The sequence below is a fragment of the Myotis myotis genome, unplaced genomic scaffold, assembly GCF_014108235.1.
Source record: "Myotis myotis isolate mMyoMyo1 unplaced genomic scaffold, mMyoMyo1.p scaffold_m19_p_7, whole genome shotgun sequence".
Lineage (NCBI taxonomy): Eukaryota > Metazoa > Chordata > Mammalia > Chiroptera > Vespertilionidae > Myotis > Myotis myotis.
The window spans coordinates 74,731,529-75,019,886 of record NW_023416379.1 but is presented as its reverse complement, the minus strand read 5'-3'; the positions used below and the strand labels follow the sequence as shown (position 1 = coordinate 75,019,886).

The 288,358-nt window shown below is 37.1% G+C and overlaps 1 protein-coding gene and 1 pseudogene across 1 annotated transcript; one reads left to right on the top strand and one right to left on the bottom strand.

Moving 5' to 3' along the window:
* Window positions 1–63,339: 63,339 nt before the first annotated feature.
* BMP5 (bone morphogenetic protein 5) lies at window positions 63,340–183,832 on the bottom strand. The gene is made up of 7 exons (XM_036318353.1): window positions 182,648–183,832; window positions 120,533–120,725; window positions 105,396–105,544; window positions 80,817–81,011; window positions 69,979–70,055; window positions 68,589–68,699; window positions 63,340–65,061 (listed from the first exon to the last, which is right to left on the bottom strand). The coding sequence occupies exons 1-7, from the start codon at window positions 183,135–183,137 to the stop codon at window positions 64,912–64,914; spliced, it is 1,365 nt and encodes a 454-aa protein (XP_036174246.1). The 5' UTR covers window positions 183,138–183,832; the 3' UTR covers window positions 63,340–64,911.
* A 23,681-nt stretch (window positions 183,833–207,513) lies between these two features.
* On the top strand, window positions 207,514–208,507 carry LOC118660748 (annotated as a pseudogene).
* Window positions 208,508–288,358: the final 79,851 nt, after the last annotated feature.

The window sequence follows — 288,358 nt, the reverse complement described above, 5'->3', positions numbered from 1 at the left end:
GTTGATATGGTTAGATTTGAGTCTATCATCTAGCTATTTGTTTTCTTTTTGTTCTGTTTTTTGTTTTCTTTGTCTTCTTTTTTCTGCCTTCTTTTTGGATTAGTTGAACAGTTTTTATAATTCCAATGTATCTCCTTTATTGATATTTAGTCAGTATTCTATTATTCTATTATTTCAGTGGTTGCTTTAAGATTGTTGTACTTATAAATTTACATTTAAGTGATATTATACTCTACATACAGTATAAACACCTTAAAATGGTATATTTTCATTTTCTTCCTCCAAGATTATTTTATTTCATACATCTTACTTATTCATATGTTATAACTCTTTTATATTGCTATTACTTTTGTTTAGACAGTCAATTCTCTTTAAAGAAATTCAATTTTTATTTAATCTTGTATATTTACCCATGTAGTTACCATATCTGGTTATTTTCATTCCATTGGATGCATATGTATTTTCACCTGCAGTCATTTTTATTCTGTCTGGAGAATGTCCTTTAACATTTCTTGTAATATGAATCTGCTCATGATGAATTCTTTCTGATTTTGGATTCCAAAAAAGTCTTCATTTCACATCTGTGTTTGAGAGATATTTTAGCTGGATATAAATGTCTAGGTTCCTACTCACTGCATTGTGATTTGGAATAACTCTCAGGGCAGTATACTGGGGCAATCATAGGATTTACCTCATTTGTATCATATATCTCAGGGATTACTCAGCTTCTCTGATGTCCACTGTTTTGAAAAATGTTGTCTAATTGGTTTTGTCACTTTTAGGTTGGCGAATAAATCTGATCTGTTATTCCATCTTGGCTAAAAGTGATTTCAGCTATGGACATATATATGCTGCAGGTATTTTATTAATCAATCATATTTTATCACATTAAGTACAGAATTAAATATAAATTATCCATTTTAACATGAAGCCTTAACTATTTCAGAAAAACAACAAAGATGCAGTTTATGCATAATGTCAATATCTCTGATAGTGCTAGGTATAAGCTGTTTTTCAATTTCTAATGGGTAATGTACCAAATCTACCTACATACATTCCTATTATTGTTACTGTTCTTTAAATAATTTAAAATCAACTCTTCGGCAAGTTCCTTTGATAATATTTTTCTCTTTGTTTTCTTAATTTATTCTTGATTTCAGTGTTATGAATCATTCCCTTCACTTCTGTTGCCATCTATGATTTCTCCCCTGTGAAACAAGAAATTTCTTTGGTTTATAGACTTCTACCATCATAGCCTTTGCAGTCTGATTTCAACACACTCAAGTTGACTTACTCTATTGACAAAAAATAAATAAAGAAACGGAATAGAAACATTCTGTGGATATTAATAATGTCGAAATATATATTTTCAGTCTAACACTATTTTCCAATTAAAATGCAGAATATGATCTTCATGAAAGAACAAACAATCTGGCAAAGATTTTAGGGAAGAAGAAATTTATTTAATTTTAATCCATCCTGTAGGAAGGCATTTCCATTTCTTTTATGTGGCCTACATTAAGTAAAAACATCATCTTCTAAATAGAGAAATCATGGAACAAGCCTCTTGCTATTGTGTGCTGGTGTTAATGCAGAAGGGAGACTGCATGACTGGAAGGCATCCATGATATTAAACAGGCCATTGGGCTGTGAAGTGCTGAGAGTGGTCATGCCGAGCAACAGGCCACAGGAATGCAAATCATCCACGAAGCCAAGAGTGGAGCTAGCAGGTGGCCTTGCCCATTCATCTAATGTCAACACACTGTTCAGTCCAGGCCCCTTGAACATCTTGGAAGGCCCTCTATTGCTTTTAATTAAGTAGAATATAGGTCACCTAGTGTTCCTTCAGACAAAAAAACAAAACAAAAAACCACAGTCCAAAAAAGAGGAATCTTCTATGCACTGAGGGTCACTTGCATTATATAAATAAATATGGGCATTTGACTTAGATTGTGTGGTGGTTTTAGTTTCACAGCTTTTCCATAGATTACTTCGGCGTTTTATGGAATCTATTTCTTTGGCCTCTTCATGACTGACCAAAATTTTCATGAGGAAAGAAATGTGTTCTTTCAGGTCTCTTATGATTAACATGTTATACTTTTGAAATATTTCTACTTTAAGGAGTTTTAGAATAACCATAACACATCTCTTCAAAATGAGTTTATAGAAGATTAACCTATAACAGTGGAAAGTGTCAGAGTATGGAATTAAGTCATTTTCTGAGGTCTGACTCTGAAGCCAAAACCATTTGTAACTGTAATTCTGCCTGAAAGTGTATATACGCACTACACACACATCACCCACACACATATTGAATATATCAGCGTATGTAGAGCAAGTCACTGTCAAAAACTGCTTCCACCACCACTCTTTAAGAGCCCATTAACAGTGATATTTCTTAAAGCTACTCCTCATGTATAGTAAATATCTAAATTACAAAGGCCCACCTGGATAGTAAGGGTTTCAGAAGGTTCCTTTTAAACTTCACTACAATGATCTTATTATTTAACTGGGTTAGTATTTTCTTCCTTTAGACATTTTTGATAAGTAGCATTTTGCTTTCAGAGGTGAAAATCCTCAATGACTTTGTGGGAAAACATGTGGTTTTTTGTTGTTGTTGTTGTTGGAAATAGGTTAAGCGTCTCCATACAAGTAACTGGTTAATATAAATTCTAAATTGTTAACCAATGGTAAAATTTTTACTAAGAGTTTGGTAAAGTATTAGGAGAACCATTACTAAGAACTTGAAATCAGGTTATATTTTCTATATCCATATCCATATCCATATCCATATCCATATCCATATCCATATCCATATCTATATCCATATCTATATCCATATATCTGCATCTCAAACATAATAGGTGCTCAGTATGTGCTTGTTAAGTAAATGAAGAAAAAAGGGGATGAGGGTATGGAAATACTTTTGATAAATGATAAGCCTGAATCATTATATAATACAAATATGGCACATACATATAATAAAATGTGAAGCAATACACAAAGAAAGATGGAATTCCTTCCATTCAAAGTTCAAACTTTTGAGCAAGTTGTTCAACATGCTTAAAAATCAAGTTCTATCTAGATTTTTACTAAAATCTCATTGCTCTTTCTGGTTAATTTACCCCTCTATCCCTATTTTTTTATTTCAAGTGCATTAGACAAACCTGGAGAACTTCAAAATCCTCACAAAAAAGCCCCATTTCACACCTACTGGTTCAGATTATCCCAGTTAGGGCCCTGGCATATACACTGTACATATATGAAAATATTACAGTATCTTCTCATGCACAGCAAATACTGATAAGCATTGCTTTAGTCATATCAAACTAAATGTTTTTCTTCCAACGTACATTTTCTTAACTCCACACACTTGCTTATGCTCTTTCATTTTCCCTCAATTACTCTTTTCCCCTTTATCTCGAATCAAAGCTTGATGATTCCTTAGAAGTTTTATCTCTCTCTCTCTCTCCAACATTAAAGTCCTGGAAAAAAATTAATTGTTCTCTGCCCTCTGCCAAATCACTTCATTTCTACTTAATGAGGTTATGTTGCTCCAGAACACTTTGCTGCACATTAAATTTGGTCCCAAGACCTCAATTGCCAGGAGAACCCAATATAAACCATTACTAGAGAACTGCTGCGGTTATAAAGGATTTGTAGGGATTTAGACTGGGCAGAAAGGGGCCATGTTGTCTTCACTGAGACCATCCTGTCCTTTAGGACCATTCTTCCACACTAAGATGAAGTCTTGAACTCTCTAACTATCGCTGACTATCCAGTCCTTAGCCACAGTGCACAGCTCTCCCCGCAAAACCCAGAGAGGGAGGAACCCAGGTCTTGCCCTCCTCGATTAAGCACCTTCCATCTAATCAATTCCTAGAATGAGTTTTTCAATGGGCTTCAAACTACAAGATACAACCTGATTAGAAATTATTATTAAGAAGTTTTAAGAAACACAAAGTTTTTTCTCCCTATTCCACTACTAAGGAGCCTTGAATATACACTTTTGCTATTTCCAGGAGACAAATGTATCTCTCAAGCTTTTCTGTTTCCATAGCAACAAAAACAAACTACAAAATAATCTCGCAATATATTATCCCACCACAGAATTTTTAACCAGTTACAGAGTTTTTCTCTCTAAACAAGCATGTCAAACTCAAAGGCTAACACGGGCCCAAAATAAACAAGATTTAGGTTTATGTGGGCTGCAAAAAAAAAAAAAAAGCTTCTATTTTCACAGAAATGTAGGTTCATATCAATAGAGCCATGCTGAATACAAAGGGCTGAAATAAATGAGTCATCGTTAACATAAACGAATAGAACATTTTAATAAAAATTAATATTTTTTCTTGAACATTAACTTACCAGACACTGAATAATTGCACACATTAATAAGCGTAATGCAAATAAACCTATTTTTCTTGTTCTCCGAAGGCAAAATATTTCCTGTTGCGCACACCAGACAAGTCAGTCCAAGACTAATGATGTGGCAATCGGCTGCTAAAATATTTGCTTCTAGTAATAGTGGAGAGAAATGAATGCAACATGATTATAGTAATCAGTCAATAGCGAACGCTGTAGTTTGTTATTAATAATTATGTATAACAGGATATTGTAAAAATCAACTTATGAAATTTTTATTCAAACTTTCTTACATACTGTTATACTGGCAGGGCCACAAAAGTATTTGTTGTGGGCCGCATGCAGCCTCTGGGCCGCGAGTTTGACATGCTTGCTCTAGAATGTCAGTGATCTCGTTATGAGATAGATTATGGATTTAGAAATACATATTAAGTGACTGCATAAGTGCGCTAACACTGTACACTGTGCCAAATGCTGGTGATAAGAGAGAAAAAGCAACCTGTCAATCCTGACCCTCATGCAACAGGTATTCTGAGTAAGATTCACGCAAGTAAACTGGCAATTACAATGTGGCATTCTAAGTGCTGTACGGGGAAGTACAAGAGGCTATGGGGATACAAGAAAATAGCATCTAATCAAGAAGTTTTCACCTTTCAAACACAGTGCCTGTAGGTAATTAGTGCTTAATAAATACTTCTTTAATAAAATAAATAACTCTTCAAATGTTTAAATTAAAAATGTATGTCTTCACCATCACCTACTCCTCAGGTGCATAAACTACTGTGAGGGAGGTACTTTAAAAATCAGGAAGCAGCTAAAAAGATCCCTTTCCCCCACTCCACTATGGAATTAAACTGTGCTTTGAAAATTAACACTTGTCTTTAAAAGAAGCAAGTGCCTACAATTATTTTCTCGCCTATGGGGAGAATAAATAGTATCTAAAAATCCCACTGGTGGTGAGAATGGCAGAGACATCAGAACTATGCCCAGGTCTCCTGGGGAGATGCAGAGGGACAAAGGACTGCATGCCCAGCACCATTCTGGAGGGCTTGGGATTTGATTGACCAAGCACATGGACCTGGGGAATCATTAACCTCTAGCTTGATTGTTTGGTGGTGGGATGATGACAAATCCTGGGGTAAACAGATCCTGTGGATAGAAAGTGGGATGTTCTGAAAAGTAGTAGATATTATCAGGAGAGAGGTTAGAGGAAAAGCAACATTGGGTGGGGTTGGGCAGGGGGTTGGCAGTGAAGAAAGCTGACTTTAACAACTGGGTGCCAGTGCCCCCCAAAGTAGACTCATTGGTGTGTGGGGAAGTGTAACTTAACAATGAAGTGAAATTCTCCTATATTTTATTCTCCTCCCATGTTTTGAGTCTCTGTAATTACTACCAAATTTTGATAAAAGTCTGATAAAATTGCAAGCTGAGTAGTAGTGATGTGAAGGGATACGATAGCAAGCTGAAGGCACTATTCCCCACAACAAATTCCCTGCTGGGTTTCCTGGGGTAGTATATTTTTAGGGAATTGGGTCCGAAAACTCCAGGCAGTCCAGTAATAAAGTGCAGTTTTTTCATGATACAATTGAAAGCCTCATGGATGGGCCTATGAGACTAAGTAGTGATGTCACTCTACACAACTCAGGAGTGAGATGAGTGAGCCCTCTCTCTCAGCCCCCATCCCTCCCAAATACTCCTTAGAAGGAAGAGAGAGTGGCACCTGATTGATTACTCTAATTTACCTTAAGCAAAATTTCCTTTTCTATCTGTTTCCTAATTAGAAACATAATAATACCTTGCCAGTAGATCGATGTGGGGAGGAAATAAATCAGAACAGGGTGTATAAACGATCGATTAAAGTAAAACACAGGCACTGTACACAGGCTAGATCCGTGGTAGGCAAATGGCGGCTCGCGAGCCACATGCAGCTTTTTGGCCCCTTGAGTGTGGCTCTTCCTAAGCCCTAGGAGTACCCTAATTAAGTTAATAACAATGTACCTACCTATATAGTTTAAGTTTAAAAAATTTGGCTCTCAAAAGAAATTTCAATCGTTGTACTGTTGATATTTGGCTCTGTTGACTAATGAGTTTGCCGCCCACTGGGCTAGATTATTCTTGTGATATCTAGCAATGATTAGGATCACGTTTAACATTTTAAATTCAAGTGGCTAAAGTCAAATGGGCTTAATTAGAACATGTTGGTCTGTTAAGAATCTGAAGAATTTCATACATGTTGATGTGATTACTAATAAATAACAAAGGAAAACTTTTGAAAGTTAGTAAAAAAATGCTATAGAATGAATGGGCATTTATGAATTTATAGTTTCATGAAAAGTGTGTTCCAATGCTCAAATGTGTATGCTTTAAAAAATTTATATTCAATAATATTATATGCTAGACAACCATTTTTGATGTAACTCTGCTAGTCTTTCATATTTACTGGTACAAATGATTCTGTTTAACTTCTACATTAGCCATGATTGGTAGGTCGAGTACTTCTGAAAAAAGATATTCATTAAGGGTATTAAAGAATATGTATAACAGATTCTGTTTTAAGTGTGGCAATAAATATCCACAAATTTATATTATAGAATAAAGTTTCTATTTTGGAATCCAATATTTCCTCTTTGGAATCAAATATTTTCTAGCTAATTAATTGAAAGTACTGGTGGGATTTCTTTACTTCCATTCACTGAAAGTTGGAATCTACATAATTTTATTTACCAGTTCATATTAATACTGCTCAGACAGAATAAGGTTAGCACTCAACTACATTTTTAACTTCATATTTTATTTTGTGTACTGAAAATTTAATATATTGGAGGAAAGGAGACTTACTAGGGTTGGAGTATTAGTATTCTAGAGTGGGCTAGAAAACTGAAAAGGGGATCATGTCTAGAATTAGAGTTATGCAGATACAATAATGATGCCTACATGTAACAGTGGGTGTTGGTGACTGTGGTCACTGGAGAGGGAAAAAAAAAGGCAATCTGACTACATGTGAATCTAAAATTATAGATCAAAAACACCACAAAATTAAAATGCAAAAGACACTAAAATGTCTGCACCATATATGATAAAAGGTTAATACATTTTAAAATGAATATTTACTTTAAGTAAATAAGGAAAAGAGAAATATTCCAATATAAAATTAGCAAACACAGTTTTAGTCAATTCTCAAAATAAAATGTGCAAATTAACAATAAATGCATAAAGAGCTAGTCAAACAAATGAAAGGATCTGTCAAATTGGCAAAAATATTTGTAAATTATAGCACCCAATGTTAGCAGATTTATAGTAATAAAATCATTCTCATAGAATGCTGGTGAAAATTTAAATCAGAGCAACTTTCTCAAATTCATGTTGGCAATTATTTTTAAGATCCTCAAAATGTGCATATCCTTTGACTCACTAATTCTGTAACTAGGAATTTGTAGTAGGACACAATCAGAAATGTGCATTTCTGATCAATTCTATTTTGGCATTTATTTAGCAAAAAACTGAAATCATCTTAAATGTTAGAAACACATGACAAGAAATAGTTATATAACGATAGAATAAAACACTGGGCAACATTTGAACATCATTCAAATGAAATATATAACAAGGAAACTTTCCTTTAAAAAGTGCTAAATAACAAAAATGTATGTACAAAACTATACATGCACAGTTTTCTCTCCCAATAGTTATGTGCGCTTGTTGAGAGTCACAGAGGAAGAGGAGCAAGAGCAAAGCGAGAGCAAGAGCACTCTTTCTCTGGGGACTATAGTCAGGAGCTGAACCAACTAACCCTCAAGATCTGATGTAATTGCAGTGGCTCCACCCTCCCAGCCAACTGATGGTTCCCCAGGCCACATGGCAGGCAAGCACCTTCCCTACAGGCACCCTGGCTTCATAGCGCATGTGTCCACCTTGGCCGTCATTTGATCGCTTTCCCCAGTGATCTTCAGGAAATAGACTGGTGGTTCCCTGGGGAGCGTGAAGCTTGCAGCTTCCTGGTGAAGCTTCCCAGATGACCATGCTTATAATGTCTGGCCTTCTCTTCATTCTCTTCCTATTATGAATGTTAGTAATTAGCTAATTATGATAACACTAATATTCAATAGCTTCATAGAAGCAGAGATCATCACTGTGTCTTATGTTTGAATGTCTTTTTCACTTTGAATAAAGTTCAAATTATAGTATTATTTCTAGTTATATATGTGTATATGTATATATATATATATATATATATATATATATATATATATATATTTCAAGGTACCTTAATCTGTCACTTTACTGTTTAATCTCCTTCAAAATACAGATTTTCTATAAATTCATCAATTCTTACTTATATTTATGTCATTTAAAGTGCTCATAAACATTTCACTAATGATTTATAAGTAGACCATGATGTAATTTGCTAATATTCACCTTACAATGAGAAAAATACAATTGAGATTTATTTTACAGAGCTGAATGGCATCTATTTCATTTGCTTATTCAACAAGTATTTATTGCATTCCCACTGGGTAGCAAGAGGCATTCTAAGTGGAGAGAATACAGTAGAATACAAAATAAATTTAATTCCTGCCCTTATGGAGCTAACATTGTAGAGGGACAAATATGTAAATATGCTAGTTGGGGTCAGTGCCTAAGACAAAATTTAAGTCCAAAAAGTGAGTATCTGTGGGAGGTGAGGGATGGAAGTATGATTTTTTATAAAATAGTAAAAAAGAAAAAGTCTTACTGAAATTAACACCATTGTAATTAACTAGTTAGTAATAACAGGAAAGAAGCAAAGAGCAAAGGGAAGGCCAGACATAGGCATGTTCCCTGCAAAACATTGGGGGAAGGAGACGGGACAAAGGGAAGATAGACGCAGGCCCAGTAAAGTTGGGGTGACATAGGGTAGGTACTTGCTGTCAATCACACCTGGGAACAGAGGTCATTGGCTAGAATGGGCATGGCCACTGCAAGCCCTCGAAGATATGGGGTACTTGACTCCCTAAACAAAGGCATTAGCTCTCTTGTGCTCTTGGCTCTCTTGGGACTCCTGTAACTCTGGGCTTGAGGAGATCTTTTGCTCTTGCTTCCCTACATTCGCTCACAAGACCCATAGCCATGTGGACCCCACACACAATGGACTGATGGACTATAACTAGTCTGGTGCTGAACTAGACCTGGCTACAACATGGAAAGGAAACTCTGGACGCTGGCTTTGCTTCTAGCTCTACTGAAACCCCAGCTATACTTCTTCTATGACTGGACTAAGGGAAATGGGACTTTGGAAACCCAGGGATGTAATTCCACAGAAATAAAGCTTTCTAGCATATCCCATCTTCCTGTGGGGGCCTTTGGAAATGTTTATTCCAATGGTACCCCAAGAACCCCGCTTCCGTTGGTAACAAAATAACTCTCAGAGATTGAAGGAGGACATTTAAATGAAGAGGCAGAACAAGAACAAAGCTGCTGAACCATGAGGCTCTACCCATGAGGTTTGGATGGCTGGACAGAAAGGATCTAGTGAGAGAGGAGTAGGAGATAAGGTGAGAAGGATAATGGAGGAGCCAGCTTTGGAATTGTGCCTTTACTCTCAGTAAGATGGGAAGTTTCTAGTAGAGTGACTACATCTGACTTCGGTTTCACAGGGATCATTCTGATACCATTGTAATGAACTGGTTATAAATAACAGGAAAGGGGCAAGAGGAAGGCCAAATATTATGGTCATTCATTTGTGCAGCTTTGGCAGGAAGCTGCAAAGCCACTGGTCTGTTCTCCACAGATCTTGGGGTAAGAGGACTAGACAAAGGAAGAATAGATGCATACCCAGGAAGGTCTGGGTGGCAAAGGGAAGGTAGTTGCTTGTCAGTCACATCTGGGAACAGGTCATCAGCCAGAGTAGGTATGGCCACTGCAAGTACAGAAGGATTTGAGATGCAACAGACTGATTAATCTCGGTGTGTGTGTGGGGGGGGGGGGGGGAACGGGAATAGAAAGAGATTAACCAAAGAACTTACATGTATGTATACATATGCATAACCCATGGACACAGACAATAGTGTGGTGAAGGTCTGAGGATGGGGCAGGAGCAGGATAGAGGGAGTCAATGGGGGCAGGGGGGAATGAGGATGTCTGTAATACTTTCAACAATAAAGATTTTTTAAAAATTTGAGATAAACTCCTAAACAAAGAAGTTCACTCTCTTGTTCGCTTGCATTCTTGGGACCCTTGTTGCAGGGGGTGCTCTCTCCTGGCTCCCCTGCATTCATGGCTGTGGGCCATATGGACCCCACACACAATGGACTAATGGGCTGCAACTAGCCTAATGCTAAACCATGGAACTCGGGACACTGGCTTTGCTTCTAGCTCTGCTGAATCCCCAGCTGCATCTCTGCCAGGACTAGATTAAGGTGAATGGGACTTTTGCAACCCAGGGATGTGATTCTACACAAATAAAAGTCACTCATCCTCCCATGTGAGTCTCAGAAAATCATAAGGATTGGACACCCAGCACTCGGTAGGGAAAGGGATCTCCCACTCCCACCAGTGGATACTCCACTTCCACTGATAAATACTCTAGAGCTTCTACTTTGAGAAAAGTCTGCCAGGAGACACTGGCATTAACAAGATCAGTTAAAAGATGGACTTGTCTACATTTGTCTTTCCTCCCATTACTTTCTAAACCCAGTCCAGTCAAGTATTTGCCCTCACCCTTTTTCTCCTATTAACAGTAATAATGACCTCCACACAGATAAACCCAGTAATTGATTCTAGGTCCTCATCTTAACTGACCTCTCAGGACCATTGATTGATCCTTTTTCATGTGGCTTTCAAGATATCACAGTCTCTCTGTTTACCTCCTAACTTACTGGCTGTTCCTTCTCAGCTTTCTTTGCTGCTTTCACTTGCACCTCCAGGCATGTAATGTACGGAATCCCAGGGCTCATTCCTCCTTTTTGCTTCTCCAACCTCATGGACAGCCTTGATGATCTCACCCAGTCCCCCGGCTATAACATACCATGCAAATGCTGACAGTTCCCAGACGTTGCTATTGAAGTCAAACCTCATATATCTAATTATCTGTGACGTTCATCCTCAGACCTGCTCTATCTGCAGCCTTCTTCATGTCAGTCAGTTCTTCAATTCCATTCTTCCAGTTGCTTAGGATAAAAGCTTTGGAATCTAAAATTGGGACTGGAAAGCTAGGCTAGTGATATAAATTTTAGGGTTATCAGTACATAAATGATTTTCAGGGAATTTCCCTAAAAACTATGTTTTGGTTTATCTTAACAAGATACAAATGATCCCTTTTGCTTGTTACAAGTCACACTTCCATAGGAATTAAATTGAATAATACTGAAATGAATTTGTAAATAGACACAAAACTGAATTCTTCCATAGTAGAGTCAGGAAGTCACTTGAACCTCTAACAGACAGTTTATTTGCATGTCTAAAGACTAGAATTATTTTGCATCACTGCTAGTTACAATGTATAGAAGTGTGAAATACTCAAATTCAGGTAAAGGCACAAAGCACTCACAGATTTAGAATCAGATTACCCAGAGGTACTGTGAATAACAGTTTTTCACTGAAAATAGTAAAAAAAAAAAAAAAAAAAAAAAAAAAATTGGATTATTTCAAATTTCCTTACTGAGGTATTTATATTTACTATCTGCCACATAAGAGAAAAATAATTGAAAAACTGAAGAGTAATAACATAGAAAAGGAAAACTATTTTTTCAGTAACTCATTTACATTTTTAAAAGACAAGAGATGTTAAATACACTAAACATATTCTAGCAACAGCCATTTTTCAATTATACTATATGACATAAAATGTTACTCCTCAAGGTCATATTATTTTCTATTTTATTATCATAACAATTCAATCAGTTATAATAATTCTAGAAGACCTATTAGGAAACTATTTTTCTCTTGGTAATAAATTACCACTTGAAAAATAATCGTCTTGAAAAGCACAAGGTAAATGTTAGGATTGATCAAACAATTGAATTGATACCCTTTCCCCAGGAACTGTATTTTCAGGCTATTTCTCTAAGAACATTCCCTTTTCTGAGACCACATTTCACTTGTGGTGACCACATCCCATTATCTCCCCTCCCGGTATGCACAAAGAAGTCTCCACCCAGAAAAAAGCCCACCAAAAGTCCTTTAAAAGCCGCTGAATCCCCGTCACTGGGTGCTGGAGCCATCCAGGCTCAGCCACCTGGTGTGTGGATGATCTAATAAACTTGTAATCCCTCACCACTCTGGCCTCATGTGTTTCTCCCTCAGTGACTTAACAGTAAATAACATTCAGTTAAACTTATGTATGTGTGGTATAGTAAAGAATTTCTAGTTTTGTCCCTGATTCCTGGCTTAGAGTTTCAAAGAAACTTGCATTTTCCTGAGTGGAAATTTTCTAAGTAGGAGTGTCTTTGTTATGCTAATTAGATGACTCATGGTGGGCCCTTAGATAGCATCAGGGCCTGAGACTGAAGACAAATTCTAAATGGGAACTTTGGGCTACCCCAAACTCTTGCAAGAAAAAGGGAGCTGGAGTTTGAGCTCATCGAGCAGTTAATGATTTAATCAACCATGCCCACATAATGGAATCTCAATAAAAATCTGACAACAAACTCAGTGGTGCTTATGGGTTGTTGAATACATTCATGTGCAGGTAGGGTGACATGCCTAGATTCCAGAGAGAACATGGAAGCTTTGGACCCCTTAACCTCACCCAGATATTACCTATGTGTCCCTGAGCTATACCTTTATCATAAAATTGTAATAATAAATATAGTGCTTTGGGTGAGTTCTGTTAGTCATTCTAGCCAATTATCAAGCCTCAGTGGGAGTTGTGGGAACCTCTGACTTAGCAGGTTGATAACAAATGCAGGTGGCTCTAAGACTTGCAGATAGCATCTGAAGTGGAGGCTGAGGGCAGTTTCGTGAAGAACTTTGCCTTTAACCTGTGGGGTTGGCACTAACTCAGGGTCCGAATTAAATTGAATTAAAGGACTCCTAGTTGATGTCACAGTAGAACAGGAAAATAATGATCAGTATAGAATAATATATGTCAGCAATAATGGGGAAATAGTATACTTAAATGAAACACCTAAGGGGTGACCAAATTTGTTATTGAGTCTGTCCATTTGATATTCAATTATCAGCTCAATTCAATGAAAATAAATCAATTTATAAAATAAATTAATTTTTTCTGAATATTGAGCTCTAGTTGCACAAAAATTACAATAACTTTTACCAAAGTAACTTTTCCAGAGGATTTCCTTTCCCACCCACATAAATATACAAAGAGGAAGCTTCTGAGCCAGTTCTTCCTACTGCAAAGTAGAAATGTGGCAGGTATCCAATGTATGTGAATAGTGTAAGTGGTAAGCCTGGATGATGTAGGAACAAAACCCACTTTTTAGTCATCATATTTCATTGCTTACACATCTTTCTGGCATCAGCACATCTTGATTTCATTTAACCAATTTTTTTCAGCCATCTACAAAATAAAAATGCAAGGCTCTTACAAAGAAATATTGGGAAAAATAAATCCAGATATAAACAGTACGTCTACAGGATTGTTATAGCAGCTCCAATTATAATGAAAGCAATGTTTTAAGCTTTCTTGCATTGTGAACATAATGCTCCCAGTATTTCAGAAGCAAGGGGTCTATTTATAATGGTCTTGGCCTCATGATGCCAAACCCTTAGCATGTGAACAGAAGCCAGAAAAATCAAAGATCCAAATTAAACCATGGAGAATGCCAACACTAGTTTCTTTTCCATTTCCTTAAGCATAAGACTAAGGATGGAGAAAGTCCAGTTAAAAATATGCTTACAGCTGAATCTTAACAAGCATTTGATCTCTATTTCTTGATTCAAAATCTACATAAAGCAGCACCAAAATTATTTGAAACTGATTTTATGGCAAAGAGGAAGCACTGCAAAAAATGAAACTACACAAAGGAATTAAATCAACATTAGACTTCACCTCTTTCTTGGAGGACACAACAGAGACAGCTCACTGGTTTTAAAAGGAAAAAACAAACAAACTGCTATAATGTTAGAAGATCTAAGGACAATGAACCTTCCAGAAAACAAAGTAGTGCGATTATATCTGCTATCTGTACATCTCAGGTGGTGAAGGAAACAAAATGGATGATCAGTTGATAATAATTACTGGAAAATTGTGCTCTCTTACAAAGTAAAATTAGCCCACTATGAACCTTCATTTCCAGGTAAGTCATAATGAGATACTGGTTTTCATACCTACATGGTTTTAGGACATTTACAGACTGAAACACCCAAACTCTGGAATGTGAGCTATTTTTTTCTGTTTTTCATTTCAACTATTGAACAAGTACCAAACCATCACAACTGTGTGTTTATTACTACACAGGTTAAAAGCTATGAAGCTTTGAACATTTCCATCATAAAACTAAGTTTCTTCCTAATAGTACTAAAAGTTTCCTTAGCTTAGAGATTTACAAAATACTGTCTAATCCATAAATGAATTCTCAACTCTCTAATTACATATTTTCAATTTGGAAACAATAAATTAATAAGCATTCTGTTTAGCCGACATTGGCTTTATTGTTATAATTCAAGGGATACATAAATGTACCATTTTCTCCTACTCAGTGGTCATAGACATTATAAAATGTAACACCTAGTCAGCCTCGTGACTTCCTGATTATCCACATCTACCAGCAGAGGGGCTTCTAGGTGCAAATGAACTGCCTCCTTGGAACCTGGTCAGTCTCCTTCAGGGCACTTAACCACTTCAGAATCCCGTGTGTTGCACCAGGATGCTCTCCTTACCAGAACTTCTCAGGATCATTTATGACTTTTAGGACAGTTTCCAAAGAGGGCAATGCTTAATAAAAGGATATACATTATATTAGTGGTATTTCAAGTATTCCACATTGCTTGTTCAGCTTCCATATTAAGCTGTTCCTGTCTCTATGCAATGATGAAGATTATAAATTGTTATCTCCTCCACAACCATGAAACTAATTTGATTTAAAAATACTGATCATTTTAACCCCAAAATATTTATATAACATAGAAATGCTATCTTTTGGTGGATGGCATTCATTCTTAATGGAAGCCTTCTTTCTAAAGCTAGAACATACCAATGATTTCTTCAACTAGTCTATTATCTGTCTCCCTTGCCCTTGATATATTCCTTTCTATAATCCCATTCTGGTACTAACACTTAACCAAATCTATACTTTTCTAAGTTATTTTTGTAGTTTTCATAAATATAAAAAATCTTATGAACTTATGTTATAAGAAAATAGTCCTCATTTATAAAATGAGAATAGCAAAGGTTACTGAAAGATCAGACAGAGGCTGAAAACCAGGACTACAGGCTTTATTAGAGAAGGACCTGCCAGGCTGTCTCACAAGGGGAGGACAGCAGCATGTGCAGGGGTGGGCACGCCTTTTGAGGGGCAGAATGGGAAGAGGTGGGGGGTTAGTGTACTCGGCACACACTGATTGGTGGCTTACTGCATTGTCCATATAGGACAAGGGCTTGGGGTATTTGGCAGGTGTGGATTGGTGGTCCAATGTATAGTCTATATAAGGTACATGGTTAGTCACTCAGGTATTTCCGGGCTGCAGGTTACATCATACTCCACCCACCAGTTGGGGAAGGGAGGATCTATCAGTTACTTATTTTTAGAAGCTACCATAAACAACGCATCCACAGTTCTCAGGCTATTTTTTATTATAGCCTTGAATTGGTTTAAAAATAAATTAGAAGTCTCTCTCATAATGACCTAACATTTTCTATCAATTTAAACAGAATTTTATTTCTGTTTACTAAGGTTCTTGATCTATTAAAGAGATAATCAGTTATCTTTTTAAACTTAACATTTTTTACATATTTTTGTAATACACTCCCACATAATTCATTTATTTCCACATAAGCAAATAAAATTCAATTTAACACAGTATTATTTTGTTTGTTATTATTTTAAATATCTTCAATATGCTTGAAAACAGGGATGCAGTCTAGATTTTTAAAATAAAGAAAAGGAAAGACAAGAAAAAGAAGTGCTAGTATAGGCTTAGAGTCTAAGCCTTAGACCTTTGAAATATTTACCTGAGCAAGATGGTACTAAAAAGCTCATGGAAAAGGAGACAAGCCTTTTTAGGTTATAAAAGTGGTTATGGAACGGAACTTTCTTCACACTTTTTCCCAAATTTTAAAGGTCTATTTACTGTGTTTGATGTAGAAGTTATGTACTCCCACCACAAAATCAATAGCATTAGAAAAGCTATTCACTAGCGTGTTCAAAAGAGTTGGAAAACATAACATGTGTGGATTACCCATCTTCTTTTTAAAGAGACGAAACATACATTGATTCTTTTGAAAAGTGCCATGATTAAAGGGCTTGCGGTAAGGCCTTTCTGACATTTAGATATAGGTTCACATTCATAACTCGTTCCACTGGACCATTCCATATTCCCACAGTGTTGCCTTAATGTCGAACCTCATACACTACTGTTCTGTTCAACAGCAACGACAGGGCCAAATTCATGCTTCTTATTTTGAAAGTTCTGTGTTTTTAAAGAGTTTGATCAATGCCTTCTACCCATTAAGTCAGCAAGAGGTATTTTAGTAAGACCAATCAAAGGAATGAGGTAAAGGCAAGCAAGGAAGGGGAGTAGGAGTGGGGGGAGGGAGGTTGGGGAACGTGATGGAAATGGGAGAAAAGAGAAATAAGATTTATGGCTTATTACAGTGTAAGTAACACAGAGAAGCATATTACATGCTGATTAGTAAGTCTTCTTAAAGATGGTTTTACTCTCTTTTGACATAGCTTAAATTATGGAAGCTTTCTTTTCTTCTTTTTATGGCCGATTCTTAGGATGCTCTGCTTGTTTGAACTTTGCCTTGATGCTTTATCTCAAGTATAAATGTATTTCTCTAACAAGTATTCCACTTAAACTCATGAGTGCACATAAGCCTCAGGATACATTTTAGCAGGTAGATTGGTTTGTGAATAGATTTTTTCTTTTAAATTAAAAATTGAGACAGTATCTTTCATATTTTCTGATGCTTAATTAGAGAACTATGCTTATATTTCAGAAATGTAGATAAACATGGGTCAGGGGAAAGTTTGAATAAGTTGTGTAGTATAAAGTTTGGGGATAACAATGAACTATCCATTTGCAAAGTATTTGCATTTCTGGAAGGAAATGCTGACAATTATTTGAGAGCATTTTCTAAATTTGCCTGGAACCATTGCCAATCTTTGATGATTCTTTTGGATTCAGAAGACTATGGTATTAAAAAATCTTTCATTTTACCTACCTTTAAATTATACATGTGATTTTAAAAATAAAATAGTGAAAATATGTTAAGTATTTTTTGTCTAATGCCTGGGAATCCATTTGTTTTGAAAAGATACACTAGAGGTCCAGTGCACAAAATTCGTGCATGAGAGGGGAGTCCCCTAAGCCCGGCCTGCACCCCCTCCAATCTGAGACCCCTTGGGGGATTTCCAACTGCCTTGGGATTGGGCCTAAACTGGCAGTTGGACATCCCTCTCACAATCCTGGACCATTGGCTCCTAATTGCTCACCTGCCTGCCTGCCTGGTTGCCCCTAACTGACCCCCCTGCCAGCCTGATTGCCCCTCACAGCCTCTGCATGCTGGCCTGATCACCCCTTACTGCCCCCTCTTCCGGCCTGGTTGCCCCCACCTGTCCCCCTGCTGGCCTAGTCACCCATCACTACCCACCCCCCACCAGCCTAATCATGAACAACTGCCCCCCCCTGCCGGCCTGGTCATCCCCAACTGCAACCCCCGCTGGCCTGGTCACCCCTAACTGGCCCCACCCCTGCTGGCCTAGTTGCTTATTACTGCCCCCTGCTGGCCTGGTTGCCCCCAACTACCCCCCTCTGCCGGCCTGGTCACCCCTAACTGGCCCCCCTGCTGGCCTGGTTGCCCCCAACTGCCGCCCCTCCCCCGCCAGCCTGGTCACCCTTCATAGCCCCCCCTGCTGGCCTGGTCACCCCACGCAGCCTACTTGTTCAGTTGTTTGGTCACCCCTCACTAACCCTGCTGCCAGCCTGGTCACAGGCAGCCATCTTGTGAGGGCGTGAAGGTTAATTTGCATATTACCTCTTTATTATTATAAAAGATACATAATATGTATAGAATATGCAAAATGTCTAATATAGTTCCCTGTATATCACAGGCTCTCAATAAATTAAAATAATTTAAAACAGTTTCTATTATGTGCCTCTCTACATATTTACATGTATAATCTCTACACTAAGAGGTAAATGGGGATAGCATTATCCCCATATTACAGTTGGAAAACTGAAGCACAGAGAAGTTAGGCAACTTGCCAGAGGACAAACAGCTGGTAGGGGGCAGAGGATGCAATCTGCTGAGATGATAAATCCAATGGATTGAAAGGGCAAGTATGACAACTGCAGTAAGTGACTGGAGCATGGTACCAGATGAGTCTGGAAGGTGGGAAGGGAGCACGTCACAGGGGCTCATTAATCATTTGCAGTTTTCTTTTTACCCTAAGGACTCTGGGAAGTCACTGAGAGTTTTTTGTTTATGTTTTTTTGTTGTTTGTTTTTAACAGGAAAGTACATGAACAGATATGCCTGATTATTACTTGACTCAAGTGAGGAAAATATATCAAGAGGTAAAGTGGGTATCAAACAACCAGTGAGGAGGTGTTTACAGTGCCTAGGCAGGAGATGTCATCTGAGTCTAGGAAGGTTGTTTGGAAGATAAAGAGATGCTTCAGGGAGGTATTTCATATGCTTTCTTCCAACCAACATTGCCATTATCTGCTGAGGCCACTTAAAGCAACTGAACACTAAGTTCAGCATAAGAGCTGCTTTCTCCAAGAAGTTTTCCTTGAGCAATGATTCTAGGTTAGATGCCTCTGCTAAATGCTCCAATTATCATCCTATCTAGTAAGGAGGGAATATGCTAATTGCCTGCCCCACCCTCAAAGATGGCGGTGCCCACAGCCAATAAGGAGGGAATATGCTGAGGCACAGGCAAGCCTCGGATGGTGGCTGCCCAGCTGCCCAGGGCCAGCCCAAGGTGTAGGCAAGCCTCGGATGGCGGCTGCCCAGCTGCCCAGGGCCAGCCCAAGGTGTAGGCAAGCCTCGGATGGCGGCTGCCCAGCTGCCCAGGGCCAGCCCAAGGTGTAGGCAAGCCTCGGGTGGCGGCTGCCCAGCTGCCCAGGGCCAGCCCAAGGTGTAGGCAAGCCTCGGATGGTGGCTGCCCAGCTGCCCAGGGCCAGCCCAAGGTGTAGGCAAGCCTCGGATGGCGGCTGCCCCGCCGCCCAAGGCTGCCCGAGGCTCGGGTAACTAGGGCCAGCCAAGGCTGGCACTATCGGCAGTGGCAGCAGTAGAGGTGTGATGGGGGTGTTGCCTTCCCCTGATCACCAAGTCACCTCCTGCCCCTGAGGGCTCCTGGACCGTAAGAGGGGGCAGGATGGGCTGAGGGACACCCTGCTCCAATGCATGAATTTTCATGCACCAGGCCTCAGTCTCTTATAACATCATAAAAATAGTATCTTGTAATAGTATTTTTCTGTTCTGTCCCCTCTGTGGAACCATAAGCTCTTTGAGAGCTCTGTGCCATGGGTGGTGGAATCCCCAGGATTTGATGCAGTGCCCAACTGTATAGTGGATTTTGAATGGAAAAGGAGAGTGTAGCTGCATTCCACAAGAGTAGCTCATCAGTTCAAGTAAATGTGTACCTGGGAAAATCTGCGGCATATATGCGTTTGGGTAAGGAGATTTGTGGTGTGTGGGTGTGCATGCTTGTGGCAGGAGGATGGGAGATGAGACATCCTTAATTCTTCAGGAAGTCACCTCACACTACTTAAATATAATAAATCCTACAGCTCCATGGCAAGCACTGTTTTTGTCTCACACAGTCTCCCTTCTATCTAAATCAATCATCCCCTGTTCTCATCACACCCACAGACCCTTTCCTCAAGCAAAATATTTCCACACTTTCACAAAAGATTCTACATTTCATTGGACTTCATAACATTAAAAAAAAATTAGTGGAGAAAAGTCCTTGGAAGAGTGATTTAAAATTATGAGTTATAGAATGAACAATAGAAAGAAACCTGTGCCATTATATACTCATTCTATATAAATGACCAGAAATATTACATTAAAAAAGTCATATAGTTTTCTTACTACTTGACTTGTTTCCAAAGTCAACTGGAATTGTAATTTGTAGTATCAACATTTGTTGAATTTATTGAGTGCCTTTTCCATGCAAATTTTTATGAGTGACACCATGAGGACTATAAAAATAAAAATGTTATTTAAAATAAAATGATGTCCCTTCTAAGTAGATGAAATTCACGTGTAAGCCTGTATAAATAAATCCCATATTCTAATGACTTGAGAAAAAATACAGCCACCCATCGAAGTCACATCCTTCATGGAATGTTCCCAGTCACAAAGCATTAATTACATCCAAACAAATAAACAAAAAAGAAACTAAAATTCCCTGAAGGGCAGACCACATTTTCTGATCCAATATAACAGTAGAATTAAGTACAAATGTACATTCTAACCTCATCCTTTAATTATCATTGAGGGATCTCAATTTACTTACCTATAATTGAGAACAATAATGCCCACCTTGAGTAGTAAGAATCAAAGGAAATGATGTATATTAAATGTCCAGCATAGTACCTAACATACAATAGCAGCTGGCCATAACTAACAGGTTGACAGGCAGATCCCAAACTAAAGCTGTCTTTGAGAGTTTAGCTTTGGAGCCTTCAGAGTAAGAAATGTTGAATTTCAGGAAAATATGCCAGAAATAATACAGAAACAGGAGTTGGGAGGGTGGGGATGAAAGTGAGGTGCATTTTTATATGTGGCTCCTCACCTGAGACTTCTTTCATGGGTTGGAGCGGGCATGAGGAAAGAGATAGTATTCTCAATGAAGCAAAAAATATTGAGTGTAGTACCTATTAGACCAGCCATATTCAACTGGTGTGCTGCAAGAAATTTTAAAACACACAGTACCTAACTATTTAATCAGGGGCACTGACCTCTTTTCCTTTATATTGTCAAAAAAAATGACAACAGCCAACACAATAGCCATATGGCAATAATGCCCTATCTTGAACCTTAAATATATAGATCATATAATAGAGTTGAATCTTATTGGCCACATTGCACAATAAGGTTGCATCTGATTGGTTAATAATTGATACCAGAAATCCATAGATGCAAGTATAAACACCTGATTTTTTTTAAAGCCACTTTGAAGCAAAAAGGGTAGGTAATTACTATACCATCATTATTGTTATTTTTTTAAAATCAATCAAAATTATACTTTTTTTGTCAGATTGGCCAAAAATATATTTTCTGGTGTGCAGCCCAATTTAGGTAATTAGTTGATGTTGCCATGAGATAAAAATGGTTGAAAATTGCTGTATTAGAGTATATCAAAACATATCAAGACTAAATATTGATAGACTGATTACTGCATAAGCCGACTAATATGGATTTGCTCTGTGAGACTTGAAATAAATTATAGGTGTTTCGGAAAAAGTTTGGACCACTGCACCCATAATCAGTGTCTGATTTCATTGGGTATGTGGTGATCAATATAACACTCAGGAAAGTATAGCTGAGCCCTGTGAGCTCCATCACATCTCTGTCTCCTTAACACCTTTTACCTGAAAAATTAAAGAGACAAATGTAAAAGAGAATAGTCCTCTGTTTACTGTCATAGAGTACTACTCGATAACACTTATGATAATATGTCTGAGAACATGGAGCAAGAACTCCAAAAATTGAAGAGCAGCTGGAGTCAAGACATCGTCACCCTTATATGTAATCAACAGAAATGTTAAAATCAAAGTGAAATATTTGTTTGAGGCTAACATGTTTACTTAGGATTTCAAATGCAGGTTTAATAACTAAATTCTGCATTGCCAAATATATGTTATATTTAGTTAAAAACTGCTACTAAGCCTCTCTGTCTGGAAAAGGACCAGTATATTTCAGATCACCTATAATAAGTCACACCAAGAGAAATAGTGAAGGGTTAATGGCCACCCAGATATATTTGAAATTGTCCATTCAAAGGAGGTGTTTCCATGACTGCATGCTAATCCTATATAATAAAGAGGTTATATGCAAATTGACCATCACTCCAACACACAAGATGGCCACCCCCATGTGGACACAAGATGGCTGGCAGGGGAGGGCAGTTGGTGGTGACCAGGTTGGAAGGGGAGGGCAGTTGGGGGTGACCAGGCTGGCAGGGGAGGGCAGTTGGAGGTGACCAGGCCGGCAGGGGAGGGCAGTTAGGGGCATTGGGCTGGCAGGGGAGGGCAGTTAGGGGTGACAAGGCCAGCAGGGGAGAGCAGTTGGGGGCAATTGGGCTGGCAGGGTAGCAGTTAGGTGTTGATCAGGCTGGCAGGGGAGTGGTTAGGGGGTGATCAGGCTGGCAGGCAGAATCGGCTAGGGGCAATCAGGCAGGCAGGCAAGTGAGCAGTTGGGAGCCAGCAGTCCTGGATTGTGAGAAGGATGTCTGGGATCAGGCCTAAAGGGGCAGTCAGACATCCCTTGAGGGGTCCCAGAGTGGAGAGGATGCAGGCTGGGCTGAGGGACACACACCCCTGTGCATGAATTTTGTGCACCGGGCCTCTAGTATTTAAGTAAATGCTATCCACTGACATTTAAACCACAGGTTTTAAATCTGCCCTTTCAATAACTCTGCCGCCAATAGGCAAAATGAGAAAGTACTCCCAGGACCATACAAGCTTTTACAATGACTGAAGGCTCATAATGTTAGCAAGTGCATTTAAATATTTTTTCAACATTTACTGCTTAAAATGAAAACTCAGTAAATATCAAATATATCTAAATGTTGTTAATGCTTAAAAAATAATATTTAACTGCCCATTTACGTGGTAGCACTTTGTAAAACAAGAGCCAAAAATGCCTGAAAGTAGCTAGAAATCCTTTTGACACTAAATGTCAGCCCTTCTTGGAGAAGAAATGGTTGAAATGGCGAGCCTAGATAGAGAATTAACTGTGTGGCCATCTTTCTTTGCTCTCTACCTATTCATCACCAAATGACATTTTAGTTTAAATAATAAATCTAGCAATATTGAAAAACTAGTAAGAAAGGAGAGGACGTTAAATTAGCTGTGCAATTCTAATAATAGTAAGTAAAAATCTAGACAGTAATAATTCTGAGAAATACCCACTCTATATATTGCTGCTTTGAACATATTAGATACACCAAGATTAATGCTGATAGTGGGAATATTTTATTTCAAGAGAATCTACAATAAGAGATATAACTTTTATGAGAAATAAAATACTATGGGAATTATTTCGAGGATGGTTAAGTATATATATATATATATATATATATATATATATATATATATATTAAATACACACTTAAGAGTATATTCACTACTTTGTAAAAGAAATGTGTGAATAATACAGAATAAAACTTTTGGAAAAACAAATCATCTGTTTTCTCAGGCATGACAAAAATATGAATGCATTAATACAATTTATTAAAGTGAAAAAATCCCTATTAAGTATGGTATGTACCCAAATCCTCAAGTCTTTTTCAATGTTTACATAGGCTCCAAAATTCCCATCAAATTTGACAGGAATTTGATATACACACATAAAGTATGCACTCTTAAATTTAATTATTTCTCATTTAATCATTCCCCTTCATGATGGTCTGGCTTGATATCAGAGAACAATGAAAATGTAGAGTACATGTCACAAACAGACTGCAAAGAATAATATGCTCTCTGATGAAAAAATAATATTGAACACTTACATTTTTAAGACTCCTCATGAATATACAAGTAGAATTAGACTGTCCTCACCTTAGGAAGTCTTTTAAAGTAAATGGTTTCAATATGAATTTTTTTTAACGAAGAGAGGGTCAAAAAAAGTTTTGAATGATAGCTAGGATTTATAGTTACATGCTTTGTTTTAAAAGTGTGACATAGTAGCTGTAGATTTTCCCAACATTCGGGGTCAGAATGTGAGGCCAGGCAAAAGGGCAAGGATGATTCAAAACCAGTAAATTAATTTACTTTTAGCCAATTATAATTAATATCACATCAACACTGTTTACGTTTCTGCTGTCACCCATATGCATTAGCACCAGGTTAATGTTCAAGCCATGAACCAAATGATTGCTTGCATAAATCCCCACTGTTGTTAGATAGCAAAGTCCATTGCCCTAGCCTTACTTCCTGAGAATAACCTTTGATCTTCAGATCAACAGTAAAATAATTACTGACTTTGGCCAAACCAGAATTAGTCATTTTGGTTCTGAGTAGCTGCACAGCTGGAAACAGATGTGCAGGTCTCCTGCACCGATCCTAAAGGATCTTCCCCAAGAGTTTATATCATGCTTGTCATTCGTTTATCAGAGGCCAAAATGTTTCTCTTTTGTAAACGTGTGTAAAACATTCTCAGAATTTCAAACAATAACAAATCAGGGCTGAATGTGGCCAAAATGCAAAAAGGAAATCTCCCATCTGTCCAAATCAAATAGTTGTGTTATTAGAAAATTAAGGCTAAAAACAATGCACATACACATACACAATTATTTTAATATAGACTTTCAATAGTTTTTCCAAGGAGAGATACTATACGGGGCAATGCCAAAAGTTTAAGCAAGAAGGAAATTGCAATGGAAAAAAATTTAATTGTGAAAATATCTCTTAAAATGTGTTAACAGCCTTGGCCAGTGCTGCTCAGTTGGTTGGACTGTCATCCTGTACACCAGAAGGTGGAGGGTTCCATTCTCAGTCAGGGCATAATACCCAGATTGCAGGTTTGATCCCCTGTCAGGGCATGTGCAAAAGGCCATGGATCAATGTTTCTCTCTCACATTGATTGATATCTTTCTCTCTCTGGGGGTCTCTCTCTCTCTCTCTCTCTCTCTCTCTCTCTATCTCTCTCTCTCTCTCTCCCCCCCCTTCCCTTTCTCTAAATTCAATTTTTTTTAAATGTGTTAACATATGAAGTTAATTTTTACTGTTAAATTTGTTTTTCTTCTTTCCCTTTTATGCATCAATATTATTAATATTATTTTTTAGGGAAAACTACCTATATAAATACAATATCCTATGAAAAATTTATACTTAGTTCTGGCCCAGTTGCTCAGTTGGTTGGAGCATCGCCCCATGCACCAAAAGGTTGCAGGCTCAATCTTTAGTCGGGGCACATCCAAGAGGCAATTGATTGATGTTTCTCTCGAGCTCTCCCTTTCTCTCTCTCTAAAAATCAATAAAAACAAATCCTTAGGTGAGGATTAAAAAAAATTATACTTTATATTGATATCTTTAAATGTCATTTGCTCAGAGATGAGTACTGTAATCATTCATTTATTCAACAAATATTATTTAGTCTATTAAATGCTAGGCAATGATCCTAGGCATTGGGAATACAAATGTGAACAAGACAGAATGTAACTCTCCAGCTTCATGTGGAATTATAAATTCTACTGGAAAGAGACAGGCAATAAACAAGTAAATAAGGTTAATTTCAAGTAGCGACTGATGCTAGGATAACAACAAAACCGAGTGATATGACAACTGAGAGTGACTGGGTGTGTGGGCCGCAGCCTGCTTTAGATGAGCTACCTAGACAAGGAAGACCTCCCTGAAATTGATGTCCCCCGATGTAAGAATTAAGGATGAGAAAGAATCAATGATGGGGAAACCCGGGACTAAGAGCTGTCTAGGTAGAATGAGCAGCAAGTGCAAGGGTCCTAAGTAGGAAGGAGCTTCATGTACGTAGGGGCACAGAGAAAGCCAGCATAACTGAAGCATAGGAGCTCAGGGCACTTGGCAGACACCCATTTCCACTGGGCCGTGGAAGCTTTGATAAGGAGAACTGATTTTATCTTATATATATTTTGAGTTTTTCCTAAGCATATTTGAATCTTTTCCCCAAAGGAGCACTGGTAGCATGGAAAAGCTAGAACTTTGTCTTTTTCAAAAATTAATGAGTAAGAAATAAAAATAGTATAGAGAACTATACTAACATTTAAAAATGAATTTAGCAGACTCTTCTTGTTTTGAAAAAGAAATATGTCATCCAGCCAATGTATGTTCCCTATCTCCGTAGGCTATTGTCAAACACAGGGCAATTGGGAAATTTCAGGTTGGATTTCACAACTGTCAAAAACCTCTTGGGGCTGATTTTTACATTTTATTGAGTTTGGCTCCTGGATGATCTGATTTGACAGAACTGACATTACTCGGGTATCACACAGACACAGACTAAATAAATTTGCAGTATTTCAGGAACTCTATTGTTTTTATTCCAGTTGTCACTGGAGCTTAGCTCCCTTCTTGCTCACTTGAGAAATGAACATTCAGAGGTCACACCTCACATGAAGCTAGCTCATGATTGACATATCTTTTGAACCTAAGCAATATATTTCTGAAGAAATTAATAACATTTTACTAAAGAATTAATTAAATGAATATTATTTCAATTTAGCTTCCCAAAGCTAATAAATTTATACTGGTTAAAATCCAATTCATATCTTGTAAAAACAACTAGAAAAATACAAAATAAACCTCATGTGCAATTCCACTATCCAGAGTTAGCCACAGTTAATATTTCAGGGTTCACCTTCCAAATATTAAGCCTTTTTAAGTCCCCCTATTCTTTTAGTACCTATTTTTCATATTTAATTTCGGGGTTTCATATTCTTCTAAAGCACGTAATTATTAATGATAATTGATGAAACACAAATACATAACCAATATCATACTGCCAGACCTTTAAATGGTTCTAAATATTTCCTTTTATTTAAAAAAAAAAAAGTATTCTGAAGCCATAAAACTTCTAGAGGAAAACATAGGCAGTAAGTTTCTTAACATTGATCTTGGCAATGATTGTTTTGGATTTGACAAAGAGCAAAGGCAGCAAAAGCAAAATAAGTAAGTAGGAAATCAAACTAAAAAGCTTCTGCACAGCAAAGGAAACCATCAACAAAATGAAAAGGCAACCTATGGAATGGGCTGAAACGTTATGCATGACAAAAGGTTAATATAAAAAAAAGCTCATACAACTCAGTAGCAAAACAAACAAACAAACAAACAAACAAAAAACAAAACACAAAACCCACCAATCTGATTAAAAATGGGAAAAGGAACTGAATAAGCATTTTTCCAAAGAGGACATACAGATGGCCAACAGGTACATAAATATGTGTTCAACGTCACTAATCATCAGGGAGATGCAAAGCAAAAGCACTTTATTGCAGCATTCTTTAGAACATCTAAGATACAGAAGCAAGCTAAGTGTCCATCGATAGACAAATGGATCAAGAAGATGTGATAAAATACATGAACACAAGAAACAAATAAACACAAAGAACAGATTGATGCTGGCCAGATGGAAGGGGGGTTGGGTAGAAGGTGGAAAACGTGAAAGGGATTATAAAATACAAATTGCTAGTTATAAACATAGTCATGGGGATATAGAGCAAAGCATAGAGAATACAGTCAATAGTATTGTAATAACTACGTATGGTGTCAGATGTGTGCTAGACTTACTGCAGTAATCACTTCGTAAGGTATAAGAATGTCAGATCATTATGTAGTACACCTGAAACTAATATAATATTGTATGTCAAGTGTAATTGGAAAAGAAATTAATTTAAAGAACATGAGATATCACCTCCCACTTGCTGAAATGGCTATTATCTAAAAGACAAGCAATAACAAGTACTGGCCAGGGATGTGGAACAAAGGGGACCTTTGTGCACTGTTGGTGAAAATGAAAATTGGTACAGCCACTATGGAAAAAAAAATATGAAGTTTACTCAAAAAATTAAAAATAGAACTACCATATGATCCAGCAATCCATTTTGAATAGTTATCCAAAGGGAATGAAAACACTGACTCAAGAAGGTATCTGCACAATCAGCAGTCTATTGTAGCGCTATTTACAATATAGCCAAGATATGGAAACAACCTAGGTGGACACTGATGGATGAATGGATTAAAGAAAATGTGATGTAGAGATAATGAAATATTATTCAGCCATTAAAAAAGGACATCTTGAGTTTTCAACAACATGGAGGGACTATGAGGGATTTTGCTTAGTGATATAAGTCAGAGAAGGGCAAACACCATATGATTTCACTGATACACAGAATGTGTGAACAAAATAAAACAACTCATAGATATAGAGAACTGGTGGTTCCCAGAGGCAAGGAGTGATGGTGAAGGGTGGAAAAAAATGGGTAAGGGAGTCAAAAACTAAAATCTACTAATTATAAAATAAGTCCTGGAAGTGTAATGTGCAGCCTGGTAACTGTAGTTAATAATACTGAACTGTATATTTGAATGTTGCTAAGAGAATAAATTTTCAAAGTTCTCAGCACAAGACAAAAAAGTAACTACATGTGGTGATGGATGTTAACTACACATATTGTAGTGATCATTTTGCTACGTATACAAATATCCAATCATTATGCTGTACACCTGAAACTAATATACTGTTATAAGTCAACTATATCTCAAAAAATAAGAAATAAAAAGATTATCTGGTCAAAAATGTTGATAGCACCAAGACTCAGAACATAGCTTAAGAAATGTATAATATTTGGAATCAGAATGAGATCTGTTCTCTGTGGTCTGCAGGTTAGGAGTTGTTGGTCTACAGAGAAAAAGAAGAAAGAAGAAGTTTCTCAAAAGAAGTACACACAGAAAAGCTAATGGCTTCCTAGTCCTTGGTCTTTGTACCTTGAATGAATGGCTACATTTCTCCCATCTCTGGCTATATGAGGTATTGCATAGTATCCTTAGAGTAATTCCTACTTAAAGTAGCTACAGTCAGTATCTGCTATTCAATCTTCCTATGGGCTTTAAGAAGTTGTTTTTCACACAAGTAGGAAAAAATTCAAGAAAGAAAACCCTAAGAATAAAACAATCTACATTGGGAAGTGGGAAGAAAAATTATCAGTGAATAATAAATGTGAAGAAAATGTCTTCACGATAAGCTTATATTTTTAAAGAGAACAAGATAAGTAAATTTAAATAAGGATTTGGAGTAAAGTATGTTCCCTTTTATTTTACATAAATTGTCTAAGCCCAATTTTCTCATATGCAAAAAAAGTAATAAAACAATATGAGTGAGAACCTTTTACTTGAAATTAAAGACAGTTCTATTTTATAAACAATTTGTGGTATAAATTGTTTATAAAAAAAGTCCTTAAATCTTAAATACATCTAAAACCTCCCACTTGTTTGCTATGAGACAGCCTGTTTTTATCCTTCTCCAAAATCTTTGCTTCATTCATTTTTAAATAAGTTTTCTTGACATATAATTTCTATACCATTAAATTCAATATTTTAGAGTGTATAATTCATAAGGTTGTTTAACCATCTCCACTATCTAATTCCCAGAACATTTTTAATACCCCAAAATGAACCTCGTATCTATTAGATGTAATTTCCCATTCTCCCTTCCTCCAGCCCTAATCACTCAATAATGGATTTTCTGTCTTTATGGCTTTGCCTATTCTGGATATAAATGGAATCATATACTATATTGCTTTTTGTATCTGGCTTCCAGGTTCATCCATGTTGGAGCATGTATCATAACTTTGTTCCTTTTATCTTTATTGCTTCAGTGCTTCATTTTTCTAATTCTCTCTGGAAACCAAAGGCTTCATCTGCTCTGATCCATCTGGAGGGAACGATGGTTGCCAATAGGTCTGGAGCTTAACTGCTTACAGATTCACTCACTGAAGAATGGCTTGACTCTCTGGGACCCAAATGCTGAGACAAAGAGCTCTGATTAGTTACACTTTGGCAAGGCTCATCTTTAAAACAGTCAATTGAGGTTAATATCTGAGTAGCTTATCTTGGGTTCCTCCTTGGTACTAATAGTAGTCAGGGAAACAACACAGGTTATAAAAATGTCTGATTTGAGGAAGTCATATATAATAAAGATGAAATCAGGTTTGGGAGTTACATTTCCCAGGATATTTGGGGATGGATGAGTGAAGAGATGAAATAATGTGTTCAGTATAATTCATAACTGTCAGACTAGTGAGCAATAAGAAAATAGATACAAAAATAATTTAAATATATGCCAATACAAAACTTTATTTGTCAGTTTATCCAAGAAAAGCTTAGACATTCTAGAGAAATTATGAAAGTACTAGAGGCCGGATGCACAGGATTCGTGCACTGCTGGGAGGTGTGGCCTGCGGGGATCACCCACTGTGGGAGCTCCACTCATTCCAGTTAGCTGAACAGTGCTCCCACTGTGGGAGTGCACTGACCACTAGGGGGCAGCTCCTACATTGAGCGTCTGCTCCCTGGTGGTCAGTGCATGTCATAGCGACTGGTCGACCAGTCCTTCTGGTCACTGGGCTTTTATTATATAAGATAGTGAAAAACAATTGTTGCAAAGGTTTTGATTAATGGAGACCTTATCAGCATTTTCCCCTAAAAAACACTGGGGAAAACTCTTAGTTACTTTTTTCCTAGGGAAGTGTAGGGTTGTGTGGGATGGAATAGAAATGAAGGCAAGATAAATTGATTAATGAAATGGATAAATAAGTGGTAGTGTATTTATGCAATGGAATACTCTATAGTAGTTATAGCAGTTAAATATATTAATTACAATCACAAGCAGCAATAGATTAGACTCTCAAAAATATACTGTTGAACAAAAGAAGTCACAAATGAAATATATAATATTCTATTTATACAAAATTTAAAGAGGCAAAAACCAAACACTATAATTTATTAAGATACATACATACACACACATACACACACACAAGATGGGAGAAAGCAAGTGAATTTAGCATAATGGTTATTAACAGGTCAAGATGAGGAATGATTTTGAAAGAGGGTTAATAATATAGTAAGTATATAAGGAACTGCTAGAGGATGAAGTTCTACTCTTTCACTTTTGTTGTGGCTATATGAATATATACTTTTTGTTTTTAAATTATATGTACATTTTCATTCACTATATATATATTAAAAAATATTACTTCCCAAACAAATGAAAGGAGAGAGGGAGAGAGAGAATATGAGAATGAATTCTATTTTTTTCTTTTTTATTTAAAAAAAAAAAAAAAAAAAGACAAGTGTTTCAAATTTGCTATACCTTTTCTGTACTGATAACTGGCCAACATTTATACATTGCCAAAGACATGTGTGGAGTGGGTGGTGGGGAACACATTTTATGGGACTCTCAAGATAAAAATGTTTTGAAAAAGAACATGAGAGAATTTTGAAAATGTATTTTAGAAAATATTCATTTTGTTGCATGATTTTGTAGTAAAAAATAATTTGCATTACCTATAAAAATTATATATGTAAAGATTTTTTTAAAAAAACTTGCGAAAAAATTTAAGTACTTTGAAAAACATCCCAAATGAAAAATTTGGGTGACTACTTAAACCAATTTGCTAAAATTGTTAAAATGATAAAACTTCAAAATAGTTTACAAGAAAAGTGATTGACATCATAAAAATGAAAATTTTGGATCTATGTATCATTTTGAGTTATCTTTTCTACCTGACAACTTCAAAACCAAGCTTGAAAAAAAAATCTTGAAATCAGAACAGATTTTTCAAATTGTTGGGTCACACACATTATTAAACAAAAATTTAAAAACTTAAAAATTAAATGACATTGCACTCACTGCAATATTAAAATTCATACATCAGTTTCTACCACTAATAAAGATAAATTAAAATTCATTAAAATATTTACTTAAAATATATTAATTTATTTCAAATTTATCAACTTATTCAAAAACTTATTTATTTTGAACTTATCAGTTTGTCACATTAGAAATGTATATTGTGTGCACTGTGTAAGGTTTATTTTCTCCAATTCCAGTGGATTAAAGATGTCATTTTTATGTAAATAAATATAAAATATATTGTGTTCATGCTACAGAATTATAATGATAAGTGCATAATTTTTAAAAGTTTTGAGACTGATGGTCTAAAATTCTTTCTAATATCACATGAAATATTAACTTTTGGTTTCTTGCGCTTGACCAGAAACATGTGACAAGAGGGCCAATATTAGTCATCAGGTTAATTATATAAGTACTAGAGGGCTAGTGCACAAATTCATGCACAGGTGGGGTCCCTCAGCCTGGCTGTCGATCGGGGCCAATCAGGGCAGTCTCGTCCAGTCTGGGGGGAGGCACTGTGGGAGGTTGGCCAGCCGGGGGGGAGGGACCACGGGAGGTTGGCTGTGGAAGTGCATTGACCGCCCGGGAGACAGCTCCTGCATTGAGCGTCTGTCCCCTGGTGGACGATGTACATCATAGTGACCAGTCGACTGGTCGTTCGGTCGACCAGTCGTAACACTCACTTAACCTTTTATATATATATAAAGTTCCATATGCTTTGTCATACAAATCAGTGTTCTTATATCATCTTTTTGAGGTAATTGTTTTGAAGGTTCATATAATTTGATTCTTTCTTTAACCTGAGTTTCTAATCATTTGCATAGAATGTCCAAATGCTTTCTGATTTTTCAATATTCAACTTATCAATCATTAAATAGTATATTATACAGACTGTATAAGTGATTCAATTTCTAAGCAGAAAGGAAATGAATTTAGAAGAATGACGACTTTCTAATATATGAACTGTACAACTATGGTTTTAGGCCCTTTGTAGTTTCAAACCTTGCAAAAATACTTTATATCTGTGTACATGAAACAGCTTTCATTTTCTCTGGCAAATGCTTTGAGAGTCAGCAGACAACTGTTGTATGAAATATCCCTCATCTTCCTCAGACTTAGGCTATCTTTCTTCTGGTCTTTCTCTCCTTATAGTGTAAGTTTCATTATATTTTAAAATATTATTTTTATTACAATATTTTTAAGGGTTTATGTGTTTGTTTCAATCAGTAAATTCTAAGTCCTTGAGGACAGACATTGTGTCTTATTATCTAAACTTGGAAGAGATAATCCAAGAATTATTTTTGAATGAATAAATTAGTCATATACTCATTATTCCTTACATCAGTGTTTCACAAAAAGTGTTCAAAAGAATAGTACTTCCATAAAAGTGTCTCTAATAAAAAAAGAGTTCCATTGCCAAATGTTCTTGTGTGATGTATATTACTATATTTCCTTACTAGAATTTCAAAATGCACATCAGTCTGTTAAAAGGCTCTGATAATTTTTACAGTAAATAAACCTATTTAAAATTTTTTAACACAGTCTTTTCCCAATATATAAGTTGAATAAGTTTAATTCAACCCTTCCTTTTTTCCTTGGAACACTTATTAATGTCCTGTGGAAGTGGTTTTGTATGCAATAATACTTTAAGAAATGCTATGTTATAACATTTCTGTTGTTAAATGTGCATGCAGAGAAAGCAATCAAGGGGAAGAGCTGTAATTATTCTTAAGTAATTTAGTGGGCTGTCTGCAGCTAACGTGAAGGAAATGAATTCTAAATAGTTAAATTATTTACCCATGTAGAACTATGTCATATGTTTATATTAAAAACATATGTTCTAAATTGAGAGGTAAATTTTATTTCATGTACATTTGTAGAGGGGGGAAATTTTGTAGTTTCACTTGTCTGAAAATGACCATAATATAAAAACTAAAATATGCTGTTTTTAAATTAATTAAATCAACAGAACTTATAAACTAAGCACAATAATTGTATGTGTTAGCCATGTCAGCTTTGAGAATCTTCATATTTAAAAGTATGTTGTTAAATATCTCTAGGGATAATACACCAATCACAAAAGAAGCTCATTCTCATCTTTTTATTTTTGACTTCAAAAAGCATTACAAACTTGACCACCAATTTCATTCTTCAAATTTCAATTTCAATTCTCTTATTGCATTTTTCTGAAGACAATCTGCTCTTAAAGGGTATAAAATTATACTGCCAAAGTTACTGAAAAGGACTTCTTAGGTAAATGAAAATAGTTTTTAATTGTTAATATTCATCTTGAGGACTGACAAAGGGGAGGGGGGAGGAGAGAAGGGGGGAAAAATATTCATCTTGAAATATAATTTATAATTTAAAAATCAGTATCATTCCTTCATATAATATACATAGTAGGATTCAAATGAATTTATTAATAAATATGTTAATTATTTGTATTACTCCAAAAATTACATATTTTTTTAACTCAAAGAAATTATTTTAAAAAATTCATTTTAAAAGAATAAAATACTGAAATCAATTACAAGTAAAGGGTTACCTTTACTTATTCCTTCAAAAAGTATTAGTTATGTATATAACTAAGTAAAATGAATATCAAGTGATATTAATTCTTACAATATATTTGTGGATAGTGAACCAATTTAAAGAATGACTTCTTTTAGTACAAAAAATATTATTTGATGGATTTTTTTTACACAGAAAAACAATGTTATTTCATCCAATCTCAAGCATGTGATTTACAGGGAGTGGACTGAGGGAGGCAGAAATAAACACAAAAACTTAAGAATCTGACCCATAATGCTTTGGAACTCTTTATGCTACAGATTGGGACTCATTCCAAATATGTTAAAATAGATTCTGCAGACTCTTAACTCTCTACTCCCATAGAAACCTTCAACACTACAAAGAGAGAAAGTAATTTTTAATTTTCTGTATATCTTACTCTGTTCCTTAGGAGAAGAGGTCAAAGGGAAGAAATCTACTTACAGTCAAAGAGGCATCAGAACCAGGGAGGGCATTTCTAAGAATGAGGAAAGAATTCTGCCCTTCTTAATGATTAAATTACCTGATATCAATACAGGGGTCACATAAGACTGATTATGAAATCATTAAGAGTTAGGAGGAAGTACCAGGCACTCTTTTTTTTTTAATATATTTTTTATTGATTAAGATATTACATATGTGTCCTTGTCCCCACGTTACCCTCTACCCCCCACCCCCCCACCCCCGCTCATGCCCTCACCCCCCCCGTTGTCCATGTCCATTGATTAGGCCTATATGCTTGCATATAAGTCCTTTGGTTGATCTTTCCCCCTTACCCCCACCCTCACCTACCTTCCCTCCAAGTCCCGACCGTCCAATCAATGCCTCTCCGTCTCTGGATCAGTCCTTGTTCATCAGCTTATGTTGTTCATTATATTCCACAAATGAGTGAGATCATGTGGTATTTATCCGCTCTCCAGTTCCATCCATGCTGTGGCAAATGGTAAGAGTTCCTTTTTCTTCTTCCTCTTCTTAAAGAATACCTTTCAGCATTTCATATAATGCTGGTTTGGTGGTGATGAACTCCTTTAGCTTTTTCTTATCCGTGAAGCTCTTTCTCTGACCTTCTATTCTGAATGATAGCTTTGCTGGATAAAGTAATCTTGGTTGCAGGTTCTTGCTATTCATCACTTTGAATATTTCTTGCCACTCTCTTCTGGCCTGCATGGTTTCTGTTGAGAAATCAGCTGACAGTCGTATGGGTACTCCCTTGTAGGTAACTGACTGTCTTTCTCTTGCTGCTTTTAAGATTCTCTCTTTATCTTTTGCTCTTGGCATTTTAATTATGATGTGTCTTGGTGTGGTCCTCTTTGGATTCCTTTTGTTTGGGGTTCTCTGCGCTTCCTGGACTTGTAAGTCCATTTCTTTCACCAGGTAGGGGAAGTTTTCTGTCATTATTTCTTCAAAAAGGTTTTCAATATCTTGCCCTCTCTCTCCTTCTGGTACCCCTATAATTCTGATGTTGGTACGCCTGAAGTTGTCCCAGAGGTTCCTTACACTATCTTCATATTTTTGGAATCTCTTTTCTTTTTTCTTTTTCGGTTGGGTATTTTTTGTTTCTTTGTATTTCAAATCTTTGACTTGATTCTTGGGATCCTCTTGTCTGCTACTGGATCTCTGTAAATTATTCTTTATTTCAGTCAGTGTATGCTTAATTTCTAGTTGGTCCTTTTTCATGTCCTCCATGGTCTCACTATACTTATTGAGGGATTCATTAAATTTATCGGCGGTTTCCATAAAATTCTTGAAAAACCTTATAAACGTAGCCTTGAACTCTATATCCAATCGTTTGCTTTCCTCCATTTCTGCCATTTGTGACCTGTTTCTTTGCCTCCGCATTTTGGCAGCTTCCCTGTGTTGATAGAGTTGCCCTGCGCGCCAGGTGTCCTGTAGGGCCCAGTAGCTCAGACTCCCCAGTTACCTGGGGTGGACACTCTTGGTGCACTCTTGGTGCCTTGGTTGTTGTAGAATCACTGGGAGGAATTGACCTCCAGGCCAATTGGCTGTGAGAATCAGCTGTGTCTAAAGTGGGAGAACTTCTGTGCTGAAGACACTCTTCTGGGGCAAGACTTGCTTCAGTGGGGCTTTGGTGCTCACTGAGTCTGCTCCCTGAGTGTGTCCCTTATGGATCTGAGGAGTTGCAGTCTGGATGGTCCCCCTCTGACCACTGGGTACAGTGGCTCCTGGATCTAAGGAGGTGCTAATTCAGCCTCTGCCTGAGGCCACACAGCAGGAGCCACAAAGAGGCTCAGCTGTGAAGCAATGCAAGCCGCTGCGGGGCCTTGGGCCTTCTCTTGGAAGTTCTGGGTCTGCCTGGCTCGGCTGCAGTTAGGTACATTCACATGCAAAAGCCTCTGCCGCAGCCTGGGTGGGGCGGGGTCTCAGGGAATCCAAGGGCGGATCAAGGAGCTATGGCTGATTCTCCGCCCGGAGTTGCGGGTCTCAGTGACCCACTAATTGCTGCAAGCACCTCTGAGGGAAAGCCGCCTTCAAGTTCGCCGGCTGCCGGACAGACCAGCTTCTCCCCGTATGAGTCCTGGGTCCCCAGAGACTTCCCAGAACCGGAGTTCAGAGCAGTCGGGAGCTTGTGATTCAAAAAGACAGCCGCGTCCTCAGGTGCCACCCCCTTTCCTCGCGCGCGCGAGCCGCCGTACCTCTGCACTTCACCTCCGCAGCGCCTCTGGCTCTCAGCGTGCTTTTCTTTCCTTCTAGTTGTAGAATTTACACTCAGCCAGCCTTTCTGTTGTTCTGGATGATGTTTGCTCAGTCCTTTGCGGTAATTTTCAATTGTTGTGTGAGGCGACAATTTCCCGGTGTTTACCTATGCCGCCATCTTAGTTTCTCCACCAGGCACTCTTTTATCTTTGAACTATCCCTAAGGAAATCTGTAACAGAAGGAGAAAGTGTGTGTGTGTGTGTGTGTGTGTGTGTGTGTGTGTGTGTGCCGGCGGGGGGGGGGGGGGGCGGCGAAGAGGAAGGGTGAAGCCATAGGACAAGAAAGAGAAAAATAACTCTAATTTTGTACAGACTTTTGGACCACACACTTTAGCTTTTTGAAAACTACTTTCCACATAGCTTTCTTCCCTTGTGCAAATGTCATTAATAATACATTTATATTATTAATACGAATATAGATTGGGACTACAGTAGGGTATTTAACAAAGTGAAGCTGATGAGTGAAGAGAAGGAGGATGAAGTTATTTATAAATGCTGGGAAATGCAAAGTTCTTTTCAAGCATAGTGGAGCCCCATACATTTATTTTAATCCTTAGATTGTTAGCTTTTTTTGAATTATTTATAAATGGTGTTTACTCATTTTTTAAATAAAATCCATGGCTACTTCCTATTTCTATATACACAATATTTATTATCATGGTGAAAATTTCAACAATTTAGAGAGTTTGACTTAAGTCAAACAAATTAGTTTCACATTTTTAAATTTAAAAGACTGATGAGCTCAATCATACTATATATTCATTTATACACATTTACACACAGTTACACTAGTAAAATGTACAGATGACTATATAAATCATGCCAAAATAGAATGCCCTATGGCATATATTGCATTGCCTATGATCTATGTAGCATGACCCTGTTTAAAAAACGCTAGTTGCACAAAGGAAAAATGTTAACCGATCTGAGAAATATTCTGTTGACTTAAAATCTCATTCTATTATTTAGCCTTTTCTGTTTTTAAGAGTCTCAGGCATAATTGCAAAAGTGAAGCTTAAATCAAACTTGGTAAATGGACCAAATATTCACACCTGGGAAGGGAATGAGTAGTGCATTGGATCCCAAAGGAGGACCAGAGAGAGCAAGTGTTTACCAGAAGCTGTGGGGTACTGAAATCAGAGAAGTTTAAGGAGTCAATAACTGAGCTGGAAACAGAGTTTAGTAAGTTCCAGAAGTGAGTCAAAGTCAGGTAACTAGAAGACGTATTAGAATGGAGAAGCATAGAAACCTGAGTTGGAAAAGTATATAGAAACAAAGTAGAAAGGGGCTGGGTATTGCCCAGGGCTGGCTTTAAAGAGCTTATTCAGGGGTGACCTATGCATAGTCTGGCATATAAATGACTGTCAGTTCTGACTACCTCATTTGCCATTTTCTTTTCAGATTTACATGTGTGTGTTTTTCCAGCAAACTAAATTTAAACAATTGGAGTAATGAGATTGTCTCTTCTAGTTCTTATCCATTTAAAGAATAAAGCAAGGTATCAGAAGAACTTGGCTCCAGACTTAGTGTTTGTATTCATTTTCCATGGTTGCCATAACAAATTTCACAGCTTACCACAACACAAATTTGTTATCTCCCAGTTCTGTAAGTCAGTCTCCATATTCCATGTGTTTCATGCTATCATCAAAGTGTCAGCATGACCAACTCTTAACAAGAAGCTCTAGGGAAGAGTGTGCTAGGGTCATTCAGGCTGTTGGCAGGTTATTCAGGGTGTTCCTTGCTGTTGTAGGACTGAGTTTCCCATTTCCTTGCTGGTTGTCTACTGGTGATTGTTCTCAGCTTCCAGAGGCCATCCCTATTCTCTGGCTGGAGTTCAGGTGATTGCACTGGGCCCACCCAGGTAGTCCAAACTATCCTCCCTATTTTAAAGTCACCTTACTAGCAATCTTAATTTCTTTTTTTAAAAAAATATATTTAATTGATTTTTTACAGAGAGGAAGGGAGAGGGATAGAGAGTTAGAAACATTGATGAGAAACATCGATCAGCTGCCTCCTGCACACCCCCCACTGGGGATGTGCCCGCAACCAAGGTATATGCTCTTGACCGGAATCAAACCTAGGACCCTTGCGTCCGCAGGCCGATGCTCTATCCACTGAGCCAAACTGGCCAGGGCAGCAATCTTAATTTCATCTGCAAATTCCCTAAATAGTGCCTCGATTAGTGTTTGATTAAATAACCAGGGAAGGGAAGCTTAGTTCGGGGTGGGGGTACCTTTATAATTCCGCCTATAAGTTTTACTACCAAAAAATTGTGTGATCCCAGACAGAGAAGGCATCTCCCCTAAGATACAGTTTCCCACTGAGCTATTAAACAATTGGGCCAACTAAATTTTAACGTTCTTTCCAGCTCTGTGTTTATATCTAAAATCTCCTGACCTTAGCACAGTGACAAGCATTCAGTTAGTGTCAAATTAATATTTGAGATTAAATAAATGGCTCTCCTTGTTGAATACTGACCTTGTCTCATTTTTTGTTTGTTTTTAAAAACTATATTATAATAAGAGTGTATATAACTTCTTATATTTTATTATATGTAAATAAAAACTTATATAACATTTTAACAGGCCTAGAAATAAAGAAAAACTCCAGTGACACATTCTCTACCCTGGGACTATCTTACAGAATTGGCAAATCCTGCTGTTTACATTGTCCAATGCTGCAGCTCTGACTTTAAATAATATACTTATACTCCTCTATTTTGATGTAGAACATACCTATTGCTTAGTCACAATAAAAGATGAGGAATATACCAAAATTACACTCCATTACCCTTCTTCACTTACATCCCAAGTGCATTGGTGACTGTGGCAAATTATAATTTCTAAGATAAGATCTCCCATTCCTCATCTTACAATGTGATGTTGATCTCTCCTCTCATCAAGATGTGGAATGCTTGTTCCCCCTGCTTGAATCTCATACTCTTGTAAAACAGCAGAAGTGAAGTTATTTGACTTTCAAGGGTAAGTCATAAAAAACCAATATAGCTTTCTCATCGTTCTCTTGGGATGTTCATTCTTGGAACCCAGCCACTGTGCTCTAAAGAAACCCAGATCACAAGGAGAGGCCATGTGTAGGTGTTTCCAGCCAATAGGCCCCACTGAGGACCTAGCTGACAGCCAGGATCAACCACCAGATATGTGAGGAAGCCTTAAAGAAGACTCTAGACCCAGCCACCATCTGACTGTAGCCACATGAGACACCAGAGAGGAGTTGAGCCAGATCATTCCTCAGAACCATGAGGGATAATAATAGCATGATTACTGTTGTTTTAAGCTACTAGATTTGGGGCTGGCAATAGATAACTGAAACAGTTCTATACATATTATATATTAAATTTTATTGTCTTGGCATTTTGGTCAGAAATTCAATTATAGTTTGATTTGATTTGATGAATGGTTTGCTTTACTATATAAAAATTTTAAAAATAGTGACACTTCTGGTTAAGATGGCAGAGTAGGTAAATGCTGTACTTATCTCATCCCACAACCACATCAAACTTACAAATGAATCATAAAACAACCACCCTTGAGAACCACCTAAAGATTAGCTGAACAGAACTCTTATAACTAAGAATATAAAGAAGCCATGTTGAGATGGGTAGGAAGGGCGGAGACTCAAAATAAACTGGTGCAACACCCACGTGTAGAAGATAAGAACTGGGAGGAATATCTGGTTCCCCCTGAGGAGCAAAAGATCCCATTCCCACGCTGAGCTCCTGATCCCACAGCACCAGTGTTGGGAAGAGAAGCCCTCACAACATCTGACTGTGAAAAGCAGTGGGGATTCCATCCTGGTAAGACAGAGGGCTCCTGAAGACTGAGGCGTCCTCTTCAGGGGCCTAGCCAAAAACTCATTGGACCACAAATACTTGCCCTGAGCACCAGCAAAGGAATAGCAGCTTTAAAAGCACTGGGATCATACAGGGAGGAACTGAATTATCTGGTTTCAAGGTGAGAGCTGGAGGGGAGCTGTATCTGGGACAGAAATGCTAGCAGGCACCTTTTTCCTTTGTTGAGCCCCTCCCACACAGCTGGCAGGTGTGCATCATACCCACTGACTTAGCTAACACCACTCACCTCACCCTGAGATGATTCTCTGAGACCCCACTTCATCCAACCCTCACACCAGCCCAAAACTCATTCAATAGATATTCCTCATAAGCTGACAGCTTTAACCCATGCTGTGGACTTTCCCCAAATCTCTCAAAGGTACACTAACCCAAAACCAGCAACTCAGCATACCCTATACTTCTTGATAAATGGCCCTGGCACTAGTGACAGCTGGCGTCCATTCACAGCATAGCCTCTCCCAGGGGCCTCCAAGTCCAGCGTAGATATCTACCAACTGCAGGTCACTTTGTAGCTCTTATCAGGTGTCCACAGGTTAGGCACAGTCAGTGGCTGATCTTGGCCTGCACTAAAGCCCCTCCCAAGAGGGTCCAGAACCAACACACCTGGTGAACAGCTTCAGAATACATACTGCAGAGAACCATTTAATTAGCCCTAAAAATGACACACCCAAAAGGTGGACTCACCAGGTACCTGAGCCTTGCTACAACAAATCCCACTCTGGGGACAGACTCGACATAAAATTTCATCTGCTTTAGTCATGACCAGTCCTCATCACCAGTCAGCTTGAGGGTCAATCCCACTCATTGGCATGCCAACAGAAATAAACACTCAATTATAAGAAGAGGACACACACACAAGGGACACCTCTGGAGCACCTGGCTCACATGACCAGGGAGACTGTGCCGCTGGGCTACATAGGACAAGTACTACATAAGGCCACTCTACCAAGAACAGGAGACATAGCAGATCTACCTCGTACATAGAAAAAAACACAGGAAGGCAGCCAAAATGAGAAAACAAAGAAATGTCCCAAATCAAAGAACAAGACAAAACTCCAGAAAAGCAAATAAATAAAATGGAGGCAAAAAATCTACCAGATAACAAAATTCAAAACTCTGTTTATAAAAATGCTCAATGAACTTAGGGGAAGAATAGATGAACTTACACAGAGATGAAAACCATTAAAAAAATAACCAGTCAGTAGTGAAAATATAATAACTAAAGTGAAGAATATACAAGAAGGAATCAATAGCAAATTAGATAAATCAGAGAACCCAATCAGAAATTTGGGAGAAAGGTAGCAAAAAACACCCAATCAGCAAAAAGAAAACAAATAAAAAAAATGTATGAGGCCCTAGACAGTTTTGCTCAGTGGATAGAGCATTGGCCTGTGGACTGAAGGGTCCTGGAATCGATTTCAGTCAAGAGCACATGTCCAGGTTGTGGCCTCAACCCCCAGTAGGGGAAGAGCAGGAGGCAGCTGATCAATGATTCTCTCTCATCATTGATGTTTCTTTCTCTCTCTCCCTCTCCCTTCCTCTCTGAAATCAATAAAAATATTTTTTAAAAATTAGGACAATTCAGGTGACCTGCAGAACAACATCAAATATAACATTTGCATAACAGGGGTACTGGAAGGAGATAAGAGAAAGCAAAAGATTGAAAATCTATTGGAAGAAATAATGACACCCGTATTTTTTCTCATGTGGTTTTCATATTTGTCTTTAGCACCGCATTATGGGAAAGGTCCTTGTTTTTATGTTACAGACCACCAGTTTGGTTTTTTAACCTAACCCATTTTATTTTTGGTCTTTCATTAGATTTATTTCAATTAAAAAATATTTATTTCTTATAATTTATGTCTTAATTTATAACTGTTCTTCTTTAGTAACAATCTATTCTCTATAGAATACTCTCTCAAATCTCTCTGAATATTCCCATAGTTTCTCAAGTGAATTATTCCCCCAGAGAACATATAACAGCACGAGAGGCCTGGTGCACAAATTCGTGCATGGGTGTGGTCCAGCCCTACCTAAAGGGGGCTAATTGGCCCATGCCAGCTGGGGGAGAAGCCATGGGAGGTTGGTGGGCTGGCCCCGCCCACTATTGGTGTGCGGGGGGTGAAGGGGCTGATCAGGTGCAGGGCTGGCCGGGGGAAGGGGTCGCAGGTGGTGGTGGTCCGGCCCCAAACTCCTGGTCGAATCCTGGTCGAACTCCCAGTTGAGGGGACAATTTGCATATTAGCCTTTTATTATATAGGATGTGGAGATACTTTTCCTTGTTACAGTATAGAAGGTTGCTACTGACAGTAAGTATAGGTCAGGAATATTGCTAAATATCCTACAATTCACAGGAAATCTCTCTAAAGGAAAAAATAATCTGTCACAAAAGGTCAACAATGCCAAAACTGGAAAACTTTGGAATATACCTGTTAGAAATTTAAAATTTTACTTGTTCCATATATCACTTTTGATTCCTCTGGAGTTAGTAGATATATTTTCTTCTTTCTGGTTTGTGTGTGTTCTCTAAATACATGTTGATCTTAGTTCATATTTACACCAAAAAAAATTAAAAAAAACAAAGTTGATTCATGGATTTTTCTCTCTGGTTGTGTTTGTCTTTTTTTTTCCCCACAGAGTTTCTTCCTTAAATGAGAAAGTCAACTATTGGTTTCTGTTAGACAGGGGTAATGTCAACTGGTCAATACCACTGTGGTGTGCTTGGGTATGGAGCAGGCAGGCTAGGGATCCCTTCAATTATCAAATGAAAAAGACTTACTCTTAGGATAAAGTAATTTACTGTATTTTACTACCAGTTGGAACTTATTTTTCTTCTCTTTCTTTTAAAACATTTTCCCAGTGTCTGATTTAAAGGTATGGAGTCACTCTAAATCCTTCTCTGCTTCTCTTTGAGACCCAAACTCATTCTAGAATACCTTCCCAGACAGGTTTTAGGTTCTAGCTTGGAGGCAAATACTACTGCGGTCAATCACATTATCTGCATCCATGGCAGAGGAGGAAAGGGGACCAGGTCTTTCAGGCCAGCTAGTACCAAAGCAGTGATTTAATTAATTAATTTCCCTGATGATTCCCAGGTCCCTCTCTTACTCTTTGTATTGTCACTGAACTTACAGTTTCTCATGGGCTCCATTAGGATTGATTGCTCTCACTCCTGGACTCTTGGCGTGGATTCTTCAGCTCTGTTTTCTCCATTAATTCCACCCACCTGTGTTTTAGCTCCAGGGTTTGTTTAAACTTGCAGGTCTACTGGTAGCTCTATTTCCTGTTTTCCAACACTGTTGTGTTTTGATAATTTTAAATGTCTGTCCTAAACATTTCTGGAATCCATGGGTAGGGGGAGAGGTAAACATGTAAACCAGAAGCTCCCTGAATCAATGATAGGCCTTAGCGTTACTAGATATTTGTCATGTTTTTTGTCAAACATCATGTATTTGGTCATGTTCCCCAGAAACATATCCTTAGACAATGATTCCTGTGCAAATGATTTATTGAGGAAATTCTGCTAGGGGACACTAGCATGAGTGTAGGGAGGCAGGGAAGGAAGATACCAAGTGTGATAGGAAGAATAGCACCCTCCCTCCAGAAAAATGTCACATTCTAATCGTGGCAGAAAGAGTCCTACCATGGTGATTAAGTTAAGGATCTTGAGATAGATTATACTGGATTATCCAAGTGGGCCAAATATATTCACAAGAACCCTTAAAGTGAAAGAGGGAGGCAGGAGTGTCAAGGAGTAAGATTTGAAAATACTGCCTTGCTAGCTTTGAAGATAAAGGAAAGGCCCACAAGCCAAGAAATAAAGCTTCTAGAACGTAGAAAAGAGAAGGAAATCATTCTCTCTTAGAACCTCCAGAAAAACCACAGCACTACCAACATTTTATTAGCTCAAAGTGATCAATTCTGGACATCTGGTTTTCAGTTTGTATAGTTTTAAGCCACTGAGTTTGTGGTAATTTGCTATAATTGCAATAGGAAATGAATACATCAAGCAAGGGCAAAATCTCAGGCAAAATCCATCAGAAAGCATCTTGGCCTGACCCCATAGGAGCACTCTGGGGTGCCAGGACTGCCCCAGGTGGGGACACCTGAGGCAAGGGGCCCATCACCTGGATACTGCATACCTGCCCTGTTGATTGTTATTGATAGTTAAATACCCAGGATTTTTTGGCCTTCAGTCTGAGTTGAGAAAACCCCAAAGTGTACACAGGGTTCCTGGATAAGCACTGACATCATTCACTATACCCCTCTTCACCTGATCTTCTTCTGCCATTATGTGATCCAGATTTTACAGAGGTAAATACATTCTAATCTCCACTTGCCAAGTCAATATTTTCAGCACAGTTGATTCTCTACGAGTCTAATTTATAGTTTTTATCTAGAAAAGTCCTTTTTTGACTAAGACATAGTCATTTTCTATTTATTATAACATAAGTTTAGAGCAAGATAGCAAAGGAATTACAGGAAATAAAAAAAACCTCCAGAAAAATGTAAGGAATTTGGTATTGGTCATCTGACTGAACTACATTAGAAAGCAGCAAAATTCTCATTAATATTCCAAAATGGACATCAAATAGCTCTTAACATAAAATGAAGGCACTGGATTAAAAGTATTATCTAAGGTCACCAGTAATCAAAGGCCAATTGGAAGCAAAGATCTGGGATACTGTGAGTCTCATGGTCAGGAACAGTATTAATGTATAAAGAGATCAAAGGCTGTGAGGTTAGTAATTAATTCTGAATTTGGAATCCTATATTATAAAAGGGTAATATGCAAATCCATTGAATGGTGGACCGACTGGTCACTCTGACACACACTGAGTTGGTAGGCAGGTAGAGTGGTTGGGGTAATCAGGCAGGCAGGCAGGCAGAGCAGTTAGGGGCGATCAGGCAGGCAGGCAGTCAGGCAGGCGAGTGGTTAGGAGCCAGCAGTCCCAGATTGGGAGAGGGATGTCTGACTGCCGGTTTAGGCCTAAACCGGCAGTCAGACATCCCCCGAGGGGTCCGGGATTGTGAGAGTGCGCAGGTTGAGCTGAGGGACCCCCCAATACACACACGAATGTTGTGCACTGGGCCTCTAGTGTTTACAGAATCACCACCATCACCTTGCTCAACAAATGTAAACACTGAATAATAAGCTCAAGGAATTAATCCAATAACACACATCCTGAAGTCTAAATCTCTGCCCTTAACCTAATAAATGAAAAAAAAAAGAGAGAGAGAATTGTTTCATTTATCTTTTCTTTCCTCTACTCATTTGAGTGATGTCTAAATACATACACTGGCACCTGGGTAGTTATGTGAAATAACAGGTATAATACTATACATATATACAATCTTAGGTTTCAGAAAACTTTCAGTCTCACACTGTAAAACAGATATAGAATATCCTAAATATAAGATACACATATATTTCATAAATATAAAAAATATATTTAATACATTAAATATATCAAATACATTGACTCTCATTAGGCTAAAGCTGATAAAAACACAATTCTGTAGTTAGATCATTAAAGATAAACTGGCTTAAGAGATACCATGTTTGGTTAAATAATTACCTTGAAAATATGGGATAGTGAAATATCTAATCTAGGTAACATATTCCTTCCCACCAACACACTCTTCCTGATACTAAAAAGAAGTTTCCATCAGCCTTTATAGAAAAAGTATATTATGTATCATCTTCACCATATGAAAAAGCAATTGTCTACATCATCAAATCAACTTGGTACTTAAAATGTGTAAAGATTTAACCAGCTGCTAAACCTTAAAAGTTACATTTATTTGATTTATAAGGATTTTCTTTTCAAATATTCAAAATTTAACCTTAAATCCAAAGAATTTATACTTGATTTTCCTGAAGTTAGAATCATATCCAAAGATTTCAGAGTACAATTAAGGTTTTAGTGTCCTAACAAATGTATACAAATCAGGTCTAGAGCTCTGGTTTGTCAATTCAATCAGATATGCTGAAATCCAGGTGAGGAAAATTATATTTAAGTTAAATGGTTCAGTTTTTGTTGAGCCAGAACTACTCCAGTCCAAATTGTAAAACTTTAATCATATGGCCCAATTATCAATATCTTATTGCTCTTCTTCTGTTACTTGTTATACTCTTCAACTTATGCAGTTTTGTGTTTTTTTTTTCCGGCTAATATAAAGACTGCTAAGGCATTTGCTTTTATTGTACCCCCTTGTCATTGGTTTTATACAGGGTACAACATTTTTAACCAAGTCTCAATTGTTTATCATCACTGTTGGCTGTTTTAGAGATTTATTGTTATTGTTCCTGATGTTGTTTTTGTTATAGACAATATCAGATGAAATGTAATTTCTTAGGTCTCTGTAAGAAAGCATTCAGTCAGGTGTCCAAGGCCAGTGTTACAGAGAATAAGTCCTTCACAGTTGATCCCTGGACAAGGGAAGTAGCTCCATATAATACCAATACAAAAGTATCTTCTTCACTGAATAGTTTCTGTAATTCCTGCTGTCAAATTAATCTCTTTCAAATTGTAGTTACAGTTTATATCTACAAATTGAATTTTTAACCTGTCAAAACTTAAATATATTTCTTGCACTCAGATGAGACACTAAACTACTGACATCACCCTTATGACTTCCTGGACATAAATTTAATAAGAGCAGAACAAAACAAAAATGGTATTGGGTTGCTTAAGTAGAGCAGAAAAGAAATAAAAGGAGTTTTCATATCAGGAACCCATGCAGGCATGTCTAAATTGGACTTTCGAGGTAGATGAATCTTCCAGATACCTGGGAGAGAAGTGATTGGATTGGTATGATATCCTAAGAAAAAAATATTCTAAAAGAGGGATGGGTACAGATGAAAAGCAATGTAGTCTTTCTATTCCCCCATATTTCTCAAGATCAGCCCTTGAAGGATAAAATACACAAATATTTTTCTAATATATTTTATTCATCATAATATACTCCTTTGGAAACGTGTCCAGTTATAAGAATTTGTTAAATATTGATTAATCAGATATCTCCCACCAGAGAAGAATTAACCAGTTTTATAAAAAAAAAATAACCTTATGTTAATTAGAATGTATAAGAAACAATGGCTAACAGCTTCACAGATACTCAGAAAACAAAATATATCAGTGGTAGGAGACAATATCTAAGTGTCAAAACCTTCTACTACGTAATTAAACTAGAAACTACTCTTTTTCTTTGTCACTAAGCAATTTTTCCCTTGACACAAAATAAGTGGATTTTTTCTTTTATTATTCTTAGGAAAAACATTGTTCCAGATTGACAATGTGGGAGGGAGCTTGCAACAGAAATGGACCAGTTGTTCTTAAATGCCATGAGGACTAAGGGGAAAGAAAGTACCTGATACAGTACAATGTATTTACTGTCTGAAAAATTAAAGAAAAACACATTGTGAAAATAATTCCAATGGTAAGTCAATGCTACTTGTTTGAAGAACATAATAATTACCTTTGTGATTTAATAACCCCATTAATATTATTTGATATGTACAGCAAAAAATAAATTTGGCTTTTTTTCATTTCCATCATAATTTAATGCAGGACATGATCTTAAAAGTAGATCCTGAGTTTAATTCTCATGGGAAAATAAGCATATGAGAGATTCTGTGTATCTATCTACCAGTACAGTCATTCTAGAAATAAGCTGTAGAATACAGATCTTTACAGATGCCCCAAACTAACATTTCTGAGAAACCAGAGCATGATGATATCCACACTCAGGGTTTTGTGAGTGTTTTCCACCACTGAAAAGGAAAAAAAAAAAAAAGAGTCCTTGGAACAAAAATTGCACCTTATGGTTATAGCTCTGTATAAGTAAGTTAAATCCACAATGATGTTGTATAACAACAAACCACAGAAATCGCAACAGCATATAGAAATAAGCATTTATTTACTCACAAGTCTTTAGCTCGTCTAAGTTGGCCAAGACTTGGCAGCTCTGTTGATTTGACTAAGCTCTTTCATATGTCTGTGGGTCCTTAGCTCCAAGAGTGTCCCATTCTTCTCCTGGAACAGCATGCTAACCTAAAGATAATGCTATGGTACTGGCGGAGGTGCAACAGAGAGAGCTCAGTCATACGAATTCTTTTCAATGCTTTCTTCATATCACACCCACAAAATTTTCATTAGACCAAGCAAATTATGTGGTCAAATTCAAAGGTAAGGAGAAATATATTCCAGCTTTTTACTGAGAGAAAACTTCAAAGATCAATGACAAAGGGTGTAGATACAAGAAAGGGTGACTGACTATTAATACAGTCTACCGTAACCCCTACTGCATAGCTACAGAGGAGTTGGCCCCAACTTCTATGGTTTTCATCTCTATTTTATGGGCCCCAAGAGCCATCCCATTTTTTATTGGTGATTTTCATTTGCTTTTAAACACGTATTTATCACTTAATCATCTTACACAAACCATTCACAATTAATTTAAATATACTCAAACTTTTCTTTATCCATAAAGACATAACTTAGATAATGTTAGGTCGTCAAAGGAGAAATGCAGGAGGCAGGAATGGTGAGGGATTACGAATTTATTTGATCATCCGCACACCAGGTGGCTGAGCCTGGATGGCTCCAGCGCCCAGTGACAGGAGTCAGTGGCTTTTAAAGGACTTTGGGGGGGGGGGGGAGGTGCTTTTTCTGGGCGGAGACTGCTTTGTGCATACCCGGAAGGGAGATAATGGGATGTGGTCACCACAAGTGAAATGTGGTCTCAGCAAAGGGAATGTCCACAGTGACATGGCCTGAAAGGCCAGTTCCTGGGGGAGGGGTATTGATTCAATTGCTTCGTCAAACCCAACAGATGACACCTCTTCCAAACTGCCTATTTGGGGAAGTGATGTAGAGGATTATATTATTTGAGGTTTATTCTTTGGGGAAAGGCTGACACCACAGGCCAACACTTGATCATCTTTTATTAATGAGGAGCCCTCTTAGACAGTGATGCACACATGTGCGGTAATGAGGTGGCAAAGGAGAACAAGGAATGGGGGGATGTACGCTCCTCCATCTGTGCTTCATGCTTCCACTCCATTCTTTAAATTGCAACTAGGCTAATCTTTTCTTAATATTTTCTTTCTAAATTGTTCTCCTTATTGCATTACCCCCATTTGTTTTAAATTCTTTGCTATGAGCCATATACAGCTATTATGATAAGGTAAACAATGAAGCTAAACAAATCTCAATAGTTTCAGGAATTACTTTTGGCTTGAACAAATTTAGGTACTTACCCACAATTACCTAAATAATAAACTCTTCTCCCTGAAACATTTTAGATTCCAATTTCAGAGTTTCTGTAATCAACTAATAACTTTCACAAGATCCTTAGAATAATAATAAACATGAATAAAATTACAGTAGATTTTTCTGACTTCCTACATTTTCCTGCTCATGTGTGCAATGCTTGACAAAGCACAAGTCCTGTCTCTTTAAATAATCTTTACTTCTTAAGAATCAGGTAGGTTCATTTGAAGAAAATAAAGGATCATCTTCACATTCTTTTCACTGGCCTGTTGAACATAAACTTAGGTTCATAGGGATGCAGGAGGAGAGTTCTAAAAACATGTTCAAAATACAGTAGAAAGACTTATCTTAAGAATACCATATATCCTGATACATGCTGAAACTCTGTAAACTTATTGAGATTCTGGATTCAAAAATAGTGTTTTTTAAATAGCTTTTATTTTATTGTCCATGATTAAAATTGCTTTCTATAAGGCCAGTTTATATGCAAGTTTATATACTGTTAGCTAATCTGTTTGCCTTTATAACTTCTTGCTTCCTACAGTCATACCCCATATTAATTTTGGTGTAGTTTTCTTAGCATTCTTTTGCCACAAGAAATAAAACTACCACTTACTAATTTCTTTCTTTGCACCAAGCACTATACTATATTATTTTAAAATACTATTACCAAGAAAACAGAAACACTAACCAGAAAGGATATATGCACCCTTATGTTCATAGTAGCACAATTTACTAGTACAATAGCTAAGATTTGGAAGCAGCCTAAGTGCCCATCAGCAGATAAGCGGATTAGAAAACTGTGGTACATCTACACAATGGAATACCACACTGCGGTAAAAAAAAAAAAAAAAAAAAAAAAAGAAGGAATTCTTCCCATTTGCAACAGCATGGATGGAGTTGGAGAGCATTATGCTAAGCGAAATAAGCCAGTCAGAGAAAGGTAAGTATCACATGATCTCACTCATTTGTAGAATATAATGAACAACACATATTGATGAACAAAAATAGAACCAGAGCCATAGAAGCATCAAATAGACTGCCCAACCTTTGAGGGAAGGTGGGGGGTGAGGGAGTAAGAGATCAACCAAAGGTCTTATATGCATGCATGTGAGCATAACCAATGGACACAGATGGCGGGGGAGGTGAGGGCATGTGCTGGGGGTTGGGGATGGCCAGGGAGAGGTCAATGGGGAAAAAGGAGACTTATGTAATACATTAAACAATAAAGAATTTAAATTAAAAATAATAAAACACTATTACCAATAGTCACAATAATAATTAAATAATAATAATTATTCCCAAATAAAAATGAGGAAACAGACTCTAGGACATTAAGAATCTCATATGCATGTTAAGGACTTAGGATATTATTCTCTGGGACACAGAGAGTAATTGAAAGTTTTAAGCAAGGTAACAAAGTGATCAGAATTACATTTTCGATAAATTATTCTGATGTCAGAATTTCCCTAACCTTTTGCTGATTTGACACAGATAAGAACAGAGGTAGAGACTTGTTAAAAGGTAATCATAGTAGGAGTGGAGAGTAATAATACTAAGGCAGTAGTGTTGTTAATGAATTTTAGCCTGACCTTACTTTTTTTAACCACATGTAAACTCACCATAAGATTTTCTCAACAAATAAGCTTGCAGGCAGCCCTCACTAACATATGAGAATTAACAGGCATATAAATACTTTTTGCTGTCCTTTCTTTCCATGATTTTGTATTAGCCTTCTAGATGGGTTTGCTACCATACTTACTTTCACCCTATTGCCAGATAGCTTATATTATTACACTAGAGGCTTGGTGCATGAATTTGTGCATGAGTGGGGTCCGGCCAACCTGCCCCGATGAGGGCCCATCAGGCAGGGCTGGCTGGAGGGTCTAATGCTGGAAGCTATAGCTTTCCCCGAGCTGGATCTAATTATACTTTAAGGATGGCCAAAAGAAAACCCACAACAGAACTGAACTGTTTTGCATTTCACATGCCATGAGATGAAGTTGTTTATGTGTTGTTTGCAAACAAATATCAAGATGGATGATGGCCCCTTAATGAGTTTTGCATTCTTCGCAGGACTCTGCCCTCAGTTTCCCAATATGATTTTCACGTCTGTTTAAAAGTTTTTCTGTATTTGAATGTGCCTACCTTTCGCTGTTGCTCTGGCAGCCTTTGGGTCTTCTTTGCTGCCCCTTTTAAAGAGAGATTGAAAGCTCACCTAATCTGCAAAGCATCGCAATTTCACAAAATCCCCACCCAGTCTCTCTACATTCCTCAGCAAAGGGCTGCTATCCTGTTAATGCATAGGTTGCCTTTTTGGTTAACTTGGAAGGTCTACTGGGGCTATAGGTCATGGAGGGAGAATTCCACACCTTGGCTGCAGTATTAGCAGAGCCCTCTGGAGACTCTGGTCGGGGACAGAAGGGACTGATAATTATTTTCTTGTGCTTTCACTAAATGTACATGCACCAGGGAACCAGGCAGTGATTTAGGGGTGTTGGGGGCTGATCAGGGGCCAGGCCAGCCGGGGAGTTGAGAGGGCTGATTGGAGCCCAGATCAGGCTGGTTGGCTGCTGTAGTGTGTGTCATAGCCACCAGTCATTCTAGTCATCTGGTTGCTCTGCCATAATAGTCGCTGGACTTTTATATAGATAGATAGATAGATATCACAATATAGTTACAAGAATGGCTAATGCTATAATGAAGAGAAGCCAAAATGAAAATAAAGGAAGTCTTTCCTCCCTCCCTTTCTCTCTCTGCCTCCCTCCCATCTGACTGAAAAACCTCACAATCCAACATTCCACTTGAAGGATAGGGAAAGAGAAGGAGTCCAGAGCAGTGAACTTCCTTGATTCAAATTAGAAACATGTTTCACACATCACTTCACTCACATTCGTTGGTGAGAACTAAGTTATGGGGTCAGAACTAGCTGCAAGGTGGGCTTGGAATTATGGTTTCAAGCTGGGTAGCTACATGTCCAAGATGAAGAAAAGGGATTTGGGGGAGACACAAAATTCTTCCTTAAGTTTTTTATTATATAATTACCTTAAATATTTTTTTCAATTATTTTAATTAATCCCAAAATAAGTTGCATGCACTTTCTGCTCTCATTCAAGTCTCTGTGCTATCTGACACCTGCCTACATAAAGGGCACTATTTCCAAATGTTGTTATTTAAGCTTATTGTCGCAATGAAAGTAAACAATAAAAATTCCTCTTCAGCCTTTCCCTTTCTTGCTTCAAGCTCATTTATTCTGCTAAACTGTAATGCATTCTCACCTCCCAATGCTCTAAGTCTGTATAGCATCAAATTCAATATCAAATGCTTCCTCTTCTATAGAGCCAGATTTGATCACTTTAAACAAAATAACCATTCCTATATTATCATCCTGATAATCTTTACCTAGAGTTAGGGCTAGGGTGAGGTGCTAATTATTTTTATTTTCTTTAAAGACTATTATTCTGGAGCATTTTATAAATGCAAAGTAATCCTATATAATAAAACCATAATATGCAAATTGATCGAATGGCAGAATGACTGGCAGAGCAACCAGTTGCTATGATGCGCACTGACCACCATGGGGCAGACGCTCAATGCAGGAGCTATCCCCTGGTGGTCTGTGTGCTCCCACAGGGGGAGCACTGCTCAGGCAGGAGGCACGCAGCAGCGCTAAGGAGCAGCAAGCAGGCAGGCAGTAAGAAGCGAAGAGTCTCAGAATGCGAGAGATCCCGAACTGCAGAAGGATGTCTGCCTACTGGGATCGGGCCTAAGCCAGCAGGTGGACATCCCCCAAGGGGTTCTGGACTGCGAGAGGGCACAGGCTGGGCTGAAGAACTCCCCCGCCCATGCACAATTTTGTGCACCGGGCCTCTAGTACATATATAAAAACTAGCGGCTCAGTGCATGAATTCATGCACCAGTGGGGTCCTTTGGCCTGGCCTGTGGGATCGGGCTGAAACCGGCTCTCTGACATCCCCCGAAGGGTCCCAGATTGTAAGAGGGTGCAGGCCAGACCGAGGGACCCCACTGGTGCATGATCAGGGCCAAGGAGGGACGTGGGAAGTTGGCCAGCCAGGGAGGGACCTCAGGAGGGCTCCAGGGTGTGTCCAGCCTGTCTTGCTCAGTCCCGATTGGCCAGACCCCAGCAGCAAGCTAACCTACCAATTGGAGCATCTGCCCCTTAGTGGTCAGTGCACATCACAGCAAGTGGTTGAGCAGCCTTAGCATATCATTAGCATATTACACTTTGATTGGTTGAATGGCCGACCAGATACTTAGTATATTAGGCTCTTATTACATAAAATGAATGGGATAGATTGTTGCAGTAATAACCCCCAATTTATTCATGCCTATTTGTATTTATTTTCCTTATGGATTTCCCTTTCACATCATCTCTGGGCTTGTGGAACAATAGCAAACGTGATACAATATCCTAAAAAAAAGTTGCACATAAAGCTGTGCTTTCTAACTTCTCTAGGAATCCTGTGACCACTAGCATATAAATAAGCCTGAGTGAGCCTACTTGAAGACATATGGTCTAAACACCACTTTCCCTCCTGACTGTTGGCACAAGCCATATATACCCTGCACCAACTACCAGAGATGTGAATGAGGCGATCTTCGACCATCCCAGCCCATCACAGGCAGAAACCAACTGCAGCTGCAGGAGTGAGTCCAGATAAGATCTCTAGAATAATCGTAGCTGAGCCAAGTCCAAATTACTAATCCACAGGATTGTGAGCTAATAAATCCTTGAGACCCACTAAGCCATAAAGGTATTCTTTTCTATAGCAAAGCTGAGACAATTTGTATAGGTAGATTTTTAAAAATATTAATAAACCACTTTTATTACCAGTCATACTAAATAATAGCATTGTAAATAGTCCCCTTCTCAATTAAAATTACGTTCCCATTCCTTTGGGATAGCCAATATCTTGAATTATACATTTTTAAAATCATTATCTTGCTGTTGTTTAATGTATATATAAGGATATATCATTTAGTATTGCTTTATTTTGCAATTTATAAAAAAATTACATCATGCCATATGTAATCTTCTATGATGTACTTTATTTTTTCAACATTACGTTGTGATATTTAACCATAGAGTTATGACTTATATGTTTTCACTGCTATATAATGTATCTCTGTCCATTTTCCATTGATCCACATCAGTGACATGCCTGGGTTTTTCGTTGTAACATACATATATTGGTTTGTTTGTTATTGGTTGCTAAAATGAACACTTTTGTCATAAACCTTCTTGTATAATTTCCTTGTTCAGATCGCCACAAATGTCCCCATGGGGCATGTTTAGAAGAGGAATCACTGGGCGGCAGAGGAATCACTGGGTGGCAGAGGAATCACTGGGCGGCAGAGGAATCACTGGGCGGCAGAGGAATCACTGGGCGGCAGAGGAATCACTGGGCGGCAGAGGAATCACTGGGCGGCAGAGGAATCACTGGGTGGCAGAGGAATCACTGGGCGGCAGAGGAATCACTGGGTGGCAGAGGAATCACTGGGCGGCAGAGGAATCACTGGGCGGCAGAGGAATCACTGGGCGGCAGAGGAATCACTGGGCGGCAGAGGAATCACTGGGTGGCAGCGAGTGTTCTTTATATGCTTATGCTCAATTGTTTTCAAAATGATTTTACCAATTTATATCCCCATTAGCAGCATAATGACCCACCTTCTCTTCAACAGCCAATGCTGAAACAGTCTTTAAAATCTATTTACCAATCTGGTGGGAAATGTTATCTCACTGTGGTCTTTACTTGAGCTTTCATAAATGTTAGTGAGGTCAGGCATTGTTTTATATTTAATTGGCCATAACGCTTTCCTTTTTTGGGAAATGCCTGTTCAAATTTTTACTCATTTTTCCATTGGATGGTTCCTATTCCTTTTTTAGCCATTGTTTTACTTTTTTTCTGTCTTCTTATCCTTAGAGTGGGTCTCATATAAAATTAGTTAATAAACTAGAGGCGTGCTGCACATAATTCATGCAAGGGGCTTAGCTCTCACAGCCCCTCGCAGCCTCGGCCGGCCCTTGCAGCCACAGCATCTGGAAGGTCATCCGGAAGGACATCCAGAAGGTCGTTTGGCTGTTTGGTCTAATTAGCATATTAGCTCTTTATTATATAGGATAGGAACTCAAACTCTACATCAAGGAAACTACTTTGTTTTAAATAATAGAGAATGGCACATGCGCATTTACACAGCCTTTTCACAGATAATATTATAGTAAACTGGTTTGAAACACTTATTTCAACACAGATTAACCATTTGTCTTTCTGGTTTGATTGTCACGCTCCACATCCTTGTGAAAAGATGTTTGAAAGAAAAAGTAAGAAAACAGACTTCTTCAAGTTGTTCATTCTAGTTAAACATACAACAGACTTGGCTAAGACCTTCTAAATCAACTCCCACAACATCATCTAGGATGCAGCACTCCCTCAGAGGGCTGTTAGATACCTTGAATAATAAAACAGATAAAATACAGAGCATACTTAAAAGACTTCTTCAGGCTCTAAACTAGAGACACAATTTGAGGCACTGATTGTTTAAACTAGTAAAATTGAAATAAAGCAACCAGCACAGATTAAAGAAAGGTATCAGAAAAAAATAATCCATACATTCTATTTTTGTAATTAGTAATAACACATGACACATGATTATGTCTAATGATAAATAAAATATCTTAGCCCAAGAATAGTAACGAATAATAATGTCTACCTACAGTATAGTAACACTACACCATCGAGAAAATTTTGGGCTCATTTTCAAATTGTTTCCTTGTGACGTAAACTTTTTGTAGTATATACTGTTCTCTGGAAAACAAACTTTCATACTAGCTACATTTAATGCAAAAAAAAAATTCAGTTTTACAAAAAAAAAAAAAATACCTGCAATTTTAGGCCAATATAAAGCTGTGTAAACAAAAGAAATTTTAATAATATACAAAGGAACTTATAGTCAAGAGGGTAAAGGCAGAATTGTACCCTGTCAATGCTGAGAGATAGGGATGATAAAAAATCAGCAGCACTTCTATGGAGGGCTTTCAAAGTATTTTCTCAGAGAGCCATTTTAATGTTAAGTAGTATTTTAAATCATTATGTCTCTCCTAAACCTTTAAAGCTCCTCCCTCATTACATATACAGAATTGACAGAAAATAATGTATTACTCTTTTGTTTTTTAAGGACTCCTATGAACGGAACATCTGTGCCGGTGACATTTTATTTTATTTTTTAAAAATATATTTTTATTGATTTTTTTACAGAGAGGGAAGGAGAGAGATAGAGAGTCAGAAACATCGATGAGAGAGAAACATCGATCAGCCGCCTCCTGCACATCCCCCACCGGGGATGTGCCCGCAACCCAGGTACATGCCCTTGACCGGAATCGAACCTGGGACCTTTCAGTCCGCAGGCCGACGCTCTATCCACTGAGCCAAACCGGTTTCGGCTACCGGTGACATTTTATTCGTGCTCCCAGATATTTAGCATCACCCATCTTTTTTTCTCATTACCATATTCACTTTACCAAAGCTCCCTGGACTATTTACACAGCAAACATTATTTAGAAAATTATATCACAATGTTTATTAAACTTATACCTACTTTTTTTCCCCTACAAAACTTATTGAGAGTTCCAACTGACCTTTCTCTGTAATCAGAGATAACTTGTTTCATAAAGTCCTATGGCAGACAGGAGCAGAAATAAGTTGGCTGTCTTCAGGTAAACACCTGTTTCACATGATTGGGCACCATTAAGCTGTTGGTAATAAAACCTGGAGGAAGGCTCTCATTTGTGGTTAGTACCTTGTATCTGCAGTGATGATCCCACTGATGACCTGGCTTTAAATACCACCATATGCTGATCCTTCACAGATGTGTCTGGTCAGACCTCTCCATTAATCTTAGGATTTGTATTTCTTGCCACTTTCTGGACATCTCACTCAAAAGTTACGATGCCCCAAGTCAAACTCTCAACTTCTTGAGGCAATCCCTCCCTGTCCCCTGCTGGAGCTCCTTGAATGTTTCCTCCGTCCTCCCATTTCTTCAGGTCCTACTAATGGGAATCAGCCTTAGCTCATTCCTCTCACATGAGCAAATCCTGTCAACTCTGCCTTTCATTTTCCTTAATTCTCACCACTTCTACAATGACCTCACTAGCCCGCGGTGCTAAGCCCCCTGGGGCTGGATTTTCCCCATACCCCCCTCACTATCCTCCTGCTTTGGCTCTCCTACCCAGGGCTCTCCTCACAATTGCCAATATTCCCTTGAAAAACCCCAGCCATGAGCTCTTCCACTCAAAACCTCCTGGCTTTGCCTATCTGGGTAAAACTTAAAGTCCTCACAGTAGCCTTTAAGACCCTACATAATCCGACCCCCTGCTGCCAGCCAGAGCGCCTGCCCCTCCCTCTCCCGGGAGACACCCCTGGCTCTGCCTGGGCCGCCCCTGCCTCCTGGCTGTCTCAGACATGCCAGCCGCCCGTGGCAATGGCTGCTACCTTTGCCAGGAACGCTCTTCCCGCAGGAATGGACCGAAGTCACTGCTGTGCTGGTCTCTGTGTTCGCTTCTGTGTCACCACCGCACAGATGAGGCGGTGCTTTCCAGGCTTCAGGGGCCCTTTCCCTCTTGGAATTTAGAAGCGCTGTCACCCGTGGGCTGCAGGCAGCGCTCCTCGTTTTCTCAGATTCACATGCCCCACAGGTGTGTCCCTTCCAGGTGATCCTGACCCCGCTCCTCCCAGAAACTACAGGGCTGTATGGAGAGTTCCCTCTGGGGAAAACCAAAACAAACAAACAAACGTACGTCCAAAAAACTGGAGGACACCTTCACATTCGCAAATGAGAAGGAAACCACATCATCGAAGCCCCAGGAGGGCTGACACACAATCTCGCCAGCAGCCCCACACCCAGCCCAGTGAGGGACCGACTGGGAGGGGACTCAAACCCACCAGCACTGGACACCTGAGAGCTGAGCGCCCCCAAACATCTGGCTTTGGCTATCAATGGGGCTCTGGCAAAATGAGGAACCATGTAAGCCGCGCACAGACTTACCTGCGGGGCCCAGCGCAGACGCAGCCCTTGGAAAAGCGCCCTGACTTGAAAGACACTCACTTGCTCCTTTTGAAGGGTTGGTCTGAGGCCAGAGACCCGCTGGGATTTTCTACGGTGGCTGGTAGGGGCCCTCTTCCTGCTCTCCCTCTGCCTTCCTAAAGCCAGATAGGAGGCACCTGTACTTATTCATTTTTCTTTTCCTTTTAAAAATTTCTTTTTCTCTTTTCAGCAAGTGCACCTTTTGCACTCCTCCTACGCTTTGCTCCAGCCACGGGCGCTGTCACTTGCTTCTCCAGAGGCCCCATCGCCCAGAGGGGAACTTCCATGCAGGGTTGCTGCCCCCGTGTTCATGGCGGGAGACCTGGATTTCTGGTGGTGCCTCCCAGCCGACACCCCTAGATCACCTGCCTCTGGCGGCCAGGGGAACCTGCATTCTTGGGTCCCATGGGACTGTAACAGTTGGAGAAACTGTTCTTGGCAGACTGTCACCTCTCCCTCCTCCCCCTCCCCATCCCCCCAGCACTGCACAGATCACAGACCAAAACAAACCCTTATTCTGAGAAAAAGGCCTCTATCTTGTCCAAGGAGCTTTGGCCTGAGGAGGGGCTTCGGGTGTGGCACACGTGTGGGAGCCTGATCTATGAGCTCTCCTGCCTCTTTTCCATCTCGCTGGTATCTTCCAGAAAGGAGCTTATAGTTTTGCCTGATGCCCTGATTTGTGCGGCTGCTGTCAGAGGACACCACCATATTGCCTGGTCTTCTGGCCCGTGGGGCTTTTAGGCTTGAGGTCCAGAGGACAGTATATATTTGCAGTCATTAAATGCTGCTTCCTGGCCCGGCTGGCATGGCTCAGTGGTTGAGCGTGGAACTATGAATGAGGAGGTCATGGTTCGATACCACATCAGGACTATAAAGGTAGTGTTTATTAAAATGCATTTCATTTTCAAAATGTAATAGAATCTACAGCTATCAGCTGTTAAAGTGTATATATACTTTGTGGGAACACCCTATATATATGTGTGTGTGGGGCGAGGGGGAGTGTTTCATTAAAGAGAGAGTAAAGATATATAATCCAAGACATCTTAATTGCCTTGTGGTTCAAGGTAGAGAATTATTTTCCTGTTTGGGCTTTTTACTATAGGTACCTGCAGGACAATAAACACAGCCCAGCATTTTCAGTAGGTTCTATTATATTTCATCAGGTAGTAGTAGCCACACCCTACTACACCATCAGTTTAGGTCCAGTTTTGACACTGGTAAGTCTTAAGGCTGTTTATGCAGTATTACCTCTCTTATCTTCTTATCTATAGATTGCAAAATCTGAGCTGTAGTACATCTACCTGTCCTTTTCCCATTGTGTACATCAAGCATGTCAAAGGCTGCATGTGGACCACAATGAATATTTTTGCGGCCCAGCCAATATAATGATATGTAAGAAACATTTTAATAAACATTTCATAACTTAATTTTTACAATATTATGTGATACATAATTATTAATAACGAGCTACAACATTTGCTAATGACTGATTACTATAATTGTGTTGCATTCATTTCCTTTATGTGCCTTACGCGCAGGCGCACCATTTCTCTCCACTAATACTAGCAGCGAATATTCTAGCAGCTGATTGCCACGTCATTAGTCTTGGACTGACTTGTTTAGTGTGCACAACAGGAAATATTTTGCTTTTGGAGAACAAGAAAAATGGGTTTATTTGCATTACGCTAATTACCTTGTGCAGTTATGCAGTGACTGGTAAGTTAATGTTCAAGCAAAAATATTAATTTTTATTAAAATGTTCTATTCTTTTATATTAATGATGACTCATTTATTTCAGCCCTTTTTATTCAGCATGTCTATATCAAAATAAACCTATGTTTCTATAAAAATTGAACCTTTTGTTTTTTTGGCCCCCCCCCCCCCCCCTAAAATTAAACCTTGTTTATTTGGCTCATGTTAGCCTTTGAGTTTGACATGCTTGGTGTACATACATTGACCTTGAGGGCTAGCTGGGTTACCTAGCTCTGTCAAATTGAAACTAAGATGCAAAGGTGAAAGTGCAAGTTTTGAAATTTCTAAAATTTCTTTGTCATTTCTAATGGCTATATCTAATCTGGTTTCTCCTGTCTTTGAAATCCCCATCTTTCAAAAAGTCTTTAACAAATATCACAACTGACTGAAGTAATTTTTACAAAACATTTGCTCTTTTGATATTATTAACTCGGATATAGTGTCATTTTCCTGCCTAAATAAGAATAAATACTGGCATCTAATCCTTTTCCTGCTTTCTCTTCAATTATGATCTTAACCAAACTTGATAAAATACAGATGTATAGATATATACTTAGCAATGTATACTCTTTATCGGAAAAGCCTTCTTCACTTGTAACTTTAAAAAGTTTGAAGCCAAAAAAATGCAAAGAGAAAACAGAGAAGAGGAGGTAATCTGAGCGGGAAAGTGGATGATAAATTGAGCACTTGACTGAACGGTTATAAGACGGCGACTTGTGTTTGAGAATGAGGATTTCGTCTGCCTTGAATGGAGCTGCAGCATGAGCTAATTATTCATTGTGAATGTCTTGGGAGATGATATTTGCCAGACTGGTTAGTAGCCAGTAGACTTTGGCTCAGATTCGATGATAGTGATACAGGGATTATAAAATGAGATAAAAAATACTTTAGAATTTTCTTTCTTGTGTTTTTCTTATAATTTTGTTCAATGTAAACATTTCTTTTTGCCTTAGTTTTAAAGAATTTGAATATTTGTGATTTATACTCTTCTATTTTCAAAAAGGATTAGGGACACATTATAAAGCAAAAGTATATAAAGCAGAAAAATTAAAAACAAATACACAGCAAACAAGTCAATATGTAACTAGCTAAAAAGACTTGAGTAGATTGGATCCTAATAAACTAAGCCAAACTATTTTGACTTTCAGTAATCAGAATACAACTGAAGTAATATTAAGAAGTTATAACAGTTATTTGAGAATATGTGACTGAACATGTGTATACTAGAGGCCCAGTGCATGAAATTTGTGCACGGGTAAGGTCCCTAGTGGCTGCTGGCTGCCGGCTGGGGCCTCCCTTTGCACCTGCCTTGGCCTGGTGCTACCTGCTCACCTACTCCACCATCCCGTCACGGTGTCACTCTCGTTGGGACCCATAGGGGCCGGCAGTGCCTCCACTGCCGCCCGCAGCCAGTGCCCTGAGGCTGACACCGTCATGCTCCATGCCGCCCCCTGGTGGTCAGCGCACATCTAACTCCTGGTGGGTCGAAACTCTCACCCATAGGGACAATTTGCATGTTAGCCTTTTATTATATAGGATATGTACACACATGTATAGATATCATTTGAAAAAATATGAAAATACTGATACCAATAATCTCCCTTCTTAAATGAAAGAGAATAAGTGAGATATTTTCCTATTCTAATCGTTTTTGCTATTTAAAAACATTTCTTTGTTGTTTAAACAAATTAAGAAAATATTTATCGAATTTTGCTTTATTTAGCAGTGAGTTATTTATTAACACAAAAACTAGTTTTGGCAATTAAAAAAAATAAAGAATCATGTAATCCACATACCTTTTATATCTGATATTCTTATAGTCTCAGTTTGTGACATACTTACTTGTTGCATCCTTCAAATAAAGAGTCAAACCAAGAAGCACAATAGAAACTAGCATAACAAGTTTAATATATTTTAAAATATAGAAATATATTTAAACAGCACATTTAAAGAATAATATAATAGACTTCCATTTCTTATTCTTACAATGGTATGCCATTAATTCAAAAATATATTATTTAATGTACCTCCAATATAGTTATTATCAAATCTTTAAGATAAACTGTATTTTAAAACAACATTACAACATACCTGAATTACAAACAAACCCATAACATTTTTAAGCTATTACTATTTTTATTTGAAAGATCCAAAAGAGTGATTAATAAATGGTGCTTTATGAATATCCTAGATGAACTATAAATAGGCCTAGCTGTGGAGCCACCATAAATGGCAAGTTATCCATCTAAACGTCATTCTTTAAGAAATCAGTGTGTGTTAAAGAAAAGCCTTAGAAGGCAGAGAGAGGAACAGGGAGAGAAAATAAATTAATTTCAGAGGGAAGAACACACATGCACATACACACAACAGAACCTTCCCGTTTGGAATTATTTGTGCTTGGAGGAGGGTTTACAAAATCCCTTTACAAAATAAGGTTTTCATTGAGCTCATTCTCAAAGATATGAAAAATGGATTTCAGCTGTTCTTTCGAAATGGCAATTCTGTCAAAGCCATTCTGGGATTTTGGGTAATTTCCTCCAGTTTAGTTTCAGTGCTTTTACCCTAAATAAAATCCCTTGTATCACATCAATCAACGGACTCAGTTATGAAGGAGTGCTAAAGAAAATGGCTCTGTCGGCATCTTGCTCCGGTATATTTTATGCATGCAGTGACTCTTGTCTGTGGGGAGGGAAGTGGAGCACATGTAAAGTTTTCTTTATTTTGGACTCCTTTTAAACCAGAAAAAAAATCTGCAGCAGTAGTGTTCTAGATAATAGGCAGACATGATTTATTTGAGGTAAGAAGGTTGTACTGCCATTTTTTAGTGTTAACTTGGAAAGTCATGGACACAGGCTCAAGCCTGTCTCCACAGAGTTCCTGAAGCTTTGAGCTCTTTGCAAAATCTGCAATTCACAAGCCAACAAGGAACATGCTCCTACAGTTACACCAATCTGTGAAAGCAAACAATTACAACAATTATGTGCAATCTTTCAGATTCTATATGCTGCCTACCATTTATTTATTCAAATCCAGTTCAACATTTCACTTTATTGGATGCAGTAGAAACTCTAAAAGAAAAATTGTGTTTATCTAAGCATTTTTGTTTGGGTTGTTATTTTTTTAAGTTTTACTTCTAAATAAATATCCTGGCATAGTTTTTATTGGAGCAACATAATCATATGCATTCGATTTCTTCCATCGATATTTAACAGTAAAAGGAGTTCTTATTTCAAAAAATATATTAAAAACTGTATTAGGAAAAAATGTTGACATGGAATTGAATTGGACTTAACATACCTCATTGAAAGTTAGACTGGGCAATCTATTGTTTAATGTAGTGACCTATAAAATAGATTTTATTGATAAGGCATCCATAAAGGAGAATATATACCTTTAAATAAATAAAAGTGACTATATACATGATATTGTACATAGGTAGAGATGAAATGAGCCAGACTAATTTTACAGAATTCTCCTTTTATCTGAAAGTATACTTTTTATTGTAGCCATAAACCTTAATACAGATCTTTTTCTTATTTCCATTATTATTTAATATTAGTGGCAGCCACAGGAGCGCACTACCATGTTTCTGTATTTTTTCAAAATGACATTGGAGCTGTCGTCAAAGTATAGCACAGAGATGGCGTTTAATTTGGTTGGAGCACAACAAGGCTTTGGTACGTGGTCAGGAAACATCAGATGAACCTGGGAAAGAAAAAAATGTTTTGTTTCTTTAAGAAATAAGGTAAATATTTTGTCTGCAGCTTTAAAATGGTATGCTTGTCTTATCACTCACCATCAAGCACACCCTCCACTATTCTCTTTGTGTTCAGTAGCTGGGGTGGCTGGCAATAAAGGATGTGTTCTTAAGCATTAACACCTAGAATCAACCCAGTAGTTCTAATTATGTGTTGGGATCTTGAAAAATGTTCAAACAGCTAAGGAAAATACCTTATATGGAGAAACCAGTGAAAATTTTCCTGGGAAAAAGAACATGACAACTAGTACTTAGTTGCTTTTGGTTAAAACGACTTCTATTTGCTTCCTGAGACAGACAGAAGTTATAAATGCAAATCAGTAAAGCCACACAATTGGACTGTAGGAAGATTCAGATCTAAGAATTATTTCAAAAGGATAATTAAACAATAAGTCATCAAAATTAAGCCAACTCTTCATTTTCCATTGTAAAGGAAACTTAAATATAACAGCAAAATAAACTCCAGGTATAATCCAATATTTGATTTAAAGTTTACAGCAATGATTTCAACTCTTCACATAATTTTCTTAGCAGATTGGGTAGAGTTTAATATCCTTTTATTTTCTTTCTCCCTTAGACAACCTCTAAAAAGCAGGCTAAGCTAAATCGGAAGTAAAGAGCCTAGATATTTTACGAATTGAATCTCCATCCCCCCAAAAGCCTAAAAAAGGTGGCTGAACATGGAAAGTGAAATGCTTAAATAAAGGGTTTATTCTCATTTTGATCAGACTGGCAGTCTGCCTATGGTCTGAGCAAGGAGCCAGGACCTGGTCCCCCTGTTCCCACCCATCTACCCTAGTCCTTCCCTAGAGGGGTTTATGGGAAGTCTCACTGATGAGTCCTGAGGGATCTACAAAAAGCAAATATAGCCTCCTAGAGTTTGGCTGTACAATGTCCTGGCTGAAATGATATAAGAGCCCCGCGTATGGACAGAAACAGCAGAAAAAATGAGGTGATCTGACATGAACTTGAAATTTCCTAAGACCTCACAAAACTAAAAGTTGGATAGTTTCTACAAATTTCAGATGCAGCTTGTGTCCCTCATCAGTTTTATCTTCCGTAACACGCACATACGTGATTGATCACCCCGTTTCAATGGAGCTTGGCAGCCTCACGAAGCATTTGCTTAAAAAAAAAAAAAAAAGGATTGTTCTTGAATGGCTTCTCAAACATGTTAGTCACAAACATGCTCTCCTTTAACAACAAACATGCCCGTCTTCTTGTTTCATGTCCTTCACAGAGCGAACAGAGAGAGTGCACAATGCCAGGGGGAAAAATCAAACTTCCCATGGACGCTTCAAGTTTTGTGATGACTTATGTCCCATATCCCAGGACAGTTGGTGCAGAGCGGGGTCTTGTTCCAAGTGCACATCAGATTTTATTTTTAATGTTTGGCTTTCAACACTGCCTTCTACACTATTGCCCCAAAAGCTGACAATATGTAAATATCTATAATAATAAAAGCATCATATGCAAATCGACCGAACAGCAGAACGACCACCTGGACGACCTTATGGACAAAGCCGGGGCTGCGAGGGAGGCTGAGGCAGCAGGGGCTGTGAAGGCCTACTCTTGCACAAATTTCATTCATTGGGTCTCTAGTATATTTATAAGAAGAAAAAGGGAAAGGAGAGAAAGGGTTGTATTTGACAGTTTTTTTCAATTATTAAGCATTGCTTCACTAGAGGGAAATGTTGACACGTTAGATAGGTAGCTCAGGAAGCAAGTGTCTACTTTCTGAGTCATTGGAATGAGAGTAAAAAGAGGCAAAGAAGTTTCTGAGAAATTAAGCGGCATGTTTTATAAGCTGATAGTGGCTGCCCTCTGTGACATTACAGAAAGACAGTGATCATGGCTATCGCTTCAAGGCATGACCCAGCAGCACTGTTCTCTGTATGGCCAGCTCTCAGTCAATGTGAATTCTCATAGACATGGCTAAAAGGCTAGACTTCATAGCATTTATTTATTTATTTTTTTTACCAGTGGAAGTTTGAATACAAACATTCATCCTTTGCAGAGCATACCTGCTCCAGGCCCCCCAGAAAAGTTGCCCTGTATCATGAACTACTTATCTGTACAGAGAGCAACAATGAAGGCATATCAAACCTTAAAATTCTTCCAGGAATTTTCTCTATACTTTGCATATGGTATGGAAGTAGGCAATCTCATTGGTCAAGACTCAGAAAAAGAAGAAAATGTGTAAATGACTACCTTTCAAAATACATATTTGTTTTATCTCTCTGCTTCTCTTACATCACATTTCTTCCCCCCAAAATTTTGCCAATGCCCAAGCTCTAGTTGTCATAGATGTGTCTTTGGTGTCTAGCTATTTGGTAGTACATCGGAAGTCAATGAAGACAGCAGCATAGTGGGCATTCAAGAATTTCATCTATCAATCTATATACCCCATTCCTTATTCAGAAGGAAGCTAAGATACTCTTTTCATCAGCTTTCAATTTTCCATTAATTTTGAAGAAAAAAAAAGGTAACCTCCTGAAGAGTCAACTCCTCAAAAATTCTAATAGTTACTCTTTTTTTCGTCATAAACAAACCTCATCCACTAAGAAAGATTATTTACTTGTTTTTATTTTTTTTGACCAATAGCTACTGCTCTCTTACTGCCATTCACCAAGTAACCTCATTCCCATCAGTAAATCTGGAGTCTAAAATACTTTTTTTCCTTTCTTCTTTCCAATTTTCATATTAACCACCACACATTAATTTGGAATAATATCACATAATCTATTGTACCTTCTAGGAGCCTGTCATTTAGTCTTCCGGAGTTTGACCCTCTGCCATAATGCAGGTACGCCAGACTCTTAAGAGGTTGCATGAACTCATTTAATACAGTACAACCATTGAAAGACCATGAAATCAACAACTCACTATCTTTTTCACAAAAATAAGCCTAGGCTATTACAGATTAAGTCACTATTTGATTTCCTGAGTCTGGAAGGGGGAAAAAAATGAAGATTATTTTTCACCTTAAAGGTAAAAAAAGGTATTAGGAAATAGAAATGTATCTTCTACTTATATTCTACATTAAAGAACTTTCATATTGTCACAGTGTGTTATGGAGCATCCTTAAATAATTAGAGTAAAAGCCCTTAGATGAAATTCACTACAGCTATTATTCAATGTTTTTGCAATGATTACTAATGAATTGTTAGGTTAGAAATAAGTCACTGGGAACCTGTGTGGTAAGTCATGTTGCATAGTGAAGCAATCGCAGAATGAACACATCATATAATTATGACAATTCTCCTATCTGAATCCTTCCCCAATATGGAACCAGGATTAATCTCTAAACCAGCCTGAATATCCCAATTTGTTACTTTGGCTCTAAAAAGTGCCAAACAAGTTTGAGAAGAGAAGATAATGCATTGGTAACTACCAATGGATGCTTTCTGTTAAAATAACTTTATATGAAGTTTTCATCTTAAACCAGTTTCAATCCTACAAAAACAAGGCATACCAGAGTTTGAACTATGGCATGGTTGGTAGCATTCATATGGGCATTGAGTGGAAAAGAACATTCTCCATCACAATAAAATGCAGCATATCCTTCTGGTGCTATAATCCAGTCCTAAAATGCACAAAAAAGGAGAAAAAAGTAATATAAAAATATAATTCTTAAAAATACTCAAATATATATAAATCTGGATAGGTTTGTTTCTCTTCTTGGTCCAACAATTAGTCTAATAGGATAGCCTCCCCCAAGCCCTTGATTTATTTTTAAGTTGAAGTTCACAAAAAATATATATAAATATTTTCACAAGAAAATGTCCTCTGTAATTTCTCCCAAGAGGTTGCTATGTACAATATTCATAGTATGTATAAATAAATCTATGCATTCATGAATAAAACCATAATCATGAAATAGTATTCTAAATATCCTTTAAACAGGAAATGATGAACTCTGGAAAGTTCAAGTGAACCAGACCAAAAAAATAAATAAATAAACCTGAGATAATTCTCATTACTTCTTAATAACTCATTCTTGGTTTTGAAACTTGACAACCTCCAAAAACTTTAATATTTGTTTCTTGTACTGTTTTTATTTTCATTTGTACATTAGCTTTATAGACTCTTTAGAAGAAGTGAATTGAAGCAACTTCCAAAAACTGCACATGAAAATTTCTAGGAAGCTAAAAAATTGGCATATGTTATGATTGCTCTATTTTTTCCCAGAGAGGTAAAAATTGGCCCAAATATAAAATTTGAAAATGTTTACACTCTAATATTAATTCTCAATAAGATAACTCATATTCTGAGAATCATTGTAATAGGATAATATAATCTAAAAAACTTCAATTTAAATGATTACTACATAGAATTATTAAAAACTGTATTGGTTAAATTCTCCTCCTCGCCCTATTGATGAAGTTAATTATATGTTTATGAAGCATATGTGAAAGACAGCAATAAGTTTGAAGTGCAGAAAAACAACTTTATCTGAAAAATTTTTTTTAAATGACAGAGACAATAAAGTCAAGAATTCTGTTTCTTAGACTGATAGTTTGGGACTATTGGGGACAAAGAGAATTGCTTGAGTTAATCTGAAAAAAATAGTATTAAAATCAAAAGTTTGAAATACTTAATGAATAACACCCTTTTTCACTTTCTAAATATTACAAATATCATTTCTTCAACATAATTTTTTTTATTTTTACTATAAAACCTAATAATTATGTTTTTATGCTGAAAGAATAATGGATAAAAAATAATGTGAATAATCCATTTACTGAATAGTCTGGTTAAAATAATTGATTGCTGTATTGGAAAAATTATTGACAAAGATTACAAGGAACTCAGGATTTATCATAAAGCAGAAAAGAACACTTGAATTGATTGATCATTCTTACCTGCCATCCCAGATCCCGGAAACTCACATAGAGCTCATGCTTCTTACAGGCTTGTTTTTGTTCACTTGTATTATAATCTGAAGACAAAAATCAGATTTTAAACAGATGGCAGCTTATTGTGTATACCACTACTATTTCTATGGTGAGGTCACTAATAAAAAAAAGAGGCTATATTTGAAGTTGTAAAATATGAGTTTGAATCTTAAACCTAAAGCAACTTGATAACCATGTGAACTTTAGGTAAATTACTCATTACTTGTTCTGAGTTTCTTCTTCTATAAAATGTAGACAATAGCATTTACCTTTTGGGGTTCTAACAAGATTTGGTTAGACCCCTTATGTGATGGTGCACAGCATGATGCCTGCCACTCATTAAGTACCAGCTGCTCAATGAATGCTCATTCATTAATTTGTGCATATTATGGTAGCATATATAATATTTACACAATATTTTTAAACATCTTCCATGAAGCAAACACTGGGAAAGTACCAATTGGGATCATACTGAGTTTATTTTATTTTAATGAATGTTTTAAACTCAGGATACCCAAAGTTGACCATTTGATCATCCTCCCAAAATCTGTCCCACCTGTAGACCTCTCCATTCTTGACTGATGGCAGTTTTCCAGTTTTATAACATTTCTTAAATAAAAACATAAAAAAAACCAATTTGGAGTAAAAAACAAAACAAAACAAACAAACAAAAAACTCCTTTTTTTCCCCTCTCCCACATCTAATCTTTCAGGAAATCCTACACATTTTGCCTTCAAATACGACCAAAATACACCCACTCTCACCACCTTCATGACTGTTCCTTGTCCAAGGCACAATCATCTTTCACCTGAATTACTGCAATATCCTCAATAATATTTTCCCTGTCCTGCCTGGCTCCCCTACAACAAAGCAGCCAAGTAGACCTTTTAATAAGTCAATTGAATCATATCACTCCCCAGCTCAATGTCCCAGGATGGTTCTCCATACCCATAAGAATGAAATATCCTCACGTGCCCTATAAGGCCCCATTAATTCCCCGATGCCTTTTCTGCTCCTCCCCCTCTCCTTCACTCCAGTATGGCCATGACACCTCCTTGCTGTTTCATGCACAGGTCAGCTTTCTGCCACCTTAGGGTCCTCGTTCTCACTATCCCTTCTTCCTAAAATGCTCTTCCCTTGCATATCTATATACCTAATGCCTCTAGTTGCTCAGCTCTTCACTTAAGCATCATCTTGTCAATGAGGCCTTCACTGACTTTCTTAAACCAACACCCTAATATTCCCGGTCTCCCTCCCTCTCCTCTGAATTGTTGCCATTTCACTGATCCCCTTTAGTGTGCTATGCCACTTACTCATTTATTATGTGCATTGGTTCTTATCTATTCCCTCCTGTTAGAATGTCAACTCCTCAAGGGTGAAAAATCCCATTTGGTTCTGTTTGGTTCCCTGGTATATCTCAGTGTCAGGAACAGTGCCTGGCATACCGTAGGTACTGAATAATTCTTGGAGGCATTAATGAATGAATTTCTCAGCGTCTTTCACAAATTATTTGAAGCAAATAAAATACATTATTTCCATTACATATTTTGGAATATAACCTGAAAAACCCATAACTTTTAAAAATTGTTTAAAAGATTTAAGGATAAACAGAGAACCCCAATCTTGTTTCTGGAAAAAATAAAATACCGAAGAAACATAACTTTATAGAAAATCTTTCAATATTGTCTTAAAGTTTGTTCACACCTTGCACCAAATGTATTTTAAAAGTCAACCGATTTTGATTTTTTTTCCCAACACAAAACATGAAAGAGGGGAAAATTTAGGGTAAGGAAGCCAGCAAAAGAATTTATTTTCAAAGAAGGCAGCTAAGTTTTTCTCATAGAAATAAATGCTACATTCATTCTGACAGTCATCTCTGGTAAACCGAGGTGGCAGTTTACTATGCACAGCAGTCTGTCATAAGATATCGCCTTTCAGTGCAATTAGCCTCCACCTCTAAAGAAAATGTAGGCGCATCAAAGACCCCAGGAGCCCGTCTTAGTGGGCCCTGTCATCTCCTTTCACAGTTACTTCAGCTCCTTATTTATTTAACGTCAGTCTAGAAAACAAGATAATGATTACATTTTAAACCTAGAGACATTTTGCCTCCTAGTTCAGAGTTATTCCTACTGTGCAATTACCTTCATTAAAACAAATTAAATATGTTTATAATGATGGGAGATGGAGGAAAGAGAATTTATTTGAAACCCACCACTCACTCTCTGGGTAAACTTCTCCCTTAATCAGAAGAACACAGAATAGACAAGCCTCCTGTAACTCAACATAAAACAAGATGAAATAGATAAACTCCCTGTATCATTTTTAGAGAAAAAAAAAAACAACAATTATAGTATTAGTTTGATTGCATAAACTTTTTGATATTTAGGATTTTTAAAAAAGCCAGCTATGCATTAGACCAGGGGTCAGCAAACATTTTCTTTAAAAAGACAGACAGTCAATATTTTAGGCTATGGGATATCCCTTGCAACACTCAACATTGCTGCTATAACATGAAAGCACCCATAGACAATATATAAATGAATGGGTAAAACTTGACTTATGGGTTCTGAAATTTGAATTTTATATGAATTCTACATGAAACAAAGTATTCTTTGGAATCTTTTGTCAAACATCAAAAAATGTAAAAAAAATTCTTAGCAATTGGTCCATACAAAACAGGCAATGGGCTGAATTTGGCTCTTACTTCACCAACTCCTGCATTAGACAATAAGGGAAACATTTATTCTTTTATCCTTGTCTTCATTAAAAACGCTGGATATGAATAACAACACTGTAGCCAATAACACATACAAGTACGTGTAAAAAGCCATAAACTATGTATGTGGTTATTTGAATTCCATGTTTATAAAAAAAAGTAAAGTAAAACGTAAATGTCAAAATATATCTGTTCCATCTATGCAGCTTTTCATGCAAGCTAAGTGATGTATATAATGTAACATCGCATAAAGGTAACGAGCAATGAAATTTATAACAGAATCTGGTTCCAAGAGTCTGATTTCATAGAGCGTTAGGACCATATGCTTATTCTGTCAGAAATAAAAATTAATGGATACTGAGTGAAGTAAATGTTGTACCCAAACCAGCAAAGTCTGCAGTTAGGTGTTCTATAAATGGTTGGCTGAATAACTGAGGGAGGAAGGGCAGGGAAGTTAGATTTATATCTTTAAAAAATACTGATTGGCAGCCTTTCAAATATTAAAATAAAATGAACATAATGCTACTGTTGATGAACCTGCCCACAAATGAAAAGTTGTGCCAGAAATTACAAAAATGTTTTGGTGCCACAGCACACACTAGAACAATTTGCTAACATTCCTCAATCACAATGCAGATATCATAAATATAGCATTTCATTGTTTTGTGTCTTTACAGTAACAATATTGGGAAATCAGTGCCAAAATATTTAAAGCATTGTTAAATATTTTATGCCAATTTCTTTGTGGTCAATTTCTGAAAAGAGTAAGAATTCAACTATTTTTCTTAGTTTGATTTTTTAAAATTATTTTTTCTAGGAAAAAGACATTGCAAAAAATCAAAATAAAATACATGGTGATTAAAAGTAGTTAAAAAAATTTCTGAGGTCTACAGAGAGCTTCATTAGTCTGTCCACTCATTCCTGAAAAAAGCAACAATAAATAAATAAATATAGGCTAGCCTATCTTAATAAATAAATAAATATAGGCTAGCCTATCTTAATAAATAAATAAATATAGGCTAGCCTATCTCTGAAGGGTACAAAAGAAAATCAAGTCCAAAAAAATCTAGTTACTAATATGGGTTTCTTTTTCTTTAAATTTAGTATTAGCTTCTTTAAGGGATGAAATATAGATAAATTTAAAACAAACAAACAAACAAAAAACACACACACAAAAAAAACCAGAAAAAAATCCAAAATAGAGTTTAACATTTAAGCACATCAATTGCTTAAACCAAATATAAGATATTGTGTTTCAAAGTAAAAGCCAAGATGTTAGCATTCCCACACTTAGTTCCCCAAAGGAAAAGGAAGTCAGAATCTACAGCATCGGGATTTTAATTAATTTATAGGAAATGGAAATGACAAATGAATGAGGATACAAGAAGAGGTAAAGAAGAAATGGTAAATTTTTTATTTGGCCTTGGGAAAAGAGAAATTCACGACAAACCCAAAACAATACCAATTCCCCCCAAAAATGAGGAATTTCAAAATCCAGTGAACTCCTCACTTGAATGTCTGCACAACTCAGTAGGAATTAGTGTTATTAACTTGTGTAGGGATAACTGTGTTTTTCTCTGTTTGAATGTATGATGCAAACCAGACATCTCAAAACAATAACTATCTAGAGCAGCGGTTCTCAACCTGTGGGTCGCGACCCCTTTGGCGGTTGAACGACCCTTGCACAGGGGTCGCCTAAGACCATCCTGCATATCAGATATTTACATTACGATTCATAACAGTAGCGACATTACAGTTATGAAGTAGCAACGAAAGTAATTTTATGGTTGGGTCACAACATGAGGAACTGTATTCAAAGGGCCAGAAGGTTGAGAACCACTGATTCTAGAGTGTTTGCTTCACTGTGCTCAGCAAAGCACCTATGATCCAACCTTCTCACCTTAGAGCTCATTGACTTAAAAACCTGTCCACAAACCTGACTTTCAAACTGCCTTCCAGGCATCTCTAAATGCAAGTTTCCCAGATGCCTCCTACTCTCTATTTTCATTTCTGACTTTACTTTTTTGATGTTTACTATTTCAATTAACAGGATCACCAGTAACCTAGTGGCCCAAGCCAGAAAATTTCATAACTTTCTTGATTTTCTCTTTTTCCCTCGTATCCTTCATTAAATCAGCCCACAAATCCTCACTAAATTGACCGATTTCTGGACTAGTTCACTGCTTGGAAGCCCTTTGCACATTTGGTTACCTCCTACTACAACATCTTCTTCTGGTAACTTAATCTGGGTAACACTTTATCCCTGCTCTCCTATATCTCTATCAGTCTTTGGTCTCTTTCATAGAATTGCTTTTTCTCCTGATTCTATACTTGAAGTGTTGATGTTCCCACTGGAGTCTCTCTCCATGATGTTTTTCTCTTCCTTTGTTTCTATGGTACTGTCAAGTCATAGGCCACATCTAACATTTTTGGCTCATATCTACATCTTTTCCTCTGCCTTCCACTTATTCTTTACACTCCCATCTCCAGAGTCCCGTTTGACTCAGTCCCAGTTGGCCTCATTCCACATGTTTTGGTTTCCACTTCCACTCTCTCCAATCTATAATTTTTATTGCATGAGGTGTTGGACTAGGCCCCTAATCATATTTGGGATTTCAGTTTCCTCCCTTGGCATTCCACTCTTCACTCTGGTACCAAATTTAACTTTCAAACATGCATATCTGAGTATGACTCTCCTTTTTTGAATGTCTATATGAAGACACCATAGCTCCTTATCATCACATACCTACTCTCTATGACTTGGTTTCATCATCATTTTCTCACTGATATAACACTCCTCTCACACAGGAATACTTGCATACTCAGCCATTTGACACTGTTACTTGGCTCTATAACTGTGCATATCAGTCTGAAAGGCTTCATCTCTCCCTCCATTTCTGGAAAATGTCTAGTCTCATATAAGTGCCTCATGAAGTCTTCTGGAGTATACTAGGTACTAGCTTAGGTTCTTATAGTGTTAATCTTTAATTAGATTAATCTAATTAATCTAATTATAATAAGCATGTACCATGGTTATCAGTTCTTTATACACATTAATTCATTTAATCCTCACAACCCAAGTAACCTCACCCTATGGTAGTGATGGCGAACCTATGACACGCGTGTCAGAGGTGACACGTGAACTCATTTTTTGGTTGATTTTTCTTTGTTAAATGGCATTTAAATATATAAAAATAAATATCAAAAATATAAACCTTTGTTTTACTATGGTTGCAAATATCAAAAACTTTCTATATGTGACAGGGCACCAGAGTTAAGTTAGGGTTTTTCAAAATGCTGATACGCCGAGCTCAAAAGGTTCACCATCACTGCCATATGGGGTAGGTACTGTTAAAATTTTCAATTTACCTATGAAGCAACAGAGGCAAATAGAGGTCATATATATTGTTCAAGATTATACAACTAGTAAGTAGTGGCCCAGGATTAAGTGATACGTAGATGATAGATAAGGGTATAGATAGGTAGGTAGATAGATACAGCGATCTTGATATTATATGCACCAAAATAATTGTTGTTTTAGGAGGTATTTCCAAAGTTTTTCAGGACTCAGGGTATAGACATAGGCTTTTAGTGTTAATTACTATAGAAATCATGTGGATTAGATGTATTCTTATATGTGCAGTCTTGCAGGATTTTCATTGATTTTGAAAGCCCCGATTTAGAAAGAACCAAATGTCCCTTTTAAGAGCGATATGATTAAATAAACTCTCACAAGCACTATTGACTATATGCGGTAGAGGTCACCAAGAATGAGATCACCAATTTTAAAGATGGTGGAGACATATTGTTAAAAAAAACAGATAAAACAAGGATATAGCATTCCTAAAGAGGTAAAATTATGGAGACAATAAAAAGATAGGTGGTTGCTAAGGAGGAGTGGGGGATGAATAAGCAGAGGACAGAGGATTCTAAGGGCAGTGAAAATACTCTATGTGATATTATAGCAAAGGATATACATCATTTTACATTTGTCCCAACTTACAGAATGTACAACACCAGGAGACAACCCTAAGGTAAACTAGACTTTGGGTGATTATGGAGTGTAAATGTGGGATCATCTTTGGTTACACATATGCCATTTTGGTAAGTGATATTGATAATGGGGGAGGCTATCCATGAATGGGATGAAGGAGTACACGGGAAATCTGTACCTTCCTCCCAATTTTGTTATGAACCTACCTAAAACTGCTCTTAAAAAAAGTTGTTAAAAATACATAAAATACATCAATCATGTAGTTAAGAACACATAACAAAAATATATTCTCCAAAAGAGACTATCTATGGAAGAAAAGGTTTTGAAGTGCACATACCCTGTTGATATCGGGGTAACCTATCTCAAAAGGATTAATTGATCAAAGGAGAATTCTAGCCTTATTTATGACTTGATTATTTTTAAGTAATGAAAGCATATATTAATTATATAAAATATTCTAAACAATTGATTCCAATTAATTGTTCTTTCTGGTTTTGATTAATAGGTTTGTCCAAGAGGTATTACTTTATATTCCATCCACTAGGCAAGAGATAGTGCCTGTCAGGGTTGAGATTAAGTGCACAATGTTTTCATTATAATCACTTTTTGAAAGAAAGTGTCCTAGGAAATCACCATGGTGTAGGGCAGGGCCACCAATAACTGGATTTGCCTTCAAAGATCTCCGGCATGGAGCACACAATAAGTAATTTTATCAAGCAGTTCTGCAGTGAACCAGGACTTGCCTTTGGCATTTTAGTTTTTTCCAAATTTTTAATGCTCTATTCTTATTGACACTGATATAGGACAGCATCTTGCCCTCAGTAGGTTCTTTGACATTTTTTACCAACCCTGTGCCTTTATATTTTAAAGAGTGGCTAACCTAAAAGCTAGCTATTGCCTCCATTGTCTTCCCCCAACACCCAAATTCAAACATCCACTGTACTGCCTCATCGTGAAACAGGCTACCTCTCCCATAACATGTTTGCTCAATCTTCTTGCCAAAAAACTAAAGAGGGGTAGTTTCTGCAGAAAACATGGGAGCTGTGGTTCAGTGTATTTTAACCTGAAGAGGGGGTTAGGTTTTCCCATACAGTCAACACATTAACTTAAACACCAAGTATTTTGATGGTTTCTGTTATATGCTAGACATGGTCCTAGCCAGGGGTGGGCAAACTTTTTGACTCGAGGGCCACAATGGGTTCTTAAACTGAACCAGAGGGCCGGAACAAAAGCATGGATGGAGTGTTTGTGTGAACTAATATAAATTCAAAGTAAACATCATTACATAAAAGAGTACAGTCTTTTTTTTTTTAGTTTTATTCATTTCAAACGGGCCGGATCCGGCCAGCGGGCCGTAGTTTGTCCACGGCTGTCCTAGGCTCTCCCATAGGAGTATGCAGGAATAAAGGGGTATTAAGAAATCAGAAGGCAAGAATCATTGAAATAGGAAAGAAGTGGGGGTAAACACAGCAATAAAAACCTGAGTTTTAATTCTCTTGCACTAACTGAGACTGTCAACATTTGATGATTTGACTTGAAAAAATAAATAAATAAATAAATAAACGCAATCAGGCAAACATCTACTAAAACACTCCTCCCTCCTTTCTTAGCCATGGAGTCTTTGCACAGTATTTTATTGTAAAAGCCTAATACTATTACAACATTTATTATTTATATTTGGATAATGTTAAAATTTCACTGGCATTTCAAGTCTCCTAAGTATCAAATTTTGTGTTTATATTAGCATTTCCTTTCTTAAAGCCCTGTCTTTTAGGTCAAATTCCATAAGACTTTTTTCCTGTCTGCTTGATTAGTACCTATTGAAAGGTTAAGTCTCATAGACACAAACCAGCTACTTTCTTCCTTTTTTATTATCAAAATATGAACTTGCTCCAAAACCATCTACCACATATTTCACATAAATGGTTGCCAATGACAAACTTTTAAAAGAGAAAATATTGGTCTATATTAGAATAACTTTGTGCTCTAAATGGTGTTAGGAAACTGGTGAAAACTTATGCGATTTCTGCCCCATATGTTTTATTCATCTCTTGTCATAGCAGTACATTTGTTACTTGTGGCCAGGAAGAGAAGATAAACAGAGTTCACCAATGGGGAAAAGGACTTTGATGATTTCGCTCTCTAGACCGCCTCTGCCAGAGATGTTATGAGCTCAATAATAAGTACAGGACTTGGGCTTTTCCCTTTGTAGTTTCCTCAAAAAGTATTTACTATTCTATTCAAGTTTTAACAAACCTTTTTCTTAATGCAGTCTGCTACATTAAATTAAAAACATTTCAACCAATTTCAGACCATTCTACATGAAAAGAAAAATATACAACTTTGACAGGAGAGTATTTACAAGGAAGGGAAGGTCTTAGAAAGTTGTTTTTCCCCAGCTTTCATATTAACCAATTACAATTTTTGCCAAACTAAATATCTTCTGAAGATCTTTATAAAATAGATTGGTAATGAGGCACTACTATCATGTTTTATTTTCAAGTGAAAAAGATGGTTAAACTTATTTGTTAGATAATTATTTTAAAACATCGCTCTAGTCCTGGCTGGTGTGGCTCAGTTGGTTGGAGTGTCATCCATACACCAAAAGGTTTCAGATTTGATTCTTGGTGAGGGCACATGCCTAGGTTGTGGGTTTGATCCCTGGTTGGGGTATGGACTGGAAGGCAACCAACCAATGTTTCTCCCCCCCCCCCAACTTCCTTCTTTCTAAAATCAATAAGCATGTCCTTGGGTGAAGATTAAACAAACAAACCAAAAAACCACATCACTCTATACATAGCATGTAATTCAGTATAATGTTTTTTCATAAAGATATCTTCCCTCTTGCTTCTGTTGTTAAATACACCAAATAGATTTCTTTCTAACAGTACTCTCCTAGAGCCCATACTTTAGGAAGTTTCCAATGAATTCCACTTATTCTTTTTGTTGACAGTCCCAGATGCAAAAATAAACAAACAGACAGAGAGACAAACACAAACAGGTGTTTTTATATGATTTATCAGTTTTAAGTGATTGGGGGGTGGGGATGAAGAGTTCAGGTATAATGGCAAACACTGTCTGGATGTGTCTTTTCGCAAGAGTTAAGCATTCTAATTTGCTGAAAAGCCATATGCAGGGATTACATCTGTTTTATCTGCCAGCTCATCTATTGTGCCTCGCATGTGGTGACCATTAACATGGAAGAACACATATTTCACGAATGAACCAACATGTTAGACTAAGTTGAGATGTGCTACGGTAACTTTTCCCCTCCAAATAGACTTATTGTTTAGAGATAAAGATAATTTCTTGGCATAAAATAGCCATCATTTTTATCTAAAAAGAGCTTATAAAAATCTGCCTGTGGCCTGGACTAAACAAGGCACTTATTGGCATAAATAATATGATGAAATCATTTCAGATTTTGGCAGTTAGAGGCATTTAGATCAAATTTACTTTTATATCCCTTCTACCAATCAATAGATTAAATTGCAGGCTCATTGGGATCCATTGTGTGCTTATAATATTTCACTGTAAGATTTTTATATACGTGTTCACACACACACACACACACACACACACACACAGAACAAGGCAGATTATCGAGATAATAGCCCTCCAAAAAATTAATAGAAATACAAATATCTTAATGATCTTAATTCCTGCTTCTATTGTCAGAAAAAAAATTAAACTGCCTGATTCACATGTATTGTTTTAAGTACTAAAGAAACATTTTTATGTTGAATTTACCTGGCTACCCATCCATATTTGAGAGGTCCTGGGGAGGTCAGCTCAGCAAGCTGTGCAATTCACTTTTGGCTAGACTTTGTTGACGTAGCCATTTCATAATTTTATTACTGCCAGCTTGATTTTAATTTGAACTGAATCTTTCAACATAGCAAGGCCAGCCATACTTATTTTAAAATGAATTACCAAGTGATTCACTGATGAAACATTCTGGGGATGCTAGAAATATTGCTGGGTGATTTAATAAACCAAATAAAGGTATATCCAGAGAGTAAATTTATGGCGGCTACTTGATTTGCAACATGTGACCCCATAACTCTGTGCATTGCTGCTCCGGTGTTACCTTACCTCCGACACTGGGCATTCTGGAGGAGTCCTGGTGAGAGCTGGATTTACTGCGGTTTTGGTTTTTCCGTTTGTTGGCTGCTCTCACGGATCGCAGGAGTACCTCGCTCGCCTTGAAGAAAGCCACCATGAACGGTTGTTTTGACTGAGGCCCATGTCTCCCCACCAGACCAGCAGATTTGACGTTGATACTGCGTCCTAGAACACAATGCACAATCACTTGGTTTATGAAAAACAAGATCAAGTTTACCTGATATGAATGAATTCTGAGAGTACTTTGGTGGGGGCGGGAAGAGTTTTAAAACATTATCAGAATCTTTTCTTTTCAGGCCAAATATCTTTATAAACATTGCGAGTTTACGATTACAGACAATTATCCATGCTTGGTTTTGCATTTTTGCATCATTCTTCCACCACAGAACACCCTCGGGCTGCCTCCACTGACAGAGCTCTCAGACCTGGAAGTCAGCAATACTATACGTGGGAAGGTTGACTACCATCAGCCTGGAAATGTCCACATTGAGTAACAATTTCAAAAATATGAGCTATGGGCTCTTCTGTATTAAGTTCCCTATAATTTTCCTCTAAGTGGTAAAAGCTGAATGGCTGGCTGGATGTTGCTACTTTCCCCAGCTCCTTTCGAGCCCTTCAAGCATTAATTAGTGCTGATAGCCTCCCCCTTGCCCTCTGGCCTGTGCCCAGCAGACTTTACAGAGCTGGGCTCTACTGAAAGCTCTTCAAAGGTCATTCCAGAAGCCCCGCTGGGGATGGGGACTTGCTTCAAGTGCCAGCTTTTTCTCAACTGGAGGGAAACATGAAGATTTCATAATTTCCCTCCTTCTGAGTTTTGACACAACTGAATGTTTACTGAAAAGATCTCAGAAGACACAAACCAAGCCTGGGGTCTTTCAGAAAGGAGAAAAATGCCCGATGAGCATGAAGACTGACCTTCATCTCTGACCTTTCTGAGCCACTCGGTATGGCTGTGCATCAGAGAAGAAGGACCGGTAGAGGAGTGAGTTAGAAGTCAAGGTGTCCTAGGGCCTAGCAGTAGAAGTTAATAAAGTGCCTCTCCCATTGGGGTAACAATGATAACACTTATAATTATAATCATGCCAAATGTTTTGGAGCCCTTGCTATGGATATGCTAGTCATTTTACTGTTTTCCTTGTGTTATTTGATTCCACAAATAATCTAGGAGTTACATATTACTATTTCCCTGCCGGGAGCCGGTCCATGCTTGCTGTTTCAAGGGACCTGGCATATATGGCATACTGTTCTTAATATGTTTGCTCACCTTCTTGGCACTATGTGTTTTAACCAAGGTCTCTGAGAAAGGTTGTTTCCCCAGGTAGGGATTTTCCCCTGAAGTTAGGGAGGGAATAAAACCTCTTAACTAAGTGCCAGGCGGGTAATTAGTCACTTTAACTACGAACAATCATGCTTAAGCTACATAATCTTTACTCCCTGGAATGGAGATAAGAAACGCCCTAACCTTTGGAATAGAGATTGATAGGATTGGAATCAACTGGTATAAATACAGATGTAACAAGACAGAACTTAGAAGACAGAACCTACACACAGAACTTAGAAGACAGAACCTACACACAGAACTTAGGAGACAGAACCTACACAGAACCTACAGACAGAAGAACTTCGCTGGAGAGAACATGGCAAAAGATCCTGGACTGAACCTGACTACAGAAATTGGCAAGAGAACCTGACTAGAACCTGGTGACTGAACCTGGTTGGAGAACCTGGACAGAACCTGGCTGAAGAACCTAGTGAGGGAACATGGCTACTGAACCTGCCTGGAGAACCTAGCAAGAGAACATGGACACAGAACCTGGCTAGAGAACCTGGAGAACCTGGCTGGAGAACCTAGCAAGACAACTGGCCACAGAACCTGGCTGGAGATCCGAACCAGAACTTCTCTGGAGATCCAGACCAGAACTTGGCTGGAGATCCTGGCTAGGCTGTTGATCAACTGAACACTGTCTTCGTGTCATTCCTTCTTCGCCAACTCCGTCCACACCTTTGGGGACCCCTGGACTGCTTGGGTTGGACCCCGGCATTTCCCCTTTTTACAATTCACTCTTATTATCCTCTCTAGTTTAAAATAATCACTGAAAATTATAAATATAACATAAATATCTAATCATATACTTTAATACTATAATATATATGAAGCAAACCATTGGCTGATATTGGTCCATGAAAATCACACAAAGAGAATGAACTATGTAATCTTATGTTGTAAATTTAGTTGAGAATTACTAAAAACTCATGCAAATTATCTACTTGACATAGAGAAGTTTCCCATCTTTGAAGAGTAATATATAATGTGGTTTGAAATATGTGCATGACTGACTCTGCTTTGCCCCATGGGAGATGTGCATGTTTTCTTAAAATATTTATTCAGTGAAGACTGTGGAGCAACCTCAGTCCACTCTATAGCCGGACCCACCTTAGAAGAAGGAAAAGGAAAACAAGTCCCTGAAACAGCATCAATGGCTTTTTAGCAAATAAACCCATGCTCTTAACAAAATTTATTTTGGCAGCATAAACACTTTTGTGTATACTGTATTGTGAGGAGACCTTCCACCGTCAGAAAATGAGACTGTGTCATGTGAGGCTGTGCAGCTGTTGGGACAGACACAGAGGTCCTTTAAATGTGGAGGTATTGGTTAAATAAAAAAGTGTGCTCCAGTCCAGGCAGCATCAGGATGCTCAACAATTGTTCTACAGCATATTGGCAAAACCTGTTCAGTCCCTAGAAGTATTAAAATGGCATTCCACCTCACCAATGACACTATGCTCAGTCCTACCCAAGAAAGCGCTTACAAATAATCAAAGCAGTAAACCTTAAACAAATAAGCATATAGGTTTCTCTTTTAAATGCAAACTTACAGTGGCTTTATGCCAGAGTCTATATTTCTTAGAAAAACTCTATCACTGGCATAAATGAAAGAGGCAGTTTGATTTGTGGTCAGAGCAGTTTCCATTCTACTTCCACTGTAACAAATGTATTAATTCAGCTCAGACTTCCTCCTTCTGGCAGCCCTTTTGCTGTAAAAAGAGAAATTAGAAGTTCCAGCCAAATACCATACCTTGAACTGACCCACTTCAATACATAAACACTTTTACAACATGTTTATTCAGGTGTAGCAGTTGAAATTGGTTTAAGATGTTTCCAGTGACAGAGAGCTCAGCAACAGAAAAAAAAAAAAAAAAGAACTGAGAAACTTAACTGTTATGGAATAGAATAACTGGCAATCTGTTCTTCAAATTTTTGATTTTTTCCCCCATCTTGGAGTACAACATAAAAAGTATTTGCTGAGCTTTTATTTTGATTTTTTAATGAAGTGTTAATTTAACAGAAACTAGATTTTTACTTGTATAGATTGATGACTGCAGAAATTATTTTTAATATATGATCTTTCTAATACTGAAATAGGTTGCTGCAAGATGTTCACAAATGGAATACAGTAAAATCGGTTTTCCATTCATTACAACACACACAGACCCTTTTATAGTTAAATAGGCACTTAACGCAAAGTTCCAAGTTTCCTTTGGTTTGCAGGAGGGTTTCTTTTATTATTTTCCTAAAGACTTTCAATATTTTAATTTTATCTGTGGAGAAAAAATACTTCTCTAAAGATTTATGTTCTGAAAACCGTAAAGATGTGCATATGTTACAAATATGGGTTTCTTGGGCTTTACAAAGGTGGATATTGTGTGTGAAGTAAAGTACCCTTCAAACCAATGTGAACTCCCTTTAAAATAACTTTTGATATTATTAAGTTTCCTCTTGGTTTCCTTTTTACTTCAGCAATGAGGTGACTATTAAGATTCCATAAGTTAATGCTTGCTCAGTTACTTTTGGTCTTGAGCTACACCATAGCTTAACTATTTGACCTACTCCTTCAGACACAATACACCTACATTGATTATGTAGACTAAACCTTTTGAATGGCTGAACAGTTGTTTCTATTAGAAGTGCTAATGGGAACCCGGACTATATTACATGTATTGAAAGTATTGAATCTTTTATAAGATTTATTTGAACATGGTCAATTTTATTATTAAGCATACAGTATGTTTTAGATACTGCAAATATAAAAATAAAGAAGTCTACCCAAAGCCTTTTGATTTAGGAAACCTATATGTAGATGTGTATTAGTATGGATTTAATTTTCAAAGTTGATCCTTATTTTTTACTTCTAGTTTAAAAGGTATAGTATTACAGATAGATGATATATAAAGATTAAGCATTAATATACCATAAAAATGGGGTGGGATAATAAAAAGAGTATTAAGTTAAAAGGATGGTAAGGACATCAGCTTGAGCCCAAGCTTAGTCACCTTGGGATTCAGACATGTCTAGGCATAGCTAGAATATTGGTAGGAGTAATTCACTGCACATGTTTTTGAATGAGGATGGAGCAACTTCATGGGAAAGTCATTCTAAGGAAAAGGTGAATCCCTAACTCATAGATTCAGAACAATGTCCTAGTGAGTATAAGGAAACAGTGATTTTAAGTCTGTGCAGCTCCAATTAGGTTGCATGACTAACTTCTAAAGAACAAAGAGAATTCAAGAAAATGTCATAGAACTGTTTTTACCTAACGTCCCTACAAAATACTAGGAAGTCAAGGCATCACTACTTTGGAGCTTGGTTAGTAATGTGACACAGGTGGTGGGAAAAGGTTCTCCCTAAATCAGAAGAGTGGCTTTGGAGCATCTCCTCACTGGGACAGGATGACAGACTGTGGATCCAAGATTATCTCCTGTACCAGCATCAGCATGAGCTTCTGAGAGTGGTCACTGTTCAAAGGTGAGCAGAGCATTAGGACTTTAAGGTGCACCAACAAGTGTACCAAAGAGAGAGACAGTGCCAATGATGCATGAAGTGACTGTTAGATCAAGAGGTCACCTCCCTTGCTGTTGTAGTAAAATATAGAAATGTTTAAAAATGCTTAAAGCCCTAACTGGTTTGGCTCAGTGGGTAGAGTGTCAGCCTGCAGACTCAAGGGTCCCGGGTTCGATTCCGGTCAAGGGCATGTACCTTGGTTGCGGGCACATCCCCAGTAGGGGGTGTGTGTGAGGCAGCTGATTGATGTTTCTCTCTCATCGATGTTTCTGGCTCTCAATCCCTCTCCCTTCCTCTCTGTAAAAAATCAATAAAATATATTTTTAAAAAAATAAAATAAAAATGCTTAAAGAATGTCTAAAAATATTAGGAAGGTTTTGAAATGTTTCCTTGAAACTTAAAGTGTGATATTAAAGACACATTCCCCTCTGCCCTGAAGCGTGTGTACCTCATAGATAAGGATTTGAACTTCAGTTACTGACTCAGAGTGACTTGTCAAGATAACCATTTGAGTGAGTGATGTACTCTCCCTAGATAAGCACATGTAGCCCCTGCCCTATTTGAAATTAACATGTGTGCATTGACGTAATTCATTGATAGCCACCTGAATTGCTGAGGGTACAAAACAGGTTTTAAAAATGGGTCCTGGCCAGCCAATGGTGCTTGCCTGTAGAGACAGCCACAAAGGCACGTCCTTTTGTCAGTGCCGCAAGCGACGCTGCTCCAGGCTCCTCTCTGCCAGAGGACAGAAGAATGGCTAGTACCTCCCAATCTAGGTGCAACCAAGCTCTTGGGTGAGGAACGCCGGCCCCTTGCATCCGGACTGGACCAGCCCAGCTGCTGGACCCCAGAGGACAGCACCACTGGGATCCCATTATGCCTGTACCCGCAGCATCAGGAACTTTTATTGACTAATAAAGTGCTGTGTGATTTGCAACTGCATATGTTTCATGTGGTGTAATTCCTTCGGCAGTTAATTTAATTATTTTGCATACTCTTAAAACTGAAATTAAGGTTTCTGGTCTTTTTGGTCCTAGGCCTGCCCTTGGTCCTGCTTGGGTAGAGTAGCCTCTTGGCTAGCAACTGCTTGAATGTCCCACACCTGCACGGTTAAAGTTTATCTCAAGGAACCTTAGATAAACACCCCACATCCTTTCTTGGGTTCTACTTAGGACACTTGCATTATATCCAGGCCCTAATGTTGTATACTGGGCAGATGGAAGAAATGTGACCTGTTAAATGGGTACGTTGATAACAAGAGACAGAGAAGAATTTGGTTGTTTAAGCTTAAATAGTTTTGGGGTCTCCTACACAAATGGGAGAAGATAGGAGATAGGAAAGGCCCCTGAAGAACTTTCCAGCATTCCAGTGATTTCACTGATGGCAGCTACACACAAAGAAACAATGTTTGTGCCCAATTATCCTAGGCTTGTGTATCATAGAATTCTTGGATTATAAAATGAAAGAGATCATGAGAACAAAAATGGAAGTCAGCGGTTTGGAATTGGCAGAGGTATTTGCCTTTTATGTTTGTAAAAAGAATACCCATTAGATCTTTGCTTGTAAAAACTTTTAGAACTATTCATATGTTGGCTGCCATATTGCCCCTAAAAATGATCATACAAGTACCAAGGGAAGAGAAACAATGTGAGCAGCAAAACATATCTGGTCATATAATTTCTCAGTTGTATTAACCACACAGTGAATAAAGACTGGGCTAGGATGACATCTAAAAAGAAACAATTATTCTCTTCACACAGCAATCAAGAGGGACGAATGTGAGTCCGGGATTCATGCCTACTAAATTTTATCATAATTGAAGCTGGAGAGTCAAGACTTCCAAACTTCGGACCCTTAAGACTTTGGGTAAGCACTGGGGTCAGGGCATTGTATTCACATCTGTCTGAGAACACACTGTTTCACGGTTAGTCAGAGAGAAGGTAAGCCGGCAAACCAAAGATCCATCTCAAACTCACTGGTTTTGTATTTCAGGCCATTCTTTTTGGAAAATGTGACTTTCAAAGTGTTTATTTCTTTAAAATCAGGGTTATTAAAGGAGACTCTGACATAAAACAGCTCTTTAGAGACATGTTGATGTTACAAGGATAAGTGGTTCCAAATAGGAGCATTTAGTTTCCCTCCAGAATATACAGTTTGAAAAACATTCATTTGAGCATTTATCAGAGTCTAAACGTTCATATCACTCTAAGATGTTAGCATAAATTCCAGTTTGTTTTTCCCTCCATAAACCCACAGTAATTGACTGCTTAACCCAAAACACCTGTGATGGAACTTGTGCACAAATTGTCTTTCCTTCAATTCAGAAAAGATTCTTGCAGTATCCTTTATGAATGATTTCATAGAAAACAAGTCAATGCATTGTTTCTCATTCACATATCCTCCTGATCTTTGCTTATTTGCAATCTGTGATTAAATTTGATTCTGGGACTCATAAATTATAGTTTCTGTAATTCTAAATTATACTGGAATTTAACCCCTCTAGAAGCAGATGATTTAAAATGTGCAGAATTCTCTACCCAGCATATAGACCAAATCATTTTACATCAGATTTTAAGGAATGTGGAGAAGATACAATTTTGTCTACTTAAATTGCATATACATTTTAACTCAGTGTGACCTTAAAGTAAGCACACTGTAATCTAGCTCTCAATTTCAACTCTGTTATAATTTGATGAGAAATTTACATAGCTTCGAGTTTTATAGAACAAGCATAGACTTATGGCCAGATACAAGCACATGGATTTGATATATCACAAGCAGAATTTTACATTTGGGCTGAGAACTTTCTTGTTTTTAACATGTTTTACATTGCCTTATACACTCAAGCACCAAGAAAGGCTGGATATTAGGCGATCTCAGTGACACAGGAAAAATTTGATTTATTGGGAAAACAGAGTGTAAGATAGTAAGGTTTTTGAGTGATTCTTTATAGTAATTCTGAGGTTTTGTCTGAAAAAAAAAACAAGCTCTTCATGCAGTGCCTTTGCTAGAACTTCCCACTCTCTTCTTTATACTGCTATTTAAAAGAGTAAATTAAAAATAACCACTTAATTACATATTAAATATTACATATTGAATATTACATATGTACAATTCTAGTACACTCAGTATTGAAAAAGGTTCAAAAACCAAAGAAGGAACAAATGTCATAATATAAGAATAAGAATAGGCTTCTGTGGCTGATATTAAAGGAGAAAAGACATATTGGAGGTATGCAGTCACAGAGGGTAATTGGGAACAATATGCTGACACTGACATGAAGTGTGAGTTAAGAATTACCTAAAGATAAGAATGTGGTTATGCCCTAGCCGGTTTGGCTCAGTGGATAGAGCGTCGGCCTGCAGACTAAAGGGTCCCAGGTTCAATTCTGGTCAAGGGCACATGCCCGAGTTGCAGGCTCGATCCCCAGTGGGGAGCATGCAGGAGGCAGCCAATCAATGATTCTCTCTCATCATTGATGTTTCTATCTCTCTCTCCCTCTTCCTTCCTCTCTGAAATAAATAAAAATATATTTAAAAAAAGAAAAAAAGTAAATGTGGTTATAATTCCTGGTAATATGACAGTAGGAGGAATCCATTTTCCTCTATGATTGGGATGTGAGAAGGAGAGATAAGTTCAAAGGAGGAAGATTTTTTTTTTAAGTTGAAATTCTTTCTACAACTTTTGCAGAAAGGACTGTAATGCCCTCCAGCTTGAAAGCATGGTGGGGATTAGAAAAGTGGATATTTGGTTAGAAACAACAGCATGCTGACTAGAGGCGTGAGGGGGAAAAATACAAACAGTTGAGGACTGAAGTTCATGGGACTCCAGGAGGGGGGACCTGAGAAAAGAAAGGCTAAACATCAAGAATCGCGGCGAGAGGTGTTTGCCCAGCTGTGGAAGCTGTCCAGACACGCAGCTGTTTCATTGCACCGCGGGTGGGACTGAGATGACAGAAATGATCAGTCTCTTCCCATGGGACATCGGTCTGCGATGAGGAAGTGTACTGTCTCAGGGATGACAAGCCCAACAAATGCTAACTTGGGCCCTCTTTCAGGCAGTGGAATATGCATGTCAAACTAAGAATTCCAACTTACCTTCACACAAGCACTTTTCAATAGCTCCTCTCCATATACAGGGTGGTGTAAAAGTAGGTTTACAGTTGTAAGTAGGTGAGACAGAGTTTATTCTTCTATTATTATTCATTGTACTGTTTTTCATATGAAAAACTGTAAACCTACTTTGGCCCCATTCTGTATATAGTGCCTTTCCCCTGAGGCCCTATGAGTTTTACAGACATCATCTGTCACATGCCCCAAAAGACTGGTTAGTTGATCTCATAGCCCTCATTTATTTTAAGAAGGCACAAACATTCTTTTCACAAAACCATGGGAAAAGTGAATTATTTTTTAGACTTTTTCCCAGTTATTATGTGACTTTTTTTAAAAAAAAAAGTGTACACACACAGATATTTCTTTCCTTAAAATCATAAAAGATTTAAATAAAATTCTAATGATGCATATTTTAGCAGAAATCAACCAACAGGTTCTTTAAAAACTATGATTATGTCTTAGTATATCAATGAAGAAAAGCTTTTTAGTTTGTTTCATAGCAGTGAAATTAATTTCATACTCTGCCTTTTATTGATAGTGGGGGAAGTGGTCCTCAAAATGAACTTACTGCAGTTGTTTGGGAAATTTATGAGTTTCTAAAGAAAACATTCTTTTATACTAGCTTATATGATATATTATTCAAAGTATTTTTGTATCATACAGAAAAGCATGGTTCCCTAAATGTTTGACCTTCCCTTTCAATTTGATACATGAACCTGTAAAATGACCACAAGCTGCTTGTAGGATCCTTGCAATAGGCCAATACTACCAAAACGGAAGAGAAATACATTATTTTGACATCTAAGAGAAAGAGTGACAAGAGTAAAAGATGTTTTCCCAAATATGCAGTAAAGAGCTGATACTGAGATATCGAATGCATATGCCATGATAAAGTGTCTACTCTGCAAAAAAAAAAAAAAATGGAGTTTAGACATTCGTGACTTATTTCTTATACATATGAAGATTGGACCAAAAAACATTCATCTGAGTAAAGAGAAGCAGACCTTTTCTTCAATTTCTCATGTCTTTGGCTGTGGCGAGAATGTAAATTGGCCTACCCCACATAAGGACCATTCCCAAGGGGAGATCTCATGCCACATTGATTCCATGGTGGTCCCCAGATCAAAAGCATCCTTCTGAGCTATAAAAATAGGAAATAATATGCAAAATAATAGTTGGATTTCCAGAGTATTACGTTGGGGGTCATCAGCATCATCTGATCTTGTAGCATAACTAGAACTTTTATATATCTACTAGAGGCCTGATGCACGAAATTCATGCAAGGGTAGGCCTTCCTTCCCCTGGCTGCTGGCACCAGCTTCCCTCTGGCAACTGGGACCTGGGATTCCCTCACAGCCCTGGCTTCATCCAGATGGTCATCCAGAAGGACGTCCGGTCTAATTAGCATATTACACTTTTATTATTATAGGCTAGAGCAGTGATGGCAAATCTATGACACGCATGTCAGAGGTGACACGCGAACTCATTTTTTTGGTTGATTTTTCTTTGTTAAATGGCATTTAAATATATAAAATAAATATCAAAAATATAAGTCTTTGTTTTACTATGGTTGCAAATATCAAAAAATTTCTATATGTGACACAGCGCCAGAGTTAAGTTAGGGTTTTTCAAAATGCTGACACGCCGAGCACAAAAGGTTTGCCATCACTGGACTAGAGGCTCAGTGCACAACATTCGTGCACTGTCGGGGGGGGGGAGGAGTTCCTGCAGCCCAGCCTGCACCCTCTTGCAGTCCAGGACCCCTCGAGAGATGTCTGTGGGGAGCAGGCTTAAGCCATCAGACAGACATCCCCTGAGGGCTCCTTAGTGCTGCCATGGAGGCAGAAGAGGCCCCCACCACCGACACTGTGCTTGCCAGCCATGAGCCCAGCGTCATAGCGACCAGTCATTCTGCCATTTGGTCTATTTGCATATTAGCCTTTTATTATATAGGATCAGTTGTATTACTTCAAAGAGAAATGGTGTGACTAGATGCACATGTAGATATAGCCGGTATCCAAAAGTAATAATGAGCATGCCTTTCAAAAGGATCAGAGAAACTGAGAATTGAGGAGGTTAGCTAATTCAATACTTCTCAAGTTTAGAGAGGAGCAGCAGCTGCCATTCACTGAAGCTAGGTATTTCACCTTGATTTACATGCGTGATCTTATTTACGCCTCATAACAAAACAATGACTACATTTCAGTAATGAATAAAATAAGGCTTAAAAGGTGTCAGATGTTTGTTTAACTCCACCCTGTCAACCCTAAAGTAGCGTGCTATTCCTTTAAGTACACAATGTTCCCTTTGTCAGGGATTATTTAGGGCTGATGCTTTCATCTTAGGTCTCTGCTTCTGACCTTGAGAAGACGGGAGGAAAACCATCCATCTCATAGGTCCGTCAGTGACCCACAAACTGTCTGTCAAGAACAGTGTTGGAGCTGCTTGTTTTGTTAAGTTCAAAATCGGATTTTCCTTAGGAAGTGGGAAGATAAGCACTGAACACTCCTTGCCAGCCATGAAAGGGCAGGTGGTCTCCCCGGTTTCTATTCCATTCAGATGGAAACTTTTCACACTGCAGTGAAATTGGTGTGCATTTTTTAAGGATCCGGGACATATAATTTCCTTATCAAAAAAATTCCCCTCTAATTTCAAATTTTGATCATCACTTGCACTCTATACTGTTGGTTTGCTTGTTAGATGCTTTTGTTTCTGTTTTGGTTTTCCTTCATCCTCTGTGAGCTTATTCCACATGTGCCCAAGTTCAACTCTCAACAGCACAGAACTGCAGTGACTCCTCATACCTTACACTGACTAGAGGTTCTCTCTTCTTCCCATTGTGCTCCCTGCTTGTGATGCAAAACCAGCACTGCTATTTTTGCAATATGTCTTTAACAACCATGTACCAGCAAGAAGTTAAAATTACAGTGGACAGAGCAACAGGAAAGACAGAGTTAATGTTTGGGTATGACAAAAATAAGGAGAATTTCATATTCTTCATGGCATTAAATCAATATAACCATGAAAACATTTACCCCTCAGATCATGACTGAAACCAGGGTTAGAGTCTAGAATAAGGAATATAGCAAACAACAAAAACTGGACTATGTTCCTAACATTGGCTTTGTTGGGCAAGACTGGTGCTCCATGATTACTGTTCTGAATTAGGGAAAATCAAAAACAGAAATACAGATGTAGCCAAACACTTCCATATCCGTTTTCATTAGGGAAAGCTAAGTGATGGTAAAGTACATCTTTCACCAGATAATGAAGCAAGACTAACTCCTGTTTGTCTCTGCTTACTTTATAAATCATTGATTTCAAAACTCTCTTTTATGTATGTTTTTGAGTTGTGATGCTAAAATTTGGATAAGCAAATTATGTTTACCATGTGGATCTCATTCAAATATAAACATACTATAAATTAAAACAAAGGAAATTGCCTTTAAAACCTCGTTCTGAAATGTTGTGTATAAAATGGACATGGTAAAATAGCAAAGGCAAGTTTTACAATTTATTACTGAATATATTCTATCATCAACATCTGTTTATAAATGAAAGTTATTTTCTCACTACAAATTGTTACACAAGACCAAACTAGGCTATGAGATGCCCATTTCAGAGTTCTACCTGAAGAAAAATATAATATAGATATCAAAAATAGATATAGATATTCAAAAAGAAATCAGAATCATGGTTTTTCATTATCAACAGAACTAAACTATCTGTAAATTAGAAGATTCAAACCTTTTTGTTCAGAATATGAGGTTTTTAGAAAAGCAGTCTGATGAAGCTCTGCTTATATGGGTAAGAAAAAAAAAGGCTAAGTACACTGTCAATTTTTTAAAATGTGTTTCAATGCCAGAGATCTTCCTTTTTTTCTTTTTTTGGAAAAAAAAATTACCCCAATGTGTTACTCCCCCAAAACACAATTCAGGTAGTTCAAGACTTTTTTAAAAGTTAGAACTATACCAACTCACCATCAGCTTTGATGCTGGGAAAAGGGATCATGTGATGAGAGAAAAGGACTGATTTCAGACTGGCTTTTTGCAAAATAATAAACCAATAATTTTTTTTTTTTGAAACTTGACTAGCATTCTTGACTAGCCTGAGGATGAGTTTGCTACACCCTGGTTTAAATTAGAAACTTGAGCACCAGTTCAGACTTGAAGAGAGTGGGGGGAGAGGAAGATTGGAGGGTTCCATGGTAGGGAGTATGGATTAAGGGACAGTAAAGCAGAGAAGGCAAGAAAGCAAGGGGAGGAGAACCTATCAAAATATGTTAGTGAGTGACACAGGGCACAAAGGAAGGGTGAATTTAGTTATCAAATTAAAAATAAAGAAATTAAATTTGGCTAAATTTAATTACACATTGAAGTCAATTGCTGGCAAAAGAAAAGTTACTTTTTCTTCTTTTTATTTTATGAATTTATCAAATTAACTTTAATTGTGTAAGGGGCTAAAAGAACTATTGAAGTAGTGTAGTTAGATTGAGAAAAACAAAAAAAATATGGTAAAACTGCTATTACCTTTTTTGGGCCAGATCACATTTAAATTCCAGACAGAAAGCATAAAAACCAAAAGGTAATTCCAAACACATCCAAGAGAAAATTCATTGTTGTTCCATAACGATCATTATTAATAGCATTGTTTTATTTGGAAATTATAAAAATACCTTTTATCCAGGTTATAATGTATACAAACTTCATGTAATTTGTAAGAGTCATAGTATGTAATATCTGGCTCTGAAAACAGTGCATGTTTAGATTCATGGGCAAGATCCTTAAACTATGGAAGGCTATTTATTCATGCATAAAATGGGGTAATCATGAAGATCAAGTGGGCATTCCATTTAAAGGGCTTAGAAAATGCCTAGTATTTAGTAAGCTTTCAGAACATGTTAGTTTTCTTTAGTTATTAAAATTATCTCGACTGAACATCACAGCAAACACATAGTTTGACTATTTACTTCAAATGATCTAAAGATATACCTACGAAGTAAAACCTGGAATTACTAGTAATCATGAAAAAGAAAAATGTGAAATATTAGCATGGAAGAATAACTGATGTTGATAAAAAAAAGTACTACAAAAATCAGGGTATAAAAACAGCAGATTTTCAACTAGACAGAAAATAGGTTTTGATAGAGCAAGTTTGAAAATAAAGTATAGTTTATGAAAATATTATATGATTAATAAGATCGTGGGTTGAACAAAGTAGAAATTTAACAGCACTACAATATTTATGTTTAGTTACCCATTTTTATTCAGTGGGAAATAGCAAAAATCTAAAGCATACAGGAAGATTTATGTTTTTTGATGTGCTTTAAGACATTACATAAGTTAGAAGACCCCTATGTCACAGCTTACATGGGTTTGGGAAATAAACAAATGCTGATTTTAAACACTAAGGGAAATCTAATATCTATTTTCAGTAGAAATCTAATCATTTTTACCATAAAAATAAAGGAATTCTCAAGTATTCTGAATCATCCACATAAAATGACTACGTGGATGGCTATTTAGCTATGTTACTTATTTACCACAAGATTTATTTATTTATTTATTTATTTATTTATTTATTTATTGAATTTATTCAGGTGACATATATACTAATAAAAGGGTAATATGCTAATTAGGGTGGATGTCTTCCGATGTCCATCTGGACAAAAGCCACAGCAGCTGCAAGGCCCTGGGGCTCAGGCCTCGCATCCACTGTGGCAGGCAGTGGCAGCAACAGTGGGGTGATGGGGGTGGTGCCTTCCCCTGATAAGCCTGGTCACCTCCCACAGAGGGAGGCCAGACTGTGGCTTAGGCCTGCTCCCCTGAGGGCTTCCGGACTGTGAGAGGGGGCAGGCCAGGCTGAGGGACCCCCCTCCAGTGCACGAATTTTTGTGCACTGGGTCTCTACTTAGTTAATAAAACCATATAGGTTTCAAGTGTGCAACTCAGTAAAACATCATGTGCACAGTGCATCCAAAGTCAAGTTTCTCCATCCCCATTTATTACCCCTTTGCCTACTTTCATCTCCCACCACCATCCTTTCTCTCTGGCAATCACCATGTCAATTGTTAGATCTATATGTTTGGGGTTAATTCCTTCACCTTTTTTTTCCACCCAGCCCCCAATTCCCCTATTTTTTGATATCTGTCAGTCTGTTCTATGTATGCTTCTGTTTCTATTTTTTTAAATATATTTTTATTTATTTCAGAGAGGAGGGAAGAAGGTGAAAGAGATAGAAACAGCGATGATGAAAGAAAATTACTGTGCCCTGACTGGAATAGAACCGTGACCTGGTTCATAAGTCACCACTCAACCACTGAGTACGCCGACCTGACCTGTTTCTATTTTTTTTATTAAATAATTTTGTTGATTAGATTCCATATATAAGTGAAATCATATGGTATTTGTCCTTTAAAAAAATTAGAAATACATTGTCATAAATTAATTTATGTCTTAATGTTTTTGAAATTTTATAGAAATATGAATCAGAAGCCATTTTAATATGCTCTGAAAAATTTTAGATTTTGTTTTGTTATAATGCTGAAAAACTTTCTGTGGCACTTAAAGGGAATATAATCCTACTAAATGCTGTAATAAGAGCTCTCTAGAAACCTTAATAATGATAGATTTTCAACTATGAACTTATATCTGATACCTCACATGATAACTTGTGTATAAGTTTCTGCCACAATATTCCCCAAAAGAAAGTGCTTGGAATTTGTTGATTTCCTTTACCAGTTTCTCCATTTCTGGTTTTACATATCTTGAGTTTGAGTTTCACTGTAAATACGTAATATCAGGCTCCTTTACCAAAGAAATATCTATTGATTGTGCCCTCTCTGAATATAATATATATGTATAATGCTTAAACTATCACATATGCTTCTAAATTATAATTACCTAACAAATTATCTCATGCAATATAATAATCCCTAGACAAAAGGTCATATAAATAGTGAATTCTTCCAGAAATGTAACTCATGCCTTCACAGTACAAACGATTCCACAGCTATTAATTTCCATTTCTTAAGCATTTTTTCCTTGTGTCTTAAATCTGCTTTTTTGTTGTTGTTGTTGCACATTGATTTAATTTCTGGACTACGTGAAAAAATCTAATTTCATTTATTTATTTTACTTAGTTAAATATTTGAAGATAAATATTCCTCATCTATTCTTCTAATTTATTCTTAAATATTCATCCAAAAGTCAAGCAAGTATGCTCTAATTATCCTTAACATTAAACACTACATAAAGAACTACTTCTTTTATACTAATATTTACCTAGGAAAATTATAGGAGTATATGTTCCTTTATACTTCCAGAAATTTTAGAAAGATATGTGATTCTTGCAGTTTCACTGATGTAGACTCTCTCATTTATTTACTTGAAACCAATTGTCAGCACCATAAATTCAGCAGAAGGGAGCCATATGCTTTTATGAACAAAAATGACTTAATTGCTTTATAAGACAAAGTTCAGATAAGGAAAGAGAATATTATCAAATCTCAAAATGTTTAAAAGATCCTCTGATAAGTAGACATAATTCAACTTTCTGAACGTAGATAAATAATCATGAGAAACTATACTCAAAACAGCAGGACCAAAAGAAAAATATCACCCTTGATCTCTGAGTTTCTTTTGCTGCTTATTAGCACTATGTCAGCTGATATTCAGATTAACCAGCCACATAGATCATCTGACCCTGGACACAGATAAATAGTCATCTGACAACAGAGGGGCTTAATTTAGAAATGTTCCCCTGAGGTAAAAAATAGACTGTCTTAGAGATCCTAAGGATAACACAACAAACGTATTTAATCAAATACTTTCATTTAAAAATAGCACATTTAGGAGATATCACAGGACACTGTCATTGTGAAGAAAACTTTTTATCAGTATGTTAAATTGTTCTTAAAGAACAATAGGAATGAAAAACACCTCAGGGTTGTAGAAAAATAACTAATCCCATTCGTTATTATTAATGTAGATCTAGCAGTTGTCAATTTCCAGGAATAAACAACAATAACAAAAAATCCACAAGTCAAAGAGTAGAGAACATGAAAAACCTTGGGTAATAAAAGTTTTAAAATATTCACTTTTAATTTCATTGTGTTGATAACTAAAGTGAAGACTTTTTTTTTAAAGTTTGCACAATAATTATTTTGGCGGAAAGGAGATTAAATCATTGGAGCTTTTAGGAAAACTCTGAATATAATTTCTAAAAAATAAGAATAGAGAAAACTCTTGTGTACCAACAAGCAGAACAAAAGCTGTACCTTTACCCCTTTACAATGTCTGAGAAATATAGCTGAGGATCAACATGGGTTACAATCAAAGAAGACAACCATTACAATGGTTTGTTTCCTTGACTTTCAAGGAGGTCTTCTCTGATGTTCTTCCGCGCATTTCATAAGGTATCTTCAGTTTTCTGATTGTTTTATGGGAAATATTTATACAGTGGGAATTTTATACAAATTTCTACAAATATCAGTACAACATGCTATATTAGGAACTATCAGGTCCCCAACTCTTTAGCAAAGACTGTTAATATTTCTCCAGCCATGTGTTCTATGAGCAACAAAATACTGAGTGTAATTCTACAATCTTTGTAAGAAGTCATGTTGATGTGTGAGGCTTGCTAATAGGTTTACTAGTCAAATACCAGTAATTCACATTGAGACATCTTTGTGTTGTAAAATTTTTTCTGATGGTAATTAACATAGGGAAGTCTTTAATTGTTTGTCACTGTATATAATACTATCTAGTGACAAAAAAAAAAAAACTTGTTTCCCTTATATTATTGATGCAATTAGTTATCCACAAAATAACTATTTTATTTTTTCTAAGGGTAAAAATGGTTGGGACTCAAAAAAAGTACCATATTAAGTACTAGTAATGTGATATTTGCTGATGTCTATGAATATCTAACTAATATAAGCAAGCAATTTATCATCACACATATCTCTGGGTGTTCATTTCTATTGCCTTCATACCCTAGATCAGAATTCATTTAAAAGTTCCCTATCCATAATCATTTTATTAACCAAAATTATTAGACATGAGCCTAATAACAGCACTGTCTATATACTCTGCTGCCAACTCAAAGTGTAAGAACATATGTTAATAATCTTACTTTTCTTTGGTGGACTATCATTTGTGAATGTATCTAAAACTTCCTTAAGACATCTATAAAACCTCCACAATAAGATAATTGATCCTAAATTAAAGGAGTGCCATCAAGAGTAAATAAAAAAGCCTCTGTGAACTACTCTCTAAACAACTGAGCATGAAGGCCAGCATTCCTGTCTTATTATATTCCAGACCCTATCATCTAATACAGCCTCACACTGTCCTTATAAAATAATTACTATGGCACTCATTTTATAGGTGCTGTAGCTAAATATGAAGTATTTCGAATGAGTCAACATTTGAATCTAACTTTCTTAATGATATCTTCTTATAATTATATTTCCAGAATGGAGCTATCTGTTCTATTTACTATTCTTCTTATTTAAATTAGGTACCAAAAATTCTAAGTTACCTGTAGCAATGACTAAAAATTTATTTAAATTAAATATAATGGAATTTATATTGGACAGTTATATCTCTGAAATATTTTTTTTCCTCGATTTGGCTACAAAATTTAGTAAAACTTTGATATTTCAAACTTTAAATCTTAATTTTTAACTTGATATGTTTGGAAATTATGCCACAACTTTGAAGAAAAAATGGATTTTAAAGTCTTATTTTAAAAAGAACTTTATAATGTTTTTTGGACATTAAACAATACCTTTACAAAACAACATTTTGATGACTTGAATACAAATGAATCAGAAACATACGGATTGAATTTTCCTTGACGTATAAGTGGGTTTGAATAGAGAGAAAAAATAGTCATTGGCAAAATTCATTCTGAGTATTGCCAAACCTAAAATGTCTGAAAACATACGATTGTAAAAAGGCATTCTAATGATCTCAAAAATACTATATTAGTTTTTCCATCTCTACATTATTCTATGATCTCAAGTTTGAAAAATAATTAATTTACTTAGAAGGTTTACACTATATAAAACATCAAACAATGGAAAATTACAGTGTTTAGAGTATAAACCCCTCTTAAATGCTAGATTATACTGCTGTTTAATAAACCCTATGTGCATATATGTATAAATGATAATAATTATAGATTTAATAACCATTTTAATAAAGTCCTAATAGGTCATATAATTTAGGGAATTGAAAATCTAACAATAAATTATAAGACAGATGTAAGCCTACTTATTTGCTATTAAAAGAGAGTACATATTCTATCATGTAGGTTTATTAATCACTATGAGAAAGTTCTTGAGCACTTGGAAACTGATTTTGCACAATTGGATACCACTACTTATCTGGAAGCTCTATATTTGTCCATTAAAAAGCAACATCTTGTTTGTTTACTTGCACATATGTTTGCTTTATTTTGACGAAACAAGTCTATGAAACTCAGAATCATCTATTCTGCATTAAAAACAAAACAAAACATCAATAGAATAGTTTTAAACTCTCATGCCAAATCCATGGCAGTCCATTTGTCAGATTTCTAAAAAGAATATTTCACAGACTGACGTATTTTCCACAGGTCCTCTGAGAAATCATAATGCTACTTTTAATTTCAACAGCCTTTTGATTTCCAAAATATATTTAGGCCTCTGCAATTTTTTCTTTGCAGGAGCAGGATAAACAACATTGAATAATATTCATCACTGACTTTCTCCTCACCTTATGATTGAAACTTTTAACTACTGCACTGTGGCTTGCGGTACCAAATTCTCCTCCTGTGTTATACCAAACTGGTTTGGTTAATAATCACCCAAAATTTACAGTGTGGAATGTCCTTTGAAGAGTAACATGTTCAGTGTCAGGTGTCTAAAAGAGCCTTTTAAATCACAAACTCATTCAATGATCATTCAAGACATGTTTTTAATACCTACACCCTGCATTGTACCAAGCACCAAGGGTGTGATTGTGAACGAGAAATACACATCCCATGACCGCATGAAACTGATATTCATTCCAACATGTAATCACGATGGTGTTGCTGTGATTGATTAAAGCAGCAAGTCTAGTTCTTTTATGAAGTGTGAGCAAGCTACAGAATATATTATACGTAAGTTACATTTCATGTTCCTTCCATGATTTATCTCCAAATCACTTTCCTAATAGCATCTGCAATCATATTTATGCATGAAAGTTGTTCTAGCCAACTCTGGACTATTGACTTTTCCCAGACCATACCATGCCATTTCCCCAGTCGATGTATTTACTCACATTGTTTCCTCATTCAGGAATGAATTCTCTCCTCCGGGTCTCACCACCACTACATATACCTCCACAACTCCTTTCCACCTCATCTCCATTCCTTGCAATCTTACCCAGCTGACCTAGCTTAAAAGTCATCTGAACCATTTGGACTCAACCATCTCTTTTCTGTTTTCTTATAGTGTCTTGATTGTACCACTATTTTTAGCATTTATGGTGTCTTATTCTTTCTACAATTAACTACAAATGTCTGTCTCCCAAGTTATATTGTCCTTCAACATTTTGTCTTACATGAATAAACACTCAATAATTCTATGTTGAACAAATAAATAAACGAATAATAGTCAATGAACGAATCTGAAAGCATGCTTTTCTGAGTATCATTTTTTTATAACTTCTAGTTACTTTTGCTAAGAAATAAACATATTTAGAGTCCACTATTGCAAATAAAAGATGATCTGTCTGCCCTTTTTGAAGCAATATCCCAATATCATGTTGAGAACATCAGCAGTAGTAATGAATGGAGCAGTAATAAGTGGAAGCATCTGGTAATCCATATTTATAGAGAAATGTCAGTTGTATATTCTCCATGAGGTTGCAGTTAATAAAATTAAGGTACTGGGAGGGTCACTTGCATTCCTAGGGCTATACATGCTCTACCTCTGGTTAAAATCTGTTTTAAGCATTGCTTAAATGAGAAAAGCCAGATTGCCTAGCACATTTAGCCATTTTAATATTTTCACATTAGACAATATTAGAGAGACAAAGAATATGAACAAAATGCTGTATATATCAAACCTTACTTTTAAATAAAGAATTTTGGAACCTTTGAAAAAAGTGAAATGCTTAATAAACCCATAAATAATACAACAGTAATTTAAAGTAAATTTACCCTTAAAATATAAGAAAAATAAATTAAGGAAAGAGGGGAAACTCAAAATGTAATGTAGTTCTGGCAGAGAAAAAGATACATTGAAAGCATATAGAAACTAAATTACATAGATAGTAAAGGAAAGAGAACCAATATAACAGAAGTGAAAATACAAAAGAGAAATTTCAGAATTTTCAAGGGGGTGGGGGAGGGGATTAAAAGGAAACAGGCTGATCATATTTCACAGATCTCTTGAGTTGTTTAGTTAGACATTTCAAGCATAACCCCAAGGAAAAGGCTGGGAGAAGCACATATCATTAATTTATTTTTTTCGTTTGGACCAATAATGGGGAAGAAACGACTAGCTCACTCCCACACTAGCCATTTCCAAGTCATATTTCTGATCATAAATGTACAGAAGTTAAACATTGTAAGAATTTTTGGAATATTATATAAATATCTGCTTTCCTCAGTTTACATTTATAATGCTTGAATACTGAGAATCCATAACACTAATCCCAAAATCATAATTGAAAAATAACTCATAACTCAAAATCTTTAAATTGTTTATTTAAAAAATCAGCATTATAATTAAAATCTATGGAATGTATGGGTGGGGGGGGTCTAAAACTTGTCTATAACACTTTCAGCAAAAATATTGTGTTTCTCAATCAAGATCTGAGGTGCATGAAACCTTCACTATACTAACTCCAAAATATACTTAATTTATGACAGACAACCTCATTCCATATACAAAACCTTGGAATGACAACATTGGTTATAGTATTACTAGAGGCCCAGTGCATGAACATTCATGCACTGGAGGGGGTGTCCCTCAGGCTGACCTGCCCCCTCTCACACTCCAGGAGCCCTCAGGAGCGGGGTGCAACCCAGCAATCAGGGGAAGGAGATGCCCCATCACATCTCTGCTGCTGCCACTGCCAGCAGCGCAAGCCTCAGCCGGACCTGGTTACCTGAGCCTCAGGCGGCCCTGAGCAGCTAGGCAGCCACCATCTGAGGCTGCCTGTGCCTCAGGCTGGCCCGGGATGGCTGGGGGACTGGGAGACTCTGGAGGCAGGCCCACAGAGCGGCCAGGCCCCCCTGGGGGCAGGCCTGGCCTTGCCACACACCTGCCACCCCAGCAGGGCTGAGGGACTGGGTGCTGCCATCTTGTGGCTGTGGTCGCTGCCATTTTTGAGGGTGTGGCAGTCAATTGTCATATTCCCTCCTTATTGGCTGTGGGTACTGCCACATTTGAGGGCAGGGCCATCAATTAGCATATTCCCTCCTTATTGGCTGTGGGCACCACCATCTTTGCGACAGCATGAGGGTCAATTAGTATATTTCCTCTTTATTAGATAGGATTCTTGGGCTGTGAATTTGCCTATAGGTATAACAATGTAAAGTTCTGTGGCTTACAGTAATAGACTCCCTTGCAAGAGACCCAAGACAGACCCATCTTATGCTTAACTGTAGTTCAGTAAACAAAGCAAGGAGAAATGAGTGAGAGATTTTACAACTCATGTTTCTATTTCCTGATCCTGCAAAAAACTAAAAGCAGTAAAACTTAATAAGGCATGTTCTCTAATTATCATCCCTTTGAAAACTACCCTCCCTAGGGCTGACCCTAATATTTTCAGGGTGTGGGGCAAGATCACAATGTAGTCCCACATGGTAGATTTCTAAATATTTAAAAATGACTAATCAAGCTAAAATATCATTACAGAAATTATGTTTTTCCTGCTACTATGACAAATAGAATTTTAAATAAGGTCAGATTTGAACATAAATTTTTTTTCAACCCTTTGAGTGATCAAAGGCCAGCAACACTCTGATTAAATTGGCCTTGGCTCCCCTGAACTTTGGATCAAATGTGCCCAGCCCCCTCTCACCACAGTCTGTAAATTCTTTTCTATTCATCTGAAATGACTACCCTTCCACAACTTCTTTCCCTAATTACATCTTCCTAATCTTTAAGATTGTAGCTTGAATTCTCTCGCTGTTCAATACTCAAGTCATTCAGGCTCTTCTTAGTGTGTAGTGACAAACATTCATCAAAATTCTTATGTAGTTACTACCGCGTGCCTCATCAAGCCTCATGAAACCATCTCTGCATTATCTAACCATTTCATCTCTAGCATCTAGCCAAGCACCCAGCACATGGTTGCTCAATAAATTCTTGTGAGCATAAGAATAACTTCTGGGGTGTCTTAAAAATGAAGATTTCTTACTGACCCCTCCTGTAAGTGATTCTGGAACTGTTGTTTTTGACCAAATATTATAATACTAGAAGTCTGGTGCATGAAATTTGTGCACTGGTGGGGGTGTCCCTCAGCCCAGCCTGCACCCTCTCCAATCTGGGACACCTTGGGGGATGTACGACTGCTGGTTTAGGCCCGATCCCTGCGGGATGGGTCTAAACCGGCAGTCGAACATCTCTCTCACAATCCAGGACTGCTGGCTCCTAACCACTCACCTGCCTTCCAGCCTGATCATCCCCTAACTGCTCCCCTGCCGGCCTGATTAACACCTAAGTGCTCCCCTGATGGCCTGATAGCCCCCAACTGCCCTCCCCTGCTGGCCCGATCACCCCCAACTGCCCTCCCCTGCTGGCCTGATCACCCCCAACTGCCCTCCCCTGCAGGCCTGGTCGCCCCCAACTGCCCTCCCCTGCAGGCCATCTTGTGACAATGTGGGGGCAGCCATTTTGTAATGATGTGGGGTGGCCATCTTGTGATGATGTGGGGGGTGGCAATCTTCTGATGATGCAAGGGCATGAGGGTCAATTTTCAAATTACCTCTTTATTATATAGGATGTTAAGACCTAACTCAATATTATTTTCTTTGTGTGTGTGTGTGTGACTCTTTTGTTCCATCCCCAGCCTCTCTTCCCCTATTAGCAGTTATTATTAGAACTACTAATAATTATTACTAGTTCTTTTGTTTGCTTACTTGGCACCTTTTAAAATATATATTCTTTGTTATTTTTAGTCAGGTTTTGAAATACAATTTACACATGGTATTACTCATTCTGACTTAATGTATAGTTCTATTCATATTTATAAATTATATAGTTTTGTAACCACCACCATATCAAGATATAGATCCATAGCACCTTGTATACAGTTTCTTTTGGTCTTATTATATTACATTATTTCTGCTTGCGTACACATTTTCAATACAAGATTACAAACTCCTTGAGAGCAGGAACAGTACCACTTCTTTACCTCTCCACCCTTGACAATAAATGCAATTGAGTAAATGTGTTCATAAATGGATTAACTAATTACTATACTGCACTATCCTATGGAATACACTACCTTGCACATCATAAGTATAAAGAACATCTTGGTTAAACTGAACAAAAAGCTATAATGTGTCAAAACCAGCACCACAAAAAAATACATGAAATTCAGTGCTTACCATCTCCTGTTTCTGCACAGAGTTGTAAGCCCAAATTGTTCTGTGGATTAATCACCCAATGATTGCTGGTCACAGTGATATCAAAGACAAGCCAACCCACATCTAAAGCCTGGGCCTTTCTTGTGTCTAACAAAAACAGATCTGCATCCCTGAGGAGAAAAAAGAACAACAATATAAAAAAGTTATAGGTTGGAACGAAGACCAGCATTTCCTATACTTAAGTGAAAACATTACCAAAGCACTTTTTAAAATAACAGGAGTTAATTAAAGAACAAGGGAAACAAGCAACTCAAGTGATGAGTAATAAGATACAGAACCTTTTTTACTGCTAGACTCCTAACCCAAACCTGGTGCAGATTAGTAATATCTGAAAGTAATTTTCATTTTCCTGCTCCTCACTGGCCTTTACAAATTGACTTAGTGAGCTTGATTTGGTCCCTGATAATCAGTGTTCCCCAAACCACTATCTGTAGGTAGCTCTCACTGGCAAGTTCACAGGCAAGGATTAAACTGAGTAGAGACAGAAGTGAAAGCAGCTCCACTGGTTTGGATGAATGTGGATTCCTAAAGGAATCGAGCACAGAGACAGTTTTCCATTTGTTTCTATTTTCATTATAAATTTTCCCCTTTTGTTATACATATTTTTACTTCATTTTCCATTTTATATAAATTATGTTATGGATATCCAAGGTCTAAGAGCGGGTCAGAGAATGCACTATTGAATAAAGGGGTAAATTCCATGGATTGAGCAAAAAGTTTACCCTGAGTTGCTTTAATATCTTCAGCATGTGTAAGTCCCATGAGGACAGTAATAGCTATAAATATGAACTTGTATATTTTAGAAAAATCTCCACAATGTTGCTTTTATTAGCATTTACCAATCTTAACTTTAGCATTAAATTTATAAATGTATGAACATTGGTTTAATTATGATGAATTATTTTATTTATTCTTTTCTTACTATAGGCAGCCTCTAAGCTAAATGTCACATATTTCTGACATTTAATCTTTACAGATGCTCTGATGTAAAGATTGAGGCTCAGATAGGTTAATGGTAAAATATTGGCACTCCTTCAAAGCAAAATAGAAATAGTTCTATTGTGCATTTTTATGACCTTTTATACTGTGATGAATCTATTAAAGAGCTTATTATTTATGTGAGGAAAAATCAGAACTATGGAATAATAAGCTATGTTAAATACTGTTTACTGCATTTGCAATCTATGTGCATCATAGAAGTCATTTCAAAGATGACTTACAATATTTACAAAGAAAATTTTGAATAAAATCAAATCATGCAAATGGTAAATCTTTAGATAAAATGCTCTATAGATAAAAATGAACCAATTTTAACAGAAGTGAAGAATCTCAGTCAATATTTTAGAAGCTTCATTTTCATTTCTTTATTTCAACTTGATTTATGCCATTCTCCCATTAACCTGGAGAAGATACTATGGAACTTCCATTCTCTTTCACAATTTTAGTGATAGCGTTTACCAAAGAAGGGTTGCAGACACTTTTTTTATATCCCAAATGTGACTCCGTTGAAGATACCACAGACACAGGACAAGCATGTACCACAAAACAATAAAAAGTTTCAAACAGTTCCCCAATTGAATTTTAAGAACCATAATAGAATGCCAAATTCTCCCTCTTCCTCCTAACTTAGAAAACCCACCAAATAAACAAGCTTGAAGAAAAGCTTATCTTTATAATATTGAGATATTTAGTATCTTTGAGACTATAATCTTAGGATATTAACTTAATCATATTAAGTTAATAATGAAAGTTTTAAACAAAAGAAGGATTCACGCTTTGTCTTGGGAAATATCAAAGTGCTACCTGTGTCAAGTCTGCTTTCATTTGAAACATGGTAATAATATTCTAATAAATACTGCAAAGCTTATAACAACATTCCTTGGATATAAGTAAACCCTTGAAAAACTAAGGGGTAAATTTTGACAACAGTTTCAACTAGTTAAAAATATCCTATCTAATAAAAGAGTAATATACCAATTGACCATCACTCCAACACAAAAGATGGCCATTCCCATGTGGACACAAGATGGCCACCACAAGATGGCCAGCAGGGAAAGGCAGTTGTGGGTGATCAGGCCAGCAGGGGAGGGCAGTTGGGGGGGACCAGGCCAGCAGGGGAGGACAGTTAGGGACAATCAGGCTGGGAGGGGAGCAGTTAGGCATTGATCAGGGAGTGGTTAGGGCGTGATCAGGCTGGCAGGCAGAAGTGGTTAGGGGCAATCAGGCAGGCAGGCAGGCAAGCAGTTGGGAGCCAGCAGTCGGGCCTAAATGGGCAGTTGGACATCCTTCGAAGGGTCCCAGATTGGAGAGGGTGCAGGCTGGGCTAAGGGACACACCCCCTCCCGTGCATGAATTTCATGCACTGGGCCTCTAGTCATTAGATAATCATTAAGGTGGTATTTTCTATTATTTTTAAATTGTTCTACTTTTCGAGAAAAAGTAATCCCCAAACTATCTATGTTCATGTCTCAAAACTGTCAAGCATGTCTATGGGGAAAATAGTTCCAGTTTTAATAGATATATCTAGAAAAAGCACCAATCAAAGAATTCAAGCAAGCTCTAAATATCTGAATTTCAGTGATGCAGATCCAAATTCATTGGAAGGTAAATCTAAGTAAATAGTATGCTTTGAAAAATTCATATATTTGTAGTTCACCTCTGGAAGGTTATAAAGGTTCAACTGCTTTCATAAGCTTCATGGTTTCCTATTCTTGACCAAAGCTACTTTATTTTTTACTTTTTTTTAAATTTTAGTTTGGCCACATGTATTCTTTAATTTCTCCTCTCTTATATAAGAAGTCCTTTTAAATTACCTACAGACAAGACACTATGCTTTGAGAGAATCAAGTCTATTATTAATAAGCACAATGTTAATAATTCCATAATTTTCTCTTATGTAGCAATTTTCACACAGCATCTTAAAAATAACTCTCACAAGTTTTTTCTTTTGAAGTATAAAATTACTTCACTAAGGAATAGCACTCATCTCACTGCAAACAGTAGACTATACTAAATATGGACTATAAACAATATAAAGTAAACTTGTTAAAGTTGCCCTGTCTTACCATTTTTACCTGAATGTTTTTAAAGAGAGGGGAGGGTAAAATAATGAAGGGATTAAGAAGTACAAATTGGTTGTTACAGAATAGTCATGGGGATGTAAAGTACAGCATAGGACTATAATCAATAATATTCCAATAACTATCTCACAGATGGATGTGAGATTTATCGAGATGACCACTTAGTTATATAATGTCTAATTACTGGGGTATACACCTGAAATGAATATAATAATGTATGCCAACTGCAATTGAAAATAAAAAATGATAAAAGACAAAACTAATAATAATTTAAAAATAAAATTAGGGCAAAAAGAAAAAATATTAATGTATTTAAAAATTATGCAGTAGAGAGAAAGTATAGATGTATAATATATTCATTTATAGCAGAAGTAAATACATAATACAATTTCTTTATATTTTGTGCTATCATAAGAATGAAATTAAAGTCTGCATTCTAGCCAATAAAAAGTCCATTTACATGGATGTAAATAAGCAAATATTTCATTAGTTTCCTAAGGCTGCCTTAACAAAGTACCACAGGTTAGTTGGCTTAAGCAACAGAAATTTATTGTCTCAGTTCTGGAGGATAGAAGACAAAAGTCAAGGTGTTGTCATGGTTGGTTGGTTTGAGGACCACGAGGGAATAATTTATTCCAGGCCTCTCTCCTTGGCTTATAGTCATCTTCTCCCTGTGTCTTCCTACCATCTACCCTCTACATGTGTGCCTATGTCCAAATTTTCCCCTTTTTAAGGGAAACAAGTTAGTTCTCCAAACCATCATGCAAAAGCAGCAGCCTTACATAAACTGTTTAATTGGGTCCCATAATTGCAGAGTCAAGTCCCTGTGGTAAATCCCTTATTCCTTTTCATTCATAACTAGAGGCCCGGTGCATGAAAATTCATGCACTGGAGGGGAGTCTCTCAGCCTGGCCTGCCCCCTCTACAGTCTGGGAGCCCTCAGGGGCGGGAGGTGACCCGGTGATCAGTGGAAGGTGACGCCCCATCACACGTCTGTTACTGCCACTGCTGGCAGTGTAAGCCTCAGCCGGCCCTGGTTACCTGAGCCTCAGGCAGCCCTGGGCGGCTGGGTAGCCGCCATCTGAGACTTGCCTGCACCTCAGGCTGGCCCTGGGCAGCTGGGGGGGCTGAAGGGACTGGGGGACTCCAGAGGCAGGCTCACAGAGCAGCTGGGCCCGCCTGGGGGTGGGCCCAGCCTTGCCACGTGCCTGCCACCCCTGCGGGGCTGAGGGGACTGCCATCTTGTGGCTGTGGGCACAGCCACCTTTGAGGGTGTGGCAGTCAATTAGCATATTTCCTCATTATTGGCTGTGGGTGCTGCCATCTTTGCAATGGCGTGAGAATCAATTAGCATATTCCCTCTTAATTAGATGGCATGGCTTGATTTTTCTCATCAAACACTAACTGACAAGCTCCCTGGTATGAGTTGTATTATGTCCTCCCAAAATATATGTGGAAGTCCTAATTCTTGTAAATGTGGTCTTATTTGGAAATAGGATCTTTACAGTTATAATCAAGTTAAAACCAGGTGTTAGGGTGGGTTCTATTCTAATATGGCTACTGTCCTTATAAGAAGGAACAGATCCTTGGCTGGTCACTCAGTGGTTAGTGCAGGGCTCTGGGACCAAAGGGTACTTACCTCAGTTGCAATAAAGGGCATGTACCTCAGTTGCAGGCAACCAATCAATGTGTTTCTCTCACATTGATGTCCCTCCCTCCCTCTCCACTCTCTAAAAAAATAAATCAATGGAAAAAATATCCTTGTGTAAAGATTAGAGAAAAAAGCAGCAGAAAAAGACACAGAGATAAAAACACACCATGGAGACAGTTATATGGAAACAGAGATGAAAATTATGTTGACACAAGCCAAGGAACTTCTACGGCTACCAGAAAATGGAAGAAGCAAAAAAGAATTCTTGCTTATAGGTTTTGGAGGGATTATGGCCCTACAAACACCTTAATTTGGGACTTCAAGCCTCCAGACACTGAGCTTGGCTAAGATATGAAGAAGTGAAATACTGTGGAATTTGGGGCCGTGGGAGAAAATAGAAATAAGTAAAGGGATTTTTAATTAATGCAAGAAATATGAGGATATTTACAGGACACACTTAAATTCATATTTATAAAATAGAACATTTTGCATTATTTTAACACAAGAAGAAATATGCGTGGATAACACTGGATGTACCAAAATAAGTATCTGCTTTGTCATCTCTCTATGACACTGTTCTTGTATTTCACATGTAAAAGTTCTTTATAAATTAAATCACTTCTTGGCAAGGGAATTGGATAAACTAACATGCATTGGAAGGATGGAAACCCATTCATCTTTTGCTGAAATCCGTTTTATCAAGGGTACTGTATCGCAGACTTGTGGAAATATATTATCTTGCTTGTTTCTAAATATGATTAGCAAAAATTTCTCATTGGTATTTTCTTGCTTATGCAGAAGGTATAAGACTCATGGATCCTTAAAGAGCTTCATTTAAGTTTATCCTTATAAAGCAAAGAATCACCGAGTTGGAGTTGGTATCTGTTTAATTTTAACAAAGACTTGCTATACTTAGGCCTTGCTTGATAGGAGAAAAAAAATAAGTTACTTCTCTGAGTTTCTGTTTCTTCTTCTTTAAATGAATATTAAAATAATATTGAGAAGGCAAGGTGGAGGCGGTGGCCTTAGGCTCCAAGGTGATGGCCCCCAGCTGGCCCACTTGAGGGCAAGCACTACATGGAGCACTTTGGCTGGGACAAGCTGGAGGACAAGAATCTGTGCCCAGTGAAGGGCCCCAGGCTTTCCCCTCAAGTTCAAGAGGGAGCAGGCTGGGGAGTGGCCAGCTGGCCTCAGCCCCCAAGGCCTGACTGAGGGAGGTAGGGAGGGCAGCCCACCTGGAGTAGAGCCTGGTGGCAGAAGCCAAGGCTGAGCCACATTGAAGAAGAACAAGGGCAGTCAGGGCAGCCCGCCCAAGGACAAGCACTAAGGCCACATCATGACCACCTAGAAGAGCAGACGCTCATGACGCTGTTCAAAATGCCATTATAGAAAAACAAAAACAAAAACAAAGAAAGCCCACAAGAATGGCCAGTGAAGTGGGCCACAAAGTCCCCTCTCCTTGCCTGCCCAGCCTGCTGCCTCCCAGCCTGGGGGGGCTACTCTCTCAGGTGGTCAGAGCAGCAGATATTCAGCCTGTTAAAGTTGTCTGTAGTTAGGAAATAAAACCCTTCAAGTTGCTAATCATCATCATCATCTACCTCAGCAGTCTATGGCAAGGAGAAGAGGATACAAATATAAAAATGCTATATAAATTACTATAACTGCAATTTTCTTACCAAAACACATTTATGGCATTTAAGTGTGTATGTACGTTGTATGCATTATGCTTAATGGAAAATTAGGGCCCGAAATGATATATGCACCCAGCCAGTGTGGAGCAGAGGTTGAGTGTTGACCCATAAATCAAGAGGTCGCTGGTTTAATTCCTGGTCAGGGCACAAGCCTGGGTTGCAGGCTCAGTCCCCAATAGTGGATGTGCAGGAGGCAGCCTATCAATGTTTCTATCTCTATATCCTTCTCCCTTTCTCTCTTTTTCTAAAAATCAATTAAACAAAACAAAAGAAACGATTATGCAATTATTATTGCTAAAAGTCATTAATGACCCATAGTTATAAATTTTGGATATAGGAATTCATTTATTTCCCTTAACTTCAGTAACATTCATTGATACATATGACATAATAAAACTTTGTCTCTGCTCAGCAGTGTGCCTCAGTGGTTGAGCATCAACCTATGAACCAAGAGGTCATGGTTTGATTCCCCGTCAGGGTACATGCCTGGGTTGGGGGCTGAATTCCCAGTGGGGGGCATGCTGGAGTCAGCCAATCAATGGTTCTCTTTCATCATTGATGTTTCTATCTCTCTCTCCCTCTCCCTTCCTCTCTAAAATCAATCAATTAATCAATCAATATATATTTTTTTAAAAAAAAAAAAAACTTTGTCTCTAAATTCAATAGAAGAAAAACTTAATTTGAAAACATCAAAAATAAGTCAAATTATTTATATAATAAATAATAAAAGATAAAGAGAAATATTCTTTGGATTGTTATAGATTTCAATTATATGTATACTACATATGTTTGTACACACATATACATATATATATATAGAGAGAGAGAGAGAGAAAGAGAGAGGTTGAAAGAAAACAGTTCACCATGAGTAAAAACATTATGTAAACATAGCCAAGAAAAACTTTGAGAAATTGTGTGGAAGATACATGGATACATTTTAGAGGAAAAGTTGTACTCCTCCATTTTCATTAGAAATGAGCCTTTCAGTCCACAGTGACATCGCCATTATTCCCCAAATTTCTATTATAACTATTTCACCTCCTTCCATCCTCTTTTGTCTTCTAAGAGCTTATTAAGTCTAGTAAAAATGTACTGATGGCCACCCAAGGAGAAACCATCCATCTTTCTCTGTGTCTTTGACATAAATATCACCACACCATTTAAGGAACTCGATTAGAGCTCTATCGCAAAATACATTAACAAGGGAATATAAATTAATAAAGGATATTCTCTGGAGTTTATAATGTCAAAAGTTGCTCTCTTGAGCCACTTTAGCTTAAAAGTGTAGGAATCAGCAATTGTGACAACCAAAAATGTCTCCAGACATTGCTAAATGTCTTGTGGGGGCCAAGTCACCCCAGTTGAGAACCGCTGAAATTGAGCATGATCCCAGCACAATTGAAGAAATGCAAGCTGTGCTTGTGTGCTGTCCTGTATACTTAGAGCAAACGTCATGGACCATCTGAGTGTCCTGCTCTGCGGCACTGCTCTCCAGAGCCCATGGAATTTTGCTGAGTAGAAATTGTCAATGTACGTTCTGAAGTATGTCCACAGAAGAATCACAAATCTTAGAGCAGCAGGAGGGGGGAGATGATGTAAATATGAAGCTGACTGTGAACTGGAATGATGACAGCTTAACTAAATATATCCAAGTAGTAAGGGTGGCTAATGACATCGAGCAAGCTAGCTTAAAATGTTTTTACAATGGAGTACAGACATTTATATTCATAGCAGAGCATTAGGAAAAGGTTGAGTTATGCATAGCAGATTTTCATTGGGGAATATATAAATACATATATTTGTGAAAAAATTAATTCAAGTAAAGCACTTAGCACAGTGCCAGACACATGGTGAGTGCCCGCTAAATGGATAAGTGCTGGCTGCTATACTTTGTAGTAGTATTACAGGCATTGATCATTTTATTTGCATTACTTAATTTTTTTATACATTTAAACATTTTAACACTTAGGAATATTTCTTCTAGTATAGAACTCTCTCTCCTCTCTTTCTCTCTCTCTCTCTCTCTCTCTCTCTCTCTCTCTCTCTCTCTCTCTCTCTCTCTCTCTCTCTCTCCGGTTCTTACTTATCTCAAAAGACCCAACTCAAGAGTGAACTCTCAGTGGCTACCCCTAAGTCCCTGACCCTCCCACACGAAGAATTAATTTCCCCTTCATTTGTGTTTCCACAACACTTAGTGCATACTTACATCATAGTGCTTAGCACTTTGTATTATAGTTATTAAAGTCTGTGTTGAGCAGGCCCACCACAGCCCCAGCCCTCGGGCTATGAGCTTTTGAGATCTTATTTACTAGGCCTTATGCCCCTGTGCTTGCCACATGGTAGGCATTCAGCAAAGCATGCCGAACTCAGCTGAATTATCTGGAAAATTCAATCATGTGGAAACCTCATTTCCCAATAATGCCAGATATATGAGGTGTGACTGAAGAGCAATGCCTTCTATATAGAATTTGGGGCTGTCAGCCTTTATGAAAAGATTAAATAAGTGAAATGATGCAAAGTGTGTTAACTTTTGACCAAGAAAAATAAAGATTTGGATAAATATCAGAACACTCCTTTAAATTGCACACGTTTAAATATGAGTAAGGATAAATGGGGGAGGTGGGAGATGGTAAAATAAAATATATAATTTTAAGGGAATTAAGCCTCACTGAGATAAATAAGTGTGAAAAGAGATGACGTTATGGTGTGTGTGTTTTCTTATTTGATTACATAACACTGTCAAGGAATTCATGGTTAATAGATCCATGTCTTTACTATAAAATATACCTAAAAAACATCAGTTTAAATTACTGCAAGGATTCAAAATACACACACACACACACACACACACGGATTGTCAAGCATATTGCATTAAAGAGTACAGTCTGCACTGACCTTTCAATTGTTTCTGATTTTAATACAAAACACTAAATAGATAAGATCCACGAGTTTGAAGACAGATGTTTTAACAGGTGACCCTAGCTTTAAAAATTGCCAGAGGTACTAGTTTCTTCTTCTTACCTCAATTTTAATTCTTTTTTTTTTTTTTTCTCAATCCTCATCCAAGGAGTGAGGATATTTTTCCATTGATTTTTAGAGAGAGTGGAAGGGAGGGGGGAAGAGGAAACAGAGACACAAAGAGAGAGAAGCATCAACATGAAACACATTGACTGGTTGTCTCCTGCTCTAGTCCCAACCCAAGCAGGACATTGAACCTGCAACCAAGCTACATAGCTGAAATCCAACAAGCTGGAATCCAACCGGTGACCCTTAGGTCCACAGGCCCAATGAGTCAAACTGGCCAGGGCTATTTTACTTCTTTATTTAAGAAATATATGAAAGCACAGATAATTCATACTGCACAAAAAATAATAACAATCAGATTTTAATATTACTTTTATAAATTAAAATTCTTTCGGTTTTGCCCAGCTGGAGTGGCTTCGTTGGTTGAGCATCATCCTGTGTACCAAAAGGAAGGATTAAAAAATAAAACATTTCAGTTTTAACTGTGATCACATGATATAAAAATGAAGTATTTTTCATCTATTTCTCCTCACTTTCAGAAAATTGAAGTCAAGGTTCCCAATTGGTCGAAATGTTTTTCCATAGAATAAAGAAAGGAAAAACAGTATTTATTTCTCTTCGTTTTCTGTGGTGGAAAAAATGCCTTTCATAGCTATGAAAAACTAAGAGTAATTTATTTTTAAATCCTGATATTTGTTTTGTTTTTATTTTTAAGCCTCTCTTCCTGGGAATGTTAATTTATAAAGTAATGTGTGGTATAAAGTTGTTTCATTACCTCTTCTCTGAACTATAATTATGCATATTTCTGATTATAAAAATAATGTTCATTGTAAAAATTTAGAAAGTACAGAAAAGGGGGGAAAATAAATTTTAAAGTTACCCACAAGCCTGCAATGAGCACTTGATTTTTCCTTCCAATCTGTTTTCTACATTAATTTATTTAAAATTAATATAATAATGTATATAATTAGGTTTCTTGCTTTTGGTCAGTTAACATTACAGTCTGAGCATTTTCCAAGATTATTAAATATTTTTATTTTATTTATTTATTTTTAATATATATTTTTATTGATTTCAAAGAGAAGGGAGAGAGAGACAGAAACATCAATGATGAGAGAATCATTGATCGGCTGCTTCCTGCACGCCCCACACTAGGGATCGAACCCATAACCCAGGCATGTGCTCTTGACTGGAATTAAACCCAGGACCCTTCAGTCCACAGGTCAACGCTCTATCCACTGAGCCAAATCAGCTAGGGCAAGATTACTAAATATTTTTAAAACATAAGTTCTACTTGCTTTATAAAGTATAGCATTTCCATTTTCCAGGAAATTGAGTGTAACTTTTTCATCTTCTGTTTAAAATGTGTTCTCAAGTTATGCAATTGTAAACAGTAATATTGGGAATTTTTCAAAATAATATTCTGTACATTGGAAAGAATCTATTCAATCTATGACTCCTAGAATTTGGAATGGCAAAGCAAGAGAACACCAGATGAAGATATACATGTACTTTAGAAGTCATTTTTCAAAAATGTAGGAAAAAATTTTAGAAAAAATATCATTAAAATCTTAGATCTTAGAGTTGATTAAAACAAGCTAAAATATGTGAGTGCATTTCTATGAAACATGATCTGTATATTGCATTGTATATACATTTAAGACCCATATGATCTTACTAACCAATTTTACCCCAATAAATTTAACTTAAATTTTCTTTAAAAAATATGTCAAGACTTAGCCAAATTATACCCACAATACTAAAAAAGCATATTGAGCTTTAGCTGGTTTGGCTCAGTGGATAGAACTTTGACCCGTGGACTGAAGGGTCCTGGGTTCAATTACAGACAAGGATACATACCTTGGTTGTGGGATCCCTGGCCCCCTATTGGGGCTCATGTAGGAGGCAACCAGTTCCTGTGTCTCTCTCACATTGATGTTTCTCTCTCACTGCCTCTCCCCTTCCCTTCCACTTTCTCTCAAAATGAATGGGGAAGTATCCTCAGGTGAGGATGAACCAAAACCAAAATAAAACAAGCAAACAAAAGCATGTCAGTATAGTTGTAGAAAAATGAGAATAATATTTTTATTGGTATAATTGGGAAATACCAAAGTTTCAAGATACACAGTTGTCCCATTTTTAAGGGAAACTTAATTTCCCAAAACTAAAAGTCTGATAAGCTAAGCATCAATACCCATAAATATTCCAAAATGTATTATTGATGAAAATCTGCATGGATTCATTCAGAAATAAATCTATAAACAACTGTGAATAGATTCTTCTATTAGTCCTTATTTTCATCATTGTTATCATGTCTTAAATTATCCAATTACATACTTAGAAAAGCTCAACGGGTTAGCTAGTTCAATGTATAATATTAAAAAATATCCTGAAAAGATAGAACAATGGACCTAAATAAAAGGGAGGACCTTTAATTGTGATCAATGTAAAAGCCTGTATATAGATTTAAAAAGTCAGTAAATATAATCCATAGTAGGTAGACACCTGATGTACCAATAGTTCTTATAAAAAAACCAATAATACTTTGTATGTTAACCATGTACAAATTCAACATGCATAAAAATATAATGTGAATGGCCAAAAATAAAGATAATTCAAGAATTTTATAATAATGTTAATGGAAGTACTACTCCAGTCATGGGTAATAATTATTTCAAAACTTTAAATCACACCAAATAAATATATAGTGCCGGGGATAAAAATAAATAAATAAAACAAAATTACCTATGACACTATCTCTTTTTTAGTTCACAGTTGAAGTGGGGAAACAGACAAAGAAATATATTTGGAGTACTGTTTTCAACGCTTGTCACTTTATTTTGGAAGATGCATTTTTAATTATTTAGCATTAAAAATAATGTATTATAATATGCCAGGTCCTGTCTCTGAGAAAACCAAATTAGTATCCTCATTTCATAAATGGAACCACTAGATTGAGGTCTAAAAAACAAACAAACAGAAAAACAGCAACAAAAACCTCACGGAAAAGTATCTAGAAAGTGTTAAAACAGATAAAGGAGCATAGAACTTTCTGACTTGGAATTATTGCTCTTAAAATAACATTGCATATCGATCAGTATTTGTTATTTTTTTGCATAATATATTTTTCACATTTTTATTACAGTGTACCCTGCTGAATCAATATTTCATAGGATATTAAGTATTTCACACCCAAAGAAAAAGATTCTGCAGCCAAATAATTTTGAGCAAGACTAGGTTTCTTTATTATAAAGCCTTTCCAAGACTTTAAAATTCTGATATGCATTGTGACTCCTAGAGGGTGGTCTAACAGATTTTTCTCAAATGCATTTGATCTCAGACTCTTTATTTTTATTCACTGATTTTTGTGAGGGGCTTGTGTTCCATGAAACAGCCATTGGGAAACTCTGGCACTCCAGAAGACCAAGAAAAATCTCAATGTCAGCAATTGGAAATCCTATATAATAAAAGCCTAATATGCTAAGCATCCAACCATCCCTTCAACCATTCAACCAGTCGCTATGATGAGGACTGACCACCAGGGGCTGATGCTTCGACTGGTAGGTTAGCTTGCTGCTGGGGTCTGGCCAATCGGACTCAGCAAGTCAGGCCGGACATGACCTGGAACCCTCCTGTGGTCCCTCCCTGGCTCTGATCATGCACGGGTGGGATCCCTCAGCCTGGCCTGTACCCTCCAGTGATGTCGGAGAGCCGATTTCAGCATGATCCCCACAGGCCAGGCCAAGGGACCCCACCAGTGCACAAATCTGTGCACCAGTCCTCTAGTACAAAGGGGCCTTAAAGGAGACATGATACCTGTCTTTAAATCTTTGTCTTATTAAAAAAAAGTACATAGTATTTCACCAAAGGGAAGATCTATATCTAATGAATAGAAGCTACCAGAAATAGATTTCACTTCAATATAACATTTCAATAAGTTAAAAGAAAATGTAAAAGCTGCCCAACAAAGGTGGCAAATCACCTGTAAAAGGTGTTCCTAAGCAATTTCATGTGAAAGGTTTGAAAACTGATAAGCTCCGTGTTTTACTCTTTAATTTGATGGTTCATTTGCAGTAATTATCAACTGAGATGTCCATACATTTAGTATTTCAGATTTTCTATTCACATTTTTGTACCATTTTGAATTAAACATTTTAGAAATGGAAGCCATAGGAAAACTGTCAGACCTATTGTAAATATGATGTCTTACATCAAAACGCAAATAACGTTCTACAGATTTTCCAGTTCTTTGTTATTCAATCTAGGAAGGTTATATCTTTCTAAGAATTTGTTCATTTCTTCTAGGTTATTAAATATGGTGGCATATAGTCTTTCATAGTACTCTTGTATGATCCTTTGTATTTCTGTGGTGTCAGTCATAACTTTTCTGCTTTTATTTTGATTTTGTTTGTTTGAGTCTTTACTCTTTTTTTCATTGGTGAGTCTAGGGAGAACTTTGTCAATTTTATTAATTTTTTCAAAGAACCAGCTCTTTGTTTATTATTTTTTGTATTGTCTTTTTGTTCTCTGTTTTATTTAATTCTGTTCTAATTCTTATTATCTTCTTCCTTCTACTGAAGTTGGGCTGCATTTGCTCTACTTGAGATAGGCCTATAATAATATGCTTTCTTCTTATTACTGCTTCTGCTGCACCCCAAAAGTTTGGTATATTGTATTGTCATCCTTATTTGTCTCTATATATCTTTTGATCTCTTCTTTTATTTCTTCTTTGACCCAAAGCAATTAATTTTTTTTTAAAAAAAAAAAAGTCATGCCCAGCCAGCATTGCTCAGTGCTTGAGCATTGACCTATGAACAAGGAGGTCACAGTTTGACTCTTGGTGAGGGCACATGCCTGTTGTGGGCTTAGTTCCCAGTGAGGGGTGCGCAGGACGCAGCTGATCAATGATTCTCTCTCATAATTGATGTTTCTATCTCTTTCTCCCTCTCCCTTACTCTCTGAAATCAATAAAATAAAAATTTAAAAAGTAAAATGTTTTTAAAAAAGAGAGAAAATAAGATGAACAAACAAAAACTCAGAAACACAGACAACAATATGGTATTACTATAGGGAAAGGGGGCTGTGGAGAAGGTAGCAAAGGATTAAAAGGGTCAAATATATGATGACAGACAGAGATTTGACTTTGGGTGGTAACCACACAATGCAATATGCAGATAATGTATTATAGAATTGTATACTGACACTTTCATAATGTTATTGACTAATGACACCCCAATAAATTTAATTTAAAAATACACATAAGGACACATACAATTTACACTTATTGCCAAAGAAAACCAGCGTCACTCTTCTTTAATTTAAAAAACACACCAAGTGATTTAGATCATTATATTATGAATTCATGTGCAGAATAAAATGGAAGTTTTCTCATTTATAAAATGACACAAGAGGCCTCGAAAACACATGTGGGGATGCACAAGACCATGTGACACACAGAGATTGGTGCCAGGAGTAGGGAAAAGCTGTGGAAGGTAGAAGACACATTTCAGATTACTCTTGATATGTCTGGGCCTCGTGTTCAATGCCATTACACCCAAAGAAAACATGATTTGATAGATCACATGCGTTATCAATGGATTTTACTACAATTCACATTTGTTTGCTAAAACAAGTTAAATATAAAGCCCATACCTATTTGCATATTCCTTGATGATCTGATATATGCTAATCTTAATTGTTTCATTTTCAAATCGATTGTTGCTCCGGTCCTTGTATATTCGAAACTCAGCTGCTGTAACTGCTTCCCCGTGAGGAATTTGAGTCAGATCAAACCGGAATTCTTTGTAATGCCTTCGCTGGTGAGAAAAATCCTTGTCTCTTTCAACTAGAAAAGAAAAAAAGAAGAGAGAAAATGAGCTTTTTATAAAATATGAAAATCAATGATAAATTCTCCAGCTTTGCAATTAAGACAAACAAAGCAGGATATTCTAAAACTGGGAAAACACTAAAACCACAGACTCATACGTGTTTCCAGTTGAAGGAAACTCCACAAACCAACAACAACCTTCGGTTCAAAAGCAATATAACCTCTGTGGTTTTATTACAGATTCCTGGATCTTAAACGGAAAGGCTATCCCAAAATGTTTCTTAAAAGTGAAGGTTGAAAAATTATTCCTAGTATGTATCCAGTACCAGAACACAGCGGGTTCATACAGGAATTAGGAATACGTTATAGAACTTTCCAGAGTTCCAGGTGAGGTCGTTGGTGAGATTTAGCACAGCCAAGGGGGGAGGAGAAGAAGAAAGACTGAGAAATTGCAGGCACATAAGGACAGTGTTTATGACATTTTAGAGGTCAAGTACATACAGCAAATTCATTTTCAGAATAAAGGTTATTTCTAAAATGTCTCCCCCAAAAGAGTTTTTATTCTCCTTTCAGCAAAAGAAATGCTTTGTTGTTTTTTTAATATACTTTCATTAGTTCTTATAGATTGTTTAATACAATCTCCGTACCTGGGGTACAGCATACAAGCTCTCAAAGACCTCTTTCTGCTCTTCCTCAGAATTGAGAGGGGAATATATTTCCCCCTTCAGCAATCTACCAATAAATAAAGTCAGAGAACGTTACCTCTTGGGCATATTAAGGGATGTTGAAGAATTCAGCAGAGCAGGTGTCCAGCATATTATTAATTTGGCTTTGTAAAATACTTTATTATTTGATACACTCTATATGTACTGGGTACCAAAAACTTTCTTACAAAATACCTATTCGAAGGGTTCATTTTTTGCGATGCAATATCATTTGATGGTTTCTCGGTATTACTAAGTTTCTCAAAAACTCAGTTACGTAGGCTAATTTACAACAGGATCACTGAAAAACACTGTATGCGAGGTGTCTCACTTTTACAGCTTTCCAGTGATATGTTTCATTGCTAACTTTTGTTTCAAGAAAATAAAAAAATGTCTAAGTTGTATAAATAAATTCACCAAGTTCTTGGAGTAAGATACAAAAATATATTTAGGGGTTTAATTGAAATTATGTCAACACTGCTATATATATAAAAAACTTGGGGTCCGAAACGAGAAAAGGGTTAAGATTAAGGAAGAGAGAAGAGGGTCATGACCATCCAGGAATGACTGCGGGAGAGGAGGCTGCTAGACCTGTGTTCTAGGGCCAGATGGGTTCCACATCTGAGAGGAAGTTTATGACAAAGGCACCCACAATTCCTCAGCTTCATCATCCAAGATAATCTCCGGTTTACTTTCCCCAGAAGTGCAGGCAGTGGTTTAGGAGAGTGCGGAGCTCATCCCCAGCCCCACCACAGACACCGATGCCAGCAAAGAGAAGACTACAGACTATACCTGGAGGCATTTTTGTCCTATGGAGTTTGGCAAGGATGGTGCTCTTGGGCTGTCGGACTGCACTAACACATCCTCACATGACTCATGAAGTTTTGTTTTTTAAAAATATCGTTATCTTGGTCCTAAGAGAGATCCATTGCCAGGGAGATTATTTATCAACTTTTCCTTAAATAAGGAAGATACCCTCACTTTTAGAATCCTATTTTGATCCATAATTTAAGCCTCTTTTCGGTGGCGATAGTGGAGACTGCCATGAACTTGGCTTCTTCGTTTCCATTTGTCCATTCTCCTGATTGAGCCATCTGAGAGGGGAAGCGTAAGGGTAGAAAGTACCTAGAAACTCGATATCTAGTCACTGAAAGTGCAGGCATGAATATTCAAACTAGCCACAACTTTTGTTTTCAGGGAACTTTAATTTAATTCTATGTAAATGGAATTTAATTCTTTGTAAACCTGTTCTTCTCTGATCTTAATTTAAACAAAGTGGGAGACATTATGAAACAGTTCTGTCTTATATGAAACAGCTTTGAATAGCACTGCTCTAATTATTTTTAAATTTTATCATACTTCATGACAATCTATGAGGTGGGTTCCATCATTATCCTCATTTGAGGCATAGGGAATAAATTCCTCACCAAAAAGCTTGAACCTAAGCATTTGATGCCACCTGGGTATGGTTCTTAAATGCCAAATATACTGCTTCTGCGTATAGACTATTTATTACTTTGTCCTAATTTATGAAGTATTTATGCTTTAATAAAAATCTAAAACCTCACATTCACAAGTTCAAAATCCAAAAAGCTCTGAAAACAAAAAGTTTGGCTTCAAGTTCATTTGGCAGAAGATCTGGAAATTAACTGATTTGAGGTCATTTAAAGTTTCTATTTATTCCACTTTAATATGAATATTTATTGCTTTGCCACAGAAATGTTCATTTGTTCGACGAGGTGGCACTACCCCAGTTCTACTTCAGGAGTCCCATACTTTGTGATCCGTACACCAACCAGCCATTCAAAAATGTGTCTTCTCTATTCGGAAACTCAATATTCAACATTCCAAGGTGCACCAATCATCATCCAATTTTTCACTAGCAACCATTCTCCATTTGAAATTAGGACCAAAATAACTACAGTCCTAGAAATAAGGGCTGCGGCGTGAGTTTGCTAGGATCCAATCTACAGCACGCACCTGGATAATGCAGATGAGTTTTGAATTCATGTTATGTAAAGTCATCTACTGTTCTGGAATCCCCTGTGAGACGTTAGTGTAATAAAGTGGAAAGCTAGAATTTCAGCTGTTATTATAAAATTTCAGTTTTATAATCCAGGCCATTTAACCTAACCCCTTAAGGCGGGGAGGGGCAAATATTCAAAGAGTTTCATAAAAATTTATATTAAGTATACCACACAGAATACAGTTGCCATGCAGATTTGTCCACTGACTCAAAATCCTACATCCTACTGCTTTGAATTGTAATTTCACTCTTAAATTTCATGGGACATGTTGGAGTGAGTAATGGAATGAAAGTTGTTTTTCTATAGCATTGCACTCCTAATGATGCTCACAAATATTCACAAGGTAATCTCAGTTACCTCAAAGAGTAATGCTAGGGAGGATCAAATATTAACATCCCTGATTTAAGGATGAGAAGTTGGGTGATGACAGCTAGGCGGTAACAGATGTCTGTCTTCTAACGCTCATTATAAATCTTTGTTCAATGTCCATACCACCTACATAATGACATGCTGCTGTTCTGTACTTAGAAACTAGTTCATTGTTAGCATATTTAAGCAATGTTTCTCAGTAGTAGACCAAAAAAAGTGGCAAATAGTATGGAAAATCAGGGGTTTGATCATCAGTATGAAATTAACATCCAACACAATACATTGCCTAGTTCAAAGATGCCTTCTAATAAATGCTGGTTGAATGAAAAACTGTATAAATGGATCAAAATCAGGTTCTATCTTTTTAATTGAGTTTTAGAGAGAGAGGAATAGATAAAATAAACATTGAGGAGAGATACATCGTCGATTGGCTGCCTCCTGCATGTCCCCTTCTGGGGGCAACCCAGGCATGTACCTTTACCAGGAATTGAACCTCCATCTCTTGGTTCCTGGGTTTATGTTTAACCACTTAACCACACAAGCTGGGCAGGTTTTATCTTTTTAGGCAGCACAATCTTTGCTGCATTCCCAATTGTCTAAAGGCATAATAACTTATTTAACTCTCACTTATTTGGCACATACTTTGTTTAATCCGTACAACCTTACTTATATCCAAAAGTTTCTATAACATGCCCAAGAAACCACTATGTATAATTTGATCTGAAACCAGATTAGAACCCAGGGTCAAGATTTTAATTCCCAAGTCCTCAACATCACAGCACTTTGCTTGTTTGTTATTCCGGATTAGTTTTGTTTGTTTGTTTGTTTGTTTGTTTGATCTAATTCTCACTCAGGAGAGCTGGTCTTCTTCCAATACTCTCATTCTCTATAGGAGCTCTGCTCATTTCTGAACTCTGCTCATTCTTCTAGAACTCACACCTTCCAATCAGTCTTAGCAAGTGCTGTGTTATATTCACTTATTCAACATTGATTCTATATCTTATCTAAGAAAATGTTTATGAATAAAAAATGGTTGTATTCATAACTTGAATTAGTGTTATCTAATATTTATATGAGTGTATAAGGTCATTCTTTTACTACAACCATATTTTAAAATAATTGTGATTCACCATCTGGATCCCTTCATACTGGAACCTTTTTCCTACAATACCCACTACCAAAAACAACACTCCTAAAGCAGATGAAGAAAAATGTACACACACATTTTATATTCTAAATGTAAACTTTTTACATAAGATAGTCATGCCTTGTTTATATAATAATGATTTTGGTCAATATTAAGTATTCTGTTTCTATGTATATTACAATGTGCTATAACCCATTGTAAATGGCTTGGGAAGCTTAAAAGACAAACAAGAAGAAAAAAAATTAAATGTATACTATTTTTGTGGGGTTTTTTAAATTCCTATTGCATTAAATATTAGGCCCTTTCAATTCACTCTGTAATTAACATGTTATATCAACTAAATACCATGAGGTTCCTAAAATAAATATTTACTATAATTTCTATTAAAATGCTAGATTGAAATATTCATGATCCCATGGAAATCATAATTAAGTTACTATTTCATGGTAGAAAATACACTCTTAATTACTGGACAAAACAATGAGAAACAAATAAAACAAAAGAAAATAGCAAGAGGGTTAGCTCCTTCAAGTCAGAACCCAGACTTGCCAAGGAGATAGAATGACAAAAGTGTTAAAACATACTGAGATAGAAGGGTAACCCTTTTCTCTACACGTGGAGACCACTTGTTTATCGCATTCCATAGCCACCATTTCCTTCATATAAAGTGGACAAGAGAGTTCAGGAGCAAACATAACTAGATTTAGAACACACATCCTGTGTCAATCAATTCACCTATGAAAATTGTATTTAAAGAGTACACAATGACCTGCCCAGACTGCCATCTTCATATCTGCTTACACTAACAAGATCAACAAGGTACATTTTGCCAGTAACATATGCATTATACTTAATGCCACATGCTCTTCTCCCATTGTCATTTATGAGACATGATTATTTAAAAAATTATGTATAAACCAATGAATATCACCATTAAAATAAGTTCATTAACATGGGGTTGCTTATTTATTTGATTGCCAAGAGTGCTTTCTACAAAAATCAAAAAGAGTTGCTTTACTGCATATACATACACCCAACCTCACTAAAAATAAACCATCAGAAATTGAGCAATATTGATTCAACTTAACAATCAAACACAGTCATAATGATGGGGGTGAATATATTTCCTTTTACTTCTAGGAAGCTCGTTTTTGTGTTTCAAACTTTTCCATCTATGTGAACTACCTAAAACAACAGAAAGCTCACCTACCCTGATAGAACCAGAAAATGAATTTATTATTATATTTTGGCTTTAAAAAGTGGCAACATCAAAGCATAAGAGATAAAATATGAATCAAAAGATTCGCATTCCATGATTAATGGGCTGATAGTGAAAAGAAACAGGATTCCCTTTATATAAGCATCAAACTACATTCTAAGTGCTCTAAATTGCCAAAGTTCTGTGAAGATTAAGCTTCTTGTGGTTAAAGACATACACTGAAACCTTTTATTGTTGCGATATAACTTAACAGAAGTTAATGACTGATTGCACTCTCTCCTTTTTCTAAACAAACACCTCTCTGAATGACTTTATCATTAATAGAAATGGGATAGAAATGTCAAGACTAAATATTTTCATGTCCACAATATCTGAAGAGTGAAAGTAATTAACAGGGGCTTGCCATTTTATCTCTTTAGTGATTTATCTGCATTTTTAAGGAGATGCATTCATGGGCAATCAATCTTAATCTCCCACACAGGGCTGTAACTTGGAAGACACAAATAGAACCAGTAGCTGCAAGGCAAAGATAGCATTCTCCAAGGAGCCTAGCCAGCTGTTGAAAGAATACACATCATTGTTTGCAGCTGAGTGCAAAAAGTCATTAAGAGATTAATCATAGAATTATTACTTATCTCTGTTGCATTTTAAAGTAAAAGAAAAAAAGCAAATATATCATGTGTATACCAAAATATGTCACTTCGCAAGACATCCTCACCTACTAGTCCACTGAGAAACAAACTTGGTCCTATAAAGGCCTATTCATTGGTCAGCAAATGCACATTACATGTTTCTTTGAATGGAAAACCATTCCAGAGAGTGTGGTAAACTCCAGATTCCAGAAACCCTAACAGCCTCTTAACACCATCGCAAAGTAAGACCTGGAATAGAGAAAATTGTCTCCCTGTTTTGTTTCAAAGAACAATTTCAGTGGACTTTCATATGTTAAAATAGTCTTACTTATGGTCATAAATAGTTCATGAATACAGTTTTATAGGGAAGGGAAATCTCAAAAGAAAGGTGAGATGGTTAAATAATTTAAATATTGCAATAGGATAAGCACTAATTTTTTTAATCAATTTAAAATACAGTGCATATAATTTGAAATTTACAAAATTTAATTATCAAATATGTTTTATTATTTTGCTTAAAAAATATAACTAATTTCACCCTGGCATTATGGCTCAATTGGTTGGAGCATCGTCCCATGCACCAAATGGTCACAGGTTTGATTCATGGTCGGGGCACATAATCGGGTTGCAGGTTCAGTCCCTGATCAGGGCACATACAGGAGGCAACTCGTCATTGTTTCTCTCTCACATAGATGTTTCTCTTTCTCTCTCTCTCTCTCTCTCTCTCTCTCTCTCTCTTTCTCTCTCTCTCTCTCTCTCTCTCTCTCTCTCTCTCTCTCTCTCTCTCTTTCCCCTTGTCCCTTCCCCCTCTCTCTCTTAAAACATTAAAAATATATCCTGGGGTGAGGATTAAAATATAAATAAATAAAACTTATTTAGTGACACAATAAGTGAGGTATTATATGAAGAGAGCTTTGGAATTGGTATGAAGATGTTTCATGGTCTACCTCCTTAGATTGGATTGTCTCAGCCCTCAGCCCTCAATAGTTATTCAGAAAACTATAATGGTAAGAGCTATACATATCAAACATTAGTATGAAATGGATATATTAAAGTTAATAAATAATAAACATAAATTAATTTCTGATTTCATAAAAATTAATACATTTTAAATTTTTATTTCTTCTCTCTTATTTGATGCAATAAGGTAGATTCTCCATTATCTTTTCCATAGTACAGATTTTAAAAAACCAACACATTAACTTCCTCAATGTCACAAAGGGAATTAACTACAAAGCCAGGAATAGTATCTAGGTCTATGACTCCAAATGTAATGTTCTGTGCACCAGAATTTCAACTATCAATGACTGCTATTTCTGTCTCATGGCATAAGTCTTCCTCTTTCATTCCAAGGTCAGTGTTTCCACTTGAGTCTTGCCCTCAATTTCCTGTGCTCGTTCTTAGCAATTTTTCTCCTGTGTGTTCAATTGCTCTCTTTACTCTGTCAGTGCTCTGGATAACAGAATACTGGAAACCCACCATAGATGAACATACTGGGTTTATTGACTTGTTTCAACATATGTCCTGGACAGATTCCATAGAGACCCTTGGTGAGGGAAATAAGAATGCATTGGGATTATTAGAGCGATTTGGGCAAAGATTCAAAGAGGCAGGGTTTTGCTCTGGAAGTAGGTACTCTCAGGAAGCATAGGTAATGATTGGTATTTTAATAAGTTTTTCCAGAATTTGGAAAGAAGAGAAGTAGAATTGGCAAAGCAGCAGCAGTCACTAATATTATCCAAGAAAGGGTCATTTTCAAGATTTGAACAAAGTTCTTGTTTTTAATGTGTGCTCAGATATGATACTTCTCCTCCTCCCCCTTATGGCCATAGAGCGGTCTTGTCCAGTATGTTCCACAGGAGGACTGTGAATCCTGAGCCATCTCCTAGCAACTGCAAGTTCTAGCTGATAGGTTCAATCTGCCTCCTGTCAGGAGGGTCTTTTCTTGTTCTCTCCTTCCACATATGCTAATCTTGATACCCTAAAGCAGTGGTTCTCAATCTTCTGGCCCTTTAAATACAGTTCCTCATGTTGTGACCCAACCATAAAATTATTTTCGTTGCTACTTCATAACTGTAATGTTGCTACTGTTATGAATTGTAATGTAAATATCTGATATGCAGGATGGTCTTAGGTGACCCCTGTGAAAGGGTCGTTCGACTGCCAAGGGGGTCGCGAGCCACAGGTTGAGAACCGCTGCCCTAAAGATAGATAGCTACTCTGCAACTTCTACATTTATTCCATCTCCAAATACTTATTGGCTAACTGGTCCAAACCCTAATAGTAAAGAACATATAAGAAGCAAAAGGATAGGAGCTCAGGCATGGAAAAATACAGTTATGATATAACTAGAGGCCTGGGCACGAAATTAGTGCACAGGTAGGGTGCCTAGGCCTGGCCAGTGATCAGGGCCAGTCAGGGCCATTTGGCTGCCAGCAGGGGCCTTCCTCATTCTGCGCCACCCCCTGGTGGTCAGCACATGTCATAGCAAGCAATCGAACTCCTGGTCTCCATCGAACTCCCAGTCTCAGCAGAACTCCCAGTGTCCTGGTCAAACTCCTGAAGAGACACTTTGCATATTAGCCTTTTATATATATAGATTGTGATGAGGCTTATGAGGAATATGTGTAATGTAAGGCAGATTAAAATGGAACAAGACATTATGCAGGAGGCTTCAAAAGATCATTTTGAGTTAGGTCTTAAAGAATTATCCCAGCTATAGAAAATAGTTCATATAGAAATAGACGTGATAGCTTATGGCCAAAGTAGTAAATAATAAATGGTCATTGTTAATGCACATTATGGGATCTAGGAGATCAGTGGTGGAATATGAGGAATAGTAAGACCTTTCTGGGATTTGATCAATATTTTTTAGTATTCCCATCCCATTGATGCATTCTATAGTAATCAGTAACAGGAACATATTTTTTAAATTCATATATATATATATATATATATATATATATTGATTTCAGAGAGGAAGGGTGTAGGAGAGAGAGAGAGAAATATCAGTGATGAGAGAGAATCATTGATTGGCTGCCTCCTGCACACCCCCAATGGGGATCAAGCCCACAACCTGGGCATGTGCCCTTGACTGGAATCCAACCTGGGACCTTTCAGTCCACAGGCTGACACTCCATCCACTAAGCCAAACCAGCTAGGGCAGGAACCTATTTTTTTAAGTCAGTATCATCTAGCACAGGCAAGCATATAGTCAACAAGGAGTATTGAAAGTCAAGGAAAATAATGATTCTTCAATAATTATCTCCTTTTCCCAACTTGATAGTTTTGCTCATCTTTTCCTGTAATTAAAATGTTTACCTCATTTTCAGTGATCCAAATTCTATCTCTACTTAAAATTTCCCATTCTAATCCCACAAAGATAATTTTGACAATTCCTATCCAAATTAATTTTCCTGCTGGGAACCAAATAGCATTTTTTCTGGGTCACTCCTTTTGATAATGAAGATGGCTTGTATCATAGTTAAGAGTCCCAGATTTCAAATGAGGAAAACTTGAATTTAATCTTAATCCCTAACTTAATAAAGAGTGTGATATAAGGAAATCTACTCATTATCCCTATGTCTTTATTTTTCCATCTTTAAAATGATGATAAAAGGCTTACTCCACAGTGTGCTATAAAGGTTAAATGATATTTGTCTTGAGAAAGAATCTTAGCATAGAGACTGGAACATAGTAAATTCTTCAAAAGTAGAATCTACCATATTAACCACTTTCCATTTGCCTTATAATTATTATGTCAGCTTATATTTACCCCATTAGTAAGATAAGTCAGAGAAATGTCCATGTTTTTTGTTGTTGTTTTTATCTTTGTATTTCTGGACATACTTCAAACAGGGCTTTTTGTATAGTAATGGTCAATAAAAGTCAATTATATAAAATCGCTACCTGTCCTAAAACACAGCCATTTTGATTACCAAAATGTCAATTTTTTTTATCTGTAATATATGTTTATAAAAGGGGATTAATGTTGTTGCTTTTAAAAAAAATAATTATTATAATGAAGTAAAAAAAAATCTTCAGCCTAGATTTCTACTATAGTAGAGAGATAGAAATTTCACATCTATAAGGTAGAGAATATAGTAGCATATATTTTGACATTCATATATTCCCCATCAGTTCAATGGAGTTTGTTAATTCTGACAACTCTTCTTTAATCAAGTCTGAAGTCACTTAGTTATTTTTATCCCTGAAGATAGTAATGAATACTGAAGTAAAAGAAAAAAAGTTTTATCATTTTTGTTATAGGCATTTCGTATAGGAAACTATTCACTAAAATTTAAAACAAATATTAAACGTTTGTGTGTTGAATGTGAATATTAAATTCCAATAATTAATTTGGAATACAGATGATACATGATTAATTCATTTTGTATAATTAAAAATACTTACTTAATGATGAGTAAATATATTTAGTATATAAATAATGGATTTTAATCACACTGTGTACAAATATTTGAGAAAAGTGTGTTTGCCTATAACAAACCAACGTAAAGTCACAACTGTCTGATAATCACCTTTTGGTAAATATTTACTTCTTGTGTTTTAAAGATTGCCTGGCAGCTGGAGGTCAACTAATCTCACCAGATTTCACTGAATGACCTGGTGAATACTTCTGCTCCATAAGTTAAAAAATAAAGTCAATTTTAACCACCTGAAGGTGACAGAGGTTTCAGTAAATCGATATACAGCAAAATACCTTCTTTTACAACTTGAATACAATGAGTGATACTTTATCTGCAATGAATATTTGCGGTTGTCTGACAAAAACAGGTCAAAGGTTTTGTGAGTTCTCTTCTGAAAGTGCTCAGTGCCTTCTCTAATGACTGATAATTGAAAACAGAGACCGGGACTATCGAATGTGTGGGTGACAGATAAGCAGATTAATGCCAATACTTGGTCAGCAGACACTGAAAGGTCAGGAGTCACAGGAATTAGCTATTGTGCTACTGTGAAAAGGCAGACATCTAAAGTCCATTATCCCGTTAATAGCTGTTCCCCAAGCCTGAAATCCATTCTTCCTTCCTCTGGTTATAATTTAGAGATAATCTGTATGTCCTTATATACATGATGTGAAAGTGAAGCCACTTACCCTAAGTAATTAGGGTTTGCATATTTTTATTATACACTAAAGAAAGATTTCTTTCATAGCACATTTTCAGTGTATTCAATGCTCATTTTGGAGAGTTTAGGAACATTTTATACCAAAAAAAATGTTGCTTAATGGGAAGCAAGAAAAACTAGAAAATTTCACATGACGCTAAATTTGTTTGGAATTTCTCTATGTGGGAAAAATAAAGGAGATCACAGTTTGCACAGCACAAAAGATATGAGATTTTTGTAGCTGAGCAAATAAATGTCTTTCTCAAGTTTACTGGTTTATATTTTAAATCAGTATAACTTTTATAGAGTTCACTCAAGTTCAATCTGGGTTTCAATCTGTCATTTTTCCACCAAATGGGCTGCATCAGTGAGTGACATTTGGTACATGGAAGGAGGTCATAGAGAAATGTGATTACGCTTAGCGATGTGTGACATTATTAGAGATGCAATTACTTGGTTGTACAGAGTTTTAAGAAGGGGAATACAATGATGTATAAGAATACATTACATATATACTCTCTAGCAATAAAAGGGTAGCTGGTTTACCTGTTCTGCTTGGGCAAGAAGCACAAGTGGCTATTGGTGGCCTATGTGTTTTCCTAAGAGGTGACCATTTGCTTTCTGTCTCCCCACAAGACTTCAAGCTTGACAGGAGCAGCATATTTACTTGGCTTATTACGTAGACTCAGCTCCTAACTTAATCTCTGACACACAGTAGGTATGTATATGGAAAAAATTAATATAAAAATATATGTCTGGTTCTGGTTGTTTTGTTTAGTTTGGGTTGTTTTAGAAGAAAGAGTAAATGCAGACCCTGTTAATCCAACTTAGCCAAAAGCAGAACCCCTCAACCATTTATTCTTAAATGAATCCTGCTCATGGAACAAAATACTACTATTCCTACTGATCTGTTTTTTTTCTTCTTTGAGAATAATTCAAATAAATAACGATAACTTGATAACTTCGATGGAATCCTAATGTCATACATTTATTTTTAGTTTCTATTAGCTATCTTGGTACGTAAAAACATATGTTAGACTAATAGACTCTTTATGATTCTTAAAAGGACATATTACTCTTGGTGAAAGGTAAAAAAGTATTAGAAAAATTAATAACATTACTCTTATTTTATAATTATTAATAGAATTGTACTTAAAACAATGTTCAGGATAAATCATACGTTAAGGAAGATAATATCTATGTATTTTTAAAATATAACATAAAAATTCCTATATTCTCTCTCATTGACTTTTCTCTATTTATACAAAACACTTAAGAATTGTGGGAGAACCAAGATGGCGGCATAGGTTAACGCCAGAGTTTGCTGCTTTGAACAACTACTTCAAAAGTGAAACCAAAAAACAGAAGGGACATCACCCAGAACCACAGGAACGCTGGCTGAGTGGAAGTCCTACAACTAGGAGGAAAGAGAAACGCATACGGACACTCAGAGGAGGCGCAGTGCTGAAGTCAAAGTCTGAGGTGCGGAGTGCGCTGAGCGGGCTGGCGGCGGAGGGCGCGGTTGGCGTTTTCAATCGGGAGGGAGTCGCAGACTCTGAGCTCCAGATACGGGCGAGTCTCTAGGGACCCAGACTCAAACGGGAGAAGCGGGACTGTCTGGCTTCGGTCAGAGCGAGTGCAGCTTTCTCTCCGAGCTTTGCAGCGGGTGCTGGGACTCAGAGAGGCAGAGCCCCTGGGGACAGGACTGAGAGCCGCCATAACTGCTCTCTCCGGCCCACCCTGTTGATCCTGTGCCACCCGCCCCGCCCAAGCCCTGCACACAGGCATTTGCCGGATAGCCTCAGGCAAACGCCAGATTAGCACCTCCCTAGAGGACAGAAGTTCTCTCACTGCTGACACAGCTGATTCTCATAGCCACTTGGCCTGGAGGTCAAACCCTCCCTGGAATTAGCTACAACAATCAAGATTTAACTATAAGACTGCGAACAAAGACCACTAGGTGGTGCACCAAAGAAGCATAACAAAATGCGGAGACAAAGAAACAGGACAAAATTGTCAATGGAAGATATAGAGTTCAGAACCACACTTTTAAGGTCTCTCAAGAACTGTTTAGAAGCCGCCGATAAACTTAATGAGATCTACAAGAAAACTAATAAGACCCTCGATCTTATATTGGGGAACCAACTAGAAATTAAGCATACACGGACTGAAATAACGAATATTATACAGACTCCCGACAGCAGACCAGAGGAGCGCAAGAATCAAGTCAATGATTTGAAATGCAAGGAAGCAAAAAACACCCAACCGGAAAAGCAAAATGAAAAAAGAATCCAAAAATGCGAGGATAGTGTAAGGAGCCTCTGGGACAGCTTCAAGCGTACCAACATCAGCATTATAGGGGTGCCAGAAGATGAGAGAGAGCAAGATATTGAAAACCTATTTGAAGAAATAATGACAGAAAACTTCCCCCACCTGGTGCAAGAAATGGACTTACAGGTCCAAGAAGCGCGGAGAACCCCAAACAAAAGGAATCCAAAGAGGTCCACACCAAGACACATCATAATTAAAATGCCAAGAGCAAAAGATAAAGAGAGAATCTTAAAAACAGCAAGAGAAAGAAACTCAGTTACCTACAAGGGAATACCCATACGACTGTCAGCTGATTTCTCAACAGAAACTTTGCAGGCCAAAAGGGAGTGGCAAGAAATATTCAAAGTGATGAATACCAAGAACCTACAACCAAGATTACTTTATCCAGCAAAGCTATCATTCAGAATTGAAGGTCAGATAAAGAGCTTCACAGATAAGGAAAAGCTAAAGGAGTTCATCACCACCAAACCAGGATTATATGAAATGCTGAAAGGTATCCTTTAAGAAGAGGAAGAGGAAGAAAAAGGTAAAGATACAAATTATGAACAACAAATATGCATCTATCAACAAGTGAATCTAAGAATCAAGTGAATAAATAATCTGATGAACAGAATGAACTGTTGATTATAATAGAATCAGGGACATAGAAAGGGAATGGACTGACTATTCTTGGGGGGGAAAGGGGTGCGGGAGATGTGGGAAGAGACTGGACAAAAATCGTGCACCTATAGATGAGGACAGTGGGTGGGGAGTGAGGGCGGAGGGTGGGGCGGGAACTGGGAGGAGGGGAGTTATGGGGGGGAAAAAAAGAGGAACAAATGTAATAATCTGAACAATAAAGATTTAATTTAAAAAAAAATAAAAAATAAATAAAAATAAATAAAAATAAAAAAGAATTGTATTCCCCTACAATAAATATATGTAATATAACAATATCTTTGGTAGAATGGTCATAATTTTTAATTTTCTTCCTAAAACATTGAAAATAGTTGTTCTCTTTGAAAATATGTTTTTGTTAGTTTCTTTTTTGTTTAAAAAATTATTATAACCGCTTGTATTTGGTATTTTTTTAATATCATCCTTGAAAGAGAAAGTTTATTTTATCCTCTGCATGTTTACAGTTAGAGACGTGACTGCATAATACATGACTTGCTTCACATTTCTTTACGGCACTTTATTAAAACTGCGAGTTAGACGAATCAATGCTTTGTATTAAAAGATGTTTTCTATAATTGAAACATATGCTGGGTTTAATAAATATGTAACCGTTGCCAGAATCAATAAAAAAAGTCACACGATCATCCCACCTTTAGTGAATGAGACCACACTGTAACTAGAGTCAAGGGATCCTTAGTGGTTTCAGGGCGGAGAATATTCATATGACAGTCTCCTCTTTGGGTTGATCTGGTTTCACACTCCCGGGCTTTTCCTTTGTATTGGGATTTCATGTCAACCACAAAACTCAGAGCAAAACTTAGCTAAGAGTCACTGAGCTGCATCTGGTTTCGAGTCCAAGCTCCACGAATCCTCCAGATTTCCTAAGATACACACTTGGAGCAGTAAGTCTTCCGAGATCTGAGTCAGACAATCTCATTTTAGATTCAAACTTAATAACTTCCCAAGCAGCCAATTTAATTTTATATTAATTACCAGATGGACTGTTTTCTGACACTTTGGTTGCTGAAAGTTTGACTTGTTCTTAATGATATTTAATAATCCATCCAATTAATCCAGATGCACTATTACATAAGAGCTAGATTCAGCAATAGGCAAAGCTGAGTATTCACCTTATTTAAGCCATCTCAAAAGGGGCAGGAACTGGTGAAGTCTATGTGATATCTAGATGTGAGTATAAAGAGCAGGTATGAGTACAGGGTTAAAAAAGGATGTGTGATTACTGGATGTTTAAGGAGCAGGCGAATACTTAGGTCACGCTTCACATCTGTGCTGCTGACTCCTCTTCCCACCTGAGCAATTTGGAAGTTTTCTGCACAGGGGAGAATAGTGGCATCATGAGGCACTGTTGAGAGTGTGGTAGTATTCTGGGGTGGGGGGGGGGGAACTAGACAAACCTATATCTACTAAATGCTGAGTTCCACAAAATGGCAAAATAGAGAAAATGTATTGATAAGTCCTATGCATATGCTAAAAGCTTCTAATTAGATTTTCAATTTCTCAGTATTAAATAAGAGAAGACAAGCAAAGATCACCAGATATCAGGGAAAACTCTATTTGGAACTATAGAGATAAAAGTGGATTTTTTAAAGTAAAAAAAACCTAGAAAGAACTTAAACAAAAAAACACACATCTTAATGCCCTCTGAGAACTAAGAGCTTTTGCACCTATGAAACATGATGAAGATGTTAAAAACAAAAAAACGAAGAAAAAAAAACTCAATGCTAAAACATCTCTTGGAAATAAAGCTGAAAATCAACCTCAGTTTGAAATATTAATTTGAAGAAATTTTCAAAAAGAGAGCAATTACTTAAAGGAGTGGAAAATAAGAGACAAAGATGAAGGAAGGAAGGAAGGGAGGGAGGGAGGGAGGGAGGGAGGGAGGGAGGGAGGGAGGGAGGGGAGGGGAGGGGAGGGGAGGGGAGGGGAGGGGAGGGGAGGGGAGGGGAGGGGAGAAGCCCTAATAATAGTTATTCTATAAAGAGAGATTAGGGGGAAAGGGGGGATCATCAAATAAATAATTCAGTTCACTGATCCAAAGTGCAGATGTTTCAAGATTGAAAATGTCTGCTTTGTGTACAAACAGAAGATTCAATAAGCTTTCAGGAGATAAAACCACAAATCACATACATAGGAGGAATCAAGAATCAAAATGGATTTAGATAACCCTTAAATCCAGAAGACAAGGCTACATGCCTTTCAAAATCACGAGGAAAAGTTATTTCTACTGTAATTTCATATTCAACTAAAATATCCATCAAATATGAAGGTATACACAGACACATAATACTTTGTCAATATGATATAAATACAGGAGTACTTTGAACAAGGAAAAAAATATGAAGGTATAATAAGGATACTTTCAAACATGGAAGGAATCAAAACATTGATTCCCACCCAGCCAGTGTGGCTCAATGGTTGAGTGTCGATCTATGAACCAGGAGGTCACAATTCCCAGTCAGGGCACATGCCCAAGTTGTGGGCTCATTCCCCAGTAGGGGGCTTGCAGGAGGCAGCCAATCAATGATTCTCTCTTATCATTGATGTTTCTTTTTCTTTTTTTTAATACATTTTATTGATTTTTTACAGAGAGGAAGGGAGAGGGATAGAGAGTTAGAAACATCGATCAGCTGCCTCCTGCACATCCCCAGTAGGTACATGCCCTTTACCGGAATCAAACCTGGGACCCTTCAGTCCGCAGGCCGATACTCTATCCACTGAGCCAAACCGGTTAGGACATCATTGATGTTTCTATCTCTTTCTCCCGTTCTGAAATCAATAAACATTTTTTTTTGTTAAATGTATCTCCAAAATATTTTCTTAGGAATTTCCTGAAGAATTTACTCTACTAAAACAAGGAAGCCAGAAAGAAGACAAAGTCATGGGTATAGGAAAGAGAAAGTTTAACACAAGAGAAAACAAAGATAATTCCCAGAATGATTATGAAGGGAAATCTCAGGGTGACAGCTAAGCTCCAGGCGTAGCAGGCAAACAGTCCATATTGGAGTGGGCTGTGTTAGGCTAACATCACAGCGATCCTTAGACCCCGACAAAGTCTAGGTGAGCCTGAACCAGACTTGCAGCTCTAAGTAGCTTTCCTGACATATTTATGAAGTCCCTGCTCTCTCCTCAAAGCCCTGATGACTGGGTCATCTGAGTATACTCACTTCTTCCCACAGAAATGTTTTTATTGTTCTTCTTCTCTTTTGTCATCCTCCTCAGAGCTGGCTGCTGACTATGGTGAGCCTAGAAACTGCCATCAGAGAAAAGCTCTCTCACCATGTTTCAGGTGCCTGGACCATACTTGGCCCCACCACACTAGAGGCCCCGCTGCCCCAATTCCCCAGCATATTCCAGAAAGGAGCCTTGAAAACCGCCAAGCAAACTAAATCAGAATTTTATTTAGTAGCTATGATTAGCTCATCTTCTAGAAGCATACACCTAAACACTTTTACTTAAATATCCAGTTTTGTGCTTCCTGTTGGTTTTGTATTTACTTATATGTGAAATATATCTGACAAAATATAAAAATGTAATTGAGGCAGAGAAAAATTCCTTATCCAAGTTGATATAGGTAGTCATTCATGCAGCATGGTTTAAAATCTAGCTCTAACTGCTTCACTGCCTCTTAAGAAAAGTTCCAAGAGCCTACTAAATTTCTTTCTGAATTTTTATCTTATGCTTTGCCTCAGTGCATATACTAATTAAAAAATTTTACTGTTTCTCAATTTTTATCTGGACATCTTTCCTTCACAAATAATTATAGAGTGTTTTGAAATAATCTTCCACTGTGGAGCATTTATTATTATTTTTATTTATTTTTATTTTTATTCCTCACCAGAGGATATGTTTTCACTGATTTTAGAGAGAGGAGAAGGGACGGAAGGAGAGAGAGAAAAACAAAACGTCTCTGTGAGAAAAATATTTATCCACTGCCTCCTGTACCAGGGATTGAACCCGCAACCTAGAAATGTGCCCTGACTGGGAATCGAACCTGCTGCCTTTCAGTGTACAGGACTGAGCCACAATGGCCAGGGCCAGGGAGCATTTTAGTAATCCTCATGGATCACAGTGCATTGCTCTCGTATACAAACAGAACGACGCTTGAAGCTCCATTTTATTTTCCCCCTCGATTTGTGCTACAAGGGCAACAGCGTAAGCCTGAAAGCATGTGAACACCACTGACCAGTCTATTGCACATTGTACTCAACACACAGTGAAAACAAAAGTCATCTCAAAGTGTATTTCCAGTTATAACTCGTTTTCTTTTTTGCCTTTGAAGGAAACCAACTAAAGCTGAAAATAGCCAAGTCAATCATTATTGAACAGAAGAACGCTGACATTGTTAATGGAAATGGACAAGGGAACTTTTTTGGAAGGGAAACTGAATATATCTGAGAGAGTAAGGGGTTAATAAAGCTCATTAATATCCATTACCTCACAACTTCAAGCCAGGGATGTCGCAGCATATGTAGACAGGACAGCAACCTCAGAAGAATGGAGCAAAATCTATTTCATTAGTTATAGTAATAATGGAACAGAGATTAGAAGCTATAATTTTCTCACGGGCTTGTTGGCCATCTGTATGTCTTATTTGTTTAAGTGTCTGCCCACACTTTCTTTACCTTTTATATTGAGTTGATTGTGAATTTATTTTTATCTTTAGCTTTAGGTATAATTTTTAAAAAATTGTAAGTCTTTTAAAAAAAGAAATTAGAAGCTATAGTGTCTCCCTTCTTATTCAAAATCATATAAGATATTCCACATTTGATCATGGAATCCTAATGAATTTATGAAATTTAGATACGATTTACAAGTCTTATAATGTTCAGAGACTCAGTAATAATAATAATAGTAATAACTATTACTATAAAATTATACCTACTAACATTCATGGCATTATGCTAAAAATGCACAGCATTTATCTAATACAATGTGTATTTAGTGAGAGAAGAAAAACACATTTAGCTAGAATTACTGAGTGCTTATTATTTAGCCATTATTTTAGGCATAGAAGATGGAGAACAGAAAGAAGAGGGGAGATAGAGAGCCAAATGCTATCTTCCTGCAGGCAAGGGTCTACTCTCTGAGGTAGTGATTACCTATTTTGTACAGGCACTTCATTTGAAGTTGGGGGAGATGGGGCGGGAGCAGAAGACAGACTATAGACACTACTTTTGTACTTAAGACTAAACGACATTACTTAGAGCTCAGGGATATATAGTTCTATTTTCCATCTCCTTCTGTCTGAGGCTTGGATTCTGTCCAAATTCCATTAACCCATTTATTTTTTTTCCTTTCTAGAATTCTAACTATAGTCTCCATTGTGTTTAAGAGAAAGGCAATAGATAGAGCAGATTTGCAATACATGAAAAACACTTCAGTGGCAAGGGACTAAGAAAGGAACTTTCTGTCAGAAAATATTTAGGGGAAAGTGTTACAAAGGTTTCAATTTAAACTTAAAACCAAAGTGAGAGATAAATTTAAAATCAAACAGTACTAGTTTAGAACTAAAGAATAGGAATAAAATACCACTGTTGATATGTACTTAATACCTTTGATTTAACAAATAAAATACTAAATTTGTTTTCTTTCTTAAATATTAGATGGAATCATAACACCACCTCATCATTAAGTGTGTAGGCTGCTCAATGTCCTCAACAACAACAACAACAAAAAAAACACAACTAAACAAATTAACACACTCGTGAACTTGATTAAAATATGCTCATAAAAATATCAGAAGATAAACAATGATTGGAATTACACTTGGTGTTCACTGAGCATTTAAAGTATGCCATGCCATGAATTAAGATGCATGTTTTATTAAATTCTACATAAAAATCTATAATTAAAATTTAAAATAACCTTAAAAGTGGTTGTTATTGAATTATTGAAAGAACATTGTTAGCATTAAGTAGTAAACTTTAACCAATTCCTAGAATATGTACAGATATAGAACCGTTTTTGCAAAGACTACAGAGCTGATTTTAAAAGCTAAAACAAAAACCTCCCTTCATCACTCTAAAGGGCTTTATGTCTAGAAGTAATAGTTCCATTGTCCAGCATAAAAACCTAACTTGATATGTCTTGGCCAACCAGATTATGCGACGAATGGTAGCAAGAATGAGATTTTTGTCTACTGGTTCCCAGTTGACATGCTCTAGATCAGTGGTTCTCAACCTTAGCTGCACATTAGAATCACCTGGGAATCTTTTTAAAATCCTGATTTCTGGGCCTCATCCTCCGGAAATTCTGTTTCTTTGTTACTAATGCTGTGGCCCCACCCCATAACAAACAGAATTTCCAGAGGACGAGGCCCAGAAATCAGAATTTTAAAAAGATTCCCAGGTGATTCTAATGTGCAGCCGAGGTTGAGAACCACTGCTCTAGATTGTAGAGACCTTAAACCCCACACCCACACACATAAGCAGGTATCACTGGGAACCTTCTAGATTATCTAGTTTGCCTGCTTTCTCTCCAGATGGTGCCAACTAACATACTCCAGAGAACACCATCAATTCCAAACACACACAGCTTGCCTTTTGTAATTTCTGGTTGCTGTGTGAAACAGCCATATTAGAAAGTTCTAAGTCTATTTAAACACTATTTTACACTATAATTAAAAATATTTCTTATATTGCATTTGAAGGATATATAAATTAAAACTAGAAGAAATATTGTAGAAAATAACTTAACATTGTAAATGAATTATAAGTTCTTTAAGTTTATAAGACATAATACTTTGCTTGTTTTGGTATTGAAAGTATGGCAAGAACAGCTGAAAATTGTATAAGTAGGGCAAGTTTCAAAAGATTTGTTTATATCTTCTATAACTAATTTAGATAGATGAGAGATAGAGATAGAGATAGAGATAGAGATAGAGATAGAGATAGAGATAGAGATAGAGATAGAGGGAGAGAGAAAGAGAGAGAGAGAGAGAGAGGGAGAGAGAGAGAGAGAGAGAGAGAGAGAGAGAGAGAGAGAGAGAGAGAGAGAGATGATAGGCGGTAGTTTACTCTGGGCTAAGTCATTCCAGTCTTTTTAAGCTGCTCATTAAATACCACTTTAAAAACTCCTAGGGGTGTTTTCAGATCTGGACCTTCTCCAAGTTATTTCTGTATTTTAAAAAACATTTATCTAACCTATTATTACCCCACAGAAACATCTATAGAATCACACATTTTCATAATGTTTTTGCTGCCAGGCCTCTGTGGAAATTTATAAATTAGCAAGAAAAATATGTTCAGCATCTCTTGTCCTTAATTGCACTTTGTAATTTCACACAACTCAAAAAATGAAAAATAAAGCTTTAACAAATAGGTATATATATATATAGGGTGTCCCAAATAGTATATATATACACTTTGAATGATTATAAAGTTAGTGTTTATTAACATACAGTTCATTTTCAAAATTTAAAAGAATCTACAGAAATGAATAATTTTTTTGGTCAATGTCTGTTTTCAAACTGATGACTGTTTTGGTCCAGGCACTGCTGATAATGCGAAGCAAAAGAATCCCAAACATCAAGAATCATTTTGTTTGGTATTTGTGAGCCCTTAATTCATCAACTGTTGCCAGTTTGGTACCGTAAACTTTATCTTTTATGTATCCCCATAAAACATTTTTGTGGATTAATTTTCTTTGTTCAAAGCTTAGGCCCTAACTGGTTTGGCTCAGTGGATAGATCGTCAGCCTGTGGACTGAAGGGTCCCAGGTTCAATTCTGGTCAAGGGCATATACCTGGGTTGTGGGCACATCCCCAGTGGGTGGTGTGCAGGAGGCAGCTGATGGATGTTTCTAACTCTCTATCCCTCTCCCTCTCTGTAAAAAAATCAATAAAATATATATATATATATTTTAAAAAGCTTAGTCTGGCTTCACCTATTATTTCAAATTAATTAAACCTGAAAAGAAGTGAAAATTAAGTAAGTTATCAGTTATTAAAGTGTGTATACATTTTTGGGTGGACACCCTTTGTCCCAAAAAATGTATACAGATTTTGAATACTTTTAAAGGCAGTGTTTGTACTTCAACTGCATTTTCAAACTTCCAGTAGCATTTTAGGATGAATTTCCTTTATTCAAAGCTTAGTCTAACTGAAAAGAAAGTAACATCAATTAAGCTATCAGCTGTTAAAGTGTGTATACATATTTTGGGGACACCCTGTATGTAGAAACCACAGAAACAGCAAATCTTAGAGTCCTATTCTATTGAATTGTTTTTAAAAAAATGCATTAATATATAAAGTGTTAGTAATTTTTTTAGTAGATATTAATACCATGGTGTTTATGAGAATAAAATATGATAATTTTTCCAGGGTAATCTATTAATTAGAGATCCTTCAATAATAATAATTTCATTTTATTTTAACATATTTTCTAAATTAGACTGTTTTAAACGTTTTTAAAACAAAAAAATATGGAAAATGTTAAACCTTGGAGAGAATGATATTATGTTTTTATACTTGATCTCTGAAACATGTTCTATTTTCTGTCTATTCCAACTCCTAGATGACAAATCTATACTAATAAAAGAGTAATACGCTAATTAGACTGGGAGACCTTCCAGAGACCTTCTGGACGTCCTTCTGGACAAAGCTGGGGGCTTGGCTGGCCTGCAAACTGCCCCCAGGCCCTCGCCCAGGCTGCCCTGCCCCCCGGCCCAGGTCCCCCTGCCCCCAGCAGGGACCCCCACCCATCAGGGCTGGCCAGCCTTCAAATCGCCCCAGGCCCCTCGCCAAGGCTGCCCACACCCCAGCAGGGACCCCCACACAATGGGGGCATAGATGGCCTACAAACGGCCTTCAGCCCCCACCCACACCAGCCTGCCCCCAGCGGAGACCCCCACCCTGATGAGGGTGTGGCCCACCTGCAAATGGTCATCAGTGCCTCACCCAGGCCGGCCACGCCTCCCAGCATGGATTCTCACCCTGATGGGGGCGTGGCCAGCCTGCAAATAGCCCTCAGCCCCTCACCCAGGCTGGCCACACCCCCCAGCAGGGACCTCCACCCCAATGGGGGCATGGCCAGCCTGCAAATGGCCCTCAGCCGCCCCTAGCTCAGGCTGGCCCCGCTCCCAGCAGAGACCCTCCACCCCAATGGTGCATGGCCAATGTGGGGCGTGGCCAGCCTGCAAACTGCCCCAGGCCCCTTGCCCAGACCAGCCTCACCCCCCAAGAGGACCCGCACCCTGATCCGGGACGCCCTTCAGGGCAGACCAGCTGGCCCCCACCGATGCACCTGGCCTCTATCTATACTAATAAAAGGGTAATATGCTAATTAGAGCAGACATCCTTCTGGACAAAGCCATGGTGGTGGGCCAAGGCAGAGACAGTTGGGGGTGATCAGGCTGGCAGGGGAGAGCAGTTAAGGGGATCAGGCCGGCAGGCAGGCAAGCAGTTAGGAGACAGCGGTCCCCAATTGCAAGAGGGATGTCCGACTGCCGGCAGTCACACATCCCCCAAGGGTTCCCAGATTATAGAGGGTGCAGGCTGGGATGAGGGACACCCCTCCTCTCGTGCACAAATTTCATGCACCAGGCCTCTAGTATATACATATCAATATTATTGATTTTAGAGAGAAAGTAAGGAAGAAGTAAAAACATCCATGTATCAACATCCATCGGCTGCCTTATGCATGCCCCCTATTGGGGATCAAGCCTGCAACCCAGGCATGTGCCCTGACTAGGAATCAACTGGGGACCTCTTGATGTATAGATTGATGCTCAACCACTGACCTGGGTCCTAGATGATCTTTAGGGCATATTGAGTATCACATATTGTGTAAGAGGTGCTTTCACTTTTTTATTTCTCGTGGCAGTCTCATAAGTATCTTCCTGAAGCTTCATAATCAATTGAAATGTTAACAGAGGCCAAAAAATGGACAGGGGACTAAAAGTGATATTGGGTAAAGGTTTCTGATGTGCCAGCCACTTGAGAATATAGAAAAATGACAACCTAATAGAAGCTACTATAGACTATCCACGTTAAAAAAAACAACTCTCTCCCTCTCTCTCACTACATCTAACACACACACACACACACACACACACACACACTCAGAGTCAGGCAGACTCACTTTACATGTTTCCATGTTAACTGTAATGTGTACATATTGGAGCTGTGTCCTCACTGTGTACTATTCTGTTGTGGTCTCAGTTGCCACAGAACAAACATATGTTCCGCCATACTGTACCTATACCAAAGCATTTTATAAGTAGAGGGTTATTTTCACATTCACTTAAAAAATATGGAGTTAATTGCTCAAATTCATATACTTTGGTTTTTTAATGGGGCTTTTTCTTAAATAAGATAAAGTCGATATACATGAGATGCAGAGGTTTTAAATATGTAATTACAAAATTTGATGAATTTGGACAAATGAATGCACTCATATAACCAATATCCAAATTGAGATATAATTTGCACCATCTCAAAAAGTCCCTGCATGTATCTCTCTAGTCAATCCCAACCACCATAAATAACTATTGTTATTTTTATCTTAAAAGCTTAATTTTTCTTGTACTTGATTTTCTGGCTTCTTCCATTCAACAATAAATGTTTTTGGAGAGTCATTTATGTTTCTGTGTCTATCAATGTTCTTTCTCTAAGTATGCTATATATTAGTCTATTTTGTAAATATACCATAAAATATCTAAAATAGATAAATCTATTGATGGATTGTTGGGTCATTTCAAATTTGGAGATATTGTGAATAAAGCTTCTATAAATATTTTAGTAAAAGTCTTTTTGTGAACACGTATTTCTTTAAATATATTTTTATCGATTTTAGAGAGGAAGTGAGGGAGAGAAATATCAAAGATGAGAGAGAATCACTGATTGGCTGCTTCCTGCACACCCCACACTGGGGCTTAAGCCCACAACCTGGGCATATGCCCTGACCTGGAATTGAACCATAACCTCCTGCTTCATAGGTTGATGCTCAACCACTGAGCAACGCCAGCCAGGTGCAAACACAGATTTTTAAAGTCTCTAGAATACCTAGTGCCAGGTCATAGGATACACATACTTTTTTTTTTTACTTTTTTAAAAGCAGCTAAAGTGTGTTTCAAGGTAGGTGTACCAGTTTGTACTCCCAAAAGTGGTGCATGAGAGTTCTAGTTGTTCTGCATCTTCACCATCATTGAGTACTGGCTATCTTTTTAAATTTTACAATTCTAATCAGTGTAATTTAAATTTTATTAATGACCAATGATGTTAAATACCTTGTCACCCATAACCTTTCATAAACATTTTATATATAGTATATTTATAAACATTTTCATCTTTTTACCATTCATTCTTTATGTCTGTTCAATCTTTTTGTCCATATACTATTGGATTATTTATTTTATATTAATTATACTAGAGGCCTGGTGCGTGACATTCCTATTTTGTTCTTCTTTTTTTCAAAATTTTGGCTTTTCAAGGTCTCTTGCAATTTCATATACATTTTAAAAGTAGTTTGACAATTTAGATTTTTTAAAAAACCATTGGTATTTTAATTATCATAACATCTTCTATATATATAAAAGGCTAATATGCAAAGTGTCCCCTTGGGAGTTTGACCGGAAGACGGGGAGTTCGATCGCTATGACATGCGCTGACCACCAGAGGGTGGTGTGGAACAAAGGAAGGCCCCAGCCGGCAGCTGGAAGGCCTCAATCAGCCCTGATGGCCAGCCAGGCCTAGGTACCCTACCATGCATAAATTTTGTGCACCATGCCTCTAGTTGATGTATAAATAAAGTTAGAGAGTATTGTCATCTTAACAATATTAAGCTTTCCAACCCATGAAGTCAATCTATTCCTCTATTTGTTTAAATCTTTTTAATTTATTCCAGTTATGTTTTACAATTTTTAGTATAGAGGTCTTAAATATCCTTTCTTAAATGTATTTTGATGCTATCGTAAATAGTGTTTTAAAAATTGTATTCTTTATTGTTTGATGCCAAGTTATAAAATATAATTACTGTAACTAGTGTTTTATATTGACATTGTATCAGTGACATTGCTAAAGCCACAAATTTTTCTGTTTATGATAGTCTTCTATTATTTTTTTTAATCTTCATGCCTTTTATTTCTCCTCACTTATTTACTGGCTAAGAAATTCAATAAAATGTTGAATAGACATGGTTATCATATATATTTTTTACATTATTTCTTATCTTAGAATAATAAGATATCTACTAGACTTTTCACCTTCCAGTACAATGCTAACTGTAGAGTTTAGGCAGGTGTCCTAACCAGTACCGATGTTATTTGTCTGACACTGAAGATTTTCTTCTAGCATTTCTTAGAATGCAGGTTGCCTTCCTTTGAAATAGCTCCTTTCTTTTATGTAAAATACATCATTATTTTAGCCACTGTTGTGAATGATATCTTGTAGAGAGTCTGTACATTTTCATTCTTTAAAAGCTGTTGGGTTTTATTTTGATAGGCAATTAAATTTCTGATGAATCCTTTTAACCCTGCCCGGCTTTATTATAATGATTTCTTAGCATAGATCTATTTTAGGTTGTCTTCAGTTCTAAATTATCAGCCCTAACCTAGGTATCCTTACTCCTAAGTTATGGTCTTTCTGGATGTCCAAGAAGTCAGCAAGGTCTCTGCACTCTGGGGGGACTACATTTCCCACGGTTCCCATGATTTGGCCCTTGGTTCAATAGTCATCCCAGTGCTATCTGCTCTTTGCTAGGCCTCACAGAGTTTCAGCCTGCACATATAGAGCCCAAACTTTGACCAAGTTCTCATCTATAGTACAGTTCCCTGAAAATTCCAACAGCCTCACAAGTAGCTAGTGCTCTCAGCTTAGGTCCCACCTTCTTGCATCACACACAGAAATGCCTCCACACAGAAAATCTGGGCAAGTATGGGTCTCGCCTTCCATTGAAGATTATAAACTACCACTGTCTGATATTCAATGCCTAAAAAGGTTGCTTCATATATATTTTCCATATTCACATAGGCTATTTTTGTTTGATTCTATTTCATTTTTTAACATCAAATATACAAGTTTAAGGTCAGTTAGTCTGCCACAATAGGAGAAAAATACTATTTATATATTTTTAAATGTTTGAGATACAATAATGTATATCAACTTTAAAGAAATATTTTCCCTCACTCATCTACCTACCTCTTCTTTGCTATGAGACTAAAAAGACACGAATTGGCACAGCCAGTGTGGCTTAGTGGCTGAGCATCAACCTGTGAACCAGGAGGTCATGGTTTAATTCCAGGTCTGGGTACATGCCTGGGTTGTAGGCTCAATCCCCAGCAAGAGGCAGCCAATTGATGATTCTCACCATTGATGTTTCTATATCTCTCTCTCCTTCTTCCTTCCTCTCTCAGAAGTCAATTAAAACACATTTTAAAAAATAAAAATAGATTAATTGCTTGCCTGTACAAGATGCAATCTCCTAAGAATAAGCACCATATTCCTGGCCATTGATACTGATTCTTATGAAAACTGTAAAGCCAAAAAAATAAAATAAGACTTTTCTAAATTTTCTTTTTCTATTGGCTTATTAAATAAAAATATAATTTGCATGGTTATATTCCACCATGTAAAAACACCTTTTTATTATCTAAGTATCACCCATTAGGATATATAACTCTAAGACTTACTGATAAATGATTAGCTTTTAAAGCAGACTGGCTGGTTCATTACATTGTTTAGTACATGTATCAAATTTTAAAGTTACTTTAAATATCCAAGCATTTTCTAAACTATACAAATTAATACATTGCTGAAGTCAAGAAATATCACCAACTAAAGTGTGAACATATATCTCTGTAATAACATTTGGAGCAAAAACTTGCATTCTGTCTTAAACGTTTGATCATGCTTAATGTTAGTTTCCCAAAGTCAGCATTTTTTTTTTTTTTTGGCATTATTCTAACATAGAGGTCCTGAATTTCACATTGATTGGGCTGCCTTTATCTCCACAAAGAACTATAAGGTTCTCCTGCAAGCACAGGTACAGTGAAAGCCAAACCAACGGGAAATGTGCTTAGATAAAAGGGTTTGTACAATCAAGTTGCTATTGAAAGATAATTTGAGCACACTGATAAACTCATTATATATTTTTTATCTTCCAGGTTTTATTATTTCAATTTTAACAACTGAAAAACAGAAATAAATAATAGACCAGTTTGTACCTTTGTGGAATTTTTAAAATTCAAATAATAACAAAAATGGGGTGTCAGTTTTGAGGCGAGACTTTATATAATTATTTATTTAATAAAATGAAGGAATTATTTTTCATGCTGTACAGTGCAGTAACTTGATATTCAGAGAGAGAGAAATAACTAATCTGAAAAAACTAAAACTTCTATAGCATACTATAAAATCAAATGCAATTTTCAAGCATAGAATTCATTTAATAAATGGATGTTGAATAAATAAACAAGCTTTCCAATACTGCCTGAAGTCAAGATTCAAAATCAGTACTTTTAATATCCTACGCTGAGTAATACTCTTAATATTCTGCAAAGAAACACATTTTTTAAAATTATTTTAAAATAGAGATTATGATGTCTTCACCCACCATCCTTTGGATAAAGCTTCATATTATTTATGAGAACACAGCAGGAGCCTAGGAGCTGATTGCTCAACCTTCTCAATTAAGCCATTTCCCCCACTAAGATATTGTATTCAGAAGAGGAGTACTGAATTTGGAGATGGTCCACTTATAATTTATCAACTTTTTAACTGCACTGCTGTCATCTTGTCATCATGCCTCATTAATCCAATTTTGATTGTGATAACTGAATAAAAATACTGTCAGATTTTCTTTTCTTCAACATCAATCTAAAGACAGCAAACATTTTTAAAATAAATAAATAAAAGCTATCAGCAGAGGGAAGATATATTTTCATGTTTACCCAACTTTATAGCTACAATGGTTTATATATATTGTGAACTCATTTTTAGTGTTATGTATTTAAACTACAATATCCTTTTGATATACACTATTTTCCTTGAGTTATTTTTTTTGTATTCTACAAGTTAGCATGTCACATTGTTTCCAAAACTTCAGACTCACAGCAGGTCTTTAAAATTCAATGGGTATTCAATAAAGGAATACAATACTTTTATGAATAATTTTATAAATTACATAATCTACCAACAATTTGATTCTTACCCTTTAAAATCTAGTAAATGTACAGATTAGTTCTTCCTGTAAGTAATTTTGAAATTCTACAGAGGAACGCTTATGCTTTCATACTAAATAAGGTATTCAAGACATAAAACTTACCCAAGAAAAAGTAATAATTCTGTATAGCACCTACCAAAATATTTTCTAAAAACCATCCAAATATTTTTAGATGTGTAGCTAAAAATGTAAATTTTGAAATATTGACTTTGACATGTTCAATTCATTTTAAGTTCATTTCAAAAGCAAAAAAATGACAACTTGTATATATCATATAGCTTCAGTTTAATTCACCATATACATGACTGTCAGTTGTATTTATTATTTCCTATACACATGAAAAATCATAAACAAATGCTATTCTACAAGTCATTTGAAACATACTAAAATTTGAAATCCCCTAGAGGACATTCACCCAATTTCATGGCTTATATCTTTACACTGCACATGCACATAATAGGAAACAGAGCTGTCATATTTACTTCATTTGACGTTTATGATGAGATTTATATTTTTGCCCAGAAATTCACATTTCACTACAAATCAGATATGCTGAGACAATGAAAACTAAACATTGAACTTTATGAATTATTCCAAAATATGATTTTACCATCCAAATTACTTGACATCTGCAAGTAACTAAATCACTGCAGCAAATTCACCTGAAAACTAAAATAGATTTGTGGAGTAACTCTTGAAACAAATTATGTCTGGATGATTTGTGGTAGTGATTCAATCAGAAGGGGCCGGGATCCCCACGGAATGTGTGAATGCAACACTTCGCTTATTGTAACGATGAGTGTCTCCTACTAGCTTTAAGATTTTTTTTTTTTGCTTATTATAAAGATCTATGGGTAATAGCAATAATGTAAAGTGGGCCCTCCGTATTCACCTATGGATTGAAAATATTTTTTAAATGTTACTTTGTTGCCGATGTGTGCTATGTAGTTAAAGCTAGGATGGCTGTGTCTGTACTGAACACATGTAGACTTTTCTTATCATTATTCCTTAAACAATACAGTATAAAGTATTTGGGAAGAAAGACACCAAATCCAATTTCTTCTTCTCCCTGGCCCCAGAGCACTGACATTGTTTTAGGTTTGATAAGTACTTTAGAAATGATTTGAACTATAAGGGAGGACACGCACCAGTTATATGCAGATATTTCAGCACCTATCTGCTTGTGTGACTTTTGGTATTGTGGGGGTGGGAGTGGGTCCTGAAACTAATCCTCCTAGACCTCAATAAAGACGATGGCTCTATTGTAACTTTAAATTACTTAAATAGTCAATGTACTTACCTGGATTAAAATATGAGGTGGAACTATCATAAAACCACAGCAAGAAGCCCTTCAGAGAAGCACAGGGAAGTGGGCGTTGGTTTCCTCTCACACAGGAGAGAGGCCGTGGGGCTCTGTCCCTCGGTGTTTGGAGGGTATGGTCTGGCCACTGGGCTCTATCAGATTTCCCCATCTCATCTTCTCGGAAAACAGATATTATACCTTTAGGCAGCTATTTTAGCTCCTCGTTGTCATACTTTCAGAGAACAAAGTATTTGGGAAGAAGGACACCAAATCCAATTTTCTCTTCTCCTGGACCCCACCCTCCCTGCACCCCCAATGTTCTAAGTCACAGAAAATCTCAGAGGAAGCCATGCTCTCCCTAGAGAGAGTTTTGGAAATTCACAGAACCCTGACCTTAAGCAGGAAGAGCAACACAAGAATCCCTCACAGGGAAGAATTGTCTCAGGCCCCACACTGCCTTTGAATAGCCAGCCACCAGATTAAATCTCCATAAACGTAAATTGGTCATTCTTTCTTTTTTCTTTTTTTCTACTTTTTTTTTTTTTTATTTTTAGAGAGGAAGGGAGAGGAAGGGAGCAAAAGAAACACCAATGATGAGAGAGAATCATTGATTGGCTACCTTCTGCACTCCCCACACCAGGGAATGAAGCATGCAATCTGAGCATATTCCCTGGCCAGGAATCAAACCATGACTTCGTGGTTCATAGGTCAATGCTCAACTACTGAGCCATGCCGGCTGGGCTAAACTGGACATTCTTTAGTGCATAATAATATTGAAGTGTTTTTACAAGAACTTACATAAAATACAAGTAATTCAACAAAAATCAACATGGAGAGGGAAATGTAAGTGGAATAAAGATATTGTCTTGAAATCATTGAATGATTTGATCTACTTGCTACTCTATACTAGAGTCAATGTATATTTTATTTATCTTTATTGTTGAAAGTATTACAGATGTCCCCCCTGCATTGACCTCTCCACCCTGCTCCCCTGACCCAGGCTTTCAGTGCACTATTGTCTGTGCCCATGGGTTATGCATATATGGATCTAAGTTATTTGGTTAATTCCCTCTGAAATTCGTCAGTCTGTTGCAGACTTCCATGTTCCTGGATCTATTTTGTTTGTCAGTTTATATTGTTCATTAGATTCCGCATATTTGTGAGAAATGTCATGTGCCAAATAGTAAGTAAAATGGAAAGGGTAATACCACTTCTGACTGGATAATTTTCATTCTGTTAATATTTTACTTATTATTACTGAAAACACATGGTAGTTGCTTGGGACGATCCTCTTTTCATATTAGAAATGGTGCCCAAAGCAGTTTAAAAAGATGGCAACCTGAAGGGGTCATGATAGCATTATTTACACTCTCATTTGAGAAACTATAAGAGTCCCTCAGTTTCTCCACTTCAATAATTGATCAATTTCTGGCATGCGTCCTGTCTTCAATTAAACTTGTACTTTTATCCACATACATATTACTCTCCTCTTTGACTTGTCATGTGTAAATGGCCCTGCTCCTTGTTTCTTATCCTAACACTAATTTACATATTTCCCTGAATGTCTGCTCTTTCATTTCAATGTGTTTTTTTGAATGGCATGGCTTCCTACATCATGTTTCTTAAATTCAAATATTTTCATTTCTAGTAGGTATGAGCAACAATCTTGTTTCATCTATTTAATAAGTATTTACATATTTAAATAGGTAATGTTTAGAAATAAATTACGGTATTTTTATTCTTCCTTTATATTACATTTAAGCATTAACTCATCCTATATAATAAAGAGCTAATATGCAAATGGTCATCACGCCCTCACGCCATCATGCAGTGATGCCCTCACGCCGTCACAATCCATCACCAGGAGACTGCGTATATACTGGGCGCATGTGGGTGGGCGGGGCTGCATGCATGGCGAGGCACAGATGGGTGTGCGGGGACTTGACTCTGCACGCATGGTCCAGAGGCGGGAGCCTGTTGCCTCTGCGTGTGGCGAGGCCTGGGGGTCCCGCAACTCTGTGCGGCGCAGAGGCAGGACCCCCGGCTCCAGCCTACCTCTTTGGGGCAATCCATAGAGAAGCCCCAGATGGGTGGGTGGGGCCTACCTCTTTGGGGCGATCAATTGCGGGGCTCCTGCACTGTGAGAAGGCACAGGCCAGGCTGGGGACGCCCCCCCCCCCAGTGTACAAATTTCATGCACCAGGCCTCTAGTATTTTATAATTATGAATACATAGGTTAGATTTTTCAGGACTTTCATTTCAGGAAGTAAATATTTTAGTTAAATGGTAATTTCAATATGAAATCCCTGCTGTAAGTCAGGGGGAGGGCAGTAACCACAGAGGGCTAACTGTCGATCAGACCTGCCCCAAGCATTGTATACTCACAATTCCATTATCTCATGGAGTGGGAATTAGAGTTCCTAGTTATCTATGCCATACCCAAGATAAAACCTGAATTCTCATCTCATCCTTTCATTCTCAGCCCAGGCAGACCCAACACTTCCTGCCTTGCTGAATATTTTGTAATGTACCCTTTTCTATCATGAACTAAGCCTTCTAGATAATGTATCTTGCCTACCCACATAATTTCTAAACATCAATATAAAAATCATTATTGCAAAGTAATTTATAGGTACAGTTGAAACAGTCAGAATTTTGCATCACCAGGAATACAACAGCCTCAAATGTAGGCTGAAACATTTGCACTACCATCATCCTACATTTGGTACTTCTTAAAATCCCAGAAAAATACAAAAGTACAATCATCCTTTAACTTACAAGATAGATATGTTAATAGAGAAATCAACATATGTAAAAATATTTTGTATTTTTAGGTTAAATGGGTTTATAATCTAGGTTTTGGTTTTTCATCTATGGGAAGGTTCAGTAGGGGATTAGCAATTTGTTCTAGACGCAGAAAATTCTTCTTTGCATAGAATGTCCATTGTCACAGGGTTCAAGCACCCCACTTACAAAATATCAGTGATATATCTCAATATTGTGAAAATAAAGACTGCACGCCAAATTTTCAAAAAGGGCTTTTAGATCAAATCACATCAGTCCTGTAGATTTTTCATAGAAATCACTAATAATCTCAGTGAAGAGTGCTTTCTATTACAGTTGCTTTTCCTTAGAAGGATAAATGACTCTAACATAGGCAGTTTTTAAAGATGCTAATTTACTTTTCTTTGTCAAAACTGTTGGTGTAGCCTAAGTTACATGTAGACTTCCCTGTGTGAGGCCAAAAATTTCTACTTTCAACCGGAATAGGTCTTTGTGTATATTTCTACAACACTGCTTGTAAAATGTTCTGTTTGTGGTTCTGTTTCCTGGAAGACCACCCTAATGTAGGAATAAATATCCTGCAAAATATCAGCAGAGTTCTGGTTCTGGTTGACCAGTTGCTGGCACTTTGCGGTAATCATTCAAAGGCCAAAAGAATGCAAATTTTTAAACAAAGAAAACACTGCATCCCTGTCACTACATTTTATTCTCTATCTTTGTCATTTAGAAATAACACACAAAGCTTTGCTGATTAGTATACTGCTCATAATTCAATATATTCATACTATTCATAAAGCCAATATATATATGCATAGAGGAAAGTCCAGCTCCCAGATAATGAATGGAATCACAGTGAGAAGAAAGTACTTGTTTATCTCATGTCCTCATGTAACCCCAGTGCCTGGTACATCACTGGAGCTTAATAAATATTTGTTGATAACCAAAGAGCTGGGATTTTATGCTGTGCTATGTGGATGTCCACAGAGGGCTTCATTGCAGGGGATAATCTTATTTCTTAGTTTTCAACTCCATCATCTCTAAGATCTCTTATTTCTTAGCTCCAAAGTGTTATGATTCTAAATGTGAGCCATGTAACATATGTGACAAAAAAAAAAAATGCTGCAGGAATTATTTCTTCTTTTTAGTCATAAAAGAGTGCAGAGTTAAATCAGCTCTTAAAGTTAACCTAGTCTGAGCATGATCCCCTCTAAATCATGACTAAGAAATTATGTGGATGCTGCTTGAATATATTTGGTAATAGGGAATGAACACTACCATGACAGTTCACTTCATTTTGGATAGCCAGGACTGTCAGAAAATCCTTCCTCATCCTGAGCTCAGATGTGATTACCAATAATGTAGTGCTATGCCAGATTATGTCTAATCACACCTCTATGTAAAAGCAATTCAAATATTTGAAGATAATAGCCTCACTGCATTTTTCCCTTCTCCAGGCTATTAATATTTATTGTGAACCTACTATGTCTCAGACAAAGTTCTGAGGATTGGGTGAACAGCAATGAACAAAATTGACAAAGCTCCTGTACTTATGGGGTTTATATTCTACTGGGAAAACTATAATAACAATGACTAAGAATTGATAAATAGATAAATAACACCAGATGGTAACTGCCATCTTATGTAAGTACACACATACACACATTCATAAATGCATGCATACATACATATATATAATTTAAAAATTTTAAATTATATATGTAACACATTTGCAATATATAGAGTGGTTTAATGATAAAAATATGTACAGCATCTAGTATTTGTGGATTGCAAAGCAGGTACATGGTAAAAAAAGTGGTTATTACCAAAGTTATTATTTGGGTCTTTCTAACAGATTATAAACCTACAGGTTTTGTGTCCCATACTTTCTTATTTCTAGTGGCATAAACTGTTAGTGTTGTGTTTTGTTCGCATCTTTGACTAATGTAATAGAATAAGGAAAAGGAAAGCTGTTTATAATTTTCTTCTCTTAAAGAATTTTCCTTTTCCCATTTCAAGCAACTAGACAGGTCTTTGTGCTACCTTTTCCTTCTGGGGATGATTATATTTTATGACAGAAACCAGAGGTTGCCTGCAGGCAACCTCTCTTCCTGGTTCTTTTTAGGTCTATAACTTAATGCCGTTGCAGGGATTATGCTAGGGACGCCAGAGTTGAGAGAGAGAGGCTAATGTCTTGGAGGGGAAATAGGAGGGAGGAGTAGCAGGACAGAACAGAAAGATTTCAAGGCTATGGAGGGGAGGGGTCCAGAACCAGTTTCTTCATGGAGACTGAGAATGGTAGTACCTCTAGAAGGGGTAGGAAAGCGAGCTTCCAATCCTAGGGAATATTATTGGAATATTTCTGGAGAGGTGGATGGGCAGCAGAGTCACTGGACTTTAAAGGAATCTGTGAATTTGGAAAATAAAGCTTACTTTTATTAGCAAGTACATGCATAATTTTGATAAAAGTCAATGTAAAAGAATTTAGTACTTGTCATGACTATTGTGTTATTACTTAGATTAGATGTCATAGAAAGCATATAAAAAGAAATCCCTGTTTCTTTTTAAAAAAAAAAGTCTTAAAAAAGTATAAAAAGCCTACTTTTAAATTTGGTTTGTTAGAATTAAAGAAATATTTCCATTGCAAAACTATATTGAGTGTATAAGTCTAAAAAGGAATTGAAGATTCTATTAATCTTCTAATAAATTCATGAAAAAAGGGCATTTACCCAAAATGACATGCCTTCCATTACCAAAAAATATTTAAAGATAAACATTTTTGCGTGTACCAAGCATTTCTTATTAAAATTTTTTAACTGCCTACCCCAAAAATAACATATCTCCAAATCTTTAAAACAATGTTTTGATCAAATTTTCAATAACTATACTTGTTTATCTAGTATCTCATTAATATTTTTAACTTATTAGCATAGAGTTAATGTAACCTATAAAGGGTTACATGTATATTTATAATTATACTAGTGCCCCAGTGCACGAATTCATGCATGGGGGGGGGGTGTGTCCCTCAGCCCGGCCTGTACCCTCTCCAATCTGGGACCTCTCGGGGGATGTCTGACAGGGATCCCCACAGGGATCGTGCCTAAACCTGCAGTCGGACATCCCTCTCGCAATCTGGGACTGCTGGCTCCTAACCGCTCACTTGCCTGTCTGTCTGATTGCCCCTAACCACTCTACCTGCTGGCCTTCTCACCCCCAACTACCTCCCCTGCTGGCCCCCACCTTCCCTCCCTGCTGGCCTGATCACCCCCAACGCACCCCCCCCACACACACATCAGCCTGATCACCCACAACTGCTGTCACATCCTGGCCTGATCACCCACAACTGCCCTCCCCTCTTGGCCCCTAACCACCTCTACCTCAGTCCTACCATCATGGCTTTGTCCAGAAGAACATCCAGAAGGTCTCCTGAAAGGTCTCCCAGTCTAAATAGCATATTACCCTTTTATTAGTATAGATAGAGGCCTGGTGCACAGGTAGGGGCCGGCTGGTTTGCCCTGAAGGGTATCCTGGATCAGGGTGGGGATTCCTTTTGGTGGAGGAGCAGCCTGGGGGAGGAACCTGTGGTGGTTTGCAAGCCAGCCATGACCGCATTGGGGTGGGAGTCCCCACTGGGGACAGTGCCGGCCTGGGCAAGGGGCTGGGGCGGTTTGCAGGCCAGTCACACCCGCATGGGGTGAGGGTCCCCCCTGGGGGTCATGGCCAGCCTGGGTGAGGGGCTGAGAGCTGTTTTCAGGCTGACCACATCCCCTTCAGGGCGGGGGTCCCCGCTAGGGTGTCTGGCCAGCCTGGGAGAGGGGCTGATGGCTGTTTGCAAGCTGGCCATGCCCCCTAGCAGGGACCCTCACTTCATGGGGGCGTGGCCAGCCTGGGTGAGGGGCTAAGGGCCGTTTTCAGGCCCCTCCTTCGGTGGCCAGACCAGGCGACCCAAGCCTCCCACTTGCTCCAGCCTGCTCTGTTGCCACTGCCCAAAGGCCCCTCCTTTGGCAGCTGGCCCAGGTGGGCAGGAAGCTTGGTTTCCTCCTTGGCTGGCGGCGACCCAAGCCTCCCACCTGCTCTGGCTGGCTCTGTAGCTGCCGCCATCTTTGTCCTGCTAATTTGCATATTCCCTCGTGATTGGCTGTGGGGCATCACAGATGTATGGTCAATTTACATATTTGTCTATTATTAGTGTAGATATCATTTCTCTTTTCATTTATTTATTTATTTTTTGGATGTTTGCCCAAAATTTGTTGATTAATGACTCTTATAGTAATTAATTTCACAGTTTGTTTTCTAATTCAGTAAATTTTCTTTTCATTTCTATATGTCATCATTTCAGGATTTAATGGGGCATATTGGATAGAATGCATGATTTATTAATGTATATTCATATCCATTTTTTTTCATTTAACAAAAACTAAAGGCATGAATTTCACATAGAGAATAGTGTTAGCAGCCACTCACGATTTGATAAATTTTCACATCTGTTATTTTCTAAATATTATTTCATAAACATTGAATTTTTTAAGTCAAGGGATTTATTTTAGAAAATATAGTTATTCTATATTTTATAAATATTTAATTATAAATATAGCATATAAAAGTTCTGCCTCTTTGTAGTATGCTTTTACAAATAAAACTTGGGGTTAGTTCTATGGCTGTGACAAGTGAAGAGGTCTGTGACCACCACAACAATCAACATACAGAATAGTTCCATCACTAGTCTGCAGCTACTTTGTAGGCAACACCTTGCTTCCCTTGAGTCCCTGGCAAATGCTCACCTGTTCCCCATCACTACGGTTTGCTTTTCATAGAATTTCATATGAATAAAATTATACAATATGTAGCCTTTTGGGTTTAATACATTTTCCTTAGGAAAATGTATTTTAGGTTTACCTATATTTAAGCATCAATCAGTAGTTCTTGCCTTTTTATTATTAAGATTTCCATTGAATGGATATACCAGTGTTTGTTTAACCATTCACACAGGTTTGTGCAAAAACCTAAGATTTCATTTCTCTGGGGTAAATACCTAGAAGGAGATTTCTGGGTCACAATGACAAATGTATGTGTAATGTTATAAGAAACTGCCAAGATTTTTTCGAAGTGGCTATATCATTTTGCATTCTAATTAGCAATTTATGAGAGCTCCGTATCCTCATTAACATTGGTATTATAAGTTTTTTATATTTCCCATTTTTGTTGTATAATGGTATCTTTTTGTGGTTCTTATTAGCATTTCCCTAATGACTGATGATGTTAAACATGGTTTTAAGTGTTTGTTGGGTATCTATATCTTTTATAAGATTTTAAAATTTATGTATCATCTGATTAGTATTTAAATGTCCCATGAAAATCTCAAAAAAGTACACATATTCTCTACACAATTTGATACATATCAGTATATTCAAAGTATGATCCTTGGATGTATCAAATAATTCAACTTTATTAATTGTATTATCTAAGTACATTATGTTTCAGGGGCTCTATTATGCAGTATTGATTGAAGATTTCATTCTATAATTTTGTATCTACCAATTTTTATTCGCACCGCTAACAATTTTTGTTTCATGCATTTTGAGTTATTACTTTCCATACAGAAAGTTGGCAATGTTGGAGCTTTTCTGAGTTTTAAATAGTTCATGGTCATAGCAACTTGTTCTGTCTCATGTCATTTATTTTCCCTCAAATCCTAGACTTAATTATATAAAACTCTGATCCCTGCTTTCTTCTGCTTCTATTGTTCTGAAATACCTTTCTACTCAATTCAGAATTTATCTAATTATTTGATTGTTACTTCACTTGAGTTATTTTGGCAGTTAGCACACTATTTTACTAAAATTTGGATTTCTAACTTTTACTTAATTGTCTTTTCATAAAACTACACTATGACATAGTATTGACTTCCAAAAAATTATTATGCATGATCCAAAACTTTTCAAAGCTAAGAGAGGCTGTGACAATGATAAACATGTACAAGGAAAAACCAAGACTTAGAGACTACATTTAGCCAAAACAAAAATGCAGACATATCCTGGTACTCTTCCGTAGCTCAGATGTCACTATCAACCCAGGAGGTGCCTAGAGATCACGGTGATGAAAGTGAGTTGTTAATATTCTACATCACAGTGGTCATTTAAATAACTGCTGATGACAAAGAGTGATTCCAAAATATCTTGGGATTCTGTGAAAAAGGCTTAGACTCAAAAATCAAACTTGATATTAAACTAGAAAGTAATTTGTGGGTAAATGTTAACAATTGCTAGTCAATTAAAAAATAATGTGCTTATTTACTTAGTATTCTCTCCCTCCAATGGGAAAACACCACCTTTAACCAGTATAATAATTGAGATACTTATTACACCTATCCCATTACAATTGTTCTTAGGTCATATGTATATTTGTGTTTTATAATCAAATTACAGAAGATCACCTGAATGCAAGGCTATTTAGACCAAATTCATTCATTCAGTTGATTTGAATTCTAAAACTGTGGTTCCTTGAAGACTATGAATTCTTCATTTTCCTTAATTTTTAACCCAGCTATCTCACACCTTTGAGCATTTCTTTCTAAAATGGAATATGGGTGGTTTGTTTTCCAAACTTTAAAATATTTTAAAGTGTTTTCTCATGACTATTATAAAAAGTAAAAATGTAAAAGGATAAAAGTGAATAATTATTAAATATATAGTCCCAAGAGGGATTTATAAGCATAAGCAACAATGAAATAAGGCAAACAGACAAAAAGAAAAAAAGACATCAACTTGACAAAAGAGAAAATATAAAAGCTTGCCAAAGAGAAAATATAAGTAGCCAATAAATACATTTAAAAAAATCAATTTCAGAAGAAATTCAAATCTAAAAAAAAGATAAATTGTAGATTCTCAATAATGTAAATACTTATATTTAATTTATAGTTGAGTCTGATAAAATAGTACTAGCATTTACTGTTGCTGCAAATAAAAATTAAAACAACTTTAGTGAAAAGCAATTTAGCAATATTTTCCAGATTTAAAAACAATCATACCTTTTGCTCTAATAATTTATTTCCTAAGAACAGATTCTAAAGAAATTTGTATAAATACTTATATATAAAGATATCCCTTAAAACGGAGTATATGGTAATAAAAACTGGAAAAAATGCATGCCCAACAATAAAAGAATGTTTAACTAAATGATTAATTATTCAGCTGATATATTATTGTCATTAAAAATGTTCTCACAAAGAGCAAATGAACACATGAAAAAAGTCATATACTAAAAAATCAAAATTAATATAAGGATACAACATTGCATAAACATTGCTAAACTATGAAAAAGTATATTTTGAAAGTATGGAAGAGAATACTAGAAATATCAACAATGGTTGGTTCTAAATAATGGAATTAATACTTTTTCCTTCTTTCTTTTTAATTTTGGATATGAAGAGACCACAGTGTCAACAGATTAGGTTATGCTGCTTATAATATTTCCAACATCGTGTTTATAAAACAGTATGTCCACATGGAAGAGTGATTCTCAGAGTGAGTTTCCTGTAACACTAGGTACCTGCGGTGCTCTGTCAGGAGAGTTCCCGAGTCCAAGTGCATGTGAAACCATATGAAATATTCCTCCTTGCAGAGATTCACAAGGCCCATTTGCATAATAAAGATACTGAGAAGCCTCGTCTTGGAAATATTAAAACCTATTTCATTACTGCTCCACTGTGGTGCTCAGATTTATTTGACTACAAAATTTCAGATAACACCTCTTAAAAGGACATAGAAATGCTTTCAATAAAACACACTTTAGGAAATACTGACAGAAAACTTTGAGTAAAGAAAAGTAAATGATTGACTGTACCTGAGAGAGATTTAAATAATTATGATTCAGCATGTGCTTTAGTTACTATATGCCAATGTAGTTGGTGGAATTAAAATTAAGTACAATTTTTGACCTATTTGTAAATAATAATTTTATCATCTGACTTCCCAAGTAGATTTCAGTCTAAATAATTAGAAATCGTTTGTTGAAATCGTTTACGCTTCTCTTTAGATCAGTGATGGCGAACCTATGACACGTGTGTCAGAGGTGACACGCGAACTCATTTTTTGGTTGATTTTTCTTTGTTAAATGGCATTTAAATATATAAAATAAATATCAAAAATATAAGTCTTTGTTTTACTATGGTTGCAAATATCAAAAAATTTCTATATGTGACACGGCACCGGAGTTAAGTTAGGGTTTTTCAAAATGCTGACACGCCGAGCTCAAAAGGTTCGCCATCACTGATTTAGATTATAGTTGGCCTATAAGTAGGCTGTGTAGGAGGGGGTTAGATAAAGGGAAGAAGGGAGAGATAAAGAAAATATAATCTTTAAAAGGCTGTAGGTGACATCCTCAATGCTTACTTTTATTCTGCAGCTACCTCTTGGTTTGCTTTTCAAAGCAGAGATTAGTCGTCAGGTGGATAGCAAAAAGTTGATATAACAATAATACCTACTTTTTACAACACCTCTTTTGTTTCCCCTTGCTTGGTTTTGAGAGCATTTAAAAGCTGAAACTAAATTGTCTTCCTGTACATTGGCACTTTGCTTTAAGAAATATTGTCATCTCAGAAATATTTTCATTGGGGGGGGGGGGGGCGGGGTGTGAATTTTCCAAAGGCCTTAGCCTTCAATTCATAAGATACCAAAGGAGCAGAAATAATATATTTAACGTGTGTGGTATAGGGGCAAAGAGTGAGCTATGCGAAAGGAACTCACTTTACACATGCAAGAGATTAGGGCTGTAGCTGCTACAAATCAAGAGATGTGTATTAAATGTGGAGTGTTCAATGTTATATGGAACACAGAGGAGATCTCAACCATGACTAGCAGGATGGAGCAGAGGCTATCTGCCAGACTTTCTCTCTGCAGCAGCAGGAATTCTCTAACTTGTTGGTTGTAGATGGTCCTGCAGCCCAAACTCCCATTTTAGTAGATTTCTCATGAGATTCACTGATCAATCCAGTGTTGGGTCAAAAAAGCGAGGGCAAGGACTCATATCGAATGGCCGGGCAGCCCTGCCTGCTTGTGTGGCCTTCTATACTAGCCAGCAGGTTGGTAGTTTTCCAGTATTTAAAAGGACTCACTATTAGTTTGTTCCAATCCCCAATCATTGCTTTGGAGGCCCTTTACTGTTTGCAACTTAGATATTCTTCCTCTTTTCTATTTTGCCAAATGTTACTCCTGTTCATGTCAAGGGTTCTTAGACAAAAACAACACAGATCACCTTTACTTTCCTCATAAATGACCTGTAAGATTGCATGGCACAAAGGTCAGTACCTTTAGTGTCTGCGAAATACTTCATTCCTTCTGGCTTGTATTAATTTGCCTCCTCCCAAAAGCCACAGAATCCCAATTGAGAAGAAGGCCTGGAAGAGCCCAGCTCCAGGGATATGACAATTGGTAAACCCATTAGTAGAGATAATTCCCTCAAACACAAAGCATTACTGATGAAGTGAATATATTCCAAATCCAATTCATGAAATGTTGGGAAAATATATAGAACAAAATGTTCAAACAATGTCCAATGACAACCTTCCCAATAGTGTTTACAAAGACTCCACAGCACAGCAGTGAATAGTTGGACTCTGAATCCAGTTCCTCTTCCGAATCCAGTTCCTCCTCTTACAATATGAAATAATCTAACATCTCTGAGTCTCACTTTGCTCATCTCTAAAATAGGGTAACTGTGAGAATTAAATAAGTTAGCACTTGAAATGCTGTTAGCACACTATCTTGTATTTTATGAGTACTGAATACACACTAACTATGGAAGATAGTGATTTTCCTGCAGAGCAATCATTACAAGTCTTATTCTACTTTTAATAAAAGTCTTAAATTCACTTTGATGACCTGGTGTTTTGTTGCTATGAATTGATAGGTAAACACTAATAAATGAGGTGGTGGACCAGGAAACTTAGACCTACATTTTGCTGCAATTATTCATTTCACAATCACAGCAGATTGTTGGTAAAAAGTAAAGCAGTTGTAATATATTGGTCATTTTTCCTCAACAATCAACTTGAAGTAATAATTGCTTAGTGCCTAATATCCTGAGTAGATTCAAAGCAATGTATCAAAGGGCTCTTTATACCATTTCTTGGCGTTCTCTGTTATTTTCCATGTTGTAAAATGTGTCTCTATTGCCGCTTATTATAACCTGTGTCCACATCATGTTCAGTGTGCACAGCAACAAAGCAAACCCTGACCAACTTGTTAGCACACAATTGAAGAAGGAAGGCAGGGTCAGGGGTCAATATTTAGACAGATCAAACAACTTAATTTTGAAAAATTGTATGACCTTTTACCCTTATTTCCTGAGTACAACACAAATAAATAATGAGTGTTTAAGCCACACTGATGCTCTGGAATGTGCAGTAAGCATCCAGTGTACAAGGGAAACCTTCTTTTTAGATATTTCCTTTAAAATCACTGGAGCCTCCACAGTAGGAGGGCCCTCCAGCTACACAAGCAGGTTCCCAGCAGAGCCCCTAAGATTTGCTAAAGCTGGATTCTACTTTTGCTTTATGTCTTTTGGACTAAAAGGCTTCCTTAGGTACTATTTACTCATAACATGATTTCCTTTTTGCTTTAAAGGGATTGAGGTTTGAAAAACTATTTTGTCTATACACAGGAGGTTAATTCTACCTGGTAATTTAAATAACAAAGGAACACATTCTTTTATATAATGTTTATTAGTACTTTTAATTTTATTTGGGGCTGGAATTTTGTGTGATTTCTGTAAAATATGTGATATTGAGCAAAAAAATCCTGGCACAAGAATCAGGGATTCTGGGCCTAGACCTGGCTCTTCTTGCCCTGTAATTTTGGCAGTAAAACAGGCACGCTCTTTTGCACAGTGCCTGGACCAACAGTAGGTAATCAACTTGTATTTGTCAAATGGCTGAATAAATGACCTTTCAGACTTCCAGTATCCACAGATGTATATTGTGGAATCATATCTACTGCCTTGAGTGCAATATACTGCAATAATATAGATTAAAGCATGCAATGCATGTAAAGATCCTTTCAAAAAGTATTAATCATTATTATTGTTAATACTTGTACATTTTTATCTATTTTTCAAAAATGGATTATCAAGTTAAAGAGTAGTGGCAAAGAACAAAACAATCTATAGCCAGACAGACCATGGATCCAGGACTGAATCTGCCATTGACCAGTAGGGTGATTTTGTAAGCTATTTAACATCTGATAAGCCTCAATTTTCACATCAATAAAATGGGAATTGGAAAATATTTACCCATACAATTGAGATATAAATTAATTGAAATACTGCCTTCACATTACTTAGTCCAGTTTTTGGCACATGGATTATATGTATTGTTTTTATTGTTGCTTGGATTACTACAACTATAAGTACACTATAATTTAAAATTATATATTCCTGACATCATATACTTTATTTTTTTAATATATTTTATTGATTTTTACAGAGAGGAAGGGAGAGAGATAGAGAATCAGAAACATCGATGAGAGAGAAACATCGATCAGCTGCCTCCTGCACACCCCCAACTGAGGATGTGCCTGCAACCAAGGTACATGCCCTTGACCGGAATCGAACCTGGGACCCTTCAGTCCGCAGGCCGATGCTCTATTGCTGAGCCAAACCAGTTTGGGCGACGTCATATACTTTAAATGTATCACATACCCACAGAGAAAAATATTTCACTTACTCCTGAAAAAAATTTTTCTCAAAGTAAATAACTGTAAAATAATAACTATTTGACATAGCAGTATGAAAGAGGAAAAATCTTAAATGTTGATTTGAATGTCAATAAATGTAGTTGGAATCCATATTTTACAAACTTTAGTCATCAAAATTAAAAATTTAGCAAAGTTCATCTCAATGACATCTTTCAGCATGTTATCAAATAATTAAAAACCTATAAATCCATGTTTTCCCACTCATTATATTATAAAATATCAAAAGTCAATATTTTACAATATGGATACTGTAAGTAGAAGATATCCACATTCTATATGGCCTTTTGTGTGACTTTTTGATTCAAACCTATCATTCTCATCCTGCTTCAAAATATTATAGCAGAAAGCAATTCAAGAAAAATAATAGAAAGATCTGTCATCTGAAAAAAAATCAGCCCAAATAAATAGTCTAGGAAAGTAAAAATACTTGAAATTGAATGGCATTAAATAGAAATAGAGCTATAGTAACCATACCAATAGAAATGAGAATAGCTACAAATTAGAAAATCATAAATTTAAACATGATTTGAGTTACATGCAATACGAAAAGCTCCTGATTGAATGATTATTTGAACAGAGTGGCTGTCCTAGTATTTAGAATTCAGGAGTTTATTCAACAAGATTTTCATCATGAACCAACTTTTTTAAAAAATTAAAACTAGTTGGCTTTGGAAATAAGCATTAAAACCCTTCCACATTTCCTCCTTAATTCAAAGGGTCTTTTAGAGAGTGCCCATGTCTTCACAACCAAATATTTTCTAATTGTATATTATTACTTTGGCCTGTAATCAGTTTCCCTCTCCGTAACAAGCAAGGAAATGGAATTGGTAATATCTGGAACTAAAGTGAAACCAGGGGTTCGTTCTAGGAATCTGACCAAATGTAATAGAATAGCACCTTTCAGCAGCAATCACAGAAAATGTTGCCTTTGGGTGCTCAGATGGAAGCCCCACAGTCTCCTGAAGGCTCTGTTGTACACTGACCTTTTCCAGGACACCCTGATGAGGAAATACAGTCCATCAACAAGCCAGCTTGAAGACAGAGGCAATGAAATCCAAGGGTTCATTTTTCTTTTGGGTAAAAAAAAAGTCGTGTGATTAATGGTCCACAATGTTAGCAAAGGCATTGATTTGACAGAGTCTGGTGGACTGGATGTGGCTCTCCTCTAACATTAGAATGCCACATTCTACTCTCATAGAAACAGGTATAGTAGCCATGGCAACTCTTAAGTGAGTACTTTCTCCTGTAGATTTAAAGGCCTATAAAATTACCTTGTTAAGTTCTAACTATATTATGATCTCCACCTTACATATAAGAAAACAGTTTCAATGAAGTGAAATAATTTGCTGAAGAATAAGTAGCAGTTAATGCAAAGCTGGTATTCAAACCAGTATGAGTCCAAAGCCCTTACACTTAAACCTTACTGAGATAAAGAATCAAGTAATTCCTCCTCGTATAGTTTCTAGTGTAAAGATCTTTTACCTGCTTAGTTAAACTTATTCCTAAATTTTATTTTTTTTATGCATTTGGAAATGTAATTGTTTTCTTAATTTCTCATTCTGATTGTTCATTAATAGTGTATAGAAATGCAACAGATTTCTGTATATTAATTTTATATCCTGGAACTTTACTGAATTCATTTATTCGTTCTAATAGATGTTTTTGGTAGAGCCTTTAGGGTTTCCTATATATAGTGTCATATCATTGGCAAACACAGTTTTACTTCTTTCTTTCCACTTTGAATGCTTTTTATTTTACTTTTTATTGCCTAATTTTCTGTCTAGGACTTCTGATGCTATGTTGAATAAAACTGGCAAGAGTGGGCATCCTTGTTTTATTCATGATCTTAGAGAAAAAGCTTTCAGCTTTTCACTGTTGAGTATGATAGCCTGTCCACACTACCCCCAAGCAATCTACAGATTGAATGCAATCCTGAAAAAATCCCAATGGTATTTTTCACAGAATTAGAACAAATAATCCTAAAATTTATATGAAAACCAAAAAAAACAAAAACACAAATAGTGATATCGAGAAAGAAGAACAAAGCTTGAGGTATCACACTACCTGATTTCAAAATATATTAGAAAGCTATAGTAATCAAAACTATGGCACTGGCACAAAACAAGATCAATGGAGAAAAAAATAGAGAGCTGGAAATAAACCCATGCTTATGTGGCCAATTAACCTACGACAAAGGCAGCAAAATACACAATGGGGAAAGACAAATAAATGGTGCTGAGAAGACCAGATAGCTACATGAAAAAAAAAATAAAAAATGAACCACATTCTTATACCATGTACAAAAATAAACTCATACTGGATTAAAGATTTAAATATCAGACCCAAAACCATAAACTCCTAGAAGAAAAGGTTAGTAAAGTCTTGAACATCGGTCATATATGTTTTTGTATGGCTATGTCTCCTAAGGCAAGGTCACTCAAAGTAAAAATAAGCAAATAATAATAAGTCAAATTAAAAAGCTTTTGCACACTGAAGGAATCCATCAACAAAATGAAAATGCAATCTACTGAATGGGAGAAGATATTTGCAAATAATATATTAAATAAAGTGTAGATGTCCAAAGTATATAAAGAGCTTAAAAAACTGATTCAAAAACAGTCTGATTAAAAAATAAGCAGAAACCCTGAAAAGACATTTTTTAAAGATATAAAGATGAAAAACAGGCATAAGAAGAGATGCTCAACATCACTAATCATCAGGAAAATGCAAATCAAAACCACAAGGAGATACCACCTCACACCTGTCAGAGTGGCTAATATAAAAAAGATAACAAATAACAAGTGTTAGTGAGAATATGGAAAAATGGAACCCTAGTGCATTGTTGAAAATATAGGTGGTGGAGTCACTATAAAAAATAGTAAGAAAATCCCTCCTAAATTAAAACTGAAACTATGATCTGATCAAGCAATTCAACTTCTAGGTATTTATCTAAAGAAAGCAAAAACACTAATTCAAAAAAATATCTGCACCTCGATGTTCATTGCAGCATTATTTACAGTGGCCATGATATGGAAGCAACCTAAATGGCAATTGGTGAGTGAATGGATAAAGATCTGGTACATATATACAATGAATATTAGTCTTAAAAAATAAAGAATGAAATCTTACCTTTTGCAATAACAAATGAAGGACCTAGAGGATATTCTGCTAAGAGAAATAAGTCAGACAGAGAAAGATGACTAGAGCATAATACACTTATATGTGGAGTCTAAAACAAAACAAAACAAAAACAGACTAATAGATACAAAGAACAAACTGATGGTATCCAGAGGGGATGAGGTGGGGGGATTTATGAAATAGATAAAGGCATTAAGAGCTACAAACTTTCAGTTTTAAAAAAATGAGTCATGAAGATGTAATGTACAGAAAAGAAAATATAGTGAATAATCCTATCTAATAATAGACAAACATGGTAATTAACCATACCTCTGACACACTTCCAATTGGCTAATCAGGCTGATATGCAAATTAACTGCCAACCAAGATGGCAGCCGGCAGCCAGGCAGCAGAAGCGAACAGGAGGCTTGCTTGCTCCAGTGATGGAGGAAGCCAAGGTTCCCCGCCTGCTGCTGCAGGCCTCTTAGCTGCACTCTAAGAAACAATGTTGCAATTATAGAAGCTAAACAAACCCCAGAAACCTGCTTTCAGCCAGCCGGGCCTCAGAGCTGGAGCTGCAACAGTGTTTCAGTTATAGAAGCCAAACAAACCTGCTTTCAGCAGCCGAGGTCTCAGAGCTGGAGCTGAGTCTCAGAGCTAAAGCCAGCTCTCAGCTCCAGTGACAGCCATAGAAGGTAAATAAATCCCAGAATTTAAAAAAAAAAAAAAAAAAAAAAAAAAAAAGGAGAGGTTGGGAGCTTCAGTCACCCACCAGCCTGAAAACGGCCCTCAGCCCCTCACCCAGACTGGCCAGGCACCCCAGTGGGGACCCCAACCCTGAAGGGGGTGTGACCAGCTGCAAACAGCCATCAGCCCCTCATCCAGGCTGGCCAGGCACCCAAGCGGGACCCCCACCCTAATCCGGGACACCCTTCAGGGCAAACCAGCTGGCCCCCACCCATGCACCAGGCCTCTATCCTATATAGTAAAGGGTAATATGCAAACTGACCCTAACAGCAGAAGGACTTGGAATGACTGGTCACTATGACACACACTGACCACCAGGGGGCAGACACTCAATGCAGGAGCTGCCCTCTGGTGGTCAGTGAGCTCTCACATGGGAGGAGCTCTGCTCAGCCACAAGCCAGGCTGATGGCTGCCAGTACAGCGGTGGTGGTGGGAGCCTCTCCTGCCTCCTCAGCAGCGCTAAGGATGTCTGACTGCAGTTTAGGCCTGCTCCCTGCTGGCAAGTGGACATCCCCCGAGGGCTGCTGGGCTGCCAGAGGGATGTCTTATTGCCATCTTAGGCCCAATCCCCTGGGGAACAGGCCTAAGCCAGCAGGTGGTCATCCCCTGAGGGGTCCCAGACTGTGAGAGGGCACAGACCGGGCTGAGGGACCCTCTCCCCCTCGAGTGCACAAATTTTTGTGCACCGGGCCTCTAGTATTATAATAATTGTGTGATAGCAAATAATAACGAAACTTATTGTGGTGATCACTTCATAAGGTATAAAAATATTGAATCACTATGCTATATACCTGAAACTAAAATAGTATCGTAGTTCAACTATAATTAAATTAAAAAAAAAAAAACTTCACATTCTGAGCAAAGAAATTATCCACAGAAAATTAACCATAGGAATTTCCATTCAAGAAGACACTGTAGGTGAGCATGGTACTCAAAACCTCACAGAGCCACATCAAAATTACAATTAAACTACAGAAAAACCATCATTCAAAACTTCCTGAAATCTAGCTGAACAAAAGTCCTATAACGAAGGATATAAAGAAGAAGCCACAGTGAGATCTGTAGGAGGGGAAAAGACATGGAAGGGGCTGGTCCCATACCTACATATGCTGATTAAAAAATAAGAGTGATAGCTTTGCTATGGAGATCCCCCTGAGGAGCCAGGACCCCCAACCCCACACAAGAACCACCCGCCCTGGGTTCTAGTGCCAGAAAGAGAAGTCCCCATAACTTTTGGCTGTGAAAATCAACAGAGATTATGGCTGAGTGAGATAAAGGGCTTCTAGTGTTCCAGGGGTTCCTCTTAAAGGGCTCACACCATGACTTACTCAGATTCACTCACTCTGAACTCCAGCTCTGGGCAGGAGCTCAAAAGATGCAAGGGTCATATGGGGAAGAACTGAATTGTCTGACTTCAGACAATTCAGAAAAAGACTGCAGAGGCAGCTTTCTATAAAAAAAAAAAAAAAATGCTGGCAAAGGCTATTGTTCCTTTGCTGAGTCCTCCTCCACAGAGCTGGCTGGTGGGCACCATATACGAGACTGTCAACCTGGCTAACACTTTTTGTCCCACCCTGGTGATTCCCTGAGACACTGCCCTACCCTACTTCCTGGCCTACCCAAGCCTTTTCCAGTGGCTTCTCCATACAAAGAGCCTCTCTTGGCTCATGCTTCAGATTTTCCTAAAATCTCTCCAACAAGCACCATCTTTCTAAGTGTCCCCAGGCCAGGTACTAGCAAGATCCAGCCTTGGTTCACAGCTTGGCCTCTCCCGGACACCTCCAAACCCAGCACAAGTAGCAGCCATCTGCAGACCACTCTGTAAATCATGCTCAGTGGCCCTCGTGGCTGACGTTGGTCTGCACTTCCCAGGAAGCACCAAAGCCAGTACTGCTAGTGGACAGCTTCAGACCACACCAAAGTACCACCTAACTACCCCCACAAACAACACACTCAAGAGGTGAATAGCAGGCACCAAAGCCCCACTGAAGTGAGTCTTGCTCATGGAGTTAGCCCCTGCACAGCAGCTCTTCCACTGTAGTCACAGCCAATCCTCCCATCTGATTGGCCTGGGATCAATCCCTCCCAATGACAAACTAACAGTAATCAAGGCTCAACTATAACAGTCAGATGCACACAGCACACACAAATGTGCACCTAGAGTGCCCAGCTCAGGTGACTGGGGTAGCTGAGCCACTGGGCCCTATAGAACACCTACTACATGAGGTCCATAAGGCCACTACACCAAGACCTGGAGAAATAGCAGCTCTACCTATAGCAAAAATGAGGAGACAAAGAAAAAAGTCCCAAATGAAAGAACAAAAGAACTCTCCAGAAGAATTAAATGAAATGGAGGTAAGGTAACTACCAGACTCAGAATTCAAAAATATGGTCATAAGGATGCTCAAGGAACTTTGTGAGACCTTCAACAGCATAAAAAAAGACATGGGAATTATTTTTAAAAAGTCAGAAATGAAGAATACAATAACTGAAATCAATAGTAGAGTAGATGAAGCAGAGAATCAAATCAGCAATTTGGAAGTAAGGAAGCAGAAAATACCCAATCAGAACAGCAAAAAAAAAATTTTAATGAGAATAGATCAAGGGGCCTCTGGAACAACATCAACCAGACCAATATTTGCATCCTGGGAGTATCAGAAGGAGAAGAGAGAGAGCAAGAAATTGAAAACCTATCTGAGAAAATGACCCTAACTTGACCCTTCACCCTAACTTGGTGAAGGAAATAGAGATAAAAGTCCAGAAAGCACAGAGTCCCAAACAAGATAATTCCAAAGTAGTCCACACCAAGACACATCATAATCAAAATGCCAAAGGTTAAAGACAAAAAGAGAATCTTAAAACCAGCAAGAGAAAATCAGTTATTCATCTAAAAGAGAGCACCCATAAGACTATCAGCTGATTTCTAAAGAGAAACTTTGCAGACCAGAAGGGATTGGCATGAAATTATTTAAAGTGATGAAAAGCAAGAACCTACAACCAAGATTACTCTAACCCTCACAGTTATCATTTAGAATTGAAGGATAGATAAAGAGTTTCCCAGGCAAGAAAAAGCTAAAGGAGTTTATTACCACCGAACCAGTATTACAAAAAAATGTTAAAGGGTCTTTTCTAAGAAGAAAAAAAAAAACAACAGATTACAAAATATGAATAATAACTATGTATTTATCAATACTTTAAATGAAAATGAATTAAATGTTTCAATTAAAAAACATGGTGACTGAATGGATAATAAAACAAGACCCTCACATATGCTGTCTACAAGAAACTCATTTCATGTCAAAAGACACACAGAGAATGAAACAAAAGGGATGGAAAATGATATTTCATGAGAATGGTAACAAACAAACAAAGCTGGGTTAATAATACTTATACCAGACAAAATAGACTTTAAAACAAAGGCTGTAACAAGAGGTAAAGAAGGACCTAGCAACTCCACTTCTGGGCATTTATCTGAAGAAAATGAAATACTAAATTGAAAAGACACATATATTCATATGTTTATTGAAGCATTATTTACAACAGCCAAGATAAGTGTCTACCAATAGATGAATGGATAAGGAAGAAGCAGTGCATATATACAATGGAATAAGATTCAGCCATAAAAAAGAATGAAATCTTGCCAACTGCAAAAACATGAATGGACCTAGAGGGTTTATGCTAAGTGAAATAAGTCTGACAGAGAAAGACAAATACCAGATGATTTTACTTATATGTGAAATCTAAAAAACAAAATAAAAGAAGAAGCAGAACAGAAACAGACTCATAGATACAGAAAATATTTGGACGGTTGCCAAATGGGAGGATGGGTGAAGGGATTTAAAAATACAAATTGGGAGTTACAGAATAGTCACAGGGATATACGTACAGTATAGGAAATATAATCAGTGTAGTAACTATGTGTGGTGTCAAATGGGTACTAGATGTATTGGGGTGATCACTCCATAAGTTATATAAATGTTTAATCGCTTAGTTGCACATCTGAAGCTAATATAATATTGTATGCCAAACTGTTATTTAAAAATAAAAATATATAAAAATATATTTACTACTAAAAAACACATTAACCATAAAAGTTGTTTAATTGATAACCTTCACTTCTCCACTAAATAAGTCTTTGGTGCCTGCATCAAGGTTATTTATTTGTACAAGTGCCTATACAGTTTCCCAGTTGAATTCTCCCTCAGCTTTTGATAATTATAGAAGTAAAATCAGTGTAAAATTACTGTCCTTAGTGGCTTTGGAAGGGAACATAGACTATGCTGGAAAGGGGCTGTTGTAGCCAATGCTGTCCATGATTAAAGGGCCGAGGTACGGCTCTGGCCTCAAGGCTTAGTGGTTGGTTATTTATGAGAACTAAATAGCAGACATACCTGCTCCACTAAATTCTGCCTCTGTAAGTCACAGGAACTCTGCCAGAGGAGAGGAAAAGTAACAAGAACAAAGATAATGATCTCAATTTACCTCATCCTAACATTTCTGCCTGCAACATGAACTGTGGGAGAATATCAGATGATTCCACTCAGAATTCCAAAACCTTTAACACACAGTTATGGGTCATTTCAGGAACAATGACATAGGATTGAGGATAAGCAGGCCTATAGATTAAAGAAAATATATTGCTCTTTGTATTTACTGTACACATTTGCATACACTCTAGTGCTTTCCATACTGAGTTTTTTGATTGGCAATTGCAGTCTACTGTTTGTATTGTAATCTGAGAGTGCTACTTCTTCAGGCTTTTGTTTTTGTTTTAAAGTTCAGTTTGCTCTAAAATAGTTTTAATATATCCCATGAACTTACTGATTCATATACAACTTAACTTTTTTTTTTTTTTATCAGCAAGCCATGTGTGCTGTTGCCGCTTTATTTCACCAACTTGTGAATTCACTCTCACATTAATTTATGATTATCTCTGGAATTTTATAAATGAACTAGCACAAAGGTTCACACACAGATGAGTAACTTGCAATGAAATTGAAATGATTCTAGAACTCTTGTTGACTAGATGGCCAATATTCATTTATGGATTTGTGCCAGATATCTTCAGTGTGTGTCTTAGGACCCACTCTCCAATGAGAAGCATGACAGAAAAGTATGTGTAGGTATTTATTCCTCAGTCTCCCACCCTGCTGAGTATCTAGGGGGTGGCTACATGGCATCTTTCTCAAAAAGGCCACAGTTCCTGTGAAGATACCTTCTTCCTAAAGCTCTCCTCGGAGCTTTCTGCCCCCTACCCTGGAGTGGAGGGAAGCTCCCCTGCTGTTCCAGGTGCTGCATCATCCAGTTTTGCCAAAAAGCCCTGCCCACAACATTTTAAAGATTACATTTGTTAAACCCTCCTCAAATGATTCATTTCACACATGCTGTCTGCTTGCTTCTGGGACTCTGACCCACCCCTGGGGATTAAAACGAATGAATAGGTCATGTTCCAGCCCTCAAAACATGTAATCAAATATGCAGGCTGGCTCCCCTGGCATGTGACCTGTGCGGTTCCACAGAGCCCTGCACCCCGAAGGGCCCCATATTTGGTCTAATGCTCTGCTGCCATCACCTCGGAATTCTTGATAATTTTTGAACCAGGGGCCCCCCATTTTCATTTTGCATTGGGCCTCACAAATTATGTAGCCACTTCTGCAAATATGGTACAGATGTTGGACACAATGCAACTCTGATAACAATAACGGCCATTTATTGAGGTCTCACTCTGTTCCAAATACTGTTCTTAAAATTGTGTGCATATTAACTGATTTAATCCTCTCAACACCCAGTGGAAAAAAAAAAACAACTATAATTATGGGCTCTTTTTAGATAAGGAACCAGAGGCACAGAGAAAATTTAGGTTATTTGCCAGAAGTCACACTACTAGAAAGTATAGAATGTGGGATTCCAACTCAGACTTTCTGGCTTCTTCTATGCTACTCTGCTTCTGTGACGGAAGCACAAAAAGAAAAGCCATTTGAGCAGTATTATGGCATGAACTTAAGATTCGGAAAATATCCTGTGTGTCCTATTTAGAAAGATTACCACAGTTCCAGCAAGGACAGAAAATCTGTGCAAAACAAATAATATTGAATTTTTCATATCATGACAGCATAAGACTAGCCGAAGGCATTTGAAAATATTAATAAATCTTTTGATTTTGACATGTCTCATAGTGTTGAATCTAAATGGGATTTACATCTGCTAATCCCAACATTTAAAAAACTATTTTTCCTTGTTCCTAACCACTCCAGGAAAGCTGTTCAACAACAAGAACAAAAATATTTGTTATTTGCCTCCAGGAAGAAGATAAATAAACAATTTCTAAGAGATAATCTAATTATAGTATTCATTTTTAAAATGTACAGTTGTTTTTTTAAATACAAGCACTATACTCCATTTTTTATGAAAAGAAAAAAGAAAGGGCACACCATTGTAAAGATAGATATCTTCACCATCTTAGACATCATAAAATAACACACACCCTAGTTTAATTTTCACACCAAACTATTTAACATCATGCAAAATCTTGGTTGCTAAGTTTTATGTAATATTTATGTAATTTACTGTCTTCCAAGTAGAGAAAACACACTTTCTTTAGTTATGAAGGATTGTTGCTGTTTTCTTTTCTCCTCAAACCACTAAGGATCCTTCTTCCTAATCTACAAATGATTTTTTTTCTCTTTTTAAACATTCTACACTTTAATTAATTATGTTTCTACCTTTGTAGATTATGATTTACCATTTAGACAAGACATACAAATCAGGGGTCACCATTTGGTCGTAGGGATTCTTGTAAACATTTCTAAAAGGGCAGGTGAAGACTCCCACTGTTATTTTTATTGTACTGTCATAACATTAAGATCCATAACTGAACCTTAAACATCCCAATCTGACATCAAAATCACAACAGATCCCTTTTCCTCCCAAATACATGAGCCGGTTGTCAGGGCTGACTGGTGTGTTTTAAAGGATATCTTGGCCAAGGGTATTATTTTAAGAGATGAGCAAATGGGGAAACCCCAGAGCTGAGCCAATAAAATATGAACTTAAGGTGCAAAGAGGCACTCATAAACATTGCTTGAAACAAGGGCTTCATTGTTTCAAGCCAACCCTTGCAGTGGCTCCTCTGATCTCAGCCCCTCTCTGTGCGTCAGGAGAGCTTCTTCCTTTAACCTGTGGTTTTTTTTCAAGCTGAGCTACTACATTATTTATGACTGTAAATGTGAGTAGCCAGTCTGTACGCTCCTGGTACACAGACACTGAGAGCCCCCCCTCCCTTTTCCCCACTTTGGTATTTTTGTGGGTAAGGATGAAAGGGTTTTCCCCTGGAGCTGATGTGGCTGGGGATGTTGAATTAGCTGCTGTGTCAGTATGAGGTAGACTGAGGATTTCCCAACACATCCTCCACCTGCCTCTGGCCTCACCCAGACACCAGCCTCTAATGACTCACTGCGCCCATGTCTTTCTTTCGAGGGCTTTTTCAAAAATATTCTATTTATCCCTCTTTCTCATTCTCATTATGCTGTGCCTCTGGTACTCCTGATCTCTTTCTTCTCTCTCATCAGATCTTCTCTACTTAAGAAAAGGAAATTTCTTTACAGAAGTGGCAGGAATATTAAATAAAAATAATATAAGCAAAAGTGTCATATAAACTAAAAGAGAATCACATTTTTGATTAGAGTTTTTGTTTAATGTTGCATGTTTACCCTTTTTTTAAAAAAAACTTTCCCTTAAACTTCCCCTTTTAAATTTTAATTGATGTTCTATCAAATTCTGTCAGTGGGATCCTCCGGCAGAGGTGAGGAGGCAAAGAAGAATGGGATGGTGGAAGCAACAATTACAAGGGATGGCAACATAGCAATTCTCATGCCCTGGGGAGCTTTGCTCCTGAAGGGTGGAGGCTGTAATTGGCACATCATAACCTTTCCTTCTCAGCTAAAGGGAAAACAGGAGACTGTATCTAAATGATCACTCTGTAACTAATTGATTTTCAGCTAATCTAAGCCTCCAGCTATGAAGAAACTAGGACCAAAGGCAGATCCCAGGAAGGGTGGGGGCAGTAAGGAGAAGGGTGCCAAGAGAGCCTGGGGCTAGAGAGACCACAGAACTAAAGAGAAAAAAAAGGGGGGGGAGCGGGAAAGGGGAGGAGTGGGAGGAAGAAGAGAGAGGGAGGTGATATTTTTAAAAATGGAAGAATAAAAGGGAAGGCATTGGGGAGGTGGTGGGTGAAGTATACCCAAGCCTTTCTAGAGGATGTTATCATATCTTCCTACTTCCTGCTGTTACTTTTTATTAAACGTTTACACTGGTTATTTGTGAGTGTCCATTAAAACTTGCAAAAAGCTTTTACTTAAACTGTGATGGTACCTATCTCTGCCGCCATGCCCATCATTGGACAATAAAATGCATTTCAAGGAAAACAAGAGTCCCTTTGGTCACATTGATGAATGCAACAGGTTGTTGAAGGAGAGAGCTCTCCACCCATAGCAACTTTTTCTCTCTTCAGAAGTTAAGAGTTTTAAAGAATGATATTTTTGCCAATATTAGCATTTGTGATTCCAGATATAACCCAGGAATATGTACTATAATGGATTTAGATTATCTTTCCTCCCATCCCATTCCTTCACCCTCAAAAAAAAAAAATCTTGCATGTGTTTATGGACATGTTTCTGTTACACAAGTGTTAATAACCCTGCTGGAGACATGGCATAATAGGCATCTTTAGGTAGATCTGTATATAAATTCCTCTCCACTGGGCACTTGAGTCAGCCAAAAACAACAATAAATATCAATGATGTCTTTCAAATCTTTCAACAGAGTACATAAGCATTGTTTTGCTTTGTTTTCTTCTAGTGCCAGAAGAGTTTAATGATTTGAGGAAGCAAGAGGAGAAGGGTTAAAGTTTTGAAAGAATATTTTTTTAAATATATTTTATTGATTTTTTACAGAGAGGAATGGATAGGGACAGAGAGTTAGAAACATCAATGAGAGAGAAACATCGATCAGCTGCTTCCTGCACTCTCCCTACCGGGTATGTACCCACAACCAAGGTACATGCCCTTGACCAGAATCGAACATGGGACCCTTGAGTCCGCAGGCCAAAGCTCTATCCACTGAGCCAAATCGGTCAGGGCATGAAAGAATATTTTTTAAATTTCATATCTTAGCATGATAAATATATTGTTATAAAATAAATACATGCAAGCATTACATTTATATATTTTTCTGCTTGAGAATTAATATATTGTTTTAAAATATATCTAAGTATTTGACTCTAAGCCAACTGATCAAGTCAGTCGAAAACCATTAATAAACCCAAAGTTCTTCTTTATCAGAAAAATACATGGAGACTAGGAATGATATAAATGTAAATTTCCTGTATTTACTGTTTTTTGTAATTCCTCTAAAACATCTAAAACATTGTCATGTTTATTATACTATCACCATGTAATCCAATATCAATTTCTAACTAAAAGATCTTAGAAATGCTCTACATGTTTATGTTTATATAAACAGAAGATACACTTAAATATTACAAGAAAATTACCAAGTAACTCCTTTTATCTGCATAGGTATTTGATATATAACCCTTAACATTTTTGATAAAGAGATGACTAAAAAAGAACAAATTTACCATAAACACATTTTTGTTTCTAACAAAGTACTGTAGCATTGACTAAGAAAAAAAAAAATTCACTGATATTCAATAGTTTCCAGGACAAATCAGAGAAGTCTACCTGTAAAAGCTAGATACTGTGAGACTGACTAAAGTTGGCCTAGGAATAATGCATAGACTAGAGTGGAAAGCTTCTCTTCACACAATTACTATATAACATTTGTTTCTTAAAAATAAACAAATCACTACAATAATTTAAAGGTCAAAATAATGTGTTGAGTTTCATAGTTAGTTGTTTATATTGATCTTCACACAATTTCTTCACATTTTATTTTTTTCATTTGGTAAACTCTAAATTGTTTTTCACTTATGGACAAAAAATTATTCTCATCTGACATTTTTTTAAATAGATATTTTGTTAAATATGATTCAGAGTTTGAAATAAGTTTAATTGTTCTTGATGAGCAAAACTTATGTTGGAAAAAAATGTCTTCCTGAATGACAAGATAATTGTAGAAAATCTATTATTTGACTTGAAATGACACAGGCAAGCATTCATAAAAAGGATGTTACTAGATCCTTTTAATATAATTTATCTTATTATGGGAAATGTCAACAGATTCTTTTCACATATTTAAATATCCAGGTGACTTCCTCAATACAAATCCCTTGTCTATTGTTAATTTGGTCATTTGCCCTTAGTCCCTACAATATACATATATTTTAAGATACTAAAATATAAAATAAAATTCTCTTGAGTCTTATAAGAACATGAAACAAGTTGCAGATATTTGCTAATGAATGGTACATAAGGACACTCAAATTCTCAGTGCAGTTAACAATGATATTACAGTGTCACCTTTTCTAAGTACACTTTGACCTATTTTATCATGAAAGAAATACAGAAAACCTTTTTACTAAGTAATGATAGGTTGCAACTTTTGGATATATTAGAAGGCATGGTCTGGGGATAATAAAATGAACTTGTGGTTCAATTTTCCTCAGAGACTAGTAGGAAAATTTAGTATCAGAATTAATTTATCAGTAATTTAATGTGCGAATTTTAGTTTGGAATATTAAATTTAAAAAGATCAATATGGTTTATTATTGAAGATAAATCATTACTCAGCAGTTCAAGCATGATAAAAAATAAATAAAAATTTTCTGACGTTTATATCCAATTATTTCTCTAGGGTAAAATGAATAATTATTTTTCATGGTGTATTTAATGAACTAGTTATTACAATCCAAACAATATAACCAAAATTTCATTGATTTAAAAATATAATCATTCTTAAATGATCAAAATAGTTCTAGAAGTCATTGAATAAAACTATTCATTATTGGTTTTGGTTGTCTTATTCTACGTAGATTTATAAAAAGTAATGGCATATAGGTTCAAAATCATACTTAATTCCTTTCTAAAACACAGATACACTTCTTTTGTGAATGATCAAAATATTCAAGTATAATAAAATATTTTATTAGAACAGATTTATGACTGGGCTATTGCTTTTTAAAGTATATAATATAACACACTCTACCGTAACAGACTTTAGATGACCTGAACTGATATTTTCAGTGATTTATTTTGTGAATATGTAAATCATGCTAGATTGACATTTTTCTATTAAAATAGTAAAATTAATTTAAATTATTGAATAATGCTTTAGAAATTGCTACAAAGTAAAAATATATTATGAGCCACATTTGCATGCCACTTAAAGAAGGAAAAGCAATCAAATAAATTTAGAACTAAGCTATATTTTAATGGCTTGAAAGTTTCAAATGAAACCTGTTAATTATATGTCAAAGCAAAGGTGTCCAGGACACCTGATTAGAGCAACCAATGATGATTTACTAAAACTTAATAATGAGAGCTTTGTCTCTGGTAACATGAAACATATGATTTATTATGCACCTTATCCTTCATGCTAGCACTGCTGAGAGCAAATGAGCAGAGCACATTAAGCAACATATATTATAAAAGTATCATGTGCTATTAGGAGCTGCTGCTATCTGACTTTTCAAAGAATATTCTTGAGATATATGAGGAAGTTTTTAATTAAGTGTATAATCAATATGTCAATTTTAAGTCAAAGCAGATTGCATATTTAAAACAGTTTTAAAAATTCTTACATTAAAATGTTCTCAATTCTTTCAAATTGATTAAACTTGTTAATGCAATTTTTAGCCTTCAAAAATAAACATATTCTATCTTTTTTTTATCTTGACTGTCTGAAGATAATAAATTTTCACCTTCAGTATCTATTAAAATTATAGCACTTGTAAAATCCTTTTAAATTGGGCAACTTTAATATTATTGCAAGATGAACTATAAGACATTAATTTACCATTTGATAGTGCCAATCGTTTAAAACTGCCTTGAAAGTATCAACATTGAGTGAAACATAATTTTAAAAATTATTCTATAATAATGTTACTAATTAAAGAATTTCAATTAATTTTTAACTCAAATAAAAAGAAATTCTGTATAGGAAAAGACCATGCTGGCATGATTTACATTTCCCTTGCTTCTGAAAATAATCAAATAGTTATTATATATTTTAATCATTCCAGTTAAAAATGTTAGATTAAAACTTTGTTTCTAAAATATTTTTCAGAGAACTTCAGTATCAATTTCTGAAGCTATTTGATAGTCTTCTTTTACAATATTATTTGATCTTGGTTACTTTCATATGAATATTTTCGCAGTAGTTGCCTCCCCTGAATGAGAGATTTTGAGTAGCATATAAATATACACTTATCTGTTTTCTAAATTACTCACGAAAATATAGCTCAAAATGTCACTTTTACTTTTCTGTCTGTAAATGCTTTTGAAAAATATGTTCATTATTATGTTTTGCTCATATAGTTATTATGTATTATAACTATCCTCGTAAATCTCCTTTCTTTAGACTATTGCCTGTTTACTCATACATTTATACATTAAGTAAGGTTGATATTTTAACAAGCTCTGAAAAGACCTAAATCTACCCCAACTATAGTTGTTTAATTTTAGCTTTTTATATTAAAAACAAAATACATATATGACTTCATTGCCTAAGGAAAAACCTTACCTTGCATCAATGAAAGAAAGGAAACAGAAGCTGGAGAGGAGAGTTATAGAAAATGACTTTATGTAAACATGACCACCTACCAGGCAGCTACTTTACCATTAGAAAAACTTCCACTTTGTAATAACATAGATTAACAAATAAACGAACAACATACCTAAGTTGACAAAGCTCATGACCATGTCAGCATCATTCAGAAAGTTGGTATCATGTAGGCTGGCTAGAGGAGGACTCTGGGTGGTCAGGGGAGTCGTTCGAGATAACTGAATGCGACGAGGATACCCATTGGGAGAGGCTGGGTATCCCTTTCTTGCTCCTCTGCCCTCTCCTGCCAGGGATGCCCTCACTGAGTATTCCGACTCCTCAGGATTTTCTTCATTGGCCATCGCATTGTATAGGTCCAGCATGAAGAGAGGTGCAGAGGAAGCTTGCTTTCCAGGTGAAAATGGTCTGGGTCTGTGAGGCAAACCCAAGATAGAGAGAATTTCCCTCTGTATTTCCCGTCTTTCATGGTTCCGCAGTCTTCTATAAATAAAACTGGAGTGAACATGATTGTCTCCCAAACCTCCTTTTGCATAACCCAGTAAAACCCAGCAGCTCCAGAGGAAACCCACAATACCCCTAAATAAAAATACACTCAGATGCATTTTTGTCCAAAAGCAAAGTTGATGTTTTTAGTCCTTCTTGTCCTCTTAAAAAAAAATCTAAGTTTCAAGGAGGTACAATTCCCCAGTAGCAGAAAAAACAAATTTACCTATTCTTCATGACAGTGACATTTCTGTACCCAACATCCTCACTGATTTTCCTGCCCTATTTTAAATATTTTGGAATATGTCAAGAGTAGTTATTTCTAAGAAAGCTGAAACTCAAGTTTCCAATTATCCACAGTTGTTAAGAGTTTTTGCTGCATTGATGTAGCAGAAGACGGCTAATATTATTTGATCAGATGACCTAGGCATTCCTATATGAATTTATGATAATCAGGCCTTTGGTATTTGAATTAACGAAAGTTGATCTTCTGATAAACTGTAGCTCCCAAAGTTATCTTCACTTGCTCTTGAGTTCTTCTCAACCCTGAAGCTCTTTCCAAGACAAATCCTGATTTCTGCATCACAGATCTATGCTGATCTGCACCTTGGTGTTGGAATATCTATTTGTCCGGCAGCTTGGTGATAACTTTAACATCTTTTGTGTCGTCTTAGTGTAAAATACGACTCAAGGTTGTACTATTCAAGTAAATGTGTTTCCCTGTATTTACTTGAAAACCTTCCTCTACGTCCATTCACTCCCTTTCTCCTTCTTACAGTTAATTCCACCTCCAGCAGGCACAAATATACCAGCCCTCTTCAAGGGAGATCTAAAGAGTAGTGTAAGCACAACCCTGCTGGGAGAGAAGAGGCTTCTCATTGTAATTTGAAACTGGTAAAGCAAAAAGAACTTAACCCTTTTGCTACCAGAAAAGCTTCCATTTTCGCAATTTTATAGCCATGTATCTGACACAGAACAGTGGTGAATGGGGCATATAAATTCGAGGGGGGAAAAAAGCCAATTTTCAAGCAGCAGATTGAAAATTTTGCCACCAATTTTATGTAGTCCTCTTTTAGATCTTTCTTTTAATAGTACACATTTAATACACTTCTACATGAAGTCTCAGGTTGTGGCTAAATTAACATGATATGTTTCAGTTCTGTATTTGAGTTTATTTCTGGTTTTTACAAGTTATGAAAGTTCACCTCTTACAAAATAAGAGGAGGAGTTATCAATTGAGGTTAATTTGTTGTTTCTTAATTACAGCCAGATCTTTTACAGTAGAGAATTAATCACTGGTAATTATATTTTAGATATCAAAGTCGTAGCTACAATAATTCAATAATGGTAATTAGGTAGCCCAGCTTTAGTGGTATTTAAATACCAGAATTCTAAGCAGAAAAGCATATTCATATTTCTCTCATTAAGCAAGTGTGGTTGAAATACAAACACCCTAAAGATGTAGTTCATGATTCTTAACTTTTAAGTCCTTTTAGTTGAAATGCAAACAGACTTACAGATTAGGTACTTCCCATTAATTGTGCTCAGCACTTTGATTGGTTTTAGCCCATGCAAACAGACACAAGTCAAATATTGTTCATGACCACAGGCAGACTGAAATTTGCCTGTTTAAAAGTTGATGGGTATAATGGGGAAAGTGCACACTTTTCTAAAATACCATGCTTAATCCGAGGAAATGAGCAAAGTACGTGTTTATCCTTAATGTTTAATGCCTTTAAAAATTGGAAGTCTCAATGTTTTTGTGCAGCTATAATTTTCCTTACAAGCTCTCCCTTAACTTTAGTCTCACAGTACGTTCATTGTCTGGAGTAGTATTCTGATAGCAGTGTTGATTTATCTAGCAAATTCTAGAATGATTATGAAATTTTAATGTTTTTCCTTTACTCTGCCTAGAAGCACCGCTTTCTTGTTTAATGTATTTAAAAATATTTCCCGTGAGTGTCTAAATCAAAGCCATATTTCTCACAAGTCCTCATTTTATTGGTAAAGGCAAGCTACTGAAAAGGTTTGCAGGGTCTGGTTGTATGTGTCATTTTTTTTCTTACACAAACTCACGGCACTAAAATTTGATGATGCTATTTAATATTTGCCTTACTGAAAATTCTTTGTTAATAGCTATGTGCAGTAGTAGCGCCCAGTGTTGGCATACATAGAACACCACTGCAAAACGGATATCACATGAATAGCAGGACATTTTGGAAGTAAAGGAAGAAATACCATTTCAATAAGAAATGGCTTAAACCACTAAAATTCTTGAAATTGTATATTCCATATCCAAACCAAATGAAGAAATTTTTGGTCACTGGTGCAAATTCAAAGCAAGCACTTTGAGACAAAAAGTTTCCCTCGGCATTTATAAAAACACACCCCAAACAAGTATATGACAGTTTTCTTCCACATTCTATAACAAGCTATCCAGGTAATGAATTTGCTTCCTGTTTCTAGAACACAGCATAGAGCTACAAGTAGAAACTGGCCACTAGAGGAAGGGACAACTAAAATCTTCCACGTGTGCTTCTTTTTTCCTTAAGATACAAGTGAAAAATAAAAATGAGCCTCGGCATCACGAGTCTCAAAAACTCATTTTCCCAAAGCATGATTTATAATATCAACTACTGTAATTGTAATTTAATTGCTTAACCAGGCACATAGGGCCTACCTCTATATTGGAAATCAATTGTTAATAATCTTGGTCAGAATTTTTAGTATCCACCCACCCCCTACCTTCTCTTTCAACTCAGACTAGACTTGGCAAACATTCCTTTTTCAAAAGGATCAACATGTGCAATGAAAGAAAGAAAATAAAGACGACAAAAACCTGCCAGGAACAAAGAGGAAATGCTAACCACCAAACAAAAAGTCCGATTCATTTTCAATGAAAAGTAAATGTACTTTACCACGTCATTTAGTTTCCCAGGGTGATTTATATCTAAGTCTACGGGAGCAAATTGAAAGATGAAGTATTCTGCAAGTATATGGCATAAATATTTTAAATTTCAGAGCATGTATTTAAAAGGTGTAGAAATCAATGAAATTGCTGAATAAATATCTGCTGAGGAAGAAGTTGAGACAGGAAAACATCCAGGGCAGCATAAGAATTGTTTCTAAATAGAAGTACATTTCAATAAAAACTCACCTCGCAGAATGTACTATTTGACTGGGGTCTATACTAATATAAGTGACCTTTCAGAGGGGAAAAGAGACAATTGAATCCATGTTGAAATATTTCTCGGCTGTCATTTTTTTTCTGTTCGTTTTGTCTTTTCTTCCCTCAAATTTGACACACTTAGCCCAGAAGAATGTAAACCTACTATGTCCAATAGTCTGACTTCATTTTTTCCCTGACTTTCAAGGCTGCAAAAGATTCTTTTAAAACTTGCTCAACAGAAAGTTGCAGCATTTGTACACTTGATCTTAGCCAAAAGGCTGAGAAGCGATAGTTGCAGCATTTGTAAATCTATTTTGTTCTGGAAGGGTCTTCCTATTTCATTTCTAAGTGTGTCATTTTTCCTTGTAATGTTGATTTCTCCATGAAACAAAATTTCTCATGGAAACATATAACTGCAGTGAAAGACAGATGTCCAATATAAATGGCACCTACATTCCTAAATCATCTCTCAAGCTTGGAAAATAATCCAAAATCATTTGACTATCATCATAAAATTCTTAGGCAAAAGCTATCTGAGACTGTATGGGAGGGAGTAAGGGAAAAGGGTGGGAAGTTAGGAGAGGTTGGTGGTAGAGGGAAAAGGCAGGGAAGACATCCCCCTCTAGAATCTTTCTGGTGAGTACCTGCACAGGTGCAGAACAGAGCAGCATCTGTGATATTAAATTGCCTTCAGTTCACTCTTTTTTTTTGAGCCAAAAACATAGCATAGAGAATGTGGCGCACATAGGAGTGGTCCCAAGGAAAGCACAGTGGTGCTATAACACCACCATCTGACTTAAATTCTCCTGTCATACCTGAAAGGGTTGCAATCATGCACAGTCCACACTGTTTGTCTACCTAATTAATACTTGCTAAGGAAAACTTAGAAATGAATAACAAAATACAGTCACTAAAACTGTTTTGAAATGTTTGGTATTATTTTTAATGGATGATGACATTATTGAATATTTTTAAGGGAACAGAGGATTTTTCAATATGTTTTGTATTATTGTATGTTTCGAAGATTGTTTTATATTATTTCAAGAGAGTGGGTAGTTACTTAATAGTAATAGTTACTTAAGGAAGAATCAACCAACATTTAATCACTAGAAATCAAACACTGTTAATAAAATGCCCATCTAAGGGTTGTATTTGAAAAAGAGACTCCCATTACCTGACCTCAGAACATTTGGTCAGAGAAAATATTGGAGCAGATGCTTTATCCATCATCCAAACTGACAGAATATTTTAAATAAGTAGGTTGACCATTGAGCCATTGTGTAGTTAACCTAAAAGAAATCTCTTCATTTGTAGAGCCGTTGATAAATTTGAATGCTCATTCACAACAATTCACAACTTGAAAATATTTATTCACTTAACAGATATTTATTGAATGCCTGCTGTGTAACTACTATGTTTACATGCTTTAGATACACAAAAATTCAAACCAGGTTCTTGTCCTTCCAGAGTTTTTAATCATATGACATTATCATTTCACTTGATTTAAGGGCATAAAATTATTTAATTGTTATTACAATTGAGACACGTCTACTTTTTTTTTTTCTTGAGAGATTCGCTAGAATGCAAACTGTATAAAAGTGGGGGGTGAGTTTATTTTGTTAACCAGTGTCAAACAGTACATATTAGCAGCTCAATTAATATTTGTTGAACAATCAATTTTCTTAACAATGATGAACAATATTCCATAGATTTTTCTTTTAAGGTCAGTATTCTTTGAAAACATAGCTGTAAAGATTCATTAGGCACCCTTCTTGACGAATTACTGTAACCCTTGTTAGGTTGGCTCACCCTACTTTTTATAAGGAAACTTGCAGATTGCATGCCTAATCCCACAGTTATGAATCCAAGTGCTAACTTTGGTCAATACTAGGTAATTATAATGTATAATGACCTAGAAGGAAAAGTATCATGTAATGAATCATATTAGCACGTGCAAAATACCTTGGTCTATCATGACAGAGAGCTGAATAGGTGATTGCCTGTTGAATTAAAGTGGCCCTTGACTCAAAAGAGCAGTTTCTGTTCCTATCAATAAATACCTCACTTTTTTGAGTTGTAATGGCTTACAGGTTTTGTTTTATGTTTTTGGTGCTCTTTTTATGGCCCATATTACAATGCAAGAAATGCTGAGAGTGCCTACTTTTTAACAAACATTAGCAATTAAAACCATACTGCTAAGACCCTAGAGGTAGGCAATAGCCCTTTTCTCTGTGGGGCTATGTTCCAAGATCCCCAGTGGATACCTGAAACCATGGATAGTAATGAAATATATATGATTTTTCTCTTATACATACATACCTATGATAAAGCTTAATTTATAAATTAGGCACAGTAAGATGAAAATATTAAAATAGAGTAATCATAAAAATGTACTATATTAAAGGTTATGTGAATGTGGTCTCTCTCAAAATATCTTATACTGTACTCACCTTTTCACTTGAAAGAAGTACTTTACAATTTCTCCTTGGCATATCTGAATTGCCAGCCTCACTACTCTTGTACTTTGGGACCATTATAAGAAGAATAAGGATTACTTGAACTCAAGGACAATGATGCCTCATCAGCCAATTTGATAATGGAGACAACTACTAATTCACCTACAGGCAGATAGCATATATAGTGTGGATATGCTGGACAAATGGATGATTCATGTCCCAGGCATGGTGGAATGGGAAAACATGATATCAAATAATGCTAATCAAAACAGTGCACAATTTAAAATTCATGAATTGATTATTTCTGTAATTTTCCATTTTTCAATCATGGTTGACTGCGTGTAATTCAAAATGTGGAAAGTGAAACCACAGATAAAGGGGGACTACGTATACAGAGTTGAGTAGACTCTTGGATGAGGTGAGGTCAGAAAATGCCTAGAGTGGGGAAAAGGTACCTGATAAGGCAGGTTGGAGACAACCAAAGTAAAAGTCTTTAAACCCTCACTTTTCATACTTTATAAAAGTTATCCTACCAGCACATTAACCCATTCAAAATCTATAGAAATGTTATATGAAAAACACAACTGCCAATGTATACCAAATTCCCATAGAGAGCAGGTTAATCCTCAATGGAAGATAAAATATATTTACAATATTAATCATCTTATGCTCATAATGAGACAATTTGAAGGAAATTTAAAAATTACCTAATGCAAAATTGCCTGAATAGCTTATATACTATTATCTGTAATGCTTTAATTAAATGGCCCTACTTTTCCATAGCATCTTTTTGCCCTTGGGAAACATACAATATTTCATAGAATCATCATCAAAAGCTTTAGGATAAATTTAGAGCCTAACAGATTAGCACCAATTATATCACAAAAATTGTCCACTCAGCAACAGAAGAAAAATATATGTACCTGTCACCCAAGATCCACTAATACCCTGCAACGTGAGGTGGATGATATGAACTCTGTGTCCTAAGACATAATAACCCTGGGGAAATATAACTAACAATGAAGATGATGGACAATAATTACTAATATTCAAGCTGTAAGCATATAATATTGCACTAACACAAAGGTTCTTAAGTCGGGTTGCACATTACAATCACAAATGAGGAACAGGGAGAATTTTAAAGAAATACTAATGATTGGGCCACACCAAAGACCAATTAAATCATAACTCTTAAGAAGGAGCTTAGGCACCAGTCTTTTTAAATACTAACTAATACGTAACCAAAGTTGAGAGCCCCTAACAATATTCTTGACAATATCTTAACCACTACACACACAATAAGAGTTTGTTTGAGTAACATAATAGAGTTTTCAAATTACAAGATCCTCTTTGGTATGCAATAAATTGTTATTTAAACAGATACACAATGCTTGCATCCAGAAAACCTTTTGCACTCATTTATATACTAAATACAGCTTATTCTGCACTGAAGCAATAAATAAAGCAGATAGTTCCAGCTCTTTCCAATTTTAGAGGTCAGTTGTTTCTAGGACAATTTCCCTACCTATTAATACCTATTAATATTTGAATGCAGAGGTTAAAATGCCGTTTTTTTTTTAAATAACCAAAATGATATTGTATCACAGGATGAATAAGAATATATTACTCAAAATGGCATCTGTTTATCACACAGTCCTCTTGGCTTTTGTTTGTAGTTTTCTTGAATTATAATGTGAATCACAAGGCCTGATCCATTACAACTCTAAAATTCAATTTAAAAATAGTTACCTAAACTCACACTACAGGTTCCTTTCATGCCTAACTAGATGTGTTCAGTTCTGAACTTTCCCTAACTTTCCGGTTTTTAGACCTGTGTGTATGTGTGTATGTGTGTGAGTGTGTGTGTTGGGGGATGGTGCACGCACACATTTCTCAGACATGCATGTGTTTCTGAAGCCCCCTCTTAAGTGGATCTCCTTTCCATCTTCCTTTCCCAGTTACTTTCTATATTTAAAAGCTATTGGTTTTCTCTTCTTAAGCCTTGCATTCTCCTGGTATCTCCTGTTCCTCCATTTTACAATAAACTCTTTATCTAGCTGTCTCCATTTTTAAAAGCCTTATCCCTCCTAGTGTTCTTATCTAGAACTCTCTTTCAAGTGTGTAACTGTTTTCTTTATCTCTCACCTTTCACCACCCCTCTCTTCCTGCAGGGTAATCCTACCCTTCTTCCTCCTAATCTCTAGTTCTTTTTTCTTCCTCCTAGAAGTGTTGTATTTTCTATAACTGCATGTTCATTAGCAAGGCAGTGATAGCATCAAATTGCAGTATAATAACACTCTCCCCATCTGATAAATGCATTTTACTCTGAAGCTGCTTCTGTAAAAAGGGATGTGAATTTTGGAGCCGATCAACCCAGCTCTAGGTCAGTGTTTTCAAAGGCAGACATAAATCCTTTTGAAACATTCACAACTTTTAATAATAACAACAATAGCTGTATTTTAATGAGATATACAGACTACAGTGCAAATACAAGAAAATGATTTAAATAGCTACTGAAATTAAATCCTCATGATAGTTCACACCTAGAATAATGACTTACTCTCAATATGTTATCCTGGCATCAGACATTTCCCCTATAAAGAGGCTCTTATCCAATATGCAATATCATTCAATACTGTCTTCTAAATTGTCCTTTAAGACTTTTCCTAGAAAATTCCCTGGATATAATGCTTATTAATTGCATGTTGTCTTCCAACCATTTTTAAAGAATAAAGTTAAGCCAAAATGTCTGCAATTTCTAATGTAATCCAGGAATTTCTCACACGTTGATATACAAATCCGTGAGAAAGATTCATTAGTATTATACAAAGACCATTTGATAATCTCTCCTAGAGTGGTTTAAATGCCAACATTTACAACTGGTCAAGCTTTCAAGCTCTCTCTAGGTGGCAAAAGTTATTTCTTTGAAACTCTGAAGCAGTTCAATTATTCTGAGCTTTTGCTGTTCTAAATCTACAGATGCTAATGGGTAGTTAGTTCTACAATTATAAGGCCAAGAATATTCTGGCATTATACCTCTACCAAACAGAAGCAGTGAATCATTCATATGCACCAAGTCAGAATATATAAGGATAAAATTAATAACTATAGGGCATGAGCTTAAAATCCATTGCCTTAGAATATGTATGCTATTTCCTTTGCAAGTATCCAAAGGCCATCTGGATGCTTAAATCTTCTAATAGGAACTCACTACATCTTATCACGTAAGATGTGTTCAGAGATCCCAGGAAGCTAGATTTATATCTCGATTTGCCACTTACTGTCCGAATGACCTTGGAAAAGTCACTTTGGAATTCAGGAGTGAGGAACCTTTTTTTCTGCCAAGGGCCATTTGGCTATTTATAACATCAGTCAAGGGCCATAAAAATTATCAACTTAAAAATTAGTCTGCTATATTTAGTCAAACATGTAATTAACTCACCCCTAATGCCTTGGCAGAGCTAGACCAAATGATTTTGAGACCCTTATATGGCCCATAGACCGGGACATTCCCCACCCCTGAGAGAGTACCAGGAAGGGGTCACCCTTCTGAATCTAAGTTTCTTTATCTGGGAAGTGTGTGTGGGGGGGGGGAGGGGAAAGGGATGTGTGGGGGGAACAACCCCTCACCATGGTTTGCTGAACCCATTAAAATTAGAGAATATATGAGAAAATATTTCATAATAGTCAATGTGTTTCATAACTTACTGTCATGGGCACGTGGCGCAATCGAATTTAGATTATTGTAAACCTTTCCATTGTTTGGTGCACAATGATAAACTGAGACCCAATGTTTGTATTCCTATTTAACCACTTGATGGAGAGAAAAACATTTGAAAGTTACTATGAAAAGATCATCCTTCAAAAGAAGGTTGTTATGTCTACAGATAGACAAAGTTAGACAAAGCCAGGAATTTTATGCTGTTATCTTTATGCACAATCTCCTAATGTCTTGAAGGACATAAAGCATCACTCTCCTTGGTAATATCCCCTCCCTGCTTTATCAGTCCATCTCAACTCTGCTCCTATTTTTATCCCAGTGCGGTGGCAAAAAATAGGTTTGAGTAACTAACTGCTCCTCTACCGCACAATGAGGAAAATGTAACATGCGTATCTAGCCCAAGGGTTTCCATTAGTGTTAAGAAGACAGTCTGCTTCTGAGTGAGAAGAGAGGAAGTGATGGCTTGCTCAGCTTTGATTCAAGTAAGCCACATATGCCCAAGGACTGGGAACAAGAATTGACCAAAACATATAAGCATGCCTGTAAAGGTGTGGTATTCCAAAATAGAGACATGTATACTACACAGTTTACAGCACTGGTTTTGTATTAGAACAATTGATTCAAGTAGTGGTTCCGGTACTGCCTACTTTGTTACACATGAGAAAGATTATTTAACACCTTTGCCTCAATTTCTTCACCTTAAAATGGGATATTAATAATATTTATTTTAGAGGACTGTTATGATTCTTAAATGACACAATATATGAACATTCTTTCATAAGTGTAAAGTAATCATTACGACAGCATTTGACACATTTATTATGCAGCACACTTTCATTGAGAGGCTTACTGAACAATTTTCATACCTTTACAGAGAGATTGCCCAAAGCATTTAGCATGTGAGTGTACATTTAGAATAAACAAAAATGGTGGTGATGAAGGGAGGTTATAATATGCAGAATTTGTCAAACAAATTGTCGATAAAGTCATTAAGAAACTGTTGGCTTAGCTGATGGCTGTTTTGCACAACATCCTAGGATTGGTCTTCAACCAGCACATTTTGGGAAAGAATGAATCTGTGTCTTGTTATGATTGGAGAGGCCAGATGAAACAGTGATTAAAAGTCAAGAGACATATGAAAACATGCTCAAAATCACTAATCATCCAAGCGATGCAAATCAAAATGACAATGAGGTACCATCTCACACCTGTCAGAATGGCTATCATCAACAAATCAACAAATGACAAATGCTGGAGAGGATGAGGAGAAAAAGGAGGCCTCTTGCACTGCTGGTGGGAATGCAGACTGGTGCAGCCACTGTGGAGAACAGTATGGCTTTTCCTCAAAAAACTAAAAATGAAACTCCCATTTGACCCAGTGATCCCACTTCTAGGAATATATCCCAAGAAAACAGAAACACCAATCAGAAAGGATATATGTACCCCTATGTTCATATCGGCACAATTTACCATAGTTAAGATCTGGAAACAGCCAAGTGCCCATCAGCAGATGAGTGGATTAAAAAACTGTGGTATATCTACACAATGGAATACTGTGCTACTATAAAAAAGAAGGAACTCCTACCATTTGCAAAAGCATGGATGGATCTGGAGAGCATTATGCTAAGCAAAATAAGCCAGTCAGAGAAAGATAAATATCACATGATCTCACTCATTTGTGGAATATAATGAACAACATAAACTGATGAACAAAAACAGATCCAGAGACAGAGAAGCATCAATCAGACTGTCAAACCTCAGAGGGAAGGTAGGGGAGGGTGGGGGTAAAGGGGAGAGATCAACCAAAGGACTTGTATGCATACATATAAGCCTAACCAATGGACACAGACACCAGGGGGGTGAGGGCATGAGTGAGGGGACGGGGAGGGGGGGTAATGGGGGGATATGGACGCATATGTAATACCTTAATCAATTAAGAAAATAGAAAAAAAAAAAGTCTATGTTCATGAACCAGACTGAATTTGAATCCTGCCTCCACTATTGCCTAGCTGTGCAAGCATGCTCTGCTTCAGTTAACCAATAGAATGAATTTACCTAAAAATATCTACTAAGCATCTACCTGTAGCTAAACAATAGCAACTATAAAACAAACATTAATAAGTACTGACATGTCTTAAATTACTTTACCAACATAGCATCCAAGTCTAAGAAATGTAGGTCATAACTGATTGGTCCCTATAAACTGCAATCGCATTGATACCACAGCTCAACAAAACGAATCCTGCAATTTAATACACAAAAGGTCAAAATGTTTATCCCCTAAAAATGTTTTCTTATGCCAATGTGACCTATAATTTCCAAGTACAACAATGTAACCTATAATTTCCAAGAACTATTACGAATAAGAATTTTTTTAAAAAAATGTGCTTTTTCCCTGGCTGGTGTGGCTCAGTTGGTTGGGCGTTGTTCTGTGTACCAGGAGGTTGCTAGTTCGATTCCTGGTCAGAGCACATGCTGTGGTTGTGGGCTTGATCCCTGGTTGGGGCCAGGCAGGAGGCAGCCTGATCAATGTTTCTCTCTCTCTCCCTCTTCCTTCCTCTCTCTCTAAAAGTCAATAAAAAATCTTTTTAAAAGTGCTTTTCACAGTAGCTTTCTTGAACTGAATAGATACAGTTTCATTTTTTCAAATGATAGAAATACTTGAGAAATACTACATAGAAGCAAGGAATAAAAATCAGTTCATGACTTTTACTTTTTACGTCCTTTCACTCACCGAAGGTAGACGATTTCACTGTCATTTGTGTTCTTTCAATAGGGTGGCAAGGAAGGAGAAGAGAGATTAAATTAAAACTAGTCAAACCTGTTCTGTCCTAGAAGTTTTTCTTAGGTTAAGTGGTAAAGAAGTCCCCAAAAGAGCATTTTAAAACGTTGTCACTAACACAGATAACTGAAAAATAAATGTTTATTCATTTTGATAAAATCAGTTACAAAACAAAGTTTGTTTCACCAAGTGAAAATAGCTATCATTCAAATACATAAAGGCTTTCTTTAGAAGTTGTTTTAAAAGTGCTATGAATGGTTAATTAATTTGCATTTGGTATTATTTGCCAAATATAGCCAATCATAACATTTACATATAGAGATGGACAGAGATAAAATTCCCAAGTCCAAATATGTACTAGTAACCATAATAAGTGGAAGAGTTTACTTTTTCCCACATTTATGAGAATGAAAATGAAAGTCTTTTGGTGTTCAGACCAAACTCAAAACAAAATTCCTGAACTTCTGTTTTAGAATTTCGATGCCAAGCCTTAGCTAACAAAGTAACAATCCGCCGCACTGTTGCAAAGCTCTTAAAAAAAATGGGGTTTTATACAAACACTGACAGGCTCTGACCATCGGTGGCATTAGGAGGCGCCACCATAATTGCAGTCTCCTGAAGACATAACTTATTTCAGGCGAAGTAGGAGAGCCAATATTTTGTATTTTAATTAAGAAACCTGGACTTTGTTTATAATAATTGGCTGTTAGGTCAATTCTTGCCAGGATATACTTGTAAAAGAGAATTTTTGCCTCAAGTAAGCTTTCATTTAAGATTTTGGAACAGATTTAGGATTGGGGATGGAATCCTTTTCAATTATTTATTTTAGTTGCTTTCATTATAATACTAATAACTTGATATATTTGTGTATGTTTTCAATCTACTCATCAATGGCTATGAATATTCATTATTTGCTTCTTGAAGAAAATTTTTAATCATACCGATGAAAATATATTGTTTGCTATGAACACAAAAGCCAAACTGTTTTCTTCACTTAACTAGTTAGACCTGAAAATAAATCAGTTTGCAGTGCTATAAAATGACTCTATCAATATTCAAGACAGAGTTGAACCCCATAGAGATCATCTAATAACACACAAAACATCTTAGATGTGAAACACTCATATGCTCATTTTGAAGAAAAAAAAATTATATATATATATGTTCAGATCAAAGGATTCTATATAATAAACCCTTTAAAGCTCCTATTGTCCAAAATGTTTTTCTTTTCAATCATAATTATCTATTGGCACATGTGACAATAGTAATATTACTTAGTATTTGTTTTAAAAGTAAATGAGAGGCAGAATACATCTGAAAATTATAGCTCTGGAAAATTGGGTTCCAAAGGAAATCCAATGGAACACTGCCACCTTTTGGTGACACAAATGGTAAAGTTGCAGACGTTTACCGTAGCCTTTTTGAATGAAAATGTTTAGACAGACTTTCAGATTTTAGAAATAGGGATCCTATCTCTGTTGGTATGAAAATAACCCTCGTAATTTTTTTTCTCAGTTGTAGTCCTTAATTTTTAAGTATTTCAGTTTCCATTTTGCAAGCTCGCCCCCAAACTCTTGAACTTTAGAACCTGGAAATGGTTCTTCCTGTTTATTTTATAAAGAATGGCAAGTAATGGCCTAGTAATGAACAACACAAAGGACTTTTATATCCTGGGCCTGTCACGAGCATTTCTATGACTTCTCTTTATACCTAACCACAACACTACCCCACAGAACAGTATTTTGCAGGGACACACTCAAATCCCCCAAAGTACCAATTGCATTTCTGTCAGCTGGAAGGATTTATGCCTCCTCACTCCTAGGTGTTTTATGTATACTATTTTAAATTATAGGGCCAAAGAAATGATACAGTAGGTGCCTAAGCACAGATAGGGACTAATTGGTGTCTGAGGAGAAATAAAGGGCTAAATATAGACAGAGATTTCATTTAGAGTAGGACCTGAAACTATGAGGTTGTCTAAGCATAGGGACAAGACTAAATAAAGCAAAGCAAGAGTGGGAGAGTAGATAAGCATTAATAAATAAGATAAATAAAAGAAATAGTTGTACAACAAATTATACTTTTTTTTTCCAGTTCAGTTCCTGCAACCTAATAAAGAGCCCGTTTAGCTATAAAAGTAAAGAAACAGTAAATAATATGTAATCAAAGTGAAATAAAAACAAATATATAGATGGATATAAAGAAAAGAGAGAGAAATTCCTAGGTGCCAGCAACCAAGAAGAAATCTAAAATTCAGAGATTTGTCAAGTGACTCCCTAGCTGTTCAGGGGCTTATCAAACTCAGGTCGAGCCCTATTTCTAGGGGCTGCAGATTAAGTGTCCATTTGTAACATGAACATGACCTTGGGCATACATGAGTTTATGTGTAAAACCTGAGATGCATGTAGAGAGCTAGAAAAATGAGGTGACTCCTGAGTGACAGAGGAGAGGGATAAAATCACTCTATCTGGGGAAGTCTGGGGAAGTAACAAGAATAGTTGATGTGGCCTGAGAATCCAAGTGGAAAACATAAAATTCTCCTTTAAAGGTTAAAAGCCTGTGTGGTACTATACTGTCTTTCAGGATAGCAGTAGAACCTCCAAGCCTAGAAATGAAAAATTAATCACAAACTAATTAAACACAGCATCGCTTCAACAATCTATGGCCCACAGTATAACAACAGAGGGGAAAACACAGCAGTAATGATGGGATATTAACTATAATTTAGGTTATAAAAAGGTGGTAACTTGGTAACTTTTACCTCATCTCGAGTGTTTTCTCTTTTTCATTCTCTGGCGCTCACTTTTGAGTCACCAGCTGTCCCCCTGTGAGGACATTCAGGGAGCCTATGGACAGGCCCACAAGGTGAGGGCCCAAGGCCTACTAGCAGCCACTTAAGTGAACTTGGAAGCAGATCTTCTGAGACCTGTCAACAGCCACACAAGTGAATTTGTAAGCAACTCTTTCGCTCCATCCACCCCTATCACACCATCAGATGATACCACGGCCACAAACAATGGCTTAACTGCAGTTTCTAGAGATATCTTGAGCCACACGCATCTATTTAGGCGGGGGCCAGATTCTTGACCCACAGGGTGTATGAAATAATAAATGTTTGTTGTTTTAAGCTTCTAAGTTTGGTGGTTATTTGTAATTCATCAATGACTAGTTTCTTACATGAGTAAGAAGTCCTTAAATCTAGGATAATTATTGGTATCAGTATCTCAACATTCATAATGGAATGCTAAAGAATATTACCAAATAGTCCAGTTGCTAAATATGGATCTGCCATCAGTCAACTTTATAGATATCAACATTTTTTAGTCACCAAAGAAAATAAATATCAAAATCTGTTTCTGATTTTAAAAAACATGGCTGAGAAACTATGCAGAAAAGATATTTTAATGGACATACCATCCATGCACTGCTTAAAAAACTTGATCTAAGGACGAGGTGTAAAATAAGCTATACTGTATTAGCTTTTCTAAATACTGATGTTGACACTATTGTCCATGTCTAAATATATCCCTTTTAAAGTATCACATGAAATTTTTATTTTAAAATTCAATTCCAGGAAAATATGTTTCTCCTATAATTTCATTCATTCATTCAATAAATATTTATTGCTTTATCTTAAATTAGGCATTTAAGATGATACTGGGAATATATTAGGGGGGAAAAGTGTCTCAGCTTGCATAGAAGTAACATCTAAGGAACAAGCAAATACTAAACAACTGATCCCAAGTAGAAAGATGATAAGGTAAAAGCTTTAACCAACACCCTGAAATGGTAGATGTCAGATATCAAAGAGAAGTGCTAGACAAACATAAAAATTTCCAAAGGAGATTTATAAAAACCAATTAAGCAACCCATAAATCCTTTACCTTAAGAGTAGAAAGGGTTCAAAAGTAGAGAATACTGCTGATGCGTTGTGAGTCCCTACTTGTTTTTGTCTGCCTCTAACATCAAACTTAATGGCAAGGGTTTTGATGCGTCTCCTCAGAGAACCTGACATGTGCACCTCAACATTGGAAGTTGCAATGGATGGTGTTCTAGTCCCACATAGAAAATGTTAAAGGCAAAAAACCTTGGGCTAATGGCTCTGATGGTGGATCAAGGGAGATGGCCAAGTTGAGATGGGCTTGTAGTTCCAGAATTCATTAAAGCAAAAGGCGCCTGAGGGTTTTCCATAGACCAGATTTGGACCACAGATGTGGGAGAGTCAGTACATTAAGTCATGTTATGGCCTTGTCCACAAAAGCTATCTAAAGAGTGAACTGGCTGCAGTAGAGAGAAGTTAAAAGCATCCCCTGGATTCCTAGAGCAATAAATGACAAGAACAAGTATCACCTACATCAAGATAGTACCTGAGAAGTCCCTGGTGATGGAAATGCATCTGAAGAGTCCACACAAGTACTTTACAAGAGAAAGGGGTCAGTGTTGAACATCTGTAGGCCAAGGGAATACAAAGCAAGCACATGAAAATGTGCAAATAAGAAATCATCTGCTGCTTTTACCTCTCAGCTTTAGTTTCCTAAGGCTGCCATTAACAAATTACCATTAACAAGTAACAACACAGTTCTGGGTACTAGAGGTCAGTTTGAAATTAAGGTGTCAGCAGGGCCATACTCTCTTTGCAGGCTCTGGGAGCAGGATTCTTGTGTCCCTTCTATTTTCTGGCACTTGCCAGCCATCCTTGGTGTACCTTGGCTATAAGTGTTTAACTCTAATATGTGCCTCACTCTTCTTAAGGCCTTCGCCCCTCTGTGTCTGTCTCTACCTCCTCTTCTAAGAAGGACACCAGTCATATTGGTCTTCAGGCCTACCCTAATTCAATAACACTCCACCTTAACTAATTGCATCTACAAGGACCCTATCCTATCTAATAATAGACAAAGATGATAATTGACTATACCTTCGCTATGCCCCCCATTGGCTAATCAGCGAGATATGCAAATTAGCTGCCAACAAAGATAGTGGCTAATTTGCATACTGCAGTACTGCAGACAGGGCAGGGCAGCGCGAGCCGCCATCTGGGCCCTGTGTGCAGCCCCACCCCCAGCCAGGACCCCTGTGTCGTCTAAGCCCCACCCCCATCCGGGACCCCCGTGTGCTGCCTAAGCCCCGCGCCACCTAAGCCTGCCCCCAGCTGGGACCCCATGGCGATCGGTGAGCAGGAAAGGGCGGCCTGCAGGCAGCCCCCATGTGCGCCTGCTGCTGGGTCGCCACAGCAATCAGGAAAGCGCGGTCTGCAGTCAGCACCCCACCCTGGCCTGCAGGCAGCACCCCACCCTGGCCACAGCTCAAGGGAGAATACAACATGCAGTGGAGGCCAGGAGCCTGAGAGATCAACAGAGAGGGGCGCCTGCTCCAAGCCTCCATGGTGTGGCTGGGGGCAGGCCCCCAGCAGACACACACATGCACAACGCCTACTCTGAGCCTCCAATGTGGCTGGGGAAAGACCCTCAGCAGACACATACACACACACACACACACACACACACACACACACACGGGACGCCTGCTCTGAGCCTCTGCTGCCAGACTGTGGCCGTCAGGAGGACATCCACTGAGGGCTCCTGGGCTGAGGGGCAGGCTGAGCTGAGGGATCCCACCCCCCAGTGCACGAATTTCATGCACCGAGCCTCTAGTTCCCAAATAAAGAGGCATTCTTAGGTTCTGGGTAAACATTAATTTTTGAGGACACTATTCAAACACATACACACCCCCTACCTCCTAACCATTCAAATCCTGAGGGTGGTCAGAAAAAGTAACTAATGGTGGAGGTAGCTAATGAGCAGACTGTTTTGCCTTCTGCTTCTGCCTCTCTCCAATCCCTTTTTGCCTTGATTCTGCATCTTCAACTTATGCCAGGCTCTGCCTTTCAGTCACATTCACCTTCTTTCAGTTCCTCAGCCTTGCCATACTCACTCTTGCTATTTGGCTTTTATTTTTTATTTTATTTTTTTTTAAATATATTTCTTTATTGATTTTAGAGAGGAAGGGAGAAGGAGAGAGAGATAGAAACATCAATGATGAGAGAGAATCATTGATAGGCTGCCTCCTGCACGCCCCTGGGGATCAAACCCGCAATCCAGGCATGTGCCCTTGGCCGGAATCGAACCTGGGACCCTTCAATACGCAGGCTGATGCTCTATCCACTGAGCCAAGCCAGCTAGGGCTATTTGGCTTTTACACTGCTGCTTTTCCCACATGGAGTGCTCTTCTGGAATATACCTACACACTTAAGTTCTACCTATTTCTTCAAAATTCAAATGAAAACTCACTTTGTCAGGACCCAATTGCTAGTTTTCAGTCCATGGCAAAGCTTTTATAACAAAATGAGCTAAAAATAAGTTATAGTAATAATGATACAATCAAATAGATGGATAGATCAAATGCATATGCATGTGTATATAAATTTAAGCTTGAGCATTAATATAATTGCAGGCTGTGATTTCTTGGGAAATTTTTCTTTTTATTATTCTGAGATTTTGCCTTTCCTGCTTTTTTATATTTAAATGCATTTTATGTTAGCCTATCATAGTGATAGAAGGTGGCAGTTCCTTCTTTTATTGTCCTTAATTGTCAAAGATAAATAAAAAACTATAAAGCTGACAACTTTATGTCAGAAAAAAAATTGAAATTTTATGGGCTTATGAAATCTAGAAGCCTGGGAATCACTGAGACTCTAATGGTAAGACTTTCATATGGCCCACTAGAGAAATGAAAGTGTGGAAAAACACTCGAAATAACAAAGATACTCTCTTTTCACTAACTATGATTGCCTTCATCCTGTGTTTTTTATTATTACTCTCACAGCTACTAAACTTATTTTTATTCCAATATTTACTATTGGTCCCTATACTATATTTCTCAATCCATTACTCACTGCTGACTTACCCATCATTATTGCTTAATTCAGTGCCTCCCTTCATAAGACCTCTGAATTCCACATCTCCTTAACTTTTTAACATTCCCATTTAACCAAGCTGTTCCCTCAGGTCCTTTCCATTGACTGTATTCTCTGCTGTGGTTCCCAGAGTCATGCTGTACCAGCAGGGCCCTCATCACTATACCCCAGTCATTTACTACTATTACTCCCTTGTTGGCTCTGTATTTAATATTTTTACAGTGGCTCCTCCAAGCTAGCCTAGTCATTTCAATCTCCCACTCCAATTCTATACTCACTAACCCATGTTTAGTTCATTCTATAATGCATTGAGATCATTTAATGAATTTTAAATTAATTCCTTTTCTACATATTAATGATTCTGGATCCTCTTTTATTTTCTTTTTCTCCTCTATGGCATGTGAAAAAATGCCTCAAATCTCTCCAGTCCCTTACACTTGCAAGGATTCCATACCACTCTACGTTGCCCAAGATCAGCCTCCAGCACTCTCCTTTGTTAATATTTTCTACCAAGTGTTATTGTCAATCATCAGACAAATATGCGTTTTTCAAAATATACATTGGTCTGAATATCACACAAATTCTCTGTTTTACCTGCCAATCACTGGCAAATTATTATTATTATTATTACCTCTCCTATTCAGACTACCATCATTTTATCACTATGCATTTGTCAATTACTACTATTAAGATTTTGTCCTTACCATTTTAGCTGAAATTGTTTTCTTACAAGTCTGATATCCTAATTATATGATTAAATAAATTTTCCCATTCTTGACATTTCTGATGTATTCCAATAGCAGTTAACACTGTAGTTCCAATATTTAAAAATGTCAACCCATTATTTCACTCTGAAACTTTTTCTTCTCTTGAATACATGGCACTGATTCTCTTTCCCTTTGTGTATGCAGGAAAAACTTCCTAGTTATTAAAACTTGGAAAAATACCATAGGCTGCTCTCATATGTGCACTCTTCAAATAAGTCTACCAAGGCCTTCCCCTCAATTCCAGGAACACCACCAATTATGTGTCTCTGTCATTGTCTTCTCTATCAATACACTTATCTCTTCTGCTGAACCTCCAAAAATAATGTGCTCTTTGAAAGTAGGTAGTTTTGCTTTTTAATCTGTGGGAGTTCAGTGCTAGATAATGCTAGGCACTTAGTTAGATATTCTGTAAATGATTATGAACTCATTAATGGAAATTAACCAAATTACACTAGGTAATGAATTTTCTAGGAAAATGTAAGAGCAAATATAGAGTCCTAAACTTCAGAAAAAGCATGTGTATTTAAGGGCAGACTGAAAGAATGATTGAATACAGGGATAAAGCTGAAGAGGCAAGCATAAAGAGTTTTGTATCTCATGTTATAGGTTTTGAGACCCTTTCCTAAATGTTAGGAGAAATCTCTAAAAAATGTTTAGAAATGTATTAGATACCACCTCACACCTTTTAGAATGGCTATTATCAACAAGACAAGTAATAACAAATTAAGGAGAGGTTGTGGAGAAAAAGGAACCCGCATTCACTGCTGGTGGGAATGTAAACTGGTACAGCCACTATGGAAAATAGTATGGAGGTTCCTCAAAAAAATTAAGAATAGATTTACCATATGACCCAGCAATCCCTCTTCTGGGTATCTAATTGAAAAATTTAAAACACTTATTTGCAAAGACATGCACTCCTATGTTCACTGTAGCATTTTTCACAGGAGCCAAGATACAGAAACAACCCATGTGTCTTTTGATAGATGATTAGATAAAGAAGATGTGGTGCACATATACAATGGAATACTATTCAGCCATAGGAAAAGATAAAATATTGCCATTTGCAAAACTTGGATGGATCTTGAGAATATCATGCTAAGCAAAATAAGTCAGACAGAAAAAGTCAAGAACCATACGATTTCACTTATATGTGGGATATAAAACTGAAAGGAATAAATGAACAAACAAGACAAATAAACAAACAAAAATTCACAGACACAGGAGAAAACCAAGATGGCAGCATAGGTAAAGACCTGAAATTGCTGCCTTGCACAAACACTTCAAAAATACAACTAAAAGACAAAATGGACAGCATCCAGAACCACAGGAAGGCTGGCTGAGTGGAAATTCTACAACTAGAAGGAAAGAGAAAAGCACACTGAGACTCAGAGGAGATACGGAAGTAAAGTGCAGAGGTACAGAGGCGCACGTGAAAAGGGCTGGCAACTGAGGATGTGGTTGTCTTTTTCAATCGGGAGGAAGACACAAGCTCCTGACGGCCCTGACTCCAGTTCTGGGCGAGTCTCTGGGGACCCAGACTCATACGGGGAGAAACTGGACTGTCTGGCTGCGGGCAGAACTTGAGGGCGGCTTTCTCTCAGAGGTGCTTCCAGCGATTACTGCGGACCACTAAGACCCTGGACCTCTTAGGGCAGGCCTGAGGATCAGCCACACCTGTTTGCTCCACCCTGTTGATTCCCTGAGACCCCGCCCTACCCAAGCTGTGCGCAGAGGCTTTTGCATATGAATGACCTGGCCCTTTGCAATCTAAAATTACCTAACAAACTGCAGCAGGGTGAGAGACACCCAGATCATCCAAAAGAAGGCCCAAGGCCCCACAGCAGACTACATTGCTTCACAGCTGGGCCTCATCTGGGGACCTCCAAATCCCAAACAAAGAAGAGGAATCTGCAGATCTCTCCATACCTCCTGCTAGGTAGCCTCAGGCAGAGGCTAAGTTAGCACCTCCTTAGATCCAAGAGCCAGTGTACCCAGTGGTCAGAGTGGGATCATCCAGATTACAACTCCTCAGATCCATAAGGGACACACTCAGGGGGCAGACTCAGTGAGCACCAAAGCCCCACTGAAGCAAGTCTTGCCCCATAAGGGTGTCTCCAGCACAGAAGTTCTCCCACCGTAGGCACAGCTGAATCTCACAGCCAATTGGCCTGGAGGTCAATTCTTCCAAGTGATACCTACAACAATCAAGGCTTAACTACAACAAGACTGTGCACTCAGCCCACAAAGGGGTGCACCAATAGTGTCCACCTCAGGTAATTGGGGAGGCTGAGCCACTGGGCCCTATAGGACACCTAGCACAGAAAGCCACTCTATCAACACAGGAAAGCAGCCAAAAGGCAGAAACAAAGAAACAGATCACAAATGATAGAAATGGAGGAAAGCAAACTACTGGATATAGAGTTCAAAACCACGGTTTTAAGGTTTTTCAAGAATTTTCTAGAAACTGCCCATAAATTTAGTAAGACTCTCAATAAGTCTAGCGAGACCATCGAGGATATGAAAAAGAACCAACTAGAAATTAAGCATACACTGACTGAAATAAAGAATATTATATAGAGATCCAACAGCAGACTAAAGGATCGCAAGAATCAAGTCAAAGATTTGAAGTACGAAGAAGTAAAAAACACCCAACCAGAAAAAGAAAAAAGAATTAAAAAATATGAAGATAGTGTAAGGAGCCTCTGGGATAACTTCAAGGGTACCAACATCTGAATTATGGGGGTGCCAGAAGAAGAGAGAGAGCAAGATATTGAAAACCTATTTGGAGAAATAATGACAGAAAACTTCCCCTACCTGGTGAAAGAAATAGACTTACAAGTCCAGGAAGTGAAGAGAACCCCAAACAAAAGGAGCCCAAAGAGGACCACACCAAGACACATCATAATTAAAATGCCAAGAGCAAAAGACAAAGAGAGCATCTTAAAAGCAGCAAGAGAAAAACAGCTAGTTACCTACAAGGGAGTACCCATATGATTTTCAGCTGATTTCTCAACAGAAACGATGCAGGCCAGAAGGGAGTGGCAAGAAATACTCAAAGTGATCAATAGCAAGAACCTACAACCAAGATTAGTCTACCCAGCAAAGCTATCATTCAGAATTGAAGGTCAGATAAAGAGCTTCACAGATAAGAAAAAGCTAAAGGAGTTCATCACCACCAAACCAGTATTATATGAAATGCTGAAAGGTTTTCTTTAGAAGAGGAAGAAGAAGAAAAAGGTAAAGATAAAAATTATGAACAACATATACATATCTATCAACAAGTGAATCTAAAAATCAAGTGAATAAAAAATCTGATGAACAGAATAAACTGGTGAATATAATAGAATCAGGGGCATAGAAAGGGAGTGGACTGACAATTCTCGGGGAAAAGGGGTGTGGGGATGTGGGAAGAGACTGGACAAAAATCGTACACCTATGGATGAGGACAGTGGGGGGGGTGGTAAGGGCAGAGGGTTGGGTGGGAACTGGGTGGAGGGGAGCTATGGGGGGGAAAAGAGGAATAACTGTAATAATCTGAACATAAAGATTTAAAAAAATTCACAGACACAAACAACAGTATGGTGGATACCAGAGAGAAGGGGCATTGAGAGGATAGTAAGAATAAAGGGGACAAATATATAGTGATGGTAAAAGATTTGACTCTGGATGGTGGGCACACAATGCAATATACAGATGATGTATCATAGAATTGTACACATGAAACCTATATAATTTTAGTAACCAATGTCACCCCAATAAATTTAATGAGAAAAGTATATTGTAATTGAACAAATTTAAGTTATAACTTTAAACCGTAAACTCAGATAAGCAGAAATGTAATATTCTTCTTCTGTAATACAGTTATTTTAATCTCGGTTTTTAATCTCCATCATTATACTTTAGTCAATTATATAGAAAATAGTTCTTTATAATTTAAATGCTTTCTACTTAAAATTCCTTTCCTTCCTCTCCCCTTTATCCTCAGGGGTTATTTAATTTCATGTCATGAAAGGAAGGCATCTGGTCTATGGCCATTGGTATTAGTTCATGCTACCATCTATTTAAATGCAGAGTCAAGCAGGGCTGCTGAGATTCTAATTGGATCAACTGGATGAATGATATTAGCATTCACTAAGAAAAACAATAAAGGAATAGGAGCAGGGTTCAGAATGGAGAATGCTATCTTGGCAGGGTGTGGGAGACAATCATGAGATTAACTCAAGCAGGCAGAAGGGTATCTGGGATTGGGCACTCAGAAGAAAGAGGTGAGATAGAGATGGTGATTTAGGGCATCAATACATACCTGGCAAAGATAGATGCTCACTAAAGACTTGTCAACCACCACACACCATTAGAAACGATGGTTGAAGCTATGGAAATGCAAGTATAGAATAATAACATATAATGGCTGAAAACAGAAGGTTAAGAAATGTGAATATGTATGAAACAAGTTAAGGAAACTTTGTTCTTTAAAGAGACAGTGTAAGAGAAAACACACACACACACACACACACACACACACACTCACACACACACGATATAGTAATGTCGCAGAAAACCAAGATAGCAGAGAGTTCAAAAGGGTGGATCAACCCTAGTGCAATTCCATCCTAGGCATCTTTTTCGCCAAACAGAAGTTATTTATCTCTGCCCACCTTCTCTCTCACCTAAGTGTGTGCTCCACCCCATGGAATAGTCTATGGACATGGACATGAGCCCCTGAGGCCCCAGAACTATCTTTTCAGTTGTGAACTACAGGCCGACAGATTATCACTTTAAAGTGGATAATGATGAAAATGAGCACCAATTATCTTTATTATTAATTATTATTATTATTATTATTTCAGAGAGGAAGAGAGAGAGAGAGAAAGATAGAAACATCAATGATGACAGAGAATCATTGATCAGCTGCCTCCTGCACACCCTACACTGGAGATTGAGCCTGCAATAGGAACCCAACTGTGACTTCCTGGTTCATAGGTCAAAGCTCAACCACTGAGCCACACAGGCCAGGAAGCACCAATTATCTTTACAAATGATCAGTTTAAGGACTGGTGCAAAGGATGCACTACACATTGTTGAAGTAGAGGCAATGAATTATGAAGGCAGTCCAATTAAAGTAACACAGGCAACTTTGAAAATGTCTATACAGCCAATAATTTCCCTTTGTGGCTTTGAAATAACACCACTTGTGGTCTGAAGGTTAAAATGTGGTTCCGAACCTGTGCATATGAGTGGACAGCACTTAGCAGTTGTGGAGGAAGAGACAGAGTCAGTAGATGAAGTGGAGGAGGATGTAAAAATCATAAGTATGTCTGGAAAGCGTTCTGCCCCTGGAAGTGGTAGCAAGTTCCATTGATAAAAGGAAAACTTGCTGTTAACGAATATGATGATGATGATGATGATGATGATGATTTTGAGGTTGAGGAAACTGAAGAAAAAGCTCCAGTAAAGAAATCTATATGACATTTCCCGCCGAAAATGCACAAAAATCAAACCAGAATGGAAAAGACTCAAAACCATCAACATCAAGATCAAAAGGTAAAGAATCCTTAAAAAAAGAGAGAGAGAGTGAGACAGGAAAAAGCTCCTAAACACCAAAAAGACCTAGTTTTTTAAAAGACATTAAAGCAAAAAATGCAAGCAAGTATTATATAGAAAAGGCACTACTAGTAAATTAAGCCCCAAAAATGGGGAAAGAGGAAAATGAGAGACAAATATAATCCCTACTGACTATCATCAAGAATCCAGATTGAAGTCTTCTCAGTCCCCTTTCCTGATTAACCACCAATGCATGCCCCATTCTAGGCTGGAAGCTATATCACTCTTAATCTCCTAAAGCACTTTCACGTGACTACTGATTCAGTGAACATTTCTTTCTACTTGATCATTTATCTCACCTCTTTGACCACGTTTTAAAGACCTATGTTATCTCCCTAGCTGCTCAATAAATATTTGAATGAATCAAAAAAAGGTGGATTAATTATCATTCTCAAATAGTTCAGTGAGGTCAAGGAAGATAAGAAATATGAATTGTCTGCAATATTAAGCCACAGAGAGATCATCAAAGACTTTTACCTAAAAAATTTTGGTGGTGTAGTCTTGATGGAAACCAGAATTTGAAGTGTATGGAAAGTGAAATAATCCTATATAATAAAAGACTAATATGCAAATTGTCCCCTTGGGAGTTCGACCAGGATACTGGGAGTATGACCGCTCACTATGATGTGTGCTGACCACCAGGGGGTAGTGTGGAACATGGTGGGCAACCAGCGGCAGTAGCGGGGAACTGAGGGAGCGAGAAGGCGGGAAGCCGGGAGGTGGGGAACCTGATTGGCCCTGATCACCTGCCAGGCGTAGGGGCTCTACCCACGCATGAATTTTGTGCACCGGGCCTCTAGTGGAAATAATAAATGAAGACAACTATTTTACAAAAAAATCTGAACAGGAAAAGGAGAGAGAGGTTTACTACTAAAGGTAAAATTAAAGTTTAAAAAAGGTTTGGGAAGTTAGTTGCATTTAGAATTGAAAAATAATTTTTTCATTGGTTAGTTTATTAATCTCAGATCTCTGGTTATAATCTTCTCTTGATTCTCTACCTCACCAGTATCAAAATCATTATGTAAATGATGTGAATTCTTTCTCAGTAGCAGTTTTCATGTTTGCCCCAACTGTTTATTTCATTCTCCTATCACCATCTCTCCAAAATAAACTTAAACCCCCTTAAGTCACCTACAACAATTTACATTATCTTACTGAAACATTGCTTTGATCATATCACATGCCTTCAAAACACTTTTTCAGCATTTACTTCCTAACAAATAAAGCAAACCCTACTTTTACAAAGAGAAAAAAAACCCTCTAAACTGTTGCTCAGTTCAAATCAACTCCATTTTCCTATAAGTATATAATTTTTCATGTCCTTGTGTCTGCCAACAGATATCCTCTTCACTTTCTCCACTTATCCAAATTCCACTTACCATCTCAGACTCAGTTCAGATGTCATCTCAACAATGCTATTTGCTTTGATCTCAAGTAGAAGAGATCACTCTTTCCTGGGCAATCTGACAGTCAATTTTGACAGCTCCTATCACACTTTTTACACACTGTGAACTAAAGTTATGTGTTTAACTCCCCTATGAGATGGCAAACAGCTTGAAGATGGAGAATATATCTTATGTATCTCCTAGCTCTCACAGAGACTTATACAGTAGATCTTCAATAACACGAGTAAATTTCTGAATGCAGCAGTGTTAGTGCAAGAAGAATCCAGAAAAAGAACAGGCACAAAAGACAGAGACAAAATGATTTACTGTTCAGTAACTAAGACATTCAAATACCTCTGTTATTATTATTGTCAATCATGACATGAACAAAGACTTCTTAATTAGGGTTGTGAAAAATAGGTTTAAAAATGAATTCAGTACACACAAATAATAATCCTATCTAATAAAAGAGAAACATGGTAATTAGCATACATCTGCTACCCTTCCCATTGGCTAATCAGGGCGATATGCAAATTAACTGCCAGCCAAGATGGCGGCCAGCAGCCAGGCAGCTTGAAACTAACATGAGGCTTGCTTGCTTCAGTGACGGAGGACTGCAACTTTCCCCGCCTGCCTTGCCGGCCTCTGAGCCTGCAGTTTGAAACATTGTTACAAATATAGAAGCTAAACAAAACCCCAGAAGCCTGCTTTCAGCGAGCCTGGATCTCAGAGCTGGAGTTGATACAGTGTTTCGATTATAGAACACAAACAAACCAGATACCTGCTTTCAGCAGCAGAGGTCTCAGAGCTGGAGTCAGAGCTAAACCTGGCCCAGAATAAAAAAAAGAAAAAAAGAAAAAAAGGAGCAGTTGGGAGCTTCAGTCACCCGCCAGCCTGAAAACAGCCCTCAGCCTCTCACCTAGACTGGCCAGGCACCCCAGTGGGGACCCCCACCCTGAAGGGGGTGTGACCAGCTGCAAACAGCCATTATCCCCTCACCCAGGCTGGCCAGGCACCCCAGTGGGGACCCCCACCCTGATCCAGGACACCCTTCAGGGCAAACCAGCCAGCCCCCACCCGTGCACCAGTCTCTATCCTATACAGTAAAAGGGTAATATGCCTCCCAGCACCAGGATCAGCAGAGCCGCAAGGCCTCCTGCCACCAGGATCAGCGTGACAGGGGGCAGCGCCAAAACCCCCTGATCGCCCTGTGGCTCTGTGTGTGACAGGGGGCGGGGCCACAACCTCCCATTGGCCCTGCTCTGTTCCTGACAGGGGATGGCGCCCCAACCCCCTGATCAGCCCTGCTCTGTGCCTGATGGGGGGAGCTCCCCAACCCCCTGATCGCCCTGCGGCTCTGTGTGTGACAGGGTGCGGCACCCAAACCCCACCTGCCCCACGGGCCCTGCTCTGTGTGGGACAGGGGGCGGCTCCCCAGCCCCCTGATATGCCCTGCTCTGTGCCTGATAGGGTGGAGCTCCCCAACCCCCTGATCGCCCCGTGGCTCTGTGTGTGACAGGGGGCGGGGCCACAACCTCCCTATCTACCCTGCTCTGTTCATGACAGGGGAAGGCGCCCCAACCCCCTGATCAGCCCTGCTCTGTGCCTGATGGGGGGAGCTCCCCAACCCCCTGATTGCCCTGTGGTTCTGTGTGTGACAGGGTGCGGCGCCCCAACTCCCCCACCCCACGGGCCCTGCTCTGTATGTGACGGGGTAGAGCCATAACCTTCCCATCGGCCCTGCCCTGAGCGTGAGAGTGGCGAAACCCCAACCCCCTGATCGGCCCTGCTCTGTGGATGACATTGGGCGGTGCCCCAACCCCCTGATCTGCCCAGCTCTGTGTGTGACAGGGGGCGGTGCCCCAACTCCCCTATTGGCCCTACTCTGTGAGTGAAAGGGGGAGCTCCCCAACCCCCTGATGGGCCCTGCTCTGTGCGTGACAGGGGACAGCGCTCCAACCCCATGATTGGCCCTGCTCTGTGTGTGACAGGGGGTGGTGCCGCAACCCCCCAATCGGCCTACTCTGAGCATGACTGAGGGTGGCATCACAACCTCCCAATCTGCCCTGCTCTGTGCATGACAGGGGGCGGCACCCCAACTCCCCAATCGGCCCTGCTCTGAGCCCGACCAGGGGCTGCACCTAGGGATTGGGCCTGCCCTCTGCCACCTGGGAACAGGCCTAAGCCAGCAGATCGTTATCTCCTGAGGGGTCCTAGACTGCGAGAGGGCACAGGCCGGGCTGAGGGACCCCCCTACCCCCCCGAGTGCACAAATTTTTGTGCACCGGGCCTCTAGTGATACCAATAGTAGAGCCACCAGCATACATTACACACACCATGGAGCTGTGCATTTTGATAGGATTCTAGGCCTTTTGCAAAACACTGGGGAGCTAAAGAAAGGGTCCTGCTTGCTTATTATCCTGGAAAGTGTAGTAGTGAGTACAGAACACTACGAATACAGTCTCATGAAAAGTTTTGAACTATGAATTCTAATTTGATTTAGCCAATAGTTTGAAGTATCTTTTATGTACTAAACATTATGGGTTAACATAGTGTGAAAGAGAAGATGGTAAGATACAGGACCTTCTCAAGAATCATATCGTCTAACGAGAGTGACAGAGAGGTGTTAACAGTATGAGATTACTGCTCCAGCCTCCCAAGGCCCAGTGCCAAACTTAAGATGTCCATAGCAGTCACCAGGGATCACAGCCATGGCCCCGGTGACAGTCCTCATCTGGCTACCATCTGAGGCAGCCATGGTGGCAGGACCCCAGCCTCCACACACAACCCAGAAATCTCTGATTGGACAACTCCAATGTCTTCAGCTCTGGCTTTTCACCCTGTAGAACTCAGGCATGAGGGTCACAGCCATCACAAAGGAAGAGCCCAGCTGCCTCCATGCTGCCGGCATTTGTGCTATCTCTTCCCTCTCCCATTTTTGACAAACAGCCTTCAACTTGCATTTAATTTAGACCAGAACTCTCCAGTAGAAATAGAATGCAACTCAGTGAGCCACATATGAAATTTTAAATTTTCTAGTAGCCACAATTTAAAAATATATAATGAAACTAGTAAAATTAATTTTAATAATATACTCACTTAACCCAATAAGTCAATATATTAGCATTTTCCTGTTTTTACTATTTTTTTTATTGTTGACTCTATTACAGATGTCCTCTATTTCCTGCCTCCACCATGCTTCACCTCATAATTGTCTGTGTCAATGGGCTATGCATATATGCATATATATTATTTGGTTGCTCTCTTCCCATCCTCCTCTCTAAAATCTGCCTCTGGTCCAAGAATATATGCATCCCTATGTTCATAGCAGCATTATTTAAAATAGCCAAGATCTGGAAAGAGCCCAAATGCCCATCAGTAGATGAGTGGAGAAAAAAGCTGCGGTACATTTACACAATGGAATACTACGTGGCTGTAAAAAAGAAGGAATGCTTACCCTTGGAGACAACATGCAAGGACCTAGAGAGTATTATGCTAAGCGAAATTAGCCAGTCAGAGATAGACACATATCACTTGATCTCAATTACATGTGGAATCTAAAGAACAACATATTAGCATTTCAATGTCATCAAAAATTAAGATATTTTGAATGTTTTATATCAAATCTTTGAAATACAGTATTGTATTTTATGCATACAGTACATTTCAATACAGACGAGCCACATTTTAAGTGCTAAATAGCTATACGTACATAGTTGCTATCATATAACCAAGCACAGCTGTAGACTTTTGCTATCCATAGGGAGACTGAGGTAGGAAAAGATACTCACCACAATGGGGAAATCGATTTCTATAAATGTTACACACCATTTAGATTTTCTATTTTTTAAAACTCATAAGAAAAGACAGACTCAAATAAATGTCATACTAGAGATGCAGATCTAACTGCTGTGGGAATACCAAGATCAAGATTGCCGAGGAGAAATGGAAAAGAAGAGGTTGCAGGCCTTGACCTAAAATCTGAAAGATGGGTGAAATGTTGACAGCGGAGAACTGGGGTGGGTTGGGACAGGGGAAATCCTCATACAGTGTATTATAGGGGCAAAGTTTCAAAAGCATCAACTTGTAAAATATATTCACAGAGGAGCAAGTGGTCCAGCCTGGATGGGCAAATATAGAAAAATGTGAAAAGCAAATTGCTTAAGTGTTTGAATCTCACTTAGATAATTATATGTAGGAAGTAAAAAAAAATTAAAATAGCAATGCTTCCTTATCTTTGTTCCTTGATGGATTAGGGATGCCTTATATCTTTCTGAATCAGCATGTATTATACTCTTCTATTGTGTTCTGAAAATGTAAACAGCAGGACTAACCAATAGCTATACTTCATCCTCAGTGCCTTTATCCTTTACATTTTATCTGAAAGGACAGAACCAGGTCTATGATTAACCACTTATTTCCTAGGGGAAATATTGATTTTATCTGGGAAATGAAATGGTAAAGTATAAAAATTTAGGAGTTGTTTTAAAATTGACTAGAGGCCAGTGCACGAAATTCGTGCATGGGTAGGGTTCCTAGGCCTGGCCAGCTAATTAGGACCCATCAGGGCCTTCTGGCTGCCGGCCTGGGCCTCCCTTCCCCAGTTGCTGGCCAGGGTCTTCCTTTGTTCCTCACCGCCCTCTGGTGATCAGCATATGTCATAGAGAGTGATAAAACTCCCAGTCTCCTGGTTGAACTCCTGAGGGGACACTTTGCATATTAGCCTTTTTTATAGATAGATAGATAGATAGATAGATAGATAGATAGATAGATAGATAGATATAGATAGATATAGACATAGACATAGACATAGATATAGATATAGATATAGATATAGATATAGATATAGATATAGATATAGCTATAGATATAGATATAGATATAGATATAGATATAGATATATAGATAGATATAGATATAGATATAGATATAGATAGATATAGATATAGATATAGATTGCATTTTATTATAACTTTACATTATTTTTATCCTAGCCAGTTTAATCCTAGAAATTGTTATAAAATGTTGTCATTCATTAAAAATGAGATCATGGCCTACTTCTGGCCCAAGGAAGTCACATGTTAGCAATTTAATAAGTGTTGGAGTGAAGGGAGAGAGATATAATTTACTGACTACTAGATTGTGCCAAGCACTAAGCTAAGTTTTGGGGGCATACACCTAATTTATTCCTCACAATAACTCTATGAGCTATATAACTTTTTCTTTTTTATTAATTAATGATATGGCTTTGTTTCTGAAGTATATACATTCAACAAATAGTTTTGAATTTTAAAATTAATTTAAAAATTTACTTTGGGCGGTGAGTGCATGATGCAGTGTGCAGATGATGTGTTATAGAGTTGTACACTTGAAACCTATATGGTTTTATTAACCAATGTCACCTCAATAAATTCAACAGAAAATTAACTTAAAAATAAATGACATGTTTTCAGAAATATTTGTTGGAGAAAACAAGGTTTAATAACTTATACAAAGTCATACATGCACTAGTTGGCAGACACAAAATTGAACCCAGATCTCTGATCCAAGGACCATGGTCCTAAACATGTTTTATTGACTCTCTACATCATGGTTCATAAAACACAATATTGACAAAATGAAGGGATCATTGTTATCTAGATTTATAATATAGCTATGTCTATAAATTTCTTAGCTCAGTACTAGGCACATAAAACAACCAGTTGATACTGGTCATTATTACTAATACAATTCATATTATTGATTAACAAGATAAGCCTCACCAAAATATCAAGCAGTAAAAAAGTTTCTATTTGAAAAATTGAATTACTGTGTTGGAATTCACCAGATGACTATAAATTCTTCTTTGGACTTGAGAATAAAGGAGCTCTAGGGAGAAGGATCCATGGGAAATGGCTATGGAAGGGTAGAGCCAAGGCATTCTGAGGAAGGGAAAGTTCAGAGTATTTATCTTTTCCCCAGGCTCAGATTTCCAAAGGCCCCAAACATGAGAGAGAGAGAGAGAGAGAGAGAGAGAGAGAGAGAGAGAGAGAGAGAGAGAGAGAGAGAGAGAAAGGTAAAGTTTAGACCAACGTGACTCCTTTGTTCAGATAAAGAGGTCCAGTTCCAAAGAGATAATGGGAAAGGAGGACCCTTGAGAAGAGGACAGTGAAGCAGGGGCCCAGGCTGGGTCAGGGTTTTGAAGAGACATGCAAGCAAGTGTCTATTAGATCAGAAAAGCCAAGCAGAGATTTTGATGGCAGAGGGAACTTATAAACCAAGTAATAATTCAGATTTATTGCTAATAAATCAGTAGTAATTCAGAAAGCCTATGATAGCAGAGAATGACACAGTCTTATTTCCCAACTAGATAGAAGCCAAACTTGAGCATTCAACTTTCTGTAAAAAGATATTAAGGTTTTAAAAGTACACAAATCAAAATAAACAGTATTTAAGATAAAATATCTGTGGTCTTATTAGGTGATGTTAAAAAATAAAAAGGAAAACCAAAGGACAAAAGCAAAGTTGTATCTCTACACTACATACTGACAGCTGTCAGAGGGGAGGAGTGAAGGGAGACTGGATGAAAAAAGGTGAAGGGATTAGCCAAAGAACATACATGCATAACCAATAGACACAGACTACAGTGTGGCGATGGCCATAGGGAAGGGGGTGGGGTTGGAGCTCAGTGAAGGAAGGGAAAATGGGAACATCTGTAATAGTGTCAACAAAAAAAGTTAAAAAAATGTGTCAGCAGAAGAGCAAGCAAATGAGAAGGAGGAAATAAATATAATTAATGAAGGGATGATGCCAACACCTCTGACTTTAGGAAAAGTTGCTTTAGTAATGTCTAATTCAAAAGGAAGAGGGATAAATAAAATTAAAGTGTTTTACTCAGAGTGTTACATTTTTAAGGCAATTTATTAAGGAATCTAAGGATGATGATTTCTTCTTTAGCTAGTTATGTGTCAACTGAAATTTGAAACAAATCATTTCCCACATCTTAGAATTTATTTCAAAAAATTTAAACAGCCCTGGCCAGTGTGTTCAGTGGTTAGAGTGCCAAACCTTGCACAGAAAGATTTCAGGTTCCATCCCTGACCCGGTTGGGGCGTGTGCAGGAGGCAACCAATCTATATGTCTCTTTCACATTGATGTTTTTCACTCTCCCTCTTCCTTCCTCCCTCCCTCCACTATCTCTAAAAATCAATGGAAAAATATTATCCAGTGAAGATTAACAACAAAAAAGTAAAAAATAAAAATTTAAGCATCTAATAAATGCAAAACACCTATTCATTTTTTTTCTCACTTAGAAAACTTCCAGTCCTGGGCTCAATTAATCTCTATGAACTAGTGAAGGTCAATGACCCTGAGTGCAACCCAGGCCTATAAGGTCATGACCAAGATGAGAACATGGGTACTTTTAAACTATTCTTTAGGCTCTTTTTTTTTCTGTTCTGTAATTTTTTTGGAGGGGGGTGAAATTTGGAAGAGAACACTTTCTTAGTGGTGTTGTGTTCATGTGCTAAAAACGAGGCCAATACCACACCAATAATTTTTGGAACTCAAGCATATCATTAACAATTTTTCCTCGTGTCTGGTTATATGAAGGGTAAAAAGCAGGGAATGATGCTACTTATGTTTCCTCACAATCTTTGTCTCTGCCTCTTTCAGGAACTCAAGTCTATGTTTTTCCTCATTAGTTACACTTTAGAAATTATTTCCATCATTTTAATCGTCACTAAAATGCACAGAAGGAATCCTCATCAGACCAAAGGGTAGGGATGGAATTTGTGAGCAGTACAATCAGATTATGTCACCTCTTCACCCTTGGCATTGACATGAGTGGGAGGAAAATACATGGGTAAGGACAGAGTGTGCCTGGGGCCACGGGATGGAAGGGTGAACTTGTGACAATTTCAGAGATGGTGACATTTGATCTGAATCCTCAAAGAAAACCTTATTCTTTATTACAGAACTAGAGGCCCAGTGCACGAAATCTGTGCATGGGGGGAGGGGTCCTTCAGCCCAGCCTGCACCCTCTCTAATCCAGGACCCCTTGGGGGATGTCCAACTGCCGGTATCCTGCAGAGATTGGGGATAAACTGGTAGTCAGACATCCCTCTTGCAATTCAGGACCGCTGGCTCCTAACCATCCGCCTGCCTGCCTGCCTGATCACCCCTAACCACCTCTGCCTGCCAGCCTAATGCCCCTAACTGCTCCTCTGCCAGCCTGATTGCCCCAAACCGCCTCTGCCTGCTGGCCTGATCACCCCTAACTGCCCTCCCCTGCCGGCCTGATCACCCCCTAACTCAGTGATGGCGAACTTATGACACATGTGTCAGAGATGACACGCGAACTCATTTTTTTGGTTGATTTTTCTTTGTTAAATGGCATTTAAATATATAAAACAAATATCAAAAACATAAGTCTTTGTTTTACTATGGTTGCAAATATCAAAAAATTTCTATATGTGACATGGCACCAGAGTTAAGTTAGGGTTTTTCAAAATGCTGACATGCTGAGCTCAAATTATCCATCACTGCCCTAACTGCTCCCCCCTGCCGGCCTGATCGCCCCCTAACTTCCCTCCCTTGCTGGCCTGGTCGCACCTAACCACCTCTGCCTTGGCTGCTGCCATCATGGCTTTGTCCGGAAGGACGTCCAGAAGATGTCCAGTCTAATTAGCATATTACCCTTTTATTAGTATAGATGGTCTTCCTTTAGCAGAAAAGGTCACTCATTTCAACCTTGCACTTCAGCTAGAATTGGAATAGGGAGAACCAAGAAATCATCTTACCCATTAGATAAAGCAGCGATTTCCAACCTTTTTCATCTCATGGCACACATAAACTAAGTACTGAAATTCTGTGGCACACAAAATATAGATTTTTTTGCAGATCTGAGAAAAATAGGTGTAATTTTGATTCATTCACACCAGACAGCTATTGTCATTTTTTTATTTGACAATCTAAGGGGGAAAAGATCAGCTCCATGACTACATAGTCAGGTATTGCATGTTTTAAAACTTCTCTCGGCCCAGCAGTTGAAAATCGCTGAGATAAAGGAGTTGCCACAACAGGTTTTGTAGACTAGTTTTCCTGCCCATCAAAAATATTCAGTAAGAGTTCACAAAGGGAAAGCGGGTATGGAAAGGAGTCCGTAGCACTTGCACAAAAGTAGAAGAAGAGAGAATTCACTTTGCGCCCCTAGAAACTTTGGGTAGCTAAACAGATGGGCCTGATTTGAAGTGCAGAAGAAAAGGAAGTCAGGAAAAGGGGATGGGGCCGAAATGTAGGTAATCTTGAGCTCCATGCAAGAATGTTTAATCTGCCAGGAGTGAGGAGTGAAGATTATTTGTAAAGCAGAGACTTAATGTAATCAACTACCTGCAGTGGTAAAATGGACAAAATCATGGAGAAACCCAGGGTTAATGCTGGCAACTAGGAAAATATCACTGTAAAATTTGTCATTAGTTATTTTTTTAATATATTTTATTGATTTTTTACAGGAAGGAAGGGAGAGGGATAGAAAGTTTAAAACATCGATGAGAGAGAAACATTAATCAGCTGCCTCCTGCACACTCCCCACTGGGGATCAAGCCTGCAATCCGGGCATGTGTCCTTGGCTGGAATCAAACCTGGGACCCTTGAGTCCATAGGCCCACACTCTATCCACTGAGCCACGCCGGTTAGGGCTCATTAGTTATTTTGTCATTACAATTAGAATGTAAGAGGGGAAGCTAAAAGTTAGTGTTCAGGTAATCCTTTTATCTGAAAGTTCCTCAAATAGACTTTTTAATGAAATGTTTCCAAAGCAGGGAAAAGTAAAATCAACTTTATAGGGGGTTCATGGCACTGACAATGGGTCTGTTTTACTGATTCTTATAACACTAGCATCAAAAAAGGCCAATGTCACCAAGAATTTGTTAATTTTAGGGGTATCAGTCCTCTCTTGGCTAAAGTTCTCACTTGGAAAACGTGGGAAATCAGCCCATCTAAACAAGCTCCATCTCTCCCATTTGGCACGATGGTGACAAGAGTGAGCCAAACAAATAAATATTAGCAGTTGACAGGCAAGTCTCCCTGCTTCCACTGCTGAAAAGGGAAGTAAGCCCCCTCAAAGTCACGTACAGTCTTTGGCTACAGATTCTTCCCCCGTAGGGCTCACTTTATCTCTGGTTATAAAGCTTTTCAGTGGAAATTCCCTTCTCACAAGGGTCTGCTCACCGCTGTGCCCAGCAGGAGGACTCTATCCACAGGCTGCTTACACTCCTGTCATTTAGGCTGATTCTGCAACTGACTTTGGAGTTCTCTCCTGTAGACTTAAAATAACCTCAGATCTTTACTTGACAAATTAGCCATTTTCCCTTTTATTCAAACATTTCTCAACATAACCCATAAAAACTCCCCTGACCTGAGGGAAGCTCAATTTTCAGCGGTTGCATCAGTCACCTTCAGACCCAAAGAATACAGAGGACAACTGGAACCACCACCAAATTGGGTGACTTTTCCACCTGTGTAGCTGGAGAATCCTATATATGATAAAGAGCTAATATGCTAATTAGACCAGACAGCAGAATGACCTTCTAGAATGACCAGTGGGCGGGGAGCAGGGCCATGAAGCAGCCAGGGCTGCAAGGGCCTACTCTTGCATGAATTTCGTGCATCAGGCCTCTAGTCTAGTATAATGTCAGGCCCCTTACAGTGCTCAGTAAATATAGAGATCCCACATAATCACAATCACTTCCTGTGATTAAAGCTCATACGATATTGTTAATTACATTCTTCTTGGAAGTTCTCTCTCCTTTATGTCTTTACATGCAGTTCAAGAGAGAGTAGAATGTCTTCCTATACAAGGTCTAACCTTGATTGTACGACAGCTAAGAATTTAGAGTTTTCTTCTGTTTATACCCATATGGCACTTAGAAACATTTAGAAATTTTAAAGAAATAAAAAAGGATTACTTTGGCTTGAATCAAAATGAATGTGATTACATTTTCACCCCCAACTCCCCTATCCACCCCCCCTCTCCCCACTAGGTCTTCACTACCCTATTATCTTGTGTCCATGGGCTATGCATATAAGTATATAAGCTCTTTGGTTTATCTCTTCTCACCCCCCACCCCTGCCCAACTCCACATTGAGGTTTGCCAGTCTGTTCCATGCCTCCATGCTTCGTGTCTTATTTTGCTGGTCAATCCATTTTGCTCATTAAATTCCCTCAAATAAGTGAGATCATGTGATATTTGTCTTTCTCAGTTTGGTTTATCTCATTTAGCATAATATTTTCCAGGTCCATATGTTAGTGATAGTTTTAATTTCAACTGGACATGATCATATCTTCAATGTTTGGATGGTAGAAAAAAATGAGTCATTGTATCATATTATACCTACAAGGCTCACAGTACTGGCTATTACTTTACTTTTCCTCTATTTCCTTAATACACGATGTCAGAGTAGTATTATAAAGTCTTGTGCCTTCATTTGTGAGAATCTTTACAAAAAATAACAAAAGAAATACCTTTGTCAACAAACTCTTTCATGAAAATTCTAATCTTACCTTATTAAAGTCTAATCTTATTTTACACTTTGATTTATATATTACCTATCTTGAGTAAAACATGGAAGAGACTGTGGATTGAGTCAACATGCCAATGATATGCTCTGGGGCAGGGGAGGGGAGAGCCCTGATGTGTATTGTTTGCCCAAATTCTATGGTGTACATTTTTTCATCTACCTTTCAGCTAGAGTTCTGGAAACAAATTCGATGCCACCGATGAGAGGTCCTTGCACAATATTTAGAATGGAAAAACTGAATCAGAAGCTAATCTTCTCTGATGGAAAACAAAGTTGTAAGAATGTGCGATGTTCCTACAAATCATTTCACTGTTCCCTCTCCAGGTGGCTGGGTACCCAGCATCTACCGAACAGCAGCACCGTTGGGGCATTCTTAAACTTGACAGAGCCCATAGCAGTCTATATGAAGCATGAGCAGATTCTGCTGAGTCAGTTCTGCAAAGCCCCGAGAGGTTTTCCTAGAGGGCTAGCTTAGTCCATACACACTCAGAAACCTCTACTTTCCCTATGTTAAATCCTTTATGCTAAAAATTTGCCACATGACTGGGTGTTTTGTTGGTTCCCATGTACAACTTGAAATTTCTTAACTCTGCATACCTGGCCATTTCCTCTCCTCAACTGTGAGAATATCAACTCAAATATTAATTTATGAAATCTTCTTAGACAAAGATTTCCTTTTCCTTCTCAGAAGTCCTATAACCCATTGTTTGTTCATCTCAAGTTACAGGAATCCTGGCTATGCATATAAATTGTTCTCATTTCAGGATTTACACAAGTTCAGGACAGATGAGGTAGATCCAAGTCATATATTTGCATAGAAGCAATAAACTATGGGGGAAACTTTAAGAGAAACAAGCATTGGTCCAATAACATTCCCCTCTTTATCAGAGGGTTGAGGGTTTGGGGTACAGCCTTCTTTCCCTAAACCTACAAATTTGTCTCAACCCCAGAGAGAGAAGGAGCTATCAGCAAGAAAAAATAAATCATTGCTTCACTAAAATTCTGAATATCATTGATGTACACACCATAAAGGGAAAGAGAAAGCATTTCCCCTATTTTCTTTACATTCCACAGCTACAGAGCTTGAGGACCATCAACTCTCCCAGCAGTGAGGGGCATTCACACAGCTTACCGAGCAGCTTCAGCTGTGACATCTCTTTGATGCTAAATTTTCAGTGGGTGGTTAAACAGCAAGTTTGGCAGACCCAGGAAAACGCTGTGTAGGGTGCAGAATTGAGACTGGTGCCTTCAAACATGAAAAGGGGCAATAGTGTGCGCACATACACACAAACAAAATAAAGCTTGGATAGCATGCAGTATCTCCTGTAAGTTGCCTACCAACATTTCTGAGCATGTGTAGCCAAATCTATTCAGAAGAGAAGAGAAAAAATGGCATGTGGTTACTGTAGCCAAAACACTGTGCTCTAAACACATATGCATACCATCTAGGGAATCCCAGAAATAGCAAGGGAAAATAGTTTTAGTGAAGGGGAATACAGCCAAAGAAATAATGTTTGTTATGAAAAATATGATCTACATTTATTTCCAGGCTCATGTGGCCTGGCATCAAGATTATATAAGTAATGGGTGGCAGGCAGCGATATGAATGCATGTGATTTTCCCCATGTAATCAACTATAAACTCAAAGCTCAGTTATGAAGCCCACACAATACCTAATACATAATAGGTAAGCAATGTACATATTAAATAAATGGATACCATTTTCTTCTATACATTTTCTTCTCCACCAAACACTCACACATCATACATAAACACTGCCAACACCATAAATCACATTCATTCAAATTTTACTTTTGTAGGAATTGTAACAATAGGGTTTTATGAAATTTTATCCTGAGAAAACTCAAAGGACTTTTAAATTTATTTTCATAAGTATAAATCATTAATATGTTTCTTAGGTAGTAAAAGTATAGTATAGTGATTGTAAATTTTATGTTACAAATGAAAATTCAGCATTGGTAATTGCAATTATTTTTTCAATTTATGTAATAGTTATTTCACCCCTGAAATAGAGGTAGAGAAAAAAAATTAAATAACTTGACACTGTTTTATGCTAATTTCTGTAAAATATGCTATGTTCTTAAATGTACACAATAATTTTGATAACTTTTGCTTTGAAAAACATTTAGAGGTATTAAATCTATGATCTCAAGAGGTGTGTGTATACATGTAGCAGAAGGTCATTTTTTCCTTTGGTAGAATGATTAGAGTTCCCTTTTGAAAAAATAAAATAGCAAGAAAGTACATTGGCAAGTCCAGTGAATATCTTTAAATATTAGCTCTGCTGACTTCAAAAGAAGTCAATTGATGCCATATTACGCCTTTATTCTCTCAAGAGATAGCAATCTTGCATGTATAAGACATGTTTACTTTAAAGACCACATAATGCTTTACAACTACAATTTCTTTAAAAAAAAAAAAAAAGACAAAAACATGGCCTAGGGCAGTACCATAATATGAATAAATATCCTCAGCCATGAAAATCCTACACTTGACCAAATTTGCATGCTTTTTATATTTGCTAGTAACTATTTAATACTATGGGAATATATATACATATATCTTTTTTTCTTTAAATCATATCCTAATCAGTTCTTAAAAATAATAGCCTCCAAAGAGGGAATTCTGGTGAGGCTTGACCCACAGTGACCAAAAAAAAAAAAAAATCTGCTAATCTCCTATCAGGCACAGTTAAATAACATTGTTATTAGAGACTTTGATAATTTTGGAGGCAAATTTAATAATGATATAAATCAAATGTTAAAATAATCCTCTAAGGAAACTTACTTCATTTGGGAGAAAAATAAGTTTCACCAGTAACCATAGTGAGTTGATATTATTGCAGTTGTTTTTATAAGTTGTTGCTATGACTTTTTTGACTTTTGGGCTAGATTCTACTTCAAATACAACAGATGGCAACAATTACACTTTTGTAGCTTTTTTCTTGAATAACTAAACAGAGCACAATAAAATAAACAAGCTTATACACTAGAGAGTTTTGTCTTGATTCACATTTTATTAAAACTAAAAGGGCACAAAGTAACTCAAACCAAAAATAAAATGAGACCTCCATGTATCCCAAACTTTACGCCGAAATTTTAAAATATTAAAATATTCCACTGTTTTACTTCCCTCATGATTTCAAGAGGACTAAAACAAAAGAAACAAAAATATTGTAAAGAAGAAAGTTTGCAAAACTGACAGCTCAAATCAGAAGCAAATGTTAGAGGCCTAGGAGGAAGCTCCTCTGTATCCGCCTCACTTGCTTCAAAATTTGAGAAATCGGAGTTAGGTGGAATTGAAATCAGAGAAAAAATATCTTATAATGAAATTTTATTCCAAACAGTTTTAAATTTATTTCTCACTATTATATGATATGTGACTGCACCCTGACTTTCTTTTCTGAACCCTTCAGAACAATATTTGGTAATTTTCAAAATTCAAACTGAAGTGTACAAATCAAACCAAATTATGGTTACTAACCACAACGCATATTTTTAAATAAATTGATTCTATAAGGATTATTTACTGAAAATTGCATAGTTGATGGGAAATTCTCTCTAATAAATAGAGCACAACGTTCCATTGCAGATGTTTAAAATGATTATGTGGGCTTTGGGTAAATCATTCAACTTTATTTTTCTTATTCTAGTAAATGAAGACAACAAAGTCTCTGACAAGATAGAATTTGTAAATCATACTCAAATGTTGACATATTATAATTAGATAGGGACTTTAATGCATCATAATAATATCAATGTTGAAATGATTAGTCATTGTTATCCCACTGGCATCGATAAGAGTGTTTTTTAAATAGTGTGTGGAATGGTTTATAAAGTGCCAAATTGCCTTTATGAATGATCTCATCCTGATTTCAGTCTTTGGTCAACAGCTTGAGTGTTTGATAGAGTAAAGTGTTTTTACTGAGCAATACTCAAAGTATTTGCCTATAAAATTTTTATTTTAAAGACAAATCCTGCAAAAATTCAGCAAGTGACTAGTTAAAGAAGATCAGCAAAAACAAAATCTTCGAAATGGTTAAAGACCTAATTTTCCTAAATAATTATGATCACTACTATAAAATCAATTAATTACTAGGTATTGCAGACAGAGGCCACAGATCCTAGCACAAATAGACTAAAATTTCATATTCATGAAATGTTTCCTTACTATAAAAAGAATACTTAAAGATGACTTGTTTTCTATTTGGAAAACCAGAAAGAGTAAAACAATCAAGCAAAAAAAGCACTCATCATGCTCAGAAACAAACTATTGCATTTTTACTATCTATCCTTTCAGGTATCTTATTTTTCTATGCTTGTAGGGAAGTCCTCTATTTACATATGTTTGATTTCCTGGAAATGTATTGCAAAATCAGAGTAAAAAATAACCAATTTCTTACATATTACATGTAAATAGATCAGGTTATATTCCCAAAATTTTATACGTGTCCACGTGCACACCACACACATATTACAAAGCCTACTTACTGGAGTTCAAATGGGCCCAGGCTTATCTGCCTGGCAGATGAGCATCTCCAGGCACACAGAAACCGGCAATAAGAAGACCCGACTGGGACCCTACTGGCCATCCACTCTTGACCAGAACAGGCCTCCTCCCTCCCTCAATCCTTCTACAGGGGGCAGAAGCAGAAGCCTCTCAGCCCCTCTAGCCTGAATAAGCTGAGTGCCTTGGATGGGAGTGGGGAGGAAGGGCTATACTTCCCTTGCACACACTCCAACCTAACGGGTCTTAGTCAGCCCTGTGTACTGTAATCACCAACCTCATGGTCCCAACTTGCCTGCCTGTACACAAAAAATCCAGTGTCATCTAACACTCAGTGTAGTCCCCCCTCTTCACCCTCACATGGGCCACCCTGGATCCACCATGCAGGAAGTACACTAGAAGCAAAGCTTGAATCGCCCATTCAGATGGTTATGGGGCCTAATTAGTCATGGGCTTCATGGAGGTCCATCAGCAAAACAAACATGAGCATCAGAAGAACAGCAGGCTGTCAGACTAGATAAAGGGTTTTTTTTGTGAGGCATGGTACCAGCAGCACCACAGACTGGCTGAAATACAGTCAAGGCTGTGGCAATCTGCCCTACCATTTAAGGCCTCAAAAGCATGCTGCAAAAGATCAACTCATACAAAACTATACATGCAAATTAACCATATAAATGTACAAGTTGTAGAAATGTCATATAATAGGTTTTAATCTCTCTATATAGAAGGCTAATATGCAAAGTGTCCCCTAGGGAGTTCAACTGGGAGACCAGGAGTTCGATTGCTCGCTATGGTGTGCAGTGACCACCAGGGGGCAGCACGGAACGAAGGAAGGCCTTGGCAGGCAGTTTGAAGGCCCCAATTGGCCCTGATCACCAGCCAGGCCTAGGGACCCTACCCATGCATGAATTTCGTGCACCAGGCCTCTAGTATTGATATAAAGATTTTATACATTCACATCTGTATTCAGATAGGGATTGAATTGAATCTGTAGATTGCTTTGGGTAATATGGACATATTAACAATATTAATTCTCTTAATCCATGAGCATGGAATATCTTTTCATTTATTTGTGCCTTCCTCAATTTCTTTCAGTAAGGCCTTGTAGTTTTCAATAAACATGTTTCAACCTCCTTAAATTTATTTCTAATATTTTATTCTCTTTGATGTAGTTTAAATGGACTTTTTATTTCTCTTTCTGATACTTCATTATTAGTGTATAGAAACACAACAGATGTTTGTGTTTGATTTTGTATTCTACAACTTACTAAATGTATTAGTTTTAATGAATACTTGATGGAGTCTTTAGAGTTTTCTATATGTAACATTGTGTCATTTGGAACAGTGACAGTTTTACTTCTTCTTTTCCAATTTAGATGTCTTTTATTTCTTTATCTTGCCTAATTATTCTGGATGGTACTTCCAATTCTATGATGAATATAAATGGTGAGAATAGGCATCCTTGTCTTATTCCTGATCTTAGAAAATAAGGCTTTCAGTTTTTCACCATTGAGTATGATGTTAGCTGTGGACTTGTCATATAGGACCTTTATTATGTTGAGGTATTTTTCCTCCATTCCACTTTCCTGAGAGTTTTCATCATAAAAGAATGTTGGATTTTGTCAAATGATTTTTTTCTGCATCTATTGAGATTACCATATAATTTTTATCCTTCATTTTGTTAATGTGGTGTATAACATTGACTGATTTCCAGTTGTTAACTTGCATTCCTGGAATGAATCCCACTTGATCATGGTGTATAATGATCAATGTATTTTTGCATTTTGTTGATAATTATTGCATCTATGTTTATCAGGCATATTGGCCTGTAATTTTCTTTTCTTGCAGCATCCTTGTCTGGTCTTGGTATGATGATAATGCTGGCTTCATAAAATGAGTTTGGAAGAGTTCCTCCTCTTCTATTTTTTGGAAGAGTTTGAGAAGGATTGGCATTAATTATTCTTTGAATTTTTGTAGAATTCACCAGTGAAGCCATCTGGTCCCAGACTCTTGTTTGTTGGGAGGGTTGTGATTATTGATTTAATCTCCTTACTAGTAATTAGTCTGCCAGATTTTCTATTTCATTATGACTCAGTTTTGGTAGGGTGTGTGTTTCTAAGAATTTATCCATTTCTTCTAGGTTGTCCAATTTGTTGGTGCATAATTGTTCATAGTAGTCTATTATGATCCTTTGTATTCCTGCAGTATCAGATGTAACATTTTCACTTTTACTTCTGATTTCATTTGAGTCCTCTCTCTCGTTCTTGGTGAGTCTACCTAAGGGCTTATAAATTTTGTTTATCTTTTCAAAGAACCAACTCTCAGTTTTATTGATCGTCACTATTGCCTATTGGCCTCTATTTCATTTGTTTCTGCTCTAATCTTTATTATTTCCTTCTGTCTACTAACTCTGGGCTTTCTTTATTCTTTTTATAGTTCCTAAGTGTGTAAAGTTAGATTATTTGAGACTTTTGTTTCTTGAGGTAGGAATTTATCATCACGAACTTTTCTCTTAGAATTGCTTTTGCTACATCCTAAAAATGTTGGTAAATTATCTTTACATTTTTGAGTGTCTCAATAGACATTATTTCTCTTTTGATTCTTTCTTTGACCCATTGGTTGTTCAGTAGCACATTATTTAATCATCACATATGTAATTTTTTTAAAATTTTCTTCATGTTATTAATTTCTAATTTTATACCATTGTGGTTGGAAAAGATGCTTAATATGATTTCAATCCTCTTACATTTATTGACTTGTTTTGTGCCCTAATTCTTCCTTGTCTTAATAATTTTATCTTCACTCTGGACAGCAGGGCTCAGTTTGTTGGACATCGTCCCATGCACCAGGAGGTTGCTGGTTCAATTCCTGGTTAAGGGCACATTTCTGGGTTGCAGGCTCCAACCCCTGGTGTGGGGTATGCAGGAAGCAGCCAATTGATGTGTTATGACACTGATGTTTCTCTCTCCCTTCCTCTCTCTCTAAAAAAAATTAATAAACTATTCTAAAAAATAATAATAATAAAATAATTTTATCCTTGGGTCAACGTAACAGGGGTGAATTTTATTCCTACTGGTGATAATGAACCTCACATTTAAAAAATATAGAGAGCTACTAGAGGAAGATGAACGTACCTACTAAATATTCTTGATGTCCTAGGTACCATGGTCAGCAAACTGCGGCTCGCAAGCCACATGCGGCTTTTTGGCCCCTTGAGTGTGGCTCTTCCTAAGTCTTAGGAGTACCCTAATTAAGTTAATAACAGTGTACCTACCTAAATAGTTTACGTTTAAAAAATTTGGCTCTCAAAAGAAATTTCAATCGTTGTACTGTTGATATTTGGCTCTGTTGACTAATGAGTTTGCCAACCACTGTGACCTAGTACATAGTGGATAGAATGGTTCCAAAATTATTTTCAGAAGGATTGCACAGGAACACATACATGGGATTTAGAGTTAGAAAAACCAGGTGAGTTCAGCATCTTTCTAGTTCTTATTGGGCAAGAGGACTTAGAACTGACACTTTAGTTCTCTTTTTCTCAGTTTTCTTAAGGTTTGTTTGTGGATTAAATTAATATTTAATCCATTCTTCCTTCAATACTTTTGAAATATATGTGGGAATATGTAGATGAAGACAAAATAGGCCAGGGAAAGAATGAAGAGAGAACAGAGTAGAGGATAAACAAAGGAAAAGTAGTCTATAAATGATCTCTGGGGAAAGTAGATGGAGAGATGGGGGAAGCAACACTGAAGTGGAGGAGGGAAGGGGTTATCAGGAAGGAAAGAGGGGGCCAAGCATCAAATGTCTCAGAGAAGTCAAGAAAGACAAGACTATAAAACATTGCCCGTTGTCATTTTAGTTCAGGAAAGAGAGTAGAAGCTTGATCACAGTAGATGCGACAATCACACACTATTCTTTCCAGAATCTTGATAGTGAAGGAAAGAGGAAGAATGGCATCTCCTAGCTAACTGACATCCATAGATCTTTTCTGAATATTGAAAGAGGACCTGGGACCTTTACTTAATTAATTAGACAATTGTGTCAATCACATCCAGAGTTCTAAATACATGAAGGCCAATAGTAAGCTCCTCAAAGGCATGTGACTTATTCATTATGTAGCTGTAGAGACTATTATAGTTGCAGACTCTTTTTGAGGGTTCAGTAAATGCTTAGAGCTCAATGTGATCACAGATCCTTGAGGTCACTACGCTAAGAAAAGCTCAAGGAAAGGTTTGGGCTTTTCATAGGGGGTTTATTTGTTTTGTTTTAATTTTAGGCAGATGGAAATTTACCTTGCTTATACACAAAGAAATATGAAGCAACAGAGAGAAGAATATGAGAATTGGTGATGGACTAAAGATTACCAAGGAGGTGACAGAAGGACAAATCTTTCCACTGTAGGGATGATTCAATGGAGATAAGTTTATATGTAGATGCAGATAAATGTCCTTGGAACTGTGAATGGGAAAAGTGGAGGAGATAGGAAGGAATTTGAAACAGTTTCAATCTATGAAGTAAGTAGTCAGGTTAACTTCTGAGTGTAAGTAGAGGACATAGTACAGTCTGATTTGAGTAGAGTTGTGATGGTTTAAAGTAGCTGTTGGGGGAGATAGGCAGTTTGAGATAAGTACATAAAAGTAATTTCTACAGGCTTGCACAAACTTAGATTCTCAATATTATATATGTGGTCATATGTAATTTAAATGCAATTGTAGTGAGAAACCAAGTTTATTAATTTAAATACATGAAAACCCCTAAATTTTACAAGAAAGGAACAAATTAAATAATAAATTATGAAACCTATGACTGTAAAATTATAAAAGAAAAAAATACTGAAGGCAATTCTTCAACTATTTCAGGAATCAACAAATATAAGTTAACAATGTCACTACTTCTGCTTTTCAAATTAGCAAGTTGTATTTTTTTCTATAAAAATTATCACATGGGTAAAACATGTTCCTCTAATAAAAGAAAAACTACAAAAATAAAATGATCCCCAAAAAGGATCATTTAAAATCACTTGGAATTCAAACATGCATAGATATTCACTATTTAAATTTTTATATATCTGCTTTCATATTTTTTCCTATGCACATAAATTTGTGCTCCCATTTAGAAATTCTTAGATGCATCACATATATTTTTCTAAAACTTGCTTCTTTCACTTAATATACTACATACATTTTTCACATTGATAAATATCAACACAATCATTATTAATTGCTATTTATCATCCCAATAAAAATTACTTAATGAAACATCTTTTTATATTTTTATTGTTTATATTTGGTACAATGTGTTCCTATTACAAAAAGTTCCTCAATGAACATTTTTCTACTAAACATCTTGGTGCATCTGTATAATTATTTTCCTAAGGGAAAAAATTTTAAGTGAAATTTTTGAGTCAAAAAGTTTGCCTATTAAACCCTTTGAAACAAGTGTCAAGAAAGGTTGTGCCAATTTTTGCTCCTAAGAGCAGTGTGTATAGTTTATTTTCCTACACCCTTGCCAATCCTTAGCATCATACTTTAATCCTTGCCAAGCTAATAAACAAAATATGCTGTTACTTAATTTGCATTTCTCTAAATACTAGTGAAATTGTAATTTTTAAAAAAGCATTCTTTAATGGTCCTGTATGTTTTTTATTTCTAAATTGATTGATATTTTTGTCTACTATCTTCTATAATAATAAAAGCATAATATGCTAATTAGAACAGATGTCCTTCGTACGTTCTTCCGGACAAAGCCGGGGCTGCGAGGGAAGCCCAGGTCCTGGGTGCCTGCCAGTGGCTGGAGGGAAGCCCAGGTCCCAGCTGCCAGAAGGAAGCTGGTGCCGGCAGCCAGGGGAAGAAGGCCTACTCTTGCACGTATTTTGTGCATTCGGCCTCTAGTAATGAATATTTTTAATAGTGATAATATTCAGTGCTAGCATCATCTACTGTTAATAAAGTTGCAAATTCATTCATTTCTTTCCTTAGCTCTGTCTTATATGCTATTTAACCCATTCATGAAGTTTTCAACTTGAAACTTTTATTTTTGATTTCTAGGTATTCTGATTCTTTTCATGTCTGCTGGTTATTTTATAATCCTTTTTCCCCTTCATGATTTTCTATTTTGTTATTTATGTCTGCAAATAATTTAGATATACTTTTAGATTTTAGGTTCTTAAGAATCTAAATTACTTTTTGTTTCATTTTTTATTTGGTGACTTTTAAATGTGATCTTCTCTTGATTAGAAGAGTTACAAAGTCACATGGCAAAGAGCTTGGACTTTGGAAAGTAGAGAAGGATGATGGCCATTTTGTAAAATATCATAAGAATAATGTCACTGCTCTTTGTTAAGAATTTCCGTAGGCCTAAGGAACCTATTAGAGAAGATGCTCATGGCCTTACCTTCGTTTCAACTGAAGAGTCACCCTCAGCAGATATGTGAACTGCAGTTCCTGGTGATGCTGGTACCACAGTCTGTGCCTCCAGGGACTAATGAGCTTTAATATTGTTGCCATGTGCTCCTCAAGACACTGTGTTCCCTCCACTTTCAAATTCTGTAAATGGCTCAGGCATGTTTCCTCAGAGCAAAGGAAATGCCCGCATACCAACCTGCAATAATTGTATTAGTATATTTCTTGAGTCTATAAACAAGTCATATGAATTCAGGGTTCATGCCTCCAAATGTTCTACCTGACTCTGAATTGGGGCTGTAAGGGCCGGAAAACCATGGCATTTGGACTTCAGGCAGTAAGAGAGAAGACTGAAAGAGGCTTTGACTCTTAACCAATTAATCTTTAATAAAATCTGGCAGCAGTCCTATGAAAAGTGTGACTTCCCCACTCACATACAATATTTGAGATCATCTCAAGTGAGTTTAGTTGAGAGATATAAAGGAGTAAGGAAACAAAGAAATAAATTAGCTTGGGAATTACTAATATGTATAGAAAATTATTGTGAATTTGGGATTGGAAATTGGAAATGGCTAGAAGCAGAGTTCAGAAGCCCACTAAGTTTTTGAAAAAAAAAATGTATTATGTAAAAAAACAAGAGTCCTGACTGAAATATATATATACTTGATTGAGACTTAAAAGTTCCTATGAACCCCCAAACTTTCAAGAATAAGGGGCAGATTTTAAAGGCTATAGAGATACCAACAGCCATTTCAGATATGGCCAAGGAGAACAATGGTTAAGAAAAATTCTTTCAGAGGGCAAAGTAAAGAGGCACAAAAATAGCAGATAAAGTTTTTTCCTAGATGACAGAATTGGAGACCCCCTGAGTATTTCCCCACCACCCCAAATAGCAGGACTTCACACAGCTTGCTGCACAGGATTCCAGCTCTGCTGCAGGCCAGTGATTTTCAGCCTTTTTTGTGTCATGGCACACATAAAGTAATTACTAAATTTCTGCATCAAAGCAAAAAATGTATTAATTTTTTTGCCAATATGACCCAAAAAGTATAATTTTGACTCATTCACACTGGAAGGCTATTGTTGTATTGGATGTTGTAATTTTCTATTTGAGAATCTAAGGGAAAATAGGTCAGTGCCTCTAACTAAACAGTCAGGTATTGCACGCTTTTAAAATTCTTGCAGCACACGGTTGAAAATCGCTGCTATAGACCAATGACTTATCAGGGTCTTCTTTCTTTTTCCCAACAAGATGTTTACCAAGTTGATCTTGCCTTGATCATTATTGTATATCAGGAATAGGAATTGAGGGAAAGGAGGGATGGCTTGTCATTTTAGTCTGCAGATTAAAAGATCAAAAGGAAGCATATTTGGGTTTGATGGAAAGCATTACAGAGCTCTCAGGTATTAAACTGTGAGCTAGATGCAGTGACTGCCTGGAATTCACATGGTCTCTCTTGAGGATGGGATTACCGTGTTCTATGTATGTACAGAGGTGAAAGCCGCCTGATCTTTGGTGTGTAGAGAACAGACAATAGCAGGCAAGTGCTAGCAGATACACCTGTGTGCCATGTATTTCCCAGTCTCTCTTTAGACATGGACTTTCTTTAAAGTTATATCACGTCTTAGAAGGAAGGAAGGTCCATGCACATGTGGATGGAATCAGTGTATGCTGTTTTTATACCTAACCCCAAATATGTCTCTTGAACACACTTCCCCTTATCTATGTAGCTAGGACCAAAGGATTCTGAGATGGTGTAGTCACATTGATGGAAGGAGGTAGAATTCCTGAGTGATTGCTTTTGGGAGTCACTCAACCTGCTTTAGACTGCAATGAGGAATGAACTCAAAGATTTGTCCCAGCAGCTAATGTTATTTACTCTGAATAATACAAAGCAGATTACTTAGCCGCTCCCAATCCAAGCTGTACCCTATAACTGAACCAAAGAAGTATAATCTACCATAGACACTATACTTTCAGAAGAATGTTTGTGCGGGGCAAAGGAGAATGCAACAGAAGTAGTGTACACGTAGAGCATTCTCCTAGAGATCCCGAGAGCTGTTTTAGGAAAATGATTTATCAACCTTTGGAAGCAAGGTGGGGAATGTGGGAGGTGTCATGTATAACATGAGCGTGGATGTCCCAGACTGACCATGGAATATGAGCTCATGTCTTTAGACATAGACTTTTTGTAAAGTTAGGTCATACTTTGAAAAGAAAGGCAGGCCCGTGGGTGACATATTGATACTGGTTGGGACAGGCTCTAGACATGTAGGGGGCCACCTCAACATTCAGGACAAGTGAGTTGTGGGAGGCACTAGAGAAGCAAGGCAGCTAAGGTAGAACCTGCTAAATTTTGGAAACAAGGATTTGCAAAGATGCATTAGGGGTGCTCCTGGGAGGAATCTGAACCATAATTTGACCACACTGTGGTAGGAGTGGAAATTTTCAGAGACATAAAATTAGAGTTGTGGAAACTTTGTAAGTCTCCTTGCTTGAGGATATTTTGTGGTTTTTTAAAGCAACACATTTATCAGTTTGGGCTCATGGCAGCTTGTATGCCTCTTTAACAGTATAATATGCCAAATATACTACTACACCCAGAGTTGAAATTTGTACACTATAACTCAGAAGTACAAAAAATATATACTTTAAAAACCCAAACATGATGTCATCTGTCTCAAGTTTCCATTTCTACTCAATATATTTTTAAAAAAATATTTTAAATACTTTCAAGGGAGTTTGGTCTTTTAGGGTCAATTTCTCTTTGGGTTGTTAGTAACTCACATTTTTCATTATATAAATTCTGAATTTTAAATTATTCCCTTCTTTATTCTTCTTGATTTCCTCCCAAAGAACCTATGGCCATAGGGGGTTAAGCTATCTTCTCCTACAATCAAGTTTAACCCAATTAGTCACTGAGAATCTTCTGCCAATATGCAACCTACCTGGTTCATTTGGTCTCTGAGCTAGTACCAGATGCTGAAGTCCACTGCTTCTCCAGAGCACCAACACACATTCTCCACAGCCCCCTCCTCCAATACGGTCCTTTTAAGCGCCTCAGCAGGACACAGAAAACTTCTGGGTTTCCTAAACACCATCCTCAGGCTATGAGGATGTAAGACTAAGTCTCAATCTCATTTACATAGGTTTTATCCTCAACCAATTCTAAGTTACTGCCCTGCCTTACATTCCCAAACCATACTAGACATAGTCTTCAGAATTTTCTCAAGGTATATCCAAATGTGCTTTTCTAAGATTCTCCTGCACCAGTCTCCACCCCCCTAGAGGAGGAAACAGGGATCCTCAATTCTTGAGGACCCAATCCCTGACTCTTCCTTTCTTTATCCTCAGTTTCACCTCCCAGAAGGGGCAAGGATTTCCTTTTGCTCTGCCTATAAGATGAGAATTTCCCTGCTGGTATATGTTCTTAAATGAAAGTGAACCTTCGTCTCAGAATAGCAAACAGTTTGAGGCGCAGCAGATGAAATTAGGGCTTCTGCTCACTCATTGTAGGAAGTGGCATCTCCATGGGTCAATTTGAATATTACTCTTTTATTAGTTAGGAGATAGATAGATAGATAGATAGATAGATAGATAGATAGATATAGATATAGATATATAGATATAGATATAGATATTTAAGGATAATAAATCCCTTGTGAAGAAAAAGAACACACTATATACCCTTTTATTATTTTGGATGATTTAGTAATATATATTGATATGGCTTCAGTCATTCTCAAACATATCAAAAAGTCTTTGAAAAATCTAAGATAAATCTCCTCTTTAGATATTTTTATGTATAAATACTTGAATTGGGTAAATATATCTGACAAGTAGAGTTAAGATTCTAATGGCCAGCAGCAGCAAAACCAGATAAATAGCCCTTCCTAGCAATGTCTTAACCTACAGTCCTCTCCAACCATTTGGGTCTTCTTAATTTTAAGACACGTTTTGGGGTTTTCGTACATGCTGTTCCCTCTGCCTGAAATGCCCTTCATGCCCTCCTCCCCATATCACAGAGTTTACATCTCCCTTCACTCAGGTTTCTGTTCAAATGGTAGGCCATCAGAGAAGCATTTTCTGACCATACTTTATAAAATAGAATGAACCTCCCTTCAGTCTATACCCTCTTGTCTCCTTTATTTCTCTTCAATGTGCCTGTTACCTAACAGAATAAATATGTATGTATCTGCAAACTATTTTACCTACTAGAATGCAAGCTCCATGAAAGTAGAAACATGATCTGTCTTTGTTCTTCTTTATTCCTAGCCCATAAGAAATACTTGTTGAATACATGTAAATTCTACCTAGTACCTACACATATGATTGAATACTTGGGAGCATTAAAATATATGGGAATATTATTTAGGTTAAGGATATATGGTAAAAGTAAATTGTTAAGATAACTATCAGCTAATAATAATAATACAGGATACTAGCAGGCTTGAGGGTCCCTGAATAGTCCATATTATCTTTCTGTATTTATTAGATTAACTTTTTTTAACTAATGAGGATATACCTTTCATTAACATTTTCCAGTTTTCTTTCTGCTTCTCAATATGTCAAATAGATTTTAAAACTATTTTATAGATTATATAGTCTTCAATTATTTTCATAAAAATATGTCTTATATGTAAAGGCAAACCATATTCTACTAAATATATTCTACTAAATATGACCTCTAAATGTATTTATTTTTTTAATTTATTTTTATTGATTACAGAGAAGGAAGATGGATGGAAACATCAATGATGAGAGAGAATCATTGACCTGCACACCCCCTACTGAGAATGGGACCTGCAACTTAGGTACTTGCCCTTGACTGGAATCGAACCCAGGACCTTTTAGTCTGCAGTCCAATGCTATATCCACTGAGCCAATCCAGCTAGAGCTATGACCTACCATATTGCAGGACATAAGCAATCTTTTTAGATTGCATATTTAAAAGAAGGAAAAGCCACCTTTATGATTAATAACAAAGTAGTGTTCAATTTATTAGCATTTATATTAACCTACAGTGAATTGAAAAAAAATAGACTAAATTATCACTATGACAATACATTAGAGTGACAGAACACCTTACTCTACTTCATATGTGACTCCCCAGGGGGAAAGCAACCTCTAAACGTGATTAACTTTTCTAAAATTTTCTGCAGCTTCATATCAACTTAACACTTCTTATTTTACATTTAGGTAAATATTTTTCTTTCTCCAGTTTTCCTATCTTTTGAACACACTGGCCTCTTCCCATAATATTTAACTAACAGCCATAAAATTTATTATGGTATCATAAAGCCAAGAAACCCCAAAGTCAACTCATTTCTTAGAAATACAGGCTCAAAGAATGAGGTAAGATAATAGTAAATATTTTGTCCTAGGATTATATTTATAACAAGTACCTGTCTTTTTGTTAGGAACTACAACAAGGGATTTGATGGGCTTAGTGCAGTGCCAATTATGTGATGAAACACACCTGGTGGAAAAGCAGGCTCGCCACCACTTCTTCAGTGTCTCCTTCCTCTAAGGTTGAGAGAAAAACTTAATCTCATGTATTTCATTCAATCCAATATCATTTACTGAGTGACTGATTTACCTCTTGCTTATTTTTTTTCTCTTTATAAAGTTAACATATATGCTTATTGTAGAAAATATAAACAATTAAAAATATTGAGTACCAATGCAATACAAAAACAGGAATTATCATGGTACCTACTTCATATGATAGCCAAGAGCATTCAAGGAGTTAAAACATGTAAAGTACTTTTCACAATGCCTAATTCTGAGTTTTTCCATAAATGATATTTGTAATAAATATTGCCAATATTATTGTGATTATATCTGGATGCATGACATAGAACAGCTACTGAAAAAAAATATATCTGATGATTCTGTTTCCTTATTTGTGAAATAAGATAAAATGAATAATTCAAAGTTCCAGGAACATAGAGGATTTTCTCTGGAGCAACTGAGATCTGGAAATATTTTCCAGAGGTCCCTGCAAACATGAGACAGGCATGAGCGAGCCCTTATCCAAAGCATCAGAAAAGATTAAAAACACCATAAACATTTAGAATATGAACAAAATAGTCTGCTAGGATAGCTAATTATAAGTATTTTATTTGGCAAACTAGATAAATACTTTAAAAAATTATAGCATATTATATGCCATGGCTTTTCTCTTGCTCACAATATGGTAAATATTACTGTAAGTTTCAGCAATTCCTCTTAAAAAAAACCACTTTAATTTAAAAAGATATATGCACCCCTATATTCACTGCAGCATTATTTACAATAGCCACGATATGGAAGCAAGCTAGGTGTCAATCAATAGTCAATTGGATAAAGAAAATGTGACACATAAATACAATGGAATATTACTCAGCAAAAAATAAAAATAAAAAAGAATGAAATCTTGCCATTTGTGACAACATGGATGGACCTAGAGAGTATTACACCAAGTGAAATAAGTCAGACAGAGAAAGACCATATGATTTCCCTTACCAGAATATGTGAAATCTAAAAAAAAAAAAAAAAAAAAAAAAAAAAAAAAAAAAAAAAAAAAAAAAATGAACAAACAAAACAAAAAAGATGCATAGAAACAGAGGACTAATGGTTGCCAAAGGAAGAAGGCTGTGGAATGGGTGAAAAAGGTCAAGGTGAAGAAGAAGTACAAACCTGCAGTTAGCCACAGAGATGTAATATACAGCACAGAAACATAATCAATAATATTGTAATAACTCTGTACGGTGACAAATGGCTGCTAGACTTAGTACAATGATTACATCATGAGGTATATAAATGTGGAAGCACTATGTTGTACACATGAAACTACAGTATTGTGCGCCAACTATATGTTAATTACTCCAACTTTCTTACATGTATTAATCAGTTCAATTCTTACAACCAGACAAGGCAGCCATACTATTATTATATTCATTTTGCAAAGGAGAACCCTGAGAAAAGGAGAGATGACATAACCTCCTCAGGATCACACAGGTAGGGCAACGATTTGACTCTGTAGCCCCTACTCCTAGGTAGCCTGATTCTGCAGCCCCTACTCCTAACCACTACACAGCACTGTCTAGATGCCTTTTAATTAACTAGTGGAATTGCTATTCATTACTGATTTCCACAACTCTTAGTGGAAATTGTATTTATTTCATATTTATTCTATAAGATGAGCCAAATAAAAAAAAAATCACACACAGACATAAAATCGGGAAACAGAACTGCAATAGCAGTGAAAGCATTTTTTATGCTTAGAGCAGACAGGAGTTAAAGTCAGGAGTGTCAAAGAAATATGGATGAAGTATTAAATTGGCAACTGGGGTTGGGCCTCTTATTATCCTATCAGGTAATATACTAAGTATATATGTGTGATTATTTAGAGCTACCCAAGAGCTGTGCTCAGATGAATGCTTATCCCTCACTCCTCCCTAATATGAGTCAGGGTATAAGACATTACTCTTAGAAAGCCAACAAGTATAGACAGTCTTTCCAAACAGCTCGTCCAACTTCTACAATTCAATATTAATTTCTCTTTAATTCAAGTCTCTTTCTGTGCTGCTACAAATGATTAAGAGGTACTATTTAAGAGAAATGGCACTTGACCAATTTTTCCTCTAAATATAAGAAGGCTCACCCAATTTTCTCAGGCCCATACTTAATGGCTAATTAAACGGAAGATGTTCCAATTTTTACAGCAAATTTGTAAGATCTGTATTGCATTAATAAGTTGCCTTTAACTCTAATTTCTATAGTTAATCAAAAATACTATATTCCTCAAATGCTTGTTGATGAGCTACAGTTTTATAGGCAAAATATTAAAGATTTTGGAAATTATAAAGCACTTTTTATAACTTTCCAGGGTCACCTTACACAGCCTGGTAGCTCAGGCAACATAAACTCCAACAACTGCCTCACCCATTAACAATTTTAATAGTAATGTAGATGGCATATTGCATAGAGTAATTTTTTAGAAAGTATTGAAAAGCTGAAAATAAATCTTTTATAAAAATGCATATTTAAATAAACATTAAATGCACAAGTAGATTAACAACAAAACTGATTTTAACTTTAACATGTCTATCATATGAGAAGTATGAAATTATTTTTCAGCCTTCCTATCAGAAAATATTTTTCTTTTTTCTAAAATACCTTTGGTTTTCCAAAGATTTGGGCTTCTCTCTCACTGCATTCACACTAGTATGGATGCTGTGGAGACCCATAAAAACATTTCCTTGTATCCCAAATGGCCCTCTTATTTTGTTTTCCTGGTTGGTTTGTTTTTTCGAGGCAATATCACATAATAGCTGGTTAGCAGTCCCTCTACCAAGTGGCTGTTTTTGGTGTTTAACAGGGAATATGATTCTCCAAGGAGCCATGCTTAAAGAAACACAATAGCTACCTACATGTATTTTAATAGCAAACTCTCTAAAGCTAAAGTCTGAACTGTGCCTGTTAATGAACATCCAAGAAATGCTTTAAGAACTACACACACATGCAGCTTCAGACAACGGGAACTAACTGAATAAGAGGAATCACACACATTAATCCATGACATTAATTAGATTTGTCAATAATTTTTTACATGTGGAAGAATTAAGAAACAACTTTTAAATATGAGTTAAAACAGGGACAGATTTTAGAAAACCAACATTCCCAAACAGCTTCAAAGCCTGAGACCAGGCCTGGGGAACCATGGGTCCAGTTGTCCGACTCTGTTTTTAACATAGCAATGGGGCAAGTCTGGTTCACAGGATTCCTAGCCCAGAGCACATCACATGACTGGTCTCATTAGCCTGTTTTCTTTAATCACCAACTGCTAATCATCTGCATATGGAAACATAGTTAAGTGCCTGTTATGGACTTATTTGTGCCCCACCCTCCTCCAACATTTATATGTTGAAGTTCTAACCCCAGGACTTCAGAATGTGACTGGATTTTGAAGTAATTAAGATAAAAGAAGCTATATGGGTGAGCCTTAATTCAATATGACTAGGGTCCTTTTAAGAAGAGGATACAGACATCAGACATGCACAGAGGCAAGACCATGTCAAGGCACGGAGAGAAGATGGCCATCTACAAGCCAAGGAGAGAGGCCTCCGAAGAAACCAACCCTGCCAACACCTTGATCTCAGACTTCTAGCCTCAGAACTGTGAGAAAATAAATTTCTGTTGCGTAAGCCATCCAATCAGGGCATTGTACTATGACAGTCTGAGCAGACTAATGCAGATATAGGTCTCTTTCACCCTACTCCTCTCCCAGGACACATCCCATGACCAGTCTCAATAGCTTATTTCCTTTAATCACCTGCCCACTTGATCATCTGTGGAGGGCAATATAGTTAAGCTGGCCTTGAACCCATAGCATACTTGCAACTTCAGACAACAGGAACTAACTGAGAAAAAGGAATCAGCAAAATATTTGTGAAGATCAAGAGCTAAACTCTTCAGTGGTTAAGAATTTCACATAGCTCTAGTTGAAATCCACACACACACAAAAAGGAAAATTATTCATCCTATTTACAGTGACAGTATTGTCAACAGAATTCAGGCAACATTTTCATCTTTGTTTTCTATTTCTTACAAATTATTTGTCCTTTAGTCTTGATAAATAAGTACTTTGTGTGGGAGAGTCTCTTGTCTGATAGTGCTTCTAGAACATAAGTATACTGCAATTCCATGGGTAACAACTAAGACAAGTGCTCTAATGATAATCCTGTATTTGAAATGGAAACTCCATGTCTTAAATTACTAAGAAAGTACTTCAGAATCTAAAGGGATTGTAAAAGCTATGTCAGCACTGTAAAGTCAAATCCATCCCATTTACTCATATACAATTGCCTAATATAACCTCTTACTAAGATCATGAAAGGGGAGTGTAATAAAATATGTAGGTCCATAAAAGCTTAGTGCTTCAGTAAGTCATTGGGAAAAATGATTCAGTGAATCATGAGAGACCCCTATTGACCTTTTGGGGTAATAGAAGTAACCCATCACTACTTTAGGCAAAAGTTTGTCTGCATTCCCCTGTGCTTGAGGAGCATTTGTTAAATCAAAGATACTTGAGATCCTGGCCATGTTTTATTTGTCTTTATTTCCCAGTGCTTACCCCTGAGCCCAAACTACTAGCAATCTAATAATATCCATTTGGTAATATTGAATTATATTGGCTAGAAGTGAATTGTTTACAAGGAAGAGGCTCCCTGATTGTGGCTCGGGAATCTCTCACAATTCCAAGAATAGGACTAGAGTTGGGTCTCAGATACAACTGGAACCTAGGATGTGAATGCAGTCAGGGCTCTTTGTTCATCTCTTTTCTTGGTTCCTTTCTGTTAGTCTCTTTCATTTCTTCCCTCTTGTCCATTTCTCTAGTCCATACAAAAGAAACAGGAATACTAGCATAAACAAAATTTTAATGTTGCAGTTTGTCACTATGTGTAGAAAGCTGGCTTTCATTGATTTCCAGTCCAGATCCTCTGGTGGAAATTAAGTGCAGAAGGCTACAATAAAACAATATTTTAGAGGAAAACAATGAGCAAGCATTCTCACTGGAGTCTGTTCTGTAAAAGAATCAATGAATGGCCGAAACCGGTTTGGCTCAGTGGATAGAGCGTCGGCCTGCGGACTGAAAGGTCCCAGGTTCGATTCCGGTCAAGGGCATGTACCTGGGTTGCGGGCACATCCCCAGTGGGAGATGTGCAGGAGGCAGCTGATCGATGTTTCTCTCTCATCGATGTTTCTAACTTTCTGTCTCTCTCCCTTCCTCTCTGTGAAAAATCAATGAAATATATTTAAAAAAAAAAAAAAGAATCAATGAATGAATAAGTGAGTGAGTGATGAATGAACAAATAAATGTTGTCAGGCACCAGAATATTAAAATAGCTTAAGAATACAAGAGCATATAAAAGGATTAACTTATTATGTTACTTTACTGATTCACTATGTCAGATGGCTGTGAAGGGTTATATATGTAATTAATTTGGCAAGTGATATATTATCAATATAGTGGGGAATTTGTTAGCAATGACAATGACAGAAATATTAAATAAACTCTAATTCCATTCATAAACAACTATTTTATGGTGAAACTGAATTTCGTTAAAAAAATTAAAATGTGAACATTCCTTTTCTTTCCAAAAAAAGCTGACAGATATTTATTTAAAATACTAGAGGCCCGATGCACAAAAATTTGTGCACTTGGGGGGTTTGTCAGCCCGGCCTATGCCCTCTTGCAGTCTGGGACCCCTTGGAGGATGTCCACCTGCTGGCTTAGGCCCACTCCCTGAGGGATCGGCCCAAGCTGGCAGTCAGACATCCCTCTGGCAACCTGGAAGCCCTCAGGGGATGTCCACTTACCAGCAGGGAGCAGACCTAAGCTGCAGTGCCTGGCCAGCCTGGGTGAGGGGCAGATGGGTGTTTGTAGGCTGGTCACACCCACTTCAGGGTGGGTCCCCACTGGGGTGCCTGGCCAGACTGGGTGAGGGGCTGATGGGTGTTTTCAGGCTGGTCAAGCCCCCCCCCCCCCAGTGGGGACCCTCACCCCATGGAGGTTTGGCCAGCCTGGGTGAGGGGCTGATGGCTGCTTTCAGGCTGGCCACACCCCCTTTAGGGTGGGGGGTCCCCACTGGGGTGCCTGGCCAGTCTGGGTGAGGGGCTGAGGGCCGTTTTCAGGCTGCCCAAGCCCCCCTGGTGCCAGAAGCTCCGAGCCTCTCCTTTTTTCTTTTTTTATTTTGGGATTTATTTACCTTCTATAATTGAAACTTTGTTGCTTTAAGTGGAGCTCAGAGCCGGCCAGGGTGGGCGGGAGGGAAGCCTCCTGCTCACTCCAGCTCTGTGGCCACAGCTGGCTGAAAGCAGGTATCTGGGGTTTATTTACCTTCTACAATTGAAACTTTGTTGCTCTGAGTGGAGCTCAGAGCCGCTGCAGCAGGCGGGGAAGCTTGGCTTCCTCCATCATTGGGGCAACCAAGCCTTCTGCTTGCTCCAGCTCTGTGGCTGCCAGCCACCATCTTGGTTGAGTTAATTTGCATATACTCGCTCTGATTGGCTGGTGGGCGTGGCTTAAGGCATAGCAAAGGTATGGTCAATTTGCATGTTTGTCTTTTATTAGTGTAGATGGAATGAGCCTGGCTGGTGTGGCTCAGGGGTTGAGCTTCGACCTATGAACCCAGATGTCACGGTTGGATTCCTGGTCAAGCCACATGCCCAGGTTGCAGGCTTGAACCTCAATGGAGAGTGTATAGGAGGCAGCCAATCAATGATTTCTTCTCATCATTAATGTTTCTATCTCTATCTCTCTCTCTGAAATCAATATACATATATATATATATATATATATATATATATATATATATATATATATATATTTAATGTGAACTGGTTAGACTACAGTATTGGAATATTGGAGAACAGAGCAGAAGTCTTTTGTTGAACATCTGGTAAGTTTACCTTAGTTTCAAACGCGCTATTACTGTTTTTCTCCCATGCAGAAATAGCCAGATTGGATATGGATTTAACATTTTTTTTGCATAGGATTCCTCCCCCTGTCACAAATATTTGAGACATGCCTTCTAGAGGTTTTCTGAATGTAAAACAATATTTCAGCATCATTCTGTAGCTTCTCAGTATAGGAGGTTCTCAAATATTAGTTGAAGACAGGAATCTCCTCTGCTTATTTTCCCAATTCTCCAGGGGTAAACTTAGGGAAGTTCCAATAATTTTTGAGGTAGAAAACAAAAAAGATGATGACTAATGAATTATATGGAGCAGAAAATGAGAGATGTTATATGATCTCAGAAGGCATGGGATTCCATATTAAAATTCTAAATGATTCTATGGTAGATATTTAGTCCACACTTTAGATAAAAATAGGTGTCCAGAAAAGCATTGACTTCATAGAATTGAGATCTATTAGGCTTAAATTATTCTAGGACAACCGAGTGACTCCCTAATATTCCTGTAAATCACCTAGAACTAGTAAATGTTCAAGCCATAGAATTGTGTTAGCAGACTAAATCATCATGAGTTCAGAAAATAGTTCAGTTTTTTAAAATCTCCAAGAATCTCAATATGTATAATTCTCCAAGAATTTGTATAAGAGCGCACGCACACACACGCACACACACATATGAACTATGTTATATAGTAATAAAATAACCACTGAAAATTTTCCAAAGACCAACACACTAACTCATTCTAATGAAATGTAAGTGAGATGTCCACAAGGTTGACAAGAAAAGTCGCATTGCTTGGTATTCAGTCCCCCGTTTTTCCTGTTTTCCTAGAATTGAATGTGGTAAGGTGAAAAATGTACTTAAGCACCTTTCTTGTGGACTTCTTATTTAGAACTCCCATTTTTCTTCCTCATCTGCCACACAATGGTCCCTTTAACAAAATAATCTCCATTTATTCAAGCAAAATCCTGGATTATGACTTGCATTTTCCTGTTTGTGGTGAATAATAGGGTTGAGGTATTACAAGTCCTACTAGTTTATCCTTTATAACTGAAGCATTTTAATGTGGGGCATGATTTCTTTATGTAGAGATAGATTTTATCCCATTTCATTTCTCTAGTTCATCTGGAAAAGTGTAAATTAAATCACCCTTCTCTGACTATAACTTACATGGTTCTACTAACATAACTCAAAGCAGGAATTGGGTTTAAAGATCCTGTATAATAAATCTTAGTTCTCATTTTCCAAATCCCATGAACCATCCAAATAAACTTGAGATGATTTGTTTAAACGTTCTCTTTCAGAGTATTTATTTAAAATACACAAGAACTAACGTGCTATGTTATACTTAATTAATGCCCAACTAAATGGCTTAAATTATAAACCTGGCATATTTATCCAATAGTTAATTTGCCTTATGAAGCAGGGCATTAATTCAACATTTTTCATGGATTTTATGTTTAAATTATATTGTCAAATTGCACTAAGAATGCTACTAAGCTGTTAAATTTCCATTCTGAGTCAAAGATGCGGCTACTATTAACAGCTTAAACTCTGAGCTTTTAACAGACAATACTAATTACTCGTTTTAATTTTGCATTCTTTCAGCATGTTGCTAATTTATTCTTCTTCAGAAGGGATTTTTAAACTATTTTCATTTCATTCACCATGTCCATTCAATGTCCACAATATTATACTGATAATTTAATAAGCCTAGGCTCCTGTCTTTACTTGCTTTGTTCTCTGATGGTATCATCAGAATTCAGTGCATGTTGATTTATTTGAGTTATTTGAATATAAATACCTTAATAATTTAAGCTTCTGGTTTTTCACTTCATTTAGAACTAAGCTCAAATAAATTATACCAACATTCAAATATTTATATTGTATATTGGGACTCAGGAAAGGTATTATTTAAGGAGACCAGCACTATCTGTTATCAGCATAACAAAGAAAAGGCAAATGATATTCTCAAATGACTTAATTAAACCTTTTAAATTTATGTTTAAATTAAATTTCCTAGGGTACATACCATATCCTTGGATTATCCGTTATGGTTTTAGGTTTCATTTAAATATGCTCACTAGTTTATAAAGCTCACTAATTCATAAAATCATACAATTTAATTACTCAAGTAGGAAATTTAATGCACACAATTTCATACAAGTGTTTTGAAAATTCTTACTCTTTTTTTTCAATTCTTTAGGTTCTTGAACAACTCATTTCTAAACACTAAAATAATACTTTTATTGTTTTAATAAACAGGTGTAGAATTGGCTTCTGAGATAGTTTTTGTAATGTAAATCTAGCCTATTACAGTTTTCCACAGTCAATTTGAGGTTTAAATAAAATGAACAATCTTACCATGGGAGATTGTGAAAAGAAGGGCATGGAAAAAGTCCACTTATTTGGATTCAGTGGAAAATAAAGGGGGAAATGGAATCAGTTGTCTCATCCTTAATATTTTACTTCTAGGCACAAAAGAAGAAATTCCCCAAATATCTGTATTGCTTCTCAGACCGAATGTATCTGACTTAGCTTAGACCAGAATTTTTCTAGGACTCTGAGAATTTGCAGAAATCATAGGAAAATTATTACACAGTTGATAGAATAAGGGCTGAGGGCTTGGGCCAATTTTATTTCCAAACAAAGCTCTTTTCACTCAGAAATTGAAAACAAAAACAATAACAAGCTTCTCCTCAACAACACTTGGATGCAAAGAATGCTAATGACAATGAAAACACTACATATCAGAATTCATGGGCTACAATTAAGTGCTATCCCATGGGATAGCACTTAAAAGTGTTTAGTGCTATAAGTTTTTCTCTGATCTGAGAAAACTTATAGCACTAAACACTTTTAAGATGAAAATAAAATAAATAAATTTATGTCCCATTTTTAAAACTAGAAAAAAAACAAAAACAGAACAACAAAGGAAGCCAAATAAAATATTTTTAAAAAGTGAATAATAAAGAAAAAGCATAAAATAACAAGTCAGGGTATAGAAAAACAGTACATATAATTTGTAATTGGAAATTCTATTTTTTGAAAACAAAAATATAGCCACCACAAGCTAAGATGATGAACAAAAAAGGAAAAATATAAATAAACTAGAGTCATTCAGCCCGGCCTGCACCCTCTCTAATCTGGGACCTTTGGGGGATGTCTGGCTGCCGATTTAGGCCTGATCCCACTGGGAATGGGCCTAAACTGGCAATCGGGCATCCCTCTCGCAATCCAGTACCGCTGACTCCTAACCGCTCACCTGCCTGCCTGCCTGATCACCCCTAACCACCTCTGCCTCGGCCCTGCCACCATGGCTTTGTCTGTAAGGACGTCCAGTAGGATGTCCAGAAGACATCTGGTCTAATTAGCATATTACCCTTTTATTAGTATAGATAAAAAAGAAATGTCAATGGGAAAATACACATTGAAACAAAAGAAAAAAGTTTTTAAATCATTAGAGAATAACTTACAGACATCTGTGCAAATATATTTTAAAAATTATATAAGAAGGATAATTTCCTAGAAAAATACAGACTACCAAATTTGACCCAATTGGAATTAGAATACTTTAGAAAACTACTCTTTAAAAAAGTAACAAAGTGATTCAGGAACCATATTTGTTTGCTAGGGCTCCTATATTTATTCTCTCACAGTTCGGAAGGGCAGATATCTGAAATCAAAGTGTCAGCAAAATGTCAGTTCTAGGGAAGGATCCTTCCCCACCTCTCCCAACTTCGGTGGCTCCTGACATTCCCTGGCTTGTGACAGTGTAACTCCTATCTTCACCTCTATCTTCACATGGCCTTCTCCGATGTCTGTGTGTTCTCTCCTTTTCTGACTCTTGTAAGGACACCCACCAGTGGAGTTAGAGCCTAATCTAATCTCAAAATCTTACTTCAATTATATCTTCGAAGAGTCAAAAAGTCTTTTTCCAAGTAAGGTCTGGGGATTACAAATTGAACATATCATTGGGGGCCACTATTCAACCTTCTCCAGGAAGTACTCCACAAAAATGACTGACCTCAAATGGTTTCAGAGACGAATTCTACCAAAGCTTCAAAGACCAGATCAACCCAATGGTCTGTAAATTATTCTAGAGAAGGGGAAGGAAAATTTCAAATTTCTTTTGTGAAACAAATATTACAGTGATACTTAAACCTAATAGATAGTAAAAAAATTAGAAAATTATCTCTTATGCAAAAGCACTAAGTAAAATACTAACAAACAAATCCAACACACACTAAGAAGTTAAGATCATACACAACGACTAAGTAGATTTATTCGAAGAATGAAAAGTGGTTCAATATTAGAAAATCCATTAATGTTATACAGCACATTAACAAATCTAAGGGAAAATTCAAATGATTGGTGCCATAGATGCTGAGAAAGCCTTTCATAAAATTCAATACCCATTCATGAAAAAAATACTCAAAAAATAGAAACTGAGGGATACTTCAAACAGATTAATAATCTAAATATAAAACGTTCTAACATTGTAAAATACTATGCATATTTTAGTCTTATAGTTGTTAGTGTCTAATGTAGTGGAGACATTTCCCTAAGATCAGGACTAAAACAAGTATGCTCATCTCTCCACACTATTCTACATCATACTAGAGGTATTAGCTAAAATAAATTAACTAAAGGCCTAAGAATGGTTTAAAAAAGAAAAGTAAAATCATTTCTATTTGCAGATGATATAATAGTATGTTTAGATAATCTATGAATCAATCATAAAACTAACTCAAAAATAATTCAGTAAGGTAGAATATAAAATTGACATTAAAAATTAATGGCCTTCAGCCGAAACCGGTTTGGCTCAGTGGATAGAGCGTCGGCCTGTGGACTGAAAGGTCCCAGGTTCGATTCCGGTCAAGGGCATGTACCTGGGTTGCGGGCATATCCCCAGTGGGGGATGTGCAGGAGGCAGCTGATCGATGTTTCTCTCTCATCGATGTTTCTAACTCTCTATCTCTCTCCCTTCCTCTCTGTAAAAAATCAATAAAAAATATATTTAAAAAAAAAAAAAAAATTAATGGCCTTCAAATATGCAAATACTAGCCAAATAGTGATATATGATAGAGAAACCCTTATTTATAACAACAACAGGGAAGATTAAATACTTAGGAATTAACTTGATACTAAAATTCATATGGAAAAACAAACATGCAGAAATACTCAGGAAAACACTGAAAAAACAAAAACTATGGGGATGGACTATCCCAATCAAACACTAAAACATCTATAATTACAACAGGTTGGTCCTGGATTATGAAGACATGAATAGCCAGTGAAATAAAGAGAAAACACAGAATTAGATCCAAATATATACATGTAAGTTTACTACATAAGAAAGGTGGCATCTTAAACAATCAGAGAAAAGATGGATACGTTAATAAATTGTGCTGAGACAACCTGATAGTAATTTGGGGAAAAAGAAAATTATATCCATTATCTTGGATGACACATAAGAATAAGCTTCAGCTCTGGCTAGATAGCTCAGCTGGGCTTTAGAGGATTGTCCCAATACTCCAAGGTTGTGGGTTCGATCCCTGGTCAGGGCACATGCAAGAATCCATGAATGAATGCATAAATAAGTGGAACAGCAATGGATGTTTCTCTCTCAAAATCAATAAATATTTTTTTAAAATAATAAGCTTCAAGTAGATTAGGAATCTAAACATTAAATCTGAGACCTTACAAGCACTAGAAGACAACCTAAAAAAATTCCTTTTTAACTAGTAGGGAAAGGTTTTCTGATGTTGACTCCTAACCCAGAAACAATAAGAGAAAAAAATAGATAAATTTGACTACATAAAATTCCTAAAAGAGAAAAGCATCTTTTTATAGCAAAGGACATTATAAAATCAAAAAGCAAATGAAAAACTGGTAGAAAACATTTCCAACATATATAGCATCAAAGGGCTAAAAACCTCAAGCTATTTATAATAACTAAAAAATTGAAGGACAAAAATCTAAAAATATGCTAGGAAAATGAGAACCCTCAATACATTAAAAATGTTCAAATTCCCTCATAATTAGAGAAATATAAATTAAATAACACTGAGACACCATTTCATAATGGAAAAGTTTTGAAAATATGAGAACATAGCCTATTGGCAAGGCTGTGGGATAAATAGGGACACTCATGCATTACTGGCAGTAATATATCTATGTACTATTTTTGCAAATGTTCTATAAGTCTAAATACATTTTAAAATAAAAATTGAAAAGAAAATAACAATAAAAATTCTAAGAAGTACAGGGTGATCTAAGCTGACAGTGAATAACATGTAAAATGGAAATGATGAGTGTGTTTGAACAAATCCAACTTTGGAAAAGGTAGAAAAATCTTTAATCCATCACACCATGGAGCCAGTTACTGTCTTTCAGCAATAATTCCAACCTCTATGTTGGAGCTGAAACTCTGCACACTACTTTTCCCAGACTCCTTTGCCAGCTCACCTCCTGTTAAGATCAGCCAATGAAGGAATACTGCAGTGGAGGAGAATTTGAAGAGTAAAAGAACTGCCTTCCTGTTTTCCACTTCCTCTCACTATTCAGACTGTTGTCTCACCCGGCTTCCTTCGGCACTCCCAGCACCAGCTCCCCCTCAAGGCTCCACAGCATGAACCTGGTAGTATAAGAACCTGCTAAGCAACTGTGTCATAGTCCAGGACCACCTAAGCACCTACCTGTCACCTCCACCTCAGCAGTCTGAGCACCCACCAGGCCACACAACCTTCAGAGTTCTGACAGACACCCACCAGACCATGCCCCTCTTCAGAATCCCAGTACAAATTGCATAGAGCTTTCCTCAGAGTTCCAAAGAATCAGCACTGTTGAGCCCTTCCCTCAAACTCCTAGGTTCCAGAACCCACCTATTCCCTGCTGTTTCTCTAACTTCTTGACGTTTAGATACCTCAGTATGCCCCTTTCACTCCTTAAGTCTTCCTACACCTGTATAATGAATGTCTAATCTACTCAATTTGAAATATCCACTATGGACTTTGCTTTCCAGTATCTGACAGACTGTTTTGGGAAGAATTTCTAGGTTGCAGGAAGGGAATGTTGTTTACAGTTCATTTATTCATTAATTTAATATTTATTGCGCAAATAATTAGTCACCGTGATATATAAAGATGAAAAAGTCATAGTTCCAGCCTTTAAGTGGGTGAGGTAAGTATTTGATCACCAAGCAGATAAGCTCTGTAACAGAAAAACACTCACAGTGCTAAGAGCGCAGGTGAAGAGGCACAAAGGTGCAAGAGAGGGCTTCCCGGAAGGGTGACATTGGAGCATGGCTGGTCACGTAGAACTCTCAAGGAGAGAAGGACATCTTGTCAGAGGAAAGAATTTCTAAAAGAACTTAATAGATTCAAAGAATGCCCAATAAACTCTGTACAGAGGATGGGAAAGGGTCACAAATTGAAGTCAAACAGGGAGCCAATAATCATCAAAGATCTTGAATGACACACTAATTTTAACCCTAAAGTAACGGAAATCCACTAAAAAATTTCAGAAGGTATTTCCTTCTTAACATTACTTATTCAGCATATTAAAAAAACAAAGACATCCTTCAGCCCCTAGATCCACCTTCCAGAAATGTTTCTTGCATATTATTTCCAGAAAAATTGGACCAATGTATAAATTCATAGTAAACACTAATATAGATCTTATTAAATGCCAAAGTTATATTTATTAACCTATTTAATCCTTAAAACAGATCTATTAAGTAGTTACTATTATCATTTCCACTTAACAAAGAGGAACTTGAGGTTAAAAAAGACTAACCAACTTGCCCAGGGTCATACTGCTACTAAGTGGTGGAGTCAGAATTTGAACACAGCAAGTATGGATGGCTCCCTAATCAATGCTGCTAAGCACTATGATACAGAGACTATTATGGTTACATGCATTTGTATGGATGTTTGCAAAAAAAAACCATGAAATAAATATTCTAACACAAATGACTCATACTCCACATTTTACTCTGTGCCTTATTCATTCAATTAATAATATACCTTGAAGATAGTTCTATTTTGATCCACCTTTATTCCTAAGAACTGCATAGTCTCAGAGGGAAGGTGGGGGTGGGTGGATGGGTGGGAAGAGATCAACAAAAGAACTTGTGTGCATTTATGCATAACCCATGGACACAGACAATAGGGTGGTGAAGGCCTGGGGAGAGGACAGGGGCAGGGCAGGCTAGAAGAGGTCATTTGGGGGAAAAAGGGGACATATGCAATACTCTCAACAATATAAAGATTTTTAAAAAATTTTAATAACTGCATAGTAATTTATCGTATAAACATTCCAAACTATACATAAACATTTCTATATTGGTTACTATTAAGGTTCATTACAGGTTTGGTTCTTACAAATAATGCTGCAACAAAATTAATAGCAGAGGAATTGTTCAAAGGAAATATTTTTTTTTTATATTAAAACTATTGCACCATTTCCTGTCATAAATACAGATGTAGAAGAGTACTTGTTGCCCCACATTCCTGACAATGGTGAGTTTTTGTCAAATTTTGTATTAAATGTTTGCTCATCCAATAAGTAAAAAGTAATGCCTACAATATTTTTTAAATACCCTGCTGTGATGAACTATATGTTTGGAAAAACCCTGCTGAGGCTGAATGAAGGTTCACTTGGTCACACCGCGAGTCAGGACAGAAAGGACAAGCAGGAGACACCAATAATAGACGGTGTAAGAAATGAGGATGGTTTATGTAGAGCAGGGCCTTGCATGTATTAGGAGGGATTATTGAGAGGGGAGGCCATATCAGAAAGGCCAGCTGTTGAAATAGATCAACAGACCTTTGTTTGTGATATTTAATATTGCAGTAAAGAGGATCGAGGCAGAGGAAGAATTCAAGAATATCTCCTAGGTTTATGTGTTAGGAAGCCAGGAAGATTGTACTGAAATAGCCATCCTAAGAAACACAGAAGAAGGCAAAGATTTGGGGACCTCCCAGAGGAAACTGATGATAAAAAAAGACTCTTACAAATATGAAATCCTATTACATATTTATAGGAACTACCTTCATGTGTGGCAGAGGCTATTTCAGAATATTCAGTTATATTTAATGTCACTTAACAATAAATTATTGACATTTGCAGCAACATGAAGGCCCTTAAGTCAAATTACCCAGCATATTTATGAAACCAGCTGTACTATGCCAGAGTATTCTTTTAGTATTCTGCCATCTAGTGAGTAACAATCATTTGTGCAACTTGGCCTATAAATTAGAACAAAGAAACCTGAATTTTATACCTTCTCCTCATGTATCTTTTCAGTTTCCACAACATAGAAAATTTACCTGCCAATGCCTCACATTTTTGGCATAAGATAATTGTGTAATTATTGAATATTAAACATAGAGAACAGAAGGAAAACAGATTTAATCGGCTTAATCCTCCAATTTGACCTTGAGGTGACCTTGCACATTCATGCCATTAATGTCATGGAGCAAGTTCTTGTGAGTTTCCTTCACATTATGCCATCTTCTTCGATCATTAAAAACATCAATGAAAACATAAAAACAAAATCTTTACTCATCAGCTATTTTTTTTCTCTGAAATAAAGTGTCTTTAAGTAACAATCTTTGTCTATTCAATGTTATGCTTAGTAACATTATCAAAAATTTATCATCTGAAAATTATCCTACATGACACATTAGAGGTTGTATTTGCAAGTTGAAGTGTATTATAAAAAGTTGTTTTCTCTATATTTCTATGCAACCTTCCCTAAGTTCTCTTGAGTTGATTACTTCCTCTGTGCAGCTAATGCATTTTTGTGTTGCTAATGCCCCGTATTAGTTATCACCCTTTATACAGATACATATTCTAATTATTTGTTTGTAAGCCTGTTTCCCCAAAGTGTTGAAGAGACAATCCCATGTTCAGTTTTATATCTACTATAACTTTTATGAATTATAATACCTATTAGTTTTCAATAAATGTTAACAAATGATTTAAAATAATTGAATTGATGGCAAATGTTTGAAGTTTCATTAATTTTTTACCTTTGTTTATAATATAGTACATTTAGTTGTTAGATTACATAATTTAATTCTTGATAACGACTGTGTTTAACACCAGCTTGAAAATTCTTTTTTCACACTTGGCCTGTGTGCAAGCTGGACAGGCACGTCAAGTGAAGGGAGGGGCTATTCAGGCCCTACAAGCATGGCATAGTATCCATCCACATCCATCCACATTCATTAATTTTAATTCAAATTAAATTAATATATAATTTAAAATAAGCAATCATTGCACTCAGCTTCCTTCATTAAACCTAGACAAGATGTGAATGAACATATTGCCTGAATACCCACAGGGCCCTAAAATATAGATGTATGCTCATTAGAATTATTGGAAATAGACACACACAAAATGCCTCCTTTGAAATTTGTCCTCATAGGTAATGGCAATATTCCCAAGCTTGTCAACTTCTCTCTCTTGGCAGATCTCTGTGCTCCATCTGTCCAACTTGAAGGCTACAATGCCCTCAAAATGAGCCTGCCTTATGGATATCTTTATTCTGTGTGATTATATGCCAGCAAAATACATAAACCTGAGCTATTTCAGATTGTCAACTCAGTAGTTCACATGAGAGTATTTCATTGCCTTATAGATAATGATTATGGATGAAACCTCAAAACCGTGCAATTAGTCCTGAGTTCAACTGTTATTAGTTGAATACATTGGTTGCAGGGCCTCTTAATCCATCTACATGTCTGACCTCTTTGGCTTTACCATATCCAAGCTAATTCTAAAGAATTCAGATAAGGACCCCATCTTCTTTGTGGGTTTTTAAAAGTACTATTAACAAATTCTGTTCCTTTGAGCAGCTGTTTTCATTTTTCTTTTCACTTTAGCACCTCTGCTTTTAAAAAACAAACCTGAGCACCATTTGTTAAATTATTAATCATATATGTGTATTTCACAGAGCATTATCCCCATCTACATTATTGTATTGAAGCTGTGGGAAACATATGCTTAAGAAATGGTTTATTTTAGAATTTATGTCTAACCCAGCCGTGGGCAAACTACGGCCCCGCGGGCCGGATCCGGCCCGTTTGAAATGAATAAAACTATTGAAAAAAAAGACCGTACCCTTTTATGTAATGATGTTTACTTTGAATTTATATTAGTTCACACAAACACTCCATCCATGCTTTTGTTCCGGCCCTCCGGTCCAGTTTAAGAACCCATTGTGGCCCTCGAGTCAAAAAGTTTGCCCACCCCTGGCTAACCTCTATGATATACATTTTCCATAATTACTGCCTATTGGACAGCTGTGTGTCTCAGAAAATTTAGAGATGATAGAAGTAATTTTCCTGTTCAGGTGGAGTCCCATCAGCTTATGTTGACCGGTGAACTCAGGAGAAGAAAATAAGCATACTCTACTTTCCCCCTTCTGCGGCCTTTTCCTCTTTTGTAAAGGCTTTTTTTTCCCCCAAGAAACACATATTTTCTACATCAAGCTGCAAGTTTATAGTGGCACATGGGGAATGGAGCTGCAGCCATCCACCTCTGGCTATGGAGCGTAATTTAAATTTAGAACAAAAGATTAGAAAAATCCATTTGGTCCCAGATCCTAGCCATAATTCCTATTAAACTTTTTTTTATTCTAACCTGAGGACAGACTTGTTGATTTTGGAGAGAGGGGAAGAAAAAAAAGAGAGAGAGAAACATTGATGTGAGGGAGAAACATCCATCAGTTGCCTCCCACACTTGCCTGTCCTGGGACTGAATCCACAACCTAGGTATGTGCCCTGACCAGGAAGCAAACCTATAACCTTTCGGTGCACTGGATGACGCTCCAACCCACTGGACCTCACCAGCCAGGGCTAATTCCTATTACATTTATCTTTAATAAGCTGATACGTTGATAGGAATTTGCTGGGCACTTGTGTCTTAGTTTTTAATTAATTCTGAACTTTGGTGGTAGAGAAAGTAGTGTGATTTATTAGTAAGCACCCAGATGCCAACATATATTGCTAATTATGCTTTCTTTGTTCAACTTTTTAAAAAATATATAATTTTATTGATTTCAGAGAGGAAGGGAGAGGGAGCAAGAGATAGAAACATCAATGATGAGAGAGAACCATTTGATTGGCTGCCTCCTGCATGCCCTACACTGAGGATCAAGCCCACAAACCCGGGCATGTGCCCTTGACTGGAATAAAATCCGGGACACTATCCACTGAGGCAAACCAGCCAGGGCCTTTGTTCAACTTTTGCTAATAACCTGACTTTTATTCTCATAATTACCATGGGGTACATAACCTGTGAAATACATGCCTTCTGTTATAATTGTCAATAAAAAAAAGCTTGAAAAGTTGCAAACAGAACCAATCAGCATATAATAGAAAAATAAGAAGACTCACAGAGGGTGTTTTTTTTTATAAAAACAGAACGTTTTAAATAATTATATAAAAATAATTAAAAGTAGCTTTTAAAAAGTATCATACTAATACTGAGGTAAAGAAATTTACATTACTGTGAGAGTGGACACATTAAAAAGAGCTTTCTCTTTCAGGAAAACCTGGATTAAAATAATTCTTTGGAGAGGACCATGAGAACACAGAGGAATTTATGGAGTTGAAAAATCAACACATTCTAAGGACACTAAAGTATACCAGGCAGTTTAGACTCCAGAAGAAATGGAAGAGTTAAGCTGTTGCCTCAGGGCTTCCTGGATGAAAACAAGCTTGTAGACCAGTATAAAGAATACCTCTGATATCCAAGTGTTCTCCAGGGGGAAAACATCTGCGTGCACGCCTTAGAATCACACTTGATACTGATCCAGTAGGTGAGCCCAGACAAGATCTTTTTCTCTTACAAGCCACATTTTGTAGAGTTAATGGAGAAAATGCTAGATGCCAGAGTGGCTGGGAATCAAAACCTGAGAATTAAGGAGCTCTGTGTAAGTCTTTGGATGTTGTTTAAACCCTGACACATTTTTTCCTCAATTCCCATAATTCTCATTGGCCACAGCTGAGCCTGTAGAAGAATGCTGTATGAGACCCATTTAAGACTATAAAACAAACGGAAAGGATGTCAGGAAACCGAACCAGTAGCATAAGAAAGTGAGAATAATTTCCCACTGTGGAATTAAAAGAGTCCAACAGAGGATAAATACAAAAGTAGGCATTCGAATGAAAATGCCTAAAGAGGATAATGACACGTGTGAAGAAGCTGGCCATTTTAATTTTGAGATCAGAAACATCGAGTTTTCTTCCTTCCAGAAATATAGAAAGATACCCAGGGACTGAGGAGTACTGAGGAAGGTTTGACCATAGTACACTTACAGACAAAGAAACTCCTAAAGGCTCGGAGCGACAGCTACAGAGAAGACCCACCATCTTAGAACCTTCAGTAGTGAAGTTCTTCCGATTGGCTGCCCTGGCTAATCAACATCAGCCTGGTCTGATTTTGGTAATGAGTCCTCAGAGCTGAAACTGCTTGCTTCTGGAAAAAGGAACTGGGATATGTGAGGAAGGTCAGGAATCTATTTGTGCATGAGTGTGTTGCAATGAGCTTTTATATATAGCTCTCTATATAAAGTTTTAGACTTTATATAACTTAAGAAATGGAGAACATTGATAAAAATTTTAAATTAAGTGAAACAAGAATACAAAGTTATACAAAATCCTTACATTAGAAGAGATCAGTATGATTCTTAATCCTGCAGCATCAGTGGCACCTGGGAGGCTGTTAAAAATGCAAATTCTTCGGCCTCACACCAGACCTATTGGATTAGAAATTGGGGGGAGGGGCAGCAGTCTGTGGTGGAATAAGCCCTCCAGGTGATTCTGATAAACACTGAAGTTTGAGAATCCGTGGCATAAAATATAAAGAAATAACAGCCCAGCCTGTGTGGTTCAGGGGTTGAGCTTCGATCTATGAACCAGGAGGACACATGCCCAGGTTGCAACTGGATCCCCAGTGTGAGGTGTACAGGAGGCAGCCGATCAATGACTCTCTCATCATTGATGTTTCTCTTTCTCCCTCTCCCTTCCTCTCTGAAATCAATGAAAATATGTTTTAAAAAATAACAGATTAACCCCAAGCCATTTTTTTTTAACAATCTCATTTACACTTTAAATAATAAACAATGTTGGGAATCTAAAGTAAAAACCATATATGGTGATATGGTAATACCTAATACATTTCATATAAATTACAGATGGGAATTGAAAACATTATTTATAATGACTTAAATGATGTGTGTTTTTAAGCTAGAATACTTTAAAGATCTTTTAAATGTATTCTAACAAGGTAATAATAAAACCAGTATTATATTGTGTTATATTGTATTATGATATTTATTATTTCTGCCATCTACTTTTGTAAGAAAGTTGGTAAAATTTTCAAAGGCAGGAAGTTCCCCTAATGAAGCCAAACTAAATGAAGAGAAAATCAAGTACAAACTCCTTATGCTTGAGAAGAACATGTCAGACTTAAGGACATAGAACAGGAAGTGGACAGTTGGACTGAGCAACATACTGAGTTCAGTGAGCAAACCTAATTAAATCAGAAGTTTCTGACATCCAACTTCTCACACACCAAATGAATGAAATTAAAGTCTGAGCAATTGCACTTTACTGATGACAGGGCTTGCTACTGATTCTGAATCTGAGGACATATCTAATGAGAAAGAAAATTGATGGAGATGAAATAAACTCAGCCAACTAGCAGACCACTGGTGTGAGAAAACTGAAAATGAAGGTCTCACAGATAAAAACTGTAGTAACAAGAGTTTAAGATAGAGGCTGTTGAAACCCAGGAATGAATGATGAGCTGCCATCTAGGGATGAACTGAAAAACAGATAAATAATTTGGCAAATGAAACTTTTACCTCGAAGTTGACCCAAGTTTGATAAAAATAATAATAATAATAAGTACAAAACCTAGCCACAGAAAGTGGAGATCCTTAGGAAATCCATGAGCAAATAGACACGATGCTGTGAAATAAAATGAATCAAGAAGAGCATACATTAGCTGGAAGAGGAGGGAGGAAGGCTCTAAGATACTGAGTAGAGCAAACTTAAAACTTAGAATTTAAGAAATGGGGGTGATTGCAGAAGATGGAGAAATCCTACTGAAAGCATATCGCTCATCCTCTGTAGACAGAATGCCCATGGCTCACTGCTTCTCACAGCTCTTGTGTAGCACAGGGAACCTGACTTTGCTCCAGTTCACATAATCTGATTAATTGACAAATGAGGTAAAACTGAGTGACATAAAAATACTGCGCTTTTCAATTAATTTTAAACACCAAGAATTATGCCTGTACATTTTTTGCCTAGATGTTATATAACTCATACTAAGGACACCGGTTTAGAGATACATCCTATAGATAAATTTGATATATTTTAAAGTAAATAGTTGGTCCTCAAGGCAAGAGACAAATTATTATGATTCCTTAAAAAATACATGAAAATTTGATGATGATGAGAGAAAATCCCTAAATAGGATAAAAAGGAGTGAAAGGGACAGAAGGAGCAAGGGAAACATTTAGACTTGGTAAAAGGAAGAAAGTATCTATATAAAGGAATAAGAGAAGTCTGGGTGTTAGCTCTTCCCTTTATCACCTAATCTAAAGGACAGAACCCTGATGAGACAACTAGACCTTCCCTTCCCACCAATGGACACAGTGCAAGATACAGTTCTACTTGGACAGAATATTGGAAATTTTTAAATAAACTTTGGGGGGAAAAAGGATAATAAGGTACTGTGGAAATGAGTAACTCATTTGTATCCCTATTATGCTACATAACCAGTTCTTTTGCTTTTTGGAATCTTTCCTACCAATACCTTTCTAAGACTAACCATATTGGGACCATGCTGTGCTTTCATGTATGTGGTAGCAGCGACATATCTTGCAGGTTCTCCTAGATGGTAGTTGTTGCTTCTTCTTGCATGTTACTATTTTGGCAGACCTGGAACCAGCTTATTCTGCTGCAATAAGGATAGTAACTCCTTCCAGCATGTGTGGGTACAATAAGAAGTCTGCAATCTGGAAGACATCCCTCACCCAACTAGACTACCACCCTGATCTTGGACTTCAGGCCTCCAGAACTGAATCTGTATCTTGAACTTTTGGAGGAGAGCATCTGAGCTTCAGAGTTCCTACCAGGTCTCTCAAGGAAATAGACCAGCAGCTACAATCAACTGCAATTTCATTACATTTTCATGTTGTCTCTCTTGACTAGAAATACATTCAGTCTCAAGAAAAGCGTTCAGCAAATTAGGGCAAGACAGAACCACAGAAAACAGTCCCCAGATTTTCATGACAAATAGGATAATGCTGTACTAGAGAGTGGAACCACTTTCTGTGTCACTGCATGGATATTTACAACCACCCAGACTGGAATAGAATGGAACCTGCCCCCTGTTAGCAGAGTCACCCCAAAAGAGTGGAATGATGAGTAACCATCCCAGTTGCTGTCATACAGGATTGTTTCAAAGTCAATTTGTCATTTAAGCACTCTGCAGCTCATTTAAATACTAGAGGCCCAGTGCACGAGATTTGTGCACTTGGGGGGGGGGGGCGGGGAGATCCCTCAGTCTGGCCTGAGCCCTCTCGCAGTCCGGGAGCCCTCAGGGGATGTCCAGTAGTCAGACATCCTTAGCGCTGCCGTGGAGGTGGGAGAGGGTCCCACCACCGTCACTGTGCTCCCCAGCTGTGAGCCTGGCTTCTGGCTGAGCGTCACTCCCCCAGTGGGAGCACACTGACCACCAGGGGACAGCTCCTGCATTGAGCATCTGCAACCCAGTGGTCAGTGCGTGTATAGAAACTGGTCATTCTGCCATTCAGTGGATTTGCATATTAGTTTTTATAATATAGGATAGCATATTTGAAAAATTAAAATATATTGAAACCTTTAAAAAATGAATTATAGTAAGTAGTACCAAGTGAGTGATAGAATCTGTTTTAATTCTTATCATTAATCCATTCTGATCTGGAAACAAGCTCCTGAATATTTCTGAACTCTGGTCATTTCCCTTAATCCATCTGTGTAATCATATTCCAGTACAACACAGCTTTAGCTTCTGTTACATTATAAAATACTAGAGGCCCAGTACATGAAATTATGCATTGAGGGGGGGTTCCTTCAGCCGGGCCTGCACCCTCTTGCAGTCCAGGACCCCTGGGGGATGTCCGCCTGCCAGCCTAGGCCTGCTCCCTCCAGGCAGGGACATCCCTCTCGCAGTCCCGGACCCCTCGCTCCTTACTGCCCGCCTGCTCGCTGCTCCTTACCTCTAGGCTCACTGCTCCTTAGTGCTGCTGCAGAGGCAGGAGAGACTTCCATCACCACCGCTGCACTACCAGCGGTAAGCCCAGCTTCTGGCTGAGTGGCGCTCCTCCTGCATTGAGTGCCTGACCCCTAGTGGTCAGTGCACATCATAGAGACCAGTCTTTCTGCTCATTCCACCACAACAGTTGCTTAGGCTTTTATTATGTAGAATGTTAACAGCAGGTAGGGGCTAGTGTACCTTTATTTATAACCCTCTTAGAAATTGTCCTATGTATTTTTATATGTAAATTTATTTTCAAATAAATTTTACTATTATTTATAAATAAATAATTCCTTTCATTTTTATTTGTACTTCATTATAAAGATTAAGTGAGCATATATTAAGAGAGTCTTACTAACTTTATACTACTAAATATTCTTGTCAAGGAACAAGGCAGTACTTCTTTGCCTTGGCTTTCATTTGAGTCTTTTGTATTCCCTTCCTTAGAGTTTTACAGTCATCGTTATATTAGTAATGCATAATTACTGTTAAATTTATTTGTAAGAAAATTATGTTTTTATTCTGACAATCATTTACTCCATTATATTTTCTATCTAGTTACTATTTGTATGAAGGATGTTCTTATATTTTGTTTTCTAAATAATTTACTCAATTATCTAATAATTTTTAATATTTTTTCAGTTTAGAAAACATGTTCTCATGTTTCCCAGATATGCAATGATAACATAGGCAAAGGCTGAAGATTTGCATTCCTGTCATTTATTTTGTGCACCTGTCTAATTGCATGAACAAATACTCCTGAATAGCCCTGACAGTGATGATAATGCGGCTCGCACACCAACCATTCCACCTGAAAAGAAGGATGCTGATGTTTCATTTGAAACATAAATTTTATTAGCATATTCAAAGTGACTACTAGTCCTATGTTGTTAAGATTGTTGAATTTTATTAAGAATTTCATATGGTGGCTCTCTCTTGCACCCAGTAATGGAGGCAAGGGGGGGACCAAGCGAGCTTGTATAAGAGACCCTCTGCTTTTGCATCGGACTGGCTCCCTGATGTGGTTTTTTGGGGATCTTGAAATCTGGACATAACATTTTGGGGGCTCGCCGGGATCCCCAATACCATCGAGGGGCCCCCCAGTCCGGAGGGCCTGACTGACCGCGTCAAAGTGATTGAGAAATGGAGATGAAGAGGTGGTTTAGAGGGGAATTCAGCTTCAGATACATTTCATTTCAGGCGACAACAGATAATCCATGTAAGAATGTCCAGCAGGATGAAAGATGATAAAGCATCAGGACATTTTTTCTTTTGCAAATCTGGTGATACTTCTACTGCTCTCCCTTTTTATCCTGCTTCCATATAATGTGGCAAAAATATCAAGGCAGAGAGCAGAATAATGAAAGAAACCAGGAAAAAATGTATTTCAAGAAATATTTCAAATCACTTATTAAAATCAACTCCTGTGCCTAAGAACACCAACACCAGACTAGGTATGATACCCAGTGCTGGCAAGGGTGGCATCCTCAGACATGCTGGAAGACAGGCCTCTTCGGGGAGCAAGCTGGCAACATCCATCAAGAGCTATAACAGATTGAATAGACATTTCTCCAAAGAGGACATACCAATGGCCACGAGACATATGAAAAAATGTTCAAAGTCACTAATCACCAGAGAAATGCAAATTAAAACCACAATGAGTTATCATCTCACACCTGTCAGAGTGGCTATCATCAACAAATCAACAAACGACAAGTGCTGGAGAGGATGTGGAGAAAAGGGAACCCTCGTGCACTGCCGGTGGGAATGCAGGCTGGTGCAGCCACTATGGAGAACAGTACGGAGTCTCCTCAAACAACTAAAAGTGAAACTGCTGTTTGACCCAGTGATCCCACTTCTGGGAATACATCCTAAAAACCCCAAAACACCAATCAGAAAGGATATATGCGCCCCTATGTTCCTAGCAGTGTTATTTATAATAGCTAAGATTTGGAAACAGCCCCAGTGCCCAGCAGTAGATGAGTGGATAAAAAAGCTGTGGGACATTTACACTGTGGAATACTATGCAACTGTCAAAAAGAGGGATCCCTTACCCTTTGGGACAGCATGGAGGGACCTAGAAAACATTACGCTAAGTGAAATAAGCCAAACTGAGAAAGACAAATATCATATGATCTCACTCATTTGTGGAACCGAATGAACAAAATGAACTGACCAACAAAATAAGATCCGAAGCAGGGAGGGATGGAATAGACTGACAGGTTGGGTTGGGGACGAGACGAGATAAACCAAAGAACTTCTATACCTACATGTATAGCCCATGGACACGGAAATAAAGACCTGAGGGTTGGGGGGAAGGGCTGGGAGGAGGAGGGGGAAAGAGGGAAGGAAATGGGAGATATCGGTAATAGTATCAACAATAAACAATATATTTAAAAAAAGAAAAAAAAAAGAATTTCATATGGTTTTTCTCCTTCGTAGTTCTCAGTAGTCTCACCAAAATAAGGTTGCCCTTTTAAAGTTACGAACTATTCAATGCCAGATGCAGACCAGTTCACACCTGTTGGTCATCCTCCAGTTCAGCATCCAAACTGCCACATAGCAACCGCTGCCAACCCTCCTAATTTCTCCAAGTTCCACTGTGCCAAGGAAGAGTCAACTCTGCCCCCGTAACAGTTTGGAGGGGAACTCTGAAACAATTGGGCTGTATCATTTCCACAGGTCGATTGCAAAGGAAACCACAGCTTGATCCCTGTAAATGATGGATATATATTTTTTAACAACGTGACTTGATTTATATATTTACTAAATGACTCTCACCAAGCACATTAATCACACCTGATTTGCACCCAGAAGGAATAGGTCTCAAAGTTTAACCAGTGACAGGAAAACAAAAGCACAACCATCAGAAGCCAAGGATTTGGACAAATCACATTAGTAACTGTCATTAATTTCAGTTTCACAGATTCTTCAATCTTTGATTAGGAAGAGAAAGATGTTTAAGGTAGAAATCTCCCACAAGAGATGACTTAATCATTCCTTTTGCAAATATCTCAGAACAGGGTAAATAGAAATCTATATCATGTGCTTCTCATGATAAGTCCCTGTGCTCAGTAAGCAGGGCTCTAGGTACACACAGGAATTGCACTCTAAGAAGAGAGATTCTTCATTCCATAAAGCCTTTTATAATAAGCAGAAGTTGACAGTCTTATTCTAAGGCTGAGTAGTGTCAAATTAAGTAAACAAAGAAACCATTTTATTTCAAGTCACATTTCATCCAAGGATTCCATACGCTGGAGGGGTTTTATCTTTCATTTTAAAGAAAAAAAAAAGGCCGAAGAATTTAAGTGACTGTCCTTGTTAACTGTGCAACATAATAATTAACTAGATGTTAGGTTTCATCAAGTTTTAGATTTACAGCGTTACTGTGAAGTTGTATCTGATAGAAGACAAAGAAGAAAAAAGCATACAGATTTATGAAAATGAAATAATCAATTTTATATGATAAATAGAACAGATTATTTTTTCTTCTCTGCTGTAATTCACATTTTTACAGGTTTTATAACTTCTTGTAGGTTTCTAAATATTTTTTTGTAGTAAGAGCTAAAATATAAGTTAATACAGTTTTATTTTCAACTCATTAAAATTGTGAAATTGATAGAAAATAATAACTGTATTTTTAAATTTAGGATGCTTTACGTACTTTAAAAACTTTTATTTTTTAACATTTTCAAATTTTTATTCTTAAAGATCATGAACCTTAATAATAATCATGAATAATACAAGCATGTTTAGTAAAATTTGCCAATAGTAAGAAAATTAATAATTAAAAGCATGTAATTATAGACCAAATTAAATTAAACTTTCTAGGAAAAAGAAAGCATTACATTTTTAGGCAAGATGCTAATTAGAATATATAATTTATATATACTCATCTTCCTAAAGACCTTTCCAGAATAATATTACCTAATAGTTAATTAGTTGCATTTAACATTTATATCTCCTATTGAAACATCTTACTCAAATTGCTCTTTCCCCAACTATAATTAGCACAGTACCTGAGGTACAGTGGCACTTGATCTATTTTAATTAGATTGTAAAACTGTTTTTCAAATTACCTTGTTTTATAATTTTCATAACTAGATGGCTCAACAGCCAACATGTTATTTAATTAGTATGTTAATTGAGTTCACTAGCAACCTGGTCATACTTGAGAAATATGATAAAATGTAAATTTTAAGCTACCCAGGCCATAAAATAGATGCTATGGGAATTCATTAATAGATAGTCAGTCCATGAAGTCCAAAGAGCATCCTGGATATATCCATTTCTTCACCAAAATTATAAAGTCCAGCAAACTTTCATTAAGGGCTTTCACATTCTTTGAAGAAGGAACTAGATTTGATAATAACACTGTTTTCCTTCCTCCCTTCCTTCTTTTTTTCCTGTTTTACTTTTCTATCTTCGTTCACTGCCTTCTTTCTTTGTTCTTTTTCTTCTCTCCCTCTCCCACTTCTCCTCTCCCTTCTCCATTCTTCTCCCCTTCCCTCTCTCCCCTCTCTTCTATTCTTCTTCCCTTCCTTTCTCCCTTCTCTCTGGAAAACACATTAACAAAAGTTGAAGATAATACAGACACTATTCCTATCCAAACTGAAAAATTAGTTGAAAATAGGAAAAACAAATAAAGACAGTGATCTATGACCCCCTCTTCACTGAAACTGGCCAAAATTCCAATGGATAGTCAAGGAAAAACCCTCAGCTCAAAGTAGAGACCTTAAGGAGCTCCATCAGTCAACATATAATCCTACAACAGAAGTTTACCCAGGAAAATCGTGAGCTAAAGGGAAACAAGCAGAAGTTGACAGATGTGAAGGAGTGCAGGCTAATCCAACATTCAATAAATGAACTGCAAATGTCAGAATAGAAGGAGATGCTATAACATACCAAGTTATTATTAATCAGAAAGTCCATGACAACTGGCTCAATATTTCTGCTGAAGAAAGAGCTTTGACATAGAGAATACGCAGGCTACCTTCCTGAAACAGAACTAAATACAATGCTCCAAAGATTCACAAATGTAAAACTAATTCCAAAAATATCTGGTTTACAAATCCCTCCACAGAAAGATGTCCAAAAGACAAATTGGCTCTGTTGCCCAAACTGGTGGATTACATTACCTATGCCTGTCATAATCCAACAGCTTTGTCTTCTAAACTTTACCAAGGAGAAATGCCTGAAATAAACTTGTGCTTCTGATAATCACCCACCTGGTTCTAACATGGCGGCTATGTTCTCGCAGCATATCTGTCTTTGATCTGAGCTCCAGTGCAAATCATTATTGAGATGTGACCAAGATGACTTATTTTTCCCTTTCCCTGTGAGTGGAGAAAGAGCTAATTACCTCTTGATCAAAGAGATGTGTCAAGAAGTTGTCTGAAGATTTCACACCTACCTCCCTCTGGTACTGAGGGACTGGCTGAGAGTTAAAGAAAAATATCTGTCTCCCATCTGGACACTAGGGCTACTTCATGGATGCACAGTGGCTAAAGTGTTTATTTGTCCATTCTGTGTGAATGACAAAGTGGCTAATCTCCTGCTGAAAATGGAGTAGAAAGACCAACTGCTCTCATTTGCTCAGACTGCCCAGATTTTAGCACTAAAAGTCCCACATCCCAGGAAACACCCAGACAAACTGAGGAAGTTGGGCACTCTAGATATCTAAGACAGATGTATCTTCTCTGAACATGAGACTGTGAATGAAGGTCCCCACAGGTGCATGGGCATAAAGGTATGAATAGGACACAAGTACACCGTTCTGGGCCCAAATCCAGAGAGGCTCTTGTTATGACTTTCTTCTTCTGAAAAATCTAAAATTATAAAAATTTGCCCCCTGAGAATAAAAAAGTCATTTTAGCAATTCTATTTTTTCTTCTGAGTCTAAATGACATGTACCCTAAGATTATTATGAGAATACTTATGATGTAGGTAACCACATTAATTATTTGAATAAATGTGTGCATCTTACCTGTGCCCTGACATATCTCCCTGTTGGACCTTTCTAATGAAATTTACTCTGAGTTAATTTTGCCCTGATTACTATGCTTGCCCACTTGAACAGAACTTATATTTACTACCCTGGCATTGTACATTCTTTAAGCAAGTAATTCAACAATGATCACATGTTAGACCACCATTTAAATAACCACCTACAGTACTTGCACTGTGCAGCACAAAAACACTTACTTGTGTTTTGTTTCAGTTCATAAAGTTTAGCTAAGTAAGAAATTATTTAAGATTTCAATAAAACAGCTTTATTTTAAAAATACATATAAAATTAAGCTATTCTCTTCAATCAATTAACTTCTTAATCTTGAAATCCATTGACTTCAGAGGACTCTGGATTAATGTGATCCAGAATGGCTACCACCAATAAATCAACAAACTAGTGCTGGTGAGAAAGTGGAGAAAAGGAAATGCTAGTCTACTGTTGGTGGGAATGCAGACTGCTGCAGCCCATGTGGAAAATGGATTTTCCTTAAAAAATTAAACTGGAACTACCTTTTGATCCAGTGATCTCACTTCTGGGAATATACATACAAAATACCAACTTGAAAAAATATATGTAACCCCATGTTCATAGCAGTATCACTTACAATCAGAAACAGCCCAAGTGTCCATCAGTAGATGAGTGGATTAAAAAGCTGTGGTACATTTACACTATGGAATATTATGCGGCCATAAGGAAATCTTACCTTTTGGGACAGCATGGATAGATTTGGAGAGTATTATGCTAAGTGAAATAAGCCAGTCAGAGAAAGACAAATAGCATATGATCTCACTTTTATGTGGAATCTAATGAACAAAATAAACTGATGAACAAAACAGAAACAGAGGCATGGATACATGGAACAGACTGACAGCTGTCAGATGGGAGAGGGGCGAGAGGGAGACTGGATGAAAGAAGATAAAGGGATTAGCCAAAGAACATATATGCATAACTGATAGACACAGGTGAGAGGGAGACTGGATGAAAGAAGATAAAGGGATTAGCCAAAGAACATATATGCATAACTGATAGACACAGACAACAGTGTGGCGATGGTCAGAGGGAAGGGGGAACAGGGCTGGGTGGAGGCGGGCAAAAGGGAGGAATTGGGGATGTCTATAATAGCATCAACAATAAAAATAAAGTAAAAAATAAAGTAAATGCTAAAAACACCACTGGGTTGTAAAAAGTTGAGGCAATACCAATTTTAACACATTTTTCCAATAAGAATTACAAACAAAACAAAACACAGAAGCAGATTTGGAAATGTTAGAAAACTCCTCTATAAATATCTGAGGATGGAAACCTATTTTAATTCTTCATATTATTACAATAGCAAGACAGGGTTCAGACAATAGCACAAATACCCTGAGCTCTCCTCAGACAATAGGAAAGATACAATTGCATGCTTGAATTGTATTTAATATGCCTTTTTATAGTTTTTAAGGCAATGAATGTTATTTCCATTTTTATTTAAATATTTAAAATAATTTTCTACACAATAAATTTAAATCACCTACAATTTCTGTTATCGTATTTTGTTTCCGTTCAGTATTTTTGAAACACAGTTTATGTAGCATTTGGAAGATCATACTTAAAAGAAAAAAAATATTAGAACTAGATTTTAATCTTGTTCTGATTTTCCATGGGTGGTGGGGGACTCAAGGAATAGTCACAGTAGGGTGATACCCGCTCCATAACAGATCAGAGTGGATCGCGCTCCAGAAATGAGGAGCCACTATTGTCAGGTGAGCACATAGTCTTCCCTGCCATCTGTTCCAAAATTCCCCACAAAGCCACTTCTGCCCTGACACCCTCACTAGGGATGGGTGCTCTTTCTTTTCTTGAATAGAGGCCACTCTGGTTTCCAATTTCCATGTTTGTTTAGGCTTCATGGAATGTTTCTTTCCTGCCTGCCTTTTATTTTATAGTCCCAAGTGAATAATTATTTTTCTTAAGAGAGAAAAAGGGTGGAAAGGAAAAGTAAAAAAAATAATAATAATAAGTAAAAAGTGATACAAGTGATCATACGTTCTGAGAGAAAAAGGAAAAACTGCTTATGTAAAGATACATTCTATAGGAAGGAGAACTATTCGTGTACAGTCTAACTGGATTCATTAAGGCAAAACACCAGGTTAAAATAGCTGAACTCATCAGGAAGATACATTTCTGAAAATACCATCATAGGCATTTGCATTCGATTTATGTTTTCTTTTGGGGTGGCCACACACCTGTACCATATCTTCTCATCCAGTTTAATCTTCTCTAAAGGTGATTTTTAAATCAATTTTGTGAGAAAGAGGAAGGGAGAGGGAGAGAAACATCGATGTGAAAGTGGAACATCAATCGGCTGCCTCCCCACCAGGGATGGAGCCCACAACCTGGGCATGAGCCCTGACTAGGAATTGAACCAGCAACCCTTTGGTGAATGGGATGACACCCAACCAACTGAACCAAACTGGCCAGGGCTAAAGCTAATACTTTAGCCTCCTTCTGTCTGACTCTTGTGCCTATCTCTGAATTGGTTCCAAATTTGGAGCTAAGAATGTAATCACCGTTAACTCCTTCTAATACCTACATTACTGTACTGATTAAAAGGACGTGATTATGACCAAAGCAGAGGTTTTATTTTCCTTACAGCTAGTGATCTGGAAACTTCCCCAAACTACTTTTACTTTTAGAGTCTTATGTGCCACACAAAATTAGGGCATTTGAAACAGACTTCGTGAAAGAATTCTATAACCCTAGAATTTAAACCAGTTCTATAAGGAGACACATTTCCAGCTTTGTTCTATTTAACATATGCAAATTTTCAAATCTTCAAGGATACAATATAACATCTCTATTGAGCCACAAGCAATTTTATTCACCTTTTTTTGTGGTTATTTGTAGCTAATATAAAGCCTCTTTCCTGGTGGCTATGTTTAATAAAAAGAACAAACCAAAAAAGTAATTTTTATGGAATCTAGAAGATAATTTTAAGCATCAGCCCTAAAGTTTTAGAATACTGGAGAGATTTTTTTAAACTGTTTTCTAAAATTGATTATGGTGAAGTGTGTAGAGGTTTATATTGTGTAAGTGAAAGACTAAAAATGATGAGTGATATTTAATTAAATTATCAAAAAACTATGCTATGATCCCTTTTCTTAGTGTAATGGTACTTTCTAACTTATTTTGCTAAATAAAAAATTAAGGGACCATATGTTAACAATTGTCTTGAGAAAATGAATATTTATCATATATTCATGTCAATTCATATGAGTATTATTTAAGCATGAGCCATTATTATGGTTGATTTCTTTTTGTTGCCTTAAAATAGGATTTCCTACAATTTAGATAAGAATGTTGACCTGAAGAAATGCCGGCTGAAAATATGTCACTTTTAATTTAGGAGTTCTCTTAAAATTAGAATAAAATCCAAATTGTATAAATTGCTTAACTATCTACTATATTGGACATAATTTTAAACATTACTTTAAAAATAGAAAGCAATTAGAATGGACAGCCTCCATAAGTGTTTAATCTAAGTATTTATTTTGAATAAAGTGTGAAAATTATGGATTAGCATATATTATTAATAGGTCCCCAGTCTTAGAAAGATGGTTTTAAATTTATCACTAAGTATTATAAACCTTTATTGTCAGTTTTCTGGTGACTTTTTTATTAACTTTCTCTGGATTTAAATCATAGTAGTATAACCATTTGATGTTCTAGATGAGGAAGAATAAATTCCATTCTGATCAAGTGATAGTGAGCTATATAATAATGAAATGAATACATGAACTACATCATATGTTCTCTAGGTATGAAACTGATTGATGCGCCAAAGATGAGAGAAGTTTTTGCTGGTGGAATGACTATTCCAACGGATTAAAAAAGAAGTAGGGGTGAGGTAGAAGGAAAGTAGATTACTTTTCTTCTTCACTTTTTAATTATTTTCATTCTTTCTTTCTTTTTTTTTAAATAGAGTAATGGTAAAGTACAAGCACTTAAGAAAGTATATTAAAATCCAACTGGTATTCCTTTGGGATTTCCAGTTATTCACATTTATTGACATATAGTTTCTCTGTGTTTAATCTTTGAAAAATATTTAATAATAGTATGTTATTATTTCTTAGGTTAACCACTTTTTAAATTGTGTCTATTAGTTTTGGATACAGTTACACTTGCAGTTCTGGGCCAAATAGTAAGAATAATTTTCATGTGATCAATATTGTTTCTAATTATTGCTGTGATGGAAAATGATATTTGTAATAGTAAGAAAGGCTTACTTTATGTTATTATATCTTATAGATACTATTTTCTATACACCAAACCAAAAGCTGAATTAGGACACTTTTTCTTTATGGGGCAGAGTAAGAAGTGACGAAAGAGAATAGAAAGTCAACTTGAAGTTGAGAGACTTCTTTCACATAGTCTCCTGGTTTCCAATTGACTTCGGGAAAAATACTACCATTTGTGAGCTTCATACTCTTCATCTCTAACATGGAAATAATATCACCTATCTAACCGGGTTGTTGTAGTACTTCTATCTGACACAAAGGAATCCATCAATTTTAGAATACTCCTCACTCCCTTTTGCTCCAAAATATATTTTTACTAATAAGGAAATTTTCAGTGAACTATTGATGCCAGCAAAGAAAAAAAAAGGTCTAGAGGAATGCAAGAAGTCTTCCTAGAATATTTATTTTTAAATAAGAAGCAAATGGATACCATATCCAAACCAAAGTCAGTTCTGCTAGTTTTTTTCCCATCTGAGAAAACATATCTCATAACACTTTACTTCATTAACCAACTTAAGAGTATAGAGCTTCCCTAATCCTCCTGTGCACTGTGATTATTAAAATTCTTGGCAGCTTGATGTGCTAGAGATGAGAACAGATTAACTCAATTATACGCAGTGAGGCATGCTTTATTAGAATACTACCTTGCCTCTTATTACTTGGGTTTAGCTTGTCAAAAGTAACAAATGAAAGACTTAACTTCCCATAACTTTTTCCTCCCACTTCATCTATTATATCTTTTGATATCCTCAAAAGTGCTTTTTATGCTCCAAAGAAACCTAGTCTTAGAAAATCTTTGAATTTCAATGTCAAAATGTTCATAATATATTAACTTTGCCAGACAAAGTTTAAGCCAATATTTTTTGTTAGCTTTCTATCAGAGAACAAGTTCTGTCCAACAATTTTTAATTTATTTATAAAGATATTCTGTTAGCAACACTTGACTCTTTCCCACCAACTGGGGAGACACAAAGGAAACCTAAGTCAGCTCTAGCGCTGAACCAATTGCCTCAGTGTTCTTGACTTTTAAATTTTCAGAAAATAGATGCCTTCTTTGGGTTGGTATGAGACTGAACGGATCTCTGAGTTTCCTTTTAATTCTAAAATCCTCTCTATCTATGAGTAGCTTAAGCACTTGCCAGGAATCCTCATGGGTTTGCCCTATTAAGGTACAAAATAAGCACAAAATAAAATCTAGTTAAAATCAAGGAGCTTAAAGTCCAAGTTTCCCTCCAATATTAGTCCTTAGCTACTAATAAGTCAGTTCACTCTCTCAAGACACAGAGTAAGTTGATTCTCATTTGCACTTTAATTAAATATATTTACTATACACCCATAACTGGAGTTGCAAATATAAATGGAATAATTATAGTTTCTATCGCATCAGAGTTTAAGGTCTAGAGCAGGTGTCTTCGTCCATTCAAGCTGCTATAACAAAATTATATAGGCTGGATGGTATATAAACAACATAAATTTTTTCCCTTACAGTTATGGAGGGTAGATGTCCAAGATCAGCATGACAGCATCGTCAGGTCTGGAAAGGCCCCTCTTCTGCATTTCAGGTGGCCGTTTTCTCATTGTATCCACATGTGGCAAAGAAAGGAGAGCTCTCTGGAGTCTCTTTTGTAAGAGCACTTATCCCATTCATGAGGGCTTCACTCTCATGACTTAATCTCCTCCCAATGGCCCCACCTTGGGATGCCATCACATTGGGAGGTTAGAATTTCAACTTATGAATTTTGAGGGGGCATAAATATTCAGTCCATAACAAAGAAAGACAGGCAAATAATTAAAGACAGAATGGGGGCTTTGATGAGGCAAGTCTTTGAATGTTTCTGATTTCTGGCTTAAACAACTGAATGAATGGTAATTGCTATCAAATTCTAAGAGCGAGCACACAGCGCATTAGGAGACTAGAATAAAAATAGTTATTTCAGTGTGAGATATTCAGCTTAGGCTATTCAGTTGAATTTTTAATGCCTTTCCCAGAAAGAGCTTTCAACAATATGTAACCTTTCTCCAAGCTCGATGTTGATGCTAAAACTGGAATCATTTGATCCATGATTAAAGAAAGTGGAATCTCCTATGGGAATTATTTTGAGATTCCAATAAACCTTCAAACAAATGAGAAAGATGGTGGCCATGTTCCCCAGCCTGCTGAGGAAGAAAAGCCCCAGAGGTCAAGTTCATTTCAGAACTCTGCTGAGACATGAAAGGTAACATGTAATTACAACAGAGGATGATCTGGGGGCTGGGGTGCATGTTTTACTCTTTTAAAGAACAAAATTGAAATTACTCCCTCTGATTGGAAAGAATCTAGTCACAGAACTTCAAAGCTCAGTGTTCTGTGAGCTTGTCTCTTTATCTCTTCTATAGTCTCATGAACTGGAAGAAATATTTAGGAGTAGAGGCTGTATTGTAATTTTCTTTCAAGTTGCTCAGCAGTACTGGGAGAGAAAATTAAACACCTCTTTTGATTGAGTTGGAAATAAGAAATCCCAAAAGGACTATAAAAGTAGACAGTGCTGAGGGAAAGGGAACCCAAAATTCAGAGAAGGGCTTTTGATTATCAACTAAAAATTCAAGTTGAAGAATTACCACAGGCAAAGTTAAAGATACTGCATTTCATTGATCCTAAGTTCAAATTTGTTCACACATGGTAAATGACCTCTGAAATCAGCATCAATCATCTTAAAATTGAGGTTATTCTGATACTCAATGTAATAAGCTTAAGTATGTACAAACTTAGTAGTAGCTATTTATTTTGTCATAATTTTAATAATTTTTAGGATTTCGAATACTCACATTAAGTCTAATTGCCTCAGAAAGATTGTGGTATGATTCAGCATTGAATAAAAAGATACTATACACCCACAAAGGCATGGAAACAGAGAAGAGTAATATATTATAAATATGTGTGTCTAATAATTATAAAAGAACTTTTTAAAAATTATACATTTTTTAAAAATTGGTGAGACGACAAGTTCTGTACTCAGCAAATTGAATCATATAATAAATAGTGTTATGTTATCAACTATAGTCACTATGTTATATCTTAAATACTCAAATAAAGAAAAATAGAAGTAATGAATGTGATACTTAACTAGAAGGGTAATTTCCAATGTCTTTTCATTCTTATTGGTACATAAAAGAATTATGCCAATTAAAATCAAAGATATCTTAGACTTGATGAAATGTGGAAAGTGAACAATCCAAAATTATTCCACTGTCTCTTCAAATATCTTTAATTATATATCTTTTTATTGTTATTTAGTTTTATTTGATTATTTTAAATTATTTTTACAACAAAAGTCTGCATCACAAAGAACACTTTTTTTAAGGCACTATAATTATTGGTGCTACCTGATGGCAGGAAATCATAATTATTGAGAAAGTATTAAAAAAGGAAAACAATTTCTGAAGTGCTGAAACTAAGTTTTAAAGTAATATATCCTGGCAAATGTCCCAGACACTTTTATGGACCCAGAAGAATAGTTTCACTGGACTGTATAAAGGAAGTGACATGGTAGATTTAGATTCTGATTAACTTTTCCCAAGGATTTAAAAGAAACATTCTCTAAATCAAAGCTTGTCAGTGAGGAAAATGTAAATTCCAGTAGTTTGTTTCCTGGATTGGTAGCAGATCATTTATGCATGCCATAACTGCTGAGCACCTGTCTCTATAAGCAACTATACTGGACCCTGTTGCAGATGCAATTAGAAATAGGCAGAGTTTATAATCTGGACTAGGAGCTAGCATGTGTATACACATAATTATAACTCGAAATGCTAAAGAACTTCCAGCCAGACATGAGCCAAGGACCCTGCTACAAGCTATTTACACACCTCTATTTTGGGTGAAAGTAGAAGGAGGTTGAAAGATGAGACAAATACAGGCAATTGTGTGACACGAGGTGTTTTAATGAGTTACCTGTAAAATGTGAAGTGGGTCTACTATTCTTCAAAGTCAACCTCAATGTTCATTCACTTTAAGATGATCGTTTTAAAATCTGAGGGGATAAAAGAGAAAATAGGAAGTATTAACATTGCTTTTCTTTATGATCCCACAGCATTGAATTTTTTAAATAGAATTTAAATTTGTGTAACTTTTTAATGGCGTATCTCCCTTTTAAAATGTGTTGGCATTTTAGGATCCAAGTTGAAGTAATTTGCAATTTTATAATATTTCACTGATGATCTCAAGGTTCTTACTGCAATAAAAAAAATCAATCTTTATTAATGGGCTAATAAAATGATTTAGTGCTTTTTCTTTTTATGTACTGCAATTAAATACATTTTTGTGTCCACGTCATTTTTTAATTATTTCTTTGCTGTCACATTTTGTAGGTAATTCTTTATTTCACTTTCTACCATAATTACTTATTTATAAAATTGTCTTTTTAGTTAGAACATGAGTATTTGAAGGCAGAGAATATATCCTTGTCACCCTCCAAAACACCTAGTAAAGTGTCTGGAACTTAGCAACAACTCAATAAAATATATCATGAATAAATAAATGCACGAAAAATGCCTAAAATAATGGAAATACCTTTTAAAATATATAAAACATATGAAAAAATATCTTGGTTCTCATGCTTTATTTGTCAAATTTTAATTCCAGAAGACTACATATGTTTATTGACATCAAATTTTTATTATTTGTAAAATACCATTTCTTTTCCAACGTAACACACAGCTGTTGTTATATAGAAAACCACTAACGAGAGAGAGAGAGAGAGAGAGAGAGAGAGAGAGAGAGAGAGAGAGAGAGAATGGAATAGACTTACTTGCTGAGGGACTCACTTGATCTGAGCTTAGGTACTGGAGCAGCAGGTTGTGCCAAGGACATCTGGTGAAGAACTGAATTATCTGGCTTCATGGCAAGGACCAGAGGAGAAGCTGTCTCCCAGAAAGAGGTGCTAGAAGAAACCAGTATTTCTTTGCTGAGCCCTCCCCTGCGAGTGCAAGTGGGTACCATATCTTAGTCTACATCAATCTAGCTAACACGGTTCCCTCCATCCTAGTAATTCCTGGAGACCCAACCTGACCCAACTTTTGGGGCCGCACAAGTGATTTCCAGTGACTTTTACATACAGATGACTGGTCTTGGCTCATGCTGCAGATTTTTCTAAAATCTTACAATGGTTCACAACCCCCAAACAAACAGCATATGCCCACTACTTCTAAGTTGCCCCAACCCTGACACTAGTGGCAGCCAGCCTTGATTCACAGCTTAGCTTCTTCCAGGTTACTCCAAGCCCAGCACAAGCAATAACCATCTATAGATCACTTTGTAGTTCATACTACGTGGCCCCAGGCAGAGCAAAATCAGTGGCTGATTTTGTCCCACATCACAGTCCCTCTCAAGAGGCCCCAGAACCAATACATCTTGTGGTCAGCTTGAGATCACACCAGACCACCACCCTACCACCTATACAAACAACACACCAAAAAGGCAAACCCAGCAAGCACCAGAGCCTAACTAAAGCAAATCCTGCTCTGTGGTGTCAGCCCCTGCACAACAGCTCCTCCACTACAGTCATGGCAGGTCCTCACAGCCAATCAGCCTAAGAGTCAGTCCCTCCCATTGACATGCCATCAGCAATCAAGGCTCAACTACAACAGAAGAGTACGAACAACCAACACAAGGGACACTCCTGGAACACCTGGCTGAGGTAACCAGGAAGACTATACCGCTGGGCCCTACAGGACATCTACTATATAAAGCCCCTCTACCAATGCTGGGAGACATAGAAACAAACACAGGGAGGCAGCCAAAATGAGAAGAGAAAGAAACATGTCTCAAATAAAAACAAACAAACAAACAAAAAAAACAGGACAAAACTCCAGAAAATGAACTAAACAAGCAATCTACTGGATACAGAGTTCAAAACATTAGTTTTAAGGATATCCAATGAACTCTGTGAAAACTTTTACAGAGAAATAGAAAACATAAAAAAGGATATAGAAAAACATAAAAAAGAACCAGTCAGAAATGAAAAATACAATAATGGAAATGAAGAATACAGTAGAGGGAATCAACAGTAGATTAGATGAAGTAGAGGATCAAATTAGAAATTTGGAAGACAAGGTAGCAGAAAACAGTCAATTAGAACAGCAAAAACAATTTTAAAAAATAAGAATAGTTTCAGGGACCTCTGGGACAATATCAACCAAACCATTATTTGCACCATTGGAGTATTAGAAGATAGAGAGCAAGGGATTGAGAACTTAATTAAAGAAATAATGATGGAAAACTCCCCAAACCTAGCAAAGAGAACAGACATAAAAGTCCAGGAAGCACAGAGTCACAAAGAAGATAAATTAAAAGAAGTCCACACCAAAACACATCATAATTAAAATGACAAAGTTTAAAGACAAAGAGAGAATCTTAAAATCAACAAAAGAAAAGCAGTTACCTTCAAGGGAGCTCCCATAAGGCTGTCAGCTGACTTCTCAACAGAAACTTTGTAGGCCACAAGGGATTGGCACAAAATATTCAATGTAATAAAAAGCAAACACCTAGAAACAAGATTAATCTACCCAGCAAGACTATAATTTAGAATCAAAGGTCAGATAAAAAGTTTCCCAGACAAGAAAAAAAGCTAAAGGAGTTCATCACTACTAAACCAATATTATAAGAAATGTTAAGAGGACTTCTTTAAGAAGAATAAGAAAAAACATACATGAATAATAAAATTACAATAACTACATACCTCTCAATTGTTACTTTAAATGTAAATGTATTAAATGCTTCAATCAAACGATATAGGTTAGCTGAAGAGATAAGCTGCCTATACGAAACTCACTTCAGAAAGTAAAGAAATGGAAAAGGATATTTCATGCAATGGAAACAACAACAACAACAAAAATGCTGGGGTGGCAATATTTATACCAGACAAAATAGACTTTAAAATAAAGGCTATAACAAGAGACAAAGGACCTCACAATTCCACTTCTGGGCATATATTTGAAGAAACCCAAAACTCTAATGTTAAAAGACATATGCATCTTTATGTTCATTGCAGCATTGTTTACAATAGCCAAGATATGGAAGCAACTTAAGTGCCCATCAATAGACAAATAGAAAAAGAGGTGGTACATATATACTCAGCCATAAGAAAAATAATGAAATTTCTTGCCATTTTCAGCAATATGGATGAACCTAGAGAGTAGTATGCTAAGTGAAATAAGTCAGAAAAATACAAATACCATATGATTTCACTGTTATGTGGTACCTAAAAAACAATATACTAGTAAATGAACAAACAAAACAGAAACAAACTCACAGATACAGAGAACATTTTGATGGCTGTCAGATGGGAAGCGGGTTAAAGAGACCGGTAAAAAAGGGGAAGGGATTAAGATGTGCAAATTGTCAAATATAAAAGTAGTCATGGGACATAAAGTATAGCATAGAGAATATAGTCAATAATATTGTAATAACTATGTATGGTGTCAGATGAGTACTAGATTTATCTTAAGTTATACAAATGTCTAGTCACTATGTTATATACCTGAAACTAATATAATAATGTATGTCAATCATATTTGAAAAAATAAAAAATTATTTTTGAAAGTGCTTGGTAAAATAAATAAATAATTTTTTTAATTTAAAGGAATTCCTTATATATTCTGGATACAGGGTCCTTATTAGAGATATGACTTGCAAATATTTCTTCCCAGTCTGTGGGTTGTCTTTTCAGTTTGTAGGTGGTGTTGTTTGAAGCAAAAGTTTTCAATTTGGATGAAGTCCAACTTACTGTTTGTTTTTTTAATGGCTTGTGCTTTTGGTTTCGTATCTGAGATATCACTGACTAAACCTAGGTTGTGAAGACTTGCTCCTATGTTTTCTTATAAGAGTCTTATGTTTTAACTCTTATACTCTATTCATTGATCCATTTTGAGTTAAATTTTGCATTTGGTGTAATAATAGGGTCTACTTTCATTCTTCTGAATATGGATATATAGTTGTCCCAGCACCATATGCAGAAAAGAGTATTTTCTCCCACTGAATTGTCTTGTTACCTTATTGAAAATCAATTGACTACTAATATAAGGGTTTACCTCTGGGCTCTCAATTATGTTCTACTAGTGGCCTGGTGCATGGATTTGTGCACATTGAAAGAAAATTAATTAGAAGAAATATTTTAATATCACTGTTCACCCTTTTTCTATAATAGAAGTGTCAACCAAATTCACAATAGACAATGACAGATCGAAACACACACGAGATTGGTGCCAGCGAGAGCTTTATGTGTAACACGCATGCGTGAGTCAACTTAGCCTTTTATATATATAAAATAAACTTGCTTAATTAGACCTGATTTCTGATTTAGATAAACATTTTCCAGCCCAGTGAAGCACCCCAATGTCTCTTTCAGGTAATTGTCAGCAACATCGCAGTAAATATCAACACAAAGCTGATTATTATTGTAGATCACTCAGGGAGAATAAATGGCAAAATATTTAACTGCAGCAGTGTTTGACTATATTCTGCACAGTGAGAAAACCTGAAGTCCTTTTCAAGTTTCACCATTTCTTACTTCTTTTCAGTCGGGTTAAGTTTCTAAGTTTTCTAAATCTCCATTTTCTATCTAATGAAAAGAAAATAGGATTCCACTGAGTCTCCTATCTACCTACTCCAGGACTTCTGTGAGGATCAAATGAGATGAGGCACGGGAAAATGCTTCACAAACATTTGGTTAAAGTGTGAAATGTTTGCACCTGGCTATAAAGCAAGTCGTTTTCCTGGGCTGAAGAAACTGCAAGGAGGCTAGTTCCTAGGGAGAGGAAGCCAGGCATTGCTATGAGATGTCATTACCTGGCACCCACAGCCACTCTTTCTGGGCCGGACTGGGCTGTGGGCCGCATTTTGCGCCATGGGGTCTTGGCAGCATCGGCTGGGATTTGGTGGGCTGTTGCTCCGGGGTGGTGGCAGGGCCCGTGTCCCACTTGGGGGAAGCCGAGTGTTGCTTTGTCAGCACCAGGTCCATGGTGCTGTTTCTTTGTAAATAGCCAGTGCACGTCACAGCAGCTCTTGCATTGAGCATCTGCCCCCTGGTGGTCAGTGTGCATCACAGCAACCAGTCGGACGATTGGAGAGACACTTAGCATATTAGCCATATATATATATGTATAGATATAGTTACAGATATAGATATACATATGTATAGAGATAGAGATAGAGATAGCGATAGAGATAGAGATATATAGATATACTTATATCTCCACCTCTATCTTTATTCCAGTACAACACTGTCTTGATTACTCCAGCTCAGTGGTAAGTTTTGAAATAAAAGTCTGAGTTCCTAACTTGACTCCCTTTTAAAATATTTTTGGCTCTACTGAGTTTCTTATATTTCTATATGAATTTTAGGATAAGTTTGCCAATTTCCACAAAAATAACAACTGGTATTTTGGTAGGGATTGTATTGAATATATAGATTAATTTCAGGAATACTGCTATTTTAACAATATTAAGTCTTCCAATCCATGAGCATGGAATGCTTTCCATTAATTTAGATTTTAACTTTTTAATTATACTGGTTTTAATGTACCAGTCTTGACCTTCTTTGAGTACATTTGTTCTCAAGTAATTTTATTCTTTTTTACTCTACTGCAATTGAATTGTATTAAATTCATTTTCAGATTACTCATTGATACTGTCTAGAGATGCAACTAATTTTTGTACATTGATCTTGTATCCTGCAACCTTGCTAAACTTGTTCATTAGTTCTAGTAGTTTTTTAGTAGATGCATATTATTTTTAAATTCCCTTTTTCACTTTACAACATAGTATGAATAGCTTTTCAAGTCAGCTCATATATAGCTTATTAATTCCCATTTTAAGATTTGGATTGTGTTCCACGTCATGATATAGCAAAATATATTTATCTACTCACCTATTGATAGGCATTTATATTTATTTTCTCCCCCACCTCACTTTTTTTTTTTTTTTTGCTATCACAAAAATACTGAAATGAAAAATCTTGATTATACCTCTAACTACTCAACATGTTCATATTCTTATAGGTCAAAATCATAAAAGCAGAATTTACTGGTCATAGTGTATATATACCTAAAATGCTTGAAAATATTACAAAATTGTCCCTCAAAAGGATCCAATTTTTCTATCATCAACAGAAAAAAAATAGATTTATTAAGGTGAGACATCAAAACAACTCACAGTTTCTAATAATGGTCTTTTAACTTGAGTAGAAAGAATTTCTCTTCAACAAAGCAACGAGACTCCTCCTCTGAGAGTTCACTTAATGTGGTGTTTAGTGAAGGTAGATATACAGCAGAACTCCTGGGAAAGGCATCTTTCTTTCCCATACATTTTAACCAGAAATAACAGGAAAAAAAACTAAGAGAATTTACTGTAGTTCAATCAATCAACATACCTGCTGTGAAGCTTTCTGACATTTTTACTTACTGATTCCCAGAGGAATATGGTTGGTTCACTAGGTCTCAGAATGGGAAGCACATGTTTGAAATGCAGAAACACATACAGATGGGGTAGAACTATATACTTCTCCAAATAAATGATTTCTCAAGTTTGTATATACCTACGAACTGATACACAAATATAGGTATAAGTTCTATATTAATCTTGGCATGAAATGGTTAAATAGCAATCCCTTGCTGCTGCCAGAGGGGTATATTATAATCATATTCCCAAGGACGTGTCCTGGTGGTGCCTCCCCACCCCACCCATACCACCAGGAGATCCTTGTTAGGATACACTTTAACTTCTAAAAAGAGTTTTGTGTGTGTGTGTGTGTGTGTGTGTGTGTGTGTGTGTGTGTGTGTGTGTTTCTTAAATTTATCTTTATTGTTGAAAGTATTACAGGTGTCCTCTTTGTGTTTTCCCAAGTACGTCTCCATTGCCTCAAAATGCAGGGGCCTGTTGACTATGAATGAAAGGATAAAGACAAGAAGCATAATGACCATACCTTGGGGCATCATAGCTTTATTATCATTAGATTGTCAAACTGTCAGCCAGCACTGAGAAAACTGAATGGAAACAAAATCTTCCATAGAAATGACTTAACAAAAACTATTTTCTAAGTAAGTATATTAGCAAAGACTAAGATCTTCCTACCTTACCAATATGCTCCTGAAGCAAGAAGTCTACTGAAAACGTGATCCCTGTGCAAGATGACCAACAGAACCTGAAAAATGAATAATGTAGCCCATCCCAACCCATACATTATAACCTTAGCTATACAATATATAAATTGGGTTTTTCTCCCCAACTCTCATTGGAATTCTTTCTGAGATTCTCAGAATATGGTTAAAAATTCTCCACAGGGTAGTTATACCTGTGATTTTAACTTAACTTCAAAAGCAATGGGCCTTTTTTCAAGAAAACAATAATAAATGGAAAAATAAATATTAATGCGAAAACTCAGAATGCCAAAAAGCTCATCAGCAAAGACCCAGGATCTTTCTTCTCTAGGAAGCCTTGGGGTAAACTTAAAAAAAAGAAAAGAAAAAAGGAAAAAAAAAACAATTTTAACCACCAGAGGGCAGCGCACTATAAGTAATGGACTTCAGCAATGAAGCCCAGTCTCACTGCTTACATAAAAGATCATATTTATGCAAGAATAACAATAGACTATAGGTTTAGTTTAAACTCTAAAGTAATTTTTAGAGTTTACTCTGATATCAATATAATACTCATTTAGAATATTTATAGGCATATAATCACCACTGCATTATCGACATTGCTGAAGACCTACATGAAATTGGAAGATGTATCTGTACTGGGTCTTGTTCACCAGTTGTTTCTTCAGTACATGCATGGGGATTCAGTTTAGGGTAACAACTCAAATACTTGATGAAGAAAAAAATTAAAGCATCTATAGTCTCAGCCCTATTCAATTTCTGAATTCATTCTAATGAAAACTGGTGCTACATTAGAAACTAGTACTAACCTTAGGAAAGCCGGGCTCCCTCCCTGGACCCTGACCTTCATTCAGAAGGCCCTATCTTGGCCTCCTCTAGCCACGCCACCTCTCCATCAGGCTAGTATTGCCCTTCCTCTCATGATCCATGCAACATGGCCACCTGAAGCCTAAGATCACTCTTTTATATCATGCTCTGGTTATCTCACACACAAACTCAGTAGAATCCGTGTTCCATACTTATGTAGTCTAGTTCTCTGAGCCCATCAAACCCAGAATAGATCATGCTATGGGTGTGGAAAGCCCGAGACCTAAAGGCTAGCTGATGGGAAGCTCTTTGGAATATGGATAGAGTTTCCTTATAGAGGCTGGGTTTTACGGACAGGGAGACTGAAGAAGAATTTTAACTGTTCCTTATATTTCTGGAGTACATAATTTTTAATAATAATTACATATGAATTGTATAATTTTTAAAATACAGAGGTAAAATTATAGGAATTAGAAACAACATGACTTGGTGACAGGGTGGATATAGAAGGTGAAAAGGAGTAAGTGATTTCCCTGGCTTTCAGGCTTAAAGAAATAATTGAATAAGAAATTCATCAAATGAAATTAGAAATTCAAGGTGGGGAATGTGTTTGAGAACATGGTGTAAGAATGATAAATTCTATGAAGAACAATTGTGTTGAGGACCCGTGTAATACAGGTATCTCCCACTTTTTTAAAGTTGGAATTTTGCCACTTGCCTTTTACAAAATACCTACAGTAGTGCCTGTTTCCACTAATTAAAAGAAATCTGAAGAGGATTTTCACTTTTACAAAAACAAAGATGAAAACCAAAAATAGCATTCAGCGCTTTTTTTTTAAAGGAGCAGATCCATTATAGAGGCAATGTACACCCCAAGCAGAGAGAGTGGATCCTCTAAGATCCTCCCCCAAGAACTACACTCAGCATGTCAGCATGAAGCCACCAGAGCTTTGCACTGTGTGTTTGAGCACCTGTGTTATCTCGATTTATTTTGTGCATTCCAGCTTTTACTATTTGTTAGTGTTATTGTACATTTTATGTGTTATTTGGTATGATTTGGTAGGTTATTTTGGGGGTCTTGGAATGATCAAAATTTTCCCATATAAATGAGTGATCATTGATTCTTTGCTTTACATCATTTTGGCCTGCAAAAGGTTTCATAGAACTATATTGAATAAGAGTGGTGAGAGTGCACATCCTTGTCTTGTTCCTGATTTTAGAGAAAAGCTTTCAGTTTTTTACCATTGACATGATATTGCCTGAGGGTTTGTCATATATGAACTTTATTTTGTTGAGATATAGTCCCTCTATTACCATTTGACTGAGACATTTTTATCAAAAATGGGTGCTGGATTTTGTTAAATGGTGCCAATTAGAAGTCAAACATTAAGTAAATGGATTATTTCCTGTCCATAAGGTGTTAGTTCTTTTCTATGAAGATTAATGTTAAAGTACTGCTTTTATTCATCATCACTGATCATTTCCTTAAAATATAAATTCATTCAACAAAGTCTCATTTATTAACCAGACAATAGACAACATAGTGTTCTAAGCAGTAAGTACTAAGTTACTATGTACATTTGGTAATGCAGAATCAGAAGCTAGTAGAAGAATCCTTACATTTCTTAAAGAAGTCAAAAGAAATGCAGGCTGGCCAAAGTTCTGTTGTTTTTTTTCTTTCCTTTGGCATGCTCATCTTGGCTTTAATTTCTCTTCTTAAGCTTAAATTTGTAAGTAATGAAGGCGTGGTATCTATTTATACCAACTTGGACTTTAATGGATTCATTATTGGTCTAATTCAAACATCACTTTCTACCTCATTTCAGAGTCACCTTCCTCCAGATTATACAGCGCACCCCATCCCTGCTCCCCACTGTTCTCTTCATCCCTCTCACACCCAGCTCAACCCCTGAGTAGTTACCTTGTCTTTATGTGGGCCCCAGAGGAAACAAGACAGTGAACTAAATTCTGTACATTCTCAATATTATATAGGTTCTAATTTTTTCATAAGCTAATTGATATAACCAATAGTTAAATTTCAGTGGCAATTCCTGGTCACAAAACCCACCAAACTTTAAATAAAGATGCAAAAACACTTCAAATATTAAAAATTGAAATAAATGTGAGCTACACATACATTTAAGAAAGATTAATAAAGACAAGTAAGATTAATGTCACACAGAAGGCGGCCTCCATCAGGAATCAATTCTCTCTCTTTCAATATTATAATGAAAAAACATTGAATGGAATGATGTTATTCAAGGACCTGCTAGATACTTTTAGATTCCAAGGGGAGAATCCTACAAAATAAAACCCTGCCCCCTCCTTGGGTTTTTTGTTTGTTTGTTTTGGTTTAATTTTGTGTGTGTGCATCTGTGTAACTCCAAAATAACTCCTTCTTAACTCCACTGGGAGACTCCCCATTCTATTTTTTTGAGACATCTAATTGTCTATTCACAATATTCAACCTCTCTCCCTTCCCACTTCCATCCTGCAAGCACAGTGCCATAACTCTGATTCATTTAATCCATGCAATGTTGGAAGAACGGGAGGGGTGCTTCAGAAATATAGGTGGTGAGACACATGGCTCTCAGTGTCCACTAGGTTCAAGGACCTTCTGGTGTCCAAGTCTCACAAAGCCCTTAGGATTCTTTGTTTGGGTCCATGCTGCAGGACAATCTTTTGAACAAAGGATATACTTTTCAGGCAAAGACAAATTGTCAGTTTTGTTGATATAGCTTTAATCCTTAAAGAAGCACAAGATAGGTTCTTCATTTGGGAGAGACCTCTGCCTCCTCGTAGAGTGAGGCACATTATTAAACAAAGAAGTAACTGTACTTCTCAAGGGTAGATCCCTTAGAAAAGAAGTTTGGGACGATTGTTCTATCAAGTCCTCAATAAACTTCTTTGCCAAACACCCTCTTTCTCCATTTCCACCTGGGGGAGTGGAAGGGGGTGTATGTGTAGCTCACATTTATTTCAATTTTTAATATTAGAAGTGTTTTGGATCTTTATTTAAAGTTTGGTGGTTTTGTGACCAGGAATTGCCACTGCTTATTTCATTTTGGAAGAAAGGCCAAAATCCACCATGACACCAATTTCAGGATACCATCTGACCTATCTAATATCTTAACTGAGCCATCTGTTTCTGCTCTATCCAAAATCTTTTCATTGCAGTATCTCATGGTGAGCAGGGAATAGGTTTTTAGAAGTATTTGTTTGTATTTTTATAGCACTTTTGATTTAAGACATCCTAAAGAAATTACCAGTACTTGTTGAGTTAGTCATTTAACAAAACTATTTTAGAGCGTCTCACTCATTGTGACTGACATTGGGAAAAGAGAGAGGAATAAGATACAGGTTTCTGCCCTTAAGGAGCTCACAAACAGTAAATTATTAGCCCCAGGCAGTGTGATAATTGGCCTCGAATAATGTCATTTTTCTGTTCCAGGATTCCATCGAGCGTACCACATTACATTAGTTTGTTATGTCCCCTTAAGCTCCTCTTGGCTCTGACACTTTCTCAGACTGGCCTTGTTTTTTATGACTTGGACAGTTGTAATATTTGTCAGTTATGTTTCAGAATGTCACCCAATTTGGATTTTTCTGATGTTTTCCTCATGACTAGACTGAGGTTATGTGTTTTAGGAGGATATATAAATTTTTCAGTACAACATCTCATAAATGTAAAGGCAAGGCTGGTCTTAGGCAAAACTGAAAAGTAGAGTTCCCATGGTCAACCCCCACTACAACCACACATGTTTCCACCCCACTTCCTCAGCATCGACACCCAAAGCTGTCTCTCATCTACTTTTCCATACCTCTCAGGTTCTTCTCCAGAGAAAGCTTCCTCTACCTCCCTCTCTTCCTCTCGCTACCTGCATCCACTGGCTCACTATAAGATCCTAGACCAGGGGTCCTCAAACTACGGCCCGCGGGCCACATGCAAATACAAATATTGTATTTGTTCCCGTTTTATTTTTTTACTTCAAAATAAGATATGTGCAGTGTGCATAGGAATTTGTTCATAGTTTTT

Coding starts and splice junctions, on each gene's coding strand:
- BMP5 (XM_036318353.1), bottom strand. CDS start 183,137: ATGCATCTGAGTGTATTTTTATTTAGGGGTATTGTGGGTTTCCTCTGG. Junction 120,726..182,647: donor CATGAGCTTTGTCAACTTAG/GTATGTTGTTCG, acceptor TTTCTTTTCTAG/TTGAAAGAGACAAGGATTTT. Junction 65,062..68,588: donor ATGCCATAGTTCAAACTCTG/GTATGCCTTGTT, acceptor TTTCTTTCCCAG/GTTCATCTGATGTTTCCTGA.